Genomic DNA, 288,358 nt, shown 5'->3' on the forward strand with positions numbered 1-288,358 from the left:
AAACCTCGTGGAAATACTTACATAATTAGAATGTGAAAACCATTTCTTAATGAGGATCAGTCAAAGAGGACCCTCTTTTGACCTTCTGTGTCAAAACAGCTTTAGGGGTTTCTGAGTCGTTGACAATTCAGAAGTGGAGGATCGTGGATACTTACAAGAATCAGTCATCTAACAGCTAAAAACACAAAGCAGGAGCAGGTGTTACTTCTTGCATATCATAGCAGACGACCACCTTCCGCAGCATGCTTCTGTGACAAAGATAGTACGAAGTTGTGCTCAAAGATACAGAGCAGTTGGAGTGGTTTGTGAAACAGGCACAAGAAAGGAATATGCATTTGTATTTATAAATCTGGAAAAAAAAAATACGCGGCATGTCTTTACTGAATGGGGATCTGCTCCAGAAAAATAGTAATTTAGGGTACAAGCTTGGAGTCCTAGTAGACAATGAAAATGTACATTCCTTCCTAGTATAGTACCATTGGCAAAAGGCTAATGTGACCTGTGTGTATACCAAGAAAGGGCTGTGACATAGCTGTAGAGAAGTTATATTCTGCTTTTCTTACTGAAATTCTACCTACAGTTCTTTTACAATTCAAGACTTGCATTGATGCATTCATAATGGTCAAACAAGTGCCCTGCAGTCAAATTTGCCAGAGAGCACCATCTACATATTCAAAGAGCAAAACAGATAAAAACCTAATGTGTTACTTAACAGAACTTGTAAATACCTGTAGAAGAACAGCTGGAATGGATCAAAACAAGCAGCAGTTCTGTTAAATATCATCTCTCCAACAGCACCAGACATGGATGCCTGGAAAAGAGGGTATGAGGACAGAGTAAATTTATGATACTTCTCACTTAAGTCTCCTACCCCCAAACCACTTTTGGTTCAGTGACTTTTCTGGGCCTCATGTTGTTTCTATGCGTTTAACAATCATCCATGGATTTCTCTCTCACCAATGTGTCCAATGCCCTGTAGAACAGTGGTAACAAACTAGCAAGCAAAGACAATAATAAGATCTAAAAGCTGGAAGTGGAACCTCAACGCATTCAGAGTATGGATTTTGCAGTTGGGATAACTATTGATTGGAGTGATCTAATGAGGATTATGGACCACTAACAAATCTTACATCAATTTGACTAATTAATTTCTGCAAAACCTTACTGTAATCCAAAGTACTGTTTAGATAACCAACACACCATGTACTATTCCAGATGTCAGATAGAATCAACACAAAACCCAGCCAATGACCTTTTAATCCATTAATTTTACAGTTGTGAGATACCTTGTTACTATTCTTCTACAGAAATTTTCAACACTGTGCCTTCAGTGACATAAATTATTGCATGCATAAGAGTAGGAAAGGATGACTTTGTTTATATCATACTGCAGCTTACTGCATTATTATAACCTCAGTAGTCTCCACATGAGCTAAAGACATACTGATTTGGTCCTGTTTATTAATATCACTCTAGTACTACAATTTTCACATGGTACCTCGGTTTGCAAGAACGCCTTTCAGGAATCAAACATTTCTGCAACAGGTTTTTTTCCCAGGGTTGCAGTTCCTTGTTTAAGTCATTGCAACATAGAGGAAAAAACATATCTCCTGTTTCTACTGCATTTTTTCCTTATCATGCTGTAATCCAGAAGCCTCTTCCATAGGACATCTCACTCAATCCTTTTTCTTCAGAGAAAATAAAGGTGTGAATATCCGAATTGCAACAAATACGGGGTTTCATAGGGGGCCATATGCTATTCAATATGATTTAGCGCTTATCTGAATACATGTTTATCTAGACATCTATTGATAACTAGTACAGATTTACAGATCATGTGAGGGAGTTGCAGGACACATTCATGATGTACCTCTTCCATATCTTGCAGCCCTGAAAAATCTTTTAAATCATTTATAAAGCAGAGCTAAAGAAAAGAGAATGGTAAAATGGGAAAACATAAGGTAAAAATAGTTAAAAAAAAAAAACTTCCTAGCTATTGCAAACACAAAATCAAAGCTCAGATATTTCCTAGTGACTTTTATTTCTTTCTCTCTTTTCTTTTAAATGCTGCCATTAAAAAAAGAATTACAAAGGAAGATGCCCCCCATGGCTTTCTGTCAGATACTATCTTATTTGTATATATTTTTTGTGGTGTAATTACTCCCTTTGTTGTTGTTTTTTCCCCCTTGGTTAAAGAACAAGTCTCCAGATTGTTCTGTGATCTTTGTATCTATGCAGATTAGACTTGGAAATAAGGGAAACTTGCATCAGCTACATAATTAAGTGCATAAAGAGGTTTGCCACGCTTCCTTAGTTTTTTGTTTTGTTTTTTTTTTTATTACTAACAAACATACACAATGTGAAACATTTGGGGTATTTAGGGTTTAAAGAAATATTTTCTGAGAAAGCCCTACAAAACAAATTGTAGTTTTAGTAGAAAAGTTTTCAACCTTTCCAGCCTCATCACTCCTGTCTATTTGGCATTACATCTTCAGCCCTTCGCCCACTTTAATAAATATATAACTATCTTCACTTATGACTGGTTTTACGCGAGAATCTCTGCAGTGTGCTGTATATATAAACTGAGTTTATAAGGAAGAAAGTTGAAAAAGGAACAAAACAGACTGTATAGCAGGGACTGGGAATGTCATGTCGCTTGTTCATAACTGTTATGAAGCCTTTCAGTCTCCATAGAGGTTTTTGGGAGGATTTGAATGCGTAGCTGCTGTGGTACGGTTTGTCATAGAGTTACTAATGCACTAATCCTGCAAATAGCTAAGAGGAGAAGTCACAGGTTGATTCACCTCTCTTAATGTATGCTATCTATGCAAGCAGGTTCAAGGATGAAAGTTAGCCTGGTCAACACAGCAGACATCATCTTTTATGGTGAGTCAAGTGGGGAATTTGGCATGTGCTTCCTCCAGCCAGCCAGAAATGTGATTGAATTAAATGATGTCCTGCCCAAAATCATTATAAACAGGACTTGTTAGCAATGCTAGGAAGGATGTTACAAAAAAATATCCCCGGATTCTCAATGGAAATGGAGATGAAAACCTCAGTTATTCCCTACCCATTGCCCACTTTGATCACAGGCTGCATGGGAGACAACTGGTCCTGACAATGGAAACAGGTTTCGAGGCCAGTGGCACCTGAACGTAAGCCTGTAACTAGACAACGCCGCCCAACGTAGCTGATCTTTCCCACCACGAAGGCACCATGCATTCTGCTCTGTTAACTCTCTGATTTGGGGCTATTTCACCAAAAAGATAGAGAAAAGCCACTTTTTTATACCAGAGCTCAGACGGGCCAGCTGTTTGTGTGAATGGAGCTCAGCCAGCTGTCATAGCCCAAATTCCTGCCCAAGGAGCCCCCTGAGCCCAGGGACCTCACAGGGGAGGCAACGAAAGGGAAAAGCAGAAATATTTTAGCACAGACTCAAATCCAGGAAGACCCTGTCACTGTCTGATGTACAGCTCGCATTTCTTCCACTCCCTTGCCGTGCTTGATGTTGCATCATTGTATTTCTAAACCACTAATAAAAAGCCCGGTGCTATACCCAAGAGATACACCTTCACTAAAGCTGCCCTTTGAGAAGGAAAAAGAAAAAGGAATGGCTCCACAAATGCACTTGCATGAAGGTTATGTGGAGCTTCATCGTTTCACACTTTCCTTGTGAAGCATTATATGAATTGTGAAAGGCTCAAAACATGCCTTTAGAAATTAATAAAAATTAATTTGTAAGTACGTTTATGTTTATTTTCCCTCCTAGAAACTGCCTCCTGGCTTTGGCCTCTACTGGGAAAGTACTGAGCCTTAAAGCATGGGAGGGGTCATTTCAGTCTTAAAGACAGCTTCAAATGCCTGTACAAAAAACGTAAGCTTCCTGCCGGTTATCTAGACGAAGAATGAGTTCCTCTCCCATCCCTTATGCCACAACTTTTCACTCTTATCAGGCTTTTTCCAGTGCTCCCATTTCCCTTAAGCTTTCCTTAAATTACCAAGGTCTCACATTGTCAATCCCCCAATTTACTCATCTGTTTTCTTCAGTCAGTGTGTCACCGGCAGTTCTCCAAATGCTCTTCGCACGTTCATGTATCCTCAGGCCTTGGGCTTCCCAAGCCATTTTAGTCTGGTTGTCTAAAGAAGGAAGACTAATGTGATCATACAATCGATTTACTGCTGAATCCTCCGATTTAACTCCTGAATTCTTCAGTACTGTAACTTGACATATAAATTTCTCATTCATTTTCTGAACAGTTGCAGCTGGAGAGAAGGGAGAGACCCAAGTTCTCATCTTCCCCTGAAAAACTGTTGAGTGAGGTCCGCCCTGTCGTCCATCAGGTTTGTCCTAGCCAGAGTCCAGCCAGACAGCCCAGCCAGCGCGTGCCCACCTAGGAATGAGTCATGATGGACATAGCCTGATGGCCATCAGCAAAGAGCTGACGGTGCTGAGCCCTGGGGGAGAGAATCAGGGCCAAAGACAGAAGGGAGAGAGGTTGAGAATAGAATGGGGTATGGGGTGAAGAAGCGAGCTCTGTTGTAGTGGACACGGAGAGATCTAAAGTATAGAAATTAGCATAGAAATTGCCAATTGAATTAACTGAAAAGTAGGTTTCATTAATTTCACTGTTCACAGAACAATGTGTTTAACAAAGAAATTAGTATTCAGAATCTCAGTGGTTTTATAATGGTGGGTTGGGGGAAAATGTAAAGAAGCAGATTTTACCCAAAATAATTTCATTTTGCTAATGCAAACCTGACTTCAGACTTGTTGGCAGCATTGAAATTTGCAGCCACAGTTATTAAGGAAACTATGTCCTCATGCAGAAACTGCAGGTAAAGGGTAGCACTGCCGCCTAGCTTTAACCCAAATAGTCAGTACTGTAGGTATTTTGTTAAAAATTAAAATCTCCAGGAACAAGAAAATAATCTGAAAAATTTTGAAAAAAACTGCAGAAAGTGGTTGTGATCCCACTGCACTCCCACCGAATGTCTTGAAATCCCTTTTTTGGAAATCTGCTGTTTCAGGGAGGTGAGAGAGGCACCACCACACAGACAGGGAAGGAAAAGAAAAACCAGTAAGAGGAAAACAAACAACTCTGCCCCCGTTGCCTTCCTTCCCCAAAGACATGGGAAGGGCATCCGGAGGGGGGCCCTTATAGCTGAGGCGGATGAGATATACACAGCCTCACTGACTGATTCAGTGCATTCATCACTGCCCAAAGGGGTAGTTAATTCCAGGAATTTTGACTTTCTGGTTTACTAGTAAATAATCTAAATTGTAAAATGGATACAGCTCTTTAGCAAACTTCCTGTGCTGCACTGCGTAACAAACCAGTTCCTGGCACTTTAAAAAATGCAAGTGCTTGTTTAATTTGATTCTTTTTTTCCTTGAAGATGGATACATGTGTATATATTTCACATATATATGTGCATGTATATGAAATTCAGGTTTTTGTATCACAGCATCAAATTAACAAAAATCAATCATCTCTACTGAAAATAGCCATAATTCAACCTAAACACTGCCGCGTCTTCCTACTGTCAGTATGTGACGTTTGTAGAGAGGAGCAGGTCAGGTCTGAAAGCATATAACAGGGTTTGTGCCGCATAAAGGATAGGAAATAAACTAGAAGAAACAGTTTGATTTTCAGTGTTGTCTACGAGCATTGCCCTGTCAAATTGCGTGGAAACAGGCGGAAGGTTTGACATGCAGCTTTAAAAGGAAAATTCCCTCCAAAAATTAGGGACAGCAGCAAAATATCTTTTTAGTTCCTCCTCCTTCAAAAAATGTAGTCTCCTTGCTTCCCACCTCCCCTAAAAAAATACCCTCTCTTTGTTTCCTCTCCTGACACCCTTTAATTAATGCTCCTTTTTAAGTGGCACTGCATAGGATAGGTTGAGTGGATGCCCACCCGTGCTGAGCGCGGGGACACCCTGCAGAGCACCAACAAAGAGCCCCAGCGTCTGACCCGGCTGGGCCCCTGGGAATAGCTCACTCTTTCTTTATTAAGATAGGAGATGCACAAGTGCCTGTGCGTGCCAGATTAGGATAAGGAGGAGATACACATCTAGATGTAAATACAGTGTGTCTCAATGCAGTTTCGGAACATGACAGGCACTGCCCAGCCCCAAATGGGATGGTTATTCTTGTCTGCAAGGCAGCGTGCAACGTTGCCAGTGTTTCTCAACAATGGACCACCACTGCCCCAGAAAAAAAACAGAAGGCACCTGGAAAGCCTTCAGGCTGCTGCCTGAGGCCAAGGAGGTATGAGACCTGCTGCCCAGGACCTTGCCTGCCCTCAGGGCTGGCCTGGCATCCACCGCCGGCTGTGGGAAACCAGAAGCCTCAAGACAAAGGACCGGCAGTGTGTGGGCTATGTAGCCAAGGGGTGGGAAGAAACTGAGTTTAAAAACTAAATTTTTGCAGCCAAAGGGTAAAATCCCAAAGGCACTGAAGTACAAATCTGTCACTGCTGTCAACAGACACAAATCTATGTGGACTGGTACTTAAAGCTAACACCATATTAAATTCCAGGTAGCAGCCACCGCAGTAGCTCTCCCATGACATTGCATCTGATATGTCAAACATGACATACCATTCAAATAATGTTTTCTTCTCAGTTTTCTTTCAACTTAATCCTCATTGTACCTGGTACACTCAAGGGAGGGCAGGTCATGGAGACAGAGGTAAAATCCGACTATTGCTAACTGATGTGTGAAGTGTTTTCGCTTACCTGAGACACGATGGAGCAGAGTCTTTAAGAATTCTGGTACATATGAATAAAATCATGAAATAATCTACATTTTAATTGTGCAAGTCTGTCAGTTGCAGGAGGATTATCTGAAAAGTAAATAGAAAAAATATCTGAATAACACTGCTGTAGTCAGTCAAGTTACGCTGAAAAAAAGTCCTGAGCTATATGATGTGGTGCAGAGCTTCCGTTCTTAGTTTAGCTCTCTTAAAAATAAGGAAGCACTGACAGCCTTGCAAGAAGTTTTGGAGACTGTCTCTAAAACTACTGGCAAGTTCCAGATGGAAGAAATGGTGCTAAAAGAGCAGAGCTGCCCCTGCCGCCTGCCCAGCCTGTGTGCTGGAAAACTGCACGGTGGGAGTCGAGTACATTGAGTTACACATCCTGCATTCCCGTTTTACAACCACCTTGAACTGTACGCTGGGATGTAGTCACCCCGTAGCATCCTGTAGGTAGCAGTGGGTAGCACAAAAAGTGCTAAGTATTAAACCCTTGATTTAACCTCATGATATCTGGTAACTACTGCACCAAAGAGGAAGGAATCTGGTTGATTTTGCACTCTCAAACGGTGCTCTTCACATTCTTTTCAGTAACCCAGCAAAGTGGCTAAGTGGCAGAGAAGGACTTGCACGATGCCTTTCCAGAATGCAGAGGCTGCAGAGGATTATTTCAGAGGATTATTTCAGGATGGAGCTCTGCAGCTGAAGGGCTGACCTGTGATAAAGATGCTGGTCTGAAGCTCAGGGTGCAGAAGTTCAACTCTGTCATACCCTGCAAGAGTGATTTGAGATACATCAGTTAAAACTAGTGCCAGCAAAAATCTCAGATACTTAAAAATTAAGGCTTGCCTCCCAAATCAGTGCTGACTGTCACCCTGGCCACTTGGGCAAGGTGTGAGCAGCACCAGCCCTGGCAAGGGCAGCCCCAGGGCGGTGGGGATGCTGACCATGCACAGACCAGGAGGCAGCGGGCTCAGACCAGCAGCTCTCGGGCACACTGCTGAAGAGGGAGAACCACTTGCACCACAAATCCCCCACAGCACCTGTACTCCTTTTTTTCCAATTAATAAACCTGATCCAACAGTGCCAGCGCTCTCCATCTCGCACCTGCACTGTGAGAATATAGTGACAGAAGGGACAAAACGGGAGATTTGGGTCGTGTTTCCTCCTCAGCAGGAAGGAGATCAAAGCCATATCTGCCACCTGCTTGAAGCTTGCCTGGCCCGAGTGGGACACTCCTCTGCAACTTCCCTTACTGCCAGAGGGAAAGACATGAGATTTGACTTCATGGTCCAAGTCCCTGGGCACCACCATGGGCTGGGGAAGTCCTAGAGGCTTGATCTTGTTTCCACAGGACTTTGTGCACCTCGGGCTGGAGTCATAGAATCATAGAATCATAGAATGGTTAGGGCTGGAAGGGACCTTCAAAGGTCATCTAGTCCAACCCCCCTGCAAGGAACAGGGATATCTCCAACTAGATCAGGTTGCTCAGGGCCTTGTCCAACCTGGCCTTGAACGTCTCCAGGGATGGAGCATCCACCACCTCTCTGGGCAACCTGTTCCAGTGTTCTACAACTCTCATAGTAAAAAATTTTTTCCTAATATCCAATCTGAACCTACCTCCCTCTATTTTAAAACCATTACCCCTTGTCCTATCATAACTGGCCCTCCTGAACAGCCTCTCCCCATCTTTCCTGTAGGCCCCCTTGAGGTACTGGAAGACCGCTATAAGGTCACCCCGGAGCCTCCTCTTCTCCAGGCTGAACAGCCCCAACTCTTTCAGCCTGTCCTCATAGGAAAGGTGCTCCAGCCCTCTTATCATCTTCGTGGCCCTCCTCTGGACCCTCTCCAACTGGTCCATGTCCTTCTTATGTTGGGGGCTCCAGAACTGGACGCAGTACTCCAAGTGAGGTCTCACAAGGGCAGAGTAGAGGGGGAGAATCACCTCCCTCGACCTGCTGGCCACACTCCTCTTGATGCAGCCCAGGACGCGGTTGGCCTTCTGGGCCACAAGAGCACATTGCCGGCTCATATTGAGCTTCTCGTCCACCAGTCATTGAACAAATACGCAAAGATCTTGTAGCACAGGGATGGAGACACAGGCTCCCCTTGCCCCCTTCCACACACAGCCAAGAGCCCTATCAGGATGTAGTCTGGCTCCCTCTTGTGCTCTCTCCTTTTAACAAATGAATATAGGAAATATGATGCAGTGGAATACTTTTAAAAGATGATCTAAAAGCGCCTCTAACGTAGGGCTGGGGCCCTCACGCATGCTGCTGTGAACTTGAAGTCATTCAGGTAAGGAATTCAGCTTCCTGCTCATTTGGGTAAACATGCTTTTGGACAGAAAAAAAAAAAGTGGAATAACATTGCCAAAAGGCATTTCACATTTCTAATCTTTTTGCAGAAGATTTCCCATAACTGTCAAGCTGCAGCTTGTGACCTGTCAGCCTGCGATGCATTTGCCCAGCCTGGTAGGGAAGCCACTTCTCTGCAGAGATGCCTGCTTCTGCTCTCTGCCAGCATATAGGTTGGAAACTTCCAAGGGCAGAAGCTGAAATGGTAAAACATGACATTTCTAGTGTTTTACAGAAGGTGTCATTGTTGCGCTGTTCTGTTCAACGAATTCCCCACCAGTGTCCAGCACACAGCGCGCCACTTCAGAAAACAAATCTTTTTTCTTTCTCATTCAGCTACAGTCTATCTCATATCGAGCACCAGATTAAATATTTCCTCTCATAGAATTTAACTATACATACAGACAAATATCACAGGCTACTTCTCTGCTTCATTTCCTTGTAAAAAGAAGATTAATCAAGTGTGTGTAATCTCACAGAATCTAACTGTAAATTTCTGGTAATAAAAGGAAATCTCTGCTTTAACCAAGTGCCAGTAAAAAGTGTGTTGGAAAGAGTGTGACGCTCACTATAGCATGTTATCTGCACTCTTTTGCCACGTCCAGCACGTTTGTGCTCAGGAATGCTTTGATCACGACACAGGCGCTGGGAGAACACAGGCTCCTGAGAACAAATGTGATCCAGTGAACGTGCCTGGCAGCCACCAGGAACCTGCTGGCTTACTCTATTCGGAGATATCATACTGATTACCATAAACACCCCAAATATCATCCCTCTCTGAAGAATGCCCTACTTCTTGCTCACAGAAGTAGAGCAGGGAAAATCGTTAACGTATAAAAATAATGAGAGCCTAAAATAGTTTCTGCTATGATTCCTGAGGAATGGTCCAGGATGCCAAATGCCTGTGTCTTACTGTGCGGTTATGCACTTCTAGTTTAATCATTGTGACCCAGAGCCACCCCTGCCTCTAGTGTTGCAATAGTTATATTTGATGTAGCTTTGCTTCCTCACTTTTGCTGCTAAAGAACTAAGATTATGATGATGCCACTTCCCCAAATCAAACTTTTGCCATAGACACCCCACCCACAAATTATTTTTGACTCTCCACATGCTTTCAGCAAAGCAAATGTGAAACCAGGCCATAGAAACAAGAGCAGAACAAGGCAGGGACCACCTTTCCTGGAGAGAAATGGGCCGTGGAGTAGAGAAAGAGAAAAGTCTGATCCATTTCCCTGCCAGAACTAAGATTACTTTTCCCTCATTTGCAGACAGATTAAGGAAATAGTAAATACTGATCCACATGATTTTCAGATGTGGAACTTGCCTGAGATCTCACAGGGATCAGCTGTATGTGCCTATATGTTTTGACAGCGTGTCTCTATAATGTAGTATGGTCCTCTCATATGATAGGGAGCTGAGTAATGAACAACTATCACCCATTTTTGGGACTGCTTTTGCCAAGCTGAGAGCAGCTAAAATGCCTTGCCAGCTCCCAGCTAGTGGGACCTTCAGCATATGTAGTCCTCTCTCAAGCAGAGGACCCCCTAGATGGCACTGCAAGGTTCCTCTTCCACTCGCCAACACTGGGCTCACATGGGATTTTCTCTGCCTTTGTTTCCTTTTTGTACGAGAAAATTCCTCCACTACCCAAACCTTAGTTCACATTACTTGAGCTCACTTCCAAGTTACATATTTGAAATCAAGACAAGAAACTCGATCTGATTCCTTGCTAACCTGCTCCAGCTAGAATCTTCTCTTTATCAATCAAAAGCCAAGCCAATATATGTTTGTTGTAAAGTACACTTGTGCAGCAGTTCTGCCCCAGATTGGTGTCATCCTGATATATTCAAATCATCGTAGTTGGCCAAACAAGAGTTACAACCTCCGTGGCTCCTTCCTTTTGGAAGTCCTAAAGCACTTTGTTTATACTACTTAAGTGAGCTTCAGAAAAGATGCTGTAAGGTAGTCATTGGTGTTTATATTGTAAAATATCCAGGATAGAAATAGGTCTGATGTTCAACTTCTGTTTCCCTGAGCTAATCTCTTCTCCATACTAGAGCTGAAGTTCTAATAAGCAAGGAAGCAAACAAAAATTACTCCACCACCTCCCATAAATATCTAAAACGACACTGCTGTTTTACTGGTAGTAATCAGTTAGGAATGGGTCAGCAGTGACACTAGGATATCAATGTCATGTACAGAGCTCACAAATGGTCAGAGCCTCCTGCCTGAGACACTAAGAGGCAATTCACCCTCTTTGCAGGGTGTACAAAAAGGCAGGGCTGGACAAAGGCAGGAGGCAAGGACTTCGATGTGGAACAAAGGAACATCAGCAGAAATTACTTGCCTGGGGTGGTAAAAGCAGGAACTAGATCATGGCTCTGGATGAAGGCTGTGCTAGCACCACCAGACGTTCAACCTCCAGGATGAAAAGCAAGGTATACCAATATCTTGCTGAAACATGCCCACATGCTGATTCCTATTGACCTGCAAAATTTCTGCCTGCCCCTCCTGTTTGACTCCCCCTCATCTCTCCCAGCTGCCCTCTGAGTTCCCTCACAAGCATATAATTATTTCTGAGCCTTCATTACTCTTCCAGATGGTGTCGAAAACATCTCAAGTACCTAGAAAGCTAATGAGGGATAAGACAGGGCAAGCAAACAAGACATTTTTTTCTTTAGGAACTAGGTTAAAAACACTTCTTCTTTCCCCTGAATTGTATCAGCAGCAAATTCTTACTGCCACAAGTACTGCCTGTTACTCCAGAAGTGACTGCTGGCATAAAAGGAAACAAAGCTTAAAAGCAGAATATAGTTTCATAGTTCCCTCATCTGCCAGTCAACTGACGGTGCAATCCTGTGCACGAGACAGGACATGATTTTCTAGGTTAAGTTGCCAGTTTTTTGGTCACGGCATGCTCCTGCTGGCATTCAGACTGAGATACTGCAAGCTAGGAATAAAAAGTAACTCTCTTTCAATGAAGGGATTAATAGAAAAAATAAAACAAATAAATTAAATACGGATAAAGCCCAAACCATTAAGAACTGGTTGCTACTTTGGCAGTGTAAGAGACCCAGGGAATAAACTTCTGCCGTTGAGAAAGCTGTCAGGAGGCAGACTGGAGACATGCCTGTCTGCAGTGAGCGAGGAGCCCCTGCAGCAGACACAGCCCCCAGAAGGAGGGGGCTCCGTGTCTACCAAAGCAGGTTGCTCCAAGGAGAAAGGGGCTATGCCTTTCTCCAGCTTCCAAAACACCCTGTCCTTCCCTGTGTTTGCGGATTGCGTGATCTACCTCTGTGCACACTGCCTTTCCTATTCATAAACCAACTTCAGTTTCCCAGAGTATGCTTCTGGAGTGGCCACCAGCCAGCCGTGGTGGGTGGAAGGGGCTGCAGAGGAGGAGCAGCTGTGGGAAGTTCATTGGCCGGGCCAGGAGCTCTGCTTCAGAAAGGGGTCTCTAATCCAGAGAGGATGGTTTTCCAAGTCATGTCTATTTCCTCAGGAGAAGCATGAAAAGCCTCGACATGCATAAAGTAACCAGCCCACGCAAGCAGCACCACGGCTGCTGTGCCAAGCAGAAAACTAGGTGATTGTCTGGACCAGGAGGCCATGTGCTGCCAGCCAGGAGCAGCAGTGATGGGCACGCCACCCCCTGTCGCACTCTGGCTCCCGGTTGTCTCCACTTCTTTTGTGTTCATTGACTTTTGTTCAGTGTATAATTAGTTTAGTAAGCAAGCGTGGGAGAAGCGCCAATGGTCTGGAAGTGCTCGAGGACCAGTGGAAAGCAATCTGCGAGGACTGGTGGAAAGCAATCTGGATGGCGTCCTGGCTCCGCGTGACCTTGGCCAAGTTCCTCTGCTTCTCTCTTTCTGAAGTTTTTGACACAGGGAGAGGAACCCCTCTCTGCCTCCCAATGACTTTACCTGGTTAGCATTTTCTGTGTGCCTTCAGATCCCTCTGAGTGGCACTAAATGAACAAATTCTACCGATGCTTCTTTTAACTGCTGTTCGTAAGTGCTCTTCTTCCTGAGTCCAGGGAAGAGCAAATGTCAACAGTGCCTGTTACCACCTCAGACTGGTCAGTGACTATCACTGTGACCATAGTCACACTGTCACGGCCACTAGTCTCTAGGGAGACCTGTAATGAACTGCATGCATTAGGCCTGGTAGTAGAATAAAGTACAATTAGCAAGCTGTGTGTGTATCTATCTCAAATATGAGGTTTGTTACATACAAGAGATTTGCCTTGAATGCGAACATTCCCCAGGTTCATGATCTGGCTTAGCGTGCAGGCTCAGGGGCAGCTGCATCAGTGCAGCGTTGGAACAATTGAGAGGGGCTCTTCCTAGTCCCAACTCACAACTGGTGGAGTCAGCTCATCATGAAGGTATTTCCTAAAGTAGTTCTATATTAGTCATTTGGATCGTTTTGCTGAGTGTTCACAGCTTAAACTCTTCTAGATGCTTCTTCACAGCTATATGATAGGCATATGACAAACGCACAGTCCTCCTACTTGCTAAGTTACACCAAAATCTGGTTAGTTTTGACTTTCCTCAGAGTCCCGACAGCCTACAGCTGTCCCTGACCCACAGCAGGCATCTTGAGCCTTTCTGAGTTTTGCTCCTTTCAGCATTCAGTGGCTTATCAACCAGCAACTTATAACACCACTGACTCTTAAATTCTCCCATCTTAACTATTTGCAGCTCCCCTGTGACAGCATGTGGCAGCCCCAGCTGGCTGGCCTCAGCTGTGCTCATGGGGCTACTGTAGATATGGGAAGCTCGGGGTGGTTAGCCAAGAGTAAAGAAGACATGACCCATGATGGTGCAGGGAGAGCAGACCTTCCCCAAAACCCCTTTCCCCAATGCCCTGCGCCTGCCCCAGGGTATACAAGATCATGCATTGGCACAGCCTTGCCTCACACCCTGGTGACAGCGGCATTTAAGAACTCTAAACTCAGAAGCAACTTGTTTTCCTTTCATAGTGCAATTGACCTGCAGCACATGGTATTTGGGACCAAAGCCCAGCACTGCTACACAAAGCAGTTTAAGTTGCTTGGCTCTCCTCGTCAAAGGTTGGATGAGCACAGCCCCAAACTATCACCAAGACTGCCAGGAGCATGCGTATGACAGCACCTTCCAGAGAAAACCCGCTCCTTGGGCTCACAAAACCACTCCTGTGATTAAACAGTGAGTCCAGCCTCACATCATTAGCCCAACCAGGAGGGGATTTGCTTGCTTTGGTCAAACACACCCAGTCAACTCTGCAACGTGTTTGGAGAAGCTGCCCCAGACCAAATGCTCGCACTGCAGCCAACAGCTTTGGATGAGACACTGGCTCCGGGGACCACTGACAGATGAGAAGGCAGCAGTCTTTATTCCCACCCGCATCTGTCCTAAGTGAATGTGCACTCTCATTATAGAGCCTGAAAACTAAATCCACGGGGAAACGTGCACAAAAAGGCTGAACCGATAATCCCATCGGCCCACTTAAAAGGGAATCTGAGTCAACAAATCTAATAAACTGGGGTCAGTGGACCACGCAGATGACAGAGGAGACTCTCACTGCTGCATTGTGTCCTGCGGTCCCTTGAGGTCGCACGGGCAGTTTTGATGCAATAAGCTGGTTCTCCAGACACAGGATATCACCACTAGATGTCAACCATGTCTGGGCTTTTGAAAGGGAAGATCTTGCTGATTGCCACTGGAAAAGTTAATTCTAGCTGGCAGAAGATTTTGCTGCAACCAACAACAACCCACCAAGCCCTTTGATCGGTCAAAATAATGATGTGCCCTTTGCAGAGAAGCTCGCTGTAAGAACCCTGCCTGTCTCTTGATAACACATGGCTCCAGCAATTTCTTGTCTAGTTATTTTTGGGAAATGATACTTATTGTTGCCATGTAAATATTTCACAATGTCCTCTGGAAACCTTAACATTCAGCCTAAGTCTTTCTGCATCTGCACTTGTACAAAGCCAGACCAAGTTCCCTGGAGTTGCTCAAATTGCTCTGAGGAATAAATCGAGTTCGCAAAAAGCACAAAATTAAATTTGATTGGCTAAACTACATTATACTCTTCAGTAGAAACTCTTATTTAAAAGTAAAGTGAATTACCTTACTTAAAATTAAGTAAACCTCATCAAATAAGCACAAAACAAGGGTGTCTAAATGCATTTTAGACACACGTGAATTTTCTTCAGATTTGCATGTTATTTTCCCCTAACAGTCCTCTCCTCTTCTGCCTCTGCTGTGTTGTACTTGTTCAGATCATCTCCAGACATGTCCTGTGCCTCTTTGCTTGCTCTTACCTTCACACCATGATCTACTCCGACTTACAAAGTGGCCTCCAACCAACAATGTGCCCTGAAGCTGGAGCGTGTAGCTGTAGCCTCAAGCCAAGCTGTAGCCTTGAGCCAAGGTCAATGCTGGCAGATGGCATCAGCCACACCAGTTTTCATCCCTGCGAGGGTAACGAGGAACCCAACATCCAGCAGCTGCCCACGCCTCTTCTGGCACTGTGCCATGACCAGACGCTCTGCCCTGATATGAAGCTCAGCATCAGTAGCAGATACTGACCTGGAAAGGGTCAGCAGCACGCTTTAGAGGAACGGAAGCTTTCCAAGGCTGTCAAGATGATGCCCTTTTCCCTCCTTCCATAGACTGCCTGGGATAGGAGAGGGATGGAAAAAACATGCTGAATCCCAGCCAGTTCCCACAATGCATGGATTTGCAAAGAGTATGAGATGATCTGTGCAAAGATCCTTGTGCATTTACAACTAAATGGCAGTACAGACCTCCTGGGGGGACAAACAGCTGCAACTGCTTACTGGAAACATTACTCATTGCAATGGACAATGAAAATTAAAAGAAGGTGTGCAGACTGTATCATTGCCATTCCCTGACCTCTGAAAGGCTCTGAGGCTCAATCTCAATTTTCCTAGGTCTTATAAAACCCTTACAAGGGTCTTCTAAATCCACTGACCTTCTTCCAGACAAGAGGAAACGCAGAGGAGAACACTTCTCTCCTTGCTTCAAAAAGCAAATTCATTTGGCCCACCTCTGCAGGCCTCCTCAGTTCTCCAGATTTTATATTAACCGCACCACACAATTCTTTTAAATCTGATAGAACTACAGGTTGTAGCCATGCATGTAGGGTGCCATCACACCACTCTCCAGTGGGAAATGATGGTCATTGTAGGTGTAGAGGTAGACAGTAGTTAGAACCAGAGGAAGACTTACCTTTTTAGGGTTTTGCTGTGTGTGTAACTCAGCTGCCACCCTCATGGCAGAAGAGAGCAGGACTCCAGAGCAGATATTCTCTGCGGCATGAAAGCCTGCTGGGATGTGAAACATAACAAATAATTGGGAGGTTTGTTTTTCAGGCTGAGCATTGTTTTTTTTTTTCCACCAAGAAGAGGGAATCTCCTCTATATAGGGTAGAGATGTTGTCCCCACACAGGCCAGTCCTACTCTACAGAGGACTGTGCTGGCCCCAGTGCAAACCGCCCTCACCTGCTGCCTCTCACCTTCATACAGCTCCTGCGGAAATGTCTCATCACAGGCCTCTCTAATCTCACTAATTAGTTAAAATTCGGAGTCCATTGAGGAGCTTAAATTGCAGGTCTTTGCCGTTAAAGCACTTTTTGGTTGACAGGAATAGAGGAGCCCTTGTCTGAGTAGTTCAGCAAGATGGTCTGAAGGGACAACATCTGGAGTGCAGCAGCCTCTTGTGGCACTTCTAGCACAGCTGGAGCTGTAAGGCAGCTATCCTCAGCTCCACACCTTCCCATTCGCGAATCATCACTAGCTTCTTGTAACAATCTTTCAGCAAGGCTGACAGATAGGAGAGCCCTTCGGTGCAAAGTTAGCTGCCTGTGTGCAGCCACATGTGGTCTGAAGTAGTCCAGCTGACTAACTGCAACAGCTTAGGAGATACTCCCCAGGTCTCCTCCTGGGCTACACTGTGGGGAGCAATGATCTCCAGCGAAGGGACAGTGACGAAGAGCTGGGAATGTAAACTCTTCAGCTTGCACAGCTGGATCTGGAAAAGGATAACTGGCTGTAAAGTATCTTTAAACATAATTATAGAGCTGTGTCAACAATTTGGGCTTGTACTGTTTTAATTATTCCACTTGAAATTCTCCCTATCTGTATATTTATACTGCCACAAACACTTTGTAGGCCAGGCTTATTGACTATTTCAGTTGCGGGCACTTAGAGGATTAAGTGCAGACTATTTGTAAAGCACTCCGAGTGTGTTACTTATGTGTGAAATAGCCAAGTTTGGCTTAGTAGTTGCCAGGGTTTGCAAGTGGAAAGGGTGGAAGGAGAGGACAAGCCTCAACTGCATTACAGCGTGCTCGCAGCCCATCACGGGCTCTGCCTTGCCCGCTGCAGACCAGCTGAAAGGAGGGAGAGAAAAGTGCCCTGGCAGAGATGCCTGATGAAAGGGGAAAGCATCAGCTGTCCTCAATGAGAGGATCAAGTGCCAATAAGCAGATTCCAGAGGATATGAAGATAGATTTACTCTTCATCTCTCCCACAGGGACTTCTCATGGTGGCTCCAGGACCCTCTCAAACTGTTCTGTGATGATAAGGCACAGCTGAGACCCCATTAATATCACCTCTGCTTCTGCAACTGCCTGGCATGCTTCGTACCAGCGAGTCCCACTGAGCGGAGATTACGGAGCAGCGCTGAGCGGGGCCAGGCTCCTGAGCCTCTGACCAGGCACACGCTGCTCTGCACCCACCTTGCAAACACAGCGAGGGTTTGTGGCATGGAACGACTGGAAGTACAAGCGTAAAATATTCCAGTTAAGAACAATAAGTATATGTGATAAGCATGAAGGCACAGAGCCCAGACTTCATTAAGGTAGTTTTTATATTTTTAAAAGCAATATTAAAAAACACTGAAAAATGCAAGATAAATGTAACAGTTGCTTCTACAAGTTTTAACCTTGTATTGCTTGGCCATTTTGACATATAAATTATTGCTTACTAGCTCTCATAAATACACAACACAATAATATGTACAGAGGCAGACAAGCATGAAATACGAAAAGGAAAACATTGGCAACATAGATTCTGGTAAATCAGATTATTTCATACATACCAGGTCTCGTAACGGTGGATAACTACTAGCTGTAGTCCCTGAGAAGTTAGGTAAATACCTTGATTTGGGGTTTTCTATTTTATTACTTTTAATGCAAGCTGACAGCATTATGGCACTCAGAACGGAAGAGGCAGGTGTTCTTACCTCAGCTCATTGATTTCATCCCAGTATTTCTTAATAGTGTAATAAGATGACAATAAATAGGCTATGCAAATAAATATTACTCTGCTAAAATGTTTAGTATTTACACCTTTCTTTGTAATTTTACAGCAGCACGTCTTATTATTTCTGATAACTTCTTTTTTCTGCCACTGCCATGCAAACGCAATTTATTTCTATCCGAGACAGGGCTGGAATCAAAATGTGTCATAGAAGCATCTGAATTTGATGCAAAGAAATCCCACATCAAAGAGGTATAAAGTGACCCAGCTTTTTCTTTTGTTCTGTCTAATTACTCAGGCTCCTAACTACTAAGGAAAATATGAAAAGAATTCAATCCCAGGTGTGATTGTGATAAACCAAACTTCTAAGATTCACAGATTTTATCCTATATAACATAATTGAGCTACTGAAAGATTTAAAAATCACAGAGTATCACCAGTGCTGAGCCCTGACAGAGGCCGTGTAGCGTCCCCCACTTCCACAGGGTTTATTTCTAGTTCTCCCAACTACCACACCTTCAAACTGTTTGCCAGTCTGCAATGCTTCATCTGTTGAATGAAGACTCTGACGAGCCTTTTTTTATTAGGCATATTAGTTACAGATTTGGACTATTTGCCTTTCCTTTATGGTAACAGTTACAATATCCATATTTTCCATGTGAAATTGATGCATCCAAGTTGGCCTCTCAGACCAGAAAGTTCTATCCCAATTATACAGGCCACTATGAAAACTAGTCTGTAAAGTTTTAAATAGTAGTCTAATTAGCCACAACACAGATAACAAGGTTAATGCTGGCTATGTGCCTTCAAACTGAGTTTATGCCGGCTGCAAGGGGTAGATAACACTTGATTTAGTATTCAGTTACAGCAGTGCAGACAGCCAACACCTCAGCTGGCTTGAAGCCTCATGGTACGAGTTAACCCATCCATCGACTTCAACCAATTTGAATTGGCAGAATGAGGAGCCTTCCAGGTGGCTCTAGCATGCTTTCAAATCAAAGCCTGAGCATAGAGTTATCTTTCTACTTCTATTTTCTTTTTTCTTTCTTTTTTCCCCCCACCTCTTTAATTTCCTTGTCTTCTATTCTTCTCCAGCACTGCTGCTTCTTCATCAGCAGTAACTACCAAAACAGAGGCAAACGCAGTGAACTGAGAAGCAGGCCCACTTTCTCACCCTGAATACCTTCTCATGCTCCCTCTCCCACAAATTTCAAGAGAACTTGTAGACATGAGCTAAAGCATGCAGGCTGGTGTACACACCAGCTCCTAAAAACAACGCCACAGTAAAAAGATTTCACAAGGGGGAGCTCAAAAACCAGCAAAGCACCTAAGTAACTTATCTAGGGTGGGGATTCGGTGAGTGTGGCAGCCAGAGGAAGAACTGCAGTAACACAAGCAGCAAATTGGATCTGATTTGTGTCCTTACACTGCAAAAAGGAGCCCACCGCAGCTAGTATCCTCATCTGAACAGTTTTGGTCTGTTTGCACAAAAGAGTTATTTACAATATGTGCAGTCACATCTACAGAAGAACATAGGAAATTTTTACTCCATGGCCAGCAAGAGTTTATTTTTTTTTCTTTTTACTGAGTAAAAAGATTTTTTTTTCCTAAAAAAAAAAGAAAAAAATCATATATATTTGATAATAACAAAGTACAAGCAAATACATTTCTGAAACATCTGTTTTCTTTACAATAGATCTATACAATATTTCACAGATGGGAAAACTGAATGCATTCTACAGATTCCCCCACAGACTACTTGTTAAAGCTGCTTTTTTTTTTTTAAAATCCCTTTAAACCGGAGATCACACAACGATGGAGAGCATGCTACTTCAGTATTTCCACATTTCAGTAAAGGAGCATTTCCTTGGAAGCCTTCCTCATGTAGAAAACATACGATAGAGGTGGGCAAGCAATGCATTGTATCCTCCCTGCTCTACAAAGGGACCGTTACCCGTGTGTCAGCACACAAGCGTGTGCCAGACTGCGTAGCACACTGCACATTGCCTGTGCCATTCACTAGATTATTGCAGGGCAACTTCTTAACACTGAAAACCAGAGCTACAGTGACAATGGTGCTTAGATGTAGGTCAACTGTAGACAAGATTTTAGAAATGCTGCCTCAGTACATACCCAGCAGTAGAACCTTTAGCTAGATGAGAACTGGCTAGGGGAGGGGTGTGAGAGGGGCAGAAGCAGTAACAGGACGCTGATGCTGAGAGCCTAGTGTGTATGCAGGTAATTACACTGGTACCCTGCAAGGTGTACTCTTTTGTTCTTTAAAAAACTAGAAGCATGTGCAAGTTAGGTGAAGTTTTACCTGCTGAAATAGTATTTTCAGGAGGTGAGTTAGGAATGTAGGTGAATCTAGGCATTGCCTCTGAATAGACGCCAAGGAGGCTGTAATCCAAGCAGAAAACAAAGCTTCTGCTATAATAGTTTATACCACGTTAACTACAGGAGCTGGTGCTAAATCTGAGTTAACTGAAAAGGAAGAAAACAACACGTTTTCAGTGTACAAACAATTACGTCCATAAATTGTAACAAAAGCAGATTGGCTCTTACAGTGTATTTTATAAAGCAGATTCTTAAGGGGCCATAACACTGCTGACCTCCACATCATGACACACTCCTGAGTTTCATCTGGCGCACTGTCTTTTTATATTTCCATTCCTGGATGTCCACACTTATCTCAAAGAAGATGCTCCAGTGGACTCGGGGGAGCTGCATGGATCACACAGTATTTTTGGCAACAATACTTTGGCAGCCTTGAATTAGTGAGGTACATACTGTGGTGAACTGAGAATCAATGCCCTTGTGGAATGTTGCTTGCTGAAATGTTTTGCTGCTGTGACACGACGTTTCCTTTCATTCTAATACTGGCAGAATCTGCGTTGAAAGCTACACTGGACCAAACAATATTTTCACAGAAACCAAGCTCCTGAGCTCAAAGGTTGCTGCTCCGCTCCCTCCCGTCCCGGTGACCAGCGGGGATGGCACCAAGCTTGCCCTGCAACTCTGTGAGCAGCTCCTTTGCTGGCTCTTGCCTGATTTTCCTGCGCATGTTGTGTGAGCTACTGATAAAACTCAGTAAACTGTTCTTATATAGGGAAGCAACATGCTTGGCATAAACATTCACTTAATTCAAAGTGCTGCAGTTACAAGGTTATACGAAGCTGTGCACATTCACGCTCGCGGCTCTATCCTGTGAGAAAGCTCAAACAGAGCTTGCTGGTTGTCGATGACATGCAGGTGATGGATGTATGGCTTCAGCTCATGATGCTCTTTTGAAGGAACTTCATTGCCTGCAAGACAAGAGAAAGGGGATGAATGAGAAAGCCATACCTTGCCTGCTTCTCTGACCTGTGCGTTAGAAAGTCCCTGGCATGCTAACCTGTCAGGTGCTAGACAGCCACCAAAAAGATGGCCAGCGATCCCAACGTCTCACTGTTTAAGTACAAGGCATGAGGGAACAGCTAGATACAGAAAAGGGGGGAAGAAAGAAAGAAGCAGACAATGCTGGGCAGCCAGCGTGCATGAAGGAGGGACAAGTGGATGGCAAGATGCTGACTCTTCCCAAGAGGAAGATTTACTCCTGCTGGCAGCACAGACAGTCCATCCCCCAAAAGGGTGGTGCAAGGTTTCCTTTGTGCCGCTCTGGCAGCAAAACGGGACCTTGAACAGGGGTGGGCGACCCAGCTGGTGACTTTTAAACATCCGTTAACACAAGTACCCAAGACAGCAGGGCCTCCCATCATCTCCTTCGGAGCAGGTGAGAGGCGACAGCACTGCAGACAGGTACGAAAGCTCTTCAAAGCTGCTCTGACAGGCCTCCCACATTTTGATCTGTTACGATTTTGATTTCTGATCTAGTAATAGAGACGAGAGTCATGCTGGTATTTCATGGGAGTTTACATGGCAAGAGGAATTAGCTGTGTATGAGACAAGTTGAAGGGTGGCTCGAATGGCAGATGTTTTCTGTTATAATCTTTATGGCTGACTGGCTTGTGGGAACTCGTCACCTGTGAAACCCTTTTTGCTGGTGAAACCCGCATTGCTGGTGGCCAGCAGAAGTGGAAAAGGCAAAGCTAAGCCCACGACCACTGAGACCCATCAAGACAGGCAGAGAAAGCTACCAGACACATTTCCCACACGTTGCTAGCTGCTGACAAATGAGCGAAGGTTGGATCGCTCTGTTCCAGTCCATGTCCTCAAGGAATTTTTAATAACATTACCACAAATTAAAAAATGAAAACGCTCAAAATTCCCCAACCCAATCAGCTTAACTCACACGCTCCCTCCTTCTCCTTTGTTTCATTATCATCCTTTTCTCCACGCCCTCCAGCTACATGAGAAGCTTTCCAAGAACCAACCATCCCACTTGATTCTGAAGAGCACTGCGTGATGCTAGGTAGGTAACACGGGATGTCGATGCAGCCAGTCCTGCGTGTGGCTGCTAACAGGGCTCCTGGGCAGCTATTTTTGGGAGCTATTTCTGAGCAGCTATCTGACTTGAGAGATGTGGGAGAGGACAGCACAACGTGACAAATTTGTGTCGGGATACAGAGACGACCTTTCCATTCTGAGGAAATAGGATCCCTGCAGCTGCGCTGAACGTACTGAAAAACATTTGTATTTCTCATTAACACCCAAAATGACAAAAGCTTGAATTATGTTATTTGTTCACGGCTGCTTTGCCTGAATTTGTAAACGCTATTATTTGTTTTCGGGATTTAGGATATGGAAGTATTATTTCCATTGAAAAGGCATTTCAGTCTTGCTTGGAACTTAACCAGTTTCTAATCCAGAAAGATTTTGGCCTGCAAGCTTAATATACATGATACAATTCATAAACAGTAATCATATTCCTTGCTTAGTTTTGTTTGAATTCTTTCCTACACTAAGATGCCTGCTGCTCTTGGGCCAATCTGGCAGTTGATGCAGTAGAAAGATTCACGTTCCTGAGAGCAAAATAAGCCCACTAGAAAAGGAAACTGTTCATAAAGTCTCAATAAATATTCAGTGAATTCATTTCATGCCTAAACGAATTTAAGGGAAAAAAAAAAAAAAGTGCCTGTAGGGATGTCTGTCTAAGCTGCTTTTTAAATGCCAGCTTCACAATAAATCGAGTCTGTGGTAAAATAAAATAACAATCATGTACTTCAAACTACCAGATTATATGATAAATCTCAGGTATTAACCTTAGATTTATGTTGCAACATTTACAAAACCACTCGGAGGAAAAAAATAAAAAAGCAAAAAAGAGAGGAATGATTTGCAAAGAAGCTGCAAGAAAATAAAAGGAACCAATGCTACCATTTTATAATGCCAAATAAGATACAGACTAACCTACAGAGACACGGTCTGGATTAATCAATATTTCCTTCAGTATCTGGTTTAACAGAATAAAACCAAACGTCCTGCCTCCTCTCTCTCTCTATCTCAAAACAACACAAGAACCATAATGCTGAGCCACCTTTGTTTAAAAAAGACTGTAAATACACAAGGTAATTCTATGGAAAAAACGTTCAGCAAAGTTCTTAACAGTACCTATAATTCTCCAAGGTACATGCATTTTTACACAAAATCATTATTATTATTCTTTTTGTCGGAATCCATGCTGACAGCTGCTGAAAATTAAGCTGGCAAAAGGAAACGATTCAAACTCTTTTTCCCCGAGGCTGCAGCACAACTCTGAACTTCTCTTTGGAAAAGAGGTTTTAGTGGCCTCAGTAAATGACATGTTTAGTGTGTTTGGCTTAAAACTCTAACCATTTCCTAAAGTAGTGCTGTGTTTGTCCCCTGTCTGCATTTAACCTCTCTGCAGAGAATAAGAAACACTGAGGAGGAGAAAAACAAGGTTTCTCCTCCATGAGCCCGAGACCTGGGATCTTCTGGCATGGTCCCATAGGGTTGGATTCTCTGGTGGCTAATAAGATGGAAACAGAAAATAGTCTTTTGTGCAGCTGAGGCACTCGTGACCGTTCCCATCAGCGTAGATCCTCCAGTGTCAAAACCAGGCAGAGCTCTATTTGCAAGCTTTTCCTAACAGAGGTACTAATGCAACCCCTTCTTTTCTACCTGGTCAATTACTTTCACGAAACCCACAGGATCTTAATATCTTCGAGACTTTTTGTGAAATGTCCTTAAGAACCCCAACTAAGCTAACAATTGCTCTTGGTGAAAAGCCAAGTGAAAAGCCATAATGATGAATATCATCTTTTAGCTACTGGAAGCCAAGACAGCTGTGAATCCTTTACCAAAACACATAGACTAGCAGGAGACTGAGGTAACTCAGTCATAGCTGGGAAAGTGAGAAACGGCAGTGTACACCAGAGGCCTTCATTATTAAATGCAGCTGGCACAGATCTTACACAGTATTTTGAAGTGGTGGTAATTTTTACAGCAAAATAATTTATAAAAATATTGGAAGTTGTTTCTACAAACATTTTGTAAAGTAAAACTTCATCCAGCTATGGTTACTGCTATGTTGACCTTCCAAAAATGACGTCCCCTCTTGCCTATTGGATAATAATTGGCAACCACATTTTGCTTCTTCAGTAAACCTAAGCAAGTGGAAAGAAAGCAAAAAAACCCCAGACCTTCAAGGCTGTACAAAGCCAAACCAAGTAGCAAATTTTGGCTACTCACCAAACTGGTTATTTCTGCAATGTCTCAATGACCGAACAGTATCTGCAATCATGTGCTGCAAAGACAAGATATAAAACATCAGTGCAAAAATCTGACATGCATTCTGTCATTAGAAAAGCCTGAAAAAAATCCTTTTGCCCTACACTGTACAGCAAAAAGCAACGGTAGTAAGGTGGAAAATAAAGACAGCAGGAGAAAGACTTTGCTCTTTGTCTTAGTGATACTGTATGATGAAACAGGGTTAGTTTAGAAGGTTCATATTGATATCACACAGGTTAAATGAGAACAACTCCCTAAGAGCCCATGGAAAGTGGTAATGAAAAACAGGCAAAAATTGCTTATTTTTGTTCCTGTGACTTTTTTTTAAACTGAGAGCCTACAGCAGGGAAGTCTTGTGGACTGGGTGGGTGCTTCTGGGTCCAACCGCTGGCTCTAGTGCGTTATCCAGGGCATTTGGTAGTCTGAGACCTCTCCTTCTGTCTCCACATGCTGTCTAATTAGACTGGAAACCCTTTTGTGGCACAGACTACAACTTGCTTGTATCATACCTAACACAATTGGGCATCAGTGTCAGCTAGGCAGTTTTCTGCAGCGTGACAACCAACAAAAAAATAACAGCCCACAGCCTAAACGCTGCTCAGCAAACACCCCGACATCTCCACAGACACACACCAAATAAGGCTATATTGTAGCTACACTGTTTCAGGAAAAGCTGGTGCTAACAGGGATACCAGATGTTCACTTAAATTCAGCAGAGGAAATAAAAGGTTTAAGTTTTGTTTCTCGTTCAGGCTCAGGTCTTCAACTTAGGAAAACGAATTGTTCACTATAAATCAGCGGAGTGTGCTCGTTTTCACTAGATGTCGCCCATGAAGTTGTTGAGGTATTACTTTTTTCCTTTATTTGACTGCTTCTGAGGTATAAAGGTGAAAACATACTGAAGTTGGCAATTCGTCACCAAATCTAGTACTGAATTTAAGCAAATTGCAGTTAACGGCAATGACAGTTCATGCAAACAGCTGTGTTCTTGTCACATCTCCCTCTCTTAAATAATCAGGGGCAGAAAGGATTAACCCTCTTGAGCAAAGTATGCTTAAGACTAGAATGACGCAGAATAGCTCATCTCTCAATATCCAGAGAGTGGCTTACAAGGCTCCTCCACAGAAAAGCTTATCACAAGAAAAACAGCACGTTTAATGGAATCTTCATATTCTTTGCATCAGTGAATCAAAATAATCTTTCTTGTTACCCGACGTGCTTCATTTGCCATGAAATCATGCAATCTCTTGTGCTGATGTCCTTGCACTGATTATAATGAAGTTCTAATGAGATATCCTAGATTTCATGGTCCATAGCATGAGTACTGGGAGAGGCACAACTTCCACCAGCGCTGCTGCTGAGATGTTTTCCGGCTGATACCCTTTGCATCTGGCTTTTAGAAGAGAGATCCCATTATCACACACACTGTCATTCTTTGCTCTTTCTCCTTTGTAGTCAGTCAGTGGGGGGGTCCATCCCAAGACTGGCTTCTAAAGGTGATGCCCTGGTGACAGAAGAATCTCTTCATGCAACACTCTTAAAGTAGAATTCCAAATCTCCCTTCTTTAGTAGCATAATTAGGCATTTCTCTCTGTCCATTCGAAATTCCCTGACATCTGATTGTAACACAGAAAAGCAGCCAATTCATCTGCAAAGTAAATGCTATATCCTGACTATTTAAACAGGTGCTTGCATATGTTAGTGTGATGAGTAACACACATTTCTTGTGGCCTTTCAGCCTAAGGCTACCTAGGATCACCAGCACTCCTTTAACTGAGGATGGCAAAAACTCAGGATTGGGAGTTACACAGATATTTGATGGGGGGTGGGGTCTGAGAACCTTCAGCTGCATGTACACAGTCCTTACAGCTCAAGGTACTAGGTAAGAAGGTGTTATCTAAAAAGGTAATGGCCATTGACCTGTATTAGAGTTTGCTGGAGTGTGGCTAAGACATGTCATTGCTAAGATACCGGTGATGGCTGACTGGAGGAAAAAAAAAAATCAAGAAGCCCCATTTCAGTGAAGTAGCTTGGTAAATACCATGGAAATACCTTGAGATGCAACAGCATAAGACCATATTTTCATTTATTCCTTCAGATTAAGTTGAGGAAGTGGGTACGGTACTAAATATTGATCAAACACTATTCTAGACTACAGTTTACCAAACACGGAGTTAAATAAATCATTGCAATCCCTTGAACTTTTACTAAAACTGGGCAACATTCCTGATACAAAAGATCATTTCATTTTCTTCTCTTTGCAAATTCTCTTCTTTCTATTTTGATTTGACTTTGTCTTCACTGCAATTCTGTCATGTCAAATCAAGTTCAGTCACAGTAAGATTGTTGTGGTCATGATGGTCTAAGAATATAAAGGAAGCAGGGATTGTAAGGAAGGGAAGGATTTTATTAAACCAATGATATAGCTGGAAAAAACAGTAGTTCAGACTGATGAGCCTTTCAGGTGTTTAATGTAGAAATGAAATATTTTGAAGTACTGATCCACATGGAGATACAAGAAGCTGTCTTTGCTGTGAAACGCATAAGCAGAAATTCTATGTGTTTATGACAGTGAGCAAGTTACTTCCCCAAAGCAGTAATCTGCTACGGTAGAATAATTCTTTTCTTATTTTTCTGCAACAGCAAATTTGCAGGTGAGGTTCAGTGGCTTGATCCAAACCAAGTAGGAGTCAATGTCAATCTTAATTTTTCTCAGCAGAGGCCAGAAAGTGCTCAGCACTGTATAAAACACCTAGGAAGACATTCTTCTTGGGACAAAGCCCTTATGATTACAAAAGAAACAAAAACTGATATATATGCCATGATGTGTGATGCATCTTGTTGGTAAGTCGTGACCATAGCTTAAATATCTTCGCATCCAAATGATACTGCCTGGGTTTCCACTACACTCATATTTAAATCTCTCCTAAGCTCCCACTTCCTAAGCTTGCACTGTCGTCTGCATTCATATGTACACAGGGCTCCAGGAGACAGCACGTTCCTGAGGGCGTGATCTGACTAATAATTTGGAGGAAGTGTCAGTTTGAACAGCCCTCACCCCATCACCATCACCTCAAACTCTCCCCCCCTCCCATTTAAAATGCCCATATCCATTTGCATGAAAAAGGTGAAATCCTGGCTCACTGAAGTCAATTAGCAAAGCTCCCACTGCCTCTGGAGACACACTGGTGACATCGAGGAAAGGAAATCGTACCAAGCATGCCCAGCATATATTAAATATATACATGATTAAACAACAAACAAACAAACCAACAGGGTCTTGCTAAGACTGGAACAAGAATCAGATTCTACATATTCACTAAATAAATATGTGAGTCAGTGGAGGGATTTTAGTAACAATTATTGTGCATCAAAGGCTAGTTTAATTTACATGTTAATTGGATGTACTTCCAAGAGGCAATGAAGAAGAACATGCTAATGAGTTTTATGCAAACACCTAAAGGTCAAACAGTTAATGGACTTGGGACAAGAAAACCTTTCATTAAATGCAAATCAGTGTTCTTGTAAACTCTGCAACAAGAAAAGGTACAGAAATCAAATAGAAAACACAAAAAGAGGAGCTCAGGTTCAAAAGTCAAAGTCTACATCTGCTTGTAAGTTGAAAGACAACGTACATTATGATAGGATGTGAAAATAAGTTTAACATCTGGTTCACTCTCAAACAAGTGCAAACACATGGACAAAACAGTTGAGGACAATTCACCAGGCACAGCCATCTGTACCAAACGTCCCATGGCACATTTAGAGCTATTGGGAAGAACATTTTTGTTTCTTGATCAAATACTTCAGGCCAAAAAAAAAAAAAAAATCCGTTTCTCCACTTCAGCACCGTTCAGATATATAAACTGTGGCTTTCAGTACCATCAGTGTTATTGACAAAGAAACGACATACGCAAATTAGAGAAATCAAACTTCTATCAGTAATATCATGCCAGAGTAGATGTCATATGATGCTGAGTAGATGTGGCCAAAGATACAATGTTAGTAAATGCCTTTCTACATAAAAGTTAGTACAGTGATATTTACAATCAGTTTAATCCATCTTTCAGGCATTATTTCCTTCATTATCTATACCAGATCAAAAAAATTTACTTTCATTTAAGATCCTTGGAATTAGCACACCAGTGGCAAGCGTTAAACTAGAGAAAACTTTTCTTTAGTGCTTTCAGAAAAAAAGGAAACATAATTCAGAGAAAGCTGAAACAGGAGAACTTAACTGAGGAGAAACAGTCCACGAGGTGGTTCAAACGACAGAAAAGCAAGTGGACTGTGTGGCACCAATGCTGGCCACCACTAGCTTAGCCATTTTACATACAGCTGGGGGAGGAAGGAGTGAGAAGAGAGAGGAGCAGAGGAAAGGGGCAGCAGAGATAAACTATTGGCTGTTTTATCCTGTTTGCTCTTTTTTACCTGTTTACTTCTTCCCGATTCAGCCAGAAGAAAATCTTTTAGTCTTACAAGATAAGGAGGGGAAAGGGAAGAAGAGAATGTGAATCTCTTTGAAAAATAGGAAAGACAAAATTAGCTTACCAGCTTTTCAAAATTAACAAGGTTATCCAGAAAAGTTTTATTTCCTTCGTGGATGAATGTTACATCTGGGAAAAAAAAAAAAAAAGGAAAAAGAATTATTTGTCATAGCATTGTTTATTTAATATAAAGAAGCAAAATGACTAAACAGCAACAAACAAAACAAAAAAAAAAGGAAAGATCCCATTAAGGACTGACACTAAAACAAGGGAACAAAAGCCTGGTATAACAACACACAGATTATCAGATAGCAACACTATGTACACATAGTAACAAGAGGATTTTCTAGTGGGAGCATGGATTTCTTAGTAAACCTGGTCTGTGTTACTTCTGGTTTGTGTATCACACAGAGGATGGCTGGGACTGGGTGGGGGCATCCAGAGGTTTGGCCCAAGCATGGCATGGCTGCTCTCCACACCCTGCGGCACTGATCCAGCCACGCTGCCCATGCCTGAGCCCGGATCTGCACAGGGGCAGAGCTACCAGACACTGGATTTGGCTCTGACATCCCTTCGTCTCTCTCTGTGGGACATGATGACTCGGAAGTGCCCGCCAAAGACACAGGCTACAGCAGCAGCCAGCCAGGGAGATTAAACACGAGGCACCAAACTGAAGTTCAAAGCCTTGAAATAAGCATTATGGCTGGGGAAAAAACACTTTTACGCAGCGTTCTTGGAGAGAATTTGCAAAGGCAACAAAAATGCCAGTGAGAGGAAAAGGAAAAGGTCTATATTTGGCTCCAGGAAGGGAACTGAATACAGTGAAATTAAATGGAGGTGGGGGGAATATCAAGTAAAACAAATGTTGCTAAATTAAGACTACAATTAAAACAGTAACTTGAGGTCATTTTCTCCATTTTTCTAATGCATATTAGGACACGAGTGAGACATATCTTGGCCATAAAGCACAGATTCCTTGTGGGGACTGAAGCTCTGACTCAGTCAGAGCATCCTCTCGCAGGAGCACCACCACAGCCATGCCCCCATCACCTCCCTCCTGGATGTACCAGGAGGAGACAGCACTAACGTAATGAGTAGGCTTCCCGATACCAGTACTTCTTAAAAGTCACAGCTGTGTCTGGCAGCAGGTGAGTGGCACACAGTAAATGGACGTCTCCCTCTCTGCTGAGATGCCAACCTCCAACCCACCAGCCTAACTGTGCATCTCGGCATTTCTCCTGTGCTCATCCTCTAGGACTCCTTCTGATGCCGTTGGTCTCCTTAGTTCCAGTGGATTTTAGGACTGGGAATCTGCAGCCGACAATGAGGGGTGCTTTGTAACCCCACCCCCTGCCCCACTTCATCTTCCTCCCAAAACAGCCAACCTGATTTATTTCCTTTTGCTTAAAAGACTCGCTCTGTGCCTGAGAGGCATTTTGTAATTGCTTAGGATGGAAATGTTAAAGGCTTCATATGCTGGTGGAAACCTGGAGCTGGGACTCATTAGGCAGAGCTCTGCGGGAGGGGTGATGGAGAGCTCCCGCATCCCCAGGGTGGCTGGGCTGGGCTCTGCCTTGGGCAGGCAAGATGATGGCCTGGGCAGGCAGGATGCCAGCCCGGTCATGCCGAGCCCAGTCAGCACCCCTGAGCAAGCAGGACAAGCACGCTGGGGATGCCTCCAGCACCTCTCTGCCCCTGGGCATTGTCCTAAAAATCAGAGGGAAAGGAGAGAGTGGGCTCTCTACACCTCCTCTGCTGGGCTGCTTTGGGGCACCCAGGAAAAGGGATAGGGAAAGGACATGGCTTCAGGACACGGGTATCACTTGTCTCTGTATCAATGCAGTTAAAAACTGTTTGTCATTTCTAATGAAAAACTTATCCTGGAAGCAGAAATTTTCACACAGCTTTTTAAGTCAATGATGGCAATGTATATATCTCTGAGGGTGGAAGGAACAGAAATTTGCTTTGCAGCCAACAACTAAGAGTCTAGATAAACTCAGTGGAGCAGAAAATTGCATCTGAGCTATGTTGTAAGGATACATCACAGTATTTTATTACATATTTGAAAAATCTGCCCGATTTTCAAAAGCTGTGTCTGTGTGCTGTAAGAGAGCTCCACATTTAAATTTAATTAACTTTAAAAGGACACTCTAAAGTTATTTCTCGTAATTAAAGAAAGGTTATTAACGATTTTCTGTTTTTTCTTGAAACAACTTTTGTTCCTCTTGTGTTGAAACACAGTAATTTGTTGAGTTACTAATGATTTCTATGCTATCAATGCTTATTTGACGTGGAACAAAGTCCTATGTACTGTGCAGTACTTTGGGAATTACCAACCTTGGCAACATCTCCCTGTGGATCACTGCATTGAAGAAAATTACTGTATTATTTTGCAAATTCTCTTTGCTATCTCCTATACGTTTTCAAGACAGGAATGCTGCTTACGTGCATGTTCTTATACCCCGCGTTGTAGTGCTGCGTAAACATCATTGCTACAAGTTACCTGTTTATGTTTGCTGCCTTTGTTTGCAGGCAAGACATGCTCGAGAACACTTGAAAAATATTGGTTCTGAAGCCTTGATAATTTTATCCGTCTGAATTAATGCAAACTTCCTTTGATGTGTGCAAAGAGGGGAAGTGCCTGATGGCTCCTGAACTGTCACCAACCGATCTGGAGATCTGTCTTCAAACATTTTAAACTCGCAGCAGCAGCAGGTTGGAATAAACAGCCCAAAGAGAGCACTTTCAGAACACGGGAATAAGCAAATGAATTTGCCATGTTCAAAGACAAGGCAATTAATAATTAATGACTCCAAGACAATGGAATATTTGAAATATTTGCCATTTAATTAGCTGCCCAGCTCACTGCATGAAGCAAGTAGTTGTATTTAATTTTAATAGATTTTTAAAATAGTTTTTTTTAATAGTAAGATTTTACTATTATATCTCTTTCAGACCTATGAGAGACTTGAAAATCTCCTTTCAGGACAGACAGATCAGGTTCTGCCTTTAGGATGACACCAGATAGTTTCACCCCAGCGAGGCAGGGCAAGCAGCTCAGAACAGGCATATCAGGGGCTTGCAAGGTCTCGCTTCTCCACTGAAGAGGATGTGGTCAAAGCAATGTCACATTGCTCTACCCACGTCTGACAGGAAGACCCTGAAATTTGTAAACCTGTGTGAAAATTGCCATCTTCCCCCTGTTTTAAAAGGTAGCTGTTTATTATCCACACCAAGTGCTATCTCGTAGATACCACTATATCTGCCACATACTTATCATAAGGCCACCTGAAGGAAAAATCACCTTACACTTATTATAATTAACAATGAAGAAGAGCAGCCAAGCTTTAACATTACCTTTCAGAAGTAAGGGCATGAAGGGGATTTTCGGAGATTTCATCTTCTTGAATGCATCTCTGTAAGCTTTGTGATTCAGAGAAGGGTCCTACAAAACCATTTGGGTAATAGAGAGAAAAATCAATAGGCTATAAAAAGAGCAATTCTAAATCCATTATGGGCTTATGATCTGAACATGATTTAGACATAGAAGGTTTCTTTGGGAAACGAGGCAGATAAAGGTTTTCCAAGCTAGGTGACTTACTAAACTGAACAGGAAACATAAACAGTGAGAGGAACAAAGGCAATTATGTTCCTCTAGATGAAGCAGTGCTAAAATGGGAGTAAGCTGCAGAATAGATTCACGTAAACTGCTCTGTAATTTCCTGACAAATTTCTATTAGCAAAATCTCTTCAGCTTACTATCTAGCACAAAACGTACCCCAGAACGTATTGTTGATTAATTTCTTCCTAAAAAAAAAAAACCCACAGCAAAAAAACCCCCACCAAACAACAACCAAAAAAATCCCAATAAAAACTGCTCTCATATCAATGGAGCATATTAGAGATTTTCAGAGAAAATCAGAGAGTATGTTTCAGTGGTGTTATGTAAGTAATTCAAAGTCATCACAATTTCCCACATAAATGAATGTTTTGTACACCAGTTCAGGCACAAAAAAACCACATCAATTTATAAAAGATTCTAGGTACAGCAGCATGACAGCCATTAAAGGCAGGATCTTGTGTTCCCTGCACCAGGCAGTGATCTCACCACACACCCACTTCCATGACAGTCAAAGGAAACACTTCTTTATTCAGCTTTGATAATGCTGACAAAGACCCTTAGCCTCAGATTTTGATTTTTTTTTTTTTTTTTTTTTAACTTCAGCTGTCCTGCTTTTCTCCTGATCTGTAGCACATTGCTTTGGATAAAGACTGATTAAACCACCAGAGCAAAAGAATAGCTCCCAAATTGATGCTGGGGAACCGACACTGCATTCGCCTCTCTCTGCCCTTCCTCCAACCATCAGGAATACAGCCTTTTTCCTTTCTGTGTTTGAAGACCACCTCTGAGCTCTGGAGAGCTGCGTGGCCTTTGGTAAATCGCAGATCTGTGACATGACAAGCTCCAGCTCCAGACAATAACAGGCAGCCTCCAAATAAATTAGGAAGAAGGAAGGCAGGTAAAGACAAGCAATGCCATTCTGCTGTCAGCACCATACTTACCGTCAAACTTTCAAGTTCAGTGAAAAGTTTCTTGAACTTCCCAGGAATTTTCTGAAGTGGAGAAAACAGAAGGGAAAAAAAGGAAAGTTCATTTAGGCAGAAAAATGCTGAGGTGTTTTTTTTCCATGAGACTGCCGTGTGTGAAGTGCCTGTAGAAAGTACCAACAGGCACAGTTAACCTCTGCTCCTCAGCTCCAAGAGCCTTAATTACAGACCATGTTCAGTGTGATGCCAGTTGACGTACCAGACCCTGCAGCCTCGCCTCAGGGACCTGTATCTTTCTTTTATGGAAACAGCTGTCAGCAGCTGTTTTTATGTTCTTCCCTAGCTTCCGAGTCCGCTATATTTACCTTAATATCCGTATCAAGTTAGAAGCAGTAACAGGCTGATAATTCAGACACTGCGATCACATCCAGGTCAAATAATTTGTTGTAATTAAACCCTAAAACATGAGTTCTAGAAATTAACAGGCATCACGGTCAGTGCTGTTTGATACATCATCCCCAGTGCTGACTAGTGTTACTACTGGCATATGCTGGTGCCAGAGAAAGGGATCTTTTCTTAACAATTATTCCACCTCTGGAATCTCATCCTTATCCCGTAGGGAGGTGTGCAAAGCACCTTTCAAGGGAGCCCAAGCACAAACTAACTTCTTGCCCCACATGCTAACGTCTGCTCTGCTCCACAAGTATCCGCTTCCTCTATCTATAAGATGCTTTAATTAGTTCACCTTATTATACTCAAAATTATTCTACAGTTTGAATTTTGCTTATGACATTTCAGATTTGAAGAATGGTGTGTGAATCTTAAAGCCTGTCTCTTTTTTCCAACCATGCTAGTCTTCTACTAGTCTAGTAGAAGATATCCCTTCTTAGTACAAATCCTGTCTTGTCTTTGTCCTTAGACCCTGACAGCCACAGTGACACTACCAAGAGAAGAGATTTAGAACAGTTAAGATTAAGTGGATGTGCAGTATGATTAAAATGCTAAAATAACTAAACATGGAATTGCAATTGCACATTTTTAGTATCTTCAATCAGGTAAAGTTAGGCTCATTAAAACACTGCATACTGTAGAAAAAAGTAGGAGAATATGCTTGGGAACATATTACTTGTTTAAGAATTCAAGTGCAGAGCCAAAATAATTTAGTGTCTAAATAGTTGCTTAAATTTAGGTGGCTTCATTTACATTTGTAAGTAATTATAATTAATTTATAAACATTGCTCTACTTTCGAGAAGTCACATTACTAATGCAAATAACTTTCCGCTTTTGAAATTTCCAGTGCAGTAAAGTTTTGCAAATAAAAAAAAGAATGCATCTGACTTCATAAATACTTTACACACAGAAATGTGACACATTTACAATGATACATATGCAGATGCACTCCTTGTTCCAAAAAGCAATCTATTCTGCTCTTCCTGAGAGAAGGCCACCAGCAGCACATGATCTCCAGTGGTCTCGCCACATAGCAGAGTTCTGCATATTTCTGCATGGGAGGGATCTAAGCCATTGCCACCAGGTGCCTTTGATACAATATTTAGTCCCTTCCACTATCCTACCAAAACCCAATGAAATGGGATGAAGGCAACCCCTAAGAGCAGGCAAGGGCAAATGTTCCCTAGAGGGGTGTTTTAGAAATAAGAGAGACATGGGGTTTCTGTCGTCCACAGGTACGTATATTTTCTCTAAAATTTTTGCTTTACCTGTTATTCAAAGTTAGCTCCTCCTTGCCTGAGTCCCTGTAAGCTCCTCCCCACAGAAGCACTCACTGTCCTCATTTCTCTGTGTGCCGAAGCCACTGACATACGCAGTGATTTTTCCATAGGCATGATTTCAGCTAAGGGGGAAGACTTTGCTCTGAATAGGATTGTAAGTCTCTGATGGCTTTGGTTTCAGATGTTGCTGCTCAAAAGTACCTCCATGACAGGAGACCACAGCCGTTCTCTGTCACTTTGCAATACAGACTGATATTTTTTTGAGTACTGCCCACTTGTGGTGTTGGGGGCATGGGGGAGCAATAAGGCTTCACTCCACCACACTAAATTGCTCCTTTCCCCAGTTTTTGGTTCATCAGCAGATATACTAAGGTTCCAGATACTACCACTGAATAAGCTACTTGGATGGAAAAAAAAGATCCACGATATAAACACAGATCCCAGTGGGACCCTCCTCTAAACATTCCATGCTCTGTCTAGCAACCAGTAGCTTCTTGAGCAGATAATCTCTGTTCTCCAGTATGCTCCTTATTCATGACTCATTTCCTAACTTTGTTGTTCAAGATGAACAGCTGCAAAAGAGCTGATAAAGGAGAATTAAAGAGGGTTTATTTCTACTTTGTTGTGGGTTTTTTTTGTTTGTGTTTTGTTTTGTTTTGTTTTTAATTAAATTATTCCGTAATAAGGTATTGCTTGTTTGGAGCCACTTTCATAAGACTTTCTGTTCTGACATCTATTTAAAATTCTAGGATAATTTACCTGATAAGAGGGTAAGATCTCTTTGCTTTGTTCTTATTTAAGAGCTCTGGAAGGACACATTTAGTTTTATTCGAATAGCTGTGTATCTAAGATTTCAGGTCACAGAGAAGTTTCTCTACTGACACTCATTCCATGTTTGATTTCGGCATGAAAACCAATAATTAGAAAGAAAAGGTAATTCATCAGTATAAAAACTTTGTGAAAAATAGTTTGACAGGGTCTAAAAGATACAAAGATGCGTCTTACCTCCCAGGTCTGAGACAGCCGGCTGACAGATGCAGTGTTGAGACCCATAACAATCGCAAAGAATGAATTCAGATTTCTTTGGGCTTTACAGCTGTGGAATAAAATATGAATACTGTATTCCGATTTTTTGTACTCAGAATCACAGATAAATTGAATGCACAGGTATCCTAGGTTACTGAGTCCCATTTCAACCTTCAGCGCTAAAATACAATCATCTTCCACATAATGAACTCATTAAACGTCCTCTCATGACCACCTGCAGTCTAGGTGATGGGGTCTCTAAGAAGTTTTTTAGCAAACGTTCCACTGTCTCATCAACCCTGTTGTTGGCAGGTTATTTTTTACCCTTTGCTGCCAAAAGTAATTTTCCCTTTTCAATGTTCAAGTTACTCTCAGCTGTCCTTTACCATACAGAATAATTCCTAGACCTCTATTCTGTTGTATTATAAATATTTTCATCCCCCTTTTCATCTTTTCTGTAAATCATACATCACTGGTTACTTGAAATTCTCTTTGTGGTCATGGCCTGCAATCTACTCCTCCATATTGTTATTATTCTTCATTGAATTCTTTGTAATTTATTTTAACTTTTCTCTCATGTGTTTCTTTCTTACCAAAGAGATGTAGTGAGACAGTAAGGAGGGAAGGAGAAACATAATTACTTTTTGGCTCTAAGTTCTTACACCTTTCTCCTACACAAGTATAAAACAATATTAAATTATTTATTTGGAGCAGAATCACACTTTGTCCTTGCCTTTAATTTGTCATCTATTATCACTCAAGGACCTCTGTCACAGGACTGCTCTTTACCATCACACATTTATTTCTTCAGCTCGGCATTAGCATTCCCTAGCTGAATTACTTTGCATCTATCTAAATTAAATCTTATCCTACTGTTGTTTGCACATGCCACTAGACTCCTTAGATCAATCTTTTCTTTTTTTCTGTCCTCCAATGCACTTGCAATCCCTCAACATTTTTATCATCTGAAAATCTGATTAATGTTCAATTTACATATCCCTATAAATTAGTTAGATTCTGAAACATTGAGTCCTTTTCAAAGAAAAAGATTCCTCTTTCTCTTGCAGATTCTTGAAGTCCACTATAAACATATGTGTGTGAGAGTGAGAATCCTCTTTTAAGATAATTTTAAGTACGAATGAATGCACTGCCTTCACTGGGATTTATCATCAGGGAAGAGTACATGCCAAGGCCTTAGGTTGGAAACATGTCAGCACTTGTTACAAGTTCTATAAAGCTTGCACTCATTGCTGTGTACTGTCTTGAGACGGTGTATTTCTCACTTCACTTCAGCTGTCTTAAAGTTAATCCTAACTTTGTTGCTTAGACTCCTTTTATCATTCAAGTCAGGCAGCTCCCAAAGGTAATTCATTCCAAAACAAGAAAGGTGTCCAACACAGCCTGAATAAACTGTCTATTGGGTGGGCCCATTTCTCACAAAGAACTGGAGACAGCAGGTATGTTTTTTACAGTCAGCCACTGCTTGGGGAGCAAGAAGGCTGCTGTTATAATCCATTTATTCTAACCTTACATTGACCTGTTTCTGTAACTCCTAAGGATGTTAATTTCTAATAACATGATAATTCATTTTCTTTATTGAATTACTTGTTTTCTATTTTAGACTAGCCCATCAACAGAAGCATATGTATTTGTGTTTCAAAAACTCTGTCTCACTTTTACGTATTGACACACTTGTGTAAAAGCCTCCTGTCTTCTTCAGATGTTCCTCAACAGTGAAGCACACAAATTTTGAACACGACATCTTAGTCCTGGTGCTTTCCTGAGAAGCTGAGTCATAGAGAAAGATTCCTGGCCGAATCTGGGAGTAGAGAACAGGAAGCAGCCACAGTGGCTCACAGCTCCCTACCTCTCTGCCTTAGTCGTAAACAAAATAGCAGGGCTGCTTGGCTTGCGCCTCATGATGAGAGTTCTGTGCTTAGCACACCATCTTGTCACCCTAATTGTTCCCCTTTCATCAGCTCTTCCAGAATTGATGAGATACGATAACATCTTCTTTTAGAAAGCTGCTTTTCCAATTAAAAAAAAAGAGATCCTGAGCAAACTACACACTTACTGATTGGTGTATCCATTATTTCACTGTCTACGTGCTACGATGATGGTTGTTCTGCAATGCACTGGGAGATCCTGTCTACTATTTACTGACAACTGTATTTAGTCTCCACAACTTTGGCTTTTCACTTAACAGAGATGGAATTTGAATAGAGCAACATTTTAGTTTGGTGACAAATATATCCTTATTCATGTGGGACAGACATGAAACTTCTCCTGGAATGCAAATTAATGCTGCTGTGGTACAAGCAAGACGCACAGAACCAACCATTTTTCATGTAATTGGTCCAAACTTGGCCATTGGTAAGGCAGAAAATGAACGTATTACTGGATACCACACAACTTGCAAACTATATCAAATCGCATTTATGAGTTACACTAGATTAGATTCAGCAGAGAACAGCCTTTTGTATGTAAGTGCCTTGCAAATTAAATCAATCTAGTCGATGAAGGGAACAAATTATACATTTTCCATGAACATGCATATTCAAATATTGCAGAAGACCAACAAGTGGAGAGAAAGGCAGGGAGAACAGTTGCATACATTTAAATTGCTCTATTTCCCTGGTTACTGATATAAGAGTGATTACAGAGAAAAGAACTTTCTGTGTATAGTATATGTTCCAAAGCATAGAATAAATGCCAGCACTATTTAGTAATAGTGCAAGAACAGACTGTCAAATCTAATTAATGAAGAACTCCCCCTGCAATAAATAAAAGAGTATTCCAGAGAGGATTACATGGGGCAACAGCTTGCTGCAGCTACTGTCCTGTCTAGAGGTAGGACTTCCAAGATTATAACAGTTTTTTGGTTTCCGTGTGGTCTTTGGTGAACAACTGTGTTCATGCTCGAACAGTTTTGTAATACGGTCCTCCGGTTATCTCTGCTAAGAAAGGAGATATCTCTGCACCATCAGGGATCTTGCAGTTGATGCTGCAGATACAACGGCCAAGCTGCTGGAGAAAACTTGAGCAGCATATACTCTACCACATCTAGTTTTGGCCAATGTTTGCTACTGTTATTTACGGTTTGTTTTATCTAGGTATGCTTACTATGCTATTAAAACACAGGATGACAAATTAGTTTTCTTTCTTTGCTTTTGCACCCACTTCTCACCAAATAGAGCATGTGAATTCACGGATTTTTTTTTGCAACTTTAGTAACTTACTGGGCAGCAATCTTGATGAACTTTTTGACGAGCTGTACACGTTTGCAGAGCTGGCTGCAGAGGAGTATCTCGGTGGCAACCCAAAGCTGGACCTCATTGCATCTTTGAAGCAGAAGACTGAGATTCTCAGTGTTTTCAGCATTGCCCTGTCTGCTGAACGTGAAGTATATCAGTTCTTGCTGAAAGACATTGACAACATTATTAGAGATATAAAAACAATTTAAATGTAAGTGAATTATAAATTACTCAGAAGTATGTTTTTGAAACAAGAGCTGGTTACAAATACTTATTTTTTCACTGTTCCTGAGCCAATCAGAAATGATTCAGGGTCCAGGTTTTGATTAGCAAAGTCTAGAGGCTTATTACAGAAAGCAGGAGGACTGGAAGTCCTGCAAAACACACTTTTCTTGTGAGATTTCCTGCAGTTCCACTTCTGACTTCAGCCGGGTATAGCTGAACAGCCAGGTATAAACAATCTGCTTCTTTCTGTATTTCATCATTTCTGTTCCAGTATGAAAATGCAACTATAACAGACCATTGAAGAATCTGAAAAATCTCCATTCGAACTTCTTCCTAAAAATAGTCCAGTTTTCATCAACAGAGGTGTGAGTCTTGATTTCTGTGCAAAAAAAAAACCCCAAACTTGACCAGATCTAGATTTAAAACGTCTAACCTAAGTAAAAGAACCTGAAATGAAAGATCAAGAAAAGCATCTGATGAGAAGCAAGGGAATTTCCCATTCGTTTTCTCAGAAAGCCAACATGCTTTTCAGTGAATGATATTTTCAAGTGACATTTTGTACTGTTGACTGTGCATTCTACTCAGCAGCTAATACCAGAACCTATCAAAGTCATTGAAACAACCCAATGGGCACTGAAGTGGGCCATTATCCCATTTTCTAAAGTCTACCCAGTATTTTTTATCTCACTGAAGCCTAACAAGAACAGTAATGTGACCATGCAAATTGCTGAAATTGTGAATTCTTTTGCGGTTAAAGTGATATCAAGGACACCTATTTGTGGAGTCTTTATGTTTACTGAAATATTATTCAGTGCAAAGGACAATTTGCATATATAACATATTCACAAAGACAGTTTTTAGAGAATAATCATTCTCTTCTGCTCTCTTGAGGCAAATCCCAATAAAACCTATCAGGTACACAGGGAATATAAGAGATGCCCGAGCACAGGGAAGTTAAAAACTTTCGACAATTTTTTTCAGTACTAAGGATTGCAACACACCTCTTGGACCTGATTCAATGCCACCACTACTGAGAGCTGCAAACTCGTGCTGTCACGATGGTGAACTGAGCATCAAGGAATATGGATGCTCTAAAACGCATCATGACGGCACAATGCTGCATGAGAGTAACATACCTGGAAATGAACATGGTGCTTCTTACCTCATGAATTGCATTGAAGAGGCTCCAGTCAAAGTTTGTTAGTTCTAAAGCAAGATCCCAGGTGTTGATTCCCAAAATTCTCACAGACCTTTGCTGCAATTCCTCATTTTCAGCAAATGGGTTCTAAATCAATAGCCAAGAGCAAAAAAAATCCTCAGCAAATGCCAAAAGTTCTGCAATGAAACACGTACTGGACCAAGGTACCAAACAGAGCTGAGTAAGTAATCTTCTCTAAGTGCGCTCAGGGTTTTTTTTTCCCCTCACTAATCAAAATCAAGGTGTTATAGCCTATTTAATAAATAGCTTGAAACAGGAAATCAGTCAATAGGATCAATTATTTGCTATTGGATTAGGCCTTCTCCTCTGCCTCTCTAAACCTTGAATACAAAGCATCAACCAAGCAGACAGCATAATGGAAATAAAATCCCTGAAACTATCAGAAAACAAAATCTGAATTAGGACATTAGGAAAATTTTGTATTACAAGATGAAGGAATCATTCTGCAAACACGTTGGATTTAGAGTAAATACACAAAACTTGCCTACCAATTCACCTTTACGAATAATATAAATCCATATATTTTGTGATTAATCTACTCCAAACAGTAAAACACTATGGGTCCTGATTCATAAAAGTTACTTAGCATATTACTATGGAGTGCACCAGTACTGCTGATGTTAAAGGTCACTTGACATTTCCATTATTAACTCAGACTTTCAAAGGTTTGCATTTCTCTTGGGTTTTTTTACCTTATCAGGTTGAAACTTGGCACATGAAATATCTGCCAAGATGAAAGATTATTCTTTTCAGTTAAGCCATTACTTTGGTGCTATATTTCTGACAGTTACAGCAAGTTTTGCAATTTTTATTATGTAACTAATGAAACTAGATTGGCTGTCACCTGTCTCCACTGGAAACCTTCCCTTAATATTAGCATTTTTAGAGGTGGCTAGAACACCGGAGATAATGGGGATGACAGATTACAACGATAGCGGCGTGTCAGCTCTCCAGGGCACATTGATCCAACAAAATGTAAATAGACATTTCTCATCCCTAGGATGAATGCACAGATCCTAGCGGTACTGACAATACTTAAAAGTCAGTTGCGATACCATCGCTGTGCCTTCCTCGAAACATCTGCATAATTAGCAGAAAACTATTGAAAGAGTGATTTTTTGAGTGCCTGACTGTTCCTGCCTCACTGAGGTTTTGGGAAATCACATGGGGAGGGAAAGTTTCCTGACTGTTCCTGCCCCATCCCTGGAAGTGTTCAAGCCAGGTTAGATGAGGCTTTGAGCAACCTGGTGTAGTGGAGGATTTCTCTGCCCATGGCAGGGGGGTTGGAACTAGACGATCTTTGAGGTCCCTTCCAACCCTAACCGTTCTATGATTCTATGAAAGTTTGCAATCCCGTTTTCTGAGGACAGAGGGAATGTGAGAGACCTGCTGCCCTTCAACCCGTCCCCAGCACCAGCAAGCGGATGGAGAGACAGACAGACAGAAGGGAAGAGGACATACCACCAGCAGTATATGCCAGTCACAGACTGACCATGCAGCTGCCGCAACACCGGAGTCACATTGATGCCCAGTAATTTTGGTAGAACTCACACAACATCTATTTCTACACGTAGTAATTTCACAGAGTTTGTTCATCAACTTGTGTGATTATGCACCAGCCAATTTAAGTGTTACATAGGCACAAGAGGGGTGCGGGGAAAAGTCACACGGGCCGTGAATAATCCTTATCCCATCCAGTCCTGTACAAGCGCAAGTCAGCTTTTCCAGGCTGACGCAGATTGAAAGATTTAAGCTGTACAGAAGCTTTGGTCTATTTGAAATCGACGAACAAATTCCACTACTCTTCAGTCAAACAACTGCTGTTAATGCAAGATACTTTTTTTTTCGGGTATAGAGCAGCTCAGTAAGCTTTACTAAGGAAGTAAAAAATAAAATTCTGTTTTGAAAAAGCCCTCTGAGAGGAATATTAAGTTATTGATCTGGAATCAGACAAATCAAAAATGCAAAGTATACAATACACATCCTTACCAAAGAATCAGTTACATTTTTTCGGTACACAAACATACGACTGGAGGACTCGAAAGATTTTGAGATAGCCAAGTCATTTGGTTGTAGTTCATGTTTTTCTGTAAAAACAGAAAACAAAACACAGAAGCTTCAGAAAAGGAGTAAAAGCTGTATATAAATATGAGAAAAACATTGCAAACATATTTGTAAAGCCATATCAAATCAGAATTTAACCAAGCATCGAACCCACTCCCTATGTATCTGCCAAGCATAGGATCATCATCTCCACACTATTCAGGCAATATAAAGGTGAGATGTGTCTGATGCTCGACTTCAGCACAAAAACTTCTAGCATCTGCTTTCAGCTTGGACTTCACATAGGATAGAACAGAAAGAAACCCTTAAATTATCCAGTCTAACCTCCTGTGCATTACAGAGCATTTAATTTCAATCCAGTGTATCTACTGTAAATGTAGAGACTTTTGTTAAAGCAGAGTGTCTTAGCCTCCAGAGACTACGCTGTTGAGTGTCACAGGCAGACAAGAGAAGGGCTGTAAATAACATCAGTAGCCATGGTCATTTAAAAGGAAAAGAAATTCAAAGGATCCTAGCTCCATGAAATTCACCCCAAGGAGCAGAGCTGAAAAGTCCTTGATAATATGGTATTTACAGAAATTCCTCTAGACCTAGAGCAATTCATTTAGCAAACATGAGTAAAAGAGCAGGACACACCAAACTGGTAGCATAGAGAAAGGACTTTTTGTTTCCTTCACTCCAGAGTACTGGTTCAGCTCTGGGCAGTCTTGCATGTGCCAGAGAAAGGTGTGGGGAAAAAGAAACCAAAACATAGAACACAGCTGAAGAACTGCCCTGGGAAAACTATCTCTTCCTGTGGGCTCCAAGTAATCTTCTGGACACCTGTATTAATGTATTAGGAGTTACTGTAACAGGAGTCACTGTATTAATGTAGACCCAAAAACACTACAAGCAAACTGACAGCTACCTTGCACTCTTCATGGCCCATGAGGAAAGAGTAGGACCAGGAGTCTGAGAGACAAACATCCGTACAAACTGATTGTTTTCCCTCTTAGCCATGCTCGCTCTGACACCAGGCACATTTATGTTGAACTACCAGTATGTTTTTCAACGTAATTTTGACTAAAAAGAGCTTGCTTGTTCATTTAAGGAGTACAATAGAAACACATTCACTAATACTTATACTGCTGCTCTCCAAGTGGATGGCAGATGACAGTTCTGAGTGGTGCAAATACCAAAAAAACCCCACCAAACCTAAAACCCAAACAAAAGAAAAAGAAAGTATGGCAGGCTGGTGTTTATTGCTTGCAGCACATGAGTGACAATGCTTAAGAACAAGGATGCTGAAATTGTGGTATCTCCATTTAATTCAGGGAATGTGACCAAATAACATTTTGGGGGTTACAACAGCCATGTACAAATGACAGTCCTATTGCACCTGCATTTTTATTATTGTTTATTATTGAACAGCCAAGTGGCAACCACTTATATTCTGTTGCTTTCTCGGGAGCCAACATGGTCTAGAGATAATAGTGTGTTTCATTATTTATGAATTGTTGGTTTTCTTTATCTAAGTAGGCAGTTAACACCAGATTTATTGCTCTCAGAGCAAAACTTGCCCTGCTCTCAAACAGGAGTGCAAGACCTTGAAAACAACAGTAGCACTGTGATTTTGCGGTGCTGCAAAACGCGCTGGAGGTGAGTTTGGGCACACAGAAGGGTGAAAAGAGTGTGCCCGTAAATGATGTAACCTGGCCAGCCAGGATGCCTAAGTGCAATGCTCCCATGTGGCTGCTCCATGCCCAGGCTCTCGAGAGCTGGGGCAGGGCACCATCTCCTTGCCACTCACACTGGTGCCCTGTAAAAAAATGGTTTAACTGAGCTTGGCGTGGGGGAGAAAAATGTGACCTTCCACTTCTGAATCAAATAAATAAACAGAACAAGCCAGCATTTGTCTATATTTCATTTCATTAGGCTGACAAAGAAGTACTTCTTACTTCTATAAAGATAGCACCGTATCTTTAAATGTACATCGTTTGTCTCAGGGGATTGACACCAACTAACATTATCTGAGAATATGGCCAAGATATTCTAAACTTTTAGACCTTTTTTGTAGATCCAGCTTGGCATTTCTATGCATCTAGTTAAATTGCTTCCTTTATATTCCCTATGAACCAAAAGGCATCACAATGCGCAAAACAGAAAAAACAGTGATCAAAGACCTTGAGACCTGGCAGACACCAAAGCAAATCTTGGGTGTTTGGCTGGTCACTAGTATCAGTCCGTGATTAGTCTGGTCTTCCTTAAAAAAGAAAACAAACCTTTCTGTTCAATGAGAAACACTAAAATAATAAGCAAAAAATGTCGGTTGTAAGCAAGACTGCTTACAAAATATTGCTTAGATTGCTCTCAGTATCTCAACTGTGCAAATCTATGTCTCCATCCTTTCTGCTGGAGAATATTTATTACCCATGCTGTAAATAAGGGAAAAGCCACGCATACAGTATTTGTTATCCCCTTTTATATTTTTTAAGAAGCTAATGCCTCATCACCTTCCAAATTAATTTATATGTGAAAATAAGAGATTTATCTGTACGGGAAAAAAGAACATCTTGCAGTACTGCTGGAGACTGAGAGTCCTTCGCTCTCTCCCTTCCCAGCAAGGAGATATCGTATCCGATGGTACCCAAGAATGAGCTGTTGCCATGGAAACAACTCTCTAGGAAGCAGCTCCTCATTGTTCCCATGGTCATCCAGCTGTGGGCCCGCACAGGAACAGCTGTATCTTTGCACCAGAAAATGTCAGCCCTCCCTTACGTGATGCACTAAAAGGAAAGTAATCAGATGAAGTTATTTACCGCCAGAGAATGTGACTGTCACCAGCGCCAACTCCTCCTCCGGGTACTGGATCTTTTCTGCTACAATCTTCAGTATCTCCTGAGCTGAAGTGGATACTTGAGCTTTCACACTGACATAGGAGTGCTCTGTTATATACACACGGCAGAAAACTGCACAAAGGAAGAAAGACACACTCAGCAGTAGGCAGAGACACCTGAACAGAGCAGGGGAGAATGTCACAGACCCAATCGTGGCAATGCCTTGGCTGCCTCGCTGCTGCAAGGGTGGCTGCTACACACTGACCTACAGGGACATGAAACTAAGCATAAACAGCACCATTTTCCCCCTTCCCATCTCCTTTCCCTGCGAAATGAGAGGCCCAAGCAAATGGAAACAGACACTGTCACAGCTGTTTTTCAGCAACACTTGTTTAAGACCCTACCATGAGGATTTGTCACAACCTCCTCTACCGCCCGTCTTCTTTGCAAACTCAGCTGTGGCCATCTTTTCTAAATCATTGTCCTTTCGGTATATTTCATATCCGCTGAAGGAACTATTTTGGACCTCTACTTCCATCTAGGCCAGGAGGCTTCATAAGAAGAGTGGATCCATGCTCTTCAACCACTCCTGCTAGCTTATCTGTCTAGACATCTCAACCACTTGCGTGGCCAGGGTATTTTAGCACCAGCAGAAGCGGTCCGGAACAGCAATGCAATTAGTTCTGACAACTCTTTCCCTGAATCACTTGCAGCACACATAAAAGGGACTGGTTTGGAGAAATTCCCTGGGCTCATCACTTCCAATGAAATCCATGAGTTGGTTAGACTCTGAGAGGGAGATTCCCAGCAGTAATGCTGCGGTCAGCTCAGCCAGCTCATTTTGTTTCTGCTACAAAAAGGGATGTATGCTCCCTCTGCTTGCCAGAATTTTAGGTTTATATCTTTTGCTGAGTTTGCTGTAGCCAGTTCTTTGAAATACAGCTGTCATACTTAAAAGGGAAGAAACAGACTTGCATAAATATTTTTAAAATTACATCTGCTAATAAGACAACCACAACTCTTGGTTTCATACACACCTAAGTGCTTAATTAAACTTTCCATTTCCTTCTACTCTTGGACTTCTTATTGCAGACAGACTGCTACCATGTCAGTATAGGACAAAACTTTTCCTCTCCAGAAACACTGTATTTTTAAAATTATTTTTATTGACAGATGTATGTAGCAAAAGCCCTTTGCTTGTCCTACAAATCTTCATGGCTTCAGGGCACTTTCATTAACGAAGACCATGCCAAAAGAGGTTAAGAACTCTATCCTCATGAATATCTGGTTTTTGTGCTGTAGTAAAGGAAAAATGAAGATGAGAAGGAAGGAGGACCTTAACATTTAACCTTGGGGAAGAAAAGTTATTTGATTTTACAATTTTTTCTTAACCTGCCTCTGCTGACAGACAGTAAATCAGATACTCATCCTATGGCAGAATCTCTCTTCAGAACGGATATATCTCATGAAAAGATAGAGACATCAAATTGCACTCTAAATCACTGGATAGAAAAATAAATTTTAAAAAATCTGACAGGTATATTTGGACCCCATACGCAGAGCGCAACACAACTCGCCTACAGTGAATTTGTTTTGAAATCTCCTCCTCTCTGTCATTCGGGAGGGGAAAATGACAGCAATATGTTAATTTATAACTGGGCTATTGACATATCCTTTGTTTAACATTGAATTAAATTAACCTATAGGTCATGTCTTCAAGCACAACCACCATACTGATTCTCTCAAAGCCTGTTCCCCCATGCACCTTTCAAACATCTTATCTGGGAGATCTGTTTGGCACGAACCACACCATCTCTGCCAGGAGCCTGTGCTGCTCCTCTGTGAGATGCAGGAGGAAATGCCAGCAGGAGGAAGCAGTCATAGACTGCAAGTCTCTCTGATAACGCTTACATTAGGAGAGAAAATGCCTCCAGCCAAGTAGCATGGTGTGGCTTGAACAAACCCATCCTCCACAAGCACCATCAGTCAGCACTCCACTGCACCAGCTTAGATGTCCACCCTAGTGTCCATCTTTCCTCCCTCCAGCTCCACTTTTGCTGTTTTATTCCCTTGATCTCATGACCTTCCACAGCTCATGCTCTCAAGAAGACAGATGAAAACAGCTTAACCCAGTCGGGGCTGGCCTTGCTGGGTCCTGCCCTCCTGTCCCCACGGTCACGCAGTCTGTCCTCTCTCTGGTGTGAGTACACTTCCCTCCCTGTTCACTCACAAACTACATCAGACTTTTTAAGAAGAAGAATGAGTGTGCGGGTTCCTACCCAGAAATAACATTTTTAGAAGCAATCTTAATAACATGAACCTCAAATAAACCTATATTTGAAGCACGGAAAGAGGATATCTATCCGCAGCACGTATTGTGTGGAAAGACCTGGCATTGAAGCAGCTCAGTTTTTATTCTGTCACAAATGATCACTAAAAATATCCTGACTCCAAGTGGACTTCCGGACATTTGTTCCCAGGGAGAAACAAAGACATATCGTCCAAGGGCGAGATTTCCAAATAGAAGGTCCTTCTGCCTGTTCTCTGCTTGCGTACACGGTGTTATCCTCCTCTCTGCCTCCTTCCTTGTACAGGCATTACAGGAGGGCAACAGCCTCATTGTGTTACTGCATCAGTAGTGAGGAAGGGAAATTGCATTTGGAAATGGTTGACATTAAAGAGAAGCGGCACCTTGTACTCCACACAGAGACGTTTTCGAGGAGCGGAGGAACTAAGGTGCGTTCCCAGAGCTGGCAGATCCTGGCTCATTTCATGTGACAGGCTTATTCATTCACCTTTCACAACCAAGATCTAGGTCAAGAGACCAACAGGGTGAAATATAGCAGGAATAATGCGTGGTGAGCAGGCTGCCAGCACTCCTGGGAGGCACACAGCTCTGCTACAGGGCTGCTGGAGGAGCTGGACGGTAGGGGGAAAAGCCCCTGAGATGTCATGTCACTGTTGAACCTCTGCAAAGAGGGTAACCTTACACAGTCAACTCTTTCTTCTTTTGTGGTCCAGCTCAGAAGCTGTAGGTCAGTTAAAAAAAGTTTACATCATGGGCAGTCCTTGAGAAACAATTCTGCAGTTTTGGAATTTTCCCCTTGCGCTTTCAATCATACTTACTTTCTTCTGTTTCATTCATGGTTCCTCTGTGCTGCAGCCAGTTCTCCTTTACACTGAACTGGTGGAAAAAGGTTTTATTCTGTGAGAGAGTGTGGGAGAAAAAAAAAAAAAAAAGACAACAGTGACTCTCTGCAACCTTGCCCTTTACAAAGCAGTAATTCACACAACACAGCATTCAGCCCATACGTCTGGCCAAAAAGGTTTCTGTATAAGAAATCCACCCACCCTTTCTTGGATCAGTGAACTGGGAGTTGCCTTACTAAATGGCCAAGGTGGGGATTTCGGAGGAAGTAGGACATGGCTAGGCTAAGCAGCCTGCACGATTGAAGTTCTCTGTAGCCATGTTCAGAGCCTGTATCTTACACGCTTATTCTTATATACATTTCGTATGTACCAATCAGCCTATTTAGCAATTTCAGTACAATCTCATGTTCTGCCTTCCACATTTCTGCAGTAACATTTTAAGCTTATTACACACTTCAGCTTCAGCCCAGTAAATTTGACGAGCACAGCAATTCACCTCTGTGCAGTCTGCACACCAACTTTCTCCGTCTGCATCTTCTCCCTCCAGTTAAATAGACAGATTCATGTTCCTCTCTTTCTTTCTCTGTCCCTGTCACAACAAATCCCTCCTTTGCTCTGTCTACTTGACATCCATAGTCAATGCCTGTACTCAGTCTGGTTTGCCCAGGTTGCTACATCTCTCCAGCCCAGTGGGGACGCACTCCCAGGCCTCTCCTGAATTCTGACATCTCAGAGCATCTTGTTAAGATGCTAATACTGTCACAGCCACTGCAGGTTAGCTCACGCAGCTGACATCCAGGCTGTACCGGCAGGAAAAAAAAAATTCCTTAAGCAACATTGCAGGTCTAACCTCACTGATGTATCCTGTCATGTTTTTGGTCACCAGTCACTTTCAATTGAGAAGTCAAGAAAAGAGAGTAAAGTGGGCAGAGGAGAAGAAACTGAGATGATAAGTTAGCTAGCAACCAGCAACAACCAGGTTTGTGTTACCTTTCGGTGAGGTGAATACTCATCTACAGTGCTGAAACAAAAAGGAAAATCCAAATTATTCTTTCCAGCCAAAGAATAGGAAAAGGAAGTTTTAGCTATTACAAAGTCAGAAAAATTTTAACATTAAATGGTCACTGCAGAACAGCTGCAGAGCTCCTTCAGGAAAAGCTCAGGGCGTCTGGCTCAGCCAGAAAACTTTTCTGTGACTTGCACAATTGACACAGTGAAAAGCAATGCAGCCAGCCCGCACAGAGACGCAGCTCAGGCCCCCAGGGTAAGCAGTCAGGGTCGCCCTCAGGGTCACAGCTCTTTCCACTTCCTCAATGGCCAAACCATGAAAGCAAAACTCCATTTGTTGAAAAAACATGCCAAGGAAATATCTTTTACAAACACCATAATTATTAGTAAAATAATAACCCTGAGACAACTGTTGCAAAAGATACTTGCTTCTCAGTACTGCAGATAGCAGAGAGAGAATGAATGTACCGTCTGAAGTCACAGACTGCAGCTTCTGAGGGAAACTTTGCCAGCTTTTCCACAAAGTATCACTCTACTTGCAAGTCATCCCAATCAAAATTGATCGGAGTGAGTGACTGCTGAACCACACACACCACCCAACAAACATCAGAGAAGGCTGAATAATCTAACTTTAGTTTAAAGAGGTGATTTGTAAAAATGAATATAGTACTTGTATCACTCATCACTTCATCTTTACTGAATCACAGCAAGATGACAGCAAAAATAAATTACACTCTAAATAAAAGGAGACTGGATCATAAATAGAATCAATACTTACTGACGACGATGCATTCCAAGTATCTTCTGAAATTCTTTCAGTTCCTTCTCAAGAATGGGATATTCATACACATCATCTAACACATTCCTGTATATCGTCTACAAAATAAAACAGTATCTGCAAACAGCTGATAACTCAAACATAAATCTAAGGCATCACATTAGTGGTCGAAATCAATTCAGACACTGGCCTACTGAAACAAATTTCATTATTATAGTTATGCAAGACCTATAAAGTGAGAATGTTCCCGTTTAAATTTCCAGACTGGTCAATATTCAACTTGCCTTTGGAGAAACACTCTTTATATCATCACCAAGCGAGAGAGCAAAATGTTGACACTCTTTAGTCTACAACAGGAAGACTTAAAACAGCCCTTGGGGCTGTTATATGAAATCTGCGGTGGGTCAGAAGAACGCATTCTGAAGCATGAGAACATAGCATCACTTATCCAAAATGGTAACAAATAGGTTTATTTGATTAAGACTTTTTAAATGGAAAATGTTGTCCTTCACTTTTCCTCACGTCCACATGCATTTTAAATTGAATTGATGTCTCTCACAAACAAATAATCATACTCCTAGGTGTAAACCAACAAATAAATAAACTCTACTTCTTACTTTTGGGAAGGCATTTCTGAATATCATCAATCAGGAACCTCAGTTAAATGTAAAAGACACTACCTCAGATAAAAGGTAAATAAACTGAATTGGCTTTCATGAATTAAATTGTAGGAATACTTTCTCTACACTTTTTCAGAATCTGCACATACATACTTCTCTTTCCCTTCTAAGCAAATGAGGAGGATATGTATGAACCAAGTCATCAGGTTTGCTTTTGGCCAACTAACACTCCTACATTCAGAAATTTCAGCACAAAGTACTGTGGATTGGCGACTAAACTGGTCAAGGGGCTGGAAAATAAAACTTATGGGGAACGGCTGAGGGAGTTGGGGCTGTTTAGCCTGGAGAAGAGGAGGCTGAGGGGAGACCTGATTACGGCCTATAAATACTTGAGAAGGGATGGTGGGGAGGTAGGGGAAGGGCTCTTTACATTAGTGATGGGTGATAGAGCAAGAGGAAATGGGTATAAGCTTAGTCAGGGGAGATTCAGGTTGGATGTTAGAAAGTATTTCTTCTCTGAAAGGGTTGTCAGCCACTGGAATAGGCTGCCCAGGGAGGTGGTTGAGTCCCCATCCCTGGATGTGTTTAAGAATAGGGTGGATGAGCTACTTAAGGATATGGTTTAATGGGAGATTAGGGACGGTTGGACTGGATGATCTCTAAGGTCTTTTCCAACCTAGAAATCTATGAAAAATTATGCTTTATGGATTTTGCTGTTGGGGCTTTTTAGATACAGTATATTAATTAAACAGTGGTAAGATGCATCAGAAAGTGTTTCAATACCTTTAAAAATTGTTTTAAATGCTCATCTTCGTGTAACCAGTCTTTGTAGAGAGAAGTCCACTGAGACACCAAATGCAAGACTTTTCGTTTCCTACAGGAAACATCAGAGTCATCTTCTTTCCCTTGGTGGTTCTTAGCGCAATAGGTATAGTAGGTTAAGGAATGAACAGTAAGGTCTCACTGAAACTTAAAAATTAAGTGATGGAAAAGACTTCACATTCATTTGCTAATATAAGATTTTTTTTTTTCACTACATTGCTCAGTTTTAAATATTTTATCCCATCTGGAGCTTTAGGAGTTTCATCAAGTTTTTGGAATGAAATTCTCATGAATAGAAATGTCAGTTCATCCTCTGTGCAAACAGGATTTTTTTTCCTTTATAGATTGGAGAGGCAAGTCTACAAAAGTAAAATCAATTCAAAAGGAATTATACGATGTTGAGTCCTGTCTTTTCTGCAGAACTGGGAAAGAACCTTTGTCCTGCACACCGATGCCAACACGAATGTCTGTGGGAAGGATGACAATGCATCATTAACAACAACAAAAAGGCCAGGCAGAGGAAGTCAGTTTCTTTTTCCCTGCACAAATTACACTATCTGCAGAAATAACACTATTAAAATAAAAGAAAAGGTGAAAGAATCTATTTCCACCTTTTTTCTCTATTCACAAAGCAGAAACACCAAATGACACAAGATAACCACTTTGTACATTGTTCCTATCCCTTCGCTATTCTTTCTTTTATTAGATGAAGAGATGTTTTCACCACAAAAGGTAAAGAGGAAAAAAGAAAAGAAAAATAAAAGCAAGTTCATTTTATAGCTAAAAGTTAATTCAAACAATACTCCACAGCTTGTGGCAGTAATTGGAAATACAAGAAAAAAATTATTTATCTCAGAATGAGTTAGACTTACATACTGTATCACATGATAAAAGGAGCAGAGATTGTAAAATACTTACTATTCATTTTTTTCTCTTCACATATTCTGAAACGTGAAGAGAATCTGAATATATATATCTGAATATTCTATACAGATATAGGTATCCTAAGAACTAACACATAGGTCTGGATAGGCTTTAATCCCATATTAAGTGTTCATTCTTTAACACTTATAAAGATTCATATGTATCTTTAAACAAAAACAGCAGACATAAGACTGCATTGCTGCTGTGAGAGAAGCATCTGTCTCATACATCTTTCAAGCATTCATGTGAAGTAAGTATGCACATACACAAATGTGTGTATTTTGGATACAGGTTTATTCAGAGGCAGCTTTAGCTTTGTACATTCAACTTCAGAGCAGGAATTTTCTGTTTATTGGTTCCTCAGCTATGCAAATTCTAAATGTTTTAATGAATGTCTGTCTCTCTATTTACAAGCACATGCCAATTAAGGGAACTCATATCCAAATTTGGATCTATTGTTTCCAGTTTTAATCTTTTCCTGCACTATCCATTTGAGTTAAGAAATCAATATAACCTGAGCTTTGGGAAGCTACAGATTTTAATCAAATTCCAAGTATCATAAAATCTTATGAAAATTGGACTGGAGATGAAAAGACCTTGAAAGATCAGCTAAACTAGTCGATCCTAGTCCACTGTAAGAGAGTCTCAAGTATACTCTATGTTATTCTTGGAATATATTTTCTAGTTTCTTCTTCCTGTTAGTCTCCAATATCAAAGATTCTACGGTCTGACACATTTTCCACTCCAGTGTTTCTTTTCTTAATGTAAAGAAAAATATTTCCTAGTATCTAACATGAAAATTTTACAGCAATTTAATCTCACTACCTCTTGTCCGTCCTATCTGGCATCGATATGGGAACAGATTCTTTCTTTCATCTTTAGGCACCTGAAAGATTGTCCCATTTATAGTTTCCCTTTTTTCAGTAAAACAATCCCAATTCTTTTGATCCTTCTTTGTAAGTCTTTTTTTCTAGAATACTGATAATTCCCATTGCTCTCTTCTGAAGTTTCTCTTATTTGTTCATGCATTTCTTGGGGTGTGATGCCCAAACTTCAGGTGTAGTCCACCTTCTAAGCATGCCATGGTAAATATGTTCTCTTTTCTCACCATTCTTACATGCAACCTCAAAACAATCATGCGGGGTTGTTTTTCAATAATATCAATACTCAAAGAGCAAAACTAATTATCCCAGGCATGCAATTTACTAAGTTTGATATAAGGCTTGACAATATACAAACCTGGGTGTAACTGTGTGACCCTTGTTAATACAACACTTAATAAAAGGATATTGCCTCAGAAGTGCCTGGCACAAGTCATCAGTCGTCATGAAGACAGTGTACGTGAGAAGGAAGTCATCCAGGAGAGTTTCTGCAGAGGAAGACAAAAAAGCCCAACAATACATTACTGAGAGAAGGAAAAGAGTACCTACTCCTATTAGTGTGCATGGCAGGAACAGGACTCCCCCCTAAAAAAAAAGCCCAAAGTATACAGAATACATCAAACTTTAAGTTTCAAACAAGTGTTTCCACTGCAGAGATCAGATCCTTTATTTAACAAGCACATCCTCAGTTCTCAGAGAACCAACAAGCACGAATACGCACACAGTAAACCACAGTTCAGGAATCAGTAAGAAAGAGTTCTTATCATGAACACCACCATCCCGGTTGGCTCGGCTGCATGCAAAGCAACCTTTCTATCAGCTAAGTTGTTCTGGAAATTCAGAAGAAAAGCTTTTAGTAATAGGAAAGAGAAAATTGTGATTGCCGTGTACTGTGATTAAAATCTACATACAGTAGTTGAGAACCATGAAGTAAATATATTCAAATCTTTAGCAGGTTAGTCATGTGGGCATCGCTTAAGTGCTGAGAAGCTTTGTCTAAGGTTTACTTAATTACATTATGGAAGTATTTCTTCATCACCTGATTTCTATCAGTGTTACAAAAATCGGCTGAAGGTACTTGCTGACAGACCATCTCTACCCAATGCAGTTGTAGTGCCTCAGGTTGTCAGGATGAATGGCACTGCCAATTTGGATCTCAGAGTAACTTTCTCATTCCTCATTCCCATGACATACTAGTTTCAGGATTTCTCCAAACCTTTACCACACACAGCAGGGAGGCTGAAAGGGCTGGGTTTGCTCTAAGATGAGAGGGCTCAGGGGAAATCTTGTGGCGGTCTTCAAAACCCCAATGGCATAGTAAGAGAAGATCAAACCAGGCTTTCCCTGAAGGCATGCAGCAAAATGACAAGGGGCATCCATCAGGAATTGCAACAAAGGAATATTTGTCTAGATACAAGGGGGTTTTTTTCCTCTCTTGTGAGGAGAGTCAACCACTGGGACAGGTTGCCTAGACAGACTGCACAATTTCCAACACCAGGTATATTCAGAGCTTGCCTGGGCAAAGCTCTGAGCATCCTGGTCTTACTGGACCTGCTTTGAGTGGCGGTTGGACCAGACACCTTCACAGAGCCCTTCCAACTGAAATTAGTGTACAATTCTTAAACAAATTTGCATCCAATTTTAGTAAATTACTCCTATATGATGTGTGATCTAGGAATGAATTTGTATTTGGTTCACAAACAATGAATTCTTTAGTTTTCTTCAGACAAGAGAATTATCTTGGTCTTTTTAACCCTCAAATAAAAATGTTTGTGTTTGGGGTTTTTTTTGTTTGTTTTTTATTCCCCAAATGGCAAGATTTTCCTCAAGTTTTGAGGAGTTCCTGTTCACCATATTTCTTTGAATTCCAGTAGATATACTGTGCTCCCTTTAACAAGAAAACATGTTTCCACCATCTGCTTTGTCAGATAAAAACAGGAACATAGACAGAGGCTGAACAACAACAGAAGTCATACCGGTTATATTGCAGAGTGAAAAATACTTTACCAGTATAACTAATTGTTTCTAGTTAGTACCAATTATCCAGTTGTGATTTAAGTGGTGGGTTTACAACTGTAAAGACTATGGGCCGAGCCATAGAGAAAGGTAAGGCTGAGCCCTGATTTCCTTATCCTGATTTTCTCACTATTTTTTCGTGATGAGTTATAGTCCAAGCTAGTGTTTGTGTACGTGTGTGCAACTAAGAGCATCCCAGCAGTTTTTCACGCCAAGACTGCAATTTCACAATAATTTAGACCAATTTCAGTTACAGCTGTCTTGGATCTCCTTGTCAGTAAATTATTGACCCCATAGCTGCTTTGCAGGATGGCAATAAGAATTCATTTGTGTATCATTCAAAGCCAGATATCATGCGGATATCACATGGATGGACAGCTAATGACATCCCACCCTGGGAGCATGGGATTCAAAATAACTCCATTGTCTTATTTTTTTTTAAAAAAAAATCTAGCTAGATCAATGCATTTAATACGGCTGGTCTAGAAAGAGTCCTGATCTGAAAACACATAGCTAAACCCTCTTACATTCAGAAACAAAACAATTAAATTCTTTATATTTCACCAACACTGTTAAAAATGGTGGAAAGTATTATCACTGTAAAAAAGAATATTTTGTCTCAGTAAATGAAAAGACATTGTGAACAGCTTGTTCTCTATCCGAAAGGTCATCCATTCATTCCGTTGCACATCTTTTGGATGATACAATGTAGCTATTAACGTTGGATGTTTCAAAAACATTTATTTGGCAACTGCTGTTCTTGGAGTCAACAACCACATTTTAGTTCTTGACTAAACTATGGGGCTGTGCAGTGATCCTCAAGAAATCGGATATACTTACAAGGGACTATTTCCCCAACTTTCTACTCTGTATAGGTGATATATGAGTTTCAACAACACATAGCCACGTGTTCAGAAAAGAAATTAAGTACTAGCTGAAGCAAAACAGGAAAGCTTATCAATGATCTTCTGCCATTGTTCAAAATAGCATGATTTTATCTTGCTAACTGGTGTTAAAATAGTAATTTAAAAGTTTATTTTTAATACCTGATCATCTGTTTTTCATATGTCTATGTTCAATTCTTCCAGCATCCCAAAGTGTTGGGGTGGGAAGAAAGGCTGGTTTTGCTATGATTTGAGGGTTTTGCTTTTTTGTTTAAACTTTTTGCAAGACCTATGCTACAGATACTACTAATGCAATTCTCTAAAAAAAAAAAAAAAAAAAAAAACCCAAAAAAACCAAACAAGAATTGAAGATTAAAAATGTATGTTGGTTCAGATTACTTACAACTGGTTTTAGGCTCTCTGTTTATCTCCCTCTCTATGCAACCTCAATTATACATCTACCTTTTCAGTTTCTGGCTTCTAACAGCCTTCTCAAAACAAGGTTTATCACTCGGACAACTTAACATCGCACATATATACACAGAGTGATTTCCTTTTTCTTCTAAATGTAGAGAAAATGCTAAGAAGAAGAAAAACTCACAAACAACAATTGCCATAGCTTCTATATAGGGTAGATCTCTTCAAATTGCCTCTAAATTTGTTTAGAAATTTAAACCTTCAAGTAATGTTTTGAACAAAAAAAGTCTGGATTCTACATGTGGTCCATTAATAGCATCACTCATCCGTTAAATTACTTTAACAAGTAAGCAATGAAAGTGCTTTTGCTAGATTAAATATCTATTACCAGACGTCATCTAAAGACTTTACAATAATATTCATATTTCAAAATGCCTGCAACTAGCTTGTATGTACTTCCCTGAGGTCCTACTGTTCACTGTAACCATCTTCTGTAGTTTCTTCCTAAATGCACTGTAATTTAAAATCATTCAAGAATGGTTTTTCATGCCATAGCAAGGACACAAAACCCAAGGGTGTGCTGATTCTTCAAAATAATTTGTTCAAAACAAACAATTGCACATTTCTCAGATACTTTTTTTGGACAATAATACACAAATAATGACTTGCTGGTCTAAACAGAAAAAGGCTAAGCATGAGAGAATTTATTCACAGCAAATTTTTCATTCTGTGTTACTAATAACCACTAAGAGCAGTAAATTTGAATGAGGAAGGGCTCTAAGTGTACAAGTTGGGCCGATAATTATGAACAGAAGTCTTTCTGAGGTTTTTCTGTTGAGTCACAGTTGATTTAAGAGTTAAAAAAAGGCAATTCCAGTCAAATCATTAATTATTTACAGTGAACCATACCCTCACCCAGAATGGCAGTGAAATGCATACCTCTGCTTTTAAATTTTACACTATGTCCCAGCTTCTGCAAAAATTTGTGACCCCCTTCCCCGTTATTCACATACTATAAGTTTTTCTAGTATTTCTAGCAAACAGGGAGAATAAAATGCACAGTAACAGTTGGAAGAGAAAAACTCCGATTGGAAGGGAAGTCTTTGTGCAAAAGCCTGTCATGCTATGCTATTTTATTTTAATTTCTCTTCTTCATAAATTTTTTATTTAATCATTTTCTTCTAGCCATCAATCTAATTTTTCTTTGTTCCTCACAAATTTCCTTTATTTGGCCAAGCAATTATTACAAAGTATGCAGTTAGCTTGCAGCTATGGAATATTTCATTTCAAAGACAATTTCAAGCATTTTAAAGCTTCATTAAGACATGCAACAGAACCAGCACGAGTTCAATGGGCTCCTGCTCTTGCAGCATTTTGGGGACAGCCTTAGGCAGTAATCTCACCACACTGAACATGCATGAGTACTGTAGGCATAAAAATAATAAAAAAGCAGGCACTGTGCTTGTTTGTTATTAAATAATCAATTCACACCAGCTTCTACTGAGACAGTATCTCACAGGATGTGTGTCCCTTTCTTTCCCCAGGTGAAATAAAGTAGTTTTACTGGGAGCAGCTAGTACTGCTCTTCCCATCTTTCTGCAACATGCAAGTCCTTCTGCAAGATACATTCAGGGCAGCCAAGGAAGGGCAAGAGCAGTACATAGACATGGGATATTCTGGCACACGTGAACTACCCAGGGAACATTTGCTTTCAGCTGGTAACTAAAGGACCCAGCAATAACATCTCCATGAGAAGTTGTAACTGTATTACACATATAAGGTGATTACAGTCAAGAGCAATGATGATGTATTTGGTAGGGAAGGGGGATCTAGAGTCCCAGCCACAGTGAATGGTCATATATTTGAATAAACAATACATCATATATTCCCACATACGTAAAAAAATCCAGAGGATTCCCTGCTGTTTTCCATGTGCCTACCTACCTCTCTAATTAGATCATACCCTTTCCCTCTGATAGGCTATGCAGATGATGAGAGGCCTTCTTCCTATGAAGATAGGCTAAGAGAGTTGAGGTTGTTCAGCCTGGAGAAGAGAAGGCTCCAGGAAGACCTTACAGCAGCCTTCCAGTACTTAAAGGGGGCCTACAGGAAAGCTGGAGAAAGGCTTTTTACAAGGGTATGTAGTGATAGGACAAGGGGCAATGGATGTAAACTGAAAGAGGGTAGATTTAGATTAGATATAAGGAACTCTCTTCACTCTGAGGGTGGTGAGGCACTGGAACAGGTTGCCCAGAGAAGTTGTGGCTGCCTCATCTCTAAAAGTGTCCAAGACCAGGCTGGATAAGGTTTTGAGCAATCTGGTCTTGTGGAAGGTTTCCCTGCCCATGGCAGAGGAGTTGGAACTAGACGATCTTTAAGGTTCCTTTCAACCCAAACCATTCTATGATTCTATGAAATATTAACTCAATGTGATGGCACAATTGTAAGTGCTAGGAGGGTAGAATGGGTTTCTTACATGTGTTTACACACCAAATTTGATTTTTCAATTTTTTTTTTCTCCCTTCTCCACCCTCTTGTCTAGGCAGGGTATCAATTACTAAGCCTTAGGACAGAAATGAATACAGATGTGAGAAATTGTCCATGACGCACATTTAACAAATCAGGGCAGGCAGTACACTTCATGGTGTTGTCATGTCTAACACCTGTAAACTCTTCTCAAACTTGAGCGTTTTCTTAAACTACCACAGTGGTACAAGACATCAGTGGAACAGTCTCACATTAACGACTTGTTAAAACATGGAGAGACTTAACTAAAGGAAATATCTTAGTAAAAGTTAAATTCTTTTTATTAAATTAAATATATTTGAGGACAGCTTTTAAAAGGTAAATATTTCAGTTTAGCTATCCCATTGAATGAGTAAAGAAGGAAAGCAGAGAAATATTTCAGTGTTACAGACGCACCTCTCTCACCACTCACCTAGCAATTTGCATGTCCACATATTATTTACTAGTATGCATGTGCACCAACCAGTGTCTTTATGCCTTCACAGCTAAAATAGTACTGTATACACGTTTACTCTACAAACATGTTCAATAGCTCAAACTGTATTCACAATATAGCTATTGCTCTATTGCTAATATTAGATACCCTGTCCAGCTAAACCAGACATAATTCCTAATGCCAGCACAAGTCATTAATCCCTTTATACCCACAAGAAGAGATAACTTGAAGACAAATTCCAGTTTGTCCTGGTTTTCTCATCACCCTGTTGGATCCTGACATCCTGAATAGTTTTTGTTTTGCTGCTTCTCAATGGCTACCAAAAAAAAAAAAAAAAAGGTGAAAAATAAGCCAAACAAATCCTCCCACTTTCAGTGACAAACTGTGATTGTAGAGATGACAAGAACCATTCTTTTTCCTATCAGACTTTATAAAGCAACTTTTCACATCCTATTCAATACACTCTATAGAATTTCTCTTTTAAACTCGAATACTCTATAGTTTTTCTGCTTCCATGTTCTTTCCATTACATGCTTATAAATATTAATAAATAATAAATCTATGCAAAGCAAGAAGGCCAACGGGATTTTAAATATGCAATGCAGAAATATTTTTTCTTATATTTACAAGGTTTATAAAATGTAAATTCATCTACACAGAGGAATATAAACATTTAGACTGTGCATATAGACTCCATATTCCTCTATCTACAGATAGTCTGTGTCGCATAACGTTAGCTGGGGAAGGGTACTAACAGTGAAATCTGTTAAACTGCAAAGGAAAATAACTCATCTGGGAGTTTTTTTTGAAAACTTATTACCATACTGAATCCAAATCTCTTCCACTTTGCACTGTACAAATCCATTGTGAATGGCTGTGCAAGAATTACAGAAAGACTTAAGGGTTTTTCAGACTTGTATTCCACACTAAATCGGATTATAAGAAAATATAGATAAAGTACTGGAATGCAAGTCTTTTTCCACTTTATGCAAAGTAGCTATTCAGCTTTCTCCCATGATTTGCTGGAGAAGGCCAAAGCTGTAGGGAAATTGAAAAAAAAAAAAAAAAAAAGAAATAAAAAAATTTGCCACTATAATTCATGGTTAACTCTTAAAAACTTATGAGTTAAAACTACTCTTAAGGCAATTTTGTAGTGTCATTTCGGTAACCCTTACTCATGCTATACAATAGTTGTGTTTTTTGCTATGAGTATGAGAGAATTAAACCGAGTAAAAGGATGAAAACTCACATACTGAATTAAAAACATTACTCTCAACTCACTGCTTTCCAAGCCGAGGAAATCACTAAATGCCCTTACTGCTCAATTTATCTCTCAGAAACATTCTAAATAGAAGAAGATCATAGGATCTTCTCCATCCAGAAGCACGTTAGAAACTGAGTATAATGTACTGGTGGGCAGCATGTAGGGACTCCAGCAACATGAAACATGAATGAGAATTACACGCACATTTTTCAAACATCAGTGCAAACTCTCAGTTTTGTGCAGTAAAGAGACCTCTGGTGTTTTGGAGGATTTTTTCTGAGAAAAACAAAGACAGAGAGAGAAATACATGTATTTTAGACAACATACGAAAAATTCTAAAACTCTTTAGCTATGTCATTTCCCATTTGTGATTATGGCAAAGACGATGGGATGACCATACGATCAGCTCCTGACATACCCTTATGTTAATACACTTATCAGTATTAGCCAGAATTATGAATTTAAAAATCACCTACGACTTGAAATTTGCTCTCATTTACATTCACTGTATCACCCCTACCTTACAGGACCAGCCACTTCTTTTTAACATTTTGTGAGGCTCATCCTCTAGAGTATATTTTTGGGAAAAAAACAAACAAACAAAATCCTACTAAATCCTTCAGAGTTTTTATCTTCCTGTGTATGATTGAAAAGCTGAACATTTCAATAATGTTAATGCACCTTATGACTTCAAAGCACATATTGGAAGCATTTTTTTTTAAGATAATATTCACTAATGGGGTTAGGAACACCATAACTGCTCAGAAATAGTTAAAACTTGCATGTCTTACAATCATCAGGAAAAGCAGCCCTATGAGATAGGGTTACAGCTGGGCAAACAGATGAGCTCCCTGTGCTGAGTAAAATGGATGCTGATTACTTAATGTTCTATAGGGAAAAGACTTTTTTTGCTATTTTAAATATTCACTCGCTGAGTTCAAATTAAACTAAATGAGGGCTACTGTAAAGCATTTTCAAGTTTTTCAGCCTCTCAGTGCTGAAAGCTCTTAAGCTTGATAAATTCTTGTCACCTCTCTTACTCCTTTCCATAAAATGAGAAAAATTATAATCACACCTCAAGGCAGACACTGCTACACGTAGATTTTTTGCAATTTTTGGTTCACATAATACTATGCAACGCTCTGAAACCTTTCAGCAATGCAAACGCCTGTCCAGCGAGTTGTAGTTGTAATCAGAAAATTGCTTGTTCTGCAGAAACGGAAAAATGATTTGAGGGCAACTCTTTTAAAAAGATAGGAGTTTCTCAATAATCTGTAATTCCACAGCAATTTACTAAAAATGTCAGGATGTCTCCGAGTACAAACAGTAAATGCAAACTGCTATCATTGCTATCCGATCTAGCAAGATAATGCTCATGCCTGAGAGGTGCTGAGTGGTCCTGGATTTCCCTTGCTTTCAGCAAATGGCAATGGTGCTCAGGACCTTGCAGGATTAGCCCTTAATTCAAAATCAAATCTTCTAAAAATGCTATGGCACCATGGCCACAGCATGAAGCAAAAAATGAAAATTATGTTGAGAAAAAAGGTCAATGGAAAAAAGAACATCAATATATAATTTGCTGCTAACGTATTAAAACAATTATAGTAGTTATGTCATCTAACCACCGAAGCACCGAGAAATCAATGCACAAAGGAATAAAGAGCAAGCCAATTATTTCTGGCATTAGGTTAGAAAAAGAAAATACATAAGGGCAAGATGTTTAACCTGTACAACCAGAATTTTTATTAGAGCACAAAAATCAGAACTAGGAATAATTTCTAAGGTCATCTCCCAGAGATTTCTAGCAGTATTTTAACATCTGCAGAATGAATCAAACACATTCTGTCTAGTAAGGTCAAAGATCCTCCTAAAGTTGCATTCCAGTTGCTGCTATGTATTGGAGCAGTTTCGTATTTAGTTTGAGGGACAAAAAGCCCTGAAATCACAGACAGAGAGCAAATGTCAAACTCGTCTAGCTTTAATGAGGCACTAATTTTTCCACATAGAAATCCAAGGCTTCCCCCCCCCCCCCCCCCCCCCCCCCCCCCCCAGATAGGAGGGAGCCATGGTGATTAACACACAGTTATACTGATCAGGGTTATTTGAAATTATTGGACAAATCCACTACGTCTTATAAATCCTGAAGTATTAGAAATATTGCCTATAGCAGTCATCCTAAGATATTGATACTTTTTGTTAAAAAAGCTCTTGACACTTGCAACTAAAATACTCAAGCCTTCCACGCAGTGAAATTTCCATTCACAGTAAACTGAGGTATTTTATTGCACGCATGAAGTCCTCCCACAAGCCTTGCTGCAGAAGGCAGCCACTCCTTGTTCACATCAGGCATCTCCCAAAGCACTTTAGGAGAAAAACCCATCCTCTCTCTCCATCGATTGTTTAAAGTAGGCCAGCCAGGCCAGGATTGCCCTGGAGCAGCAGGATGGAGGATAAAAGACTGAATGGTCCCCTTTCATGCTTTGGCCTGGGATCCAGCTGTCCTAAGGAGCAGAAGAGACGGGCATGCAGCAGAGCATGTTGGTTTGCCCTCACGGGTTTTCACCTCCAGCAGGCACACCACCTGGCACCCCAGTCACTAGCATGTCTCAGGGAAAGTCATACGAGCAACTTCAAGGCACATTTCTATTTTTCTGCATCTGTCTTGCACCTCGACTTCTTTGCACCTCTGCCATCACTCCCATCTCCAGGCACCCAAAGAAATGCAATGCTCTCCAGTCCAGACTCCTCAATGATATGACTTCCAGGTGCCACTGAGCTGTCACTGCCTCAGTGGGGCCACTCTGACTTTTTGTTGCCTGGTGGCAACACAGTCCTTGCACACAGCCATCCTCCAGCGACAGACAGCAGTGCGCAAAAAGGGGCTGCATCACCTGCCCCCTCTGCCACTGCAAGGCTGGTCCTCCCAAGTGGGTGCTCTAAGGCGTTCATGGCTGCTCGAGCCTTATCTCAGGTCAAGCAGCCCAGCACACATTTGATTCTAAAGGGAACTTTAAAATTAGACTAGACATTAGGCTTTCAGAAAGTTAATATAAAGGAAGATGTACTTCATCTTCATTCTCTTAATCTTTGCTGTCCAACACTCATATAACACTGAAGAAGAACCAAGTTTGAAGTTCAGCATGCCTTTCCCATCACTGAATTGGAAAATCTACTCCTAGGAAACAGTAATCTTCAAATGTAATATTATGTATAATTATAAAAATATCATCACATCTTCAAAAAAAGATTATGAGTTCTTCATTTCTGGGTCTTCAACTTGAGATACTTTAAAAGACCCTACTTTTCAGTGACATTTCTGAGAACATGAACCCAAATTTTCTGTTTACAATCCAAAAATAACGTATGTATATATATTTAAAACATACATTAATTTGCATTTTTTTCAAATAAGACTATTAGCCCAAAAAGTACTGAATGTACTTAAGTACAGTAACTTCAGTACTGAATGACAGGCTCCAAAATCCACTGTAACTGGACAATACTCAGTCCAGTAGATTATGACGACTACAGTATAGTGACTAGAACACATTCCATACTGTTACATAATACAGACAAAGAACAGGTCAAACTACACATGGCAATACCACATCTAAAGCTCTGCAGGTCAAGTGTGATGCCTAGACTTCAGCGTGCAGTGTTATCCCCATTACCTGCTGCTAACTGCTTTCCATACCAACCAGAGGGATAGATCCCTTAAGGGAACAGAAATGTACGGATCCGCACTGTGTATTTTTAAAAGTGTTCAGCAAGAAGCTTTGATCTATTATTTTCCCCCTACAAAGCAGCAAAGGGAGATTTCTTTGTGCTTCCGCCCAGGGAAGGAGATAGAAGAAGAATCTTGTTTACCCCTGGGATCCAAATTATCATAAATATGCTAAGCAGTGCAAGCTCCCCAACATGTGGCACTGGAGCATGTGCAGTAAACATCACAGTGTCTCTTCAGGGAAGCCTAGCACGACAAAGCCTCCAACGGCAAAACACTCCTGGCTTCTGTAGATTTGGCAGAACTGCCTACAAAGGGAACGATGGCATTTTCATCTGAGCAAGAACTGTTGGATTTGGTCCAAAGCTTTGCATAGGATGGCAATAACACGCACTAGACTAATGTACAGACCACATGCTTCTTCCAGCACACGAAAGAGCAATGTCTTGGGTCAAGCGGTGGGATGTTTTTGGTGTATTGGATCACACAGACTACGTTAGGGTCTTGCGTATGCAGCTGTGGCCCACTATTGTGTAACTTCAAAAGCAGTGACTCACTTGCCAACATCTTCTGACATATGGGGGCAAAAGGCCCAGCAGTTGCTACATGGCTGTGATGTGTTAACAGGCTCTGCTGGACAGGTGGGCGAGAAGGAGGTAGGAATACATCTTGCAAACCCCACAGGAGATCCAGACGGGCATTAGCATAGTGCAATGTCACTGCTGTGCTGAAGGATGCCACTGCCAGCATTTTGCCCCAGGGTGTACAACACTTCAGGCTGATGGGCACACCCTTCTCAGATACCTTAAAACAACTTATGCAATATCTAAACACTTCCAGTGCACAGCAGAGACCTCCGTGTACTGGGAGGTGGATGGCAGGCGGGACACGACACTCAAAAGAACCTGAAAACTAAACAGGGCTGTACTTGCATCTGACATTTCAGCACCTGCCTTCCTCCCTGCTCCCCGGGGCACTGAAGTGCAGCTTCACAGCATAAAACCAGAACAACGAGCTTCAGAGCACTCATAAGGCAGCTGCGTTTTGCTTCCCCTCGTGGTGAATGGGTTCCGAAAAAACCTGATGAGTTTCGCTATGGTGGTGCTAAAACACAATATTACATTAATTGTAGACTTATTTACACCATGTGTGTCCTTAAAATTATGAACTTGAAATTGTACTTGCTGTACTGAGACACTCCAATCATTCCAATGACAGGTTAAAATGCTATTAAAGACAGTTTTTCTCCGTATTATTGCAACTTAATGGAAGACAGCAATGAAAAAAAATGCCTTGTACATAGTCTGTGTATGCATTAAGGACATCTAACAACTTCAAACTACTGGGTTTGTCAGTACAATCTTGCACTGACAGCAGGATGAAAGAAACAACAAAGGCTCTTGCTTGCACAGTTTAAAGATCATATAGGGGTAAGACAGGAGGAACAGACATTATCCGAAGTTCAGCTGCTCGTGGGCATTAAAATACCTGCACAGGCATATTTCCCTGTGGCAGCAGCACTGTGCTCTTGTGCAAGGACCTTCAGCTGCTTGCAATACACAGTAGTTCAACAACACTTTTGAGAAAGAACACCTTTATTTTGATAATTTTCAAACTATTTTCACTCACCAGGGAGCTCAGCATTAGATCCTTGATTCAGCTGTACCATAATTACTCAGGGATATTATTTGATGGCTTTGCTTATTTCAGTTAAATAAAGTAGAGATATTAAGCCATTACTGGATGAAAGCCCGGTGGGGTAATTTCCTAAAGGTGCATATTCACTTTTGCCATTTTGTCAGATTTTTAGTGCTATCTATTGACTTAGTCACAAAAAATACATGCAGAGTACAACTATCAAACAAAACATTGGATTGGTATAGTCAATCTTTCTTTTTTTGTATCTTTCTTTTCCTAGTCTTACGAGATACTGTATCTTTCATGTACACACTTGGAAGCCTTTAATGCAAGAGATTCATTCTATATCTTGTAGAAATTGTTCAGTTTTTAGCCCTTCATCAACCCTGCTAGCTGTTCCTTGCAATTCTGGGGCACAGAGGAATCTCTTTGGCTGAGATGTAAACCCTGCCTTTCTGCACAAGCATAAATGAATCTGACACAGTATTTAGAATAAAGGAAAAAATCATGACCTACAGTAACAGATAGGATACTGTATTAAACTGGGCCTCTTGGCTCATCTGCTCCATGACCGTGTTTCACCACTACACATAACATTTGGCTGTGACTAGCACTTGCTGCCATCTTTCATTTCTATAGCTCTTTTTGGCCATAAGTGCCAGCGTGATTTTTATAAAACGTGCTTTATTTTTCCAGTGTACACAGAAAAGGAGGGCTCAGCAAAGGCAGGAGGTACCTGCCAAGGCGGAGAGTACAAACCCAGCATCCTCACTCTCATTCTGCTCATCTCCCTGCAGTCCCATGCAGACAATACCAGCGCATTTGGCTCCTGCCAGTGAGGCCAAAACCACCACACGTGAGATTCAGATGGCGATCTCACAGCAAATCACCTTTCTCTATGAAATTTCCAAAACCTCTTCAAATTAAATAGGCTAACGCAACTGCACACTTTCGACCTTCCTTCAGCATTTCTTCTTCTTTCTTGTTCCCCAAAGGAAAACAGATTTTGCAACTGAACTGGCTGGCCAACTGTCAGTCTTTCTCTTCTTTACTTCTGTACCCTTTGAACCTGCTAACAAATCTCAACGAAATTGGAGACAGCGTAGCAAATTCTCAAAGACACTATGTTCCTATAAGTAATGGGAGCAAGTGCATCTGTAGAAGACAGACAGAGACAAATTGTCTTACTGAAGTAAAGGCTGCCATTAAGCATGGCTATGTAGATGTAAAATAACTCAGCCAAAGGAGATGTAGAGATAGTGCCTCAAGCTGCTGCTGGTAGCACTGGGTTTTTTTTTATTAAAAGATACCATCTCAAGCACTGGGACCACTAGCATCCCTGAGATAGCGTTCTTATTTAAAATTCTGCAAACTGCATCCATACCCAGTTTCTCCAACAAGGCTTCGTATCACTGCTCTTCCCACCTCTCTGCTGCACCAGATTGCTGGGTCTTCTCTTAGTGAACTCTATTCCAGGGCTGAGCACTGCCTCTTACTTTCTGATTGCATAGCACCAGTCACAGACACTGTGGCTCCTGAGTGCCTGTATATATGTAAAATTATAACTCATTATCTCCCTGCATTTGCTTCTGCATATAAGGTTTCTCCCATTAAACTGCTTTGCTTATTCAGTTAGTCATTAAGACCAATTAAAAAAAAACACTTTTAATTTTTTTTTTTTACTAAGAAGCAGTATCCTTTCTATATCATCCCTGGCTACTCAATGGAAAATCATCAATTACGTGATGACAGTCTCAGACTGCAATCACTTGTCCATGGCTGCAGCCCGGTAAGACGCTTCTGCTACTTGTAACGCTACCTATAGCTTCTTTCAGGTTACAAAATAGTGAGCATGTATTTATTTGTACTAAAGAGTGTCTGTCAGAGAAGGTAGCAAAGTGTCTTAAAGGAAGGCTCTGAGGATTATGTACCACTCTTCAGCTAGCTAAATACTTCCTATATAAGAACATATATTTAAAAGCAATTTTCCCAATCCGTTTTTAGAAACACATCACCGATTACAGTAAGTATATAGGAGCTGGAATCAACTCCATTAGGAGCTGCTGTTTTAAAGACACAGCAGCCCATATCCCAGAAGGACAATGAAGGATAATATGCAAGCTCATTTAATCACTGTATCCAATTACAAGGAGGAATAAATCATCACACAAATGCCTATGTCTGAATTTTAAAAAGTAAATAAATCATGGATAGTCATGCCAAACACTGTGAATCTCTGGATTCACAGATTAGCAGGGGAAGGGTTCATTCACATCCCATTTGAAATGAGAGTATCCAAAAACTATTAACAACATCTAATTATCTTAAGATAAATATAAAAGTTGCCTCTTTTTTTTTTTTTTTGTTCAATTTGGAGCTTGATCATACAGAGCTGCCATTCTCTGCAGCAGGAAACATGATATCCTGACAAACGCTGAGCTCAGCAGAGCTTATATATGGTCTAATGACAGACTTTCCTAGTCTCTCTGCCCTGATTCAACCCAGGGCTCCCCTAAGTCACAGAGGTTCAGAAGAGGAGCTCGCCTTCTTGCTAACACTACGAATAGCAGCACTTTGGGCAACTGCTCCTGTCCTTTGCTGCAAACTCCCTCATCCCAGATCTACATGACTGTACCCTATAGGAGGATCTGTATTCTCTCCATTTGTCAAGAAAACCCAATACAGCAGTTTCTTGCAAAGCTGATGGCATTTTCAGGTTTTCCAGACACTTTTAGAAAATAGTTATTAAAGATTTGTTGTTCTGTGTAATGAAGAACATAGTTGTAACTCCCCAAATTGCATCTTATTAAGCCTGATTCCCTGAACAAATTTCCAGTCCTTTAAACTGAGATGTTAAATCATCTTAAAATCGCCCCAGTCCTTTAAACTGGGATGTTAAATCATCCTTATGGCCCATCTGCATGTCAAAACCCTCACCCCAGTAGGAAGATCAGATTCTCGTTAACACTAACACAATCTATATGTACACATAAAAAAAAATCTGTTCAAATATTTACATAAGCTGCACATGCAACACAAGAGGTGCTGAAACTTTTGCCTAGAGAAATGGGCCATCACATTGGAGACTGTAACAAAGTTTGCCTAGCCCAGGAGTGAGGAGAGGACAGGCAAGAGCCGCAGCATGGCCAGGGCAGCTCCCTCGCAGCCAGGCTGGGCTCCAGCAGGCCAGGGGTCTGCACCTGCCCTACCAATTACTCGGCCGCCCCATGCAGCCTCTTTGCTGGTCCCCGAGCAGCCACAGGTGGAGGTGAGGAGGCGTTTCACCTGCTGGGGTGCGTGTGTTGAATTTCTAAACCATCCAGTTGTTGCCTCCCTGCCGCTGCTTGACAGCACATGCCGGGATGGCAATTTTCCAGCTGTCCGTTACAGAGTTACCTCTACAGACAGCAAAGCAAGAGTACAAAGAGAAGCTGCAGTCACCTTAACAGGTTAAATGTTTTCATTTGGCCATTATTGGCAGTTTCCATGCTTTGGGGCATGCAAAACACGGCTCGCTAGCTGCTGCTTTAAGACTTTGAATGAAAACCCCTTGACAACAGGGATCTGACAAACGCTATTTGTTTGTGGTTGGTTTTCACTGTTGTTTGTTTGCTTGCCGCTTCCAGCTTGTGGCTGTGCATCCGTTGTGATGTACTGACAATAACAACAAACAAAATCCCGTGGACAAAGCTCCTATGGAGCCAGGGAATGAAACCCAACAAGGGTTTCATTATTGTACTGATGCCGAGGCTCTGAAATCACGACTGGGAAAGAACAAAACCAGTATCTGGCTTTCTGTTTTGAGCTGCGGTGGTTCCTAGAGAGAGGTCAACCAGCCCTAAATCCCAAGAAATGGGAGTGGGAGAGGGTTAAAGAAAGACTGCTTGGGGAAATTGGTAGAGCCTGGAGGGCAGGAGGAGGAGGAGGGATAACAGCAGGAGGAGGAGGGATAACAGCAGGAGGGGGATGCAGGGTGCAGAAAAAAAAAGAAAAAAAACTGAAAAGCAGTAGAAGGTGAGGTATAAAGGCCTCTAGCAGTCCCAGGTCAGTCAGCATGATTTCTTCATGACTACATCCCTGATTCTGGTAATTTAAATCTCCATCAAAACTCAAGTTCAAGCAAAGGAATAAAATCACAATTCATCCCAAATGTTCTCACAAGAAAGCCTAAGTTTTTTATTATTAGCTTCCATCAAAATTAGATTCATCAACGCTGTCACTTTATTTACATTGATCTATTTTCTCTGTCCTCCCATCCCCCAAATTTTTGCCCTCAGTGTCCTTGAAAACAAGCCATCACATTTTCACTTCAGAGAGAGAGTACTCATTTGCTTTCAGAAGGATCTCATAAGCATTTCTGAACTGAGACAGGGTCATCTCATGATCTCAGCCTAGCTCAGGAGACAGCAATGTGAGCTGCTGCCACACAGCTACAACTCATATCGGTATTTTTCACCTTGTCTAAAAAGATGGGACAAGCAATTTACTTTATTGCAGTAACTGATGCTATTCTGAAAAGCTCTTTCTGCCAGAACCAGCTGTACTCCGTGAGGGTAACTGACATCTCACAAGAAACCTTTGGCTGTCAAAGTGGTGTGATTCTATTCCTACTTCAATTTCTGAAAGGATCAAAATCGACTTTAAAAAAAAAAAAAAGATTGTCTCCAATGCCAACCACATAGACTCTCCTAAAATCCTAAAAGGTGTTATATGCCCCAACTGATACCAAACTGGATCAAGCCTTTCCTCCTAAAAAAGCAACAGCAATTTAAAGCCTGCATTATGAGCTTACCAACTGCAGTTAATGCATAAAGCTTCTGAATTTATGCCAAGCACATTCTGCTCCATTGTCTCCTTTTTAGACAGGCACCTCCGCTCTCACAAAAGCATTCCTATTACAACCACCTATTCCTACATTCGTCAGCTGATCTTCTGACTTGCCCATTAAAATCAGAACCCAGCAAGATAACATAAACCACAGCAGAATCCCCCATCAATCTCATCCAGCACACAGCAAATCTGGCCTTCAGTAGCTGCTGCCACGGCTGCTCTTTCCCCTCTTTTCCTTTGGACATGATAGAGAAGACGGCTGCCAGCATTAGGGTATGGTGGAGCTGAGCTCTGCTGCACTTGATAATCTGGAGTGTGTTGGCACCAGTTAGCCAATGCCACAGACAGGCTTTCTCAAGCAATAGCGTTTATTCCATTACACACCAAGCAGACGGATTCGGTGCTGTAATGCAGCCCAGGGTTGGCAGCTATTAAGGGAGATCTTAAGAGCCCACAGAAAGTCTCATCAGACAATACATATGGGGAAACAGTCAGAAATCTATTCCCATTTATGCTTCACAAATAGGTCTTGGGTTGTGGCTTTTTGTTCCCAACTTCCCTGGGTGTCCTCTGAGCATAGGGATTTACAGAAAATGGTAAGGCAGGAAAGAAAACAACTGCATCAGCACACTAGACAAAAAAGTGTCACCTAACAGTAGTAACGGGCAGCACGACAGGGAGCTTAGTAAAGTAATAATAATTGTAGTTTGGCTATAGCCAAAATCAGCGCCGCTCCTGCTCACAGAAAGACCAAGGCTGCTACTTCCATAATACCGTGAAACCGTTTGAACTCAGGGCATGTTAAGAAGGATTGCGGGGGAAGGAGGAATTAACAGCATGAGAGTAAATTTAGTTCACAAGGGGAAAAAAAGCAGCTTTGAAGAACAGATTTCTTTCAGATTCTTAATACACAACCTGAAAGCACAGGTCTTCAGTGAATCCATCCATCCACCCTGCGGGCACGGAATGAACACACTCTTTATATTCCTCAGAAAATGTTAATCTCACAAAAAAATCATTGTATTATAGCAACTTCGAGCACTGGAAACACTGGAATTCAAACCCTGAAGACAGTGCATGAACTGTATTCTTGGACTCAAAGATGCAGCAAGTATGTCAAGATACAGTTTTATGTTTTCAGCATTCTTACATAAAAACTCCCCCACCCCGGGAAAGCTTCCTTCCAAAAAAATCTGAATTTCAGAGCACCATATCCAAGTTTTTTACAGAGAGACAGCTCTTGGGAAGGAGTGCTTTGCTGTATTCTGAGAACCAACTTCCACTTAACAGCCATCTCACTAAGTGCTAACAGCAACACAGGAGTCTTAATGGACAAATATCCCTACTTATGTCGGCAGGTGGTGAATCTCTGTGTTGTGGAAGTGAAACACGAAAAGAGACTACTGAAGAGAGCGTCCAGTTTTTCAACAGTCTGCAGGTCAGGGTTTACTGCAGGACAGTAAAAAGCTTTAAGAAGGAAGGAAAGGAGAACAACACTAAATGGTGAGGATGGGTAAATAACCGGGAAGGATGGGAGACCCAGGAATAAAGGGCACCATGGTTGGAATTCCTGAAGGACTGAGTTGTCTGTGGCTCCCACTGAAGGAACAGGGCATGCAGACACTTTGTAAGAAGCAGCGACACTGATATTCAGTTTTGCATTTCCAGTTCCTTCTCTCAGCTAACTGACCTGCCAACCCACACACCATCTGTTGCTATTCCTCTTGTGCTACTCTCTTAGAAACCATGCCTCACTTTTTCTCTAGTAGAAACAGCAGCTTTGACATAACTGTACATGTTTTACAATTAGCCAGCTTCAAGGCTTCATGAGCCACACTCTAGGAAAACATGAAGATAGGGCTGTATCTGGGGCTGAGAGGATCTAGAAAGTTGCATCACCTTCACAGTAGGGGTTATCCTCTCCTTTTGTACATTTCTCATTTCGTGGTTTGATCCCACGGCAGCAAGGGAATCCATCTCCAGCGGACACAAGTCAGTAAGAGTTACCACAGTTCAGACTCATTTCAGAATTTGGCTACAACTTTTTGCTAAGCCCCAGTCGATGTCGACTTTGACTTTGCCTTTGACGTCCTTACAGCTCACTAGAACCAGTATGACATCAGCTGCAACAGAAGGAATTTGGCCTGCTTCATCTGCAAACCTGCAGCTGTGGAACTGACCCAACCTCCAGTGTACCATTTAAGCCAGACAGGGAATCAACTCAAGGGGCTGGCGTATTTCTAAGACGACATCTGCCTTGTTGAGAGAGATCTCTTTGGCATCAACATTGTGCAGTGACTCAGTTTTCCTTTTTGCCTTTCTGGCCCTAAGTCCTAGCCATCTGACCTGGTTATTTGTGCTAGATTTAATGCTGACCAGCCAAACTCTGATGATTAGAAAAGGACCCAGACTAAGGCAGAAACGAAGAGGCAACCTCTACTACCCTTTTATTGCTAAAATACAAGCATTTTTAAAAAAATAGAACCTTTTTGGATTTTTTTTATGCCTTCCATACTCACTTCTTGGATTAACAACACAAGACAATCAGCAATTATGAAAAGCCCTATTCTGAAAAAAGTTCTAAATAAATATTTCTCAAATAAACAAACATGTCTCTTCATAATCTCAGCTACTTAATGCGTTTGTTAATTTAGAGTTCTATATGATCATATATCCTTTGATATAGTCAAAATACTTACCCCATTGGTTTGACAATTCATTTGTATGACCTAGACTTCCAATGACATTAGGGTGAAAGTGATTTTACAACTAACTGATTAAAACTCTATTTAAAGTCACATTGGCTTTCCAGAAACCTTACCAAATTCCCAGTGTCACGACAACTTGTCTCACAGGTACCTCATCAAAATGTTTCCATCACCCAAGTTTGTTTTGCAGTACAACAAATTAACACATTCTACCTTTTATGACTTTAAAAATAATAATAATAATAATAATAAAGTTCTCCTGCTAGATCTGCACTTCCAATTCCTTTCTGCTTAAACCACTAAGATCATCAAACCCCCTCATATTGTCTACAATGCACATCTTCATAATAAATGGTTTCACACTAGTATTTCACAACAGCTCCTTATCACCTTCTCACATAGCAGAGGTGACAACTAGCTATAATGAACCACAGAATTGCAGAGAAAAGACTGAGGAACTGAGAATACTGTGATCTAATTGACTATCATGTATAGCAGGTAGCTTTTTCTTCTGCAAATTTGACTCAAACACAAAACACATTAAAGCACCTGGAGTCCTACCATCGGCCCAAGCTATTCTTGCGCAGGGTACAAAGAAATTTTTTTCAGTGCCAAAAGGTGCCTCGGTGCTCCTGGGCACACTGAAACCATGTGTTTGTCTGATGGCTACCTCAGTTCCTTTCCCTCCTTGAAGGGGTCTACTATGCTAAGAATGAAAACGATTTGTGGTGATGAACTGAAAAAATACCATCGGTATCTACAGAGTCCTGAATGCTAAGGACGTTCATCATTGCGCATGCTGCCTCTAGTTTTCCAGTCATAGGATACAATGCTGAGACAATCCAGGAGCAGCATCCCTGGACTCTGACTTTCTGAAAGTTTGCCCTCAACAAGCTTTAGTGCCCAAGTGCAAAAAAACCCATCCCTTTTTCAGGTTCCGAGTTCTCATTTCCCAGAAACTACTGAGCTCCTGCCAGGAGACAGCATCTTAGACATATTCCCCTCGCTGGCATTTCTATTAGCTTAGGCACCGCAGCGTGTGACATGATGTCTGTAGTGAATCCCAGACTCAATACTCCTTCTGCAAGCTGATTCAGCTCATTAATGTGACAGAAAATAAGCCTACCAATGGAAAAAAGATATAGTTTCCTACTACGATACTTAGATCTACTTGGCACAAGGTCAAACCAAGTATAGCAGAGGAGAAGGCGCTACAACACAATGAACAGGACAACAACAGAAGGATGTCGGATCTTCCCATTTGAAGATAGAGTCACTGTTGGCAGCCTTGGTCCCAAACTCATGCTGTCCCCCAGAGCCCTTGCCTCTCTTGTCCCAGCTCCAGATCCCACCACGCTGTTTGCAAAGCCATTCAGCAGAAAACTGTTCACTCTTTGCTGCCAGTTGAACTGACAACTCGCTCAGTTGTCCTACCTGAAGGAACTAGAACCTTAGCATAACCTTAGATTCTGATTAGTTGCTTCCAAACAACAATGTGCTGCATGGAATATAATGGGTCAGATCAAAGACTTCCGTAAGATAGAACCAGGTCTTTGACAGGGACAAACAGAGGATGCCCAGAGGAAGAAAAAAAAACTAAGAAAAAGACAAATACAGAGTTACTTTTCTCTGATACATCCTCCTAGCTTCCAGCAACTGGCAGTGTAGACTTTCCAAATGGGAAGTTATATCAACATCACTGCAGTGATGGAGTTTTTGTCCAGGACTTTGCCTAAATTGTTTTTAAACCCTTCCAATCTTTGGCTTCCACAAAATCCTCACAACAATGAGATTCACAGTTTAGCTGTTCATCATATCAGAAAATCTATACTTCTAATCACCCTTGCTGCCCTTTTCAAGTGTTTTTTAGTTCATTTACAATCTTTCTGAGCTGGGGGTGAAGAAGGAACCTTATTATACATACCATATTACACAGTTACACAACGGGTCATTCTTGCTTGTCTTCTTTCCTAATTGTCCCAAATACTGTTTGCCTTTTTGATCAATGCTGATCAAAAATTTCCAAGAACTACCTACACTATCTCCAAAGACCTATTTTCTGCATGATATTAGCCAATTCAGCACCTCTGCTGAATATGTATAATAAGGATTTCCTTTTCTCCATGTTAGAAAATGCATTACTTTGCGGTTTTCATCTCATCTGCAATTTTATCACGCAGTCACACAGATTTTTCTTCCTTTCATCTTTCTTCAGCCACAGGGCTGGTTTGAGGGGGGCCCACTCCCAACTCATTTTCCCAGTCCTACACTGTCTTGCTCTTCCTACTTTCCTGAGGTTATTTTTGAGTTGGATAACCTTCCTGATCTAACTCACCTTGCAGAGACACCTAAGCAAAGTTTGTCAGTATGACAATAAGACAACATGACAGCTCAAACAGGCAGTCAGAGGTGGGCATAATAGGGTGTACAAAAACATAATCTTGCATCAAAGTTGAAACCATGGCTTTGTTTATCATGAGACCCTCAACCATTTAATATTATCAGCACATGCCATCACCTCAGTTTTCATCCCACACTCAGCAGCACCCCAGTCTTCACTGGTGATTTCTCTTCATTTTAAACACTAATGATTTACTCTTTACCTTTTATTTTCTCTATTTTAAGTCATTATCAGTCCTGAAAAGCATCTTCTTCCTTATCAAAAGGATCTTTAAATTCCTTCAAGGATTTTTGGCAAGGGACTTTATCAAAAGCGTTCTAGAAATACAAATATAAGATACAGGCAGACCAGATCATATATACCCTTATACTTCTTCAAATCTTTAACAAGATCTGACTTATCTCTGAAAAAAAAAAAAGCCCAAATATTTCCCTTCCCTCAGTACAATATTTCTGCATACATTTCACTGTACTGCCACCAATTTCCCAGCACAAAGTCATAACTTTATGCTGCAGTTTTGCATCTAATCAAACTCCTGCAAGCAAGTTCAGCTGCTATAAAGGCACCAGTCCCTCTCTCCTGCTCTCCTCACCTGCACGTCTCCCACTCCCTGCGTGTGTCACTCTCCTTGTGTCAGCGGCAAACTTCGTGCCACTGACAGATTAAGTGGATCAGGAAACTGATCAGTCTTAAAACCAATAATTCAATATTTCCTCAATATTTCCTTGGTTAGTATCAACTAGGACCAGTGACCTGCTTGGGTCCACTATAGAATCACACGACAGGCTGTAGAGGCACAGGGGGACCAGTGCAGTGCCAGGAATGAGTGGCTGGGGAAGGCTGAGCTGCTTCTTTTGACTATAGCACCAGTTTATGCTGGAATAATGTATTGGTAAAATGACAACCTTATTGCTTAGGTGTTCCCCAAATAGAACCATTGCTTTTAATTGGCATCACATTTTCCACCTTCCTCTGCCACTGAAGCTGATTTATATGATAGATTACACACGACTGTTAGGAGTTCAGCAATTTCATATCTGAGTTCCTTTAGAAGTCTTTGGGGAGTAACATCTGATCCCAGTGATTTGTTACTATTCATTTTATTGATTTATTCTAAACCTACTCTACTGACACTCCAATTTGAGACAGCTTAGACTTATTCTGCATGAATACAATGGTCCTGTGTGAGAATCTCCTCAGATTCTCTCAAACTGAACGCTGTGATAAATGATTATTTTAGCTTTTCTGCTATTCTTACACTGATGTTGCTCCATGCACTCTGTTAAACTCTTATTCCTCTCTTACAGGCATGGCAGTCGTATCCGTTTAGCCCACTCAGTTCACCAAGTTTTCCTAAGACTTTGGGGAAAAGTTTAGAAAATCCCTCAAAATTATGACTGGTAAGAGGAAGGGCTAGCAGCCGCTTATCCTCTCCATCCTAAAAGGGGGAAGATAAGATCACGAAACGTTGGGCAAATATTTATTCTCCTTGACATCAGTCCACATGGATCAAGTACACTCATGTTGATTGTGTGGCAGTCACAGGAGCACGTTTTTTAACATCTTACTCATCAGTAGTAAAGCACAGTGAGCAAGAGTCCTAACAGCATCCTTTATAGCTAAGAAACAAACAGAAAAACATCAAAAAGCGATTTAGGATTTTCTTGGATTATTAAACAAAAGACAACACCTAGAAAAGGCAGAGCTATATCTCTTTTTTTGCAGCATCATGTAGCAGTTGACTACAATCAGCTCATGCAAGACAGTACCATTCTCCTAAAACATCACACACAGTTCCTCAGAGGGTGCCATTACCCAAAATCAAAGCAGTGTCATTGGTGCAAGTGTAGAAACAGAACAAAACTTCTAGGACATATAGACATGGTCTGAAGGCCCCTCCTAGATGCTATGTTAGAATCCTAAAGCTAAAACTGCTTCTTTGTGACAGGGGCGAGTTCCCACTAATCCAAGGATCATGCGCAGTCCCAGATAAGGCAACACAGCATGGTACAAATGTCATCACTCCTTTCTTCTTTTCCTAAGAAATCCAGAATATACCTACATCTTTCTGCATCTGTTTTAGCTTCATCATGAGGATTCATCCTCTTTGTCTCTCCTGTTAGCCCTTCTCCAGACCTTTCATCATTTGCCATCCTAACTTCTGCAATAGCCTAACAAAAGTATCATGCCTTCCCCCTTGCCACAATCCCTTTCACCCAGGCCACTAAACAGATATATGTTAAGAGCAACACCATCACATTGCTCTAGTCTCACCATTCCTCATTTACTTTCTCCAGATCTCCACTTCCCACTGCTCTGAAAGACCTTCACAAACCAATCTCTTCTTCTCCCTACTCATTCCCTAAAATGAAACCCATAGTAGGGAGGCAAAAGATGGGTAGCATCATGAGATGTGATGAGGAAGATTATGTTCTGCTTCAGCAATGTTCTGCTTAAGCTGCCTGGGAGAGGTGGCCCAGTGGCCTGAGGAATCCAGACAGGCCTGGAGAAGTAGCAGTGGATGTGATGATCACTGTGTCATTCCAGAGGCTGCCAAACGTTGAATGCAATCACTGTGAGGCAAGATGGTATGTTTCGATAGAGACCAGTCAGAGGATACTCCAAAGACTAGATCTGGATAATATCCAGAGAAAAGAATGCTGCTAATGCCCAAGAAATTAAAAGCTTTTGCAGAAGAGGACAATGATTTTGAAAGAAATGTTGTAGTCAATGGGAAGGGATTAGAGATCCCGAGATGCTAAGATTTGGCCTCTTGGGGATTATTTGTTCAAATCTCCATCCTTGATGAGGATTAGCCCAGGAGGTGTGCTTTGCATTTTCTGCCTGGATATTGACATACTTGAAGCGTCTCACTCTGTTCAATTCTTAAAACTTCAAACTGCCCTCTAAAGTCTGCACTCAGCAGACATCCCCCAGTTATTCCAATGACCTTAACAGAAATTTAGAATTTCCAGACATGTCATGGTAGGAAACAAGTCTTCTTGGAGGCTGGTACGTTACAGGCTATAGTAACTCAGCAAGATGAAAACTTTCTCCCTTTGAGGTGGAAGACTGTTACTGGCAAGCCCTGATTTAAGATGATGCCACAAGAACTCACATATACTCTCTGACTTGGTCATCACAAAAAAAACCCTCAATCATTAAACTGTTACTAAGTACCTAAACTTAAAGAGTCTTGCAGACTTCAGGCTTTCAAGACATCCTAGCCTACAGAAGTCATCCGAGCAGTAGACTGCATGCTGCAATGTCCCCTTTAGTGTTCTCAGTTGCTATAACATGTTCGGTCACATTACAGACACTGGGACTCTTCTACACGTTGAGTGAGAGAAGGTGTCCCCCACCTATTTTTTTATAGAAGAGGATGCTACAGCAGAATGTTTAAGGTATCTTACTACAGGTTTAGCAGCAGCTGAAGGGAGCCTTGAGGCCTGTGCTGGACTCCAGTTAAATTTATTCCAGCCCAGCCCCAAAGCTTCCCTTTACTATCGCAGCTGTGAGCAGTACCTGCTGACTTGGGCTAGAACATGGAGGATGGCTGGGAGCAATACATAGTGCATCATTCAGCCATTATAGTGTTTATAAAAAGTGATGCCCCATGACGAAGCAGGCCCCACGAGATAGTGGATTTATTTTTTTTTTTTAACGACCACAGAGGATTGCAGTTTTGATCTGTTATACAAAGGGTGGGAATGAAAACATGCAGAACATCCCTCCTTGGGAAGCAGTGCAAAGGGTCAAACGGAGCAACAGCCCCCTGTGCACCAGCATATGTAAGAACAGCTCTTTCTCATGTTCTTTACAGATACAAATAAGCGAACCAGGTTGGGGGCTGCAGGGAAAACAGGAGGCCAAGGAAGTCATCCTGGAACTGGCAAACTGACAGCAGGAGCAGCAGCTGGGTATAACAACATCGTCCTTTTATGTTCTGCAAAGCTATGCCTGCTAAAACACAAGCCTGCGGGACTCTGCAACTCGACCGTCCTCTGAGATGGGCCAGACTGGAACTACAAAAAATACAAAGAACAGCAAATCCAAGCAGACAAACAGCAGAAGGATGCCTTCAGGTGCAGAAACAAAGATGTACGTATGTGCAGTCGACATCCAATACTTCCTTATGCCAAATGCCACTGAGTCTGCAAAGCAGACGGATCAAAACCATCACAGGGCATCCACCACATAAAACATTGGGAAACATAACTCCCAAAGTCTTTTATTTTGACGGAGTTCTACATCACCAGATTAATAAAGTCGGAAGAAAATAGTCTATGATGAATTACCCTTGAGGAAGCGAAGAGCCGCTGGACAAGGTTTAGCACACTTCTTTGTAATGGGAAAAAAACTGAAGTCACAGCTACTTCGTTCTGTCCCTAGGATCCAGTTAACCCTGGCTACAGGGCAGAGCTAATTGTTTCTTTTTGAAAGGAGGTAGGATAAGGCAGAAGAGACGAGGGGAAGCCAATCAACCTTTAAATACCTTACCATCTGCTAACAACCGGGCAAGTAGTGGTTTAACATTTGTTCTGAGGGCAGTTTACCAGCCCCTCTCAATAACAATAAGAACAGGCTTATGAACAGCCTCGAGGTGATGGGAGAGAGCAAAGAGAAAAGAAAGAAAAGGTAGTATACGTGAGGATGTATACAGCATCTAACGCTTTATGTAAGGAGTGCTTTGTATTTACAAATACTGTAATACAATGTATGTCACTAGTGAAAAATCTCATTGTTTTCCAGCGAGACTGTGAGCTCCTAAAAAAAGATGAAGCAGACTATAAACATGAACAGCTAATGTCTCTCAATCTGCATATGATAAACGTTAATGGGGAAACTTTTTCTGGATCTAACATTTGACCTTAAAGGGCCAACGAAGGACCCTCCCTACACTGCCTAAGAGCTGGCTCAAGTAAATTACACCCAGAACTAGTCTGAGGACATTTGTGGAAGGAAAACAACCACAGCCTCTCTCTGCAATAAATATCAATGCCTAGGCAGACAAAAGCAGCATTAGGAAAACTGTAATAACATCACCAGCAGACACTCTGTGTGTTTCTTCGGGGCATTCACACATCAGTACTAGGAATATGCCTATTGTCCCACATTACACTAATGACTTGTTCTGAGAACCCAATCCTGGCGTTCCTCTGGGAATCGCAGACGTTACTTATATTTTCAGTCACTTAAAAGGATTAAAGTGTGTTTATTCTCAGTAATCTCATTTGTAGGGAGAAATATATACAGGGAGCAGGAGCGTGCGTTTTAACCCTGTCGGGAACGATCAAACGCACAGCTCCATTTACAGCGAGCTGCCCTCCTCAGCTCTTCAGCATTCGGGACCTCCGAAAGTCTCACCAGCCTGGTCGTTCCTTGAAACTATCTGGGAATCGCAGGTTGCAGGCACTTCTGATAAACTACCCCGGGAGCTCTTGGTGACAGCAAACTGTGCGTATAGCCAAGAGATCCAGCTGAAAATTAAACCGCATGTCAAGTAGCCCGATCAATATAATAATTGCTCTAGGCCGGAACAAATTGCAATTTCTGGCTGAAGACACACAAGTAGAGCGTCAGGCTGTACGCTGTGCCTTGGGTTACGAAGAAATTTATAAGCCGTGCTTACGAAACAGCAGATGTGCCGAAGTACTTGGGTGGTGGCAAAACGGGTACTTAGCCGGGAGGCGGAGGTGCACGGCAGGTATTGCGATGGACAGAACAGCAGCTGCAGGCTACGGGGAACGGCAGCCTCTGCCCGGAGAGGCGCGGGTGCCGCACGCCGCAGCCCGCGCTCGCCAGGCGGCAGCGAGAGCCGAAGGCGAAAAGGGCTCAAGTGGCCGCTAAGTACGTGCGGCTCCTGAGCGGCTTCGTTAATTGCCCCGAGGCCCGGCGCCCGCTTCGCCACCTCCCGACTGCCGCACGGTCACGGTTTCCTCTCCACATTGCCCCAGGTTGAACACCAGGTCGGCTACCGGATTTCGGCCGGAGGTGCCCGGGAGCGACTCCCGTCCCGTCCCGCTCTGCCGGCACCGGGAGCGGGACCGGCACCTCTGCTCCCGTTCCCGCTCAGGGCCGGGGACAGGCACTTCCCCGACCGCCGCCGCTGCCGCCTCCCGCCCGGCCGGGCTCGCTCCTTACCGGTCTCTTTGTCCTGGGCAGCTTCCAGGTGCAGGTCGCTGAGGAGATGCTCCAAAATCTTCTCCGGCGTCCCCGACACCACCACGTATCTGTCGGAAAGCAGAGAGTCCCCGGAGTCATCCTCGGTGGAGGACTGCGAGCGGCTGCTCCACTCGTCCTCCTCGTCCTCCTCGTCGATGTACTTGAAGTAAGGCACGTCGAAGGTGGGCAGCGGCCGCTCCCCGCCGCGGCCCGCCAGCGCCTCGGGCACCCGCACCCTGCCGCTCCCCATGCCGCCCCGCTCCCGCCGCGCCGCCCCCCTCAGGCGCGCCCGCCGGGGGCCATCGCCCTGCCGGGGCCGCCGCCCCGCCCGCTGCCGCCGAGCCCGGCCCGGCCGGCCCAGCCCCGCGCTCCCGGAGCCGCGGAAGCCTTACCTCCCGCGCCGCTCGGGGGCCGGGCTGCGTGACCACACCTTCCGCAGCACCAGCGCTGCGCCGGCCTCCTCCCGCGACCGCTCGCCGCCGCCTCCATCGTCCGCCTTCCGTGCGCACGGTTGCGGGGGGGGAAAGACAGAGAGAGCGCGGTCAGTGCCCGCTGCCGGCCGGGGGCTGCTGCCCCGCCGCCGGCTCTGCCCGGGCGGGTCTCGCTGCAGGGGGGTCTAAATTGGGAACGGGGCTCTTCGCACTGCGGGGCAGAGGGGAGGAACGGGCTCCCCGTTGAGAGCGGCGTCGGCATCGTGTGTTGGGTTTCAGTGAGCAGGGGCGGGGGGGCATGCGGGGCTCCGCGCCCCCGAGGTGCCGGCTTGTTTAATTTCCGGGCGGTCAGATAAAGCAGGGGACAGGTAACAATAGTCGGCGAGCGGCAAGCGCTCCCCAGCGCTCCAGTAGCACACCAGCAGAACGTACCTTCCGTAAAGCTGCTCTCCTGTACTTCAACAAAGGCAATAAAACCAGTGGGACAGGCGTGCAGTGTATGGCTCTGCGCACCTCTGAAAACACCGTATGTACACATCTCCCTCCTTTTCAGCAACTTTTAAACTTGGGAAACAAACACCACCGGAGAAAGTTAAGCCCAGTGACCAGCCCTCGTGCGTGAATCTCGGCTAAGCGGCGATTTGGGCGCTGACTTTCTCCCTCTTGGCTCCCTTAAACGAAAGGGAGCTGAACAATCATCCATTTCTGCACACGCAGCCCGCATTCCCAGAGCAGCTAAAGCCAGCTGACTGAGCAGCGCAGGAGATGAGGGTTTGCTGCTGACTGAGCAGGGCGCATTGAAACACGGCGACTGCGAGAAAAGCTGCTCGCAGCCCCCTGCGAGATCCTCCTGGCAGATTCAGGCACCGCAGGGTGAGCGACACAAAAGATGCAGCTATTTCAATGCAAGTACGTCCAAGTAGTTGCTGTTCCTCTAATTCTGACCCGGTTTAGTTACATCGTTCAGTATGTCAAACAACGTATGAAGGCAATAAATGAACTACCAGCATTTGTGCATCAAGTGCACAGTGTCCAGCAATGATAAAGACTAAAAATTGTTGGGAACTGAAAAAGTGGGCTAAAAATTGCTGGGGAACAGATCTTGGCAAAACAGGGGAGAGGAACCACTTTATGACCCCTCTTTCTATTATTTTATTTCTTATTCCAAGAGCCAATGAGTCCGATTGCTGCTTCTGCTTGTCACTGTGGTGCAGGCATGTCCAAAGATGCAGCCCCTGCCCTGAAGAAGTTTTCTTTATCAGTAAACAACATGTAGGATTGATCTATGGAATTTCTGCAAGGTCAGACATACAGGTACTGAGCCAATTAATGTCAGATATTCATTGTAACACTCCCAGGGGACATTACTGAGCAGCCGCGTTACAGGAATACTGATGCATAACTGTAATCTTCCATTTCACTGGCCGTGGTTTTTTGTTGCCTACATATTTGAAAAACTGCAATGAAAGAAGCAGCAAAAGAGAAAGACAGGAAGAACAAGAAGCAGGTGCAGCATTAAAGCAATTAGTAACAGGGAGGTTTATCCAAACAAATAAATCTCTCCATTTCTCTGGCATCCTCTAAGAGAGCCCCGATCCTCATTTCCCTGTGCTCACCGACATTCCAAACTGCAGTACATATGGGGCATATATGTGATGTCTAGTGCTGTATTTGTACAAACCATCTATTTCCACATACATGGAAATGGATTTTAAGCATAGCCATATACATTACATACATGAGCAGCTGGCAGCAAGTCAAGAGAGAGGACTGGGAGGGCAAAAGCTCTCATACTGAAAGGACATTAATGATGGTTGTTCTGGAAGACAGTGTTCTCGCTTCAGCATCTCACCAAGCAGACACATTTTCAGAAAACCTTTTGCTTGTTTTATCAATTTCAAGGAAGAGAAAAATCTATTTTACCAGAAAAGACAAAAATTTTGCAAAACCAAGACCAATCAGGTTCAATTTGGATTTTCATTACCTATTATAATTATTTCCAAAAGAAGGAGAGGGATGGAGAATTTCTTTATTTTGCTATCTTATATTAAAAATAATTTTACTTTAAGGGAAGAATTATTATTTCACTAAATTCCCACTTACTTATGACGTATTTTTTGTGTTCAGTCAGACCCTTTAATCATACCACCAGCATCAACAATTAACCTGAACAAAGCAAAATGTATTTTCCCAATTTTTACAAGTTCTGATTTCACTACAGATACTACTCTAAAATGACATCAAGGCACACTTCATTTATCAGAGTCTTGAATGGTCTGTGAAAAAAATTAATTCTTGCTGCAAGAAAATCAGGCTGCTCCATCTAAATCCAGTGGCAGATGAGGAGGAGGATGCAAGGGGCCCCCACGTGACAGCAGCGTGTACTGAAGAGCAAGGCAGCACCCTAGCTGAGTCCCTAAAAGTCAGTAGACTGGCTCAAGAGACAGTCTCATCGCATCACCAATTAACAACGAAGCCTCCCAGCACCTTTTTCAGACCCTTACACAGCCCTTGGTTAAGCGACCCGCACCAATCACACAGAGGCAGAGCAGCTCAGCGTTACCATCTCTCTCATTTTATGGCCGGGCGGATGAATTGGGGCAGAGAGGCTACCGCAGAGTCGTGCTCCAGATCAACGGCACAATCGCAGTTCAAACTCTGGTGATGCTACATTGGCACCTCGGCTTTGAGCCCCTCGTGCTGCCTATTTGATGTTTACTTCCCTCCAGTGCAGAGGGTGGAAAATGATCCCCAGCAGCCTGGGTCAGAATACGTTTGAACTTGAGCTTTCACAGAGGCGGGACAGGAGAGCACCAAAGATGCTGTAGAGGTTAATCACTGTCTCACTTCACATGTGGCCTTGGGCACGTCACCTGTGCAGTCTCTCTCTTGTGCCTTCAAAAGCACCATTCGCATCCTACTTGGATCTTATACTCAACCCCAGTGCAGCTTACCCATCGCTAAGAAATTTAGCTAGTGTTTATGAAAGAGCTATGTGTGTCAACCATTATATTTCATGTTTATTACAGCTTTTAATTAATTATCTCTTGATAGCTAAACATAGCACTATCAACCTCTACGTCACTTGCCAGCAGGAGTTTCAAGTAAGCAGTAAGGCCCTCTGGACTCGGCAGATCTTCTGACCAATATTATGGTCAATTTTCCACTCCTCTCATCCATCTTCCTAATACTGAGATAAGCCATTTATCTCCCGGGTAATATATTTAAACAGCAGACAAGTGCTACCTTTATTTTCAGCATGAAAGGAACCCTGGGGTGGTATAAATATTTATATGCTTATAGGAATGAAACAGCTGGAAGTTGCGCTTAGCAGGCCTTAACTTGTGCAGATTATGCTTTGCAAGAGTAGGAATACGACCCTCTGAATTAGCACTGGGGCAGAAGAAAGCAGAGATATCTGTGGTAGTGTTGAAAAAAAGCCACGGTGTGCCGGCTTCCTTATGGAAGATGTTAGGTTTCTGGGTTATTTGCAATTGACAGGGAAGAATCTGATTTCTGGCCAAAGCAACCAATAACTTTGGTATCAGTCAGGGATATTTCTGTGTCTCTTGAATTTCTGAGTTTGGCTTTTTAATTAATTAAAACAGGAACCAAAACCCAGAATGTGCTGCCTCCCGTCTTTCTACGAGAGACATCCACTGCTAGAAATAGCCTTGAAAAGCTGCTCTACTTCCCAACAGCTTTCTAACAGAAAAAAAAATAGTACACTCTACAACGGACACAGTATATTCAGAAACCTGCTTTGCTGAAAAGAAATTGTACTTTCACATTATCACTTCATGGGACAGGACACCTGGGCAAAGATTTATTTCTTTATCTTACCCATCACTGAAGTGCCTGTAAGGTTAAAACACTCCTAACAAGCAATGCAAACTAGACACTTCCCAATCACAGAATTTTTCTTTGACATTTCCCCACCTGCTCTTTTAAAAAATGGAACAGACCCAGAGCTACCCCGGCAAACCCCAGATCCAGAGAGACTCCCACATTGTTGATTCCAATGGGTAAAGAAGTAATACAGCAATTAAGAGATAACTTGACTAAACTTAATGGAGCATGGAAAATCCAGTCTGCAGACAGATTTTCCTGCTGCCAAACAACCAAGCAAAGGCAAAGTGAATCATCTTTGGGAAACACGCAAGAAAGTAAACTTTACACAGGCTATCTGCTTCAAAATCACATTCAATAACAAAGAAACTGCCTCCTCTAGGAGTTACAGAGAGCAAGAACGTGTTGTTTTCATAGCATAATTTGGTAAAACTGACTCAATGTAATCAGATAATGCTGATCACTTCTGCCTCTGTCTTTTGATGCTGGTGCCAGGGCAAGCCCTTGAGAGGTACAGGAAAAGGCATATGCAAAGAATTCCTGGGGCTGTTCGTGTTTTGAAGATGAAACTGTCCTCCCTAATGAATCCATGGAGCTTCCCTGCACACACACAAGTATTTCCATGTAAGAGGTATGAAATACAAGAGCGGAGGCTGGAAAGGGGCTCAGAAGCACAAGTGTGAACCGTTTTCCACTGCAGTGCAAAGAAACTGCTCAAATAGATGGCAGAGCAGGACAAAAGCTACAAAATAACAAGATCCTCATTTCAGAAGACTGATTCTTCTCCTGGGCAGGTATCTTTTTGCTTGGATGTTATAATCAAACCGTGGTGCGTATTACCTATGCAAAAGAAGAATTACAAGAACATAATAAAGACAAAAAGGTGAAGCCTGAAAACCGGGAAACACTGAGTAGTATTCTTTAATTTAGCATCTTTGAATAGGACTTTTTTTTTTTTTTAAATACTATATCCTGTTTCTTCATTACGGCTCTGCCTTGTCAAGCATATATTGAGGACTTGCTGTGGCACCGGGTCAAAGCTGAGACAAAACATCCTTGTCTGTTGGGACCCTGCTTTACCCACTGCAAATTGTGGAAGCGCCTGCCTGCACAGTATGACACAGAGGTCCCCAAACCTGCCCACTAAGAACTAGCTTGGACACAGCAAAAGTTACACAGTTACAGCTGTTGTAGTTCAGAGCTCTGTCCAGGCTCTTTACACCCTACAAGCAGATTACACCCTACAAGCAGATCCTGGCTCTAACAACCCAGAGCTGCAGCTATAAAGAAAACCCTTCACAGCTCAGGCTGAAGCATGCTCACAGCTTACCGAGCCTTCAAATTTTAACCTCCAAAGCTCTAGAAACTCTTTACAGAGCATGTACAAACCGTGTTTTTTGGCCTCTAACTTGGGCCAGATTTGGGCAGATCCTTATGAAGATGGCAAAAAAACAAAGACTCTTCCCCAAAGGGATTTCGAATCCCACTTCAGAAGCATAAGGGTATAAGAGCTTTTCAGAGAACTACTGCCAGAATTTTTTTTTTTAACATGCAAAACAGTATTTACCCCTAACCTTACCCCTAGCAGCTTCTGAACCACGTTGGCTGCATTTTTCATGAAAAAAAAAATGGGCTAAGGCAGACGCTTTTCAGAATAAGCAGATAAGGTGCAACAACTCTTGGAAGCAATAGAAAATGAAGTCTTACAATGTGAGGCATTTGCCAATGCTAGTAGTAGACAATGAGATGAGTCACAGCTATAAAATACAAACATATCTATATTATGAACCTGAAAGAACATTAAGAAAAAAAATCAAACCCAACAGCATTCTATTAACAATTTCTCCTGCAAGAGACACTCCTTGAGACAGCATCTATCAAAGCCTAAAGATGATTGCTTGCTTACACTTCACTATGTTTTTCCCTGGAATCAGTTATTGTGGAAACTGCAGAATTAGATTTAGAGTCACCGAAGTACAAATAGATGAACAAAAATGACTTTACTCTTTACAGGCTATTCCTCTTTATTTGACAAGAAAATGGAAATGAACACATCACAATTAAAGCAGAGATGGATAACAATATCTCTGATCTCTGTGGTTAATCCATCTTAGAATATGTTGCTGTATTTCAGAGTTTCAAGAGAGACCAAAATCTGCAATAAGAGGTTAGATTCACTTTCAGCTACAGCAGGAGAAAAGCATTTAAAGTCACCAGCACAGTTTAACTAAGCTACATAAGGAAGGGACTGGTATTTTTTTCTGCAGTGGTTACCCTCTCTTTATTCTAGAAAGATGAAAATAAAGAATAGTGACTATTCTACCTCTACTTATAATATCACAGCACAAAATGTTTTCAATGGGACTACCTATTTTGTAGTTAGTTGCATGAAGGGAAAAAATACCATACAGGTCTGCAGGCACATCAACAGCAACTTTTCATATGGCAATTCTTAAGAATAAAAAAAAAATTCTCACATAAGGTTGTCTTATTTTATTTCACTATAAAATACAGCCTGTAGCATATTCATATTACATTTTATTATTTTTCTCATCTCATGAACTTTTCTCCAGCTCTTTGTTGTACTCTGATATTTTTGTTTCCCTCTGCAGTTGTTAAATCTACTTCCACAAACATGCGCTAATCCACAGCATGCTGAGAGAAACAGAAATCCACTAACGAAAAATTAGAATGGCTTACACAATGACTTGACTTTGGCTCTCAGTGACTTCTGACCAGACTATAAAACTAAAAAATGCTTTAAACGACTCGATCACCACCTCCCCCAGCAAAGGGCACCCAGGAATCGTACCAAAACTTCTCAGTAGTCTCACACTGAGCTGTCGCAGAGATGCACAACAAAGACATTCAGTTCACAACCTCCTCTGAATTTATCAACTTCACAAATGGTGGTAAAATGAGCATAAACCACATCACGGGATAAAAAAAAAAGAGATCAAAATCCTTTGTTGCTGAAGCCAATTTTGAATATCGCATCTGATAATGCACAGAATAAGTCCTTTTAGAAAAACTGTTGATGCTGTCATCTTCATACCGAGTATCTGCGGCAAAGGCAACGTTAATAACAAGTTACCCTTGTAGAGGGGTCAAAAGGACAATGCTGGTAAAACAGAGATGACAGACAACAGGCATCAGGGAAAAGATTAATATCCCTACACAGTCATACATCAAGGAACTCAATTTTTGCCTGTAATCCCAAAACTGCTGAGAGTAGGATTATTTCTGCTTTGCCTATTACTAAGAAGAAAGAAACCGCTCATGGGAACAGAGCACTGCTAAATGCGAGTCCTTATGTGAGCAGAAAGGCTGTGGTTAGATCTTAGGGCACAAAACCCGTCAGTCACGTGATGTTCCCAAGCGGTGGTCCCATCACAAGCCAGACTGGGGTTTCATTGTGCAGGTCACTTAAAAAAAACATGAAAAAAATCTGTGTAGTTCAAGAAAGACAAAAAGAGCTAGAGAAGAGGAGCCTCACATAGCATTTCATAGAATGGTAGTAGCAAGAAATGCCCTAAATCAAGACCGAATTGTCCATACCCCTGACTGGCCCTCAGTTACCTCCAAATATCATCATTTAAGGTGAGAGCACTTTTACAGATTGGGCTTTAATGAAAGGAAGTAATACATCTAATACAGGGAAAAGGGCACACTTTCTAAAATAACATAGAAAAACCCATTACTGGTGTCACAACCACCAAAGTAATGATATCATAACCTTAACGTGGCACAACTCTTTGTCAGATAATGAAAAATGTCTTTTTAAGACAACTGAAGGCTACGCATTTTGGTTTTCCTTTCTTGGAGCACATGCTCTTCACAGCTATTAGTAGACAAGCCTGACAGCGAGCTACCACCTTGGCAAGGACAACCTAAGAGACCTTCTCTCTGTAACCATACAAAAGCAAAAGGGAAAAAGAAAGGAGGAGGGAGTGGGGAGAGAGAGACGAAAGACGTGAGGATGGTATTAATATTGTTATCATTCTCTTACAGCTGACAGGACAGCACTTACTTCAAAAATACCAGGATATGGAAGAATTGCAGACCCAGAGCATGTGTATTTGTAGAAGAACCTGCACCACACCAGGGCAAATTAACGTGGCTATAGAACAAAAGGGGCAGGTGCCAACCATCCCTTCCAGTGGCCTTGCAATTAATGTGGTGGTGCGTGGAGCAGGCTGGAAGTTTTCCAATGCAACCTTTTTTTTCTACTGAAAAAAATGTGGATTCACTACAACTGAAACAGTGCCAGAACATGTCAGTTTGAACAGAAAGCAGCCTGCCAGGATTCCCCCACCGCCTGCAGACACTGTCTGTCCCAGGCATCCCCTGTCCACAGGAGCTCATCAGGCCTGGAGGTCCAGGTCCCAAGGTAAGTGGCAGGGAATTAAACCTTTATATCAGCCCTAAGAGAGTTTTGCAGTTGTATTATTTTCACCAGAATCAAAATGAAAACTTTTATCCCTCCAAGAATGTAAAGTTTTCTGTAGTACAAACATTCAAACACTAGATGCAAGTCTCTCCTTTGCTATAGAATAGAACAGAACAGAACAGAACATGTAGATGAAGCAATCTCCCAGCTGCAGAAGAGCGTCTTCCAGTGATGTCAGTGGCAGTGATCAAGCCTTAGCTGCAGTGAAAAGCATGAAGGAAATGATATAAAACCTGTGGTAATTATGTCTTGGCCATGAAGAGAGGACGACTGCCGAGGATTTGAGGAGGACTGCAGGCTTAACACAGATGCCCTAGGACTGATAACACATACTATTATTGCCATATGCCTAGGAAAAGAAAAACAGAAGATGATTGACTAGACATACAGAAGTTATACCTGAGAACAATCTTAACATCAGAAGGGTGAAATTCAAGAAATTGCTGGGATATGAGGGGAACTAGATAACAACTTGATTAACATCCAACAGGGCTGGAACTCGACTTCTAAGGCAAATCCCATCCAGCCTTCATACAAAAATGAAAACTGCAGAAGATAGCTCACTAACGTTAGTTGATTTAATTTATTAATGTAGACTAATATTCACCTTGCTAAGGACAACTGTGCAAAGGTTTTACAATCCTTACAATGGACGTAGCAATAAATGAGGTCTCCTGAAGGAATGGAAGAGAGATGGCAGTAAATATATGACACCGTTAGCCTTATATTGTTCTAATGACCAGTGTTGGACACATACAACTTCTAAGCTAAACTGACAAGATTGCTGATCCCTTTCTTTGCCTTTCACCCCAATTCATACTTGGTGTGAAGTAAAATACTATTTTTAAAAACTGACTTATCCGCTTACTCTCTGCCAGAGAAACCTTGGTCTCTTGTCTTATGTCCATAGCACCTCTCAATGTGGACAATGCCATTACTTTAATAAAAAAAAAAAAAAAAATTAAATATATACACTATCCACATTCTAAGCCACAATTTCAAACTTGGAAGATTAACACTTGTCTATTAAACTGAGGTGCTGCTCATTACATTTATCACTGTAAGACATATTATTTTTTTGTTGAAGCATTATGCTCTCAGAAGGATGCAGCTGATTTTTCATGAGAGAATATTCAGCAAAGGCCAGGAGTTGGTTCTTCCCTCACAAAATGCTTAAGATAAACTCTAAAACCGAGAACGCTATATAAAGCTCGAGCTCATTCTCAGGAACTCCAGAACCCGACTGTCTCAAATGCACTGACATTTAACAGAGAATTCTAACAGTAAGTGTGAAAAAGCACTAAGGGAGTGGGAAAAAAAAATAATCAAAGCTAATGTTTAAAACAAAACCAAATTAATTTAACCTCTAGCCCAACAGTAGACATCACAAAGTAGATTTTATATTCTGTGTTTTGGTGGTTGTTTTCAACTAAGTTAGATATAATGCCGTGATATCTTTTGAGAAAAGCATGAATCACTATGAACATAATTTTCTTGGGTTTGGATAATGTTTTTAACTTTCTCCAAAATAGCCTGAAATGACCAGCCTTTTTATTAATGTCTTCTAATAGTTCTTTTCTTGCCGATTAATTAAATCGTTCAAAAATAGATAAGCTGCTAATCACTCGCAGACTTGATAACATATCCTAAGTAGACAACAATGAATAAAGGATGGAATAAGGCTACCAAAAACAAAGGAAAAAGGAGTTGAAAGAAATATAAAGTTCACTCCTTTCATCTAATAGCAGGATATTTGATTCTGCATTTATTATGTAGGATAAAATCCTCACTGATGTCAACGAATAGTCTGCTATAGAAATGGAAACAAAAAATCGGACTGCTTCTATACAGGATGCTTTTTTCTAATGTTACATGCACAGAAGCAAATTAAAGGCTCCATTTTATTTTTACCTTGGTATGAGGTTTGTTGTCTACATTTAGCAAAAGTAAAAAAAAAAAGAATAAGGAAGGTGGGAAAGAGTGGGTTAACAATTAACCAGCTGTTGTCAGCAATAATTCATTCAAAAGTGGAGGTTGTAGCATGCAAGAAATAAAAAAATTTTATTGCAAGATTATAACAAGGAAAGGAAGAAAAGAGCTTTCTTGCATGTCAATGTAAAAAATATTACTATAAAATGATAAATTTAATGAAATTTTAGTGTATTGAAGAAAAGCAAAGTGTCACAAGCAATAGAAATCACAGAAAAATATACAATGCCAGTCACCACATTACAAAGTAACCTTTCATATTTCTTCAATTTTATGATTTTAAATAATCACATATTAAGTTACTTATTTTATTTTGCTCCAGAGGGAATCATGCATCTGCTTCTTAACTAGCTACATGCTCTAAAAATCTCAGTATGCATATTGGGAGTTTCCTCTCTGCTTTCTTTAAATAATACAATTGCACCTGACTTTAGGAGAGAGGTAAGTTAGGTATACCAAGGGCAATCTCAATCTTTATTCAAGTTATGGAATGAAAAAAAAGCATTGTTACCATGGCAACTGGTAAATTGCATGGTATCTACAATGAGATGCAAGGCATCTTGAGTAAACACTCATCCGTGCGCTTGTGTGTCCTCCTCCACACAGAATGGTTCCTTTGTGGAGGAACATGCACAATTTCACTCTCTTCTACAAAAAGTTGATGGAAGTTAGCCAGAATGTTATTTTGCATGGGGTAATTTAACCAAATCTATCATTAGAAGAGGAACAAATATTGAAAAAAAGATTAAATATTGAATGTTTTGCTAGTATTTGCCTCAATCAAGACCATGAAACTTTACAACTGACACAGTATATCTCTCAAACTCACTTTGTACCTTGGCATCAGAAGACCTTTCACAACAGTACTAGAAAAAAAGTCTTCTTGACAGCGGGAAGAGCGGCCAGGCGTGCAGCAGCAGCACATCGCACTGGGGCAGCTGGAGCTGTTACTGCCTCCAGCCATCTGCCCCACCCTTCTGATGGATGTTGCCACCCTCAAAACAAGGACATCTGATCTACCCTTGAATCAGCCCTGAACCATGCTCATGCATGTCTTGCTGGGCTCAGATGTTATCAGAAGGTAACATACAACCTTTCCCTGAAAGGGCTCCCCTCCTCCCTGCTCTTAACCAAGCCAACTCTCTCCAGAACGACCCCCTCAAACCATATTGCTCTACTGCCAGTCCTATCCATAAAGCGTCAAACATCCATCCGTCACTGGGCTTTGACTGCACTTCCCTGCTGCCCTTTTCTAGCTCTTCTTCTCCAACTATGGTCGATGGTGCCCACACAAGGCTCCCTCCCCCATCCCTTTCATTCACCACATGGAGCAGCATCAACACCAGATTCCTGAGTGAGTAATCGCTCCCTTCCTCCTCTGTCTAGGTATCTCCTCCTTCTTCACCCCCTGAGCAAACTGAAGCGATGTCACCTATAGGAAAAGAGAGCAACACTGCGATGCCGTTTGCCATCTTCCAATATCACACCATATGCACAGTGGTTTCTTCTCCTGATCCCATTCTCTTCCTCTCACCACATTCCATCACTGTCAGGCAGCATAGCACAGACCACCCAGACCCTGACAACATTTACGATATCACTCAAGAAAAACTTAAACTCTTGTGTATCGCTGATCCTGACCTGCCTTCCTCCATTTCTGGCTTCAATTCCTTCCTGACTTTCATAGCTTTATTCAAGTTACATAGTTTTATACAGGTTTACACTCTACTTGTGTAGAAGCTTGAGATCTCATCTAACCAACTTCTTCCTCCTTACTCAGGAAATTATTTTTATGTCATATGTCTCAAAGTCACCCTATCTCATAAGTGCTTTCAGTAATGACTTCTTAAACCTGTTTACTTTGTCATTGCTGGGCTCTTCCTTCCCACGCGGTTTGTCATTTGATATTTGACCTGAACTTTGACAGGTAAGGAGATGCTGTGGGTGAAGAAGAGGCATGCTCTGGTATTCATCAGCTGTCACACCGCATTTGAGTAAAGGAAAGATAAAATGAGATGCGTGAACAAATGGCCAGGTCTTAACTCCCTAATAGAACCCTGTGGAGAGAGTTACCATATCCAAGTACTCCAGGGAAATAACTAATGATCCTTTCTTCAGTTCAGTCATGTTTCAAGAAGCAATCGCCTGAGTTACTAAGTGCTTGAGACTGCCTCAGTAATTGCAATGATTTATTTTATGCATCATCATAACTACAGCACTAGGTCAGGAGGTCTTGCACCTTATGGATGCCTTGAATTTTAACATGGATATTGGAGGATTAGGAGACTGCAATCAGAAACATAGAGACCACAATGATTTGACTGAGAGGTGGGGTGGAAGACAAAGTTTTTAAAATCCTGGGTATCTAAAATATTAGGTTTCTGTTAGATTTTTGATAAAGTAAATGATATTTTCAGGTGATCCTAAGCAGAAGCTCCTTACCTTTTCCTCTGCTCCCTTAAAATGCAAATCATCGCAATGTAATGTTAGGATTTTTTTTCCAGCGTAAGTGATGAATGTGCAGTTAACAGTGTAACCATCCACTCAGTAAAGACAAAAAACCCCTGTTGTCTCTGTCTTGTACCTCTACCTACTCCAGAGGAAACCCGCCCTGTGCAAAGCGTGTTTCTTCATCTACTCTTAGTTCGTACTGGTGCAGTGGCTGCCTGTTAATAACCAGCAAAGAGGGAGATGAGACCTTAGGCTTATGAATATTTATTTGCCATAAGAGGTATAACCTTTACACATAGCTACTCATCTGACCTACCAAATGTGCCAAAATATATTTTGTGAGGACACACATCCACGATGTAGGACGATATGTTTGCACAGCAACAAAAGGCTTTGATTAGCAGCTTCTCGGGCATCCCCATCCTCCTGACGTTACTTAAACCTCATTCCCCAGTCACCTTTCCTTTTAGCTATGTGAGGCTTCAGTGGCACAGAAGGACGTTTTTAGGGTAATGAGAAATTAAAGCGCTGTCATCACCAGAACTTTCAGACTATTTGAAGATCTTGAAGACAATCTTGGGGGTTGGACTAGATGACTTTTGAAGGTCCCTTCCAGCCCTAACCATTCTATGATTCTATGATTCTATGACAATTCTCCTCCACCTCCATAAACTTCAAACTGTTTCCCCATGATAACTGAAGTAAAAGCATTGCTAACCTTCAGCACTGTTTTTGCAATTATTGTATTTCAAGGTTAGCGGTGTAGAAAATACTAAACTAGCCCAGTTTTCAAGGTCAAAATAAAAAAGGCAGCAATGATAGTCCACAGTAACTTTCATTCATTTGGTATTCAGGATGCATTCTTTCTGAATATCAAATCACAAAATCATTGCCAATTCATCAGATTTTAAGTTTTAGCTTATTAAAAATTAGACTATGCTAAAAATAAAATGCAGGGTTTTTTTATTTGATCTGATTAAGATGTTTCTGTACAGCATGATATAAGCCTCTAATTATCTACATCTCTATATTATCTCACTTGCTATTTCAATATAAGCAAATTCTTAACAACGCATTTTAATGGAAAATATTCATATACTAAAAAGTGGTAAAACAAAAGAAGTCAAAAAGCTGAATGTCAAGATGCTAAAAATTAAAATGTTTCTCTACATTGTGTGTGCCAGGAAAGCAAGAGCTCATACAACATTTGGCAATGATTTCCCATGATGAAGCAACTCTTCGGGCTTTCATTTTTGTAAAAGCCCTAGTCTATTTAGAGCTAGCTCCTAGCTCCTTGCCCTTAACAATGCAGTACAGATCAAGTTCATTAAATATATTGTCTAAGGTAGGAAAGTGAAGAAGTTTTGCTGTAGCAAGCACTTAACGTGTGCATGGCAAATCAGGAAAAAAAAAAATTAAAAAGGATTGGAACAAATTATTTGTTACAAAAAAAAAAAGTGTTGTGCTGCATCAGCAAAGTTGCCCAAATGAAAAATTCCCAGAATGGGAAGTATTATTAGATCTTAATCAGTAGGATTTTTTTCAAGCAGGCTGGGCACCCAACCATTTGACGCAGATCTTTTCCATGTACGAGAGCACTGGAATACCAGAAAACGCAGCATTAATGAATTACAAGGAAAATTGCAGATGCCTATGATTTTATAGTTAATTTTCACATTATAATGGTCAAGCTGCTTTCACAGCTTGTTGATATTTCTGCTGGAATGCTAAACCTTTATTTCTTCTTACAACAGGTAAGACATGAATTTCCTCCGTAATTAAATGAGTAAATGGCTTTTTTTTTCCCTGTTTCTATTCTTAGGGAATCCTTAATAGTATTGAACATCACACAAATTAAAAATGAATAGTGTTTTTAAACAACAGTTATATGCATGATTTACTGTCTAGCTTTTGTCTAATATAAATATTTATTATTTACATGTCACTGCAATGAAAACAGTATGTGTCAATTGATTAACCAGTAAATATTAGGCAGAATTTAAGTGCATTGCTACAGCAGCTGAAAAGGAAAATGGTGTAGTGGAGTCATAGCCTTTTTCCCTACATAGTACAAAACTAAGTTTTGCACCAGGAGATAGTCATATCTATACATATACATATGTGTGTTTGTGTAACAGCTGAGGGTGGGAGAGCGAGAACAGATGAATTACAGGGAGCATACAGCCACCCAGTGCAAGAACAGAGCAAGTCTCTTCTACGGATGGCTGTGGATCCCACACAAATTAGCACAGATCAGATGTAAAATCAGAGCATGTTCCTTTGGTTCCTGCATAGGTTCCTACAAGGAAATGTCTAAAATGAAACAAAAGAGGCAGATTTTTAGGAGTCTCCTGAAATGAAGGCTATATAGCTGCTCCTCTAAAAAAAAAAAAAAAATAAAGACCAGCTTTAAGAAAGTACCTGATTTGGGGTGGATGTCACATTAAAAATCTGTCACCTGAAGCAATCTGCTCAGACTTTATAAGGGAAGTTGCTTCAACCCTATCTATAGCATCCTGAAGCCAGCCAGTGCACCCTAACTCCTCAAACGCCACATCAGTAGGAGAGAGCACCCCAAGAGCCTACATTCACAATGTTCCTGGAAGCAGGGAAGTGGCATTTCCATGCACAAAAGAGAATCTGAGACACGGAGACATTCGGTCATTAGTCCGATGTCCCGGAGGAAGCCTGTGCAGGACAGGGAGCTCCTGATCCCCATCTGACACCCCGACTCCACCACCCACCCTTCCTCTTCAGGAGGGAGGCAGCTATAGTAACGTGTACCTACAAAGAGTTATCTGCAAGATAACTCGGTGAACAGCCAGCCTGCATCCATTACTTTTTGCACCAGCAGGCACTGGATGGAGAGCAGGGGAAAAGTGACATTCACAGCCCTAATGTCCCTGAGGTAGGGGCACAGAAGTTTGTACAGGTCTCAAATGTGATGCCTGAGATTCAGGTTTTGATCTGCAGAACTGAAAAGGAGACTGAAACTTTTCAGAAACTGCTAAATGAAAATCTGATGCAATCTGAAGTGAGGAGGAGGAGTGTGAGAACAGATGGGTCACTGGGAGAAAGCAGCTTCTTTATGTTACCAGCTCAGACTGTGTAAATGACTGGTTATTTCTACAACATGAAAAAAAGTTCCATAAGTACTCCTTGTAAGCGATCAGCTTTGCTTTTAGCAAGGTTTGCAGTCTGTTTAATGAATAAATATGTACAGCAGATGTACACATAGGTACATATCTCTATAGAAGGAGAACTGGGGGACCACAAACATCCCAAGTTCCTTGTCGGAAGAGGATTCTGCCATATCCTTGGTGAAATCCTGAGAAAGGCCTTAGTTGCAGGATGCCATCACCTGCAATGTGCAGGATTTGATAGGTTCCCAGTGGGGCACTACTTAAACTTCTCTGGAAAATCTTGCGATGCCAATGATAAAGCAAGCAGGACAATCCTCCACCCAGGCTTAATTTACTTCTTATGCCTCTGTGGGGAACAGGAGTAAAGAACTCTCTGCAAAGGGAGTTTTGTTTAGAAGCTACATGCTTCTTTTACGCAAGTTCATAAAATCCAGGAAACCAAAAATAAATCAATATAGCCCGATGATTAGCTTGCTACAGATACTGTGCACAGACTGACAGATTATTTAGACAGACTGAATCAATGTGTTGATTCCACTGAAAAGATTCAGGTTTCACACACAAGGAGGCAAAGCCAGAGTGTTGGCACACTTTCCAGCCACGTACCATCCACACAAGGAAATCCAGGCCTGAATGTGCCTTGTTTTTAGCTTGACATCTGAACAACCAGGCTTTGCATGTCAGAACTGAAATTCTGGCCTCTTCACTCCAGCCAGCTCTGATTAGTGTCTTCTCCCCTGACCCTGACCACATCGATTCTTTCTATTAACCTGGCCAAATACGGCCAAACAGCACATTTTGCAAATACTAAATTGATGTTACTGCTATACTTGTATCCATGTATGTTTTAAATGTTCGTGGTGAATTATCCTCTATTTGTGATATTGAAAGTATTTGGCAAAAATGCCTAAACTGATACTGTATTAATTTCATAAGTACCAGTGCGTCTAAAAAGGGAAGAGACACTGTGACATCTCAAGCAAACCAAAAAGGCAATGCATATTTGCATTCTGTGCTTTTGTCCTACTCCACCAAAAGCGCAGGTTCTCCTTTTTTCCTCCCAGAACTGGGCTAAGTAGAAATGCTGCTCCTGATAGACCACGCACAAGTCTGCTCTCCTCACCTCCCCGAGAAAGTGGAGATGAATTAAGGATGATGCTCTCAGTCCAGCCTCTCCAGGTGAGACAGCAGCGTCAGCCAGGCTGGCAGGGGACAGAGCTGACGCACAGCTCAGCCAACAAGGGATGTGAGCTGTATGTCTTTCCCTTGATCAAACAAGGCTGTGTAGTTGAGCATCACTCCTTGTTCAGGGCTTACCCTAGTTCAGAGCTAAACCATCTAAGGTTTGATCTCCAGCAAGCTGTTAAGGGAAATACCAGCTGCTATTCATGATCTTCCTGAGTTAGGTCATTCTATTATTTTCGAAGTCATCAAATGAGGCTACAATACTTTTTCCTGCAACCAGCAACTGCTGCCGCTCCCACACATCAGAGCCTTCTCTGCTCAGATGCGCGTGTTCTAGCCACTGACAGAAAAGGCTGGGAACTGCCTGCCACATGGAATCAGAAAATATATTCAAGGATGGCCACAAGGTCATTGCTAATTTCAAACCCTGTTTCATGTTTCCACATGAAACATCTAATTAAAACTTTTCACCGGGTAGTTAAAATGAAATTCATGCATATGCACTCGAGACCTCATTTTCACGTGCTGTGAATTAGAATATAGGAGGTGCTGCACACAGCGGTAGGAACACTAATCGAGGAAGGAGAGGGAAATACCTGCTTTGATTTAGAGGAAGACAGTCAGCAAAAATACCGCTAATCGCCTGAGTTTTCATTCCTTTGCTCTTTGAGCTGCCACATATAACCAGGAAAAATGAATGCAAGCAGTGTATTAACTGCTACCAAATCAGCATTCTCCACAGGTGACCATGTGTCAAGCACATCTTGCAAAATGCCACCACCTTCCAAGGCTGCGGCACGAGAGAAGCATTAGGCCTTAAGAGCTATATGCTGCTCTCACCAAAAAATACCTATTAGCATCAGCAGGAGCTGAATTAAGCTTTAAAATGCAGGCACAGTGAGTGACAGGATGGCCAAAGGAAAAGGACAAGGTTTGGAGATTTTAGGGATGTTGGTGATTAAAATAAATAAACTCTGGCAAAAAAGAAGCCTGCAAAAAAATACAACGTCCAGTTGTCCTTCCTTTCTTGAGGAGGAGGAGGCTTCAGCAATGGAGGCAGAGGTAGACACTTTACAGCTGCTCCTTTTCCAAAAAGCCCTCTGTGCGGATAGACTGACTCTGGTATAGGGGAGGCAGCTTAATGTAAAGAAAGGGTTGAGTCTTCACACTGGCATGCTCCAGGTGGTCTCCAGAGCCTGCCTGCAGGAACAAATGTCAACAAATGCTGCTGGCATTTATTCCAGTGAGGTCCTGACACAGGCTGTCAGATCTCTGAAGAAAGCTAGGTTGCTCTGGCAGTTGGGGAGGGCTGTGGTGTCACCCAGAAGCACCTGATATCAAAGGAGACCTCATCAACTCCAAAGCATCCTGCCACTGGAATCACAGTGACTTTAGAATAGAGTGCAGATCTTACTACAGAATATACTCTGGTGCAGTGTCTACTCCAAACAGGAGCAAAGCTTGACATGTAGAAACATATTCACCTGTTTAGTGATACCAGCCATATATCTCCCAAATCTCCACTTCAATGAAACTGAAGATTCTTCCAGAACTTATTTGGGAGAATAGGAGAAAAAAAGAAAAAGAAAAAACAAAACAACAACAAACCAACCAAAAGAAACCAGGAGACCTGAAGCACTGTATCCTTTTTACATTACTCTGATCTCTGGGCAGGCTACTAAGTCTCAGACAACTTCCAAAGAGGATGATGTGGTAGACAGCCATCAGCTTCTGGCTTATCAATAAAGATTTCCGGTTATCTTGACTGTTTCTTCTCAGGTTGACACTGTGAGCCGAAGCCAGATGCCCTTGATTGGTTTCAATTCCAAGAGAAAAGTCAGTAAAACAGTGAATAACTTGAAAGATCTGCACCACTGAAAGGTGAAGGACAAAATTACTTCTATATTTCAAAAACTGCTTGGAGTTTCTGACTTAACTTTCCATGGTACATATTCAAAGGATTATCAACTTTTCTTTTCAATCTTCCCAACTTTAGATAATAAAAATCTCTAACTTGGCAGAGACATCCAGGCACTTTTGTTTTTCAGAGTTTCCAGGACAAACACAGAAGTAACTGTACAGAAGTAGGTGGCAGGATCCATCCACTGTATTACCAGCATAACTGGGAGTATAGTAATGTCATAAATCATGAAAATGGAAAAAAGAACATTCAGAGCATCATCAAACGTATTGATCATACAAAAAGAGAGACAGAACAGTAAATTCAAAACTGGAAAACATTAGAACAGGTGCTTTGAATTCATAAACTGGTAATTTCTACTTCTCTAAAGGGAGAAAATGATAGACTAATTCTATATAAGCCTTTGGACAGTCTAGAAACATAAGCAGCTAAGTGGTTCAGAATCTGGAGAGAAACACAGAAGGCGAGGACAGTGACAAGCTGCAGATGAAAGTTTTATGAGACTTTCTCTGCTTTTTCACTTTGATATACAGAGCAGAAGGCAGACCCATGGAACCATGTTTTCAGTGTTGGTGCTATCAGAAACTGTGTAGTCCCATAGCCTGTGAAAATCAGCAGTCCTGTCCTCACCCTGCTCCTGGATGTTGACCCCGACTCATCTTTCACTCCCTTCTTTGTGCATGTAAGTCTTCATGAAGCTACACGGTGAGACATAGGATCTAGATTAAAATTATGCCTGTTAAAAAAACACAAGGACATCTAATTTGATCCAGCTCAGTTTCTGGATTCAGTAAGTCACAAGGCTTTGGGGAATAAAGGAGGAAAGCTGTGTTTCACTGTCAGCAGCAGAATAGCTCTCACCAGAGAGGATCATCCCTGACACCACTCTCATTCCCACCCCATACTCATAGTCCCCCGTACCACGAGGGAAACTGATCCAGTTGGAAAATAACCCCAGAAGAAAGGTGTATTTATTTCATGTTTCAGCTGGATTATTCCCTGTGTGTCTTCACAAAGCAGCACAACACAGGGCAGCCCAGGGATGGGGACAAGCAGTCACAGCAGGGATGCTGCCAACAGCACAGCCATGGAAGCAATGCCCGAGGACCCAGAGACTGCAAAGTGACTGCAACTGCTTGGCCTTGCCTCAGCTATGCTTAGGTTTTTGAAAAATATGCCCCTGGCCCTCAGCAGTTCAAAGTCCAACCCACTTCCAGCTTGCTGGGATCCCCAAACCACCTCTCAAGGATCTCAAAGCAATTCATCAACATTAATCCACCACTGCAGGTTTTACAGCACCCCTTCAAGGTCCTACATGTTTAAGACCCCATTTTATATCTGGGTAAACAAAGGTGCAGAGAAGTGACATGATGTGAAGAAGGTTACATACTAAATAACTGATGGAGTAAAAAAAATAAAAATTCAGTGTTCTGGCTCGCAGGCTTTAGCCTGCAAAATACCATGTGCCCTTTTTGCCCCTTTCGGCCCAGTAGGTAAGGCATTGTCCTGATAGCGTCACTGTTCCACACCAAAGAAAGCCCAGTATGCAAAATGCGTATGTGGAATTTCCTTCTATACAAAGAAGTCTAATGTTACAAAATAAATCAAAGAGGAATAAATCTAGTGTTCCTTTCTTTTAGACACTAGGGCGAGCATCTGGAGGAAAGGAAGCATTATGGGAATACATAACTTGACTCAACGGAAAACAGTGAGTTTCCCACTTGACACGTTCCTATACTAGGCTCACAGCACATCATGTGAGCACAAGCATGACTCCTCTCAAGTGCTTTATTTTTACAGGAAGGACAACTATATAATCTCACCACTACTTTTCACTTCTGGCAAGCAGGCATTAGCCTCCAAAACTTTAGCCACATTAAATAGACTCAACAAAAGGAATAGTAAGCCCTTTAAAAGCACATAGTAATTACAAATACTTTTCTTGTTATTTTAACAAAAGCATTGCAAAGGACTGAAACAAAGTTTTTCCTAGCTGCCAAACGATCTCAGTCCTACATCTGAGAAGAAGAATCCATATCTCTGGCAAACTTTTTCCGTTTCAAAAAGAAGTCTGTGCCTGTTCTGCACTGAAAAAATCCCAGGACCTGCAGAAGTCTTTTCTTCTCAAAAGATAAAGAGGTTAGCTTATGAAGAACAGGTGATCACCTGGGGCTATGCATTCATTCCAGCAGATGAAAGATCAACCGTCTGGAATAGGACACTGCAGAACATGACAGAACTAGATTCAAGTCCCTGTTCCTCTTGATTCAGACCAGAGACTTGAACTTCAGGTTACCTCCACAGCAAGCATGTACCTACCTTTTAATTACTTACTCTTAAATAACACGGAGCCGTAAACTGACAACCTCACTGATAGACTCATTTTTTTTCTTGGCTTGTAGTTGAAGACTAAGTCGAAACTGCAAAATATCATCTTACCCTGGTACAGCTCGCTCTGCTAACGCTGGTGGATCTAAGAGGTAGGAAGGGAAATAGCAAACTCCTGTGCTGGCATGCTAAATCTGATCTGTTTCAATGACTTCAGACATCTATACCTTCTCATGGCTATTCAAGCCACCAGAGTTTCTGTAAAAACTTTCACTGTGCTATAGTTGTTATGTTCACTTGATCCACAGCTCTGCAAGAGATGTGGAATAGCCTCCAAGAGCCAAAAGCAATAAATCGGCACTGAAGCTACCCAATAGACCTATTCCAGCTAGAGCAGATACAACAAAAGCAGCAACAACTTTTTTTTTTCAAAAAAGTAAAGCACAGATCTCAGTCACTGACTGAATTCAGACATCATTCAACATCAAAATTTTAAAGAACATTTTTCCATCAGAGCCCCGATTACTGACCATTAATTCAACAGTACGTCAGTGCAAGGCCACGGCTTTGTCAAGCTAACAAAAACTGCAGCTCTGGACACGTCCTGACATTCATTCTTGCCTCCTTGCAGGCGTCCAGCTGGACAGGTAGGTGCACCCTAAAATAACCTTGATGTGTCATGGCTGGAATTTCCTCAAGAAATTCCTCAGTCTTGAGTAATCTATACAACCTGAGGCTCTAAATCATTAATCTTCTTTTGTAAGACTTTTAACAGCTTCAGCCCAACCACTAACCTGCTCCAATGATCAAATCATCTGTCTTCTTAACGAGACCACTGATTACAAAAGTTAGTACCCACTAAATTAACAAAACTGTTCTTCAGTACCTGTTGTCCTTCTGGAAATATACCTACAAACATGCCTCCCTACAATATAACTCTTTCATCTTGCACTGGCTAAGTCATAGAATCAACACGTTCAAGCTATATGTACTCATACACTTTTAAACAGTATGTAACTCTAATATATACATTAATCTGTAAAGGAATTACAAGTTGGATTTAGGAAACATTCCTCTCCCCTTTGATGCACGGAAGTACTGGAAAAGCCTCAGCCTAGAGTATAATTTATATAGTTGAAGAAATTAATTCCTATCTGAAGAAATTAATTCCTATCCTTTAGTTCTCTAATGAACACATTAGAGAATCTTAAATTTTTTTGAACATTAATGTCAATTTGTAGAAAGCTTATTCAGTTGACCTGATGATGAAAACAGCACTATAATCTAAAGAATATTTTCCTCATATTGCTGAGGTGAAGAGCACTTTTACAGTTTTGCTAAGACAATGACACTTTAAACAGACATGATTTTCTTCATCAGTGCAATGCTTCATTGAAATAATAACTAGAATTAGTGTACAAACAGTATCACATCTACTATGAAGGCACTATTTAATGGAGCCTGTAGTTGCTTAAAAGGAGTTCCAAAAAGATAGAGTTAGTGCAAACATGCCTCAAATATGTTTCAAATGCATGCTTGAGAAAAAAAAACTATGACAAAATACTTCAAATGGCTTTATGTACAGAGCTTGCTGTCTATATTATAACTAATACTAACAGTAAGTAAAATTCTCAAAAAAGAAGGCTCATTTTATAGCTAAATATTTCAATACAGATTTTTCATCTATTTTCTGTCAAAGCAATAGTTTCAAGGGAATGAAATATTTAAATAACATAAAAATACAATATCCAGTTTCACATTTCCCTAGGCTTATGAGTGTGATTTGCATGTAATGATAAAGTTAGAACTGCAGGCTTACATACTTACTTTTACTCTAGCCTATGTTTGATATTAGAATAATTTCTGTGAATTTTAGACAACAATTTAATTTTACTTATTTATCAATACCTTGAATCTCATTGTAGGAATGCAACAGCACAGAGAAGAAGCTTACCTGCCTGTTTAGATGCTGCTTTACTACTATTTACTTTCTACTCATTAGCAAAACTGCAGTTTTAGTAAACCTAACACATATGGTAGGTTTAGTGCCTTAATTAAGGACTTTATCCTAACACATTAGCAAGTGGGAATGGGGAAAAAGAATCACTACAGTTTAGTTTTTGTTTTCCTCTACAAGTCTATGAGCACCATTACAGTTAGAGCACTTCGCAAACATTATATTCACCAGAGAGGAAGCTGGCACTGGGTGCTACAGAAGAACACAATTTCCTATATACCAGCCTAACTTAGTCACAGTCTAACTTGGTCACAGTAAGCTTGCAGTGCCAAACACAAACAAGCATCTCGCATATAATAGAGTTTGACCACAAAACTTTTTAAATTATAGGACTTTTTCAGAACAGTCTTTTATCCAGACCACAAATCTGAAAAGAAATCATAGCATACCAGAAACCTGAAACAAAAGCAATATGGATTTCTGACTTGGGTACTTAAAGTATGAAGTAAAAATGTATGCACATATAAAACCATTATATATATATACACCACATCTTTACACCCTCCAGAACACATCCAAAAGGCAGAAATCCCTTCTCTCTCCCACCATAGTTCCAACACGAGTTTTCCTCCAGTGAACCACCCAGCTGTCACGTATTTTCCCCTCTTCCAGGCCATATGCTTTTTCTGAGAAAAAATTATTATTTTTCATCTCCTTCTGAACCAGCGACCCAAACCAATTTGTGCTTCACCTGCCCATTGTGGGCCACAGACCTCCAACACCACACCTTGAAGAACACCTTTAGGTACTTTATCTGTCAAAAAACCTCTGGGAGACCAGACTCTTGTGCATCCACATGTCATCTGCCTTTCCGACGTAAGTCACTAAGGTCTGTCTTCAAACTCAGGCAAAGATGGTGATGATTTATTTGAATGATAGGAGGGCTTACCAATCCTCCTCACAGCCTAGCTTCTCATTGTGCTACACACCTCATTCACTCTACAGGAAAAAATTTATTGGGGTCATTGGGTACCAAATTATTCAATTAGGCTGAGAGCTTTTCCTTCTTCAAAGGAAAGTATAAGAATCCACAAAATCCAATCATACTACACTTGTGTTTGCTGTTAATGTTAGAAAACCGTGTGAGTTTGTACTTGTCTAAAGAGATGCACTTTAGAAACACAGTGAATAGCAGCAGAGGAGCCCAACTCCATTTCCCATAATGTGTGTGGGACATAGTACACACAGAGAGGAATTATGCATATGCACAATCCTAACCCTGTGTTCAAGTTGGGATTTTTTTTGCATACTCCTAGAGGAGAACAGACCAAAACTTGGCTTCAGGTAAAAATTTCCCCCTTGGCCATCTGGGAAAGACCAGTTTTACTTCCAGGCAGGTTACAAAGCCCCCAGCCTCGAACAGTGACACTGCCCCTGAAACACACAGCCCTGCAAACCAGCATCATTTCTGTTCCGAGATGGGCTGCTGGGAGGCCAGCCCGGCTAGCTGGCTCCTCCAAGTGCAGGGAGAGGAACCTGGCAGCGTGTTCAGGCATCTCGTTTACAGTACAAATGCCATCCCTTTGAGGAAGGCAGATCATCTGTGGAAGCACAGTTTGAACTCCCCAGGAGGGAAAGCTGGTGAAAGCTTTAGCGCAGGGATACTTGCTGAGAAATGAGGGTCTTGTGGAGAATGTGCAGAGCTGCTCCATTTTACTGCCTACATCGAGTGTCCATTACCCTGTATTTCTCAGAAAGCAATGTAAGAGTGAGCTATACTTTTAAAAATGAAAAAAAAAAAAAGATGGGCACACTACAAATAATTTTATAAGGACACCACGCTCCGAACATGTTATTCTTCTAATGTTTACAGTCAGCACAAGGGACTGGGCAGTAAGCCGATGCCAAGGAATCTGCCATCACTTCTGTAGCAGCAGGATGAGACGGGAAGGTCTGAAAGCCAGCATCCGAGCGGCACTAGCCACAATTCAGCCTGCTTCTTTTCTCCTTGGAGAAGAGAGAGAACATCTGCCTGGAGCAGCAAACTCTGCCCAGCCAGCCAAACCCTGCCACCTGCACATGCACTAGAGCAGCTCTTGGAGCACAGGGAAGGAAGGGAGGGAGAGGAAGGGGTGGAAGCTCACAGCTTCCTGAACGTATGCGACCCACCACCCCCACCCGAGCAAAGCGTGGGATTTTTCCAGTGAAAGTAAATTACCTGAGTCAGCTAAACTAACAACCCTAGGACAGACCTTGCCCATGTTCAGTAACGCCTTCTTGGTGACTATTCCTAATGAAATCAATAGGCTGGCTGGGGTCTTAGCAAATACACCCGCTCCAAGGACTGGAAGTCGCTCTTACATCTGGGCATGGGCTGCCGGGACTGTAGGGAAGAGCCGTGTCACCCCCACCCTACAGTAACCAGCAACATGCAGAACAGGGAGGGGGAAGCACATCATGATTTGTTATCGTCAGCACTAGCTGTAAGATATTCCCCACCCAGAAATAAAAGGTACGTGAGGAGTGACCTGGACTTCTGCAGTCTCTCCAGCAACATTTCTCTTTCCTATCACCTCCTAGGTCTAAAGGCACATCCTTGCCCACAAGCAGTAACTGCTGCGTTACACCGCTCAGTACGGATATGAGCAGCTGCTTCTAGCTCCTGCTAGGCTGAAGTCACTCATCTCCTAAATAGCAGCAATTGCTAAGTACCATACTTTTCAAAGGAGAAGAAAAGCTGAGCACTTATTTCCTTTCCATTTTTGGAACTGTACTGTAATCTGTGCAGCTACAGATCTGCAGCTGACACCACAGCACCCTTTGCAATGACTGGAGTAAGCAGCAAAATATTCACTGAATTTTTGGAGTATCAGTCCCAGCATTCTCATCTCCCCTATGCCCACAGCATCTGTATTCTTGCTTCCAAATCCTGAAACGCAATTATAAACCTTCTCTGGCTTAAAATCTGTTTTGCTTAAGCACCCAAACTTTTAATCGTGCTTTGCTGATACCATTTAAAGACACATTGAAATTCTGCCAGATGTCCACGGCTAGTGGATCTGCTGAGGAACAATTCAATCTCAGGGATTTGAGCCTGGCTAATTACCCTCCTCCCTCGTGCACACCCACTGATACAATTAAGTATTTAACTCCACTAGACTAGACCTTATACGCTGCCGAAAAGAACAGCATGAAGCTCTGAAATAATATTTCATCTTTCTCTTTTCCTTTGTGCAGCCTTACTTCAGTAGGAATGAGCTAGCAGATGAGCTGAAAAGTCAGTCTTTTCTAAAGCACAGGCCTTTTTTCTACTGTCCAGCGAGTAGAAAATTGAATAAATTACATATACACTATAGCAAGACACATGAGGACTAGGTAGGATTTTTGTTGTTTCTTGCAGTTATTATCCTGGGTACCTTTAGATGAATATGCAATCAGAATAGAAATCTTTACCAGGAGAACAAAATTAGGATATATTGTGCTATAAGCAGAGCAGTCAAGTTTCAATGCATTTTCAATCCAGTTATTAACATCCGAATAAGTGCTTTCAGAAGCATTAAACAGAATGCTGCTTTCTTCAGTGTAACTTTTGGTTGAAAACACATTTTTTAAAGAAACTGCTGATTCTCTATCTATATCATTCTTTTGAATTGGCACTGAAAAGGTCCAGCCAATGCTAGCATCCAAATATAACAGCAGCAAAGAAACTTTAAGATAATTTAAACTAAGTACTTGAAGCACTAATATACATTATTTAAAAGCATCCTAAAAATCCAAATATTTCATAATCACTAACAACAATTTGGCAGAAAACATCCTGAAATCATCTGCTATTTCTTATGTGTATAAGATACTAGTAACAGTATCTGACAGTTAATGGCAACATAATAATTTAAGTGTGTTGACAATTATTGAACTGAATGCACTTCAGAGAAACATAAATGCCAGAGGAGAGCAGCTACAGCTCCATGACTAATGTGTGCCCTGGATTCTGACCATCAGCTTTGCTATTTCTATTTTGTGACCTAAATCTTTCTCCCCTACCAGAAAGAAACAAAAAACCCCGAACAAGATATATCTTACTTGTTCTGCCTTCTCCAGTGGTTTTCTATCCGTCTGCAAAAACTGGCAGTTTTCTCTCGCCAGCTTCTGGACCAGCTCAATCCGTCCGATGTCATCTCTTCCCTGAAGCTTGCACAAAACCCCTGCCTTAAGGGTGGGAGAAAGAGCAAACAGATACTTAAATCCACAATCCCAGGACATGACACCGCCGCAAATTTCAACCTTAAAAGCAACGCATCTGTTTTCTCATATTTGCGGTACTTCGGTGCCGCTTGCTGAACACAAACAAGCCGCTGCTTCCTGGGAAACAACTGGACAGGAGCCGAGGCACATCCAAATCTCCAAATGTATCTGCTTTGGAGGAGCAAAGGCAGGGCTAGCTAAATCAACCGCTCCTCTGAGTGTGACTATCAGATACGCTGTGTTTTATTTGTTCCTGTCAGCCTGTTTCCTGTTACATAAGAGAACAAGAGCAAGAGGTTAAAAACTCATGGGAAAGTTAGCCAGGAACAGCCCTGGAAAAAGAATGAAGCACAACACAAGGCACTCCTAAAAATAACAGGCTACAAACTCTCTCTGCTCCAGCTCCAACCGTTTTTCACGTACACAAGCCATAAGAGTTAAGAGAGAGTTGTGCCACGTTTCTTTATTAGTTAAATAACAAATCGGCATCCCCCGATTTTGTTCAGGGAAGAAAAAGAGGTTTGCTTTAAAAACTATGTTAGAACTATTTTTTTGGCTAGTATTCTGCCAGTTATTCAAGCTATGCCCATAGTGTTTCATCAAAACATTCAGCACTGGTTGTTTTATAAAAATGCCATATGTATAAAGACGGATTAATGTTTGCACACAGGCATATCAGACCCATCACAAAGTTAGCTGATGAGGGCTAAATTGCTCCCTGCAGTTGGTGGTTAATATCACTGTCCATTATTTTGTCGTGGATATAGCATCTGCATAACTGACATCTGGCACAACGATACTGCAACGGCTTATATTAGCCCAGATGTTTCCTGATGGGAAGAGTATATGCCTTGGGAGGGCCAGGCATGTGGCATGGCTACAGTATTGCCATACGACTTAAAGCCAATCTGCAAACCAACCTTTTTCCCCACTTCCTCCACCCTTTTCTTTCTGCTGTTCATCCTGAGTTTTACTGAATCAGCATGTACTCCAAAACTCATAAAACATCTTATGAGTCAGAACCAAAAGCCGGAGATGTCCTGACCACTAATCCATAGTGCCATGCAGGCTCCACTCCTTTGGCCTTGAGAAACTCCTGCCCATGGCAGATGAAGGCGTGAGGGTGCCCACTCAAATCCTCCTACAGTTTACTGTTTTTTCCAAGGAAGAAGGAAGCGTAAGTTAAGGTTTCTTCAGCTGAGGAAGGTAACAAATCCACTTGCCGAATAAGTGCTTTAACGGTGATGGAAAAAGATAGGTTCCACAACCAAATCCAAAGAGTCATCCTTATTGCACTATTTGAAATAAATTTTTACATGCCTACGTTCCTCTAGTTTGGATGAAGGCATCTCCTCACAAGCCTGTATCAGGCACTTGTGCACTGGAGAAGGAAAAAATTTCAGATGCAGCCTGTGCTTTACATGCCCTGTGCTTAGCCATCAGCCTCCTCAGGCACCCAGCTTTCCCACATAAGGGTCCTACGCACTGGTTTGAGGGTCAGAAATCCACCAAGAAAATAAGGAACTGTGGTACCTAACCTGAAGGTCCTTACATTTTGTATGAGATTAGCTCCTTATCTTCTACATTGAGGACATGGATTTATAAACCATTTCTGACACATTGTTATCCCCTGTAATGTACTCAGCCAGTTGTCCCAACTCATTTAATCAAGAGAGAAAGAGAAGTACTTAAGAAGATAATATATTTTTACTCTAGACATTTAAAAATGATCAGATGAGTCATTTCCTAAAATTCTCCGTTTTCTCCAATAATTCACACAGGGAATATAGGTAATTGTCGCAGACTTGGCTGAGGTCTGATATCTGCATTTCACAATGCTTTGATGGCTTGGGGACATCACCTACAGACAAACCTGCGTATTTCATGGCTTAGGGATGCTTCTAGCAGAGAGTGTAACATCTGTGCGCTGTAATCCCCCCAGGCTTGTAGGCTAAGGACAACTCAAAGTGTTATGGCCTGTTAGGGCTACGGGACCGTAAAGATTTATAGTCTCTGTGGATCTGGGATCTTACTACTGTAGAGGCACTTTGCACACCTTCAAGTTGCACTCAGACAAGTCAGACCACGACCTACGAGTAGCATAGACGGTTACAAGTCCCTGTACTTCCAAATGTCACACGGATATCGACAGAAATGCAGTGTTCACTCTGCTGAACAAACATTCATTGATCTTCAGTGTATGAAGCAAAGCCTAATGGTTAAAACCACTTAAGATGAGGAAGGGAGACTTCAGTTTTGGGGTAACAGTCGGCTTCAGTATGTTCAAGTGGAAGAAACATCCTGGAGAAAGTCAAATTTTTGAACACATGGGCCTCACTCTCTTTCACTCCTTGCCCTTTGCCTGTGTTCAAACAGAGTGTATTACTGCTTTCTGCATGGACAGCACCCCAGGGAAGAAATAACTCTAGGTACAAGCCCGTTAGCCCTGCCACAAATATGGTGCGGATTCAAATTGGCAACTTCATTAAAGAATCATACTGTCTTGTTTCAAATGACCACAAAGAAGAAATCTTACATTTTAACATGTCCCCTCCTCCCCCAACTATTCTTTAATTTAAAGAATTGCAGGGAACATGGAAAATATATTTATTTCATCGGGTTTTCAGAGGATAAAAGGTCAACTAAAAAATTTCTGGGAGGGCTAAGGTATTATCAAGTTAATTGTACATGCTTGGCTCTGGGAGTAAAGAATGCACTGGAAATACAAAAAGCTAAACATGCTTTTTCATAATTAAGAAAAATATGAATCCCTCACTTTTAATTCTGATTTCCTCAATTATACTGACTTTCCACTATAAATCTTTCTGCTGAATACTTATAAGAACACATGCAGGTCAACTAATTAATTAATTGATGACAGCTTCTAAACGCTGGTTGGGAAGATGTTGATAGGGTCTCCTATTACCAGCCATTTTCACTTGTCAATATAATTTTCAAGCAATACCTTTGAAGCTGTTTGTTAGACGAAAGGGTAAAGGCAAGTCACCCTACCTGCAAAGTGCAATTTCGATTGCGGGTGCACACCCTCCAAAGTCCCGCATAGCCAGATGTTGGTGCTTAGTCCTCAAATTCACATACACCAACAGAGATACAAGTACTAACTCATGTGAAGGTGAAAATCACAAAGTTGCATATTTTAACTGGCTTTAATTTAATGAATGATAAAAGAACGTAGGAGCTTTATAGTAAGGCTTTACTACCATTCACGGCACAAAATTACTATAATTAAAGGTGTTTATGCAATATTTGAAATGAAATTAAAACGTTTAATGGAAAGGAAAGTAAATTAGTCGCTACTGAGGTTGGAAAAGCAAAAGATGCTGACAACACATTTTCTGTTTCAGCACATCCATTGGAAAATATTCCCTCTACAAAGGCCATAAATGAATATGCTAGCAGTGATACAAAGGTGAATTAAGACAGCCCCAGACAGGATGGGATATTTATTTACATTATTTACATTGTTTACAGCATGCTTGCTTTTAAAAATCCCGTTACTGAATTTTTTCTACAGTTCTACCAATTTTGTCAACTAACCCCAACGTAAGTCAAGCCTACGTCCCGCAGAGCGGTGTTTAGAGCAGGCACCACATCCTTCAGCTTCGCTAACAGAAGAAATTTGTGGTGGTTTGGGTTTTTTCCACTGCACCTCTGTCTCCTTCTGTGTCTGGTGAAAACAACATAATTATTTCAGGCTTCAGCTTTGATCAACCTGAAAACTTAAAACCATATGCCATGGCCTCGAAAGATCATTTGCTTTCCTTCAGTCTCACGCACGGTCTCACTAAAGTAATAAAAAATAAAAAAATAATTCACACCCTTAAACCAAACTGTATTTGGTGTTTGCAGGGTGGCATTTTTATGGCACCGACAAATTGGAGCAACGGCTGCTTTGATAATGCTCCTGCTCTCCTCCCACTTGAGCACTTGAACACTTATGTTAACTGCTCACCTAATAATGGTTTAATTTTAAATGTGCTTCAAATTCTTTCAAATTTTAGAAGCCGGCCTCCAGTTGAATAAAAGGTGAGTGAATCAATATCCCAATAATAAATTCTTATGGGTTTTTATACCCAACCCACGTAATCTTATTAGCTGGCTACTGAGGAGGTTTGAGCACATGTTGTAGTCTTTCTTCTTACATCTCTAACATAAACCTGGACAAACATTTTCAAAAAATAACAAAAACTACAACAATCAAGTAGAACCGAACATATATGAAACCTGAAAAAGAAAACAGAAAGCCAGATATTTTGTGCAGTGAGGTCACTATTTCCCCCTGGGTCTTTTCTATAGCTCTGCAATGCACAGCTGAGCTCTGGAAGACTGATCCTCAACCCCATGCTGATGTGAATTAGGAATAAAAGTCAGCTAACAAAATTTTCACATATTAAGGCTCATACTACATTTAAAAAAGTAATAAATTGTGCATAATTAAGAAAAGAGCAGGTCATTTCCAAACATCTTGCTTGAGCATGACTCTGAAGAATATGCTAGAAAAGCCCAGTTACACACTGATGCAGCAGGCACATCCGCATGGTCCTCAACTCCTCCACCTGCACTCTCCAGGTGTCTGCTATGGCCCAGGTCTGCTGCCGAAGCTGCCTACAGCCCTGCCTGGGCTCACGGTGGTCGAGACAGCCCCTACCTTTAATAAGACATAGGTACTGCTAACCTGGCTACATGGCTTGTGCCCCTTCAGCTAGGCTTGCTCACAGATATCAGTGCAAATCCTGTCTTTCTTGCACAGAGTTTTTTAGCGGGCAAGGTTTTAGGAGATAAATCAGAGACAGGAACTGCAGTTACATATGTAGGAAGGAGAAAAGGTGGCAACTAGTGGGGAACATAAGATTTTCAAGAGGAATAGAAGGAAAAAAAAAACAGTCAAGACTGGGAGAAATCAATTTTAAATTAAAAGCAATAATCAGTACCAAAGCAATGAGCAATATAGTTACACTTGCACAGTTTGAATGCATGAACTGAATGATTGAATGAACTGGAGATTAATCAAAAAAGATTCACAGAATTAAAAAGCGTAAGCAATTCTACAAGAAAATAAGAGGCAGTTAAGTTTCTTCTGAGCAATATCTAGAAGTATGCTTTGGTTGTAAATGAGGGCAGTTAAGGAAAGAAAAAGGTTGTTGCTTACACTCGAGTGACTAATAAGTATCCTCATTTCATTGCTTGTCTACTTACAGTGATTAAAATTCAATCAAAATGTCACACGGCCTTGCTTCCTAAAACACATCTCATTTTATTTTCACATCTGGTATATGCTATGGGTATTATCTAAAAAGAGCAGAGAGATAGTTGAAGAATGCTGTCCAATTGCAACATCATGGGATTAATTCCCAGAGTAATCATCAATCTTATTCTAAATAGTCACATAAGACAAGATCCAGCAGACTTGATCCCTCCTATGGGCTCCCTGTGCAGAACATCGAGGAAAATCCATTTCCCAGAGCTATTGAAAGCAGATCCTTCAACTTATAGATCTGAAAAAGTTCCCAAGACACCATTAATCTTACACATTTACCTGAGCATCAGAGGTATCCTTGAGCTCTTCTAGTCCTTTTATTTCTTGACTGCTGTTTTCTTCATTTTGATGAATTGCTAAAACAAGAAAGAGGGAATGCATTTGAAACAGGTAGGTTTAAATCATAAGAAATAGCAAAGCAGCATGGACCAGTTCAGATCACATAGGATGACCATTCAAGAAACCTAATTTCAAGTTCAGCATTCCGGTTAACTCCTTGAGTGGTTTTGGACAAATCCTAAATAAGGTACACTTTATTTTTCCTAGGCATTAGAACATAGTACTAAATAGTTATACTACTGCTACTTTTAGTCCTGATAAAACAGTGACATTTAAGGAAACTTGACTTTTCCATACATTATAACAAGACTTGGTAATTCATAAAGAATAAAAAAACCAGACCTCCCTTTACTTTCATTATATTGCAGAAGGTCAAATCAGACTAAAGAAAATAAGTAGATTTATCCCTCAATTCAGACTTGAAAAATTCTTTGTGAGCAAACTGATCTCAACTTAACAAACACCACCACTATCCATGAAAGTCATCTCCAGAAATAAATGGTAGCAGAAGATGTTCTGTTGAAGGTTATTTGCTGCTGGCACAATAAAAGAAACCAGTGACTTAGCTCAATTAATATTGCTTAACACCAGCAAGTTTTGCCGGACTTTAAAGAAAAAAGTTTTGGATCAAACTTGTAATCTCCAGAAGAGTCGAAATCAGAGTTATCAGTTTACCTAGCTAAAGAAACAAAGATCGCTTTTGAAGGGACATATCAGACTTCTGTATTACAAACAGCTGTATCTATAGGTAGTTTTACTATCTATAGCCTAAGATACCCCTCCAGTCAACGAAACAACCTGCTGTATTTCGGTGGGACAGTAAGCCCTCAGACATTCAGAAATGTGACACGTGGCAGGTTAGGCGGGTCAGACCCGATGAAACACATGCGAAGTGACTTTACTTTAGATCCGTACTCATTTACTTACAAGCATCATACCCAAACATCATTGATCTTGTGTACACATCGAATTATTTGACAGTGCAGCTATAGCAGTTGTGACAACAAAGACATCCTTAAAGCAGTAGAGCTGGCAAATCCATTTCCTGAACAACGCCAGGCTCATGGCTCTGATGGATAGGCACACAAGGAAGATTCACCTTGTGTGCTTGCTCCTCTCTGTTTCACCCCTGGGTACCTGAGCTGGTCATCAGGCTGCATCACAACAGCCACAGCCCACAGCACAGTGTTTTCAGACAAGGATCACCAGTCCTGTTTTGCCTTAAAACTATGTCTGCGAGCCAAGGCAGCCCAGGATTTGATTGATGAACAAATCAGATGTTGAGGGAGCAGGAGGAGGGCTGGCAGGCCCTTCACCAGCCACCCTCACCTAAGCACTCCTCAACCCTCACCCTGAATCTTGAGACATACAACCAGGTTGCCACGGCTGAGCTAGTACATGTAACACGAGCCATGAGGTCCAACTTGGTGTATCTGCATGGGCGCTCTGAGTCTGCCGCAGACAAAAAGCAGCCTAACCTTTAGGCAGCATCCAGCAACTTAAAAGAAAAGTAACTTCACACTGTTATTGACCTCCAAAATAAAGCATATGGATTTATTTTCTTTTTACTGCAGGATTTCTGCTGATATTGCTGTGCCATATAGGGTATAATTCTTCTTTCTTCCCCCCCAGTTATGCTATTTTAAAAAAAGTAATAAAAATGTAATCATAAAAGGGGAAAAAAAGTCATTTTGTCAATACAGTTTATTCCATTCAGGGATCTTTTTTAATCCATTATCAAAGGAAAATAGAGGTCTGGTATAAATCTTCACTAGTGGGTTTACTGACATCACTTTACCAGCCAACCTCTGAAATTCAAGGTGAACGCTAAAAAAACAGGGTCAACCTATAGCTATAACAGAAAGCACGTCAAGAGGGGGTTATATCCCAGCGGCATTTAAAGGCAGGCAAAATCAAAATGCGCTTGGGACATTGTGGCATATCTCTGCCCCTGGTTGGAAAAGTAACAACCCAATGAAGCAGTAACCAGAGCGGTTGCCTCGACAGCCCCACGTGGCTTCTGCTTTCCTAGTGCAGGCCAGGGTTCCCCAAGGCAACCAGCTCCATCCAACCAGGCTGGGGGCTCTGTGCAATCCCTTCCCTCCTAATCCACCTCCCAGCCTTCCTCCCCAAGAGCTGCCTCATCTTCTTGCACACTCCCACATGTGCGTGACCCTGTTCTACTCAAAGCATTTAGGACATCTGTTTGCCAAACGCTAGTCAGAATGACCGGCATGAGATGGGAACGTTGCAATGCCAGGAGGCATTAACGAACGCTAAAAAATGGTTGTTTGAGCAATTGCAAACAGAAACACGACATTTCCCCAGCTCTCCTTTCAATTTTCTGATTTCTCCTAAAATCAATTTGCTGTAGTGACTGATGGGCAAAATATCCCCTCAGACGCTGGCTATTAATTGCGGCATTTAAAGGAGTGGCACCTTGCTAGTAACAAGACCACGGGTCCAGGTTTAAGTGATTTACATTGATCCAGCCAGCTTTTCTGACAAGCCTGAGCAGATGGATGCTGGGCAAACAGCTGTGCTGAGGGAAAAGGTTAGTGGCTGCCAACTGCCTTCTTGTCACCAGCCCCTGTTACAAGTGTCCCCTTCCCTGCCTAGTGTCAGGGCAAGCACCCCAAGACCATCTTCAACCAAAGTGAACCAGCAGACCTTCAAGGAGCAGCATGCTGTTGCTAACCTGGCTGGGCTGGCAGATTAGAGAGGGGACAATATCTGGCCGGGGAGCTAGTGATAAGCAGCAAACACCCAGGGCTGAGGGGTGTAACATCTTATACTTAGCACAAAGAGAAAGAGCGTGTGTGTTCACAACCCCAATGGATCCAGGTATCCTTGGGTGTTGAACAATTCTTGTATGAGCAATTCTAAAGACAATGAGAAAACAACCTCCGTTTAGATGTACCGTAAGTGAACAGCTTAAAAAAAAAGAAATAAAAGAGCTAGTGTTATCAGCAATTTCACAGTTAAACTCTAAAAAAGCTGAAAGTTCATAATCCAAACCCAATTCTCCTTGGCTTCAATGTTGTTTAGACCATGTAAGGAATGCAGAAAAGAACCAGTAAATATTTTCTTAAAGAAAAAAAAAATCCCAGACCTCACACTGACGTTCTCACAGATCTCTCTGGAGAGAGGGAGCAGTTGGCCTCTTTATCATGAAATTTCCATCACAAACTTGATTTTTGTGTCCTCTCTACCTCTTTATCCAAACTCATAAGAACCAGCCACAACTGAATCATTTAACTACATCCCAGGAGCAATACTCAAGGAATCACACCATCTCACACATTTTTTTCCATTGCAAGACCATAGTTCCTTGAAGGCTGAAGTGGCCACACACACAAATAACAACCCTTAATTATATTATCCTGGTTTCTGTATCAAAAGGTTACTACATATTTTGTTTATAAGATACAGAAAAAAACTTGAATCTCTTAAAATATTCCAATGTATTCAGAATTTTATGTTCATAGGGGTCATCACACACACATAAGACACCTATTGGTGTATTTCTATACACAGGTGTGCCTCCTAACCCCGTGACAACTCACAGACATCCCTTGAATTGGCCCAGGCACTGCCCTCATTGGCTTTTGTGCATGCAATGCAAGTTCTGTCATAAAATATAAGAACTCAAAGATAATCTGCCACTTACTGTCAGTTGGCCTTTTATTTTTTGATAAAAGATTTTGACGTTGCAAATTCAACCATAGGAAAAATAGTGAGCGGAAGGTTAGGGTGGGATGGGAAAGTGTTTCCCAGGCGTGTGTTGATTCTGGGACGGTTCCCTAAAATTGTAACATGTACACACAAAAAAGTTGTGAACTTTGGAACTGGGCCAAACCTCTCCTTCTCTGCCAGCATAAACCCAGCTTTGCTCCTTGATACAAATTCTCCAGCACATCTTATAAAGCAGCAACACCAGGGAACGGCAAAGATGGTTTACTCTGATCTGTATGTATCTATTTAATGCTATGTTTGGGCTCAAGCTTGAGAGAAGATAGAGACAAAAAATGTAAAGCAACATAAAAGTGTCCAATTCCCTTTTCTACCTGCAGCATTTCTCCTCTGGAGTAGAAGTCACCGTGAATGAAAAAAAAAGATGTCAAATGAGCATTAGCTTGCTAATGTGCAGTTCCAATGTGTCCATTTGCAAACTGGCCTAGGGAATTCAGGATGTTGGGGGGTTCTTTTTGGTCACTTAAGGATCACAAAGGCCATCCTCTGATCTGAGTTCCTCCTGCCCCCACAGACCAGGGCTGAGATTTTGCTAGCAGATTCTTCTATAAACCAATGTTGGATCAGGGAATTCTTGCAGGGGAGAGACTTGTCCTTCAGCAATCTAATTTCAGCTCATTAAACCAGCAGAAAAAATAACAAAGAAAGAAGAAACAAAAGTAAATCCTTTGTTACTAGCTACAGAATCAGCCATCATATGGGGGTGTGAAGGGGAAGGCAATGTAACCATCACTGACGTCGGAACCAAGCACATCCTTTGTGTCACCATTACTGACCAACAGTGCTCCCCACCTTTACTGCCACGCTACAAAGTTTAATGTAGATTTAAGACATTGGAAGGGATTTGTCTTCCTCGGCAGTGCGGAGCATCACAGGCATGCTAAAAGGCTCGTCTTAACTAGACAGACTGGCATGCAGTGAAGGTCACAACAGCCACCTGCAGCATTACCGACCTTCTCCTGCCTATGGAAGAATCCTGCCAAGGGTGCCGGGGTTACCCACAGAGCAGTGCCTGCACGAGAACGTTGTTCTGTACACCCCCACAATTGAAGGTAAATTAATTATGTTTGATGAGTAAGATTTTAAATGGTCACGTAATACAATGCACGTTATTTCATTTTTAATACTTTGTCTTATTCAAAACAGCAGAATCTTTTACCCAACTGAAAGTGGAAAGGACAGTTAAAAAAAATAAAAATCCACACATAAACCAACCCCTGGAAACCACAGCATTGCAATCTTCCCAGAGGCTTTGCTGCATTGTGCTTTTTTTCTTTTCTATAAATGAAGTTTCTTCTCTCTACCCCTTCTGGCTGCAAAGATAACCTTCACAACACAAACCAAGGCACTACCTTCATTCTGCTGCTGCAGCCAGCCAGACTGGAACAATAATACCAGAAGAGGTGTGAACTTCCTCCCTTTGGCTTAATAGGGTGTTAACTTTGAAAGTTAATTATTTAAATGCTTAAGAAAGGTCTGCCATCACAGTTAACCAATTTGCTGCTGAACAGCATGACCTAAGGGACATCTGTCCATCCATAAGCAACTCCACAGGCAGCCTGTGTTGATGGTACCCACATGGCCATCCCAGGACAGAAAGCCAGCTTAGCTTCCCCATCTCTGCTGCCTGTCCCACACCCCTTCTACTTACTATTCCCTCTCTGCACTACCGTAAAGTGTGTGGGATTTGTGCATTGAACAGGATTACTTTTAGCCTGGCTGGGTTTGATGACCTGGTTGGTCCCCGGCAGGGCAGGGGACATGGCACGCTGCAAGCCAGCCTCGCTGCCAGAGTCCTGCCACACAGCTCTGGCTCCAGCCCTTGAGTTTGCTGGGAAGTCCAGCTGCGGGACTAGGATTGCCTGCCTTTTGGGGTGAGGAGCCCATAACATCACCCTTGGTGGATGCTTGGGCTGCTCCCAAGAGCAAATTCGCTTAGCACATTGCAAACCCTCAGGCAAGGCCTCAGGAGCAGCCTGAGCGTTGGGGATCCCAACTGCACAGCCACTGCCAGGCTCACCTGCACAGCCCCTGCACGGGCTGGGCAAGGGGTTCACTGTCCCCACAGCTGCTCCAGAGGCAGCTCTGCTGGATGTATGAAGCTCGGTTACCCTTCAGGCTACATCCTTCATGTTTCAGCGACGCTCCTTCATTTCAAATGAGGATGTTCATTTATTATTTAGTGTTGTTCTTTAACCTACTAACATCCTAGAACATCAAACCACTCTGCCCTTGGTAAGATTTCAATCCTTTCAATACTATGTGATCAAAATTTATATATGCATCTCTTCTTCTAGCCAGTAAACAAAAGGCCCCTACGTGCCCTCTACAGAGGGGAGGCACACACCACCCTGGAAGTGGTAAAGAGCCTACTTCTGAACAGAACAACTTTGTTAATTTGACAAGCCAACAGATTTTCACTGTCTCATCACTGCTGGATGGTTATAGCCTGTTTTTCTGTCTCTGTCAAACCAGCACTGCTAAAAAGGCCTCAGGAATCTGCAAGAATATTCCCCCGGGGAAGGCTCCAGTGCTCTGAATTGCCAGCAGCCTGCACCAGTTGATTTATCATCAGCTGCTGGGAAGCTCACAACTTCTAGCATTCTTCTTACATTCAAAATTGTTTGAAAGGCATGTTTCTTTTCTGTTTAGTTTTTTTTTTTTTTCCCAAAGGAAGTTGATAGCATAAAGCTTCTCAGAAACAAACAGCAAAAAAGCATTTTTTTAAATCATAACATTCTAAGCTAATTTCATGATTTTTGAAAATTTCAGTGTTATTTTGAACAACGGAGTTTGTGGTATCCCTTGTTATTCTTTGTGGAGGGTATACAGTGAGCTCTAGAGAGGCTGGTTACTATGGCAGCTCTGAGCTGTTTGACAGTGTTATAATGTTTGCTGATGCTTATTAATTTATCAGAGTGGAAAAAAAATGAATAGCTTATACTGATACCACTGGGGAAACTAAAAGCCAGATCCTCTAGCTTATGTAAGGCACTAGCGCTGAGTGGTGGAAAGGAATATGAGCAGCAAGTAAATGCTTTACAAATCTCAAATTTGGGGACCATTTTAAGCCAGACCAGGTCCTCACACATACTCCTGTATTTTCCAAGTCCTATTTCCAAATTAAAGGGAGGAAACCAACAAGCACTGAATACCTCTGAAATCCCCAACAGCCACATATAAGAGACAGTGATAATACCAGGAATAAAACCTTCCAACTGAGAATTGGTTCCTTATTTACCATGAAACTGTAATCATTTCCCAGAAATTACTGAAAAGAGAAAGCTTTTTAAACTCATCTTTAACATGCTTCCTTTTATGAGCAATACAAAAATTGCCTTTGAGCTTTCTCATTCCTTCCCACTATTTCTGCATATATATATATGCAAATTATTGTACAGATTTTCCTTCACTGAGTACACTACATATCTCTGAAACAGTTGGCAGGCCCCTGGGGGGGTGTTGCCCAGACAGCTGTGCAATCAGCTGAGTAAATCAGCTAATTAAAGAAACAAAGAAAATGCAAAAATTATTAAAGAGAGACTCCTGCTTACAGCATTGTTCAGCACCTCTGTATCTAAAAAAGCACAGCAAGCATGGGATGGAATAAAGGTGCTTGTAAATGGGGGAATGAACTATTGCACGAGTGACAATGATGTCATTTTCTCTCAAACACTATTCTGGGATTCAGGATATTTATGCTTTGTAGTTTAAATCAATTTAATATAAATTACTCCAGCATTTTATTTCATTTTAAAATGACAAAAGCATGAAATGTAATGTTCGTTTCATAACTGATTTCTGTATGTAAAAAATGGTCATTAACTTCTGCTTGACCTTAGGTGTAGAACTAATACTGAATTTGCACAGAGGGTACTCATTATGCTGGTCTGGATTCCACATAGTAAAATAAGTTCCCAAGGGTCCTAGTGCTACAAGCCATTTCTCAAATCTCAAATAGGAAACAGGACTCCCGAAAATGATGCAAAAACATTTCCTCTCATTGCAGAGTTTATCAAAAGGAACAGATAACAGCAAGGGTAGGAATCCACAATCTAAACAGAGCAAAGCCAGCATGGTAAGAAAGGAGGCTGACAGATTGGGTCTTGCTGATCCACACACCATTAAGGCGCCTGTTTCCTTCCACTGCATCTGAATGACCACAGGAAGGACAAACCTCAGTTTAAAGGAGACTCAGGCCCGCCTACCTTATACAGCCATTGTAAATTAAAGAATGAGGGTACTAAGTAGAGCCACCAATACTTCCCAACTCAGTCAGATTATGGCCAGGAGCCTTTGCTGCTATTCTTTTCACATTACCGTACAACTGGTTTTGTTTGGAAGTTCTGTTTATTTTATTTATCAGAACTGAAGCCTTTCATCTGGGCTTGAAGGCCTGTATCTCATTCAAGGCAGTGATGCATTAGAAGAACATAATTTGTAAAACATCTCTGGCTAAACAAAGGAGGCATTTCTTAATCAACTACTGTTGATTTGTGTGGCCAAGGGAGGTTTGGCTTCTGATGCCTGGCACTTTGTGATATATACAAAGGAAAAGCCACATTCTTACACACACTTTGTGAATGTACGAACTCACAATATTTTTTACCATGGAGAAAAAAGTGTAAAATTAGTTGTAAACACTGTAGGATTGCTACAGGAGCAGACAAAAGCAATGTTCGTTGTAGCAGGAGCAGTTCAAGGAAAACCATTCGATGGCTGAATGCAGAAAGCTTTAACTTTTACCCAGTGCTTTTAGACATTCATTCTCAGGTTTGCGATATTTAAAATTTAAAAATTTTAAAAATCAAGTGGCAGTGAATGTATCTATAGCGGTGTTACCTGAAACAAGATGTTGGAAGGGTAGAGAAGAGCCCGTTACATGATCAGCAGGCATGGGGAGAATGATTGCTGGGAACTGATCAAACAAGGAGGTAAGGGCAGTTGCTGAGCAGGCTGGTGCAAAGCGAAACACTGCTCTCTACTCTGTTGAAACATCCTCCGGTTATGGCCAGGAAAGGAGCAGGAAACAGAGGACTCTGAATAAATAATTCTGTGAACTCTCTGTAAATACTTCTCCTAAAGCACTGGAAACAAAATATTCACCTGGAAATTGTTTTTTTTTTGCACAACTGCTGTCTTTCCGATCTTACCGTGCAATCTGTTTATGCGTATGTGCAAAACATGTCACCTACACAGCTATTCTGCTTTGCTCTCTTCTTATATGCAAGTGCCTTACAGATCACACAGAAAGAACTACACCCGAAGTTCTGAAAGAACTGCAAAAACCAAATCATAAGCTGCCAAAATCTCTCTGAGAGTAATTTCCATTAATTCTAATTTCCTTTAGAGCTCTAAAGTAATTCCCATCAGAGAGCTCTTTAGAGCTCTCTTCCTTCTTTTTCCAAGGCTCAGAGTTCATTTTGCTTTACATCAGCTGTTGAATACACAAAGGCTGGAGAGCATAACTGTGTAGTCCTTACACTGATTTTCTCCAGGGCACTTCCCACCCCCAGCATTGCCCAGGTGGGCACAAAGCAGGTGTTCACCAATTCAGCCGTGGCACAGAGGCACCTACTGTTCCTGACCAGCCAACACAATAAGCACGGTTCCCCAGGGCTAGAAGGGGTCTGATCCTATCTTTTTGAAATTCTGCTGTCTTTTTGGTATGCCTGATCTCAAGAGTGATGGAAGAATCCCAAGGGATGCAATAAGACATTGGTCCCGAGGGGTGGACATTCCTTTCAATAAGGCATAAAATGTTTAAAAATGATCGTGTAAAGAAGCTAACATGATTACCTCCCTTACTTCAAAGCACAATGTAACTTTTAAACTATTCCTAGCTATGTTTTCAGATGTAACTTTTATTTTGAGCCACATTTCAATGAGCAGAGGAAAAGTAAAGATAAAGTTACCAAGACCTACTAGAAGCATGATGCTCCAGCGCCTTTATTTTGAGTGGCCATTTCTTCAGAATGAATGCCGTTATTAACACTTGCAGAAGAAGTCTTATTGCATACATTTTGCTAAGTTTGACCCTTGCTTTAAAGAAGTGGATGCTTGGAAGAATTGAAAGTTGTAAAGAAATAAGGTCTCACTTAAGTCAAGTAAATAAACCGACTGAAAAGAGACATAAGGGAACATAGAAAAGCAGTAAGATCCTACTGATGTTAACCTTTTCCCACTATTCAAGCTTCCTCAATTTTTCCACAAGGGAAAACATACACCTCTCTGGAACGTGACTGCCACTTTATTCTGTAAACAGGAGCAAGCTCTTTCTGCTCTTTTTATGCCCTTTTTCAGGTGTATAAAATAAGTGATACAGTATGCATACTTTACTCCAGAGATATTGTGTATCTGCTTGTTTACAAAACCTGTAAATTCAAAAGGTACTTAATATGTTTGAGATTTAAACACAATATCCAATACCGAACTGCTCCATTCTTTGGTCATGTATTTGTAACCCCATTTTTCAAGTATCTAATTCAAATTCATAATGACTTCCACGTCTATATAACAACTCTGTTCTACAAGCAAATAATACTAATAACATAAGATAGGACATTCATATGACACCAAATGACAAAGTTTTTGCTAATTATTGTGGAGTAAAGTTACCAAGAAGTCTCACAAGGATCTGTGCTACTTGGGAAAAAGGGCGGAACGGTAAAGATGCAGCTTCCTGAGTTAACGAAGCTGATAAAACAGCTCAATGCTGCCAAAAGGGTCTTACTGGGCCCCTTCCCACATCCCTCCACCTCTCCACCCTGATGATAAGAAGCTGCCACCCTCACTTTGTGCCAACTCCAGCACATACTACTGCAATACTGCGTGCTGCTCTGGCTGCCCCAGCTGAAAAATAATATAACAGATTATGTGGCCAAGATGATCAGATTTAATGGAATGGTATGAAGAATGACTGGTGATTTAGCCTGGAAACAAGAGAACTAAAAGGGCTATGACAAAGAGGCACACAAAATCCTGAATAGTACGATGTTGAACTGGGAAAGCGGTGAATAATCCTTTCTGTCATCCAAGGGCTGTAACACAACAGAGTGAGGGTTGCAGAGAATGTGTTTTAAACAAACAAGAAAAAACACGCTTTCACACACCGCACACAAGAGTTGTGGGATTCACTGCCACAAACGATGATGAAGGTCAGGGCTATAAGCAGGATCAAAAAGCTATCCAATAAATTAAGGGAAAAAAGGTCCTCCAAGGGCTACCCAGCACAACAGTGTGGGTACGGCAAAATCCCTCTAGCACAGACCAGTAGATGCTGTGTACGCACATCAGAGGGATTGTTTGTATTTGCTCTGTTTTGCTACTCTAAGCATCCCCTACTCATCACTCACAGGAGGATCGGAGCTGGATGGACTTTTAACCTGACCCAGCCTGGCTGTTCTCATGTTTTTAACCGGGCTGACATTGCCTGGAGTGTTTTAGAGCGGAGTCACACAATCAGCTCTGACAGCAGTGCTGTAGAGGTGTCGCAGAGGCTGGGAAAAGGAATAGCTGTTCACAGCTTGCTTTTCATTCATGTCGGCAAAGCTCAAGCCCCAGTGGCTGCTTCATACCGAATAGTCAGCCCTAAAATAAAAATGCTAAGCAAATCATACAGGCAGTTAAGTCCTGACAGGAGCAATACAAAAGAAAAGGGAGACCGTGCATATGTGAAGATATATGTCAGAATAGGGAGGAGGTAATCAAGAAGACCTCAAATATAAAGTTAATAGATTGCAAAAGTCATATTATTATAAATAAAATGTAAATGACTCATTAAAAAAAATATCAATAGAGCTTGTCAATTTAAGAATAGCGTGACTAAAAAGTATCTGACTATATTGTTGAAACTTGAATACTGTTCTTAAGAAGGAGCAAAAATACACCCAAGCGCTAGGGCTTTTGTGGCTGCCCTGCCCTTCACAGCGGGAGGGAGGAGCACCCAGAGCCGTGCTGCTGCTCCCAAAACACCTGGGGAGAACATGCTGTCACCCTCTTCCTACCTCACTGATACTCTGTCAGCTATCATCTTAATTAGCCCCTGTATTTAGAAACACAAGGAGCAGAGCCATGTTCTTGCTAATGGCCCTTTACATGAATAAAGTCACAAAAATTCCTTTAAAGTTAAAGGAATTTGCTGGGTGACGCCGTGGGGTGCAGCCAGGTTCATGTGCAGAAGCGCAAGACGTCTTGCTTGTGGATGAGTTGGATTAACAACAGTTCAGAGCATCTACCTGACAGATTTTGATCCGTTCAGATGTAGCTGTGTAGCTACGCCACCGGCTAAAGCCTCCAGCCTTAGGCTATTTGCTGCTTTTTATCCTTGTTTTAGCTACCATTCTCTAACACAAAAGAAACATGTCACGAGCCATGACAAGCAATTGAGACAAATGCCAACCCTTGTAAACCTTCAGAGGAGAGGCTGCATTTCTGTTATGTTTCAGCACATTTGTGGAAGCTGTCAGAAACCAGCAAGGTATAAATAAACACAACAATTCTAATGCCAAGTGCCTACAATTAAAAACAAAGTTATCTTCTGCTCCAGTTACTTGCTTCCCCAAACACCTTCTACCAAACCAAGGAAGACAGCATTTAATCTATTTCTAAGGTTAAGCAAGAACAATTTTAATGCATTTTTATAAGCCACAGAGAAGTGCACAAGCTCGTTTTCCCCTCTTAGGTCACCTTTATCATGAGGGCTTTATTCTAATGAAATATAAATGTGCTTTCTAGTCAACAGTATTACTGAGGTCCATCAAAGGTTCAGGATTACAGACATTAACTTTACAGGTTTTTTTAGTTTTATTTGCAAAGAAGCTAAAAACGCTGAGCTCCCTCTGCATGAGGACTCTCGAGTACCTCTCGAACAGCTTATACCTTGCTATTGGAGTGGGATATGTGCTGTACACATCTGAAGCATGAAAATGAAGCCCTTTTCCACAGCTTAGATATTTTTCATTTTTCAGGTTCTGTATTTTTCCTTCAGCCATCTGTCCGTTTTATGTGTTTCCTCCTATTCTTCCACCTCACAATAAAACAGAGCACCACCTCTTGGGGAAAGGCATTCTCCCCCACACCCTACTGACATTTTATTTTCTGGTAGCTGACATTCAGATCAAGTCAGATCCTGTACTAGCAAGAATTTGACACTCTGCCCTACCCCACAGCAGGCTCAGGTCTCTACCCTGGTTTTCAAAGCATTTTGTCAGTACACACAGTGTCTACATCTCTGAAACAGCCATTCTGGCCCAAGAACTGAAATAGTTGTAACTCTTACTTCTCATATACACATACTAGGTAGCAAACCCAAGCTTCATTTAAACAGAAATAAACTGTTTCACCTGGGTAACCAAAGGCAATGCTTCCCCCCTCCAAGCACAGCAAACCTTCCTAGTTGGACCCTCTTCACCTCTTGCAGAGGGAGCTGCGGTGTTCGTGTGCTCCTATAGCACTTTTCATGGAAGGTAACCCAGTGATTACAGCAGTCCTAGACAAGTAATAGGAATGCTTTAATCAGCCAGTTTTTCTAGTACAATTAAATCACTGTGAAGTGCCCCTCTAAGGGCAGAGGTATATCCAGAAATTAAAGTAATTCAGGAACAAATTACACAGTCCTTGCATTAAGCAACAATACTCTTTTTTTGCTCTTACTGGTAGCGCTAACCAGCCATCTAGAGGAAGTATTTTGAAACACCATAATTTAAAAACCACCAAACCATCAAAAACAACACCGGAACTTCTGCACCACAGCTTTGAGTTTTGGGCTGCTGACCTCTAGGAAAGCTTTCGGTTAATGAACTGACTACCTGCCGCAGGCAGGTTCCAGCCAGCAGGTTGGGAACGTGCTCATCGCCTGCGCTCCTCACTCATAAATCGTAGGGTGGATGAGCCAGGCACCCACGCCATTCACACCAGGCTGGAAGCCACCCAATTGGCCCAGCTGGCTCAATAGCTGTGTTCCACTCTTTTCATGCCAAAATAAACTTTGTCCGACCTTTGTTGGTTTGTTTCCTGGAATTATATAGAGTCTTGGAGAGGATTAAAAGAACAGTATCTCTGCAAGATACTATGGCTTTTAGCTGCAGAAGTACTTTCTCTGAAATATGCTTCACTTCACCAGGCACAGCATACCATAGCTTGATTGCTAACACTAACTGCTACACTGTGAGTTTAACCATCGGCAATAAAATAAAAAAAGCATAATCAACTACTCTAATTTACTCTGCTCCTACTGTAGTAAAGGCATTAACTTAAATTAGACCTTACAGTTATGCCTGATCATGTAGTCATTTTTTACAGTCATCCAAGATGAGGCATAAAGAAATGCAAATTTCAACAACAAGCATGCACTAGTTAAACTGACTAAAGAAGTATCTTTTGTTCAGATCTAAACTGATACTTTAAGTGTTTACATTAATGTACTAGGAAAGGCTGGTCAGCACTTCAAAGCTCTACAGGGAGCTTTGTTTATTTAAGGCTGTGATTTTTAACTAAAATATTTCTACCTGCTCAATGTGAGTTGCAATTACACTAGTATAAAAGAGACTTCAAGAGCTATCCTTTCCCATTTTCTTCTCCTGCATCTCATTGCTAATCCAACTCCCATCCCATTTTCTACTGACACATCCGTTCACGTAGCCATTCACTGAAAGGAAATGAGAGGCTAATTCAGGTTAAAATCAACTCTTTTGGGGAATGGAGTTTGTATTTATTGCCAGTAGCAGTAGTAATATTTGCTGACACAACTGCTGAGAAGCAGGGAAAGAGATTTCTTAGAACTGTATAAGCACTAAATTAAAAGGTACACACCACCACACTCTCAGACCGTTTTACAGCAAAACAAAAGGTTGCCTTGAGCCCTTTCTTCAAATAGCTTGTTCTTCTCTGCACCGAACCAGAGCAGAAGCATTTCCATGTTCAGCCATTATAACTGAGATGGGACTGGGGTAATACCAGGTAAGGGCAAGCAGCTGAGGGGTGTTAACACTATAAACTACTACAGCAGTTTCAGAAGCAAAGCTACTACACAGAAGCAATTTAGGTCTGAATTCACACTTAGATTTGTGTTTACTTTCTGCAGATTTACACTTACAAATGACTGTGAATATAACCTATGGATACTTACATTTTCACAAGGAAATATTTGCAGATATGCCAGCCACATCTTCTTGGCACCTCCAGTTTAAGAAATCATGTTGTGTGTAGTGCCTGTGCTGTGTGCAACAACTTTTGTGCCTCACTCATAAACCACAGATAGACAGATACAGATATTATGATGCAATATTACTAAAAGGTCAGAAAACAGCGCAAAAAGTGCAAGGTCTGTGATCTCAATTTCTAGCAAAATCACTAAAGATCACAAGAGACGCTCAGTGAAAATATTCCCAAATACCTCAATGGCTATAGCAACACACCAGTAATTTTAAGGCAAATCCACCTCTGCTTTACTCTAGAAATACATTCAACTCTCACTTCCCCCTGTGCAGTTTGCCCTTGCTGCAGATTAACTGCACTATACATGAAGCCACCAGAGAGTTCATCCTGTGTAGAGTCAGGGCTGGCCAGGAAGGTTTTGTTAGCTCCTGTGCAGTGCCCAGAAAACATAGCTCCCTTGCTCTCACTCCAACTCAGCAATGCAGATACTTTCTCAAAGTGTCTGTGCTACCAAACCTCAACAGAGCTGAGATGACCACATATTTCAGTGCCTTTGTACTGTATCACCAGCATTCGCTGTAAATGCTTATACTGTCAGAGACTTTCAGTTATCCATCTGCCTTTCCCCTTCTACTGCTCTGATATCAGAGACTTGCCTCTACAGCTGTATGGATGTATAAACAAGTCTTCAGGAAAGAATGCCTTCATGCATGAAGTTGTCCTTTTGCTTTAGCATAAAGAAATACACCTGACTGGGCAGGTAAAACACAGTGAAGATGGCATAAGAATCTAGCCCATAAAAGAAAACATAGGAAAACTATCAACTTAGTTGTCTTAAATGTAAGTCAAATAAAGACATAAGCTTCTTTTATAAAGGGCAAGCCCAGAGAAAATAGTGATTTTGGCCAGAAAGTGACCCAAGTTCACATTCAACTGTAACACTGATTTTATCAGCTAGGTCATCAGACATGATGAGCTAGGGGAAGCGAAGCTTGACAGTAATTGCATTGTGCTATATACACAGACTCTCCAGCGAGAGAGGAACGAGGTCTACTACCTTTGCTTCCCCATGTTAATCAGACAGCAATGACAATCCAAATACTTTCATAAATGACAAAAGAGAACAGCATTACAAAACACCTTCTAAAGTCCAGCCTGACTCACCTGATTTCCTTGCTTTCAAGGCAATGACAGCAGCCAGTTCTCTCTGTACCTAAAATATTAGGAAAGGAGAGGATGGTTATAGTTACTAGCACAGTCAAAACAAAATGCAACACTAGCAAGATACTGGCTATTGATCCTGTGGAGCAGTCAACCACACATGGAATTATGCAGGTACTTGGTTTTTAAACTACAGTCACTTTCCTAACAAATCTATTTCCTTTTCAGCTGGGAATTCTGTGACAACTTTTTTTTTTTTCCAAACTTTAATTTCATGTAAATACTGCGCATTCCTTAGGGAGTGGGCAATTCAATAGCCCAACCTGTAATTTATTTGCACAGCATATCTCTTTCACAAGCACACACTTGAAAGTTCTTCCTTTCCTTGTTAAATGTTTGTTTTGCCTTTGCTGAGCACACTGCAATGCTGGATTTACTGTGTGACTCCAGGATAAGTGAGTTCTCCATGCTGAGGTTTGGCTGAGGTTTTACGTACATAATTGACATTCACTTTTTGGAGCTTTCAGAAACAACCTCTCCTAATAGCATGGCTGAGCATTTCAGGACCAAAATTTAGCTTGAGATGCACATGCAGAAGTAAGAGTTATCTGATTTCCAGATTCACAGGCTATCTCACTAGCCTGTGATTAAACAGTCCTGCCGTGATAGCCTTATGCTAGCCCTTCTTCAGCCTCTTGTCCCTCTATTCTTCATATTTTCCCTATATCTCTACACAACCAGTCTTTAGCCAGCACAACTCTACATCCACTTCTCTCCATAGGTCTGTCACTTTTTCTTTCAATAATATTCTCTATTATGCTTTACTTTTATGCTTCATACTTGCTCACTGCCATCGTGTGTCCCATTGCAGCTGCTTCAGGTGCCTTGCACTTCACCTACAGCACCCCAGACACTCTCCTGCGTACACCTCAGTTCTTCCCTTCCCGCACCCCCAACCATGTTCTCAAACTCTTCTGTGTGCCTCCCAGCTTCTTCCAATTTTCCTCATTTTCCCAAGTCAGCCTGTCTTTAGTATTAAAAAAAAAAAAAAAAAAATTATGGGACATGCCAACTATTTTTCTAAGGATTGTAGCTATCTTGTCTAACAGGCCTATGCAAAGCTCAAGGCTATTCTGCAGTCGTAGTTTTGACATCCAGTCAAGAGATTTTCTATTTCTGAGAGCATGTGAAATTTCAAACATCATTCACAAGATGTGGTTTGATCAGAATAAGGCACAAAGCCCAGGAAAGACCTCCAAAGTAATACTATTACTAACAATTGTCAACATTCCACTCTCACAACTGTGAAGAAAAGGTTGAAAATGTGAAACGAGAATAGTTAACATTATATTGGTATGAGCAGAAAGACAGACAAAATCATCCAGGACATCTCAGTACAATGGTAACTCCAGCGTCCACTGATCAGGTGACTCAGCAGCCACCCAGCAGCACGCTTTACATGTGGCAGAAGGCAGTCATATCCAGAGGCCACATCCTTCTTCTGTTTGCATCCTTCCTTCCCTTGTGGCAAAGAACCAGGGAGTTGGTTTTTTTTTTTGTCCTTGGAAGGTACAAGGATCTTTTCTATGGCTTGATGCTGCCCAACTGAGAGGAACAGTTTTCTGCCACTCCAAGAAGGAAAACATGAAGGCAGTGCCACAGTTTTTTTAAATATCATCCTGTTTCCAGCACAATTGTGCAAGCTGGCAATATTCCCTTCCTTCCTTCCTGTACACTTATTCTCATGTCTGGAGAACTGTTAATCATGGTTAACATAAGCATAAACTGCAAGAAATATGGGAAAGAACAGCTCTTCTGTGGAAAAACAACTTCTGCTGTTGCTTGTTTGCAGCAACTAATATACGCTAGTAGTAATACATACAAGCTATCCAGAGCTAGAGTGGGATTTTCAACAAAAGTCCAAGCTGTTTCTAAACACCACCACCACAACTTTTTATGGCTAAACTGCTGAGACCCTCTCCCTTCATTAAACTCAGCAGGAGGTACCAATGTCGATGCCTCGATCCTGGTCTATTCTCACAGGTTACTGACAGTAAGAAACAGTGTGCTGATGTATCGGCTTCATCGTTTAGCATGTAATAAATAATTATATCAAGATTAGCCTTAGGAGATGCTACAGTCTGCAACAGTTTTAAACATACCAATTAACCCAATCAAACAACTGAAAAATGCAAATCTCTCCACAAGTGTAAAGAAAAACCCATCTTTTCAGAAGAAAAAGCAGGATTATGGCATCCAGCAATTATATTTGCAGTATTACTTTTGCTTATAAGGTGGCACTTCTCAAGCTTGAAAGACAGTGCTAACATCACAGGCAATAAAAAGGCTGGTTTTCTGTATTTTGTCTATGTTATGCAAAATATCTCATTGTTTGCTCTGTGCCAGGAATGCAGCTGGCATATTACCTAATCTGAGCAAAACCCTTCAGTTAAAGCAGGAGAAAAAAACCATTTTCCTCTAGTCTTAATATTAAGCAAACGTTCCTTCATCAAAGGTTTCATCTTGACGGTCTGTGCTCTCTCTCTTAGGACTCGCTCAAATCACGAAGAATTGGTACTGCTAAGCAGCCTTCTAGATTTGCCTGGTGTCCCTAGATTTCATAATCTATATGCTTTTGTCTGTTTTAGCATAAACGCACTTGACATCTCTGCTGGACATGCAATTCCTATGCATCATTACACCGATGGAAAGCCATGTACAACATTCATTCCTCACTGCACACACACTACACATTATCATACTTCTCCCTAATAGGATTTCTGTTGCTGCCTGTTTGACAAAATCGATAGTTGCACATCACACTGAAGATAATAATGTGGACTCAAAGTAAAATATACATTCAAAAAAGAGTAATGCCTACCATAATAAATTGAGATATTAAACACAAAAAATTGGTCTATACATATAGCTTGTCGCTACAAATCTACCACTATCTAAATAGTATCCCATTTTGAGTAGCATTGCAGTTGTCAAAACTGATTCAGTTTAAAGGCTAGCTTACCACACAGTATTTACAGAAATATCATGAAAGTCTGGAAGAGAACATTTTGAATGTGTTGTTGGCATTTTATCACATCTTAAATAGTTTTCTTTTTTGCAATATGAAAGAGCAAGAGTGTGCATACAGAGTGGTACCCACATATACTTCTGCATGATTAAATATGAATGGCATATTTATATGGCAAATCTTTTTAACTTCAAAGGACAGAGGCAGAGATTTTTCAAAAGTACACAACAACTACTCTTCTTCTCTTATCTATGAATCTGGTCATTTTATCATAGAAGGCATAGTTGTACATCTAGTAGACAGTACATATCACCCCTACTTTTTTCCCCTCTCTTTTTTCTGTCTATAGTAGTCTTTTGTGAAACAGTATTCTAGATGTCAATGTGCCAAATAGCACTTCAGATCTAGAGACAAAGTGGCAATCCTTACAGAATCTCAAAATGAAATCCTGTAACAGAAAGCTCTCAACAGCAAGGTTTTGAAAAAGAAGAGTCTAGTTAGCATCTTAAGTAATGACAGTTTGATCGACTCTAAATAAAAAGTAATATTGGCTGATGTCACAATGTACCAGAAAAATGTATTTCCCATATATACTGCATTAACATCCTGATATTATTTTCTGACCCATCACAAGGTAAGGTAAGACCTTTGCAGTGGAAATACTCATAGTCATCCCACTGTGCTCTGGTTTTAGCAGACAAGACGTTGAATATGAAGCTGCTCTTTGGGATGTGACATGGGATTCATGACAGCTCTGGAATGCTTCTTTAAACCCAAGAGTAATCATTGCATTTTTTTAAAAATTCATGACCAAAAAAGATTATCCAATGCAAATCTATTTCAAATGGCACTTTGCACTGCTTGCATGTCAGCTGCCTTTACAATTTAAGTTTGATGGTGTTGTCAGTGCCACATTGTAATGGAGCATATGATACAAGTATATAATTCGATAGGCTCCATTCTGTTATCTTGACTGACTCTGCTTCTTCCATCGTAGAAAAAAGCATAAAGAAAAAGTGAGACTCCCGAAGCTAGTTGCTTATCCTTTGTATCTGACTCTGCTCTTAAAAGAGGCTTATTCCATACATTTTGCATAAATTGAGATGATAAGGAAACCTCTGAAGTTTTTTCCCCACTGCCCTTCTGACTTAACATAATTCACCACAGCTATCACTATTATCTTCAACAATCTCCATAACCATTGTTTAAAACCAAGAGTGCATTTCCCTAACTAATCAGTTCCAGACTGGCTGAATCATCATCAAAAAAAAAAACAAAACCCAAACCCCAAATCAAAAATCACAAATTGTGCAGTGAATGTGAGAAGTGGAATTCTACAAGAGATAATACCACCTGGTAACAAAATGCAGTAGGGAATAAGTAATAAGAGAAAGGCCAACAAAGAAAGTCAGGCTACAGTAAAGAAAAAGAGGTGGAGAGAGGAATTCACCAAATTTATACAGATGCCTATGTCTGTGCTAGTCACTCTATAACCCGTTCTTAGAGAGTGCGTGCCTTACCAGCAGAGCCTAAGGTATGACTGTTTTTCCCTAAAGTAGACTTTCAAAATGAATCACACATTCAGCATCCTAAAAGTGCCTGTTTCTGCTCCCTGGCTGTAAGAAGTGTCTGGGGAAGCTAGCTCAGATTTAGATGTCTGCATATGGCCACTTATATTTAGGTGAGGTGAGTTCCACCCTCTGCAAAAGCAATAGCTTTTATAAAGTTACAGAAATATATAATTAGACCTTACATGCATGCATTCTTACAGATTTTCCTGTGCTTTCAGATGCTAAAACAGTGATTTACATTTTAGGCACACAAACTTCTCCAATATTGCTTGGGCTGGACCTTCACAATCAGTTTAGGTTTGAAAATTTGGGTATTTAATCCCCAAAAAAGAAAAGCTGACACAGAAGCATCCTTTTGACCTGACACAGAATGTTTTATTCCACTACAAGAAAAGCAAAAAGAAAAGCACCAAAACCCAAACAACAAAGCAACAAACTGTCCATGTGCCCTGCTGCTGGAATCATTCAGGATGTAGTTTAAGGGTTTGACCTTGTGAGCTAGATATGAAGCACTCTGAACTCACTATCAATTACTCACGTGTTTAAGAATATGCATTTTACTCAAGTGTATCCAGCAACAGTGAGATCCAGTTCTTAAACTCAGAAAGTCACTTTGTTGTGTTTAGTGTTTCCCTTTCTTTAACGGATGAAAAAAACATTATTCTTTTATTTTTGAGAGGTGAAGCTTTTGAGGGATACCAGCAATGTTTTATAGAGTTGGTAGTTTTGTGGGGGTTTGAAAAGATATAGACTTTTTAAACAGTGTTTTATGTTTTTCTATTTTTTCTCTCTATGGAAGTAAAATGGAGGAAATTAAATGGAGGAAATTGAGGTTCTGAGTTCTCCTTTCATTTTCAGTTAGGAAGAAAAGGTAGAGAAAAAAGGGAATTTGAATATGGAGGAAATAAAAAATAAAAAACAATTTTAAAACAAAACTTTCTAACGTCATACATTTTAAATTATTTTTGCATGAGCTTGAGCATACAGAACCACTGGCTTTTCAAACACACTACAAAAAGCATTTTGTAAAGACATTAGTCTTCACAAAATACAGCACAAATTCTTCCCTTCCATTTTTCAGTGATTTCAAGACAGTACTTTATTCATTTTACTTATAATAGCTCTTATTCTCATGCCTTTTTCATGACAACTTCACTCTGCTTGATTCAATTTCATCTCTATACTTTCTCACATACTCAAAACAGAACTAGCACTAATTCCCTGTTTTGCTGGTACCATGATTTAGGTGTGATGTTTGCAGAACCATACAATCACAAAATGGTTGAGGTAGGAATGCACCTCTGGAGATCATCTGATTCAAACCCCTGCTCAAAAGCAGGGTCAGCTACAGCAGGTTGCTCAGAACCTTGTCCAGTTGAGTTCTGAACATTTCCAAGGATGGAGACTCCATTACCTCTCTGGGTAACACATTCTATTGTTCAATCATCCTCACAGTAAATAAGTTTTTTCTTATGTTTAAGTAGAATCTCTTGAATTTCAGTTTGTGTCACTGCTTCTTGTCTTGTCACAAGACACCACCGAGAAAAGCATGGCTGTGTTGTCTTTATTCTCTTACATCAGGTATTTATACACATTGGTAAGATCCTCCCATGGACTTCTGCTCCAAGCTCAACTCCCAGTTCTCTCAGCCTCTTCGTGTAAGTCAGATACTCTACTTCCTGATCACCTTCACGGTCATTGACATATGCTGCAGTACGTCCACATGTCTCTTGTACTGGGAGTTCAGAACTGGACGCAGCACTCCAGACGTGTCACACTAGTGCTGAGTAGAGGGGACTGATCAGCTCTCTTAGGCTGAGGGTAATGGTCCTACTAATGCAGTGGCAGTTGGCTTTCTTTGCCACAAGGGCACATTTCTGGCTCATGTCCAACTTCACCAGGAGTTCACCAGGACCCTCAGGTCCTTTTCTGCAAAGCTGCTTTTCAGACAGTCAGCTCTCAGCCTGTACAGGAGCGTGAAGTTGTTTCTCCCAGATGCAGGACATTGCATTGGCCTTTGCTAATCAGCATGAGATTCCCATTGGTCCATCTCTCCAGCCTGTCAAGGTCTCTCTGAATGGCAGCACACCCATCTGACATATCGACCATTCCTCCCAGTTTTGCATCACCTGCAAACTTGCTGATGTTCACTCTGTACCATTGTACAGATTACATGAGATTGAGTGAATCTAGCTTAACCTTCTGAAGTCCTGTCTGTTTGCTTCTTAGAACAACGAACTTACAACAAGATAAACAAGATGCACCAAATTCTAGCACAGATAGGATAAGCTGTTGTTTATTATGATGGAGTTTATTGAGGCTAAACATAGTCGGGAAGCCAGATACCCAGGCTTCCCAGGTGGGTCTCCTCAGAAGCTTATGATAATCCACACCAGGGCTGCTGAGACCCTTTCTCTCCCCTTATCCTCCACCCCATCATTGTCTTCTCACTGACGTCCACTTGACCAAGAGGATCTGACTGTAAGCTACCCGGCAGAAAAGTCGCAATGATCCTCCAAACCGGTATCTCCTGGGCCACGAATAGCATGGATTAAAGAGAGCAGACTGCAGCAGTCCTTGCTTGGACTGATTTTAACAGCTTTGGAACTGCACGCTAAGACCTCTGTAAAGCTTCCTCCTTTCAGCGACAAAAAAGTAGTTTGCATTACAAACACCTGCTCACTAAGTCTTTAATTTGAAAAGATCCAAACATGACAATATTTCAAACATGATCAGTACTAACTTTGATGTAGTGACCTTACCGCAGAAGTGAGACGAGCAAGAATTTCAGCACTGGTTTCTGTCGTATCTTCTATTTTTTGATCAGGCCTTTAAAAAATAAAAATAAGATTTTATTATTTCCATCATTCTGTTTCAACATCTTTTGATTCCTGGAAAGCAAGGAACTGTGTAGCCACAGGCACTAATGTAAAAGGGCTTTTGAGATTCCACATCAAAATGATGACTGCAACATGACAATAATTAATTGTGTCAGTAACGACAGAGTACACTCTTTGTCCCTTGCTGTCAGGAACTCTTTTGACTGGACTAATGTAAAACAGTAAGAGAATTCTTCAGCTATAAAAATATGATGAACTACTGAAGAATGCAGGACCCTCTTAGCTCAGAGTTGCTTATTCGAATGCATATTTTGCTCTGCTAAAACCATACTCCATCAACAGAGCAAAGAGTTTTCCATCTGCCAACCACCCAGCTTTGCTAAGGTGTGGAGCAACATCTGTGGAATGCAAGCTCACACAGATAAAAACAGACAACATCAAAATCATTACGTGACACATGAAGTTTGATATTTGAAAAAAAAGTGTGAAAATGAAAAGAATACTTGTAAGAAGCCATAAATTAGCAAACTAAAGCAATAGCTGAGAAAACTATCAGGTTGTCTTGACAGTTACAAGACAGACTTAATGTGTCTTTGCAAAAGTAGGACAGTGCTGGAAGAACCCCTCTAGAAACTGTCACAGAAGTCTGGTCCGTGTGGAAAGAACTGCCCAAAAGCTGCTGTGGACAGCATGGGATACAACTGTGTTTTTCTTTAAAACAGTCTAATTCCTATCACCAAAACATCCACAAGTCTTTTGGAAGATTTATTGACAATCAAAAGAAGGATACCAATATGACAGGGTTATTACTATAGGAAGAAGAAAAAGAAAATGCCCTTGATATCTTTACTTTTCATGGTATTCAAGAAGTGTGACATGCCAGCAAACAGAGCAGATATGCCAAACTGCAGCTGCTGTAACAAACATAAATCCCAGGTCTTAGCAGAAGGTTCTATCTTTGACTAAATTATTTTATTGCTCATATACCCTAATGTGTCTAGGTAAAGAGCTGACAACATGTCTGGCATACGCAGCTGGTATATTGTGATTCTTACATCCAATGTCAAAAAATTTCTTTCCCTGATTAAAAAATTAAGGTCAGAAAGCACAGAATGACACATGCATTCATTTTGGGGCAAGTATATTCAGACCAAAATGGTAATTCTGATTAGAAATCACAAATGTTTTCATAACTGCCTTGCCTATTCAAAGAAGGTGATTTAACATTTCAAGTGTTGGGAACAGCCCCAATAAAATAAATGAATGCAGTTTCATTTACAAAGACTGATTTATTCAGTCTTTCTCTTTGTAATTTGGAATGACATTAAAATAACTGACCTCTTCAGATACCTGTGCCTGCTTCATGTCTGATCTCTTTTAATCTCTCAGAACCAGGCTAGGACCTGATTCTTCTAAATTGGAGGCAAAAGATAGCAGCTCAATAGACACAGCCACAGATGCCATCTATAAACCCAGAATAGCATATAGCATAGCTATTTTCATCTTGGGCCTTTATCACTTCATCTTCTATTTAAAAATACTCTCAGTATTCATCTGCATATGAGCATCAAATACTTCTGAATCCATTAATATACTAAAAATTATAATCAGCTCTCCAGAATCAGAGAGAAAGAGTGTGTTACGGTACTCAAGCTAATGGAAAAAAAGTAAGACAAAATGGATACTGAGGAACAGAATCAGAACAGATATCACCCTATTTTTTTTTCCAAAGGGCCCAGCTAAGACCTAGTAGGGCTGGTACCAGAGAGGAGCTACAAAGCTCAGGCAAACAAGCCTAATGCTTATACAGCTCAGGGATCCTTGGGCTCGGCAGTGTGTAAACCAGAGTGAGATGGAGGGATGCTTGCCCTAGATCTGCATGCAGGCAAGTCAGGTCCAGTACAATTATTACTGTACAGCACGGGAAAGCAACTACAGTGCTTCCTGACCTGTTGACGGAGGAAGCAATACAGGTACACCCATGGGCCTGGGCTGCCACTACCTATGTCTCGACACTGACTTTACAATCCGCCTACAATGCCAATAAAAACCCCATGGATATCTGAGAGCTGTTCGTGTTCAGCAAAAGCTTTCCAGAAGCTCCATAAGGCAGTAACTAAATGAATATTGCACCCTGGCTATTCGCACTAAAACCAAATTACTTCTAAGAATGATTACTTTTCTGAAATTAATAAAATGTAAATTATTTCAGGACAGAAGATGAAGAAGAATAAAGTGTAACACTTCTGAAAAGAAAATAACAAGCAATATGAGATGAAGAAAAGAAATCCCTTGTTAATATCTCTTCAAATAATTTGAAAAAAATATTATGGGATACATTTCAATAGTCTAAGGTACTCAATGCATTCTTGAAATGTTCGTTTAGTCTAACCAGTGGTTCTGGGAATTAGGTTTTGATATAAACACCTCCATTTACAAAGAAGGAAATAGAGGCACGCAAAGACTAAACACCTGATACAAAGCCATTGCAATCACTGGAAAAGAATTCAGGAGACATTGGATGAGAGCCTAAGTGACTGCTCAAGGTTGTAAGGAAGTCCATGGCACAGTTTTCAATACAGTTCTTTTGTTCCCAGGTTATTGCAGTATTCACTTCTGTTCTATTCAAGTAGAAATGGCTGTGATTAACATAAGGTGTTTAAGGACCCCAAGAGGCCTCTGCATCAGTCCCATCTCATTCGACAACATTTACAGGGGCTCAGTCCTGTGGAATACACACAACGTTAGCCTTCAGTTTAGTGAGTTGCTAAAAATCTGCTACATCCTGTTTTGTTTTCATGGTAGATTCCCACCAACGTTACATTTAATGTAGGGAATTTGCCAAGGTCAAAAGGTGACAGGGAGCATTTATTCAGGAACAGCAAGCACATCTCAGGCTTCAGAACTCTATTTTCATTGTAGAACTTAATATAGTATTATTTGGTAGCACTGCTAATACTGACCGGAAACAAAGACAAATCCATCAAAAATCTGTACAGTAAGTCGAGATCGGGCCATATTTGTTTAGTAGGGTTTCCAGAAGAGTTGCTGAAGGAAGTCCTCAGAGCTGCTACTGTCTACTCAGGTCTACAGACTCCTTCTGGGACAGTAGATCCGTGGTGCTCCACAGAGACCCACTGGAATACTTAGCAGTCCAGGTAAGTACAAGGCTGCTGCCCACCAGCTGCAGAGGAGACAGAGCTCATCTAGCTCCCGGGACCACCAGGAGACGTTGAATGTTGCCTTCTGGTGCACGAGCAGGCAGTCGCTTCATATTTCATCAAAAGCAGGGAATCTAATTAATAAAGTAAGAATTTCTCTGTCCCTATGTACATATAGAATTGATGCCATCGATACAGACTATGAGAAAAACTAAGACAGAAAAATGAATACAAAAATATTAAATTACAAGAAAGACTACGCTTCTAACGTTATGCAAAACAGCTTATATATTTGAGGCAAAGCAAACATTCACTGCAAGGAAGAGTTTTTAAAATTGCTCTCTTTCTTCATGAGAAACAGCATATGGGTTTATTTAACCTGGTCAGATAGCTTTAACAAACACCTCATCACATCTATTCCTTTTTGGATTGTGTTTTGGCAGTGTATTATTTGCATCAAGTATGGAGACCTTTGAACCTGGAAAAGCCTCCTTTCCCTTTAATATCACGCTCCCTCAAGAGTATATCATTATTTAAAATTCGATTCCTTCAATATATATATTTTTTTAAAAGCACCCTCACAATTTGACAGGTAAAACCTCCAGAAAATAATTCTTCAGTGACAATGTTCCCCAAAGAAATCCAACTTCAACTAAAATTTGAATAATGTGAGCAGGAAGGAGCTGAAAATGTACATTAATGAGTAATTGTTCAATTCATGTGACAAGAATCGTCCTCCACTAGAAATGACAGTTGCACTGAAACGATAAAACTGCACAGCAAACTGTAACATAGTGGTAGTGTCCTGCATGCTGACTGTGGCTGGAGACATTTTTAACTTGAATCTAAAAAGTCTTCAATCCATTTTCCTACCCAGCATCCTTCACATAACACATAAATATGACCTATCCGTTCTGTCTTTTTCATTCAAAGCCTTTGTACAAGTAGTCAGTAACCATGAAAAGTGGCCTGATTTGCAGTGACAATGAGGAAAAACCCAGTTCCCACTGAAATCAAGACGAAATCGTCCTGATATTTAAGGGACAGACAAATTGCTTAGCACCAGAGCAGGCTGGAAGACAAGAACTTGTATTTGCAAAAGTATTCAAAGGTTTTCTCCCATGAGACTCATCTGCTTAGAACATGACGTTCAGTCCCCAGCTCTAGCCAATTTGTCGTCCTTGTCACTTGGTTACGCTCACCCAAGCTGACCAAATAAATGCATTTTCAAGGGAATCCCACTCCAGAATTGCCAATTTCTGGTTGGTGAGGGCAGTCAGCAACAGGGAAGCCAATCAAGTTTCTGCCCTGAGCCATGCAGAGAAATTACTGAGATTTTCTTCTACCAGGTCAACATGTCCAAATTCAAGAAGCTGGGCTTGAGACATCTTACAGGGACTTTGGGCTTTGTGCTCCTTTAAAATATTTCCAGTGAACATTTATTTGAGAGAATGTGTTTTTAAATCTAATATGTAGAGAATTAAAGTACTTATAGAAGAAAGTTTCGTCTTTGACATCAAAGAGAATAAATCTTGGTACTGGCAGTGTAATAGTTTTCCACAGTATAAACATCAGGTTTGAGGACTCATCATGCTAAGGACAATATAAGAACTTAACTCAACTTGTCTATCAAGGCCGGCTCCTGCAGGGTTGCTAAGACATGAGGGGTCAACAAGCCTCTAGACCTCTCACTGACACGTTTTTCCTATATTTTGGCCTCTCACTGTGGCACACTTAACTATGGTTTCCTTCTAGTTGCTCTAAATAGGCAACATTTAGAGCACAGCTGTATCAGCACAGATGGTAACATCCAATAGTCAGGTGAAGAGGAGACATACAGGAAGCAAAACTCTTAAAAGGCATATTATGAAAAAAAAAAATAATGTGAGACTACAGAGCTCTGGCAAACGTGCAGTGGCAAACTAAAATCAGATGACTGCAGCTACATAATTTCTACCCATTCTCTCTATCCATCTGATAGCTGATCCTGACACAGCACAAGGGCGTTTGGTCTGCTAGTCAATCAGCTCCACAGCATGCCTGCTGCCAAATTCATACCAAATCTCCAAATGTAGAAGGAGATAAAAAAAGTAAGCCATTTGCCCAGGTAATATTGCAAGCTAGAGTCAGCAAGCTAGTGTTACAAGAATCACAATATGCCAAAAACCCCTAGTCGAGTGCCTGCGTTTACCTACCCACACTGACTTTCTCAAATGAAAAGTCCATCTCTGCAAAGCTTGTCAATCCTGAAAAGAAAGCTGGCTTATTTGCACGGTGGTTTGGAAGTAAACAGTGTCATTACGAGTATGTCAAAAATGGTCAGCAAAAGTTGCAAACAGCTGTATATGCACACTTACAGATTACACATGTCAATCCTGGGAGGAGACAATGGCAGTAGTTGAAGTAGGAGCTTTACTCCATTCTTCCATCCTTCCTCTTTCTCAAATTCACAGAAGAGGTAGGTACATTCATCCGCAGAGAACTGGTAGAAAGCATGAGTGTCTTGAAAATAGAGATGTCTGTCCACTGTTAGAAAAAATAACATGAGATAGCCTTTAAACCTTTACCATGTAAATGTTCCGTGTCCCCACACGTTCTGTATTGTACTTGGCTTTAATACAGATTCGCACCTCCACACAAAGCAAAAGGATCACAAACTCAGCACAGAAACGATCCTGTCCTCTCATATTAACTCGGCACATCAAACAGGACAACCCCAAAACCTCAATTTGAAGATCTCCATGCTCTTGAAATGCAAGCATTAAGACTGCAGACTATTTAATTGATTTTGGAATCCGTTCAGAATTAGGGGATAAAAAGTCTTCCACTTGTCAGATTTCTGAGCCTTGATTTCCATTGGCATCTAATCTGTTCTCACTAATGGCCAGGCACTAGTAAACAAAGTTCAATAATGGGGATGCAGCCCATCATCATCCTTGCTTCTCCTCAAATTCAGGGCTACTGGATTTGTCAACTACACCTGGGTAAGATGATGCGTCAGTAAAAACAGCTGTTATCTTCCCTGGCATAACCAGCATTTAACTGGGATTGAAGGACGAGGTCCAAAGCCAAAAACTCAAGCTCCTGCTGGAAGAGTCACTCAGCCCTTGGTGAGGATCAGACATACTGTCAGTGTATTTGGAGCACAGGCAAACCTTTAAGTATACCGTCAGTGTACGTAAGAACAAATCTTCTATAACACCTCACCTTTTCAGAAGGAAGAAAGTTAAGTGTCTAGCAAAGACCCCAGGGTGGGGTATGCTTTGAGTTGAGCTACCTAAGTAGTCCCAGATACAAAGTCAAGTCCATCAGATTTCCAGAGGCTGGTTAACAGTGTAATTATCGCCAACCACATTAGCTGGACCAAGCTCCTAAATTTGGTGGGGAAGGTGGGGACAGCCTGGTAGAACCTGGCATCACCACTGTCTCAATTTGCTGAATCCTCTCTCAATCCATTGTAATCCAAAACTAAAACAGAGGGAGGAAGGGAAAATCACTAATAGCTGGAGAAGTCATCTGACAAAGCCATGACCTGCAGTGACTAAACAGCTGCTGTCTTGTGAAAAACCTAAAAGAGCTTGAGGAGAAACAAAAAATAGGCTGGAAAAGACACACATGCTGTCTGCAACTTGGTAATAGGCAATTACATTTGCAAAAGCAAAAGGAAGGAAATTGCTTAAAATATGATTCATCTTTGGTATTTATGAAATGAAAGGTCACAGAGGTGAGCCTACCAAAGACATAATAAAATAAACAACTGTCAAGAAAAATGGATCAATCTGCATTTCTTTTCTTTGCCTCCTTCCTCTCCCATCAAAAACATGAGTCTCATCCTAAGCAGGAGAAACCGATAGCCTTCCTCACCCTAGAAGTACTGTCAAGACTGACCTGATAATATAATGCCCATATCCAGGAGGAGCTGCCACACTCCAACTGCTGTAGATCTGCACTTAACAAAAGGGCACTGCTCCAAAAGCCAGTCTACCAGTTCTGATCCAACACAGCTTCTCCTGAAAATAAGCAAAACATCACGTCTTACACTAATGTTAAAATGCTCTTTTATATTAATGTTAAAATGCTCTTTTATATTAAAGAGCTACTTTTAAAAGCTATTAAAAGTAAATGCTTTTGTTCAGAAAGGCAAACTTTTCATCTCAATTACTAATTTTTGAAATCCTGTTCATTTCAAGGGAAGGAATTACTCTGACAATTCTCAGGGGATGCTTCTAGTTACAACAAGGGAACTTGTGTTAGGTAAGTAAGTTCCTTTACATACCTAATTCATGCATATGAGATATTTTTATCAACTTGTGCTGCATACAGACAGTCATCCAAAGACGTATAAGAGCAAAATAAAATCCGTTTTTTAGCCTCAGGATTTTATTTCCTTTCCGAGTATAGGCATAAGCACTACAGCTACACAATATATGTGCAAGACCTTGAGTGTTGCTCTAGGATATACTTGACCTTTCACGTTATTTGTAATCTTATCTTTTTAAATCACAAAAAAAAAAAAAGTTGTGGCTTTTTCTTATATACGGATATGAATGAATGGTGCTATAATAGAGACCTGCACATTTTGGCATAATTGAAAATAGGAGGAAGCATTTATGCTGTAATGCAACACAAATGGAAAATCACTTCATTACAGAAATATTCCATAAATTACATGCAAAAATCACTGTGTAACTAAATCTTAGAAATCCAATTAAACTCTTTTATAACTCCAGACCAGGGCTGAATTTAATACTCTTTCTTTTCAACAAAATAACAGACAAACACAATTGTATTTGAAATCATAAACAATTAAATTAATGGACATATAATCAGGTCACTGCTGCTTTCTGAAAACTGACAAAGCAACATAAGAAAAGATATTAAAATACATGAGATTTTAAAGAACTTTTTTAGAAAATATTTTCAATTCTTAGTAACACAAAATCTCACTCTCAGAATTTAGTGTCTTGCCAAATCAGGGCATAGACTAATGCAAATAAAACCCATCCAGTTGATTAAAATGAATGATCTCAGGTTACCTGCAAATGCCAGTAAGGTACACCCTGTCTTTAATCAGGTCAGACGCTTGTAGAGTAAAAATATTCCTAAGAGCTCTCCCAGCACAGGAAGAACTTTCTCCATAAATCTGAATGAAAAGAGAAATCGAAAACTGTGACAAACAGGGATTTATTCCTGCTGTAGTATATTGGCCTTGCTACTGTCCGCTCCCTCCCTCTGAGCAATGCCTTCTCCCCAGCTAAACGACAGCAAGCAGTCAAAGCCTCATAGAAAATGCACTCCAACTTCTGCAACACCCAGTTGTATCACGGGTTGCAGATGGCCTCACGAGCTGGACTGCTTTCATAATTGCCGCCTTAGAAAAGTATAGGGTTTACTATCTGTCGGCTTTACCTTTGAACAACAGGCAAGCTCAAATGAAAACAGGAGTTATTCTAGTATATTAACCATTGCAAAACCACACTAATACATTTACAATTAAATATTATTGCACACGTATTTGAGTTAAAAATTTAATACAAGCTTAATACACATTGAAACACCATTTCATAGTTTCTTCTTTTTGATCAGAAACTTCGGAGGTATCCTATGATAGCTAGAGGTCAGTTGATCTGTACCTTACCAGGAGGAGGTGGTCTTTCAGAACGGACACACCTCTGACTTCCCCCACAACTAATTTCTACCTTACCCTTCAAGGCTGCAGATGTGTCTATCAAAACAGGACCCAATTCCATCTCCCAGAAAACTATGTTCCACCTGGACTCTGTATACCACTCCCTACTGATGAATTTAACTCAAGCTCCCGTTTGATGTTTTGTCAGCATCCCAGCAAAACACATAAGTAACACAAATAACTAACTTGAAAGAAAAACGATGCCATGGTTTCACCTTCCCCCTCACCGCCATGTTTAGGAATCTTTCAAGGAATATAAAATAGTCCTGAGACATTAAAGTCTTGTGAGATGCAAAAACAGAGCTCTCAAATATTGCAAAAGTAAACTAAATGGTGGCAATTGTTTAAACGTTTGGGAAGCAAGTGCATGTCGGAATTCACTGAATTTGCAAATTGAATTGTTGTAATAGACATAGACAGTTTCTAACACACACAGATTATAACTTGTTAACTGGATTTAACTGCAAGCCACATTCACAAGTGTATTCAAAGCTATGATTAAGAGGATGAACCAGAACCAAAGCAAAAAGATTCCTAATATGTTATTTGATGAAATGGAATTAAAAAGAAGCTTGACAAGTACCTTGTTTGAAGGAGTTTCCAAATAGGGATTTGAAATTCTTCTGGACAGGGTCTGTAAAACAATTCGGTAGCACTTTAGTTTTGTTCTGATTTTTGTATGGAAAAGAAGTAGCAGCAATCTAGGTCTTTTAGCTATTGAAATCTAAATAAAAAGAATTTATCAAATCATCTGACTAGTCTAACTGAAGCCTCCAAATAATAATTTTTTTTCACATCAGGAAAAAGGTTTGGTAAAGTCAGTGCTGTGTTATTTACTACACTTATTCTTGATCTGGAAAAGATGATGAGCAATGAGGTGGCAAAGCCTGTAGACAACACAAAATTATTTGGGTCAGGAAAGACCAGAAATGACAGCGAAGAATTTCAAGATGAACCTAAAAAAAGGCTAGGTGAAAAGACAGTGTCACAATGAGCTCAATATTAAAAGCAGCACGTACTAGAGGGAGAAAATGTAATTACACATGCTGTAATACCTCTTAAAGCAAACTTTATCAATTCAGTAAAAACATCTCAGGGTCACAGAACAATTCTCAAGGAAAACTATGCTTCTAAATGAAATTCTTAACTGTAGTTAAAAAAATATTAGGATAAATGAGGAATAAAATGGTGACCAGTGGGGAGGTAACATTACTCTAATGTAGATCCACATTATCTCCGGCAGGTCACATGTTGCACTGGTAATATCATCTCAAAAAACAGACGCTGTGATGTTAGAGGGGATTCAGACAATAATAGTAGTAGGAATAATAAAAGATTTGGGTAAATTTTAATATGAGAAGAAACAGAAAAGACTGTGACTATTTACCTTACAAAGGAGAGATTACAGGAGACGTAATTATACAAAATAACGAAACAGCACAGAGAAAAGACAGACTTTCTGCACTCTGTTTTATGTAACATGAGAATAACTGATCACTCAATGAAATTAGAGGAGATACATATTTGAGGAGATAGAAAGGAAAATGACACATAACTCTTCACAGCAGGGAAATGCAAACTCCAAAACCTTACCACTGATCCATAAAGATTGGGGATTTAAAGTTGTAAAATTAACAGTGAACCAGAACTCCGAAAGGCAAACAGAGACAGGACAAACATCTGTGTGAGAGTCAGGTTACCCCACCTTTAGTCACCATGATATTTCCATATCTTGTCAGTGTTAAAAGACAAGATATTGCCTACTCTCATGCTTAATGGCAACTTCTATTTTACTTCGATCCACACAAGACACAAATAAACATTGCCTAAAGAAGTCTGGAAGCGGAACAGAAGACGTTGTGCAGGTGCACTGGCAGCACAATGAGAGGATTGTGTGGTGCGGGAGCACGTTATTCCAACTTGTAGGCAGTATAATTAATTCCTCGCTTTGAGAAGGATCCAATTCACACTTGGTATATTGTAATCATAAAAAAAAAAAATAATTACCCTTCACACCCTGTAAGTATTACAGAAACCATATTTCGGTAATGCCACCTGCTTTTTTCCCCCTATTTTCTTGTTACTGTATTTTTAGAAAGAGAAGGGAAGTGGAATCACAGAAGCATCTAATGCTGTTTACCCTTCCGCAGTCATCACAAATGTTGATGTAGTTCCATGTGTAACAGTAGCTCCATATGGAAATACTATAACATAAAAGCTTAATTCTCCTCTCCCACACCCAACGAAGATGCCGTAAGACTGCAACGTTGCCTCAGACCCCACTTAACGCCTTGGTTCTGCAGCAGCCCTAAATACCACCACTTGGCTTCTGTCCAAGCCTGTCATTCAACAAACCTCACTCACTGCAGCAGCACCATCAAAGCTTATACATTGATTTCCCCCTCCCCTCTCCAATCCCAAGCTGGCACTAATCCATTATCATCAGCAAGCTAATTCCAGTGATGCCAGTGGGAACTACAGCCCCTAGCATTGCACTGGCCTGGTCCCCGGCACTCAGAGTACAGATGAGCCTCAGCCAGGGAAAATACTGCTAATGCAGGGTGCAGTCGCACGACAGCATAAGGCCAAACTCAGTAAAAAGGACAAATTTGGTGGCCTTCTACAACGAGCATTTGTGGATAAGGGGAAAAGCGACTGACATCATCTACCTGGACTTGTCCAAAGCATTTGACACTGTCCCACATACATCCTTGTTTCTAAAATGATGAGACATGAATTTGACAGGTGGACCACTTGGTGGATAAGGAATTGGCTGGATTGTCACACTCAGAGAGTTGTGGTCAACAGCTCAATGTCCAAGTGGAGAGCAGTGATGAGTGGTGCTCCTCAGGGGTCCAAGACCAGTATTATTCAGTACCTTTTTCAGGAACATGGACAGTGGGATTGAGTGCACCCGCAGCAAGTTTGCTGATGACACCAAGCTGTGTTGTGTGGTGGACATGCTGGAGGGAAGGGATGCCATCCAGAGGGACCTTGACAGGCTGGAGAGGTGGGCCTGTGAGAACCTCATGAACTTCAACAAGGCCAAGTGCAAGGTCCTGCATGCAGGTCGGGGCAATCCCAAGCACAAATACAGGCTGGGCGGAGAACGGATTGAAAGCAGCCCTGAGGAGAAAGACTTGGGAGTGCTGGTTGATGAGAAGCTCAACATGAGCCAGCAATGTGCACTTGCAGCCCAGAAAGCCAACCATATCCTGGGCTGCATCCAAAGAAGCATGGCCGGCAGGTCGAGGTAGGTGATTCTGCCCCTCTACTCTGCTTTTGTGAGACCCCACCTGGAATATTGTGTTCAGCTCTGGAGTCCCCAACACAAGAAGGACATGGAGCTGCTGGAGCGGGTCCAGAGGAGGGTCATGAAGATGATTTGAGGGCTGGAGCATCTCTCCTATAGAGAAAGGCTTACAGAGTTGGGGCTGTTCAGACCGGAGAATAGAAGGCTCTGGGAAGACCTTATAGCAGCCTTCCAGTACCTAAAGGGGGCCTACAAGAAAGCTGGAGAGGGACTCTTTATCAGGGAGTGTAGTGATAGGACCAGGGGTAACAGTTTTAAACTGAAAGAGGGTAGATTTGGATTAGATATATAGGAAGAAATTTCAAGAAGTCTGCAAAAGGTGATGGATGCTGAAAACTAGTAGAGAAAAAAATAGTAGTCTTTTAGTTTATCTTTCAAACCACACAGTGCTAGCTCTGGTGCAGGGGAAAGAGAAGGAATTCACAGCTCTGAAATGGGGGAAGAGAAGACAGGACAATAGCTTCTGTTGGCAGCAGCCTGGACCCATATCAGCTTGGAGCGAGCATGAAACTTTGGAGAGCCCAGGTCAGTACATTTAGCCTGCCATGCAGGAACCTACACACAATGAAATTTCTACAAATAGAAGAAAACAGAAACTGCTTAGGAGAAAATAAAAAAAGTGGAAGTGGATTCTGGAACAGAAAAAAATATCTTTCCTATTGATACTAGTGCAGCCTGTGTAACATTGAAACACTGCAGTTAGAGCAAAATTCATATCAAATTTTAAGAGTTTATGTCCTAGCTACCAAGCTAGATCCCCTTTTCTTTTCCTTTTTTATTTTTAACTTGCCTCAATAAATATTTAGCTAGCACAAAATCCCAACATTTTGTGCTACTGAGCACACCGTTGTTCAGCAGATCCTACTTCGGCTATCGGGGACAAGCTGGGCAGTCCTCTTCCAGAGAAAGGAAGAAGAGGAGTGGATTGGTGGTCCAGGCTTTGTTTGAAAACCCCCATCTTCAGACTGCTGTGTGGGGGAAGCACCACTCCTCCCTGAAGGTGAAGGTATTTGGCAAACATAGGCTGCTCCTCCCAAATGATTTTGAAACACACATATTCAAAATACATTTGTAAATAACTCTTAGAAAAAGCCAAAATTGGCTTTTAAAGCAAATTCATTAGCCATCAAGTAAACAGCTCATCTTTTATGAAAATTACCTTGGAACAGCTATTGCTGCCCATGCCAAATGCTGCTTTCCAGGCACTGCCATCCCGGCATCCCCCTGTGCCTCTTCACCAGCTTGAGGAAGAGCTTTGCCAAATCACTTGTCGGGGAGGAGATGGGGATGTGGGAGTGTGTATGGTCCTGGGACAGCAGACCCTATGCAGAGCAGATCCAGAGCACTGGGCATCCTCCAAGAGGGCTCTCCCATTGTACATGAGTAGGTGCGCGTAGGTGGCTTCAGCTTCTCTGCTGAGGATGCAGGAAAGAAACTGTAGGGAGCTGGTGCCTTGGGCTGGGCAATCAGGAGCATGAAGTATGAATGTGGCACAGAGACGGCATCCTAGCTTGGGGGCAGGACTTGCATGTGACAGGAGAGGATAGTTGGGACAGGTGACTCAGGAGAAGGTTTTGGAATAGGACTGCTAGGATCCAAACTATATACATATATACACACACATATATATATACATATATATATACATATATGTATACACACACCCCCCACAGATAATTTAGTCTGAAATTTGGAAAAATTATAAAGGAGTTTAATGTGCTTTTTAAAACCACTAGAAACGCAAAGGGTAGAGCAATGGTGTTAAAAGAATGGGAGGATTAGAATAAAGTGACCAGCAAGTAATTTAAAACAACCAGAAGGTAACATTTCTTTACAATCCACACGACCAGCTCATGCAATTATTAGACAAAGAATCAAATAGTACAGCTAGATTTTTAAAAGCAGTAGCTAATTCAATGACTGATATTACTATGCAAGGTCTGTATCTGGGTTTAAATTAGTATTGCTTCAACTAGACAATTATTTTTAAACAAGTTGAGAATCTCTATCATTACAGATAAGCATGCAAAGATATTGATGATAACATTTTGGAATCATAGAATGGCATAGGCTGGAAGGGACCTCAGAGATCATCTAATCCAACCTCCCTGTCATGGGCAGGGATGCCTCTCAACTAGACCAGGCTACTCAAGGCTCCATTCAACCTGGCCTTGAACACCTCCAGGGAGGGAACATCCACAACTTCTCTGGGCAGTTTATTCCAAAGTCTTACCACCCTCGTACTGAAGAATTTCTTCCTAAGATCTAATCTAAATCTGTTCTCCTTCAACTTAAACCCATTTCCCCTTGTCCTATCAGTGGACACTCTTGTAAAAAGTCCCTCCCCAGCCTTCCTGTAAGTTCCCTTCAGGTATTGGAAGGCAGCTATTAGGTCCCCCCGAAGTCTTCTCTTTTCAAGGCTGAACAATCCCAGCTCCCGCAACCTGTCCTTGTAGCAGAGGTGCTCCAGCCCCTGGATCATCTTTGTGGCCCTCCTCTGAACACGCTCCAACAAATCTGTCTCTCTTATGGTGGGGACACCAGAACTGGACGCAGTATTCGAGGTGGGGTCTCACAAGAGCAGAGCAGAGGGGGAGAATCACCTCTCTTGACCTGCTGACCACGCTTCTCTTGATACATCCCAGGATGCGGTTGGCCTTCTGGGCCGCATGAGCGCACTGCCGGCTCTCATGAGCTTCTCATCTATAAACACCCCCAAATCCTTCTCTTCAGGGCTACTCTCAACCCGCTCTGTGCCCAGTTTGTATTTGTGCCTAGGATTGGCCCGACGCAGGTGAAGGACCTTGCATTTTGACTTGTTGAAGCTCATGCAGTTTGCACTGGCCCAACTCTCAAGCCTATCAAGGTCCCTCTGGATGGCATCTCTTCCCTCAAGTGAGTCCATGGCACCACACAACTTGGTGTCATCGGCAAACTTACTGAGGGTACCCTCAATGCCGTCATCCATGTCACTGACAAAGATGTTGAACAGCACTGGACCCAGAACACACCCCTGAGGGACACCGCTTGACACTGGTCTCCATGTAGACATCGCACCATTGACCACAACTCTTTGAGTGCGACCATTCAGACAGTTCTTTATCCACCGAGTGGTCCATCTGTCAAATCTGTGTCTCTCCATTTTAGAGACAAGGATGTCATGTGGGACAGTGTCAAACGCCTTGCACAAGTCCAGGAAAACGACATCCGTTGCTTTACCCACGTCAACCCGTGCTGAAGTTTTGTCGTAGAAGGTCACTAAATTAGTCAGGCACGACTTGCCCCTAGTGAAGCCATGTTGGCTGTCACCAACCACTTGGTTATTTTTTATGTACCTATAAGCACAAACTGATTTTTTATATATTTTTAGAATATAAGCACAAACTGATTTTTGAAACGTTTAGAAAGAAATTCCCCCATGACATATTACACAACAAGCAAAGTGTACTAACGAAGGCACATTTCAGTCTCCATTGGAAAGATCAAGCTGTATCTTACTGTGAGATGTTGAGTTAGTTCTTTACTCAGAGTATTGAACTGGCTCCATTACGGCAACTCCCTATGCATTTACTACAACCTGGTTAATGTTCTAGTCAAGGGCTAAAAATATTATAGAGCATGTTTTCAGTCATACCTTTTTGAGATACATTTGAATTTTCTCCTCATTTTTAGATCTGGGATTTTTCTTTGGCCTCATCTCAGCTTCAGAGGATGACTTGCCTACAAGTTACTTGTGCTTTGCCTCCTGCCCAAGCTGTTCCAACAACTGCTGGTATTTCTGCCATTGCCAGCACTGCAGTAGCGGTAGCATCAGCAATGCTCTGTACATCTGCTAGCAATTTAATCACCATCATGTTCAGAAAGAAACAAAGCAAGAGTGCTTGGAGCTCCAGTTCAAGTGCTTTCCTCAGCTGGGATTTAGTACAGTGGTAGCAGCCAACAACCTGTCTACACGAGAAGTCATGCTGCAACACTACAGAAGAGGCCATAGAAATTATAAGAAAACAATAATTTCAAATATGGGATGCAAATGTTTTTTGCTTTTCTTCTAAGAGCTTCTGATATTCCTGTGCGTTTAGCATGAAAAAAAGGTTTGGCAAAAATATGGAAGTAGGAAAATTTTTTTATTAGTCAAGGTTATTCCTTTTTCTAAATCTTTTACAGTGGGATTTATATTAAAACTAAAAGAAACAAGAAAATGCAGAACCAAGGTTCTTCCCCCCCAGCAAATTGTTTAAGCTTCCCCTCCAAGTTTTTCAAATAACTAGGTTTTTAACTGAAATAGAGCATAATGCCACATTAAGAGTTTGCAATGCACAATCAAACTTTACCTGTTTTCAGTTTACAACACGCTCATCGACATTTGTCTGTTTGATCCAGGCTTAATTCACAAACATGCCCATGATCAACTCCACACTGCTGAGCAGTTCTAGGAATGTTTTTGTGTACAAATATGAGAAAACTATTGTTCATAGTTTCGGGGCACTATCACTATGTCCCTAAAGAATTCAGCATAGCACTTGTGCATTCCAAATTGGATTACTTGGTATGCTTAAAATTAAGCAAATGCTTCAGTGTTGTGCTCTATCAGGGCTTATTCCCTAAATATAAACAGCCTGGAAAAAAAATCATCTTATTTTGAAATGCACACAGTGTAGCACAGACTTCCTGGCAATGAGATCGTATCTATTCCCTGACAGGGGGATTTCTGCAACTACTCAACACCTGAATCCTAAATTGGCTAATGTGACCACGAAGGAAATTATATATTCAACAGATTTTCAACAAGCATTCAAGCATCCAAGCCTAAAATACACTTTCACAAATAATATTCATGCTGGAAACTTCTCACGTTCCAGCCATGAGAGACAGTGTACGGAAAAGGATCACAAATAAAGCTGAATTCAAATTCACTCTCAAAAACAATCATCTGCTTGTGCTTTTCTCTCTTTACTAATCATTCAACTCTAAAAATACAGTGGCTCAGGAAAAATTAAAAGTCTACCAGGGGTATTGACTTAATTTCCCTCAGGCTCCTCTCCCACTCCACATACAAATCAAAAAGTAATATCTTTTTTTTCCTAGACAGATTTCTGTCTCTCATTACAAACCATGATAATGCCAAAATAGTGATAGAAACTGCTGCAACTGTTATAACTGATGGAACTCAGTGAGGTTTTTTTCTTCAAAAGGATTTGCTGGGGTTGCTGAAAGGAGGCAGCTATAATAATCAGGTAGTTTCCACTCCAGCCCTGATCTAAACATGAATCCTGGAACAAAGCTGGGTTGTACCTGCCTGACACACCCTCCTCAACCTGCAACACAAGAAAGCAGCAATTCCTGCTGGAGTAAATATTCATTTATTCCCAGTGCTTACTCATGCCAGGCAAGGAGTGGGGGAAGGGAGAGAAAATTACCAAACAATTTGGCTTATCACTTTGCCACCTTCAAATTTTTGCATTCGACATTGCTAGCTACTGTCTAAATTATAGGAGTTTTAAGTAGAAATAAGACACAGGTGCTGTGTTTAGTAGATGAAATGCTACCGTTGTTTGAGGGTGGCTGGGTATAGGGAGTGTTGTCATGAATCCCAATCCGTTTCCATGTGGCAGCAGATTTTTCCTCGTGGTTGCTAAGGCACAGCAAGCAGGTTGGTTGGGAAGCTAGCTAAAGCAGATATCAGTCATATGAAACTGTAGAATATGCCTGACTTTCTGCCAAATAATATCCATAACAAACAACCTTCCCCCACTGCTCCTCTTGAAACCCACTGTCAGAATTCACGGCTAATGAAGAACAACCAACGGAACAGTTCTCTCCATTAATATTTATTTAAGATTAAGTACAAAACTCTTTTTATAAAGAATCCTACATAATTGTAAAAGAAAGTTCTTCCCTGGATTCTTAAACTTCATATACTTAGGTGTAGCATAAAAAGGTGAAAAAGCTGTAAAAAGAGAAATCTGTATTCAGCACAGCTTGCAACATAGGGTTCCCAGGTGAGCCTGCAAAGATCTCTGGAGAAACCCAAATGGGTCATTAGTGAAAGGAAACCGAAGAGTATATTCCCATCTGTTTTCCATATAAAAAGAACCTGCAATGAAGCTGAATAAGTTATTTCACAAAAGGGAAACCTACAACTCATGGCTCACTCTCACCTCCCCCAAAACAGAAAGGGATCTGCGAAGAAAATGGCCACTTCTTATAAAGACAAGTAGTGCTCTTTAGGTTTAAAGGCTTGTTTCTGAGACAGTGACAGTCAGGAAAGCGATGTGTTTAGAAGCATTTGTGTATTTTCCAGTACCTACCAAACTAAATACGGCTGAACAGGTTTATGCTTCAAACAAAACTCTTTTTTAGTTAATCTGGCATAAGCCAGCCACTTCTGAAGTCTCCATAGCCTAGCAAGGAGTGTAATTCAGTGGACAAGAGCAAATTTTGTTTGCAATGCCCTTTTCTTTACCCAAAAGAAAAGAATAGAAAAGAAATCACGGAAGACAATATGGCAGGACTGGCTGGTTGATCTCCTCCCTCTTCCCCAGTCCTACCATGGGAGGAAAGTCATGGATAAATCCAGTTTCAGGAAGGCACCAACACAGGCTTGAACCTCTTCTGTCCATATCCTGTGCCTCAAACAAAGCTACAGCATCCTGGCACGGAAGTCCACTCAGTTCAAGAGAAAGGGAGGGTGGTGAACTGGCAGAGAGGGATGCCTGAGTTAGAGAAACTTTGTGTTCCTTAAAAAAAGAAGACAGTCGCTCTCCTGATAACATGTTCCCACGACCAGATTAAAGTACCATAAAACAAGGCTGCTGACAAGCAGGTCATGTCCTCCCTCCACATCCAGCTGAGCCTTCCCATCCTCACCACTCTTCTGCTTTGTGCTTCCATGCGTGGTTGTGGTCCTCTACTGAGCTGAAGGACCGATAGCTTCAGACTGGCTCATTAAATAACGATTCATTTTAATTCAGATTATTTCCCTCCACCAGATCACTGGGGAGCCACACAAACACGATCGCTAGCGAGGCGGGAGGCAGGAACACAGGCAAGAGCAGTGGGAGGCGGAGGGAGGCAGGAAGGGACAGCTGTGCTCAGAGGAAGCACTTGTTTATGCTGAATTAAAACTATCCAAGGAATGATGGCATAGAATAAGCCTAATAAATCCTTTATGTCTGTCAACATGAAAAGGAAGTTAACTATGCCCTCAAAAAATGACAAAACAAAATTGAAAGGTGTCAGTAATGGGGAACTTCCCTCTCACCTTCATATTCACATAAGTGTACCAGGTTAAGTAAAACAGAAATCCCATCTCACCGAACTCCATAGATCTATTGTAGACTGCATGGGCTACAGCCATAGTTTACAATATAGAAACAGAGCTTAAACAAGTTTTCTCTTCTCTTTCTTATAAATACATTATGCACATTTTTCAACTCATATGGTAATACGCAGTGAGACTTCATTAAGTACAAAAATAAGAAAGAATCAGAATTTGACTGCTTTTTATCATGCTTTATATAACATTAAAATTGATTCATGATTAAAATATGTAGAATATACTTGATTGATTGCGTTCCTTCCTTAACCTAACTTTATTGGAGCATTTGGGCTCTAGTTTGCCATTTCAGCCATACCTTTCCTAATGCCACCTTAAAAGCTTCCTAGTGCAGTTCACTCTTCCTGGCTTTCAGCAACATTTCACAGGAAAGCAGCATCCTCCCTTTTTTTCAGTACAAAGTAGCGACTGTACAGACTGTCACTGTAAAAATTTAGCAATATTGCTGGATTTATTTCTCTTTAAAACCAGCATCTAAAAAATACAATAGATGGTCTTTGTAATCTACCATTGTGTTCCTGGCCATCGGCATCTGGTTTGGTTTTGATCTGGAGGGTAGCACACAAGAGCAGGTGGGTGGAATTTTTTAGTGATTATTAAAATTTCATGCAACAATTAATATTTCTAATGATGCAAGTTACAATTCAATAATACATGATCTGGAGCTTTCAAAAGAATGCGCACTGGATATTTCACACTATAATTAAAAAGATGTTCCCAGTGACAGGTTACCATTTCTTTTTAGACAGATCTAAATGAAGACATCAACAAAACAGTGAAGAGAGATCAGGAGTAGGACAATGCAGATTGTCTGCATACTTAAAAGCTTTCCAAAGCTTTTGTTGGCACATTTCTTGTGTTGCCAGCAAAATACCTTCTCAGGACACATTTCCAAATGAAAAAAAGAAAGCACACCAATGTGGCAAAGATATTCTGCAAGTCCCGCAGCCTGACTCACAGGTATGCATTAGTGAAAAAAAAATTTCATGGGGAAATTGTGTGTCAAACGCAAGAACTAATTCCCAGGCTGTGCCATCTCCTTCCTGGAGTTCTCATAAATTGACCAGACAAGGCCCTGCACAATTGCTCAGGCTTTGAGGATAGCCCTGCTCAGACCAAGGGCTGGATCAGACAACCTCTGGGAGGTCCCTTAGAACGTGAATTATTCTGTAATTCTCTCCTGCTTCATCACTCCCAGACACAACTCCAACCAGCTGCATCAGGCAAGGGAAACAAAGCCTGTGGAGTTGCAGAGCAACCAGAAACACTTTTCTGGATGCACTCTGTGTTTAAAAAAGGCTCTTAAAATCACGTATTTTCATGTTAGGCTTTCACCAAAACTTCTCCATATCACATTACCGAAGGTGCCAGGTCTCAAACTGCTGAGGGGCTGATACACCTCTGCTGTCAACATCACTGCAGATAATACTGGTGCCAGAACTTGGCCTTCAGCAACCCACATATGTCAGAGATTGAATATAATAAACTTTTTTAAGCAGATAATTAATTAAACAAGTGATTCATCTCACCTGTCACTAACAACCACCCATCATGTAGATCTAAATTTAAACACTCCCTCTCTGGTATCAGCTTAGGTAGCTGATTTTCCCCAATACAGGCTCAGTAGTCCTCTTGTGAACTGCCCCCATGACCCTGTTGCAAGGATGGTCACAGCTGACACAAGACTTGTAACGAGTGGTACAAGGGCAAAAATATCTAATATTGCTGCAGCTGCTTCAGTAAATACAGATGCAGGAACAAAACTAGTAAATATTTGGCAAATCAGCTGTGAATGATGCTGACAAATAGCTAAAAATGTCAATACAAAGTATAGATATATTATTGAATAAGAAAATCCATTCAAATCTTAATTTATTCAGGAGCAATTTACCAATAAAGAACCAGATTTATAGATTTCAATAACCACAGTACATTTAAATGGTTCAAATACAAAATGACAAAGTTAAAATTCAGTGCTTTGATTATGATTTCTGAAAAATACCTCACAGTAAATTGCATCAGTCTCATTTACTATTTAAAAAATACCTGTATTTGTGGCAACATTTTTTTTTTTTTGCAGGTGCTGCACACAAACAGTTCACAAATAGTTTTCCAAGTGTGCAAAGGTATGTGTTTAATGTCCCTGTTCAGAGAGCTCCACTTTTACAACTGCCTGAAGAAAAGGTAGGTTGTTCAGTAATTTCCCAAACCCCATTCCTAGAAATAGCGGACAGTTATTCCTTTCAGGTACAAGACACACATTCTGCTTTTGCCAGTTGAAACACCTGAACAAAATGTTGAAATTCTTTATTCTCTAAGAAATTGATTGTCTGGTTTTGCAGAGACCTAACTGACACAGCACCAGACCCTTCAATGTACCTCGGTTTTAATCTCAAACCTGATGTGGTCGCAACCTTTAGCGAGTCATTTCTCTTCCCGTGCAATGGGAACGATCACAACCACTCTGCTCTGCAGAGCACTTTGAGACTTACTGGTAAAGATCAGCTCTCAGCTAAGGGCTAGAAGCACCCAAGCTCTCTGCCAGGGTAGCCCCACGCTAAGTTCAAATACCTATAGGACATTTAAAACACAACAGATCATGAATAAAACTGCCGCCTTGCTTTTCTTGCTTCTGAGGTTTCCAGGGAGCAGGAACGGCCTCCGAGCTGGGTGAACGAGCTCTGGTTAAAGAAGCTTGCGTTACAACCTTAACTGCTTGAGAATCTGCAGCGCCGCTGTTTGTATTGGCAGCGCTCCGTTATGTGACCTCTTGGGAACAATATTAATTTCACTGACAGTAGCTCTTGGCACAAGCCAATGCCAGCCTACTATGGACTGGATAGTGGGAGTTCTTAACCACTTCCAGAAGAACAGCTGTAATTTATATTTTGTAGAAAAATTATTAAAATTTTTAACTATTTTAATTTCATGAAGCAGCCAAGGCCTCACTGTACAAAGACTTTAAAAAGCACTCAATATTCAAGGAAAGTAAAGAATTGTTCCCTTGGCTCACATAAGCAATGCCTTGGCAAAGCAGATCCAGGAATTCCTCACCTGCTCTCGGCAGAGCCTCAGTGCTACTCGGAGCTCTGCTGCCAGCACCTTCAAACAGTACAGCAGAATAGGATCACACTCACCCTGATAACATCTTTTTTGTGCTTGAAAACCTTTGGTCTGGCTGTTGAGGCAGGAACAAATGAAAACTCAAGTGCACTCCATCTCCAAAGGAAGGTTTGTTACCTCTGAGATGGGGAGGGAAAACAAGGCAGTTCAAAAATCTCTGCCAGTGTGCCAGAAACCACTGCACAAGCATCATTCAATCCTGATTACTTAGCACATAGAGTAACATGGGGAGTAGTGTGCAATAACCATTAGATATGGAATAGGGTTAGAATATGAACAGGAGTTTAGCATATATGAACCACCACTAAAAGCAGCTTAGGTAAATTTAGCTTTCACTAGACTGAGAAGTTATAGAATCAGAAAATATCAGCGATGTAAGACACAGATGGGTCTTGTAAATTTCTGGACATGGAAAAAGAGCTCAAGTGCCAAGTACCTAACAGATACAAGTTTTAGTCAGTATGATAAGATCATGACCAAATAATATAAACGACATATCTTATGCAGATTAAGCTATTAAGAAAGTAAAATATGTACTCAGCATACCCGTAAGGACACAGAAACTGTTCAGGCCTCTTTAGAGGGGAATCTCCTTCATGAACATAGGTTCAAGAAAAGACCAGAGTCTTTGAAGTTAGGCAAGACTTCCTCCCTAAATAGGCAGATTTCCTTACTGGTATTCTTTACCCTAATTTTAATTACCTGCCTTCCTTCTGATATATATCCTTATTTTCATTCTTTATTCATATAACAATTGTTGGCACATTTGATATTACTGAAGCACATGGATATGTCACATTGTGTCTATACTGCACTATTCCACACTTACTCGCTGTAAATTTACTCACTCTAAACTCAGTTAAGCCTACAAGTCCTTCTTCCTACTGCTGTGGAAGTTGATCCCTCTGTGTGAGGGCTGGAGGTTTCTTTATCTCTTGAGATTTTCCAGCTGGTACCAGAGACTTTTATCATTTTGATCTACAGTTTTGAATGGTAGGACCTTGCTCCAACAAGAGACATTTGAAAATGCCATGAATAGAACTGGGCTTTATCAGGGTTCTCTGCACTCATCATTTATTTTCAAGATAGCATGGGTGAGATCAGAGAAGACCTGCACAGGTGATTCCTGCACCTCTCCTCAGGCTTAGAATACCAAAGTTCTAACATAATAATAAACAGAGTTCAACCAAACTCAGTTTAAGCAAAAAGCCACAAAATTTGAGAAGTTACTCTTGTGAGATTAATGCCCTCTATGATGATACCCCACTCAAATTCATAGAAAAAGGAAGCATTAAACTCTTGTACTAAACCTTTTGTGGAGAAAGTATTTATGAAAGAAACTAGTTTAGGCAGCCTAACTACCTAACAAAAAACCAAATCTTCCTTCAATTTATCCCACATTGGTCTCTTGTCCCACATGAGGTCATTAATCCTGATAATTTCCCAGCCCTCAGAAAAAAAAAAACTCCAGCAAACTAGACCTGGTATTTAAATCATAAAGTTCCTATCCCTTAGTTTCATTCCTTAAATGCATTAGGAGGCCTTTAAACAATTAAAAATGCGTATTTTTTTTTCCTTTACAAGAAAGGTACTATTCATTAAACAGAAAAACAACCTCAAAATTTGAGAGTCAAAGGATTAGAAGATTTTTCTATTTTTACATCTGACTAAATTAGCCGAATTAATTAACCTTTAATTGCATTTGCAACTATTATCTAGTTTTGCATCCCAACATAAGTCCCACCATATGATGTCTATATCCCAGTCAAACTTATTCCCACATTCAAAAGCGTATGTAAAAAAAAAGAGAGTGCTAGAGTCTACATTAGCATGAAAAACATATGTGCAGTGGAAAAAAAAAAGTCCATAGTATTACAACAGTGCAAGGATCTGAGGTGAATTGTATGTTACGAAGTTGAATATACATGCCTGTGTAAGATGTGTCTCTTGACAAAGAGATTGAATTCTCTATGATTTCAACAAGATCTCTGTACATCAGGTGCTGCAAGGAAGATTAGTCCTCCAGACAAACTGTTTGAGGGTTACTTAACTCACCATGGAACAGGCCAGGTGTCCACCAGATACAGGGATGATCCAGAAAATATGTATCAGAACATCACGCTAAGGGTTTAACTGTAGTTGGCACAGTCCAGTGAAACTCTATGAAGCACTCTTCCTACTCAACTAATTATAAGCTTTTGTTCTAAAACACAAGTCTTTTGGTTTGAAAGTAGCAGATGACCTTTGTAAGGCCATTTCAAAACGTACATGAGGCAGTAACCACAGCCTGCACCTGCAGATTCTGAAATAACAACTCAGAAGAGTACCTCATCCCTCACTGAAGACAGCAGTGGTAGCACGATAACTATTTTTAAAGAAACACTCATTAGAACATGTAAGAGAGGCAGAAGGACACAATGTGAACATAAGCACGCTTATCAGTTGTGTGAACCGGGGCACAGAAAAGAAAAACAGAATAGCCTCTGCATTACTCACAGGCAAAGTATAGCCGAGCGTATCCTGAACAAAACACCCTCCAAGAGCCAGCAGAACGGTCTGCTGATGCCGTAGGACAATCAGAGGAAAGGACTCACACATCACGGCCTTTCTACGGGGTCATATTTCCACCACCTGAGGACAGTCAGGCCTGGCAGCCAGCACTAAGAAAAAGTACATTTGAGGAGTTTTTGACCACCAGACTAAGAAGCAGCTCACACATCCCCGGTGATACTTGGAGCTGCATCCTCTTTGCCCTACCACACACACTACTGTCCAGGGCTCTTCCAGGATCCTCTTTTACACATCCATGTAAAGGAGCAACACAGAACTGAGCTACTTTCTTCTGCTTCACCAGATTGAGTCTCTGCCACAAGATCCTTAAAAAGGTGCTTTGTCCCATGGAAATAAAAAGACCAGAGGTAAAGACTGACAGGTCTAGGGGCAAAGAGAGTTAACTTCCTTTCTCTTTAATATTCTGCATCATAGCCAATGATTGCAACGTTGATCACTTCAATAAGCTGTTATCCTCCTTCCACTTGCCCACTGTATCCAGGTTACCAGCCCACTCAGATTTAAAAGTCAGTAATAAACATCATTTTAAGTCAGCAAATGTCTTCTGACCTACGCAAAGCAGGAGGTGGGAGAGAGAGAGAGGAGAGGGGGAACTGCTGTCTTTAAAAGTTGGTTTAAGCAATAAGCCCTTGGAAGATGCTAATTCATCAGAGAATTTAGACTGAAATCAAGGAAGCAAAGTGATCCAAAAAATTAATATACTGCAGCATTCCCCACCACAGTGACTGATCTGTCAGAGACTAGCAGAGATGCTCTACCTGTGTGTCTATAAACACTAACAAGAAGCAAGATGTCAGTGACATCCTAACAGCCTGCTGTGATGCTTGGTCTCCCCTCATCAATCCACCAAGGAAGCCTGGGCCAGCCTGGACACCCTAACAAAGTAGGTAGTACCTGCTCAGACTCTTCCAGCCCCTTTGCCATGACAATCTCAAAAGTCCATCCAGCTCAATGGCTCATTCTGCTGCAAGGACACCCAAGCCATTGGTCAAGCTTCAGCACTAGAGCAGATTGATGGCAAATCACCTGTAGAGAACCACTGTAGGAGACCTTCATTTTCAGATACTCTGTCTTCAAGAACCAGTTGATTCTCACCCCGATCAACTTGCTCACTGCTCCATCTTTTCCCATGCCAGCTTTTTAGAGATTACTTCAAACCAGTCCTTGTCTCAGTGAGACCACCACCACAAAACATATGGGCTTCACCAGTTTCACCTAAGTCAGCCTAAGTCTATGGGATAACATATCTATTTGGTCACCTCCCAAGTGCCAAAAATAACTGTAGCAAAATTAAACAGAGTTTCAGCACCTTCTTGGTATGTAGATACACACAGAGACTTCTTCAAGAAGCAAAGCTTGCAAAAAGATTAACATAAGTTTTTTCACCTCTAATTTATTAGCTGCCTTTTTTCTATGCAATGCTGTAAGGGCTGTTGTGGGCACTGGACACACTAGCAGAAGTTAACCAGAGAAGACCTCTGGACACCATCCTGGTCAGTAAACCCTTGCCTTAGAATTCACCTCCCTGTTCCCTCCACCAGGATACAATCAAAAGATCAGATGGGTTCATGAACAATAAACGAATGGGAACGGGGATGCTCTGGGGTTTGGAAGATTACATGGGAGGTTTGTTTGCATGTTTTTAGCCTGCTTCATGCTTGTTGACATTTTCAACTTCTCCACTTGTGCTAAGAGATAACAATGAGTAATTTAGGAGGGAAAAAGTCATGGTATAAAGAAACAAGTATATACATACTGAAACCCGAGTTGGCTCAGGCTGAAAAGAAGATGACTCATAGACCCTTAGTAGTTAGCTTTGTTTCTGAAAGTCAGATAACACCAAGAACTGCTAAAACAGGGATGAAGATCCAGTCTGTTTTCTTACTTAATTAAAAAAAATTTAAAATCAGTTTTTCCATTTTCGAAGTCTCACAAAATTTACCATTAGCTCTTCAGTGACAGAGGACAGTTTTTAACTCAGGTTTATAAAAAGAAATTATTATTGTCTCTGGATAGTTTCTTTGAAATTATTTTTATTTACAGAATGGAAGAGCGTAACATTTCCTTATCCACTCCTACCATCCTCCCATAAATATTCCTGTAACATGTTTTGCTACTAATAAGCAACTGGAGTAGGTCCTTTTCTACAGCCACAATAAACGAGCTCTCAAAGAGCATCAGTTTGCACTGCTTTTAATAAAATCACAACTTTGATTTAACAGCAGTGTTGCTCTGTTAGCTACACTTTGTGCTTAAACGCAAAAGTCTTTTTAATAAAGAGCTTTACCAGATTACAGAATTGCTGTCTGTAATGTGACATTCTTCAAAAATCTTTGGTGATTTACCTGTTAGATAGTTTCGTTCCTAGTAGCATTTTTGCCATAAAGTTGCCTAAGCAGAAAAATGGGACTCTCTTCCCCTCCCCACTCTTTCTTCTTTGGTGTATTGGACAGGTACCTAATTCTTAACAAGCATATTCTCTACTCCATCACTGCAGTTTTTAAAGAAAATACTGATAGTAGCAAAGCCAAGAGATACTCTTGCAGAGCCCTGCTCAGCAATCATTTTACAAAGTTGTTGGTTACTAGTCTGTGTAGAACCTTCCAAACCGTTGTCCACTCACTGAACAGGAGCTTCACCAGTCACGAGTATTCTCATATTTCTTACAAGAACAGCAAAGCCTTTGACACAGTACGTGGTAACAAAGCAAGACTGACATGATATTAGCTGGTTTTATTGTATGTTCATAGATCATCCACACAGTAATACTCTACAGTTGTACTTCCAACTTCAACAGAGTTAGGATAGACTCACCCTAACAAACAAAACTCCTCAAAAGAAGATAAAGCTGTCTTTCCTGGAGAGACAAAATATTGTAGTTGATCAAGCAATAGCGAAGTAACGAAGGACAAGAACAGGATTAAGCAGGCTCTTTTCATTAAGAAAAGGAAAATACGAAGATGCCCCAACATTACATCTTAGGCCAAGTGCTGTTTAATAAAACAGATTTATGATGTCAGCATCAAGATAAGCAAATTTTGCTTATACGATTTTGGTTAGTCACAATCAGAAGTCTATAAACAGCTTCAGATGGACCTAGTCAAGGTAAGTAAGTGGACAACTCCATGTTAAATTACGTTTATCCACACCAAATGCAAAGCAATGGCCATGGAAGGAAAAAAATTTATGACACCTTGTTTTTAATTAACTTGGTTTTAAATTAAATTTGTCAACTTAAAGAAAGCAACCTGAATGGTTGTGAAGACATTTCAGTGAAGAACTAACCTGTGCCACCAGGAACTCTAAAAAGATAGCAAATTGTTAGGACGTAAAGTTTACATGACACAGAGTGGAAGGAAATTGCGTGATTTATATAAACCAGCAATGCAGTCTCATGTAAAATATTACATTCAGCACAAGCCATCACAAGTTCAAAGGGACACCACAGAACCAGATAGAGTTCAAAACAAGGTAGCAAAAATGACTACAGCATGGAAAAAGTCATTTAGAGAGACTGGGATTGCTTGCTTTAAAAAACAGCTGTAAAAAAAGAATGTATAAAAACTAACTGTACCAAAGTTGGAAGTTCCTTGCCTCATAAGGACAACAGAAAGGTCTCTGAAATTAAAGGTGGGATATTCAGAACTGATCAAAATAAAATGCTTTCATTAACAACAGAATAAAACAAAACATATTTTTCCTTCCCCTCTAAAGCCATTTTCACCAAACCCCACAGACAAGCTCTGTAAATGCGAGTTCCAGGATGAGTCTGAAACCAAAATACTAGCCAGATTCATTAAAAAGCTGGATTTGTATATGTGTAACATGAAAAGCTGCAACTGGAATGGTTAATGGTAACAACCACAAAGCATCAGAGTATAAGGTATCTCTGGCTATTTGAAATGAAAAAAAGACCAATGTGGAAGGCAGACTATACAACATTTTCCCACACACTCTCTTGAAGCACAAGAAACTTTTTATTTATGGCTAAAACTCTTATCCGTTAGATTAACCCTAAAACTTATGCATATAGGACTATATGAACCATCATCTTGACCCACTACATGTTCTTTATCTGCACTAGCTTCCTCTGAAATAATTGTTTTGTTTTGATAAAATCTCTACCAGTATAATGTAAATATTTATTGCCACATTGAATGGCAAATCATCAACTCAAAAACAGGACTTTTTAAGAAGGGCTTCAGATAAATTCTCAGTCTATGCATGCACTGTATGAACTGAGAAGACACATCTCAATGGAAAAAAACAACAGACACCACTCCTGCTATTCCTCTTGGAGACTCACCAGTGTTAATGCATGTCCTGGCAACCTAAGAGACCTATTGATTTGTAGCCATTCGTACAAGTGCAGTGAAAGACATAATTAGATAAATAGCTTTGGTAAAACTAATCTGAAACTCATTTGTTTTGGTACTGTCTGTTTAATGAGATAAAGCAAGAAATTAAGTATCTGCTGAACATTCTTCTCTGTATCCTTCAACACAATAATAAAAATATAAATAAAAAGGTATTCATTTAACTACTACATTTTACTTAACTATTTTTTGCATTTATGTATTTTGTTCCAGCAATTGCTGTCAAAGACAATTATTTATTATACATTATTTATTAACAACTATGCTCTAACAAGCTGATCAGTTTTAGCAATATCTTTCATACATGCGGATACTAAGGAATAAAGAGAATAGGTCTTCTAATCATTTGTAAACACTCTTTGAGCTGACAGAGTATACCTTTAACATGGTATGCATGGTATAAGTTTTTGAAGTATCAAAGTTCCATTTCTGGACATGACTATGCCATTCTCTGTGGACAGAAGTTAAATTCTAGTTAAGTTTTCAAAAGCATTTATAACAATTAAATCTAGCAGGATTATTATATTTTGTTTCTTAACTATTTTTTTTTCCAAGAAAATGGTGAGGAAGACTAAAGAACTCCTATGCACAAATAGGCGCTAGTATGGACACATGTTACAGATTATCCTTCTTAAGTCAAAACACACTTAAGCTTGGTATATGCTGCATCCTCACCTTTCTTCTTTGGCAGCCAACTACTAGATTCTGCTTTTGTTCCTTTAGGGCTTGCATCTCCCATGAGTTTGGCCTTCCTTAACAAACACTGTAAATCTCAGTTCATCCTACAACACAGATGCAGCATCAGACTCGCAGCCCACACCCCCAGATTTGCTTTTGCTGCCAAGAGGCTTCAGGCACTGTAGAAATGACAAACCGCAACAAAGCACTGGATTGTACATGAGCTGGGACCCAGATCAGATCTAAGGGATTCTTTTAGCTCATTCCTTCAGCCATCCAGTAAACAACAGCTTTGCGACTTTCAGAGATAGCCATGTGCATGTATTGTTTTTCTCACCTTCTTTCCATATTTTAAAAATCAATTTATGCATCACTGAAGTGCATTCACCTATGGGATGAAATGGAGCATCTGCTTAACAGTGTGCAGTAGCAGTCTATGACAGCAAATGATTACCACATCCATCTGAAATTACAAAGTGTTTTAGGATCACTGGGTCTAACTCTCTCCGTCAGAACTTGGCCAGAAAACCACAATCAAATGCTTACCATCTTAAAAAAAAAAACAACAAAACAAAACAAAAAAAAACCAAACACCTGCTTTCCCTCCCTTCACCTCTCCCTCCTCCAAGACATAGCGTAAATTCTTGATGCTCATGAGTGTTGGGTTTTTTCAAGGTTTTTTATCCCAAAATGCAGTAGTTCATCTGGTTCACCTCTCCTCAGTACTGACCTGCAGACTGCATACCATCTACTGCATCACAAAGGGCATGGTTTGACATACATTTCTTTCGCCAGTGGTATCATTGCAAGCAGCCACTGCTCCTTGGTTGGTGCTGCTTTTCCACAGTCCCAGTGATGATGCTGACACATGACCTGCAGAGACACTCAGAAGGGGCAGCCACAGGACCAGCTTCCAGCAGATCACAATAAAGCACACACAAATAAAACCCATTCTGTAATTGGCAACAAGACTACTGGAGAGGCTCTTAACTGTTTCTTTCCTTACCACTCTAACTCAGGTAGTCCATGCGTGTCTTAGTCGTATAAAGACTTAGGTATGGGGTTCACAAAGCAATGAAAGAAAGGCAGCTCCCCCCAACACCAAATCAAGGAAAAAAAGAAAGTTGCATTCCTCACAACAGATCTTTTTTTAAAAAGAAAAAAGGGAAACTAGAAATCATCTGGCATTTTAAGCTTTAATGGGTTAATTCAGTTCTAAAACTGAAGGCAAAGAGTCCTTACGGATGCTATGAATACTGCTTTACTTGTATTTATATAGATTGAAGGCATTTATATAGATTGAAGGCTCTCCCTCCCCCCAATCAGCAGAATATTTTCTTTTTGCACTATAAAAAGTATGTTGACTTTTAATCAGTTAGCCTGCTGTGTCCTCTCCAGGAAAATATCTTGTGAAAAAGGAATTCATCAGAGAAAACTGTATACTGTAGGATTTAAATATTAATAATTGACCCTAGATTAATACAACAGCCGTAAACAGATCATTTTACAAGGTCAGACTAGCCCAAGTCAAACCATAAGTTAACTGAGATAAAAGACATAGTGACAATTATGAATAGCTACTGCCTTTCATACCCGGAACTTGAAAATATTCACATCCTGCTTCCATAGTTTTTAACTTCAGAGCCCAAATGACTTCATTTTTATCATTAAATTTTTGCCAAAAAGCACAGATATAATGAAAAGGTTTAAATCAAAAGGTGTCATGGATAAAGTTCATATAGCAGATACTAAAAACTAACCTAAAATGCTCCAATGAAATGGATCCATGCATATAAACCCTACGAGAGCTGCAAGACAGTCTAATTTAGGGAAAAAAAAAAAGAGGTTGAGGAGCTTGCACACAAAGAGCAGAGCCAAGTACGGATAGCCCAGCTAAGCCAGCCCAGAGGGACCACAGAAGAACAGGGCACTCTCGCTCTGTCCAGAGTTAAAAGGTGACTCATTTTATTTCAACCCTACAGCACCATACTGAGCCCTAACCAACACTGGGGCTCTTTTCCTAAGCATTGATATGAACCCCTAACGGAAGACGGCTCACATCCCAAGGAAACGACTGTGTGACCAGACCTGCAGCATCTGGGTGCCCGGTCATCAGGCACGGAAATGTGGCAAGACCCATCTGGGGTCTTCAGTAGTTCAGCAGAGCCAGACCAAAAGTCTGTGTACTGAAGCCCATTGCTTCAGGCGCTGGCTGTTACACCCAGCACCCACCTGGGGCCGGGTCAGGAACACTTCAGCTATAACTGAATGAGCAAGTTACATAGTATAAATATAAAGTTACACTATGCAACTTTATATGTATGTTGTGTAAGTGTCAAGAACAAGCACCTTCCTTTCCCATATCTAACAATTAAAGTAATATTTCACATATTGAGGATAAATCTCTTTTATCAAAATGCCTTTCTGTGAATTAGGTTGAAGAGATGGCATATTCTGCTTTTCTTTTTTCCTTTTCCCCTTTTAAAAAGCTATCGCCGTCTATTTTCAGCATTTTCATCAGCATAAAAACGCACAGCTTGTTTCGCAATTTCCTCGTGGTGCAAATGGAATTCAAACCACCGGGGCTATACGAGTAACAGCTGAATACAGACCTTAACAGAGTTTGTCATAATTGTACAGTGCGGCGTTGTTCATTCATCCTGGCGGCTGGGAAATCTAGCAGGAATTAGCCAATAATGCAGGTTTGCAACCAAGCAAATTAAAGCACACAATTTCACAAAGTGAATTTTGTTTATTTCCCTTTAAACATATAACTAAGGGGACAATCTGCTCACATTTAAATCCTGCCATTCAGCAAGTTGTAACACTAGCAGAAATTTTGCATACTCAGATACATTCCTTTTAATTCCAATGGAGTTGATCTTATTTCCTACACAGATTTCCTTGGTAGGTTTCCAAGCCACGCACAGCAGCCCCATATCTAAGGATCTGCAGGCTATGTCCTTTAGAAACAGGAGCAAAACCAAAAGTGAAAGCAGTGAGATCCTTGTCCAACCAGAATTACAAAAACATGCAGGCCTGATCAATATTTTCCTTCCAAGTCCCTAACTGACGCTGTTATTACTACAAAAAGAAAAGCAGCACTGACCATGGGCAAAATTAACTCAGGGTGTTTTCAGCTTGAGCTCCATTTGCAGTGTGGGCAGGGGGTTAAAGACAAGACCATGTTTTATAGCAGTCGACTGCAGGTCAAAGAGCAACTTACCAGGATATGCACTGGCCAAAACAGAGAAAGGAAACAGAACCTGTTCCATAGCTTAGAGCAGCTCCTGTATTTTTTTCTGCGTCGAGGGGTCGACGTCAATTTTATGCACCTCCTGTGAGCATGAGCCACATGGTGGCACCTCTTCCCCATGCGTTGGCAGTGACACGTGCTAGTGCTGCACCTGGACCTTCCTAGGAATGCTAGAAAGCAGCTGAGATGTCAGTCCAGGCATCGCCAGCCTCACACCCAGTGCCAGTGTCAGACCACAGGCAGCAGGCATCATCCTGGTAACCAGACTCATCCCCAGCCTGAGGGAGAAAAATAACTTTGCATTCTGCAAAACTTTCTAGCTTACTTCCTAGGGCAGAAGAGTGGGTTTGCCTTTCATTTCATTCAACTGTAGTTAACCAAACCCTGGCATAATTTCTCAGATGTCATAACACATGGGCTAATTAAGAAGTATCCTCAATTTAGTAATTCACTGAACACTGACTAAGAAACAAATTATTATGCAAATAAACACAGAAGACACTGAAATTGCCCATCAGCTACCATGGTCACTGTCGCTAAGCTATTTTACTCATTACTCAACATTTCATGTGTCACCAGTTACAGACCTGACAAGTTAAAGGATACTGTGAAAGACAATTATCTTAATAAAATACATTTAGCAGGAATACATAATAAGCCTGATTACAATAGGAAAAATTCAAGACTACTTACTGAGATATTTTTAGTCACATAGTAACTGATAAAGTGATGGGGGTATTAAGTTATGAGTAGAACCTCTCTGGCATGCTTTAAAGCAAAACGTCACCAATATCAATCAGCCTACTTCGATAATACTTCTGACAGCAAAACTTTTGTTTCACTGAGCCAATCTAGTATTTTTGTGCTCTGATTTCAGCCAGTACAGTATCTACACACCACAACACCACATCTTTTCAATGCAGGAGAAATGCTGAAGTTAAAGCCTCTATAGTGTATATAAACATAGGCACAAGAGCAATTGTTCTCCTGATTTTTTTCTCCTCATTAATAACACTGGTCAAACATGCATAAAGGTGCTACTGAAATGTGTTGATGGCACAAAATTGGAGGCATTGTCACAACAAATGTAAACAGAATGGCGTACAGGAAGATTATGCGACTTCAAGAACTGGAACATTAGGAAGAGAGTGTCATTCAGCAGCATGAAATATAAGGTCACTCGGGCACTGCTCAGATGGGGAGGTGCCAACAACGATAAGGACTTTGACAAATGTCAGTCGTTAGCGGGGAGATTACCTGTGTACAAGACAGATCTATAGGCTTGGCCCAATCAAAACGTAACTATCAAACACCACCATAATGTAGCCCTGGAAAGAAGGACTGGAAATTCTGAGTATTTCCAGCAGGGAATTTCTAATGTCCTGGCAAAATCTCATCTACAACACTATGGTTTCCCCAATGCAGGACGAATTGATTAGAGGAAAGTAACATGAATGACACGGGCAACTGAAAGCTTCTAACAAGAGAGACATAAAAGTTTAGCAAAATGTAGGTTGAGAGGTTCGGATACTTCATTTAATTAAAACAGATTGCATATAATTTGATTTTTTTCCCCTGCCAAAGAAGAGTTGTCTCCAACAGCATGACAACTGCCAGTGCCAGAATATATGATAGATATCACTAATATGCTACAACCCTCCAGCTATTTTCAGCTCAGGAACCTTCTGTGCCTGATGAGGTTTATGTTATGTTCAATACACTTCTCCTTCATGAACTTCTCCAGTCTCACCCTGAACTCATGTAAACTTTTAGCATCTGCACTCGAACTCTCATGGTTTATTTTCAACCTGTAACCTTACAGTCAGTTTACATCCTGTCATAGACATACAGCAAAGTTGCCGCTCAAAACAGAGCTAAGGTAAAGACAGTCTGAGAACGTTTGCCTGGCCAAAGACTTCTAGGAACCTCACAAAAGTCATTACAGGGTCTCAGAAGATAAAATAGTCGTGATACCTCTTCAACTTCCAGTAAGCTAAAAGGCATGTCCCATGGCAAAGGTTTGTACAGGCCAGCAAACTCTTTCATAATATCAGAGTAACAGGGTTTGACATCATGACGTCCAAAAGTTTTTTCAGCTCCACTATTGTGACAGACAGCAACATCCATGCTCATGTATAACAACAGTATTTCGCTTGTGTGTAACTGTGAACCTAGAAAGCAGAAGGGGTCATTAAAAATGCATGTGTCTGCGTGCATGTGCAAGGTAATTCCTCCTCTGACTTCTGAGCGATTCCTTGCTCTCTCAGGAAGCATTCAGGAGCACCTTAGGTCCATTAAGAGTCCAACTGAGTGTGGTGAAAACAGTTTTTGGCATGATGGAGTGACTGCTGCACTGATGCGCCTGCAGGACCTCACCGCTGGACTTCCTGGTGCTTCCAGGGAAAGGAACCCCTATTTCATTCCAATTACAAGAAAACGGGTAGGAAAGGAAGACATCTTTGGCAAGCACCAGGAAGAATAGCAAAGACAGTTCATAACCAAAATACTCACACTTACTACATGTAGGCTTAACACATACCTCAAGGAGGCAAACTGGGAAACAGGAGGGTCCCACCTTCCAAAGATTTTGAGAAAGCACATAGAGGGGAACAGTTCCACAGGGCACAGTGACCCACTGTGACAGATCTCTCCTCTGCCTCTGCATAATCTCTGACACACACACACCCTCCACACCCCCGCCCCCCCCCAGCAAAAGGTTGGATCATTTTCTGCTGTTTTATCCAGCAGAAACAAAGGAGCACAATGCAGAAGATGAGGAGTAAAACCCACATTACGCAGCTCACTGTGCAACTGAGCCTAATGCCCCATGCCGCCTCAGACACCTGTGCTGCACCTGCCCTAAGACCAAATTTCAGAAAAACCACCATCAGGGACAAAGTTCAAGAGCTTTAAAAAAAGCATTGATCTTCCCTCACGAAGGAATCAGAGGTTAGTTTTACATGTTATCAAACAGTCTAGTGTCAAGCACCAAGGACTGAGAAACCCAAACAGATTTTAAAAAAAAGTATTCCACCCCATACTGGTTTGCAAAATTTAATCTTTTTTTTTTTTTATACTACCCTCTACTATGCAATGCTTTCCTTCCCCCCCTTTCCCCACCCTCCCCCCCCCCAGAAGTATTTGAACAGCATGGAGTGAAGCATATCCTTAAAATAATTATAGCACCCTTAACACTTCCATTTATTTTACTATCCATAGTCTCCAAGCATGCACACATGTAGATTATCCCTGCTTTATAGATGAGGAAGCAAACTGCACTGCAGGAGGTCCCTCAGCAAGTCAGCATCAGAGGCAGACCCCCTGCTCATGGGTCATAATATTTTTCTAGGAAATTAAACAAGCCAGGATTTCAGCTGGTCAGCATTTACTTGAAAACAGCTCACCTAAGTGAGCAACATTCCTGATGAAACCAGCTGGACAAATAAGACTCTCAGCTGGGCATTTGAACAAACAAAAGAACACAAAGAAAAAGTCACTGGAGAGGAAGATCAGACTAAGGGCTTTTTTTTTTCCAAGGGGTTGGAGGGACTGGAGATTTCATAAACAAAAAAACCACTCCAAAAATTAACTTTGGATTCACTTGAAATATTTTGTTGAGATAAAAAATAAAAAAGAAATCTTTGTTTCATATTTATATTACTCAACCTTCCTCCAATCTTATTTTAAGACATTTTTAGGAGTCATCTTTAAAAGGGAAAGTATAAAAAAAATGCTGCATTTTATAACACATTCCTTCCCTCCCCCAAACACTGTCATTTTCAGAGTTGAAGTTATCCTTCACATTAAACAGAAAAATGTGAAAAGCATCGTGTCTCTAAAATTGCATTTCTAAGGGGAAAAGGGACATACATAGAACAGACAGGAATCAACACAGGGCACTACTAACAGAGCCAGACTGCTCCCTGGAGAATTGCACATGTGGGAGAGAGTCTCCATGCACCCCAGGTGTCCGCTCTGTTTCCAAAGGGAACAAGTGACACTAACGTTACTACAGGACTCCTAGCATGACCTGCGCCTAGAAACACCCCACTAGGCATTAACGTTGCTGAATAATTCCATCTCCAGGAGATTCCCTGCAAAACCAGAGACTGCAGAGCACAGCAGTCATCTTCTCCACACAGGACCAAGCCACTGGCCAGAAGGTCCTTTCGGAGCCATACAGCATCTCCACGCAGTATTGCCCACTAATCCAAGATCTGCTAGGTTGACTCCAGACTGCCTTACAAACTCACCATCCTCCCTCCATCCTTCTTCCTACCAGTACAGATAGTTTAAGAAAAACTTTGCAAGATGACCCCCACAGGGTACTGAGAGGCAAAGCCACAGATGACATCACCGCTAAATCTGTCACACTGCGTTTGCTGATCCATAACGTGGCACATCAGCAAAGACAGGCAGAGCCTCAGCTGGGACTATATGAAGCAAGATGGAACCAAGGCTTCAGCAAGCACATCTGAGGAGCTGCACGACCCAGGAGCTCCCCCAGCTTCTCACCATGGTGTTAACTCACCCATTCCAAATATTTACAGAGGAACCGTTGTACCACTCACTTGTTAAATTCTTATGGTAGCGGTGAGGAATAACCACGAGGATAAACCTGAGCCTGCTCTGCATGCCATGTCCCTGAAGCGTCATGAATTTGTTGTGCTAAAACAGTATTTCAGACCTGCCTGCAAACGAACACCATTACCAGCAGCAGTTCTGCACTGCTTCTTGCCTCCTCACTGCACCCTTACTCCTCTTCCTCGGTTATGTGCTTTTAAAGTGGAACAAATCAAACTCAATTCAGAAAAGGACTCATGTTCACGGGAAGAAAGATCTCTGTCGTAAACATCCTGTTAGGGCAGAGCAAGACTTGGCTATTTAAAATTAACTGAATCTCCTTAGCTCTGTGTTCATATGGACAGCTTGTCAAGTGGACTATTATTTCACCTGAACAGTAAGAATTATCAGGCATCTCCATACAGACTAGTCTTTATTCTGTGAGTTAAACTTGCTTGAGGAAAGAAATTAATCTAGAATAGGAATCTGAATCAAAATATTACTCAGAAATAGCTATTCTGCTGTAAATTTATATACTACCTTAATCCTATTTAATTCTCCTTGCATGTATATCATCTTATAACAAAGCATTCAGCCAGGAAGTGTGGCTTTAAATTCACACCCTACTATATTTCACAACAACTTCCCCATGCAGAGAAAGCATTTACTTACATGGGTGAAGTACTACAAAGTTGATGAAGGTACAAACACGCACCATGCTGACTTCTCCCCACTAACTCCGCACAGAGGCATTTATTAGTGCACCAACACTACAGGACAGCTTGCTTGATTCCCCACGTAGACAAACCCAACTCCATGCAGGTAAACCCAAGTCCTTCATTTCCACTACTTGGATGGTGGGTTTCAGTGCCTTTTTGGCCTGCAAGTAAGTTTTGCTGCGACCAGATGGCAATCCCACCCCCATGACATAGCTCCGGTCACAACTGGTAGATTTCACAGGCAAGAGTGTCCGTTCACCATCACAGTTCTCAGTTGTGGCGGTGTTACACCGTGCTTCACCAGGGTGCTGTTTCCCGCCAGGCCAGCTCCATAAAGCCACATCACCAAGCCTTTCCGAAAACGAGTGAACCGGAGTGAAATTTGGCTAGGGATTTCCACAATGCTCACCTAACCCCACAGCCTCATTCTCTGGGGGCAGAACGCACCCAGAACAGCCTTCCAGCTTCAAAAACGTGGGTGCACGTTGAAGTTCACTGCTTTGACATGCGTTTGCACAAGTGCCCGAGCACAGCGGCGCAGCATCTCCTGACAGACGGGTGCATGCACTAGCCCACACAAGTTCTGCCACATGGGAGGGAAGAGTCACAGGGGGAACAAGGAGACCTGGACAGGGGCGCGCACTCACCCAGACTGGCATTTCATTTTTTACCAGAGCTGGCAGAGGCGGGCCGAGCCCAGGGCCGGCCCGCGGGCACCCCTGCCCGGGGACCGCCGAGGTGCCGCCCGACCGCCCTCCCGCCCGGCAGCCCCCCGCGGAGGGCCAGCGCCGGCAGCCCGCGGCCCGCCCCCCACCGCGGCCCGGTCGGGGGCGCCGCCCCGCCGGCCCCGGGCACCGCCGCCGGGCGGGCAGGGCGGGGGGCGGCCCCGGCGGGCAGGCGGCGGAGGCGCTGCCCCGGGCCGCCCGCTGACTCACTCACCCGGCCGGCGGCGGCAGCGCTCTTCCTCCGCAGCGTCAGCCCGCTCCGCAGCAGCGCCGGCAGCTCCCGCAGCTTCTGCCGCAGCTGCACCGGCGGCGGCGGCTCGTGGGCTGCTCCGCCGCCGGGGCTCCAGCTGCGGGCCAGCTCCGCGCCCTCACACGGCGACAGCATCTTCACGGAGCCCACGGCCATGCCGCATCCCTGCCGGGCTGCGACGCGCAGACCCGCTCGCTCGTCCGCCCGCCCCTCGCGTCGCCCCGGCCGCGCTCCCACCCACCGGCAGGCACACGGGCGCTCGCACGCACCGCGCGCGGCTCGCACACCTTCCCCCGCCCGCGCCGGGCGCGGCCCCCGCACGCCGCGGCCCCGCCGGGCGGGCAGGAAGGGCCCCGCCGCCGCGGGCAGCCCCGGGCGGCGCAGGAAGCCCTGCCAGCCCTCCGCCTCTCCCGCCCCGCGCCGCCGCTCCGGCAGTGATAAAGTGCAGGTAATGAGGAGGGTGGAGGAGGCGCGGCCGGGAAGAGGCAGAAAGTCCGGTTAACTCCTTTGCGCTCGGGGACCGCCGCCCCGGCCGCGTCCCCACCTCTCCCGGTGGCCTGCGACCAGCACAGACCCCGTTCCCACGGGGAGGACACGGGCGAGGGGGGCCAGCCCGCTCAGAGGCGGCGGGTCCGAGCTGAGGCCAGAGGGGTGAGGCTCCTCCAGGGGCTGCGAGGTCTCGGCTCCCTCCTGGAGGCTGTCGAGGCCAGGCTGGAGGAAGCCCCGAGCAGCCCGGTGTGATCCCGGAGCTGAGCCTGCCTGGGCTGGAGGCGTCCCCGGGTCCCCACCTGTCGGAGCCACCCTGTGATCCTCAGGGCTTATTTATGGCTGCAGGGGATAAAGGTCTTCCCTGCTTCCTTCCCAGTGGATTCTTGGCTCAATGAGGTGTCTTGTCCTCCATGTCAACATTGATACTGGAGAAACCGAGCAGTTTGTCTCAGGTGAATTAGTTGCTTCCAGTCATTTAGGTAGTCCCTAGAAGGGAACCCTCGATGCTGGAAACCAATTCCTCTTCTCTTTGTATGAGGAAGAAAGATACATTCAAGGCAGTTGTCTAGAATTCAGTACCTTGAATTATGGGGACTTTTTTTAGTCTCTGGAGTCTCCCTTTTCCACCTCAGTGGTACAGGTGTTGCTTCCTTTCTGCCAGACTCTATTTTTGCCTATTTAGATCAGAGAACTGACGATAAGCTGAGGCTCCCCTTACATATGTCTTCTGCCTCAGAGCTGCTACCAAAAAGGCTGACCTGCTCTTGCAGGTTGAATTCACCAGTGCCTAAATGTCTCAGTAAATGACGTTATAGTCAAGCCAATCTCACAGACACGTTACAGAAAGTTGTTTCTTTGTCCCAACCAAGAAGTCCCATTGGATTCAGGGACTGACCCTAGTACTCCTCCAGCCCCCCAGAGAACTGGCTTAAGCATGAAACTAACCTTGCAAAAAAAGGCATAATTTTTTTCCTCACTGATGTGCTCCCTGAACTAACTCTGCTGGGATCACAGAAGTACCCATAGTGGTTCCAGCATCAGTGTGATGTTATCTGTCACCTGAATGCAGGAGCAGTAGCCTGGCCTTTTGGCTACCCTGACCTGACAGCAGGCACCTGCAAGAAGGTGATCCTGCCTGCAACCCCTGGATGTGTACTCCCTTTACATCCCTTATGCGGGTTCTGGTAACCGTCTGACTCTAGTCAGCTGATCAATCTGATGGAAAAATAACACCTCAGAAAATAATGAATTTTCCATTGGCCAGACAGCTGGATTGATCCACCTTGTGACCGTACAGCTGCAGGATCGAGGAAGGCAGAAACCTGGAAGTGAGGGAAAGCGGAACTGCTCCTTTCAGCAGCTGTCGGTCACTACATCAGCTTAGCTGCATCCTTCATGAGCAGCACAAACCAGGGCAATCTGGGTACTCACAAAAATGATGGGGTTTGCTCTAGCCATATTCTGCCACCACCTCCTTCCTGCTGGTAACAACAGTCATTGCCCATTACATGAGTCCAATCTGAAAGGTTAAGTGTAAAAAAAAATCAGCTATTTTAGCAGAGGGATACAGCTTGTCACATGTTGCAAGACAGAAAAGGAACAGGAATGTGAAAGCCCTGACTTAGATGAAAAGTGCTCTGCAGACCCCAAAACACCAGAGAGATTTGGGAGCCCCAACTGGCAACATCAACACCAGCCCTTTTGCAAGGGGAAGTGGGATTATGCCATAAAGATGCTTTATTCACGGCCATGCTGCATAATTGGGCAGGAGGAACAGGAAGAGCACTGGCTGTTCTGTGCAATGCCTCGCGTCCCAAACATTTCTACTATTTCACTTGATTTGTGCTCTCCAACTGCCCTGCAATGTGGTTTTGACAGCTGTGTTGCCTGGCAGCCACTTTGTCACAGCTCAGGATGTAATTATGAGGAGAGGTGTATCTGCACCCAAAAATAATGGATCCTTCGCGTGCAGGCTTCACGAAAGGACCGTGTTCTTTGCCTGAGTCTTTAGGTGCTGCTACAGTACAAACAACAGTAACACAACTCCATAAACTGTGACTTAATGTGACGGTCTGGGGTATAACCAGAAGTAATTTGATTACGTTGAGAAAGGGTAAAATCATGCCAGTGCTCACAATTTCTTATGTTTTTTAACTGAGCAAGATAAGTATAGCTTGTGAACAGTGTTGAAAGAGAAATAAATACGCTCTGCAGTGCATTTGAAAATAATCAGCTGCCGGATAACATAATTTAAACTAACGATTGTCAGGAAAATGGATTAGATAGTAGTTAAGTCTTTCTATTTCTAGTTTAGATCATACCAGTTTTTAAGAAGACCATGATAGGAATTGTTTAAAATTAAATCTTATATTGCTTTTTTTGTTAAGTTGCAGAAAGTTTAGTCTGGACAAGGTTTTGTTCTCTCACTTGCAAGAGACTGTATATAAATATGGGAATGTGTATGTTTAAATGGATACAGGATGGAGTCTGGAGACCTAAGCAAGTTTACTGTAGCTTTACAGATGTGGGGCCTGGGAGTGTCTGCTTTTTTTTGAATGTGTTTGTTTTTCTTTCATGGTGTAGCACAATCAAAAGAAATGCAGCAAAAACAATACAAGTTGTTTCATGCCTGTATGTGTTGCATATCAGTTTTTAAGTAGATGATCTCCAAAAAAGAATTATCTGGAATCACACATTGTCCTGACAAAGCACAATAAACACTCATTTTGGACTTAAAGTATTAGGAGTTCTTGACTCTGTTGGAATAATCAATGGATGCCACTTTGGTTTTCACCTGTGCGAAGTGAAGACAGGTAGGGCAGGGATAGAACTGGGGAGTATTGGGGTGCAGGAGCCAGTTATGAGGAAGCCATCAACAGGCAGCAATCCCAAGCCAGCTACTTGCAGCAGCCCCTTTTGAATATTCATAGAATCATAGAATGGTTAGGGTTGGAAGGGACCTTAAAGATCATCTAGTTCCAACCCCCCTGCCATGGGCAGGGAAACCCTCCACTACACCAGGTTGCCCAAAGCCTCATCCAACCTGGCCTTGAACACTTCCAGGGATGGGGCATCCACAACTTATCTGGGCAACCTGTTCCACTGCCTCACCACTCTCAGAGCTCTCCCTGAGCTGGCAGGAGGCATTCAAAAGAAAGCAAGTTTTTCCAAAGCAGCAAGACCTGCCGTAAAACCAGCCAAACATCACTTCCCCTTCTCCAGGTGGTCCTGCCAGAGTGGGGAAGGGGGAGTGATGCTTTTCTGCCCTTTCAGAAACCGAGTCGATTTTCTTCTTCCCATTTCTTCAGAAAGCAAGCAAGCAAGCAGGTTGTACTTTGTAACACCTCTTCTGCCCATGCAGGAGGAGGCAAGCTGTGCACTGCCCACCTAGGAGGTGGGCACTCCAGGTACTACATCCAGGTGAGTCTCCTCCTACGGAACTCATCCTGTGCTCTCACAAGAATTGTATCCTACAAACTTTAATTTGCCAAGTGTTACTCCAGGCCTGATGCATGTGAATCGCAGGCTGCCTCTGCCATGCTCTGAGACCCTGCCAGCTCTCAGGCTCCTGACACGGCATTGCCTAGCTTGGCAGGTTATTATTTCTGGTTTTAAACATACTATGTGCAATGACCCTGTAAAAGAGAAGGGCTGGGGAAGGCTTTGCACCATCCTGCCACATCAGTGCCTGACAGGACTTTTGGGATGCATTCCCCAGTCCCAAGAAGGGACATGCATGCCCTTCATCACTGCACCCACAGCACAAGTGTGGCAGGTGACAATTCAGGCATCGCAGTGTGGGCTGGAGATACACTGCGGAAATCCAGGCACCTCACGCCTTCTGCTGCTTTGGCAATTTTTCATCGATTCATCCAACTTCAAAATAAAACCAACCTATTCACCCTCAGAGCTGCTAAGGATCCATGTTTTGGCTGAATAACTGGCTTCAGGCTTTTGAGATGTTAGCTCCCTTCCACCTGATCAAAGAGTGGGATCTCAGTTGCATTTTAAATGTTGGACATCACTAACTTACTGTGGATATAAATAGCATAAATTGATTATCAGAGCCATATACATCAGGGGCATGTATGTGGGTCATGCATACATTTGGGTTTTTTTAAGTCATTGATTTAGTTTATCAAGTCTCTTTTTTTTTTTTTTGAAAGAGGTATTTCCAGCTGTTTTAGTACCATGTCATCACATAGACCAACTATTCAGTGACTCCAGCTCAGAAGCACTGCTTGCAGCATTTCCGAGACGTGAAGGGCCTGCAAAATGTAACATACGCTCGGCAATGGAAAGATATCAAAATGGGAACAGGGGATGAGGAAGCAGGAGATCAGCACAGGGCGTGACTTGAAAGACAGCAGAACAGGAGAATTACAAAAAAGAGGGAAGAGGTGAAAGATAAAGGAGATGTATGAGTAGGTGAAATATTTCAAGTAGTTTCATGATTTGTGTGACTCATAGCTGGAAAGGCTGAAGCTGCCTCTGTTAATTCAGCCCCCACTTTTCTCTTGACAGCCTGTGAACCTCTTCAGCATCTGACCCTTTCCCTCCTGCACTGCACTAACAGCCACCTGCCCCTCTGCTCCCAGCACCTCTTCCAGGCTTCAAAACTCAAGGCATCTTCAAATGGCTGCTTAGCCCTTGTCCTGCCCGTGATTCATCCAGGGAATCAGGACACGGTCCCTGCTATTGACTCTTCAGCACTCAAAGGTGAGAGAGCTCAGGAGCATCCTGAGCCACTGGGTTTGTTGCTGCTGTTGTTTGAACCAGGATTATGGCACCGGTCAGATGATGGGTGGAAGGGTGTGTGCAGGGGGCTGTTTATAATCCTAAATGGATTTATTTTTGCATTTCCTTTAGTCATTTGCTCCTTTTTAAGAATCACTGGGCCATGGTGACAAGGACAAAACTAATGTAAATACAGCCAAAAGCATTGTTTGGTGCATAGCAGAACTTTTGCTTTAATACAAACCCAAGGAAGAATGCATTTGCTGTGGTAATTGTGATTTGCCAGAGCTAATGAACCTGACTCAACTCTTCAGTTTGATTTGTCTTTTTAACATACTTGGAAGCAGGGGACCTTATGACCCCTCAGGGAAATTAAAACTCTTAAAGCTCTCACGTCTGGCCTTTTCTGTCAAAACAATGTTGTCATTGAGCTATTGCTCTTTCTCTTACAGGCCAAAATTAAACTCCAAAGCCAATAAGATCCTCAGTGGAGCTTGTTCAGTATTTCATTGTTTTTAACTAAACATAGAAATCTCAAAATGACAAATCAATATATTTTAATTAAAAATTTTAAAAGAAATTCATATGTGGACCCATGGATTAGGAAGTTTTTCTGACAGCCTCAACCAAAATTCAAGTTCATTTACCCCCAGGCACATGGGCATGTGCGTGGTTTCTTTTAAAAAAAATGTCCAATGTGAGAAGCTTTACATATATTTACAGAAGAAATTGTGTAGGAGATTTTCAAAGAGACAAATTGCAATTAGGTGCTAAATTCTCACAGGAAGTCAATGGAAAATCTCACATGTGTGATTGATGGTTAATCTGCATATTTATCTTTTCTTCCTTAGTTGTTAAATTCCATATTTATGTTTAAATTAATCATTTCTGTTTTAATTCATATTTTACGTTTCTTCTCCATATGTATGAGTATGAGGATGCTTTAGCCTGATTTTGTAGAAACTGGGTTTAAGACACTGTGCTGCCTCTTTGTACAGCTGAGACCTCTCTGTGAATCTTCAAACGCTTAAGCTCATCGAGCACGTTTGACAGAGGTATTGAAATCCAAAAACTATCAAGTCTTTAAAAGTATTCTGAAAATAGGCAGCCAGTTAAGAGCTGCAGTTAATGCTTCACTGAGATAAGAAGTGCAGCATTTCATATGAGACCTTGGAAAATTCAGATAGGTTCTCAACCTCAAGACACCAATCCATAGAAAATCAGGCTTCATTGATCCCCCTACTCACAGAACCACTACAGAACTGTGATACATATAAATATATATACACACAGGCACACATTTTTGTAGCATATACATCCCTATACTGTCCACTCAGCTTTCACAAGCTAACCACTGTAATGTAAGAGCAATGACTTTCTCGTATGATTATATTACCATTTGCAAAAAGAGATATTTGCATATATGTGCACACATATATGCAAGGTTGCCTTTCAAGTACAATGTCAGTATCTCTCGCTGCTTCCATGTGAACAGACCTTAACCCCACATCATCTCTTTGGTGAAGGGAAAATACAAAACCACATGCCAAATGTTTTGAGTTTCCAGCATTAACCTGGATCCATGTTCACAAGCTTTTCCCAGGGATAGTAATATCAGTAAAACATTTTCATTCCAATTTCTCGAGAGGTTGGAAAAATCAACAGAAGAATAGCATGAGACTGCTTGCCAGAAATAATAGTACCATTTTAAACATGAAACCATCTCGTAACATCTTGTGAGTAATGAAATGCTTTAAAACATTTTCTTCAATTTGGTTTATTTGTGTTGTGTTCTGGGTTTTGTTTTGTTTTAAATGTGCCTGATTTTTCCTGCTAAATAAGAGCACTGCAGCTGTTGAACAGAGCCACGAGGCAGATGACTGGAAAAGAAAGTCACGTCCAGTTGAGGGTTCAGAAGACAATCTCCACTGTACAAGGGATGGTGTAGGTTTGCTCAGTGACTAGATAGGTTTCTCCAGTTTTGTTAATAATAGCATTCCTCCTGGTAGAGGTACAGCCAGACCAACATCAGCAGAGGTAATATGGCTGTGGACAAATGCAGGTGGCTTTGTCCTTTCCGTATAGACAGTGTAGAGCAGGGAGGGCTCACTCCAGCAAGCCTGCTGGCATAATAAGCCAAAGGCCAGGGAGAGATGTTGTCTTCCACATCTGCCAGTGCGGGAAGGCCAAGTGCTCTTGAAGCGAGTATGTGCCTATGGTCTAGTAAATGGCTTTTGAATGGACCCACACAAGGGCATTTTCAATTCTATGTCCAGAGTTACGACTTGATGAGCCCTCACGTCTCGCTCCAACAGCCCTCCTGTAATTCCTGACTGTTCAGTTGTCCTGTGGGACAACTGTCCAAAGGGTCTGTGGAAAAAAGATGATAAAAGCAATCTTGTCATTATTTTTGTAATGACCTATTCAAGGAAGTAGTAGACAGCAGGGGCAGGGGCGGGGAAGGAAGAGCGGCTGACCAAAACAGCTCTCCCTGTGCTGAGATATCCTGGAGAAGAGAAGAAATTGGCTGTGTCCTGCCTACCCCAATCTCTTCCCCCTTCAGCCTCCTGTAACGGCTTACAGACAACCTTGGAGACTTACAAAAGGCAGCAAGAGTCAGAGAGTTTAAGAATTTGGGAGAGAAGACCAGTCTGCCCTAGGACATGAACTGATGAGTCCAGTTGAGACCATGCATAGAAGGTTATGAATGCTGGCTTGTAAAGAGAGGTTGGTTTCCGTGAGAGCCTCGGCCACCTCTAGAGACTGAAAATGTTTATGATTTTTGATCTTGCCAGGTGTACTTCTATGTGAGAACAGTACTAGCTCTGGGGTGTGCATGCATTTAGCTGTCTGAAATGTGTTTAGGTCACCTGGGAGCACTCAGAACTGTAAAACAGGACACCTACATGTCCTCTGACAGGCCACATCAGCAGCGGTGCAAAACCAGCCAGAGGAGAGTCACAGCAAACACACAGCATGGACCTATGCATGAGAAAGACATCAGATGAACTTTCCTTGCCTATGAGAAAAAACTGTTCCCTCTCACTGAAGCCCTGGAAAAAGACCTCTTTTTTACTCCGCCTACAAGACCTTTACAGTGTTTTCTGAGACTTGGATACACTACCATTGTAAACAATGTCATATCTGTAACTTATGAAATAAAATTATAAAGTCATATAAAGGTTAAGCTATTTCTAACAGAATATCAAGCCAAATTAATCTAATTAACAAGATGATATTGAACATATTAACTTAATGGACAAGCAATTCTTAAACTATCTAATGACGTATTGAGCTAACAGCCCAAACAACAGCATGTATCAAAGGAAATTTAAGACAGACATTCTGCCAACTACAGGACTTGGCTAAACTAATACATTTGTAGCTGAGACTAATTTTTGAATTAGAGCTTCAATAACATTCTTATGGCAGCCTGCCTAGACTGTTGTGGTTAGACAATAGCAATTCTTCCCTTTTCTTTCAGTACTTTTATTAATTTGCAACACAGTTTGTGAAAAATACAACTTGAATGCCAGCCCAGCATCCCACATCGCAATTAACAGTCAAACCTTTAAGATAATTAGAGACATACATTATTGCCCCAACCTTATATGTGACCACTTCAACACAGTCAGATGTTTACAGCTAGACACTTATTTCTAAACATCGTCCTCAGCAGCAATTCTAAAAATACCCTAACAGACATTAAAGAAGGATGTAGGAAAATACTTATTTATGTATTTGAGTATCTGCTTCCCAATTAGAATCATAGAATGGTTAGGGCTGGAAGGGACCTTAAAGATCATCTAGTTCCAACCTCCCTGCCATGGGCAGAGAAATCCTCCACTACACCATGTTGCCCAAAGCCTCATCTAACCTGGCCTTGAACACTTCCAGGGATGGGGCATCTACAACTTCTCTAGGCAAACTGTTCCACTGCCTCACCACCCTCAATGTAAAAAATTTCTTCCTTATACCTAATGTAAATCTCCCCTCTTTCAGTTTAAATCCATTGCTCCTAGCTGCATTTGTCTCTGGGAGACTGACTTGCTGCTTAGTTAAGACCTAGGTAGCTTTGTGGTAATAATAAACTAATGGACTAGTAAACTACTCATACTGGCTTGCAGTGACTCAATTCTAGTATTGTTTGTTTCTTCTAACTTGTTAGAACAGGAGATAGTAAATACCTGTTGTGAATCTTTCAAACGTTCAAGGGTCTCACTTCCCACAGTTTTTCAGCAAGCTAATAAAAGGCACCTGGGAAAAATGGAATGTGAGTGGCTAGGAATGGCTGATAAAATAGGACGAAATACAGTGAGTCCCTCCAACCTTATGTTAGGCCTGTAGTACGAACAAAGAACATCTTCCTATCAGCCTTCTCTGAGGCTGCCAGTCAGTAAGTACTGATTACTGATTAAGTAATTAATGAAAAATTATATTTTGGCAAGCGAGAATGCTATCTGAATAGAAAGTTATTAAAACTAAATGGGTCATGTAAAATCAGACAATTTGTCCTGTGAGCTCCACTGACAAAGCTGAGCCAACTTGGAGAATGTCTGAGAACTTCTTATTCTGTTTCAGAACTTCTAAGCACATCAGATCTCATTAAAGACCAAATAAATGCATTTCAAAATGGAGAAAAATGGAGCGGAACCAGTTCCTCATGTTGATTCTTCACCTTTGGGTTTTGTTTATCTACAGTGTATCTACACATGAACCAATCAGCCAGGCCCCCTTTACTGTCAACAGAGAGAAATAGCAGTTTGTAGGTTTGGATTCACTCACTGTGTTTTGGATGAAGCATGTCTTAAAAATGACGTTTTTTCTGCACTGACTGTAAAGTGAATTAAGGCAAGCAGCTCAAATCTAGGCAGCTGCAATGCAGACATCTACATTTTGCACAGAATTTTCACTCACACTTCTACAAAATGGGTGTAAAATGTAACTAAGCCAGGAGGAAACATTTACATTATCCATAGCAATGCAGATCGATCATGTATTGTACAAGGAAGTTTGAAAGTGGACTTTACAGACCTGCTCCAGAGTCATTCAATTCTTACCAAAAGCTGCAGGGATTTGTGTTGAGAGCAGAACCCATCCATATTGCTGGTTTTTTTTATATCTTTTTCTTTGCAAAGTCCAAAATCCCATACCACTAACTCCCTGTCATTGAGTGTTCCGTAATACAAATCCATATGCAAAGAAGTTTATTATATCTAACAAGAGATGGACTGATTTCATACACATTGCACAGTACCTGTGACTGGCAGTTTATCAGTATATCAACTGTTGGCTTGTTTATGCCAAAAAAAAGGAGTTTTTTAATTACTTCAGCCAAAGTTAACAAACCTCTCAGTTAAACGTATGCCATACATGCCCTACACGCTCATAGTCTTGACTATTCAACTACATGTCTTAATTAAATAAACAGGGTTTATCTTTTGTTACATCTCAAGAAAATGATATATACCTGCCTGTAAAACTATTTGCTAGGATCTGCAAGACAGACTCCATGTCTGAAACCTTTGTCCTACGTAAGTATAAGGAAAACACTAAATTTAAGGTAAGCCATATACGAATAGGCCATTTGTAGTTTAACCTGTTCTCTAGAGGCTGTGTTGCTATGGATGAATAAATAGCGCTTAGTCTGAGGACACGTTTGGACTCAGTGCATTTTCCAGTTGGCAGGCACAACAGAGGAGAGTAGCAATGAAGGAAAGAGGAGTAGAGTCACACGTTTGCACGCTGCCACAGACTCCAGCGTGCATAAAAGAAGTCACCGATATTTTGAAGATAGGGAAATAATTCAGACAGTTTACCCAGTTTCCACAATGCTGTGGTGAGACTGCTAGAGTAAAACTGCCAAATTCTTCCCTCTTTCTTCTTTAAGACTGTCACAGATAAACAATCTCTGGCTGAGTAGCTAGTTAGATGCTGCTCACCAGCTCAGCTATCGAGATTATGGACATCACAATTATCATTTAATTAGGACACCAGCTGTAAGTCCAGAGACTCTGACTTGGTCACAAAGACTTCAACAACCACCGAGGTTTGCTAAAATGCAAATGTCTTCTTCCCGGGAGGAAAATGTGAGGGGCTTGTGGGGCATTACCACTGGCACCACTGACAATCAGCACACTGACTACCATATGGCTTTGTCTTCCTATCATCTACATACGCCTCTCTAGCTTTCTGGCACCGCATGTGTTCCCCTGTCAGAGGCATGAAACGTTAAGTGCCAAGTGGCAGAAAATAAAATCTGAGGCTGTCCCACACTCCCACAAAGCCTTCCTGCCCACCTCCCTCCACTGATGCTGCCAAATCTCACCCCAAGCCTTCATGTGATTCACAGATGATTTAGTCAGTTCTGAACAGACAGATCTTGTGATCAAACAAGCACCAGAAATGCAAGGGACCATAAAAGGACACCACCATACCCAGCAGTCCATCAAGGGTCCCAGTGCTCATTAACTTCAACCAGCACAAAGTTTTACATGCTGAGGAGAGGGCATGAACCAAGAACTTCTAATATAACAGTTGTTTTTCCTCCATCACGGTAAGCAGATGCCACCTGACAAAAATAGCTGATGTGGAACCCACAGGAGAAAACTTTCTGCTTCAAAGACACAATTTGGTATGCAAAGTGTCTTGGGTGCATGGGTAACAGCCTGCTGTTGACTATGGTCAACCTTCTCCACTCTATTCCTAAGCAAGCTCACAGATAAAATAACCAAAGATGAAGTGTAACCTTGTATAACCAAAGCTTAATATCTATATTCAGATCCAAGACTTGAACGTGAAACCATTTTAGGAGATGCAAAATCTCCTCTAGTCAGTGAATAGACAGTAAACATTCTTTCTCACTCTCCTGGAACTGTCTGAAGCATTTGATGCTGTCTCAGAGACTCCGTTCCTTTTCCTGAGAAAAAAGGGAAGGCCCAGGGTAATAATCTGATATGTTCTGGGCTCTTTCTGCAGCAGGACACACAAAAAGTAACATCTACAAGCAATCACTAGATACAACAGTTGGAAAACCAGGACTTACGTTGCTGCAAAACTTGTTACTTGGAAAGTCACTTGTATTATCTTTCTGAAATGAAGATCTCCCATAACATCATGTAACAGTCATTCCAGCTAGCTAGGAAACCTGTCCCTGATAGAAGATAATCTATTTTCAGTAAATCATGCCTTGATCATCCATTATCTGACTAGAGCATGCAGTATACATTGGCAGGAAACTGCTGTTACTGTAAAATACTGCCAGGTATGTTCCCAGAAAGGCAGGCTATCACAAGCACCGAAGTTTGCTACCGCAAGGAGCCACCTTGTTGTACGCAGTTCTCCCTTCAGGAGGAACGCACAGTAAAGCACACCACAGACTTGACTCAATTTGCTCAGCACACTGCGAGAACGTATAGTGGAGTTGCAGTATAAGAACCCCACACGAGTGGGTGGGAACATATATGTTTACAAACATCCATGCTCAGCTGAAAAACTGCAAGTGATGACAAATTGAAATGACTTGAAATTGATTCCAACACTTAATTATGCTCACAGTTGAAACTTCGCTTTTTAGAAAGATATTTATAACAATCATTTTAGTCATCTAATTAAAATGTGATTCAGAACATGTAAGCCTGAGAGCCCAACTTCCCTGCATGTCCAAAGGGAAAGACAGGGATGCCAGCACATGGCTCAGAGCACCTAAATAGATGCGTAGAATCAGACAGTGTGAATATCTATCTTTGCCTTTGTTAGTTTAAGATAACATAAAGCCATGTTCCAGTTCAGGTTTGTCACCTTCACGTAATTACTTTTGATATAGTGGAGAAACATTGAAGCAGAGCAAATCTGTTTGTGGATGTAGTGAGAATCATAATACTGCAACACGCAATCAGCAGCACAGCTGGAACTTCAGCCCACACTTCTGCATCTTGCTGGCTTGGGATAGGCTTAAGTACGTACTTACGCCCTGCTCAACGGGGCCTGTAGAAACAGATTTCAGCTGTTATAACAATGCTTTTGTCTCTGGCACGTATCCGTGTGAGGGATTCCAGCTTCTCCGATTTCCCTAGTATTGCTCGTTTCCTGGAACATTTGGAAGCGTCACAACTGTCTTCCCTGTTTCTCTGCCATTTCTCCAGGGCAAAGGGTTCAAGTGGCTTTGTTTCATTCTCTTTTACCAGAGTTTCTCTTTTATTTCTGATAAGGTGTAAAGAAATAGCCATGAGTGCTGGATTAAAAACAAACAACAAACAAACCTCCCCGTGCTTCATCTCCTGTCTACTGTCCCATGGCAAAAGTCAGCGTTACAAAAGATTTGCCTCATGTTCATGAGATACTGACTTCACTGACTACTCCTTCAGTCATAAAACTCAGGCTGCATTCTTCTTCGCAACTGTTTTCCAGCATATCCAATGCTGTACAACTTCGGGGCAACTCTGCAGGCTGCTCTCCAGCAACTTGATGCTGCTTTCTTCTCATAGCAGCGCAACACTGGCTTATGCTGATGTAGGTAGCAGGGCTAGGAGGCCTTCAAAAGCTGCTGAGACTCCCATATTGCTGGCAATGGCTGTGTCCCCTTGTCCTCCACCCTTGTCATTCTCCTGTTTTATTCCAGCATGAGGCTCAGCAGAAGAAACAACTGGACAGAGCTGTCTCAGGAGCAGAGCAGGCTCTCAAGGTGATCACGGGTACACTGCTTGCTTTTCCTCTATATCAACGACAACACTACTGTTTCAGTTTCACATCTCACTGGCAAAATCAGGAGCAGAACAATGTGGGGCTGCCTTGACTTTCTAAATGGTTGAGCATATGTCCTCTCTCTGATCCCAGGTGGCGTAAAGCACAATCACTGTCTTTTGTTGATGGTGTTTTGATTTCTGAAAGATTGAATTCTACATCCTGGCTTTGAAAAACCCAGTTCACAGTGTTCTGTATTTGTCTGCTCTACTGAATATAGGGGCAGTGGTAAAATGCCTGTGTGGAAGTCAGTGCAGGGTGACTGCTGCAGTTTTTGCACTCAGCCATGCAGAAGGCTTTGGTCAATATAGGAAATAGTTTCCTAACCCCTTCACAGATACTTTCCTGCTGGAAACTCTTTACACATTGTTGTTTCCCTCACATGAAGTTTTACAAATGAATCACCAACACAAATCTGACTCTTCTTATGCATCTTTTAAACAGCCCAGCCAGAAACTGTTTGGTATTCAAGAGAGTCTCAATAGGGAAAAGAGTTGAAGTCTAACCCCCCCATTGACAGGCATTTAGAAAAGCATGTGGTACTACAGTGTCACCTTACCTTTGCTCTTGAGGCTGAAGTTTCTGAGAAAAACGTGCAATGTACACAGTGATAATGCACAGATGCACCCGCATAGCATATGCACCTTGAAAGTGTGTTAAATTCTATTTACTCTTGCTTGGCTTCTTTTTTTGGCATGTCCCGTTATGTAAACTCTGCAATAGTATTAAGAAAGTATCTCTTGCAGTGGTATCTCTAAATCATTGAGCAGTCTACCCGTTACTGCCCCTATAAACTGTCTACAGAATATATAAACACCCTGCCTTTTATATATGCATCAACCTGGATTATGTCATCGGCAACAATTAATCTCCATTATAACCAATTTTTTTAAAAAGGCTGTCCAGTGCAAAGTTTCATATAAAAAATGGTATGGGTAGAGGCACTGGGTTAAAAACAACTGAGTTCCCATGGCACAAGCAGTCCATCAGCTGAATCACAATAATTGACCATGTGCATGTTCTTAGCATGCCCCAGTTGCGAAGTAAAGTGTGTTAGTTTAAACCACCATGAAGGTGCCCGGACCCTCAAACAGTCAATAGGGTGCAATGTGGCTATTACAACTTACAGTCCTCACTACGTCTTAGGATACGCTTAACTGTGGCCTTGGTATAGTTTGGAAGCTTCCACTGTTACATGCCAGGCAATAAAGAGCTAGAAGAGCTGTTCACTATTATCAGATTACGGTACAGAAAAAAAAACATGGATCAAGAACTACTCATCAATGCTGCTTTAAGCAATGAGGCATAAGAGATCTCCACCACCTTAGGCTGGTCAAAACAGTGAAATCTCCATGTCATGAACTGTGAATCTTGGAAGCATGTGGTCCACCTCAGCTCTCAGCGATTTCAGAAAGCTACAAAGCTACCTGAAACAGAAAACTGACATTTAAAAAGCTCCCATGAAACAGTGCTTTTTAAATTTTGGGTTCACAGTATAACATTGTTTCGTTTTGACTATACACCTGTTTATCAAACAGATGTGCTGTGATTTTATGTTACAATAATGCTGGTACTGTTCCTACCATTCTTTAATGCAATCCAAAACAAGGCTTGCTTACTTATTTAGTGAAGCAGGTTATTTGATACTATTGAAAAATCTGCCTAATATTGATAAAACAGGCAAAGTCAGATGATTCTTTTCAACCTAATCAAAAGTTAGGAAAATCCAAAGCCTTCTGTGAAAATTCTGGATTTGAAAAAAAAGAATGTACTGCTGCAGGGGAAACGTCTCCTTCCTTAGTCAAACAGTGAAACTATGCAGAGTAGTAAGAGTGCTTGTAGTGTCTGCTAGCTACAAATAGATTTGTGACAATACAGGTTTTATCCCTGTACAAATCCATACTTTGCTGGTGTTGGCTTCAGTCCCTTCACTTTAGGCCTTAGTCTTTCCCACACTCTGCTTCCTCAAAAATTTGTGGAAACCCAATGGAGATTTAAACAAGAAAAATAATCTTCTATTAGTCTTTGAGAAACACAGCTACTTTCTAATGAGAGTCTCAAAATGGAAAGCAGGCTGAATAATCACAATTTTATTTTATTCAGATAGCTAGTTAAATTCTGCAAATCCTGAATATTCTAATCCAAGTTATCTCCATCACAGGAGAAAGAAGCAGTAGCAGAAGTTCTGCGTAGTTCAGAAAAAATTGATACAGGATAGATGAGAATCTGGACCATTGGGTTCAAAAGACAACATTCAACATTCAGTATAATTAGCAACCAGTTATGAATGGTGATACTAATGTTGGCACTGTTAAACATCTTCATAAGCAACCCAGATGGTGGGATGGAGTGCACCCTCAGCAAATTCACAGATCAAGTCAATATAGTCAGCACATGTAAGGATACAGTTTTTCTCCTTGGTGTTTGTGAAGCCACTGTGTCCAGTTATACACCCTCCAGTACAGAAGTGAGATCAAAAAACTGGAGTGAGCTGAGCAGAGGGCCACCAAGATGGTTGGGGCTGGACCACTTGCCCGCTGAGGCAAAGTCTGAGGGAACTGGGCTTGTTCAGCCTGGAAAGGAGACGGCTTCAGGGGGACCTAACAGCAGCCTGCCAGGTCCGTTGTGGGGATGGCAGGGAAGATGGGGCCAGGTTCTTTTTAGAGGTGCACAGCAAAGGGATGAGAGGTAACAGACACAAGTTTCATCAAAGGAAATTTTGGCTAGATGGAAAGAAAACAATTGCACTGTGAAGGCGGTTAAGCAATGGAAGGGGGCTGTCTGGAAAAAATGTGTGGTCTCCATAGAGATACTCAAAATCAGCTAGACAAGGCTCTGAGCGACCTGATGGAACTTTGAACCTAGCCCTGCTCTGAGCTGGGGCCAGGATCAGAAGACCTCCAGAAGTCTCTTTCAACCTAAATTGTTTTTGTGATTCTGTGACTCTTTTCATCTATAAAATAAAACTGACTTCTACTTTAAAATGCTTTATATGAATTTGTAAAGAAAGGAAAGTGAATGCCTTAAAACATAACATTTTAATTCATACAATCAGGTAAAATGAAATTATTTATAATTTAATGTAGAAGTACTACATGAGCCTTTAATCATGCAAATGACAACTACTTCTTTCCTTCTCTGCAGGTTCATAAGCTGCCCTCATCAACATAATATCTGATCAACTTCTAGTAGTGCTCTAAGCAACATGACTAACATCTGGCATGTAGTTTGTTTCATGGTTACTGGCATCCTCTTCTATCTGTTTAGATCTTGACTCCTTTTGTTAGGGACATTCACATAAACAGGATGTTTCTCTTTCTGCCTCTACTGATATCACACTGATGAGAGCTCTCCTGCAATAGCCATTTTTAGCAAGGTAACATTAAAGGCTGTGATTACCGGCAAACAAAATCAAACCTACATTCAAAATGACAAAATAAAATGGAATCTTGTCCAGCTCCTGCTAGAAAAACTGCTCTCTGTCTCCACTTTATCTGATAGCAGCAAATGTAATTTGCACAGCTGTTCTTCAGGGACTTACACAAAGGCTTCAGGCTCTGAGAAGACCTAACCTTTGTTTCTTTCTGCGCTGATTCTATCTCATTTTTATAAGGCCATAAATCAAGGCTACAGAGAGAAAAAAATATATTTGGGCTTTTGAATGCAAAATGAAGGAGAAAAAAAGCTGCCATTTAAAGCAAAGTCCTCCCCCCAACCCTTTTTCTTCCCAAGTGCAAGCTCCCTGCTGTACAAATCAAAAGTGTGCACCAAGACAGTGCCTAAATCTTTTATGAAATGGGCCCTTCACTTGCACTTCAATGGAGCTTGCTGTGCATTAAAATATCTTTTAATGGCAGAAGGAAATAATTCTGCAGCTAGGGCAGAGTGCTCCCTGCTGCACCTGGTATTTGGGCTGGATGAACTACAGAAGGGAAAGAGAATTGGTCTTAGTGCCTTTATGCTGCCTCCTCATGGACAATAAGACCTGAAGGTCCCTATAGGCCTGTAAGGGCAGAAAACGTGTAGCTCTTGAGATCTGTAAGGCCTCTATACGTAGTCCCTGCATAGTTCTTATGCCCACGCTATGTCGCCTGACCTGCAACATCACCCATCCTGCAGCAGGCATGTGGTAGCATGAGGATAGTTAAGCAATCCAAATGTCAAGCCAAGGTGGGAAGTAAGCCAGCAAGGGTGGCCAAGGTCAACATCACTCTGTTGCCCAGGGACTCAGCTGCATGCCAGCACTCTCCCACAGGGAGCATGCAGAAATGCCCCAGGAAGGTACGACTGTCTTCCTCAGATGAATGCCTCCTGGCATTCCCTCAGCCCTCCAGTGTACTCATCTCATAGCTCAAGGACACATGGGGATTTTGACATAAGATAGATCATGGACATGCACCAATTTGCCCAGCTGTGGAGAAATGAATTCTTTGATGTCAGACATGCTCCTTCTTTACTCAGCTCTCTTGCTTCTCTCCAGCCACTTTGTTGCCTGCACAAGTCCCCACCACTAACCACAGGGCAGAGGACATACGAGTACTACCTTGTTTCCCCAAATCCTCCCTCTTGCACAATATCCTCTATACCATAGGAGGCATCTCTGCAGTTCCTCAACTCTTGTGCAGATATCTAAGGGTTGAAAGAATTGCTTCATTCTTTTCTTAAGTTGTTGACATTCATATAGCCCAGGCAAGACTAACTCAGATCAATGCAGCTCACAAGGGTGCGTGCTCACAGATGTATTAGCACCAGCCTTCAAAGAAACCCCCTCAAGCCCAAAAACAACAAAAAAGGAGGCTTCAAAGGATACGTCTGCCCCCTCTACAACATAATGTCCCATGCTCACTGCAAACAATAGTAACAGAAAAATCTGCCCTAACAAGATTCAAGGAAGACATTGAAGTACACTCAGCTGGATTCCCTAGGAAGAACAGACTCCTCCAACATGGAAGAGAGTTTTTTCTTCTAAATGGTAGGTATGTTTAATAATACAAAAGCTGCAGTACCATCTTCCAAATATTTGTTTTTATCTCTGTGTGGGCAAGCCTGGCTCTGTTCAGTCAGATCTTGCCTTACTGTACACTTCCAGTGTGGAAACCTTCCCTACATGTTTTTCAGTTTTATAAATACCCATGCTACCTCTAATGCACTCTTCATTGTATTGTTTAGGTATAAACTCCGATTAGAGACTCACGGATAGGGCAGAGAAAAGCCCTCATTTCCTTATACTTTAACCTAGTGTCTCAGTTGTTGCTTTGTCTTTACCTGGCATCAGATATGAGATAAATTGCACTTAGAATAATTTTTCATCATTGTTTCTTACAGCTGCCAGTGAGTTTATTAAAACTGAAAAGGTAATACCCCGTATTCTTTTATGTATGCTGTTTTTTCTCTTCAAGATCCTTTTGTCTGAACCAGAAGTCATTGAATTTAATCAGTTTTTTAAGTACAAATTTAAGGAAAAAAAAAGCATAAGAGGTTTAGGGGGTTCTGAAGAACTGGATGTACAGCTATGATAAAAATATTTTCAGCATCACGTGGCAGTATGCTACATTTCTGCCTGTGCTGTCTTTGTACGTTCTGTATCCTATTTTATTTCAGCCTGTTTCTCTGTGTTTAGAAGTAAATGGTAAAATGTGTCGGTACTGGATGTTCTTGTGAAGGCTTGTATTGAAGTACAGAGCTAAGATCAAAGTTCATTCATGCTTTCTAGGTGCTACTGAAATGAAGTATTTGTTTTGCCACTGATAATTGTAGGAAAAAATTGTAATGAGAGAAAAGATGTTTTCTCTCTCTTTCTCAGACTGTGTTTATCTGGAATATTACAGCAAGACACAAGAAAAGCCATTAGAAACGTCACTGAATATCTTGATTTACAACTGGTTTTAATCTTGTCTACATAGTTACTAGCTACTCCCCAGTCACTGAAATCTCATTTCCTTCTCTGAAAATTAACAACAAATAACCACCACATAATTTTGGGAAGCTACATGCCATAGCTGCTTCCCGCAGTCATCCTCTGTTCTCATCTTCTCATGCTAATTTACCCCAAACTCCAACTGCACAGCTGAATAATGACTACCATACATATAGGCAGATAGATGGATAGCCCCCCCCCCCCCCCCATATCTTTTGATTTCCATATCTACCAGATTAAAGGTTCACTATCTGGAATGTCCTTTCCTATAATCTTGTTCAGTAAAACATCTTTCTTTCTGTTCCAACTTCAAAAGACAACCAAAAGGTATCTTTTAATCTACAGTGACTGGCAGATGGCCATTACCTAGCATTTTATTTTCCTTGAGTGTAGTTTATCAATGCTGCCTAAATGCCATTCTCTCTTTGACCTTAGAAGACTTGAGTTTGCACAGTGGAGGGAGTGGGGGGGGGGGGGGGGGGTGTGCCAGAAATCACATTCCATTGTCTCCTCAATCATTGTCTATTCTCATTTTCACATAATTGCTGCTTTATTAAGCAAAGTATTTAGAAAGTTCCTCCCAAAAACCTTTACACTGAGTGCTTTTCAAAAATTAAATGCTAAAAGAACAATTTCTCTCCCTTTCATCACTAGAGAAATGTTAATTAGCAGGGCTGTTTTTCTCATTTTTTTCAGTCTTCTCCCCTCAAATCTGTGATAGTTAGACACCATACTGATGTGGGTGGCGTAAGAATCAGAATAAAGAAATATTAGAACAGCACAATATGGGAGAGTACATTGCCTGTCTTACTAAAGGTACACACGAGAAGTTGTGGTGGGAACACCAAGTAAAGAGGAAGTGAAGAAATGGAAGAGGATTTTGTATGGTTTAGTTTGGACCTGGTCTTTCAAATATCTCCTGCTAAGGTTATACTCTGCAGAGTATATATAGGATCGGCCTAACCTACGACACCTGACTGCATAATTTCACATGGCACAGAATCACAGTAGGAAGCAACAATGGCAAAACTGCGCAAATACTGATGCTGCGTCAAGTAAACCGTGGGAGAAGGTTCCCATACGCAAAACCATTGGTTTATTTCATGCAAGCAACTGCATATTGCAGCACTGGCATTCACAGACTTTTGCAGATGCTCTACTGGCTGCTCAGCTTTAATTAGAGGCAGAGGTGGCAGGAACATGCATGAACATTAACTCTTGGTTGCAGGGGTCCTTGGAGAGCAACTGTTCCAGCAGCAATCACTAGCAAGCAGCAGCCACCACTAGAAAGATGACTGACACTTTTCCAAAGAAGCTGGAGCCAAGAAGTCAGTAGGATACTTTGCAATGGAAACATGGGCACAGAGAAAGAGAAGCTTTCCCTCCACACTACTCCTTTCTGGTGAACAGTTAAACAACACTCTGGGAGGAAGGTGTTTGAGAAGGAGATGAGATAGCTCAAATCTGAAGTTCTCCTGAGCCAAATCACTAACCTATCATCAACACTTGGTACATATGATGCTGTGTACTAGCTTGCACAACAGCTCTCACTTTATGCACATGGCTTTTACTATCTCCCTCTGCGTACTACCTAGCAAACAGCTACCATGACATTTAGTGCTTACTACAGCTTTGGCAAACTGAGTCCTGGCAAACTTGAGCACAATTCTTCTGAAAAAGTTAAACTTTATGCATTGAGAAAATTTCCTGGCTGTTTCTGTGGCACCCCACAGGCTCTGCTGGAGCAATGGGAAGAGGAAGACCCACAGTGTCACAGAGCAGCTTGTCACATCAGTATGAGTTCAGATAATGCCTGAAGGAGCATGACTCTATTAAGACGATACTTTATGAATATATATTGTAGAGGCGTACTACAATATACACATGCACTACATACTCACAGTAAATGACATGGTGGGATTTCTTTGACAGACAGATGTACATCAAAAACCAGCTCCTTCCAACATAGTGTGGAGGTTGCAAATAAATATGCCGTCTCAGCTCAAGCATTTGACATACTGCCAATCTTCAACAGGCATTGTTATCCCCAGTGCTGTATTTCTAAAAACTTTGAGAGCACACAGCCATCACATTCCCAAGGTTCACGGTTCGTACAATCACAGAACCACTGAGGGTGGAAGGGACCCTGGGAGGCACCCAGACAGCCTCCTGCTGAGGCTTCTCACAGCTTTGTCCAGTTGGGTCCACAGCTTCTCTGGGCAATCTCTTAAATTATAACCATTTTTGATTTTTCTCTTTAAAAAAAAAAGTAGTAAAAAGAGAGTTTTCCATTCTAGACAACAGAAAATATTTTTTCTCCTAATTTGCTGAAATTATTTCAATAGATCTGACAAGTGTCAACCAGTCAGGAGGAAGTTCCAGTAGCAGTTACATAAATGCCCGAAAACAGGCATGTTTAGAGAGGGAATGCTGAGCCACAGCTGTGTCACTACAGGTATTGCTAGAATTAAAGACAGCACTACCTTAGTAACTCCCATCTGAACGACCCCAGGTCAATTCTAGTTGGAGGAGATGTACATTTAAATATCTTCACATCAAAGGAAAGGGAGAATAATTACATCTACATCTGCCACTTTAATTTTTAAACCAATTCATCCGTTGTGGTTGTCTCTAATCAAAATCCAAAACATTTTGCGCTAAATATATTATAGCAGGCTGAGCAATCCCTTCCTCGTGTTGTGAAGGAACAGATCGTTCAAGACAGGAGCCTGGGCTGTGCTGAAGGCAGTTAAAATTACAGCCAGTTCCCAAAATAGATGTCAAAAGCCCAGCAGGCTCCTCTTCCCACCATGGCTGCCCACGTAATGGGAACCGTTCCACCATCATTATGCTCATTAGATAGCTCTTCTCCCACCTTCCCAGGCCCAGGAAGGCGATCTTGTCTTCTGAATCCACTCTTAGTCCTGCCTACATATTCCCTGGTCCCCCAAAACGCCTGGGTTTAGCTTGAGAATTTAGTCCTGGAGAGTGTCATCAAAATCATGTAATTAATTTGCATAGAAATATAGAATAAAATTTTTTATTTGCAGGCATGCATGCTGAGGAGAAACTCAGCTCTATGTGTGGAAGCAGATTTTAAGCCACCAGTGTGTGAGCACAGAGCTGATGGAATAGAGACCCCCACGTTCAGCAGATGGCAGGTAAAATACCCCATGCACTCATCCAGGCTGACAATAAACAGGGAAGCTCTCCTCATCCTTCAGCGGGCACAATTTGTGTTGGCATAGTTCTCAGCAGGCCCCACAAAAACCATTCCCTCTCCCTACCTGTGCTATTGCAGGAAGGCTCCAGCCATGCCTTTTATGCAGGTAACCTTTTCCTGGATAACAGGGAGACTTTGGCCTCCAGAGATATTTTGCAGCACCGAGAGGCTCAGTAGTACTAAACACCTCCAGGGTGAAGCATCATGGAGGCAACTGCAACCTGAACCTTCCACTGTGGTCTCCTAAGTTATAATGCCATGCCCACAGCCACCTAGCTGGCAAAAAAAAAAAAAAAAAAAAAAAAAAAATCGATCTGGATGCAGTCAGCCGGAGACAGCAGAACGTGCAAGGAAGTTTTCTGCCTCACATCTCCAAGTCTTTCACTAGCATCACACATCTTGGTCTGAGGACAGAGCTGGGAGCAAGTTCTAGCCTCCTCGTCTCCAGGACACAGACTCTTCAAATGCTGCAAACTCACCTTCAACAGCAGTTTGTTGCCAGGGGAACTGCCCAATTCCTATCATGCTGCAAGAAAATCCCTCTCTCTCTCCTATCCTTTTCAGCATGTTTAGAGAGTATCAGTCCTGAAGCTACCAGTACCCAGGCTTCCTCTCCAAAACATCAGTAACTAAGCAGTCAAGACAGTTCAGCAATCGGCATCTTGATATAATCCTTCCTCTTTGAGAATCGGTAGGAAATAAATCACTTGCTGGAGCTTGCTACAAATACACAGTCCAAGCACAGATAACATCCTAAAAAAGGACATGAAAGACAAAGAGTAATCAAGGATTCTGCAGCTGTCAGTGGAAGGTATTTTCTATGGCATAGAAAATATCTCATTTTCCTGTGTTTTTCCCATGCGATTTTACCTTCATGCAAACTGTAAAAGCAGAGCCTGGAACTCAAGAGATCTCTAAAGGTTCTGTGAATTTTCAACATCATTAAGCATAGGATTAAATGAAATTGGAATCAAAATACAAGCCTTCAGGTGTCCAGTATATCTACTCTTACATGAATGTTAGGGGAGTTGAAGGAGAGATAGAAACAGCCAGGAGAAAGGTCATATAAAATTTCATCTTTTGACATAATCTAAATGGAAAAGCTGGAATAGAAATCAAAATAGTGAAACAGCAATAGGTTTAGCTTAGAAAAGGATTCTTATGCTGCAAATACTTCTGTAGTTAACTTTGCTGATGAATGAATGTGTTACAATACCTGTTTTATCTTCCTCTACTGCGTCTCAGAGGGATGAAGTCTCCCCTGCCACTGGACCAAACTACACAGAGATCCAAATCACTGTTTGGGAAAATACAGATGAAGCTTTTTTGTAATGTTTGAGAATGAGGATTACCTATTCCTTTCTAGCTATTAGAGACATCTTTTGGAGCTTGACACCTATTTGCATTTAGATTCCAGTTCAGTAGGTTTAGCAATCTATCAGCAGAGTGTTCTGTCCAAAGCATGTCGCCTGTTGCTGAACATTTCGTAGAATCATAAAATGGTTTGAGTTGGAAGCGACCTTAAAGATCACGTAGTTCCAACCCCCCTGCCATGGGCAGGGACACCTTCCATTAGATCAGGTTGCTCAAAGCCTCAGCCAACCTGGCCTAGAACACTGCCAGGAACGGGGCATTAACAGCTTCTCTGGGCAACCTGTTCCAGTGCCTCACCACCCTCATGGTGAAGAACTTCTTCCTTATCTCTAATCTAAATCTACTCTCTTTCAATTTAAAGCCATTACCCCTTGTCCTATCACAACATAGTCTTGCAAAAAGTCCCTCTCCATCTCTCTTGTAGGCGCCCTTTAGTTACTGGAAGGCTGCAATAAGGTCTCTGAAACATGCATTGATTTAAAAAAGGTAATATAGGTAGTTTTACTCCAACTTTTATCTGCTTTACTCTGCAAATTTATCTCATCACTCATCTAAAAAAAGTTGATGAGACTAACAGCTCATTATTATTTTTTATTATATTTTTAGCGATGATAGCATTAGAATTCATCACCTTGAGAAGACAGAGGGATATTCAAGTTACAGGAACTTTATGTTTAAGATTATAATTTTGCTTTGAAGCACCATGTCCTAAGACTTCAAAAAGAATTTTCCTCTGTAGCAAGGAAGGGATAGAGGAAGAGAAAAAAACAGGTGTAACATTGCAAGTTATGGTAGCTGATCTCACAGAATAAAAATACCTTGGAAGCTGTACCTGAATTTATCTCGGTATTTACTAAAGCCAAACCCTCTGCCACCATAGATTTAAAGACTGCAATTTGAAAATGACTGCTGAGTCCTACATCACTGACCATACTTCTTCATACTTTTACTTTTGTGCCTTTTTGCACATCATGTGTTAAAGACAAGCCAATTGAGATGTTACAAAAGAATTTGATAAGCCTTTCTGCTCCCTGGGCTCTCCATTCTTATTCCCATCAGATGACTAACACACAAGCAGGACAAACCGAAACCAGTCTCTAATTAGCTAAGCTAATTGGTTCCAGTAAAATAAGACCCAAACTTTTTCACTACTGTAAAAAAAAGAAAACCCACAAACAAAAAACCACAAACCCAAAACTGAATGTAATTTCACTTCCCACTCCTGGTTTCCCCAGTTAAAACTGATCTCATCTCCTGGTATTTACACACCTTATAGCCTGCCAACATTCACACACCTTGCGATGTTAACAGAATCAAGGAAACAGGGAAATCTATGGGCACAAAGTAGGCAGCAAATATCCAAAGGGATGCTCTCCTTCATGACTTTTTGTCTGCAAAGGAGATTGGAAGTTCTTTAAAATTGAATGTTATAAGCCTAGTTTTCATTCATTACTGTCATGGTCTGATGTGGAGGGGTGGGGGTTCTGGTGACAGGAGAGGGGTTTTGCTCCCTGCGACCTCCCCGGTTTTGGAACCGGGTTAGGCTTAGTTCTGGCCACCAGATCAGACTGCCATCCCCCTCGGGGTTGAGCCAATAGGGCGCCTCTGCGAATTGCCCTATTTAAGTCAGGACAAGGGAACCAGAAAAGGTGCTTTGCCCAGGATCGAGCAGAGAAGGGAGGAGAGCACTGCCCCCGCTCCCTGGCTCCCGGCCGGGCGGCTGCCTGTGTCGGGCCGGTGCCGCCCACAGAGAATGGCGGCAGCAGAGCCAGCTGGGGAACTCGGGGGCACCCCACTCCCGGGGTGCCCACTGGGCTGAGTTCACCTGGAGAGGACTGAGATCTGAGAGAAACAGCCGCATCAACAGCAGGTCAGTGAGGATGGAGCAGGAGGAGGTGTGCCGGAGCCGAGTTTCCCCTGCGGCTGATGGTGAGATAGCAGGCGGCCCCCCTGCAACCAGGATGGCCTTGGTGGAGCAGAGACCCACTCGCAGACCGTGGGGAGAAGATGCCTGAGCCTGAGAATGGTCATGCTGGGGTGCACGACAAGGCAGAGAGGCATCTGGAGTCTGCGTGACGACCCACACCAGAGCGAGTGGCTACAGCTCCCTAAGTACCCGAGACTGTGGTAAAGCCCACACTGGAGCAATCTGTGGGGAAGGATTGTTTCCAGTGGGCTGGACTCACGCTGGAGAAGTTTGTGGATTTTTCCTCGTGGGTAGGGGATCCATTGGAGCAGGGGAAAAGGGTGTAAGGACTCCTTCTCCTTTAAGAAAGAAGCAGCAGTAACAGCACGGAATGAACTGACCTGCACTCCCCCAGTCCCTGCCCCCTGTGCTGCTGGGGGGAGGAGGTAGAGCCGGGAGGAAAAGAAAAGGGGGGGGGAAGGTGTCAGTTTTAAGATCTGGTTTTGTTTCTTTCTGTCCTCTCAAGTAATCGGTTTTTGTTTCCCTTTGTCCTTCTAAGTAATCATTAATAAACTGTTTTGCTTTGAGAAAGCCCTGTCTGTTTTGCCCAGGACCATGGTTGGTGGGTGCTCCCTCTGTTCTTGTCTCAACCCTCAGTCCCTTTGTTTTTTTTTTTTCTCTCCTCTCTACTTTACTGGAGAAGGAGAGACTGTGTGAGTTTTAGTTGCTGGATCAGCCTAAAACCACAACAATTACTTAGTAGAAAATTAAAAAAAAAAGGCACAGAACACCTGGATTCTTTGGGAGTTGTCTTATCTCCAGTAATTTATGTATGATACAGACTATGTTATAACAGCCCTTCTCCAAGACAGCTTCCACCTTCCAATGAAAAACAGGTGGACAGACTCAAGACAAGCCAAAGTCTTAGTCATATCTGAGACAGCTACCCAAAGAGAGACTCTGACCTGTCCTCAGGTAGAACACCAGCAGGTGCAGCAAAGGCTGGCATGCTCTAAGGAAAGTAGCAAGGGCAACTAGTGCTAGGACAAGGAAGAGGAACAGAGGGGAGGGAGCCTGGGAGCTACACTGCACCGGTCCAGGTGTCCTGCTGCTAAGGGAAGGCCATGCCGGGGGAATGGGGACTGGCCAGACTGGGCAGGTGAGTGGACATAGACAGGAGGCATCAGACAGAAGATTGCTTGGTTGGTTGGAGATACCGATGATGCATTCAGAAAGGCCAAGAAAGAGAAGTTCCCAGAGCAGCTGAACTTGTCCCTGACATTTTTGTCCCCTTTGTGCTCTCTGCTGCAGCTGAGTGAGGTCATTCCCCCTTCCTCTTCCTCTCTGCTTTTGTGGTGAAGTGACATCTTTGGCTCCAAACCGGACAACGGCAGAGCAGACTGTATGATTATTTCCTTCCCAGGGCAGGTCAGGTCTCCATCACGGAGTGTAAGACTGGGGCTGTCTCAAAACTTTTCAAGGCCACCAACAGAGAGATGAGGGACTCACAGCCCTCAGTGGCAGAGGAGCCAAATTAGCTTAGGCAATTTTTGCACCCAGCTCACCATCCTGCAAAGGGGAAAGGTGTGTTCACAAGGGAAAAGCAGACCTGCAGTCAGAGGCTGTGCTGCTTTGAAGAAGCAGGAGGCACAGCTCTCCAATACAAGCAAGAAGCCAGCTCAGTGTTTCCTCTAGTTCTCCTGGTTTCTCTTCAAATATTCATTTGGAAATCCCCTATTTTTAACACATGTGCTTCATATTCAAAGAAGCCTGTACTAGAAGGGAAATGGTAGCCTGGCTGGGCAGGAGATGTAGGGGTTAGTCCAGCAGAAATGGGCCAGCTTTATCCTCGGCCTGACAAAAATCTGCTGCTTGCATTTAGCATAAACTCAATATTGTTTAGTCTCCCTTGGATGGATCAGCACATCTGCGTTTCAGGTTGCAGCAGCACAGAGCAGCCGTGCAGCCCCACGTTTATCCTTGCAGTAGCACATTTCAGTGGTGTTTGGGAGGGCTTTGATGGGCACGGACAAGGTTGCTTTGAGGAAACAACCTGCGATCCAGGTATGCAGAGAGGAAAATGTACTTTAAACCTTGCTGAGAACATGAAAGCCCAAATGAATTGACTGGGGGCATTAATTTGAAGAACCAGACTAACCCTGCTTTGGAGAAAAGGAGCAAATTGCAAACAGCGAAGGTGCAGGAGTCCCAGCATTGACATCTTCCATCCATGGGTCCACTCCTGTCATACACACACCCCCTCAAACCTGGACAATGCAGAGAAGAGGGAAACGGACAGAAATTCCTTTCTTGACATGTCTCTGCTTTGAGTTATGGCCTTGGGAACATATAAGGGGCAGTTTGGGGAACCTGACAGTAGTGCAGTTCAGGGACAGTAAGTATGATACAAGTAAGCAGAAATTTCTGATGTACGTGACTGTTAACCAGCCACTGTTTGTCAGTACAAATTCAGCATAAAGTAAGCAAAATGGAGCAGGGATTAGGGAGAGAAGGCAGGACCTATTTAATCCTGTAAACAGTGGTGCTAAGGCACTTGGGACAAACACTAAAGCCATCATATTAAAATATAACTGCTCAAGCCAAAACGTGACCTGACAATACATTTGATATATTCAAAAGAAGCCTAGTAGAGAATTTATGATATAAAAGTCTAGGAGAAATAAGGATAAATTATAATTAGCTAATATGCAATCAGAGTATGTGATGCTGCTTGCATCCAGCAACATTTTTCATCAATCTTCCCCATATTACGCATTTATAAAGCTTTTAAAAAGCTTAGCAGTTCAGTGGTCTTCTGTAACCATAAATCACGAGGTGTGTCAGTGGCACTGCAACCCCATAAACCAAACCTTGGCTGTTAAATGAGCAGAATCCCGACCAATCTGACACACGATTTAACTTGTCTGGAGAAAGTCTCCAATCCGTCTTGTTCCCAGGTTATTTGGAGACGACAGCCAATAACTACCGCTCTGTGTGTGCGGATAAAAATGCAACTCTGAGCGATCCATAAAAACGGATGCCTACCAAGCTGCCTTTCCTGCTGCATGCAATGTGTCCGCCCCTCATCTGGCTGTGAAACCGATGCTGGAGCAGGATGTGAACCAGCCCTGAGGTCAGACAGGCACCGGCAGGCACCCTGCCACAGGCCAAGGCTGTTTCCCTGCACTAGACAGCACAGCTGATCTCAACAGGTCCAAGTTTGCTCAGGTGCCGGCAAACAGCGGGGCGATACGGTCGCTGAGCTCCCAAGCGCTGCAGGCAGCCTCGAGGGTTGTTCTCCTTGTCAAGCGAGGGCTGTGCGCTGGGGAGAGGAGCAAGCCTCACAGGCCTTGGCAGCACCCAGGAAGGACAAAAGATCCAGCCTGGAGCCAAAGCTCAGCTAAATCTAGCCATATTTCAAGCATCCAAGCCACTGCGCTAAAATACCCAATACACTGCAGCAAACTGAGCCATTCTTGGACAGGAGGCAGGATACTTTTTCCTAGGACTGATGTTTTTCTTAGTTACTTCTTTCTTTTTATCATTTCTGTGAGACTTTGTTTTAAACACCATTTAAGTGGAAACATCAAATACAAGCAAGCCACATTATGGCGCCTAACACAAGGCAACGTAAAGCTGGTTCCCCAGCATGTTAGTACATGAAAACCCCACGGCACTGTAGGAGAAAAACAATAATCAATAAAATACTATATTGCATGTGGCACTTAAAAGGCAGTATTCAGAGAGCAGTGCTTAAAGAATAGGCTTCTTCCATGAGCGTGCTGGTACTCAGACCTCATTAAATAAAAGCACTATCAGATTAATTGGTTAATGTCTGGTAAGCCCTTTGAAGAAATATGGTACTGTGTATATCAGTGCCAGCCGTTATTTATTTCAGGGGTAGTGGGGCATATTCTGTATTTGACTGTGCCAGTACAATGCCCTTCGGCTTCAACTGTGACATCTGAATAAAGACATGGCATAAGACCAGGACACGATTTGGCCTTTAAACTTTAGAAACACTGGTTTTACCATCTGCTATCTCCTCCTGACTTTAAATTCTCTATGCCCAAAGCAGATAAAATGACATTTCTTATACACGAGAGGTATGCTACACTGATAAAACGCAGTTCTGCCTTACCTACGATTTCCACACAAGCTACAGAACAGTACAAGATACTGAGAGGGAAGCAAGCTCAGACAGCTACGAGACACATGAAACATGAAAACGGCAGAAGTACCACAGAATAGAGATATGAACAACAGGGGAGATATTACACTACAAAAGACATATCCAGACTATGTTGGCTCCTAATGGTTCTGCACAAAAAAATCGGAGTTAGACACACCTGTGCCAATGTCAAATAGTAAGATGGATAAACACCCTAAGACGCAGTCCATGCAGTCCCATAAGTGTACTTCAGAGGATTGTGTTGAGGCAGGAAAACACTGGCTAGAAAGCTAACAATAAATATAAATCCTCCTAGAAATATAATACATCACCTCTAGTCCTCCTTAGTAGTTATATCTTCCTTTAAGTCAGCTTTCACACATTTCTTAGACAAAAAGCTGAGTGTAAAGCTCCCCACTGTATCTATACAGTAGGATACCTAAAGTCTGAAACAAGCAAGGCATGGATGATGGGCTTTGGGTTTGGTTTTGTCCTCCAGAGAGGTACTGTAAGGGTGGGAACAGACGGACACCACCTGCCAGCAAGCATCACGTCACCAGTAGCAGTCCCTGGCCACACAATTATGCCTCTATACTGTAGTGAGACTGACTGTGCGATTCATTTGAGGAGGACACCATCTAAGCCATCTGCACACAGACAGTGTTTGGAAAGCTCAGCCCCCCCGACCTTTCTGTTCAGGCAATGCATGGCAGACATCTTTCTGTGCATGAAGTCAGTACAGACCTCAGTTCTTTGGAAACGACACAATTATATATATAATTATACATATTATCTCATCATAATTATATATGATACCTTCATATACCGCAGGTTATGTCAATGTTTATTGCGTAGAGCTTGCCTGTATTTGCAAGACAAGTGTACAAATTAAGAAAATTAAATTAGTATATGTTGATAATTTTAAATTCTATTCTTTAATAACCCCAAGAACGGACAATCTTATATCAGAGAAATCAGTATTGCTGATTCCAGACTAAAAGATTGACCCTGTATGGAGTTAAATCTAAATATCCCGTGATTAATAATCCTGAAGGCTGTTCATCCAACTGCATAATGACTCTGCAAAACCTCAAAGAAAGCAATATCCAATATCTTTTTTTTTTTCCTGAACAAATGCAAAGAGTGAAACCAATCAGATATCTCAAAAAGGCCAAACTATGAAAAATAGATTTCATTACTGAACCAAAAGGCGGGACCATTCAGGAAATTGGAAGCATGGATTATTACTTCAGGAGACTCAAAAAGTCTGTCTTTTACTACGTTAACTCTCTCCATTCATTATTCATCACAGATGCCAAATTAGACAGTTACCATGTCAGATCGCTCCCAGGCAAGCTGCAGCAGTCTGCTGTACCAGCAAAGGGCCAGGGGACAGCAGGGCTGGTGTGGCACAGTGGTGTACTAGGGACAAGGGGCCATACCATCCCACCTCCACCTTTCTTGCACAGGAGTAGTTATCCCAGGTTAGTGGGCTCTGGGATACAGAGCTCCCTGCAGGAGCAAGGACAAGTTTCCCTTCTCTCTGAAATACAAGCTGCACCATTTCAGGCCCTATATTTGCCTACCATTACAAAAAGCAACTCCTTATAGTATTTTATTTTGGGCTTCTTCATATTCTTGCACTGCTAAGGTGTTTGGAGGAAACTCAGAGAGGAATAGGAGCAAATAAAGAAAGAAGTCAGATTAAGATGCTTCAGGGATACTTTACTATTCTGTCAGATAAAGGTGCATCCTAATACCATGCCTTCTACACGCCCCGTCATCTTTACTCTGTCCCTATGGCACTGAGTGCTACTTACCCCATATTTCTGCAGGTGCCCACACTCCCTGCTCCCTTCCTCTCCCAGCAGCTATCGTTCTCTTTCTCCCCTGCAAGGGTCTGGCAATTCCCCCCCTTCATTATCATTCTTTTCTTCCTCTTCCAGAGCAGCATTTTTCAAAGGCTGTCCTGGGAGGCTGGGAAGAACTAAGGCTGGGAAGAACTAAGGCTGTACCTGTGTGTGTGTTTTTATATATATATATGTGTATACACATGTAACATTTTCCCACTCTCAGGAGCAGCAGAAATGCATCATCCTTCACTGCAGCCCAAGAGGGTAAGAAGTGGAAAAGCGCACGCTCTGGGGGACATGCACGGTCCCATGACTGAGGCAGGGGTGCAGCAATGGTTGGGGACAGAACCTCCCAGTGAATCCACCTCAGCATCCCAACAAGTCCCATATCTCTCAGTGGCAGTTCACAACCCAGCATCCCAGATGGTGCCAGACTGGGAAATAAGTTGAATAGGACACACGTAAGCCAGCCCATATCTTTGCCACTGGTATTTCAGAACTGGTGTTTCCCAGATAATTTGTTTGTTTTACCAGTTGATCCTGAAAGCAGGGGGAAATAGTTTTTTCTCTCAACACTGTTATACAATATTGCATTGAACTGCATACATGGAACCAGAGGGAAAACTAGGCTTAGCAAGTACTTCTTGGCAATAGGTTTTTAAACAGATGTTCAGCTGTCGTAAGATGCATTGTAGTAGTGGGCTGGGCTCTAGTACAATGCACAGCCAAGGATGTAGTGACAATTGTACAGGATTAATTAAACTTCCTGAATGACCTCACTTAGAGGCCCTGCAGAGACCAGATAAGAATCACACAGCTTGGCCAAGAGCCTTAAAAGGGAAAGGAAAGGGAGGGAAAAGGACTTTCCGTAAATGTGCACTTCTTTCTCCAGTTCAGGTTGTGGAGCAGCACCTGCAGGGCCTGGCAGAGAGGAAGGCACTGCTGCTGCTCTCGTTCAGTTTGAACAAAGAGAGCCAAATGGGTCAGATGTGCAAGCAGATGGCGACGGGCAGCCCCAGGACCTTACAGCAGCACACACTGCAAGCTCCCTCTCTCTGCTTCCCCAGCAGTCCTGCTGCCCTCGTCCCTTGTTTGCGTTGCACTTGCACTGCACTTTCTCTCTGTTCCAGGATCCCAAAGCATGGAAAAACCCACCAGCACAAAGCTGGGGGCAACTACACTGCAAATAATGTACTTTTCTAGCTCACTATCTTGATCCCGTGGTCACCCACACCACATAAATGCATCAAAAGCTGGTTCAGTCCAGCTGACAATCATCCCGCAGTCTGAAGACATGAAAGAAACCATCACAAATTTGGCTCCTTCTTCCTATATTGATCTTCCAACACTACCCTAGCTGGCTTTGCATAATATTGAGAGCATGATTTCATGTCATAGCTAACATCATGCCCCACCCAGATGGTCCTGGCTCTCTACTGCCCCTCATCAATTTTGACAGCTCCATTTTTTTCATTATGCCAATCGACTTACCAAACAAGGGTACAATCACAAGGTGCCTGGCTGGGGAAGCAGTGTGCCATGCAGCAAGAGATGGAAGGAAGGAGAAAGGGGATGGTCCTTTCCACAGCAAGCAGATTGTCTTAGAAGAAGTGCAATTGGAGAAATAAGCAAGACTTGCAATTCCTGGGGCATAACACAGCTGCTGCACTTCTCTGCACCAGTGTTGCCTGCTGTGTCCTACACTGCTGGAAAAAACATGCTGCTATAGATCTTGATCTGCACACATTTCCCATCAGCATCCTGCTGTGTGCACCAAGCACCAATTGAAGTACTTCAGCACTCACACAGCCTTGCTGATGACCTTGGAAGTGGGTTTGCCCAGAGAACCTATGGAAAGAAGAGTTCAGAAAATCAGCCTCAAAATGGAAAATATTCTCCAACGCAAATCAAGTTTCTCAACGTAGGAAATACCTTTGGCCTTTCCTACACACAATCCTGAACATGAAATCAGTGCATCAGAAGAGTAATCGCAGAGGAATGTTCGGTCATCTTAATGTTTTTAATATTACATATATACTTCATGTATTTACATGTCATTCTTACTGTGCTATATATAGCACAATGAGTTGTGAAATACTACTGGGGAAAGTAAAAGACTAGAAGAGTTAAATAACTTGCTGAAGTCCCACAGCAAGTCACTGATAAGAATCAAGAGCAGAACCCAAAGTTATTGGCAAGATGCCTAGTGATTTCAAAGGGACTACATTTTGATCCCTGGAGTCTTGACCTTCTGATCTGCCCTTCTTGTGGCACAGCAGATTATCAGCTAAGAAACTGCTCCATTTCAGGCTGATCAGCATGATGAAGTGTGTGACATGCATCTTGATAAGCAAGTTATCGTAAGTATATTTTTAAATACACTTTAACAAAACAGGTCTAGTACAATTAGTGCCATCAAAAACATGGTGAAAATGTTTTTCTAGATTTACTTGCTCTATGTGATCCAGAAATCTAGTCCCTGCTATTCTTATACAGCCCAAAAGTCCGGAAAATTTATCATTTGCTTCAGCAAAATTCAGTAAATTTCTTTCCCAAATAAGGAGTTAGCTCCATAAAAATTAGAATAGCACATTCAAATAGTGTTAAACATCTTCATTTAATCTTTAGCATGGGTCTAATTACTGCATGGCTTCAACTCCTAGAGTTTTCTCTTCACAATTAGATGCCACAAGGAGATAGTCAAGGTCAAGAAGAAAAGAAGAACTGTGGATGCCACCATACTCATCATGGAGCACCTCTCCTCAGTAAAATAGTAAAGAAAATAGTCGAAAAGTTGTGCTGCTTCTGTGCAAAGAGGAGAGCCATCCGTATTTGGCAATGCACATCCTGTAGGAAAGCAGTGGCTAGCCTGGCTACTGAAACACCCCAGCCCTTGAGAACCTCTGAAGCACAGGTAGAAAAGCCAGCCTTTCTTTCCCAGACTGACTCTTCCTGCAGCAAGGGGCAAGTACAGAACTATCCCTGGCAGTCCCAGAGAGCTGCTTGCTTTCTCCATGCCCTGGGCCCACACAGAGAATGTGGGAGCCGAGCTTCTAGCAGGAGACAAGAACAGCTGGGGGCTGCCCAGGGCTATCAGCAAACACTGAGCCAGCACCGGAGGGGGCCTGATGGATAGCACTCATTGTGTTCTTTGCATGTTGAGAAAATAGCAGTATCACATCCTTTGCACAGTCATGAAGTAACTACGTCTGCGCCTTTTGTTGTTTGTTGTTAAAAACATACTGTTCTTGCAAAAGAGCACTGCAGAATACACATTTTCAACTTTGTTTTCCACAAACGGAGCTGAATTAGGTTTTAATTCTTTTAAAAGCACACGCAAATGAGCTTAGTGATTTTGTACAGTTTCCCAGCTGAATGCTTTCTGCACAATGCCCTGGCTTTACTCGTAATAACATCTCTTAATTGGAAAGGTATCAATAGGAAATAAAAATTATTAATAATTAAACTACAAATCAGTTAAAATAAGTACATTAACCTGCTTACAGTGGAGGAACAGAGCACACTCACTCTCATGGACAGAGGATCTGAAAGCAGAGTCCAGCTCCTGATTGGACATACCTTCAGCAGTGCCAAGGCCACTATAAATCAACTCCCTGTAAAACCAAGGCTGAAAGGTTGATCTATGTCCTGCAGTAGAGAAACAGTTACAGAGGCCCTTCTCAGCCTGTACGGTGAAAACAGCTCCAAGGTTCAGAAAGCCTTAATTCCAGCTCAGGCCTGTGATTAAAAAAATCAGAAGCAGAAAACTTTATCTTACAATAAAAAGCATCTGCAGTTTAAACAATTGTTTGATCCAAAGTACATACAGTATATGAACATGATCCTTCAGGACTTATTCAGACAAAGTTCTTACAACCTCAACAGAGGTTTTCACCAAGTGATTATTTTCTTTCAGTACGGTTTTAAAAATTGTATTGACAACAAAGCAAGTCTAGCATGCACCATGCAGCCACATGCTTACTCCTCCCCAGTAGGATGGGGAGGAGAAAGTATAACAAAAGGTTCATGGGTCAAGACAAAGACAGGGAGGGATCACTCTCCAATTATGGTCACGGGCAAAACAGACTTGACTTGGAGAAAAATCAACATAATTCATTACCAATCATATCAGAGAGAAAAATGAGAAACAAAGCCAGATCTTAAAAACACCTTCCCTCCAAATCTCCTTTCCAGCTTTACCTCTTCTTCCACAGCTGCGCATGAGGAAGGGGAATGGGAGTTGTGGTCAGTTTGATACATTTTTCTGCTGCTCCTTCCTCTTCAGGTGGAGGACTCCGCACACTCTTCCCATGCTCCAGCATGGGGTCTCTCCCTACAGGAGACAGTTCTCCACAAACTTGTGAGTCCTTCCCACGGGCTGCAGTTCTTCACTAACTGCTCCAGCATGGGTCCCTCCCACAGGGTGCAATCCTTCACCAACAGACTGCTCCATCACAGACTTTCCCAGAGTCACAGCCTTCTTCAGGCACAGTCATCTGCTCCAGTGTGGGGTCCTCCACAGGCTGCAGGTGGATCTCTTCTCCACTGTTAATCACCATGGGCTGCAGGGGAGCAGCCTGCTGTCTCACACAGGCTGCAGGGGAATCTCAGCTCCAGCACACCTCCTCCCGCTCCATCCTCGCTGACCTCAGTGTCTGCATGGTTGTTTCCACTCACATCTCTCTCCTCTCTCTGCTGCAGTTGGGCTGGCCAAATGAACTCCAATGGCCCTGGCAGGACAAGTTCCAGCCAGTGGGCACCCTGGGAGCCAGGATCTTCAGAGCCCTCCAAGCTGTGGCCACTGACACCCACCTCGACCAGCAAGAAGGGTGGCACAGTCACCAGCCACGCCTTCCCCCTTTCTTCACCGCAGGTCCCACATGGCACAAGTTTCTTTGTGCCTTCTTAAATATGTTATTCACAGAGGTGCTGACTGGCTCAGCCTTGGCCAGAGGCAGGTCTGACTTGGGGGGCCAGGGAAGCTTCTAGCAGCTTCTCACAGGAGCCATCCCTGCAGCCCCTCCCCTGCTACCAAAACCCCACCGCACAAACCCAACACAGCAAGCAGTAAGAAAATACAGTGGAAACTCAAGAGTATTTAGATAAAAATCAGCTTCATCATCTGTTCTCAAATTGTCTTGGACGAGATGAGACTTAGAAACCCTAGGAATGGCCAAGAACTTGGCATTCTCAAATTTAGGAGAAAAAGAGAAAGAAGGAAAAATCTAGTGAGTTTCTTCCACTATTGGTGGTTTTATTTTTTCTTTCCTGAGGTTTGTTACTTCAAAAAAAAAAAGATTCATTTGCTCAGGGAAAAAAAACAAGTTTACATCCTAGATTTGACAAAGCAATTTAGATCATATTTTTGCCAAGTCCCCATGCAAAATGGGTGCTTTTCAGACCCTTAGCTTTAGGCTTTTCCATCAGCCTTCTCTTGCACACCGATGTTTCTGCCACTACACAAACACACGCTTTCATTTGGCTCAAGCCTTCCCTGTGTTGCAGAGCCTCAGCGCTGTCCCCATGCACACTGATTTCTAGGCACCATTGGCAATCCTCGCTGATTACCTTTCCAAGTGTCATGATGCTCCTCCAGCAAGCCCAGAGATTTTTTTAGTGTTGTGTTCACACAGGAAGGTAGCTGAGCTCCCCCATGATTGATGCTGGCACCTGCTGAGCAGCAGTCTCTCTGGGGCATCACACGGATTTACTCTATCATTAGATAAGACCAAGCCCATTCCAGTCAAGAAGAAAGTATTAAATTCACAGCATCAGTGTGACACAAATTAAGTATTTCCAGATTTTCTTGTGGCTAAAGTAGTTAGCTATCTATTATGACAACACTTCATTTTTTGTAACCTAGAAAGCAATTATTTTAGTATCCAATCCCAACGTCATATGCATCATCTTTAATGCAGAAACTAAATTACTACAAACAGGTAAGATACTCTGCATGCAGAAGAGTATGTTGCTTACAGTAGCTATATCCTTACCTCCCCCCAATAAGCTATATTAACTGCTCTGACACTTCTCCATGACAGATAATAACCTCACTAGCAAACACCTGACTCTAAGTGCCTGTTAAAAGCATCACTGTCAGTCCAGTGGTAGCTCTGCTTAATGCTCCTCTCCAGGTGAGGGGGAGCAGCTCCACACAAGCAGCTTGTTCACTCCTCTACTGCAACTTTCTTGCAATGAGCCACATCCTCATGCTTCTCCATGTGCTATAGCACACTATACTTTTCTGCTGTGCTCCCTAGAGATACTGGCAGGATACGGTCCCAATCCTGAGGAACAAGGAAGCCCTCTTACATTTGCCAGTAGAAATTGTGCAATAGGGTATCAAAGCTTTTAAGTTCACAGTGCATAAAAATTCCCAAATGTTTTCAATATTCCAGTTAAAGACAAGAGAGGGATAGCAACATACTTCAGATCCATTTCTTGAGAAGAGGCAGAAAGAGCATTCAGCTGCAGCTTTTCCAAGGTCTTCCTTCCCTTTAACAGCACCTTCTGCCCTGCAAGACTTCGATTAAGAGCAGGGTCCAACAACTCAGGAAACATGGGTGCACTGCAATGGACCCAGGAAAAGCTGTGATAAACACTGTGGGGTGTGGAGGAAGAAAAAGAAGGTAGGAACCAACTGGCATTTATTCTATAGACATTAGTTCTGCCAGCTAGAATAAATTTGAAGAAGAAACAAGCCAGCAGTCAGAAGGAAACATCTGCAGCTCTTTGAGAGTCCCTCAGCTTTGAACTTCTTTGTTTCACTGGTTTAAATTAAGGAATTCATAATGTGCTGCCAATTTTTTTAACCTGCCTCCCAAACAAACCTTACCCATGAGCCTTTGATAAGACCATGGCACAGAAAGGACACATAGGAAATGGCTCTGAAATTTGTAGTTGTCACATTTAAGGGATAAAAAGCCTTTTCTCTGCCACAGGGGTGGGGGAAAGCAGAGTGCTTGAATCAAACCAGCCTGCTTGGTACCTAAGAAAGAGAAGTGCATGCAGAGTGTATTGACCACATACTGTTCATGCAGGAGGTTGATAGGGAACATATGTGAAGACTTGATGGTACTGGAAGGATCTGAAGACTCCTTCCTCCCCACCAGCAAGCTTCCTTTGGGCTGCACAGTTTGAATCTGGTTGAGTCCCTCTACTCCTGTGATCTCCACCACCACACCTGTGCAACCAGTGCCAGATTCCTCTCACAAAAGCAAAAGGGTTTACATAATCTATCTCCTGGAAACTTTCATCTCAGCAGTCATCCTCCTCCTGTGGGTGCCTTCTCTAAATCCTGCTGCTCTGTCTGCATTCATTAATCCCCTAGATAATTCTGCACGTGCTTAAATGATGCCTGGGAACAGGAAACTTTCTCCAGTGGGGAAAGGGAGAGAAAAGCAGAAGTTAAAGATCATTTTTAAATGTCTGTGGTGGTGTTTTTTTTTAATGTCTGAGTCCACTGAGACAGCATCAAACTGTGTATTTCTTAGGCAGTAGCTAGCACCAAAGCCTTAACTCTATTCCCCTTAGACCTGGGAGCTTTGCAGAGCAGAAAACTGTTCCTAAGAGACTCTACTTCACAGGAAGGTTTATTTCCCCACAGGCTGAGATCTGAGACCACATGCCTGGAAGTGGAGAAGGAAGCCTTCCCCTTCATACCGCACAAACCACTAACCTACAAACTTCCTTGGCCTTCCATGTTTGCCTCAGCTGCACATCACACTTTCCAGGACACTAGAAAGGCCGTGGGAATGTTTGGTGAACCAGGAGGGCATGTGTTGTGCTGTTGTGCTTATGGATTTGAGCATCCTCAGTATCTCACACCAAGGAGAAGCTAAAACGGGCCTCAGCCACAGCATGTGCTGTATCTTACCGTACCACAAACCCTGCAGGGCCCAAGCAAGCAAAATCAAACCCATTCACTGACACCTACATCCCTTTGATAGCTATGCATCAACAAAAGTCGCTCAGGTTTCTGCCTGCATTTAATCCACAGGGTTCATTCTAAAGCTGTCTTTGAATTAACGTGACACGTCTGCAAACGCAAAACATTAAGCTTCTCTCCTGAGGCTTTAATGAAGGCAAATACAGCATAAATAACGGCAGTGCCAATTCTTAGCAGAAAGGACTTGTTAAAACCACTGGTCAGTGTACTTTTTGTAGCCTAAATTTTTTAAAAGCACGTAAGGAACAAAGATCAAGCTGGCATCACATATGATCACAAACTAAAACTGGCCCAAAACCACAAAAAAACTGAGGGCAGAGAAATGCAAAGTAACATCTCTCCATGTCTGTTTTACCTCCCAAAGACAGAGGAGCCGCCACCACCTCCGCCTGCCATCGGCTGACGGCGAGTGAACGTGGCTTTGCCAAGCTGGGTCCGGAGCAGCTCCCGGCAGCCTGGAGTGGAAGCGGCAGACGCTTCCCTCTGCCCCTCTCAGTCCCTGCTCCCCAAAGCCCGTCCTGGTGGCACAACCCAGGAGCAGGGCACTTCCTTTCGCGGTCTGCACCAAATCCCACCTGCTTTTGACAGCTGTCTGTGTGATGAACGTTGCCTAGTGTAGCTGGAGGACAAGACTTCAGCACAAAAAGGACAATCATTTGTAACTGAGTTGATTGATTTGTACTTGTCAACACAAGTGTTCAGAATAGCTACACAGGTCTTCCTCAACGCTGTGCATGGCAAAGGGCTTAACCTTAAATCGCTCGAAAGCCTGCCTTTTTTTTGCCCCCAGCTAAACTCTAAATATTGCCTACTATTGGAAAAATGGCTTCTCCTACAGCTGTGAACCATATGGCTGTGTTAGCATTATTACCCAGATTAAGGACTTCCAGCCATCTGCTGAGCCATCAGCACCCATTCCCTGCCTGTCCCCTGCCCCAGTTCCACCACTGCAGGCTGTGCTGGGAGAGGAGCATGTGCCCAGGAGAGAAGGAATTTCTCTACCCAGCCTCAGAGCTCCAAGCAAGGTGGGCTGGCTATGCCACCAATTATTGATTTCCCAGCTTCTCAGGAAGCTGGAAAACCTCCTGTCTCTGCATATGAGATGAGGCTGACACCAAAGGCAGGTAAAAAATTTGGCCATGATAGCAAAAATGGCATTCCTCTCCTGCTCCATCAGTGCCGCTATTCCTGAATTTTAGGTTAACCACAAAAATAAAAATTTTTTGCAAAAAAATAAGATTTTTTTTTTCAAAAATTTTTACAATTTTTTTTGTATTGGAATGAACAATATCACCAACACACCTCGAAATCTCCTGGAAATGTAAGCTTCTGGCAAGGAGAAAAATCAAGCCATCAATGAAGATTTTATTGTTATTTTTATAAAATTCTAGATTGCTGTAGTTTGCAGGTAAAGATTATTTCAGTTTGCACATGCAAATCAGGCTATTGATAGGAGCCACTATTAGATTGTATACAACACAGCCTGAATACAGTCCAGTCAGCATTAAAGGAAAAAATTGCTAATGAAGTGAAACAGAAGTATCTCAGCCTGGCAACATGAAAAGCCACAATTAATGAAGCACCAACATTGCATCTTGGGTGATCAATCTCTAACTTTTCAAACTTTTCTCCATATTTAAATATTTTAATATTAATTTATTCTAATGTAATCACAAATGAATAATGAATGATGCCAGAATTGTGGTTCAAAAACCCTCCAACAACAAAAAAAATACCAGACTCATAGATCAGCCAGCCCTGATTCTTAAAACACAAATTATAAGCAGAAAACTTCTCAATAAAGAACTCCCCAAATACTATTGAGTCAAATGCAAGAATTTTATGTTTACCTTGAAAGCAGTCATTAGTATAGGTTAACAATGTCTAAAACCATCCCTAAAACCTGCAGTTATGGGCTAAATAACTTAAATAATCTAGAATGAATTCAGTAGGAAATGCTGTAATAAGAACAAGAGCGTAATAAGTAACAACTGACGTACAGGCAAAACACACCAAAAGTACAGATAGGGTAGGATATTCATGAAGGTCTCTGCATAATTTTTTCTGATTGCAGGGATTCTTCTGCCCTTCTAAAACAGAATAATAAGTGTTTCTCAGGATTTGTATGTAAGTCGCTTTCAAAACAAAAAACTCCAACAAACTCTGAACTGCTATTTTGCATTTTCTAGTGCCATCAGAAAGTGTCAGCCTTTGTTTGACCTCCAAATGGTGTTTCCACTTAAATTATTTTATCAAAGCATAGGGAGAAAATAAGTATTTTCTTTTTTCAGCCCTTCTCAGACACCTTTACTCATGTAAAAAAAAATCAGATAAAAATTATTTCCCCTTCTTATGTAGAGGTCAAAAAATTTAGAAAGTAAAGCTAAATAATTATTTTCATGGCCTATTCAATTACTACCTTGCTGAAGTTATAATTATACTGTTATAATTGTGTAAAGTGCTGGCCATCATACACTTTTAGATACTGAAATGACTTAGCACAGCATAAGCAACACTTTTAATACAAGGTCAGCTTGCCTGTGACCATGAGAAGCATGCCATCACAGGCTCACAAGCTGCTTGGGCTGACATAAGCTGGTGCAGCCATGAAAGGAGAGTCAGGCTCTCCTGCTCCCAGATGTTGTCACCTCTCTCCTGCCAGCACTACCATTCGCAGTGGACTAGGCTGAAAAACTGATTGAGCTGAAAATTAACTAAAAAAAAAAATCAATCCCATAACCACTATATTTCCCTGTCCAGCACAATGGCATTTGAATCTGGCTTTTTGGTTTTGGAGCACCTTATTCCTTTTAACACAAAGAGAAGAGGGTCTCTGTTTCCACTTCAGGCTCTGATTCCATGTCCTCCCTGCCACTCTTGTCTCTCCTTCCTCTGAAGGATGCTGTCGAGACTAAGAACCATTTGTGTATCTGCCTGAAATTTTCTCTCTTAATTCTCTCTTAACTCCATCCACTAGTCTAAGAAAAATATTAACTCCCCCTCCAAAGTCTGCAGCTTTTTTTTTTCCTTTGCAGTCAATATTAGAATAAAGCAGGTTTAGATTATGTACACTGTAGAAGAGATTTTAGCCCAAAGAGCAATACCATCACAGACAACACTTAAGGTACTGTCATCCCATCAAAGCCTGATGAAATCCCATTGCTATTGCTGAACAACTTCAGACAGGGAGGACTGCTTGCTTTTGGCATCATGCATTGACTGGCATATGATGATCTATGGGCATTTCAGCTATAGAGAATCTAAGCATGGTAAAAACTCCATAACCCAGCACATGTATTTCCAGTTCAGACAATGGTCCTGTTGTATATGTTAATGCTCCGTTCAGCCATCTTATTTCTTCCTGATATTGGGGATCTTATTTTAAAAGTAAAATTAAAATAAACAATGTCAGTGATATCTCCAATCTTCACAGCAGTACTTCCTTGATCTTAATTCAGCACTTTGTGGATTACAATTCTTTGTTTTCAATCTGTCTTCCCAGCAGCGAGTGACAAGAAAATTTTAGGGAGGTGGATGGAGTGAGAGAAGGTAAGATGCTGTCTTTAGGAGTAAAGAGTTATTCAGAGAATAGGAAATTAGTCTGAATTTGGTTAACCAGCCAGGTAGCAAGCTGTATGGGCTGGGTCCTCATGTAAGAAGTCAGGGAACCTGCACTTAAGTGTTTCCTTAAGTGTCAGTTCAGTGCATGAAGTTTCCATGAATATAATTTTTTTTTTAAGCATGCGTTCCCATTGTCCTGGCACCAGTAGTTCCAGTCCTGTGGCAAGACTGTTGTTGCTGAGTCTACTAATCTCATCAACGAATCTGTGACAGTTCCTTCTAATGAGCATTGCATTTGGTGGAGAGGAGACAATGTGGTCCAGGGAAACATCTTCATTTATGAACTGCTGCCTTGCTAAGGGAAGCAGTTGTTTCTGTTCTTCCCTCTGTGGTGGAAGACTGTACATAGTCCTTCTATACTGATTTGCTTGCATGACTACAGTGTTCATCAAATCACACATTTTGGATGAGGCCATGGGAACTACTGTGTTGTGCTGTGGCTATTGCTGCTGACTGTAATGTAAGTGCCAGGTTTCAATACAGCAGCTGCTGCTGTTCTTTAACAAACTAATAAAGGCAGGTTTCAAATACAAGTCTTTCAGTCAAAGCATCATCAGTGCAAGAAGCAGCAATCAAGGAAATTGAACCAAGAGTCAAAGAGCTGCAGTCCTGCTCTTTTCCCAGATGCAGCTGAAGCAGAAACACCTCTAAGAAATCAGTATTCAGTAGTGCAACCAGAACTACGCAACACAACAGAATATCATAAATATCCAAGCATAGATGGCTGAGGCCTTACTTCACTTCTGCAAGGATCAAAGCACTCTGAAATGGATCAAATGAATAATTAATAACCATTGTCTATACCCCAGCATGAAATTGCTCATTTAATTCTAATCAAAGCTTGGTTTTCCAAGACCAGACTTTTAATAAACTTTCCTGCAAAATCACAGTGTTCTAAAGATGTTTTTCCAATGCTATTTACTGTTCAGTTTTCATGACATCCTGAAAAAGTTTGCTCTCTTCACTGCTTCCCTCACACAGTTGCATTATGCAGCAGCAGCAATCTGCAGGATACACAACCATAAACAGCAGCCAGCAATGCAATAGCTGCTGAGCGACTTGACCTAGCAGTATCTACATCTTAATACTGGAAGTATAGTACGCCAGCAGAAGCTATAGGAGGATGTATACAAGACCAGAAAGCAAGACAGTGATGTATCGTTCAGATCTGGATTCTCTTGACTAATTATTTTAGTGTTCATCTCTTCAAACACAATCTTTCCTCTTCTTTTATGCGTCCTCCCTCTGTAGAGTCAGAGTTAACAAGGATCATTCAATTTGACCCCTTCACCCCCCTGGCACTCCCCCAGGGTCACTGGCTTTAGCACTCTCTACCACCAGCCAAACAAGGCTAGATGAAACTCTCCAGAACCTGTCAAAGAAGCATCAAAACTCAGCCAGAAGAAATCAAATAAGCCATGAACCAGAAGGCTATTCCAGAGGAATTCTCTATGGGGGTGTCTGGGTTATCTTAATAGCTTTGTTGGCTTAAGTACAGTTCGCAGAGTTTGGCAGTTCTGAGTTCTGCCTCCCCAGAGGAAGCCCATAGGGACCTTGTTCTCATATTTTCATCGCTATTTTGCTTTGATCCAAGGACAGAGGCATCTAGCCAATAGGAAGATACTAAGTTCACAGAGCTAGTAGAGTTTAAGTTTTCTGAATGGGGTCCTTGGAGTTTCTGTCCTGGGAATGTGGCAACTTCCTATCGTATCACAGTGACCATCGGTAATATAGCCAACCTAAATCTTATCTGCTTAGTATTACCATCTCAACATCAGAATGAGTTCTTGCACTAATCACACATCCCTAGAGCTTCTGACCTTTAAGAATTGAATTATTTGAAAGAACATTGAAAACAGAGAAAGCAGAAGTATCCACTTTCTCAATTGAAACAATCTCCAAGTAATTTATTATGTGGGGGTCAGCTCAAAGTTACATCAGAAAAATTTTTTAAAAATTGAACACTTTCCTGAAATAGCCTAACATATAACCTTAAGAATACTTATGGTAAACAAGTTACATCAATGGCAAACACTGGCACAGATTAGCAAGATGTGACCAAGGACCTCACACCTACCACAAAGCACTAAAAAAGCATTTCTGAGGGCTGCAACCTTCCACCCACATTTACTCCGGAAATTCAAGCACTCAGCAGAGGACTGCAGGTGGGAAACAGCACTGACTGGAAGCAGAGAACTTAGGACAACAATAATGGTGATGTTTTAATGACTTGGCCAACACTACTGAAAACGAGAACAACCGCCTGTATTTGTTTGTATTCCACTGAATGCGCACAGTACATCATGTGGCACATTAGACTTAAAAGCTCCCAGTGTACGCAATGAATTATGCAGCAGTGTTTATTGAACAATTTTACTAATAAGCCATCTAAGATTTAAATAATAATAATTTTGCATGTAAGTTGTACAGTAAAAATGATTCATGCATTCTAAGTGCCTGGAGCAAACCATACCTTCCTTATCAGGAGGCTTACTGGGAGCCAACAGCTAAGGGTTTACCAGCTATGCAGAAGAACAAGGACAGAGGAACAACGTGCCTCTAGCTCCTCCTGCCATTTCAGCCATTCTAGAGCCAGCCTTGTGGTGGGAGCTCAGGACTGTAATTAGAGGTATAAGTCTTTACCATTGAAGGTAACTAGTGGCCTTAACCAGCAGCTGCAGCAGCAGATCATTCCCTTATGAACATCTGGCTAAATGTAGCCAGAGAAAAGCAGCAGCTAGTGAAAAACAAGTGAGAACTGCAAGATGGTGAAGTAACAATATATCGGCTTCTGGATTTTGGTCCCATGATGTGAGGATATTCCAAGAAGCCCATCAGGAAGGAAAATCGGAACTTCGCAGAACTGCTCGGTGTGCTTTAGGGTCTTAATGACTTACATGTAAGTATAATATGTAACATTATAATTTGCTGCAATTATATAATTACAGCAATATTACAAAATATTGTAATGTATAAAATTGATATCATAATGTTGCATAATTTTAATATGCAATACAATACCTGAACTGATTTGTATACTATTTAATATTACATTATAGTGTTAGATTCTGGGGTTTCTTATGCTCCAAATGCAAATTGACACTCGAAGTGTTCTTTTAAAACCCCATCCACAGCTCACTTGTGCTTTCCAGCCCACCTTAATTTCTTTTCTATCTTCATTGCATAGTTTCTGCTTGTGTTCCACCACAATGTTTTTGCCTTGGCACATGTGGTATTCAAATCTAGTCCTGCTGGATTATAAACCATTCTGAATTAGTGTAGAATTGCTCAAAAACATCATCACAAAACTACATAAAAGTAAAGCTTCTCCACCACTTAGGGTCCGGCCTGGTCTTATCTACTAACTAGAAAATAATAATATTTTGGAACTATTAGTGGAGCGTAGAAACATCCTTTAGTTTAAGTAATATGCTGTAAATTAGCATATCTGCATACTGATTGTTAAGGATATCTGGAACCAATGGATCAGCTACAGTCTGTAACAGTCCCCTTATAGCTCTATTAGTCATGATAGTGACGGAGCCCTGCCCTCGATCACCCAAGGACCTGCAGCCCTTTCCAGCTTTGCTGTCCACTTTGCACATTCCCAGCTGATCTTTCAGAGGTCACAATCACTTCTTTTTTCCTATATTAATTTAGCAATAATGTCAAATAATTGGGTAGTTTTGTGCTCTGCAAATTTAAATCCAAACACATCATCCGTATTACTAATGCCTATGGACTGTCCCAGTTTTAGCTAACTTTAAAAATATGGTAATTTCATGTTTTCCCTTGAGTTTGCATAGAATTATCTATGTAAATAAGGGATCAAATCCCTAAGTTACCCAGATTTAAAAAAACCCACACTTTTCATTGATAGTTGAAAGGTTTTACCTTTTTGTGCAAAATTTCTACTATTTCTAGGAAATTATTATTTATTCCTTGAAAAATATCAGGCAACATTCCAAAGCACAATTTAAAAACTCCAGTTTTTTAATAAAATACAAAGTTTTTAACTATAGAAAATGAGAATTTGGGATTTTCTGTAATACCAATTAGATATGTATCTTGGGTGACTGAACCTCCCCTCTGGATTAGAAGTTGCCACCAGACTACACTTGTCATTGAGAACTGCCAACACAGGACTCCCATGGTGGCTGAGCCAGACAGCAGTGATACCATCCAGCCACAAAAAGAACAAGTCAGATGCATTTCCAATAGCATCTTCAACATTTCTGAAGTTTTCTGTTTTAATTTTAACATAGAAGTAGCATTTTATATAGAATTTTTTAATAATCTACTATATGAATGTTGTTTCTTCCCCCTCCCGAAGCTCCAGTAACTTCTCCTAGCTGAAGGTAAAGCAGGGAGCTCAGCAGAATAAAGCACCAACTCTGATCATAAACAATTCAGTGTTTGACCAAAGGGCATAACTGAAAACATTGAACTTATCTCTGCTTAATTTAATTTGTATTCAATGCTCTTCTATTGGTCTCTGTTAATAAAGGCTACTTGGCATTTTTGTCAAGTAACTCTTCCTAGGTTTTTTTTTCCCCTTGTCCATCACTTATATCCCATTCATTGGAAAAGAAATGGACAAAAAATCCTTTTGAATTAACCCAGAAGATTTCTTCCAACCCCTTCTAACTCCTCTTCCCTCTATTTATGAGTGTAATGTTCTATAAAGTTTGGCCTAGATTTTGTGATCAGATCACATCTTTCAAGCGAAACATTCCCAAAACCCGTTCGTGTGGCAGTATGGGACTGTTTTGCTCACTGTTCCCTCTGGGAAGCTGCATGCTCATGCCGTACTAATCACTGTGGATAACCTGCTGAGGTTATCAGAGATGAGTACCACATCTCTGCTGAAATGTGCGATTCTGGTTTCTGACCTCAAATACGTTGAACAGGCCAAATTATTATATACCGCTGAAGAGTCACCCTGTGAAAAATCAAACCCTGAGGATGTTTGGCTGAATAATTCAATTCATCAGACACTCATGAAAATGTTGGTCATTGTGGGCTGGTGTTTTAGCTAATTAGTACTTAGATAATACTATTGAAAGTAGTATTTATAGCTATTTAATATTTAGATTCCCATCTCCTTACCATAACCTATCTGCTTTGTTGTAACCTACATGCTTATTATTCTTGTTTACCTTCAGCAATAGGTGGCATGCTCTGGTTTCAATTAAACTGAACTTCATCTTCTCTTTGAATCCCTTCGGCTGCTGGAGAAACAAACCACTGGTTCACAAGGCGCTGCTGTCTCTGGGGTCGCTCCCAGGGTGTTTTCCCTGTCGCTTGCCGTAGGGAGAGCGGGCCGCAGAGGCACCACCTCGGTCCGGCAGCGCTCCCGGGACAGCCGCGGCGGCGGCGCGGGAGCGGCGCGGAGCGCAGGGCGGCCGGCTGGCTCCACCTAGTGCCCGCTGCGGCCCTGCGCCCGGCCCGGGGCAGCGCCGGGAGGGAGCGGGACCCGGGCCGGCGCTTGGCGCGGGCGGGGGAATACCGCTGGAAGCGGCGGGTGGGTGAAAAACCTTTGGCCCGGCCGCAGCTTGCCCTCGCCCTCGTTCCGGAGTGATAGGTACAGGGGAGCACGAAGATGGAGCTTCACAAACACAGATAAATTGTTTATAATTAAAAAAACCCACCACCCTTGAAAATTCAAATGAGAACTATACTGACTTCAAGATTTTTCAAATTAAAAGAAAAAAATGCTATTTCTAGGTTAAGATGTAAGAGACATACTTCAAAACACATGTTCCAAAAAATAATTGAAAGACTGCTCCTCTGGCAAATGCTATTGGAGGCAGGGGGGGCTTTGACTATGGTGTTGCTGAGCTTCAGGGCTGGGAAAAAACAAAAAAAATGGAGCTCCAGGTATATTGGGGCTGGAAAGCAGCTGCCACGGAGAGTTGATGCTGACAGTAAGTGGAAATAGTGGCTGCATTAGCCATCTGCTCGGGGACTGAGAGATGGATCCTCTTACCTGGATGGCTGGGGTTAAAAGAGAGCCTGTTGGCCCCATGAGGAGTGCGGCTGGAAGGGTCTTGTCAGAAGGCAAATGAAAGATGTCATGTAATGCAAAACCTGCTCTCCTCCATCTCCCTAAGGACACCTTACTGACTACCATTTTGGGAAGCTCTGCAATTCAGCTTTGGGAATTTTTTCCTGCCATAATTACATGCAGCTATAATTTCAGCCCCTCCATTAAGTACATATTAGGTCTTTTGAAAAAAAAAAGCTCTCAGGGGATTTAATAGATTATTAGAAGTTTTTTTTCATCCTTTATTTTTCTTTAATTAGCTGTTATTCACACAAATTATGCTAATACCAAATGAAAAATATTCTCACAGAATTCACCACAGGCAAACTAAAACATCTTTTTGACACTATTTCTGTGAAATTAATGCTAGTTTGCCCCTATTCCCAGTTGCTTTATCATCTGTACTCAAATTTGGCCTGATACAACTTCTTAGTATTGCCAGTTCTACCTGACACCTGAGATATTGCCCCGCAAACCCTGATAACATCATCACACAGAAGCAAGAGCTGCTGGCCTGCACCATGCCTGTAAGCCGGCATAAGGCAAACGTGTTAAAATCAGTCATTTCCCCAGTCTCCTCCTCTGAACACAGCTGAGCATATCATGTGCTGCTGTCACTCCCATACCACAGAAGGGTTTGTATTTTCTGTAACCAGTATTTTTCTCTCACGTTAAAATACTTCTTGTTGAAAAGATGCAGTGGTATATATATTGCTGTACAATATAGGGTTTTTTCCCTCCCCTAAAATAAAGGCTGGATCAGGCTCAGCATGTTCAGATCTGGAAGGCCTCCACTGCAACAGAAGATGGGCAGGAAATCAATGTCACCTCATATCTTTCTACTTAGTAAGGCTCCTCCCATAAAGGTTCATATAGAGTCTTGATTATGGGTTGGGATTTATATAAAGCTACTTAAGATCAGCAAGCCAGCTGCTCCACCAATTAGCAGAATTTAACAAGCTTTTGACAAAGCTGCTGTTAACACTGCATTGCTGCTATCTGGAGGCAGGGCCAGTAAAGGGCGAGCAGCTGCTGCTATAACACCCAAGAGCAAGCTATAGGAGCTGTACCAAGCAGCAGGTCCATACCTAGGAGAAGAGGGTTTGAAGCCCGTGCTCTGCAGCGAGCACTGTACAGCCCCAGCAGAGACTTAGCACACAAAGGAGCCACTACTCAGCTGCATCCCAAACATCCCAGCTGGCCACCACCACCACACACAGAGGCAGGCAGCAGGGACCCACGCAATTCTGCCCAAGCTCCTGCCACCCTCAGCTGTCCTCTGGAGAGCTCTCCTAGCCTGAGATGGCATGGAAGGAACTGGCATTATGACTAGCAGCCATTTGGTTTTGTGTTAGAGGATGAGTGGACTGAAACTACTGAAAACCTACAATGTTCCCTGCATATAAGAACATATGTTGCAGCTCTACTTCCAGATCAGAGGAGACAGCACTGGGCAAGACTAGCATTTTAACCATAGGATTCATACTGAAAGTACTTACCATGGCTTTGCATTTATATTTCTGTACACCACTAGTTTCTTTACCACCTCATGATATCTTTTACAGCAAGCTGATATCTCAAATGTTCCAGTTTCTGCCTAGCGAGAGACATTTACTTTATAGGAAAGCCTGGAAACAAATATGGCTTGCACTGAAATGACTCAAAAGCTCCCAGTTAACCTTGATGAGAGTTGAGGAGAGTTCTGAACTAAGTAAAGCCCATTCTGATATGCAGGAGCCAAAAGTGGGAGAAGGGGTTCATGGAAATTAGATCTTGTGTCGATCTGCTCGAGGGTAGGGAGGCCCTTCAGAGGGATTTGAACAGACTGGATCGTTGGGCTGAGGCCAATGGAATGAGCTTTAATAAGGCCAAGTGCAGAGTCCTTCACTTGGGGTATAAAAACCCCAAGCATCACTATAGGCTCGGGGAGGAGTGGCTGGAGAGCTGCCTGGCGGAGAAGGACCTGGGGGTGTTGGTTGACTACCGGCTTGATATGAGCCAGCAGTGTGCCCAGGTGGCCAAAAAGGCCAATGGGATACTGGCGTGTATCAAGAATAGCAGGAGCAGGGAAGTGATCCTGCCCCTGTACTCGGCACTGGTGAGGCCGCACCTGGAATATTGTGTCCAGTTTTGGGCCCCTCGCTTTAAGAGAGATATTGAGCTCCTGGAGCGAGTCCAAAGAAGGGCGACCAAACTGGTCAAGGGGCTGGAAAATAAAACTTATGAGGAGCGGCTGAGGGAGTTGGGGCTGTTTAGCCTGGAAAAGAGGAGGCTGAGGGGAGACCTGATTACGGCCTATAAATACTTGAGAAAAGATGGTGGGGAGGTAGGGGAAGGGCTCTTTACATTAGTGACGGGTGATAGAACAAGAGGAAATGGGCATAAGCTTAGTCAGGGGAGATTCAGGTTGGATGTTAGGAAGTATTTCTTCTCTGAAAGGGTTGTCAGCCACTGGAATAGGCTGCCCAGGGAGGTGGTTGAGTCCCCATCCCCGGATGTGTTTAAGAATAGGGTGGATGAGCTACTTGAGGATATGGTTTAATGGGGATTAGGGATGGTTGGACTCGATGATCTCTAAGGTCTTTTCCAACCTAGAAATCTATGAATCTATGAAAAGTCGGGCAGCTCCTGGTGGAGTGCAAATGCAAAAGGAGAGCAGGTAGAAGCAGAGATAGACTAACCAGGAGAAATATAGAAGCTTTGCCTGAACTTGCATGAGGAAAGTTCAGCTAGGCTGGAACATGTAGAGACCATGTTGGTCAGCAAGGACTTCTATAAGCACACTGGCAGCAAAATGAAATCTAAGGAAGACACAGTCCTGCTGTGTAGTGGGACAGGGAACCTAGTAACAAAAGACATGGAGTAGGCTGAAATACTTAATGCTTTTCTTTCTGGTCTTGGGCTTCAACAGTAAGGTCTGCCATCTGGTCTCCCCTTTCTCTGAATTTACTAGCCTAGTCCATGCAAGCATGTCAGAAGACAGCAAGGGGAGGGATACTCCACCAGGGAGGATCAGCCAACAGTAAGGACAGCACAAGCAGGGATCTTACCATTGGGGCACAGTCCCACAGCCTCTGCACAGGAGCAGTAACAACAACAGGTCCCATCAAACATCCAGTGATCATCAGGCAAAGGCAAGGTAGCAAGTCAGATCCAAGGTCAACCCAGGAAATCCAAATAAGAATTCATGGCCACCAGGAAACAGGACTGGAAACAGATCATACAGCAACAACATATCTCAGGAAGGAATTCATAGTCTGAGCCTGAGCTTAAAAGAGCTCCTGGCCCCACGGTCAGTGGGTGTGTCATGGAGGCCCCAGGTGAGAGCAGTCAGAGCAATTACAGCCTATTAGTTCACTCAGGGCCCCAGCAGAGTGAAGAGTTGCTCACAGCTGAGGAAGATATCATTACGAGTACCGGAGCTAATTGAATAGATACAGGTCCACAGGACCAGATAAGATGTACCTGAAAGTCCTGAGGTAGTTATTGTGTGGTCCCTTTCTATCATCTTTGAAAGGTCATCGTGACTGGGAGATGTCTGATGTTTAGAAAAAATACATTACAGCTATCTTCAAGAAGGATAACCCAGGGAAATACAGGCCAATCAGCTTTGTCGTGAGTCCAGAGAAGGTTATGGGACAAATACTCCTGGAAATCATTTCTAGCCGCATGAAGGTCACAAAGATGACTGGGAGAAGTCAGCATAGATTGTTCAAAGGCAAATCATGGCTGATTAACATGACCTCTTCCGATGAGATGCCTGGTTCTGGGGATAAGGGAAATGCAAGATCTCAGGCTCTGGGTCTCAAGCACCTTTTCAAGACTTTCCTTTGCACAACCTAAACATGTTGAAAGACTTCTTCATCTATGCTTTGTCTAGGCCAGCTTCCATAGACCATCCCAGACAATTTTACTAGATATGTACACTCACAAACTGGATTAGGTGAGGCATCCTGTTCCTGCAGCATAGATGTTTCTGTGTTGCCTGTAGAAGGTTTTGTGAGGTTTATTCTTTTTTAAAGTAGAGAACTTTTTGTTGCCTTTATCTAAGCAGTAGAGCAGAGAGAGAGGCATTGTTGGCTTGGGCCAGGAGGAAAGCTTGTGGGAAGTGGGAAGCGCAGTGCTGAGCCCCTGGGTTTTTACATAGTGTCCGTGGCATCAGGATGGTCTTCTTTCAGTCCAGTACAGCTAGGCTCAAGGAAAGTGTAATCCCTCTTTCAATGAAATGTATGAATCAACCTTAAATATTTTGTCACCTGAAGACAAAAGGTTGCTACAGGAGTGCAGTTCAGTGGCAAATATCTTTGGAGTAACAGAAGGGATAGTTCCTTGGGGGTACACTGCTGAGCAAACGACTCACTCGTGGGAATGTGCCCAACTAGGACCCCCCCAGTGCAGAATTCCTCTTCGCTGTCCACAGCTTTGCACTAAGTCCTGATGCTTTTCCCAGGTCTGTTTCTAAATCTCACCAGTGTACCCCAGACCCAGAACACATGGAGATAAATAATATATTATATCAGTTAACTTGTTCTTCTAGTGCTAGTGTAGATCCACATTAGACTTGCAGCAGCTTTAGTAGAGCTACTTGTTAAAAGAGAAGACAAGAAATGCCTTTGTAAAGTACATTCAGTATCTGGGCACTGAAATTGAATGGCCTCTTTGCTAAAGGAATGGGATCTTCATTCATTAAATAAAATACACTATATTATGTTAATGGTTAACTGTCCTGCGAAAAAAAAAAAAGTAATGTCTAAACACTATTTCTCTTATTCATACATTAACATTTCTCAACTCCTTAACTGTGATGAATTACTTTCCTTCACAGGCCACAATGCTTTTCAAAATGTAAAGGGTATAGCTTCTTATGTAATGTCAATGTCCTCTAAAACACAGAAAACATAGGTTCCTCTGCATAATACTTCTTTTACATTCAGATGACATTTCTTTTACATTCAGGTCATAAACATGAAAGGTAAAATGTATCTAAGTGGCAAATTATTTAAGTAACAAAAGGGGGAAATTATAATGGATTGAAAATAAAGCCCTACTTAGTTTTGTAAATGAGGAATTTATCAAAGAAAAGTGTTTCCTGCATATAGTACTTTGCAGAACAAAAATAAGCAGGCTATATCTAAAATTGAACACACGCACACTATTTCCTGCAGAGCTCAAACACAACTCAAGTGAGGCTCAGTGCTACGAATGAACCTCTGGTTCCTAGACAGGCCCTTGTAACTATTCGTACGAGCAATTTTAGCATCAAAATGTTCTTCCTCACGAAGTCTGTGGCCTTGGATCCTCTGAGAACTACGCATGTCTTTAATATTATGGGACAATGGCAAATGGGCACTCCCTTTGGTTTCGGCTGAGTTCTGGGGACAGGCTCTCTGCTGGCATCAGCTCCCACAAAAAACAGAGGTCTCTTTAGCCGGAATGACTCTGGCCAGATACCACTACTCCTGGGGACATCTGCTAGGCAGGAAAGGTTGATGTGCTGCATGGTTCATCTTTGCCCCTCACCAATGCACTCCTTACCTGCAGGCCTTGCTCTTGCCACTGTCTGGACCGATCAGCTGCTTCAACTCCATGAATATTTAAAAGCAGCATGGTTAAAAAGAGGCCCTTTGGGTTTTTTTTTAATGAATCATGGAAAAAATGAAATTGTTATGATGGAAATGCCATTGGAGTCATACTTGTTGCACTGTACTATTCTTTACTCTACAACTCTATTCAAATTCTTCAGTGGCTTTTACTGAGATCTGATGTAGGCTTGTTCTCTGATGTTTAGGGAAATCCCCAAATTATTCCAGCAATAATTTCATAATTCCATGAAAAGCTTCATAAGAATGCCATTCATGTCACTTCCTGAAATCATCCTTGGAATTGCAGGCTATGTGGTTACAGTAGGAAGGGGAAATGGTTTGCTAAAATACATACATTTTTATATATACATAAATTATTGTAATACATAATTTATAATAATATAATAGTCTACAATACATTTGGTTTATGTTACATGCTTTATATATAAAATATATAAAAATACATGTTTGTGTGTTTATATATCTATAAAAAATAGTACATATGTGTATATACTACAGTTCATAACTGCTCCCTCAATGTCACAGTATTTGGAGCTGTGTTAGGCTAAGGCTTAGCACACACATTTTAGGGAAAGTGGTAGAAGAAACCTGTTTGAATAAATGAGTGAAAACAAATGCATATGATGTATCAAAAAAGACTCAACAAAGCTTTTCCAAATTCAAAGTTATATTTCAAAAATCTGTTAGAGTTCTTTGAAGTCCACAGGCATGTAGACAAACTAGGTGCATCTAGTTGATAAACTCCACTCAGATCTCCAAAGAGCATTTGACATTGGCTTTTGGGGGAACAAAGTTCCCATGGAATAAAAATGAAGGACTTTGCATGGCTAAAAAATTATTAAATAATAAAAAAACCACAGATAAGAATAAACAGTCTTTTTCACAGTGGAGGAAAATCACTAACTGAATTCCACAGGCTTGTGTTAGAGCCTGTATTGTCTAATATATTTCCATATTGTGCGAAAAAGGCTGACTGCTGAAGTAGCAATGTTCACTGACGGCAGTAGTGACACCCTGGAAGCTGTTGCCATGAGAAGTTGCTGAGACAGCGAACATCAGCAGAGTCAGAAAAGGTTTAGGCAAATTCAGAGCCAATATGTCCATAAATCGGGAATCGAAAGGGCTAAGAAATGGCATCACCTACTTTCCCTGTTGGAAACAGAACCTTGAACTAAGCAGACCAGTGCTCTGACTTAGTAGAGTATGTTTTATGTACACTAACTTTTTCAGGGTAGTAAAGAAGCAGGCTTAACATGAAGAACTGCTGAAGCAGTACTGAGTCACTGGGAGATAAAATGGCCTGAGGATAAAATGTGATTGTGGTGCACATGAGAATAAAAATCCTAACTTCGCAAACAGGGTGATGACCTCTGAACTAAATATTATTGCTCAGGAATGAGATATTTAGGTTATAACGTAAAGTTCTATGGAAACATCCATTGAATATTCAATAGCACTGCATAAACATTCAAATTAATCGTTGGCAAGAGTATGACAGAAACCATCATTATGCCATCAATTACATCTAGAGTGTGCCTGCGTTTTGAATATTTTCATAGACCTCCATCTTGAAAAGGGGATGAAATAACGGAAAAGGAATACAGCAAGGACTAACAGGGACAATGAAACCTATGGAATAGCTTCTAAATAAGAGATTAATGAAAAGGATAGGACTCTTCTGATGGGAAAGAGATGGTTGAGAAAGGATTTTTCAAAGATCTATAAAGCCACACATGGTGCAAAAAGGGTGAAACATTGTCTCTTCTACTAGAAACTCAGAAGGGAGGCGGGTCTAAAAGGTCAAAAACAAGAAGAAAGTTCAAAATAAGCAGCACATAGTAAATCTGTGATGCTCCTTTCCATGGGGTGTTGTGGCTGCTAAAAGCTTAGATGGACTCAGAAAGTGATTGGAAATTTTTTTCATGAGTCTGCTCATCAAAGGCTATCAGTTACAATGATTAAACAGCTGGTTCCTGAAGTCACTGAGCCAAAAATCATAGGAGCCTGAGAGAATGTATCAGGGAAGTGTGGTTGTATGGTTGGGCTCTTCTTACATGACCCCTAATCATTCTTACTTCTGGTTCCTGCCAGAAGGGTTTAGTGCAAACCCAAGGACACTCCAGCCTTGGCAAAGAGGTTCAGGCCACACCTGTGGTCATCACAGTCTTTCCTTGACACACTCTGTGCAGGGATGGCCCTGTGCATGATGTTCTCCATAAAACCTTCAGCAACTAATGATCCTCATGATGTGTGAGGTGCACAGTACACTGACACAGGTGGGCCAAGCAGAAGAAAATGGGCTTGGTCATGCCCTAGACATTGTAAAAAAGGATCTCAGTACCTCGGTTCCCCAGCCTTTCCCCTCCTACTCCACAGCCAGACACAATAAAGGCACAGCCAGGAATCTCCAGATACTGAGCTAGACAAACTTCTGTTCTTGTTCCCTCTATCTCAGCATCTTCTTCCCACTTCAATGTCACCCATGGTTTACGTTGCACAAGCTCTGTTGTCTACCAAGTTTTCCATTCCTATCTACTGCAGACAAGACTAGGGGACACCTCATTAAATATCTGTACATAACTAATTCCCATTGTGATGTTTTTGGCTGGGATAGAGTTAATTTTCTTCATAATAGCTAGTATGGAGTTATATTTTGGATTTGTGCTGAAAACAGTATTGACAATATAGGGATGCACAAGAAGTTGGGAAGGGACACAGCTGGGACAGCTGACCCCAACTGATCAAAGGGATATACCATACCATATGACATCATGCTCAGCATATAAATCTGGGAGAAGAAGAAGGAAGTGGAGGACATTTGGAGTGATGGCATTTGTCTTCCCAAGTAACTGTTACATATGATGGAGTCCTGCTTTCCTGGAGGTGGCTTAACACCTGCCTGCCAATGGGAAGTAGTGAATGAATACATTGTTTTGCTTTGCTTGTGCATGTCAGTTTTGATTTACCTATTAAACCATCTTTATCTCAAACCATGAGTTTTCTTGCTTTTACCCTTCTGATTCTCTCCCCCAGCCCACTGAGGGTGAGCAAGTGAGCAGCTGTTTGGTGTTTAGTTGTCGGCTGGGGTTAAACCACAACACCCATTCATCACCCATTCAAAGCATGGCCATGTCCACTAACCATCTACAGACTGGAAAAACTTATGATATTAAAAATTACATTGCATTACATTTAAGATTACATTTAACACTGCAAGACATTCCAGAGCTCCAATAGATATTTAGTGCAAAAGAATTAAATTTAAGATTATATTCCATGGTCCTGGATGCAAATGTCACTGGCTAACATAGTTTAGCTTTATGTCTGTACCAATAGAGCACAGTTTTCCTTCTTGTAGATACCTATTTACCATAAATAGATACTCTGAAGAGCCATTATTAGCTCTGTGTTTTTAAACTATGTTCAGTTTCCTTCTAATTGATAAGAAAACATTTTTTCTATTGTAGACTTGGTCACTGTATGAGCTTTGATGTAACTTTAAGAGCATGAGCAGCAAGCTATACCAGCACAGACCATAGTTACCATGAAACTCTAAATCTGATCAGAGAAGACCTGGAAAATAAAGTGTTTGCAGTGGTGGTGGCCATTCTACATCTCTGCTGGTGTTCTGGTTCCATAGCAGCAGAGCTCAACCAGGGCAACAGCACCAGAAAGAGATCCTGCAAAAGCTCTGTGCAGGTGGTGTAGACACAGCACACACACGATGCAGGTCAGGCATCAGAAACAGCAGAGGAACAGGGTCTCAGCATTGTAGGATTTGCCACACAAAGAAATGGCTTCAGTACCAGCACACACTGTCTCCAGTATCTGCACATGCTTCACATCCACACACTGGGTGTCATTTTTGCACTGATGCTGGCAGAGACTGTTCCTCTAACAAAGGCTGATCCATCAAAATCATGTCTCAGAAGGGCAATTGAAAAAGTCATTTTCTCACCAAAGTAGAAAACTTTTTTCAATGGATCATGACATTGTTCAAAATAGAGGAAAAAGCACTTTAAAACAAAGTTTTGTGATCAAATGTTTCTGATAACTAAAAAGGCACAAAGTTTAGGACAGCAAAAGTTCTTGGAAACAAATCCCATTCTGAGTAGGAGAGCCTTAGAGACAGCTAGAGGAGTCTGGCAAATCAGTATAAATGATCAGCAATTAGGTACGTGACAAGATACTGTACAGTTTTTAAAATCTTTTAGAATAAGAGATCTTAACAAAAACAAAACACCGGGCAGAGACCTTTTTTTCAGGATAACTTGTGGTTTTAATTCACTATTGCTTTCTTGAACTAGTTGCAGAGTGCATTACCACATAATTTGGTTTCATTTTCTTACATGAGCATGTTTTTCCTTGCCCCAAGTAAAACAGGATATCCATCTTTCAGAATTTCTGTCCTACCTTTTGCAATACCATTCATTTGTATGTGGTAACAGCACAAGCATGCAGCAAATGACATTGTGGTTAAAGGAAGTTTGCAGCTTTGCTATTGCAATAGGATAAATCTTTCATTGAGCTACAAGATTGACTAATGTGGGACACTTCTTACTTCCCCTTACTTTGATGTCATGTGTTTAAGAGAAAAAAAGCAGAAATAATAACTGTATTTTACTGTTTATTTTTCTCATTTTGCCATGACGTGGACTTTTAGTAAAAGTAGATTTAAAGAGCACGTAAACCAGCTGGAGGTGCCCCTTCAAATCCTGTGCCATTAGGCAGACTGCTCCAGTGTCGTCCATGCAAAGAGTATAGGATCTGCCTTCACCCTATTAATGATGTATAGTGATTTTCTTTCTTAAAGAAAATGCTAACAGTTAAATGTCTATGCTGCATTGTCATTGCACACAAAACCCAACTATTTTGGAAGGAAAGGAGTCACATAGGAAAATCCATGATGATGATGAGGTAACTAGGGAACTAAACCCTGACACTGCAAAGTGAAAGTTGAGCAACTATGACTTTTTTAGGTAGACTGTTTCTCCTTTTACAATTTTCAGTTTACCAGCTTTTCAGTTTCACTAGCTGCTTAACTTTCGAGCTCGAAGAACAGCAGAAAGATCTTGGCCAATGAATCAACATCTCTGCCCCTTCAGCATGAGACCTTGCAAAGCCTGGTCTCAGAAACAGATCCTCTACCAAATGGGGAAAACCATGGCCAACCCAGTCCACAGAGTTAAGGCAGGAAATGAGAAAAAGGAGACTGTATTTGAACAGAAATATCAGGTTTTCCATATTCATTAAAAAGAACAAGAAAACCAATATCACTGCTTCCCTGTCCCCCCCTCCCCCCCCCCCCCAAAAAAAAAAGAGCTTCCAGCTGTTTGTAAAGCACTTTCTTTACTTGTAAACAGATTTAGATTCTTCAGGTGAAATTAAATGCATGCATATGTGCCCTTTAAAAAGTTATTTGTAGAGATGTTATAAACGTTCATCCATTTCAGGTCCATGGCTACTCTCCATAATGAACATTATATACCCCTGAAAGATAAGTGGGTTAGAAGAACATTACTTAGAAGCACATTAGCAGGCCTGGGTCACATTGACTCCTCCTGGTTTTATACATTGTGAGATTGGCTTTACTTCTAAGAACATGAACTATTTTCTCCAGGGGATTCTCACCTCTTGCAGAGCCCAGGATGAGTGCTGCTCAGGGTAGGAGACAGCCGCTTAGCACTTTCATTCTTTGTTCAACAGATGATCCTTTTCTCACCTATCACCATCTGTGTCTTTCCTGAAGTTTTCTACTCCAGGAATGGTAGAGAGGTGTTAACCCCCACAGCCTTCTAAAATCTCAAAAATATGAATTTATCTGAGGAAAAAGATGGCATTAATATTATTCCCCTTGGAAACTGAAGACAGAGAGCTTTTCCTGAGGCTAACCATAGATTGGACAAAAAAAATAACAACACTTTTCTTAAAAGGTTTCATTCACAGAAATTGCCTCATTTGTGAAATAAAATTATTTCAAGATAGCTTCAGCTACACAAATGAATTAATGGAAGAGAAATCTTCCTGCCTTCTGATAGTGTCTCCATTCCTCCAGATATCACAGTTTCTTTGCTGAGATGCTGAACACTGCAATGACTTCAGCTTTAGATATCTGAAAAATGAAAAACATGGCTGTTGTTTTAGCTTTTAAAGCCTGGTGATTATCAGTGGCCTACAGGGACTTCTTACAGCAACCAAGAAATTGCCAGTAGTTCACCTTCTGCAGTACAGAAGGTAACAAAAGGACCATGTCTGAACCTTTCCCTACTGGTGGTAACTTCCAGTGCCAAGAAAAAAAAAAGTCTTTGAGCAATTATAGGAGTTAATGTGTCTCTACAAGTTCTTCAAACCAAGGTCTTTCATTTATTTTCTGGGTTTATGAAAGGCAGATCCTGCTTGACTAACCTGATCTCCTTCTATGACAAGGTGACCCACTTAGTGAATAAGGGAAAGGCTGCGGAAGTTGTTTACCTGGACTTTAGTAAAGTCTTTGACACCATTTCCCACATCATTCTCCCAGAGAAACTGGCTGCTCATGGTTTGGATGGGCTTACACTTCACATACACTTGGATGAGGGAGTCAAGTTTGCAGATCACACCAGGTTGAGGGGAGTCTTGATCTGCTTGAGAGTAGGAAGGCTCTACAGAGGGATCTGGATAGGCTGGATCAATGGTCTGAGGCCAATTGTATGAGGTTCAACAAGACTAATTGCTGACTCCTGCATTTGGGTCACAACAACCCCATGCAATGCTACAGGCTTGGGGAAGAATGGCTGGAAAGCTGCCTGGTGGAAAAGGACAGGGAGGTGTTATTGATAGCGGGCTGAATATGAGCCAGCAGTGTGCCCAGGTGGCCAAGAAGGCCAATAGCATCCTGGCTTGTATCAGAAATAACGTGGCCAGCAGGACTAGGGAAGTGATCATGTCCCTGTGCTTGGAACCTCAAATATTGTGTTCAGTTTTGGGGCCCCCACTGAAATGAAGACATTTAAGTGTTGGAGGATGTCCAAAGAAGGGCAACAAAGCTGGTGAAGGGTCTAGAGACCAAAGCTTATGAGGAGCAACTGAGGGAAATGGGGTTGTTTAGCCTGGAGAAAAGGAGGCTGAGGGGAGACCTTATCACTCTCTACAGCTACCTGAAAGGAGGTTGTAGCGAGGTGGGTGTTGGTCTCTTCTCTCAATTAACAAAGTGATAGGATAAGAGGAAATGACCTCAAGTTGCACCAGCAGAGGTTTAGATCGGATATTAGGAAAAATTTCTTCACTGAAAGGATTGTCAAGCATTGGAACAGGCTGCCTGAGGAAGTGTTTGAGTCACCATCTCTGGAGATGTTTTAAAGATGTGTAGATGTGGTGCTTAGAGACATGGTTTAGTGGTGGACTTGTCAATGTTAGGTTTATGGTTGGACTTCATGGTCTTAAAGGTATTTTCTAACCTAAATGATTCTATGATTCTATGATTTTTCATTTTGAACCTAGCATGTCTCTCAATATTAAGTTTAGGCTTCGATTGAGAGAGGGTCATTTTGAACACCTTCATTTTGCATCTTAAACCGTGGAGGGCAGCTGCTGTATCCTTAATATGCAGTGTGTAATTAGTATCTAAGTAATTGTAAAATACTCCAGAAAAGGTCACATTTTAAAATGCTCTGAGGACTAACCCAAACCAAGAAGATACAAAAGAAGTTTTCAATGTTGTTTCATTGTTTTTAAAAGGGTCAAGACGGTTCTGCAGAAGCAAATCAACCCTTGGGAGCCTCTCTTCCAGTGAAGGTTGTTACAGCACTAGCAGACTTTCAAACAATGTCCTGTCAGACCTCATTCCTAATCTGCTTCTTCCGTTTTACATATAATTTCCAGCAGTGAATAAAGCCCTGAGGAGAAATAAACCAAATTATTTGTACATGGCCCCCCACAGTCTCCTACTTGACTGTGTCAAGTTATAGTCATTCTGCTGACGCACCTCCCGCCAGCCGGCTGTACAGTATAGTGGCAGCTCTCCTTCCCAAATTTTACTTTCCCACTTCACTTGGCAGAGGTACATGTGTGGGATTTCACAGGGTCGTCTGCCAACTTTGAAACAAGAGACGTGTCCAACTACTATTGGTTGCTCTCAATTTGTAAGGGCTAAATCAACAATATTTGAAGCTTCAGACAAATACCAGGAAGGAAAAAAAAAAATCTCTGCTGTTGATTTACTGGAACATATTATCAATGAAACTTGAAGGGAGGGAATTTAAAAGGAACAAATTGCATGGATTACACAAGCTATTAATTCTACAATTTGACGAACAAGCCCAGTAACACATGCCCTGATGTGAGAACGTAGGCAACAAACACCACAATTCACAGCCGTCATGTCTATCTTAAACCAATCTCTACATAACTTCCCAGACTAACCAGCTACTACACTTTCTCAAATAACAGTTGAATTCACCCTCTCTCCTCTGTCTGTTGCTTCCCAAAACATTTCCTTAATACAGTCAGCACAGAGCTAGTAAGACTTTAAGGGGTTAGACCCAAGATCATTACAGTATACCTAAACTTACTCTTAAGAGAATATTACACAAGCCCCAACAAGCACACAAAACCTTTTTTGAAACATAAACTCAAGGTTGCATTTCCTATATAAAGTATCCCACCTCTTTAATATGGTGTATTGGCCAGGGCATTTTATTCAAAATTTGTCATAGAATCTTTGTGGATGTTGGAGCAGAAAGAAGAATAAGAGGTCTATTAAACACTGAACCTAATGCTGAACTACAAAGCAGGACTTTGCACAAAGATGAAGTGCTAGATGTATGAATCTTGCTCATCAGAATTCACTGCCAGATAATTGACATATTTAAAGCATATTTATAGAATGAAGACTCTTTCTAAAAAGTTGCTAGGCAGTTTTGTAGCAATATTGTGCAAGGTAAAGAGTAAAAATAACTCATAAATATAATAAGGTAAGAAAAATGTTTCCATCATTTGGGCTAACAATGAATTCTGCTATTTAAATAAGACTCAGGATATTTTCTTTATTCTTAGGCTTTCCTAGGCAGTTATCACTGAGCAGCCAGAAAGGATCTCATAAAAGTTTGCTAAAAAGAATTTGTCCTGGCATAAAACTACTTATTAGCTGTTAGAAAGGTAGTAGGAGTCCACGTTGCTATTTTAAAAATCCTACTCTGTTGATCCAAAAAACCCACGCCATTCCTAAGAAATGAAAAATATTCTGAAAGACTGATAAACTTTTTTTTAAAAAAAAAAAAGTTTTCCGCCAAGTAGTTTTCCACTGCCAAAAAAAAAGTAATTTTGAAACCAAGTAACTTATTTGGGGATAGTTGTTTTCGCATCATATCAGAGACCATTTTACGTTCCTTGTACTCCAGGAGGTCCCAAAAAGCTGCTTAGTACAACTCTGGTACAGCTAAGAAACTCACCACCTTGCAGGTGCTTTACCATTTCCCCAAACTGGGACTGTAACCTCATGCCATTCATCTACTGCTGCCTTACCCGTTCACTCCAACCCCATTGACACCACCTCCCCTGGCTTCCCGTGCCCTTCTTTTGGGGCAGAGGCACTGCAGAGCTCGCAGAGAGCAGGTGTGGGAGCATCTTGTGGCTGTCCTCCAGAGAGCTCCCCTGCCTTCCCAGGACGTGTAGCCATGTAGTCTGGAGAAAATACACTTATTTGGTGGGGAAGCTGAAACTGAACTGCTTGTGAGGACCATTTGCCCAACTCTGTAGCAGAGGAATAAATTAAACCTGTGGAGGCTATGCACAAAGATGGCTGCTGGTCTCAGTAGCCTTTCTGCATGGCAGTCTTCCACAGCCAGTTTAGTCTTCAGTGCATTTCATAGCCCTTTCTTTTGTCTATGAATGTCAACACAAAACACTGTTAGTACCAAAGATGGACTGTAAATTCCCACAACGGGGATGTTGCCATGTGCTTCTCCATTCCCCACCTGATGGAAAAACTACATGTGATATTGCCGTTCTGTTCTAGCAGATTTTTTTTAACATTAGATTTAAGGCAAGAATCAAACTTTAAATCCAACAAAGTAAGGTTGATATTTTAGATATAAAAAATATAGATTATAGATATTTTAGCTATATCCTCCTATACCTAAGTTTTTAAACTAATCATGGCAATACTGAGTTTAGGTTAAGTACACAATTAATTCCCCAGCTTTCTAGGAAAGTTTTGCACTTTTCTACTGAGTCTCTTTGCTACCATGCGTATGCTGCCACGAGATGCACAAGAGAGCTGCTTCGAAATACAATGACCTCAGTCACTACATGTACTGCAAAAATCACAAGTATGGGGTGGAACCCTTTTGTTGCTGCCTTCAGTTTCCAGTAACCTCCATCCCCAGAGCGTCAAAGACAAAGAACTGGAAACTTTTATCCATGCTAAGTAAAGGTTGAAGATAGTCAGTCTGGTGCTTTTCTGGCTTGCCCACAGATCAGAGTGTGAACATGTAACATTCTCAGCCCTCTCATTTCCCTGCAAAAAGTACTGAACTCCCAGAATGGGCACACGTGCAGCATGCTTGTAGGTGACTAATACTGTATTCCATGTTGCAAACGTGTTTTACTCTATTGTCATTATTTTTTCCACAGTCAGCCCAAGAGTGACCCTTGTACTATTTTATCTCTTAGTAATGGAATAGTTTGACAACAATATCACTCTACCAACTGTTGATGGGTTTTGCTTTTTCTCCTTCCAAAGAGAGGAGATGTTTTTGAAGTGTCCGTTTTCCAAAAGCCATGGAGTTGGATATTTTTGCCAAAGAAATGGATGAGTCAGGCTGCTAGCAGATAGTACATGCAGATCTTTCAAAAGTGCATTGAGCTGTTCCTGGGAAACAGCTCACGCCTGACTTCACAGCCTGACACAGCCAGCGCAGTCCGAGCAGAACACCCGTTAGCACTTGAATCATGGCAGAACAACAGGTAGCTCAACACACAACGTTATGTCACAGTTACATCAATGTTCAGAGTAATAAAGGAGAGAATAAAAATAAAGAGTCAGAATACAACTGTATTATTCAGCCTGATGAGAAGCCAAAATATTGCAAAGAGACAGCCAAAAAGGACAAATGTGTTCACACACACGTATTTCCCCCGCTGTCAGTACTGCCTAGTGGGGTAAAGCCCAGGGAAAGATAGTAAGTCAGAGGGAAAGAGCACATCATCCACTGCCCCTGTAAACCTTTGGCAATCAAAGAGAGATTATTTGCTGCAGTTTGATTCTGATCTACAAGAAAAAGAAGATTGGAAAAAAAAACATTGCACATGGGAAGGGACCAAGGTAACCACAAAACACTGTTAGGGCACATTTTCTTGTCTCTCTAACTGTGACTTACATGGTATGAGGACACTAGGAATACTTGGGAGCCTTTCCAGGCCTCATGCCACCTTGGTGCATGATTTGCTTCACTGTGACTCTGATGGACCAACTTACTTCCTATCTGCTCAAAGAAATACCCACCTGCTTTCTGTGTGCCAAAACTAGCCAGCTATCTTAATGTCTGCTACATTGAGTAGAAATATCTGAGTATAATTTATTCTACAGAAACTCCATAACACATCCAGAAGTGGAAATACTTGCTTGTTGGTGGCAGTCCAGTGACCCAGTAATGTAACGCTAGAAATGTAATCATCATTTCCAGAAGAGTATTCAAAGGCGCCATTTCCAGAAGAGTGGAGTGAGAAAGTCTTTTCTAAGAGGGTGACCCCAAAATAATTTAGGAGCTATTGAAAACATGATTCCTAAGTGGTAGGATTCACTGGAAGAGACACCATGAGATTTTTAAAACTGAAGTCCAAATTGCCAGAGTTGTGTTCTTTGACATAATTAATCTGGTACAAAACCTAAATCCCTACAGGACAGTTACCATTTCCTGAGCATTGAATTCTGCATAATTTTATTTCAGAGTCAGAACAAGTGAAAAGCAAGAGCTGTACCCAAGCTGTGTGTACAGGGTACTCTTAAGGACACTGAGACACAGTCCCCATCACTACTGAAAAACAAACACAGTGGTCAAATTGGGAGATGTGACAGCAGTAAACAGCTTTCAGATCATTGCAGGAAAAGGTCATCCTATTTCAGAGGGGATATTGGTGTATGTAGTTTGTTTTTCATTTCAACTAATTCTAAGCCAAACATTATAAAAGACTCGGTGACCAGGTCCTTTCATCCAGCATACTGCTGGGAAGCTGCAGTATTTAGAGGCTATGATCTCACTGATTCCAAGGAAATCCAGCAACAGCATCAACAGCCAAAGAGACAGCAGTGAGACAGGCTAGTTTCACTCAGAAATTTCTGCTGCTGGTGTATGCAGAGCTGTCAAAACCCTGGCGAGTATCACGGAGCCAACATGAGAACAGAGGGAGTTTCACACCACTGCCCAGTGCTGGGGAACCAGCACCTTCCCAGCCCTCTCATCTCAAAATATGCTTTACTGAACTTATTTTTCAGTTAACCCTTGTTGTTGGCCAAGAAGAAGTAGCCAGATTTTCTCAATGAGAATTACCCATAAGGACAGAAATGTTAACTTTCCAGCAGCAAGGACCAGCACTGCGGCACGAGGCCAGCCAGTGCTGATGCAAGGCACTCCTGGATGTACAAGAAAATTAGGAAAGATGACAGCTTCAGGGAAATTATGAAGAAATAGAACAACTTTCCTTGCCGAAAGGCCCAAAGTCTCAAAACCAGTCTGAAAAGCTGTGGTTACGTAGCATGGTAGGTGGTAAGGAGATAAGAGGGAGGCTGGAAGTGATACTGGGGTGAAACAATCAGCCGCACTCATAGAAAAGGGCCATGTTCCTCATTCTTCCAAACAAACCCAAAACACATGTAGATTCTTGTCCAGTTTTGGCTGGTGTCTATGACCCTGTTATATTGCTGCAAAATAATCATTACAAAAATATAAAAAAAGTTTAGGCTTGTGCTGACAGACTTCTGAATACACAACTGTAGAGAGGAATGTGACAGTGCTTGTGAACTGCAATATAGGCTAAATATCTTCCAAATGTAACTGCTATAACTTCTTTCAGAGAGTGCCATCTCCACTTCTGTTTTAGCCTGCAAGACCTGGAAACTGATTAAATCCCCAGTTGTCTGAGATACAAACTATGTTAGGAGAGAAAATTTGCAGAGCTCAGTATCTTTGAAAAGCCGTAGGGAGCAAGCGTGGCTCATAGCAAACCCTGAAGTTGGAAGAATGGAACATAACATTTAGTGCTATGACAAAATCCCTATCACAATCCTAATGAATAATTCCAAAGCCTGTTGGTCAATTATAACAGAGTGCTGTGGATGTTATGAAGAGTGTTTTTGTAAAGAGTCCTGCTCTGGGTGATGCTGAGAAAAAAAATGCTATGTAATTGCAATGTTCTTTTCTGATAAGAGCTGGCTGAGATCTCTCTTAGCCTATGCTGCCAGGGCAAAATCTGCGTATGAGCATCCAGCAGGTGAAGCATCAAGAACACGGTTATTTCTTTAAGAAACTCTGGTCATTGAAACACCATCTCTAGAAAGCAGGCAGTGAATTACCCTTGGGTTCAGGCTCATTGCATTTATGATTAACCTCCAGGCCTGAGGTTTTCTTACGTTTAAATCTAACCTTAGACATGTAAATTTAAATTGTCACATGGCTTGAATTATCAGTAAAGACACGTGCATGAAAAACATCAGTTAAACACTTTTTAAGATGTATATAACTGGTAACGTGGGCATTTGAAACCAGCATTTGGCCTCAAGGATTTTCATGTGGGCTTTGACACTAATTCATTAGCTGCCTTCAGACAAGACAGCTTGCACTTTGAATTCCCTGCATGTGCAATGAAGGGAATGACTGTAGTTAATCTGCTAGGGACTGCCAGTTTGATTAGTTACTGTAATTTCGCTACAGCTAGCAGCCACAGAGTCAGCTGGGCATCCCTGTTTCCTCACGCACAGGAGGCACTCTGGTTCATCACCATCATGTTCTCTTGCATTTTCCCTTCAGCAGGCTTGCTGCTAACACTGACTAGCCACGGTTCTCAAGAGGCACTGAACACCTTCAGGTCAGTTATTTGGTGAGTCACCTTCAGCCTGTGAAAAATCTGATCACAGAGCTTAGGAAATTGGGAAGGGAGATAAGGAGATAACATTCCCATTTTCTCTTCACTGGCTTCCCTGGAAACATGGTAAGTGCCTTCAGCATTTCAGCCAGCTGCAAGGCTTGTGGCTTCTCTGTTTTGTTCTTGGCAGGTACATCTGCTTTCTGGTCAGGGGATGGCCCTTCACCTTCCCTTTTTCCTCTGAAATGAAACAAAATATAGACATCTGCAAAGTAATGAGAATGAAACCACTTCATTCACTTTCAGGGAGACTGAGCAAGATTTCCTGAAACATAACAGGATGTGAAAGCAGCAGCAGTACTTTGAGCAGAGCCCTGCGAGTCTCTGCAGCAACAACACATCTTGCTGCAACATCAGACTGCCCGGGGAACTTCTGTTCGTTCAACACACCTCTTTCGATGACATCTTACACTAGTTCACTGCTTTGAAGTTATTGCCTCTGACGTCCAATGTTTGGCAAGGGCAGTCTAATCCAAAAAAAAACCCACCATCAAATAAGTTTAAAAAATCAAATCCGTTTCTTCTCCTGTCCATGTTTAGGATATTTGGAAATTTCACAACAACAATTGCCAAATTTCATTTGCATTCCCCCCACCTTCCGGACCAGCTAACTTTACTCCAGACTTCAGATACAGTAGATCCGGCTCACATCCAGACATCTGTCCATCCTAACCTTCTGTTTGCAGCAGTGTTGTGACAGCTGTTCCTTGTGTCAGGACTGGCCAGCTGGAGAGAGCAGGGAGATGAGGTAAAAATGACAAAAGGGTTGTTGTGACACTGGCTTTGTACAAAGGAAATTAGGGATTATGCTTCAAGTATGGTTAAATTATGAGGGCTCTCCAACATTCTCTATATGAACATTTAGTTTTCAATAACTATGATTTTCTACTTGTACTGGTCTGCATTTAACTTTTAATCAAGCCCTGGCCACAAGTCTCTAACTGAAAGCAACTTTCCCTTCCCTCTGCAGTGTCAGAAGTGACACCAACTTCCACAAACGCAGGCCTCTGGACCGCAGCATTTGGCCAAGCCGTGGTGCCGGCGGGTGCCTGACGCATGCTGATGTCCTGCTCCATTAGCTACGTTATCTTTTTACGGGCGAGCTCACAGACTTCGCTGGAGAGGCTTTCCACAGAATCTTAGCCAAAAAAAATAAAACCCCAACACTTCTCTCTCTGAAACACGTGATAAATAGAAAAATAAATCACTGCCCCGTGTTGGCACCTGGTTTACTAAAAGCGGGATTTGAGCCTCGTGGTTTGCTTTTGGATCTGATCTGCCTCAGCACGTACTGTTTGCTATTGCTGAAAATAGGTGCCTCTAGCTCCGTGCCTCTGGAGGTCGATGCGCTCCTCGGTGGCTTTGCTCTGCAGATGAAGCGAGGTCAGGCCAGAGATATTACAAGTCCAAAGTGTTTCATAACACTCAAGTGAGAAAATGTGGTTCAGCACCCAGATTCCTGTCCCGGCTCAGTCAGGGCTGGGCTGCAGGATACAGAAAGCTTATCTGCTGATGTCAAGAGTGATTTAACATGTGACAGTGCATGGAAACTGGCTGTGCAGGCTGTTGCAACATACAGTTAGAGCAGCAAAGGCAGCAGCAGTACTATAAGCACTTTACTACCACAGCAGTGCACACCAAAGAGTATCCCCATAAAAAGCACTTGCAGCCATCCTCTGGCAGAGGTGGGTTAATTAAATGGATAGTAAGTGGGATAACTGGAGGTCCCCTAAGGCAGCCGTGGTGGTTCCCATACCCCAGAGACAGGGCTGAGTGCGAGCAGGAGCCAGGAAAAAGGGAGAGGTGATGTGATATAAAACGGAGAGAATCCACATTTTCCATGGGTACTTTCCCTAGGGCAGGAGAGAGCCGAAATCAGAAGCAGATTTGCTGTTTCTTCTCTGGGTTGAAGAAGGGATTAATCACAAGAGGAAAATGCCCTGTAATACCATGACTCAGCAGAAAACGTTACTTGCTTGGAAGCGACTGGACGATAAGGTCACCACACAGCAGTGAGTCAGGGGAAACCTGGGATCCGGGCTGCTGCCTTCACTCTTCCCTCCAGCCTTCATTTAACAATCTGAGCATCTGGGAACAAGGTGATCTCTTGGAAAGAGACATCTCCTGTAGTCTTGTGTAGCCAGTATGGATTTAGACTGCACAGCAGAAATACAAGTACAGATGACACTGTTCCCCTTTTTGTGAAGTGCTTTTTGTCACTTATCTTTCCACTGCAGTTCCTGTGCCATGATCCTAGCAAAACAGGATAGTGAACCACAGATGAGCCCTTCAACATGTACAGTAGCCTAAATTCATAGTAACACAGACCTAGATCACCAGCTTTCATGGGAAAAAAAAAAAAAAAATGAGGAAGAAAACTCCAAATCACCACAGCCCTATACTCTGTGGCGTTTTTAGGGGAAGATGTCTCAGAAAAGAGGATATACCTTCTAATAAATCATCTGTTAGCTTTTCTGAGAACCACTGCAAGGGTGCTGGAGCAACAAAGTGTGTCGCCTAACTTGACCTTTCATCTTATGGCATCAAAAGAAGATAGGAATAAGTCCCATCCCAAGAAAGACATGGCGAGGGTAGGATGCTATCTAATTGCTCCACCCTTTCTGATGTACTTAAGTGGTGCTAAAGAGCAATGAATGGTACCTGAGTACCTCAGAACTAACTTAGAACATTAGTTAAGGGAGGTTTTTCAGACTTTTAGGCTGTCCTGCTCACCTTTTAGGAAATGTTAATTTTCCCTAAACCCTTCAGGTGAACCTACATAGTGTTTTTCTTTTCACCGCTTGAGGTTACATGACAGTCTGGAGACCCCAGCCAGAAGTAAATCTCACAGTCAGTAACAGTCTGTAACTCACTGGGAAGCTGACTTCTCCCCTGAGAGTTTATAACCCAAGACACAGACAATAGGCAGCAGGTAAATAGGAAAGGGAACCTAAGTAAAATAAATAGCCTAAGTAAAACCTAAATAAAATTAAATATCAGATAAGAGAAAGGTGATACACGGTGACAGTGAAGGCAGGTGTGATTACATGATCACCACAGAGACCTGGGGCATTACTAGCTGTTTCTGGATCGTTTGTGTGGCAAACAGCATGAAAAGATAGGATTTGGTGAAGATAAAATGATGTTCTCATGAATTTGAAATAGTGCACTATGAAAAACTGTGAGGTTTTTTATTTACTGGATGGATTCATGGATTTATTACAAGACCATGAAACTCAAGCTGGGATCTGCAATGTTACTTTCATCAGACATGGTGAACAATCACTCTTTCCTTGTTGCTGCTGTTCTCTATTAAGCCTTGTTGCTCAGCATTCTGACGTCTTCTGAAAGATTAAAATGAGCAACACTGGTGGGTTTTTCTCCCTAAATTTCTGCTGACAAATCCTGACCATGTGTTAGAATACACTGTTGGTGTTGGGCCGCTGCCAGAGGATGAGCCAAGAAACCGGCTGCGGGAAGCGTCACTAGTCCTTGCAGTTGAAATTACAGGAGTGAGTTAAATTCAACTTTGCAATCATTAGGCATGACTGCGTACTTACAGATGTAGCTAGGTCAGGCTCCTGGCTCAGGCCCTGGTTTCTGTCCTGCCTGAGCAGCACAGTCTCCAACCCAGGCTGCCAGAGGTCATCCAAGGACCACCATGACTTCACTGGCGTCTCTGCTGGGGACAGCTCTGCACAAGAGTTCAAAGCTGCCTGTATCTTCTTCTCTTAGAAGTCCTCTCTGAAAAGTGGCCCTCTCTTCAGTGCTAACTAAAACAGAGGCTATAGATTACCTCATGTTAAGGAAGGGTTTATACCAAAACAAAAAAGATAGCAATAATCCCGCCAGTCCCACATTGCTTATTCCCATCTCTGTTCATCTTCTTCCCTCTTTTTCCTGCTCTCCATGAGCAGCACAGGCATGAGCCGAATCTGGAAATTGTTTCAGCTGAAATCCACATCTCACCATGTGTTTCTGTTGGTTGAGGGCTTTCCGTTAGGTTGAATGCACATCAAAATTCAGTCTGAGAAAAAACTTACAAGACTACTCACCAGTCTGCTGACTCACTTGCATTACCATTCCTTTGCTTTGGTCCAAAGGTACAACACTGCTCCCCAAAACCTCAAAACAAACCACAAGAAAATACCAAAGAGACATAAAAAAACCCTTGAACACCTCTACACAGACTTGTGTTTGATAGCTAGTTTGAAACTCACATCGCTGTGTAGCTCCTCTCTGTCACCCAAGACTGGTGTATGTAGTATATCATCGCAGGCTCACTGATGTAACAGGCTACATACAAACTCTGAAAAACGTGCCAGGCTGGAAGAAAAGACTGACAAACCATCTCAGAGTCTTCTGGGCTGCAACAGGGTGACAAGGAGCTGAAGTTATAACAGATGTCCCAAACAGCTCTAGTTTTCTATTTCACAATTTAATGTGAGGGTCAAACCTTTGAGGTCTTTCCTAAGCATGGTAGCAGCATGCAGAGAATGAGCTTATGGTCCAGAGGGGGAAGGACACAGGCAGAAGAGCACAATAGCAAAGCAGTAAACCATAACGCTCAGGTGTAAAAAGGACAAATCCTGGTGACTTTCAGCTCCCAGTCAGCTCCTGCCTCCTGAGAGCAGATCACCCACACTCTTGGGCAAGTTGCTCACCTCCTCATCTGTGAGGTTTCTGAGGTTGTGCCAAGGAGAACATCCTAAGGAGACCAGGGCTCTTACTGCCAGGACCACCACATCAGCCTGGGAAGCCGCCTGAAGAAGAGCAAAGAAAGCACCCTGGCTTCAGAAATTCAATCAAGAGCAGTCGTAAAGCCCATGGGAGATTGCCCCATCACTGTTGTTTATGTTTTTTAAAATCTCTCCCTACCCATTAACTAATTCTCAAACACACTAGGAACATTACACTCTGAAGAATCCCAAGCTCCCTCATGCTACAGAAGACTCTGAACGCAGCCAAGAAGCAGAATTATACCTTTCCTGAGGAATTTTCAATTCTTGAAAGTTATATGACTTTCATTAATTCTTACCATGCATTAGTACTGTGAATGGCAGAAAGAGAAAAGAAACATTTGAGATTTTATGGAGCAAAACCCAACTATAGTAGACTGATGTCAGCAAAGATGTTTCCTCAGCTGAAGCGTAGCCTGACGTTCTTATGGTTGCTTGACAGGGTGTTTAGTTTTGTTGTGCCAGTAACGTTCCCTGCATATTTTATATTGAAAAAAAGTAGCAAATCCAGCTACCTTGTGTTTTCCTCCTTAAGCAATTTATCTTCTGTGAAAAGCTGAGGTTAAGCATTTCTCCACAGTCTCATTCACTTCTTGAACTCCCAGTACTTTATTAAGAGTTCCAGTACGGCTGGCACCATTATTAGAGCCATAATATCCCACTGGACTTTCAATAATAATAATAAAGCAATTGTCAAGCCTTGTGTTGATAGGAGTTTGAAAAACAGCTAAATATGCCCCAGATGGTCAAATGCAGTAAAGTAAATGTAGGAAGAAACAAAAATATATTTAGCCTCTTGCTCTCTGGGATGCTTGTTTAATGCATGGCGTGAGGGTGGCAATGCTGCTATTGTATCCTCTTGATAGGATTCTGCTGTGAAACCACCTGCAGCACAGAGCAGAAGTGGACAAATGGGATTAGCTAATTGAGTTCCCTCTTCAGGAGGCTGGGAAACAGAGTAGAAAGGTGGCGAGTTTGTCTGAGGAGGCTCGAGTGGAGGGGGAGAAAAGAGGTGAGGATCCTCTTGCTCTTCCCATCTCTAGGCAGAACCCTCCCTGGACAGCCCCTTCGGCAGCACCGCGCACCCTGGCATCCGGGCTGGTGCAGCAGCCTGTGCTTCCACTGCCATTTTGTCCTAAGGGATGGGGAGGGTATTTTTCTTTCCGTTTTGGACCAGTAGTAAAAAGAATATTTCCTTAGCTGACTTGCACTGCGGCTCCTGTGTGTTATTTGCATCTTCAAGTCCAAAGGAGAAGGCAATGAAAATATTTGTCAAAGTAAGATCCATTCAATGTAGGACATGAAACAGGTCTTTTTTTTTGGTGGATTGAGGGGCAGAGGGATGTGTTTTAGCAACTATAAGAAAGTCCAGGAAATAGTTCTTGAAAATTTGCTTGAAATTATAGCAAAATGGGAAGAAAAATAAAGTGGTTTAAAATGGGAAAATTTTAGCTTCTTCACTTGCCAAGATCTTCTTTTCTAAAACCATATAAGCAGCCAGGCCAAAATGAGAATAGAGTTTGACTGATTTGTTTGGAGAGGTTTCATCCTTTTTTTTTTTTCATTTTGTTTTTAAAGTATGCATTAACTTATACTTCTAGATAAAGTGGGAAAAATAACGAGCAAAACTTGTTCTCTAAAAACATGCATGTAAAATGTAAGTGAGTTTGTTTCAGTTTCTGCTTTTCTAGGACTGGGGCCTGGAAATTGCATTTTCTTTTCTCAGAAGACTTAGAAAGCAGTTACCAGTTACAGTTTATTACGTTTGTTTTTCAAGAGATTATGAAAACTACGTTTTTAAATGGCAGAAATAATTTACCAGCACTAACTATTTAATTGCCAGACCAGAGCCATAGGCTAGTAACACTATTGCGAAGTCTGTAACAAGGACAACATGAAAAATTAAGTATTAGGTAGCTCATTTAGCTTACAGCTGTTCTGCATTCTTATCAAGTGGCATTCTATGTCAAAGAATGACAGTTGTAATTTCCTTTGCTGATTGCTCTCTTTAGACCACTTTGACGCAAATTATTGCTTTTACAAAAACATAGTCCAGCTGGAGGGCAAACATCTCTCCTAATAATTTTTCTTTCATTCTTTTTTTTCTGTTGTTCCTTCACTGCATGTAGCGGAGACGCAAAGTCGAGTTGTATAACTTGGGTTTATAATAGCTATTTTAGTATTTTTAGGCATTCAGGTGTAAAGTCTGGTCCCTAAATCACTGGGCTGTAATTCTAGCTTAGTCTAGAGAGAACAATTCCGTGAGATAATAAATGAAATGGTGGCTGGACTAAGCAGGATCAAGAAAACATTTAAAGCATGGATTCCATTTCAATGGATCTTAGGCATATACTTGAACTTCTGTGTGCATTTAATTGTTGTCTTGAATAGATGCCAACTGAAGCACAAGCTTCCCTGACCTGGAGCCTTTGGAGTCTGTGCTTACTGGAGCCTATGCTTAAAACCCAGGTAATTACACTGAAGCGACTGATGCCTCTGTTGTAACACTTGTCATCCAGAAATCAGCGCAGCAAAATCTGACCCAGAAGCTGCAATGTCTATTCAAACTTCCACACCTGGCAGTGCATCCTCAACTGTCCCCCCTTTTACAAGGAGGTTTTGGTAAAGACCTTGTCTATGATGTGTCATCTCAGACCAGACTCTCCTGAAAAGGCTCTATGCAGCCAGATGTTCCCAGATATTTCAAGCTCCTCACTGTCCCCTGCCTTCTTGTGCAGACTGTCCTGCATCCACCATCACCAACAGTCCTTCCTCTGAGAGCTGGTCAAGGGAGAAGAAAGGACCAACCTACCACGGACCGCTGGTGTTTCTCCAACAATGCTAACAAAGACTTTGACCTCCCCAGCGTAAGGATGGGATGACACAATGGAGGATGCATCTGGCACTTTAGGTGATGTGACCAGGTCTCTGCTGGGTCACATGAGAAAGGCAGGTCCCAGCACTGGGTTGCAAACACAGGTTGTGCCTTCCAGTTTTGTGCCTGGGCTATGGGTCCTTGCTACGCTACACCCTTTGGCTGCTGTGAAGTGTCACAGCTGTATTTGGCACAACTGGTCAGAAAAACAAAGCAAGGCCGTGGCAGTGCATGGCAAAGGTGGTAAATGCAGGTCTGGCTTGAGGTGATTACAAGGTAGGAGCCAAACAAGTTGAGTTATCACTCAATGCAGTAGGTTGGCTCAATAATTTCATGCCTAGGCTTCCCCATTTCTCAGGCAGTTTGGCCAGGATTTGGCTGCTCTACTTTAGGTGCCGGAAACGTTACCAACATCTAATGCTACAACTGTGCTAGTGAATTGTGACTAAAACCATTCTCAGGTACTGAAGCCCATATTCACATCATTAAACCATCTCGCTTTCCAAAACAGGATGGGTGCTCACAAACAGCTTATTAGGAGTAGTCATTGATTGGTCCTAACCCCCAAACCATGCCCAAAAACTGTTTTGGAGAGTGATATTTGCCTTAGTCTGAAGTGGGGCCAGGTATATTCTGATAACTGAATGACATAGAGGTCTGATTCTCCTTGCCCAGAAACACCCTCTGGCAGCCTCTGGCATCCTCACCAGAAGAGATACAGCCTGCCATTCATTCACTCCATTCGTTCTTCTCTTTCCCTCAGTATTCAAATATTTCCTTCTCCTGAAGCAGTGTTGACCTCTCTTAACATTGAATGCACGTCAGGAGCACGACTGCCATCTGTAGTAATTATCCTTTCTTGATAGATGTGTCTGAGGTCCCTGAGATCCATCCACCATGCAGCCCACATGAGGCCGGTGATGCTGCCAATGGCTGACTTTTCGTGTAGCGCTTGGACAAAATCTCCCCCTGGCCCTGTGGGCTCACTTCCAACCCGATCCCCAGGCACTCCCTCCCTTTTGCTGCCTCCACACACACCGAGTTCAGACCAAATACCTTCCTCTCTCTCCCTCTCCATAGAGGACCGTGCACCAGCCGTGACCCTTACCTCCTGAGGTAGCACTGGTTTTTGCAAGGCAGTGGTAGTCAGATCCAGCACTGGATTCAAGCCCCTGCAGAGGAGTCCTTGGCATCTCAGAGCTAATACAGCTTTCGTTTCACTGGTTTTTGGGTGCGCTGCAGCAGCACTGACTTCAAGCTACGTTGCATCCTCCACTAAGACAGACAAGCCACAGCCAGAGGGCTTAAGAGTGGAGAAGGACAACCAGTCCAACAGGTAAAGGTGGATCGGATAGGGGAAGATCTCTGGGATCCAAAGCAGGAGATAGAAGCAGAAACCACACTGCAGGAGATAGATCCAGGTCTCCTAAAGCTGAGATATTGGAAGGGGTAGTAGCAAGGATGTATTCAAGAGGTGATTTTCAGAGACCAAAGAGTTCAGAAGAGGAAGCAAAGAAAATTTTTAGCCACTCAGAACATCAATCCTACTAACTATAACTGTGGTGAGAAAGACATGTCCTGACAGGAAACGTGTGCAATGTAAAGACATTATCAGAGGTTCATAGATTCATAGATTTCTAGGTTGGAAAAGACCTTAGAGATCATCGAGTCCAACCATCCCTAATCCCCATTAAACCATATCCCCAAGTAGATCATCCACCCTATTCTTAAACACATCCAGGGATGGGGACTCAACCACCTCCCTGGGCAGGTGAACATCTGCAGCTGATTAAGGTTACTGCTTATGAGAAAGCTTCTCTGTGTTGACCATAATGGAAAAAGGAAACAAGTGTGTGAGAGAAGCAGAAGAAAGCATTTGAGAATTCCTCTTCTGCATGAGCACGGACACATTTCGGTTTTCGTTTGGTCTCTCTTGCAGTGTCCAACTGCCAAGCTAGCATATTTCTCTATTGCCGCATCCTCGGGTGCCAGGCAATCCAACCAAAAGCGCCTGATGCCTTCCCCAGAATGACGTGTCTTCCTTCAGCACGTGCGTAACTGCCCTGGGTCTTTAAGCCACTGGAAAATGCCAGCCCACGTGCCCTTGTCTGCCTCTGGACTATGAACACAGGGCATTTCCAAATGATTCAAAGATTTTTTTCCTGGAGAGGTTTTTGTTTCAGTGCTCAGAGCTGTGTCCTTGCCCATGGCCATGCTGGGAGAGCAGGGCATCTGCCACCTCAGCAAGCAGCCCCCACATACATGGCCATGCATACACGTCACGCATGCAGAACTCACCACACAGGCTGAGAGCACCATGCTGATGTGTGTGCTGCAAGCCATCAGGGTCATGCCAAGCCACCCGTGTGATGGAGATGGACACCTGAGAGGCAGCAGGCAAGGGGGTACCAGGAGACAAAAATCCATGCCCTGGCTCTTGGTGCAAGGCTGAGGCAGCGTGTCCATGTGCAAAATCAGAGAAAAGCTGCAGGGAGAGGATGCTGAATTGTACACATCTTGCACATATAGCTGTCTTGCACCTCACAGGTATATAAATGCCAGGACTTGCAGTTTTTTAGGGTGCATCCCATTGGCCATACTAGGAGAACTGCATCATGACTTAATGAAGTTTTATACTTACATTTTGGATACCCAGCTTAGGGCAAGCTGAGCCTTAGTCACCGGAAATCACACAACTCATTGTGTGCCTCTTTAGCATCAGGAACAATAGTTACAGTTCAATCTATAGATTACCAAAAGCACATGAAATTGCCTCTTTCCCCTAGAAATGGTCCTAGCAACTCATCCAGGCTCTCTGGGGAAGACAAGGAGTTAGGGAGAGAGGGATGAGCAAAATTGTTGCTGACTCTGCCCAGGCTAGTGCCCTGTCTTTTGCAAGCTCTAGAATTCCAGGATTCAAAAATAAAAGCCAGGCCAATTCTGCTTCCCTATTTCATTTCATTTTCTAAATGATTTAGGATTGGCTGTGCCATTGGACCTGCCCATTTTGCAAATCTCATTAGCAAATCTTAGACTTCTCCTGGCCTCCTCTTTCTCCTTCTTCCCTTTAATTCTCTTTTGATTCTTTCATTTTCCCCTACTTCTTTTCTGTATCCTCATTCTGCCTCAGCTGTACCCTTTTTCACTGAAAAATTAGATTTTTTTCCAACTCTCAGCACTGATTTTTGTTCATTACTCGGCCATTCTCAGCTCTCCTGAAAAATACCCTGGATCTTGCGAAAACCATGTTGAGGAAATGAATGATAAAGACAACCAATAAATAATTTGCCAAGTTCCTGTGTATCAAAAAAAGCCGACAAAGCATCATCACTGCTGGTAAGCTGTGAGACCCAAATACTAAAAGAGATGGCAAGACGTATTTGTCCCTGCATGTCTGCCCTGTAAAACTCACAGCCTGGAAAGAACATCCTGGTCCTCAGGTCTCCTTCCTGCCTACCACCTACGTAGAAAATAATCCTGCTGTAAAGGTCTGCCTTAACAGCATTTTGAGTTTTGAGGACTCTTCCTTTCTTTCCTTTTGCTTCTCACTAATGTGCTGTGAAAGGTGTTTGGGAGCTTCTTCGTTCTAATGGAGCATGGGATCCTTGAAGTGGAAGGCACCTCTGGAGGTCATCTAGGCCACTCCCCTCACTTAAACATCCAGTTGATAGTGGGATCAAGTTGTTCGGTGTCTCGTCTAGTCAAGCTTTGCGCACCCCCAAGGATGGAGATTCAACAGCCTCTGGGCTCCTGTGCCAGTGCTGGACCGATCCCACTGCAAAATTATTTTCTGGATAGGAAATTTGTTCCACGGTTAGGAAGCACTTTCTAATGTGAAACACACATATCTATTCACAGTTAGGTTAGTCCCATGTGTTCATTGGAGTCCCCTCTGGTATTTATCATAGAATCACAGAATGGTTTGGGTTGGAAGGGACCTTAAAGATCATTTAGTTCCAACCCCCCTGCCACAGGCAGGGGCACCTTCCCCTAAACCAAGCTGCACAAAGCCTCATCCAACCTGGCCTTGAACACCTCCAGGGACAGGAAGCAGTCTTGGTCCCCGCTGAGGTTTTGTTTTGCTAGATGAAACACAGTGTCCACTTCCCAGCTCCTTTCCAGCACAAAGCTCTCCATCCTTCTAACCACTCTAAGCACCCTTCAGTCTCAGTCCATCTTTGTATAAAATAGGCAATCAGAAGCATAAGCAAAATTCGAATGAAATCTCACAAACCTCTTTGAATCAGGGCAGTAAGCTTCCCTCTTTCCTGCTGGATATACCTCACCAGACCACTCTAAGACCACATTAGCAACACATCCACCATATACACCAGGGTCCGTCCTTTTCACAGTTATTTCCATCCAACATATTTGCTGCCTTTGCAGCACCCAGCTCATTAATTCCTTCCTTGCCAGGTACTCATTAACACTTAGCAGTGCTCTCTCCCTTTTAGCCAGCTTTGTGCACACTTAATCCCTGTTTTCTCACAGCTCCCTCATCACTGCATCCCACAACACTCCATGAAAAGACTTAAGTGAAATTCCCAGGAAGGAAAAGTATGTTTCCTTTGTGTGGGAAATAGCTTCTCAAAGAGTCTGTTGGGCTGGCACAATCCAACGTTGTAAAGCCGTGTTTCATTTTATCCTCTTCACCTCCCAACTTCTATTTGTCCTTTCATTCAAAATATTCTTGACATCTTTGCGCACTCTTGCAGTCAACCACATAAGACTGCCTGGGTCACCTCCTCTCCTCACCTTCTCAATTAAAGGACCCAGGCTTGCTTTTCTTTATATGTGTGTTACTGTCCTCATCTGAGAGATCTGAAACTAAGAATACTTGCTACCAGAGCTGTGCTTCCATGTACCAGTCCCTCCAAAATTCACAGGCACATTTTGCCCCACAACAATCCAGGCATTTTCTCGAAAAAATGCCAGACTCACTGTGTCTTGAACAGCAGGAGGAGCAGAAAAACAATGAGAGATCCGAAAGGACTTACGATCATCTCAAAAGTGTGCAAAAAGAGGCAAACCAAGCAATAGCTGGCAGTATGTTCATAGCTATGGAGGTAGTAATTTCTTCAACTGTATCTCTATTGTCAGACCTTAACTGTTAGGGTAGGTCACAGAGATCCAAAACACTGCCATAGCTCTGCAGTTTCATTTCTGGAGTTAGCTGGAAAAAGAGCGAGGAGAAGAGGTGAAATCATGCATGAGGAGTTAGCTACAAACAGGCAAGATTTCAATTCCCTTCTAATCTCTTTCTTTGTTGAGACATGTCTGTTTATCCCAGTTGTGTTACCCTTTTCAATCAGCATTCTCAGTAAAACAGTTACCAGCACTGCTATTACAGTACCCATAGCTAAAATAGTTTTGCAATATGGGAAATATCATCAAGATGGAGTTTGTTGGCCTCCTCCCAATCTTCTTGAGCTCTTCTTGAACACTTCTTGAAGTGGCAAAAATCTCTTGGTACAAGAGGTGCCTATACAAGAAGATCTTTTCTCCTGTAATCTTTAAGAAATCTACACATAGATATAGAGTTTTAAACAATTTTAATATGACACTACACATTTAAACAGTTCTGCTTTCTAAGTTCAAATACAGTTGTGAATAAAATCCCTGATCCTCTGCTCGAAACATACTATAAACGTCCTACCGCATGTTGAGTGGAAATTCTGAAATTTCATCCTAGCAATTTAAACCAGACCCAACTCTTTCATCTGCTCAGTCCCTTACAAAACCATCATTAAATAACTCCAAAACATCATGCAAGAAAAAGAATTGCCAACAACAATAACCCCAACCTTCTGTTGCAGCTCAATGGTAAGAACACTAAGCTTAAAAGCTAAATTTTGTGGGCTCTGCTATTTAGTTAGGAAAAATGGTACCTACATGGTATGAATTGTTGAAAATTAGATTTATGAGTACTGTAAACTAACTGTAATGGATAAAATGCAAAAGACTGGAAAGTTAGAAGTCAGTAGAGAGAAATGACGCAAACGATGTAAATGTGAATGGTTATTTGTAAAAGGATAAGACTACATCATTTACAGAAAACTATTTTATAGGGACCTCGACAGGCTGGAGAGGTGGGCCCGTGCCAACCTCATGAAGTTCAACCAGGCCAAGTGCAAGGTCCTACATCTGGGTCGTGGCAATCCCAGGCACAAATACAGACTGGGCGGAGAATGGATCGAGAGCAGCCCTGAGGAGAAGGACTTGGGAGTACTGGTGGACGAGAAGCTCAATATGAGCCGGCAATGTGCTCTTGCGGCCCAGAAGGCCAACCGCATCCTGGGCTGCATCAAGAGGAGGGTGGCCAGCAGGTCGAGGGAGGTGATTCTCCCCCTCTACTCTGCCCTCGTGAGACCTCACCTGGAGTATTGCGTCCAGTTCTGGAGCCCCCAACTTAAGAAGGACATGGACCAGTTGGAGAGGGTCCAGAGGAGGGCCACGAAGATGATAAGAGGGCTGGAGCACCTTTCCTATGAAGACAGGCTGAAAGGGTTGGGGCTGCTCATCCTGGAGAAGAGGAGGCTCCGGGGTGACCTTATAGCGGTCTTCCAGTACCTCAAGGGGGCCTACAAGAAAGATGGGGAGAGGCTGTTCAGGAGGGCCTGTTGTGATAGGACAAGGGGTAATGGTTTTAAAATAGAGAGAGGTAGATTCAGGTTGGATATTAGGAAAAAATTTTTTACCATGAGAGTTGTAGAACACTGGAACAGGTTGCCCAGAGAGGTGGTGGATGCTCCATCCCTGGAGGCGTTCAAGGCCAGGTTGGACGAGGCCCTGAGCAACCTGATCTAGTTGGAGATATCCCTGTTCCTTGCAGGGGGGTTGGACTAGATGACCTTTGAAGGTCCCTTCCAGCCCTAACCATTCTATGATTCTATTTACTATGTCTAAGCATGATGTTTTATGCCAGAATACCACATATCTTTTTCTCCTGGTGCTCTCTTGCTCAGCCTGTGAATCTTTCTTTTATTTTCGGGAAACAACATATCCCTACCATTTCGCATAGAATTCTGCCTGAGAGAAAAGTAACTACATCTACCGGCTCCGTGCATGCTGAGAAACGTGTGCTGAAGCTGAAGGCTTCAGCTGGCATACCTTAAAAAAAGCTTTGTCCTAGCAGAACCCTGGTCTGGAGGACATCCTCATCAGTTTCTCTGCTGTGTGGGCCCAGCGTCACCACCGGTGTCAGCAGGGTTACTCAGAGACGCGGGGCTAAGCACCTATTTGCAGATCTTCCACATCTAAGACAACACTGTGAAAGAGGCTGGAGAAACGGAAATGCCAATGGGAACACAGATAACTCAGGCTAGCATTCACAACAGGACACTTCGGTGAACCTTCAAGAACAATCCCAGGCACGCGAAGTTCCTGAGGCCATCACGTAGCTCCTCTTGGAGCCAAGGATAAAATTTACGTTAGAGACCATCCCTCTAACAGAGTTTCTCTGCTACAAAGTGGAGCATGACCATAGTTGCTGTCTGTCCCACAGCAGCGAGAGGAGCTGATTCTTCCTTGTTCTGGGTCTGTAAAACACCGTGTTGAGATTTCAGCAGCTTTGCTATGAATCAGCTGGAGGGAGCTTGAACACGAGGTGTGGGAATGCTCCCGGCCAGCTAACCAGCTCCAGCTCCCCCTTGCTCCTCTCACTGTCAGTATAGCCGACTTATATAGTACAGCTGAGTATAGCATAGCATAGCATAGTATAAATAGTGTCTACAGTGTAGGTATGGGGTATAGTTGGAGAAATTATGCTCTTTTTCTGCATCAGTAAGACGACAGCTGTGTTGCTGAGGATGATATTTACAATGATGGGAGCTGTGGTTCAGAAAGTCTGTCACTGTGGCTTCATGATGACAGGAGCTGTCACGGTGGCTTCATAATTATCTGGTCCGTGACAGCACTCGGTGTCAACCAGGCCCTGTGGCATCACGCAGGCAGCCCACGGTGCCGACAGTCCCTGGCCCCGGGGTATTTATGGTTGAGGTTTAACATCATCCGCGCAGCATTGCTACCGAGCGCCTGAGCAAGGGACATCATGTGATGTGTGAAGTGAACACTAGTGAACTAGTGAAGGGTTTAGAGAACTTGTCCCATGAGGAGCGGCTGAGGGAGCTGGGACTGTTTACTCTGGAGAAGAGGAGGCTCAGGGGGGACCTTATCGCTCTCTACAATTACCTGAAAGGAAGTTGTAGGGAGATGGGGGTCGGTCTCTTCTCCCACATACTGAATGACAGGATGAGAGGGAATGGCATCAAGTTGTGCCAGGGGAAATTTAGGTTAGATATCAGGAAAAATTTCTTTACAGAGAGGGTTGTGAAGTATTGGAACAGGCTGCCCAGGGAGGTGGTGGAGTCCCCATCCCTGAAGGTGTTTAAAAACCGTGTAGATTTGGTGTTGAGCAATATGGTTTAGGGACCCTGACAGTGCAGGGCGAATGGTTGGACTTGATGATCTTGAAGGTCTCTTCCAAACAGATGATTCTATGATTCTGTGATCATGAGCCCAATGGTCCCCTGTAATGATCAGTTACATGTCACCTATTACACAGTGAGTTTCTAAACAGTTACCTCTTCAATTGTGCCTAATTTTAGCAGAAGAACATTCTAGAGTCTTATTTCTAATTCATTTTCTGATCAAGACAAGAAAGCTGATCAGCTATTACAGCTGTCCTGCAATTTGGAGACATCAGGAGCCACTCCTGATTTTTTAGTATATTCTCAGCTAAAAATGAATATTTTCTATTTCATGTAAATTACTTCTCATTTACTAAAACTACTCAGATCTCTGAAGGGAAGAAAATGAAGGTGATGCAAAACTGTCACTGGTATTTCTTTTGCAAGGCTGCACAGTAGCTTTCGTTTGCCGTGGTGTGACATAAGGATGCTTTTCATGCAACCTTTTTCTTCCTGATAAGCTCTTGCTCGAGAATGGCAGGTTAGAAGTGCTCATGCAAGAGCAAGAGGCAAAAGGAAAAAATAAAATAGGAAAGAGCAGAAGTAGAATAAATATCTGCGCAAGCTCTCCAAAGGACTTTGCCAGTACTTTACCATGAGAAAGAAAAACTGTCTGATGCTAACTGAGGAAATGGCATCCCATGGCTTTTTCAGTCCAGGTCCAAGTCCGGGCTACCTGAAATTGTCTCTACTTTATCGTGTGATATTGTATTATCACTGAAAGGAAGCCTACTGGATGTGCATAAAGGAACATCCTAGGCAAAAGCTGATCTTGGAGAAAAGAAATTTTGGCAAAAGAGAACCTAAGAGCAGGGAGGTGTTGAGGATGCAAAAAGTATATGTATCAGTAGGGAATTAATAGCAAAATTCAGGAGTATCAAGAGACGTTGCACTGTGGCATTACAGATTCCTACAGGTGTCAGGAGGAACTACTCAGGAAAAGGCCCTTATTGAACCAATTAAAAGCGTCTCAACATTTTTTTCAAACTAAAAGAAAAAATCATCTATTTCAAAACCTTGGAAAAAAGGTGTCACTTCCAGCAAGTGGCCTCAGAAAATTTATTTCAAAACAAAAACCTTGCCACTCCAGAAAACCTGGGACTTCATTTGGAATTATGAAACGTCACAGTCCCATCGTGTACTTTGTGATATTTAGTTATTACACTCTTCTTGTTACTCTAGACTATGTCGAGATTACTAGTGCTTAACGGGTTAACTCTGACAAAGAAGTGGCTGAGCAGGCAGAGCGACTTCATCCCCGGCAATGGAGTGTCTCACATCAATGGCAAGCAAATGATTTCAAGTAGATGCAATCTAATGTTTGGGACCAGTAGTTCATCTTTTTCTTATATGATCTGACTCTTTTTCTCCCTTGTGGTAGCTCAAAAAATTAAGATTTATTTCTTACTGTGCTAGCCTTTGTTCTAATGGTACTGCTTTTAGAAAAGGTTTCTCAAAGTGCGATGAGAAGTTGCTGAGGCTCAGCAGAGAGTGAGCAAATTGTACAGAAAGTAGGAGGGGGGATGGTAGAAGCCGTTTCCCACTTTACCCATTTGTCTGTCTTGTCTTTTACATATAAGACAGCGCCAGGTTCATAATGAATTCAAATCGAAATGTTGCCCTTGAGTTCACCCTGTTACAGTAATTTTACTGTACCATTGAGAAAGTTTTAAAACAGCTTTCCCTCTGTGTGACACTGATCCTTCTCTTTTGAGAAGCAGTTATTTTCATTACCCCTGTGACCGGTTCTCTGAAACAGTATACAGAAATTTGCTCAATATGGACACAATTAGGAAGATATGAAACACGAAACAAAAAGTAATGGAATTCTAGAGATGTTAAAGGAGCCTCCCACGCATTTCATATCATTGTCAGAAGCCAGAAAACGTCAGCTTTGTTTTGCTGACTGTTCGCAGGCTTTTGGTTCTGCAGAGGTTCTCGGTAGACCCAAGAGCACTGGAAGCTCTAGCTACACCATCTGATCACACATCAGTGGTACTTTCAAATCTTCTGTTTTCCAGAGTTTAGGAGCTCGTTAAATTTGCAGTCTAAAGGGTCTTTTAACCCCATCACATTGCTTAGTAGAAAAAAATGCCAGCTATGGACTTACCTATTTGGATGGCAAAGCATGCACTGACAGTGGTCTACGGCTGCAAAACTCTTCGGCTTGACTCTCTTTGCTCTTTCATCAGGCAAGAGGAGGCCTGTCAAGATCAGTGGAGTTACAACAGCATGAAACATGTGCAATGGCTTTCTATGGGCAAGGGGGTAAGGCTGGCCAAAAAGACCGGTCAGGGAGTAGCAAATACAGTTGAAACATAATCTGGAGCTGAAAGCAGGTGGGCAGACAAAAGTCCTCATGAATTCAAACTGAACTAGCTACTAGCTTTGTCTGTTAATAAAAAGTGATGAACATGTTGATGTCTTAAAACTCTCTTTTTTTAAAAATCTCATTTCAAGAGTATGTGCTGCTTTGGAGATGTGAGAGGTGAACATTATGTTGAGATGAAGTAAAACATTTTTCATGTTCAACACAAAGCCACTGTGACTTTTATTATTTGTTATTGTTATAGTCCTAGGAGTCAGGCATTGCAGCTGGCTCCATCATATTGACACAAGAGTTCAGGCAGACACACAGTGACTCAGATCACAGAACAGATCCCACTGAAAACTGGCGCTTATTAAATTCTTTTGGTGGGTTAGTTTCCAGCTAGATTCTCTCCCCAGTCTGACACAATTCTCAAACATCAGCACTGACATACATGGGAGGTGGTGAGAAAAAGTGACTCGTGGCATAAGCCAGACTACAGACTGGCAATGACACTTTTTGGTAGCATCTTTCCCATATTGACATCAGCTCATAACAGTTGTTGAACCACATGCTAAACATCAGGCAGAAAGCAACAGATTTCACCAAATAGGCGTGTGGCACCCAGGCAGAATAGGAGATACAGCATGTAGCTGATAACTGCATAGCGGTCTCCAAGAAATGTCTTCTATATAACTTTAAAAAATTCCTTTAAAAAACAAATAGTAGAAAATAAAATTTTATAAAGTGGTAATTTTACAAAATGTATATAATATGCAACTTCACACCAGAAATTTCGCACAGACTATTACAAACACATAATGAAAATACTGTGAAATAAAACAAGAAAGTTTAAGTTATCCTTTATTAAAACTGCCTGTAAGTCTGGCCAAAGTCTTTGCTCTCTGTTCATGTTTGCCAATGGTTACTGTACTCACAGGGAATAAAGAAAATACACTTTGCTGCATTCACATAGGCATGTCTTGAAAGTTTGAGCCCTTCATCCTGACAAGTCCAGACAAGTAGTATTAGAAAAAAGTAGACCAGAGAAATTCCAAGATTTGAGTATTTATAAATAACAATGAAGAAGATCAAAGTAAGAGCAGCAGGGAGTGACACTTGATGCTGCGCAGCTGAAGTACAATGGGAGATACCCAACATGTTCCCTCTCCACACCAGAATTGCCACTGTCGCATGTAGCTTTGGGCGCAGGGAAGACCCAGGGTTTTTTGGAGAAGAGCAGCCCAACTAGACCACTTCTGGTTTTTATTAACTTTCGGTTTCGTATTTAACATCAGCGGGGGAAACGGAGTATGTTCTGCATTTGGGACAAGCGATACCAGGGGACTTTACAGTGAGCAGCGCCTGACTGGGGCAGGCAGAGCCGCGGTGTTCCCCTGCCAGGCACCGGCAGAGCCCCCGCTGAGCAAGGGGTAAGCGAGAGCTGGATCTCTGCACGAGGAACTCTTGCACCTGCCTGTAAGAAACTCTGGGGAGAGAGATTTTCCCCCTCAGAAAGCGGGTTTCTCCCAGCCAGCCAGGACCTTTTTCTGGGGAGGATCTGACACCCAGCCCTCCTGGGTTTCACCATCCAGACCAGTTCTTCCACCCAAAAGGCAGCCCACGAAGAAAGTGAGGTGCTCACTCCCGCCCAGGCTTACTCAACAGCTCTAAGGTCAGAGCGCTCCCTGGAATCACTTTCTATTTCTGCCCAAGGGCCTAATTTCTTGCACTACATATTTAAGCAAACATTGCCTGGAATTCAGGTCAGCTCACCGTGGTGGCACAAGGACTCCTGACCTCCTCTTTCTGACAAAAATGGTTCACTTTAAGAGAATGGATTGGAAAATATCTTGGCCAAGATTATTCTGAGGAGTTGGGAGACTTTCCTGTAAAGTAGCAAATCTGGGTTCATAATTGCTTTAGATAGAGAAGGGATATGATTCAACATCTCCCACATCCTGGTTGAGCAATCTAAATAAAAAGCACCAGACCATCTAATTGGCCATCTGAAGGAAAAATCTAGTTGGACTTAGACTACTTGAATCTTCTGATGATGAGATCAAAGTCCTTATAGCAGCCTGGCCCCCAGGATACTTTTGCTTCAATAACAGCAATGTGGGAAGAGTGAAGAATACAGATCCAGCACAATCTATTAATCCTATTATAATGTGCTGGCATGTAATTAGAAAGGGCTTCCGCTAGAGTAAGTAGGTTCCCTTTCACAAATTTAGTTTAGAACAATCAAGGAGTTTGCTAGAACTCATCCAGAAAGGAAGAACGACACGCAAACCCCAGTGTGTAAGGCACTTTCTGAGTAGTGATATCCAGGTTTCCCAACAAGATTGTAAGGTCAAATGTACAACCAAAGTGGCAAACTCCACAGCAGCTCCACCATGTCGCTACAGGATCCTTGAGCTAGAAAACCTTCATGAAACCTCACAACAGTTATTGAAGGTGCATACTGCATTTTGGTTTTCTAGTTACCCATCTCCTAAGAAAAATTTCCAACACATATAAGCTGCTAATGAAATGCCTCCTGAAAGGAACATACAGAAGCCTTCCATTCGATTCTGGTGATGGAGTTACAATACTTTTATCAGCAGCCCTGTTAAGCAGTACTACCACATTATGACATATGTAAAAGACAGCCCTCCAGCTGGATAGTCCACGTGTCTCATTATACCCAGATGAGATATAAATTACATCTACCCATATTTAGCTGTATTTCCCTATTCTAAGATCTGATGTAGAACTAGAGTTCTCCGAAGCATGAGAAGTACTATCTCTTGCGTTATCTTGCATACAGTGGCAAAAATAACTGCTGATACCACCCAACTTCTGTTTTCAGTGCAGAAAGAGACTGCTGCTATCCAGGAAAAAATACAAAAATATTGCTAAGTGACTTGAGTTACATGTACGTCATTTACAATGTCACAGAAAGGCTATCACCAGGAAAAGCAGAACAAGGATGCACAGCTAAACATCAACCTGAGTAAGACAATAGCCTGATAAAGAGATTACAGGCATAAAAAAAATTAGGCAAGAACAAGGGTAATCACATTTAAATTTACAGATGTCTCATTGAGCAACACATCGAACTTTTATGTAAGAGTGAAATAGATCTTATGCTTACTGAACTGAAGTAGATGGTATGCATTCATGAGTGTGATTACTTTATAGATAAACATTGACACTCTTTTGGTTTCCTTTGGCATTGAGCAAGCTCCTCGGAGAAAGAATTTGCCTTTTGAATGCTTTGTAAAATACAATCTACATCTAAGGTACTATGTTAAGAATAGCAAACAATAAAGATAATAAATACTTATACCATTCAGTACCTCCCATACACTCAGGCTCCTCATTTTGTTCTCTTTTCAGCTGCTTCATCTTCCCCGATGAATGAAAAACCTCACTCTTCTTTGTCACACGACTTCTTCTAATTTTCGTCTTTCATGCTTAGAAGAAAGCTCAAAGGGAACCAAGAAGTTCCTTAAACACAAGTAGAATTTACAGTCAATTTCTTTTTAAAAGAGGACAGAGATTTGCTATAGAAGCACAGTCTAACAATAAGTTAAAACACAATACTTGTAAAATGGGATCCTTGTCAAAACAGCGTGCTGCCGTAGTGGGTGATGATCACAAACAAGCCAAATAACAGTGTGCAGGTATCGTGCTTGTGAAAGACAAAAGGCCACTACAGTATTTCTAACTCAGCCAGTTCTCTGCTCTGGTGCCTCGTGCAGCCCTGTGAAGAGTTATCAACTGCCACACCTGGCACGCTGCGCCGTAATGGAGACAAAGCAAGAGCTACCTTCTTTCCACGAGAAAAGCTTGTGGAATCACTTCCCAGTGCTGTTTATCAGTACAGCCACAGCAGCAAAGTGCTCATAGTGCAAATCCAGGTTAACTGGCGAGTGTTAGAGTATTCCCATTCCAGAATTAAAATCTCTGCAGTCTTTTTGATTTGAAGGAGATGTGTCTATTTGAAGTGACCTGTGGCATTCAGATATTGCCCAAGAATAGTTATGTCCAGGACCTTTTTCACCTAGGACTGCATACCTGCCAGTCTGGAAGCTGACTAGACAAGACCATGGCATGATTTCTCTTCTCAAGATTAAGCAGATGAAGCTGAAAATCAGGACACAATTAAAGCTAAATAAGAATTTTTCCCCTAAACCTCTGATTTAGCTTAAGGCATGGAAATTCATGGTATTTGCATATGATACACTCAAGGAAAAAAAATTAAGTCTATTACTACACATCCTAGTCTAGTCTAAAAATGATGCAAGTCTGCCTTTAGGGAAGAAAAATGCACAATGCCCATAGCTTTTCACAAAAAAAATCCCCAAACAACTTTGCAGTTCCCTAGCAAACAACCAAAAGAGAACCAATGAACTTCCAAAGCTGCAGAAGCAAGGGGCCATTAGTCAAGTGCACCAGTGCCCTTTGGTGACATGCAGTTTCTCAAAGCAATGTTTGCTTATGAGAAACATGAACACAGAATATTAATGGCCTGTTCAACCTGTTCACTTCAAATACAGCACAGGGCAGCTTGGTTTAACACACATTCAAGCTCTTAGTGGAGCCAGTGGTGACCATTTATTTGAAAATGCATGGGCAAAAAAAAATTCCAGTTTTAGAAGCTTGGGATTTTTGATGGAGAGCATTGAAGATGATACTACGAATGCTTTGTATCATGAAAACTCTAGAAAATGTGGAGGAGAGGCACATAAGCATTTACAGACCCTGTAATGTCAGTGAATGCTCAATATAAAGATCCTTAAAAGAAATGAGCTCTAGGATGGGTGAAGTGTTCACATCTCGATGGACTACAAAGAGCTCATCTCCGCTTTTTACAAGATCTGTAGGAACTCAAGATCCCTCATTCCAAGTTTTGAGGGATTGAACCAAAAATACGTCAGGGGAACTGGACATCAGTTTTCCACCTCATTCAAGACATCTGGAAGTTATTTGTTTAGTCATTGTCTTGATCCCTCTTGACCAGTCTGCCAACCATTGGTATTTTCTTCCACGCACAAATTAACGCTTTTACAGAAGAACACATTTTTAGCTGTATTCCTTTTATTATCAACAGTGTTCCTCTTATTATCAACAGTACAATCTGAAGTCATAATCTCCGAATAAACATTAATGTTTTGTATTACTACTGTAGAATACTGGAGATTATTAGAAAGAAAAACCAGTCAAACCAAACACACAAATATATCAGTGGAACATACTGCAACCCTAGTAATTCTTCTACGTTATTAAAAAGCCTTATTCTTCCATCTAGGAATGCTATTTATATAGCCACTTAGTTGGCTAACAGCATTCAGCAAGCCAGGTCTCCAGCTGCTACCAGTAGCATTGGGTTTTACCTCGGCTCATGGTGGGGTTCCTTGCAGACATGTGCCCAATAGCTGACAGAAGAGGGGTGACAAGCTTTGGCCATGATGGCTCTGCAGTCTGTTGAATTTTTCAGTGGCAGTAGCAATTCCACGCTGGTGTCACACACCTATCCCAAAAACAGCCTCCTGTCTGCAAATCTCCCAAGTTATCAGGAGCAAAAGTGGCATGGGCTTGATCCCAGGCAGAGCAACTCTAGAAGACGCAGAATTTGTTCTGGAATGGGTCTGTGAGTTGCCATACTGATCCTAGAAAACATAGTTTGACACATGGGATGATCCTGGATTGGTTCCCTGGCTATAAACTCACCCTCGACTGTAACTGGGAGTAATTTTCATGTGTGGACAGTAATTTTATACAAACATTCAGAACTAGCTCCTCTGCTCCCACAGAAATGTACAGTAGTAACGTCCATTGCTCAGACAGAAGAAAAAGTTGGATAAACACTGAGAATTTCTGAAATCTCACCTTAGGAAGGTTTTGTATGCCAGGATGCAGCCATCTGGTTTATAGTACAAATAACAAGAAAAAAAAAAAAAAGAATTAACCTGTACAGTGAAATGAAGAACAATAGAGAAAAAAGGATACAGGAACAGTCCTCTGCAGTATCACAAAGATGCTATGCAGGACAGAAATCCCTCTGTATCTAGAAATTATACCTTTGAGTCTCAGTAATACTACTCACACATTTTAAAGTACCAGCAGGCCAATCTCCTGACCTGTAGCTAACTCATGAGCAAGTGCTGTTTGCTCAGAGCTTACTACATTTTGAACAATGTGGATACTGATGAATCAGTGTAGTACAGTGTGGATTCATTAAGCCCCTTTAAGCCCTCCCCAAACTTTAAACATTATTACGGGTAGATCAGCACAAAGTATTTCTTTTATGTGCAGTCCCAATTAAAAAAGTGGTTTTCCATAAGGAAATGTCTAGAGTAATAGCAGGAGTATTTTAATGCTATTGTGTAAATTCGAGTTCCTCCTTCCCTTGAATGCTGTGCTTTGTCCTAGATTATCAAACTGAGTTTCTAAGGCATTATTTAATGACTTTCACTGGAGCATGTAAGTATACTTTGTACTTCTGAAAAGTCACACGTACAATCACATAAAAGAGCAAACAAAACCCTAAAATGCAAAAGGACACAATAGTAACCAAAGGCTTAGGGACTTTTAGATGAGGAACAACAGTTGAAATTTGCTTTTGTTTCACTCTGAAGATGTAACTACACACATTAGCAAGACTGATTCCTGTATAACAGTGATCAGCACAAAAAGGTTCTCTGGAAACTGCTAAGGAACAGACATTTTCATGACACAAGGAGAAAAGGACAACAAAGTTAAAAATTACAGAGCTACAAACAAAACTAACTTATGGAGTGTCTGCTGAAAAGACTTTATTAAGCACATGTAGTCTTCTACCAAGCTTTGGCGATTTTAGGAACAGTCAGTATTTTCACTTGGGTTACGTAAAAGAAAAGTTGGGCTCTCTGCAGGTAACAGCCTATGAACCACCGAGCAGCGGAAGGAAATCCCTCTCCAAGACATGTACATCCAGGTGCTATCAGGAGTTCCTGTCCCTGCTGTATCTGCCCCTGATGGTTTTCAGAAGGCAAATACCAGGCTTGTCAGGAACACTGAGCTCTTCTGGTCTGGCTGGTTTAATCCTTTGGCACCTGCAATCAGATCTTCTAATTTAATACTAGTCAAACATACCATTAGCAGTATGCTTTATTCTTATGCCTAATGCCACAGACCTGGTAAGGGAGAGCTAACGTCAGAGGAGATTATTGCTACGGCTCCCCTCTGCCACACGCAGGGAACCAGGCAGAGACGGATTGCTGCTGTTGAAAATTGCCCCTTCACACTTGCGTTTCAGCACTAATATGTCTCCACTGGGCCTAATTACTGCAGTTGCCTTTCTGCTACTGGCAGGATGGGATACTAAATCAAAAACCAGTAGTACCCAGCTACTTTCCTAAGGCTCTGTATCCAGCCTGTTCTTAGGACATGAATTAGCGGTACCTGTGTTTTTTAAAGGGGAGAGTCCAAATGAGGACACTCAAGTTCAGTCACTGTATGTCTCTATCATCTCTCTTATGCCCCACGTTCTGTTCTCCCCACACTGTGCCCTTCCATTAGCATCTCCCAGAGCAGAATCAGGTCTTTCTCTGGTCTCCCTTACATAAGAAAACAGCACAGATTTAACTTAAAAAAAAAAAAAAAAAGTCAGTTTGGCCAAAATCAGTTCAAGACATTCCAAAAGTTCAATGTCAGCGTGCCTTGCACAGTCTGACTCAGAATAGGCACACTTGCCCTGGGTGAAGAGTCCCTCTGGGAAAGGTTAAAATTCCCATCACACCTCCCAGGTAGGCAGAAAGAGATAAGGCAGCAGATAACAGGGAATTTCGTGGCATTTCCTGCAGCCATCCTCCTGTTGGGAGCTGTAGGAGCTGGCAGGGGTCCCTTCCCTGCACATTTGAAGTGAATGAACGTGGATGTACTTCATCCTACCCAGTTGTAGTTCACAGGGAGAGGGGCAACTCACATATACATACCCAGCACCTAAACACGTGCATTTAGTTTCACATATATCAATAATAAAAATAGCTAAACTATAGAGATAAATATACACAACACAAACTTTATAAAACATTAAAACACACTGGAATATTAAAATATATGAAAATACATAAACTATAGAAAGAATGCGTGTACCTAGGTAGGTAGGTATGTATAATTTCCAAGACTTTCCGTTCGGCTGGAGCTGGCAGGCTCGGAGGCTGCCTGCAGCGGGACCGGGCGGCTCCAGCTCTGGCCCCGACCCCGACCCCGCGGGGCCAGGTGAGCCGGCGGCGGTGGCGGCAGCGGCAGCCCGGCCCTCAAGGAGTTACGATGCAAGGAGCGCGATGACTTCATGCCCCCCCGCCCCGTTTCACAATCCAGTTCGGATGGGGCGAGCGCCTCGTCAAGCCCGGCGATCTCCGCCGCGCACAACCCCCGTGTTCTCATGCCGGATTTTCCCAGGCCATGAATAATCTCGAAGCCCCCCCGATAAATACACGTTCAGGGATGCCCGGAGCTCATTCAACCCGCCAGCCTCGCCGACGAGAAGGGGCCGGGGCCGCAGCCGAGGAGCCGCACCATGAAGTTTCTCCAGGGCTCCGACCGCCACCGCGCCGCCGCCGCCGCCGCCCTGCCGCCGCCGCTGCTCCTCCTGCTGCTGCTGCCGCGGGCCGCCGCCGGCCCGCTGCCCGCCGCCGCCGACTCCTCGGGGGAGGCCGAGCTGGAGGAGGCGGCGGCGCGGCGGGCGGCGCTGCCCGACTGCGTGCGGCTGGCCCGGCTGCTGCACGCCCGGGCGGCCCAGCTGCAGCAGGAGGTGGGTACGGGGCGGCCCGGCGGCTCGCACACACCCGGCCCGGGGGCGGCTGCCTCCGGCCGAGGTGCGACGAAACCTCTCGGTGTCTCTCCCCAGATGTGCGAGAAGTTTACCGTCTGCGAGAACAGCATGGAAATGCTCCTCCAGAACAACCTCAACCTCCCCAAGGTGACGGAGGAAGACGGGTGTCTGCTCACCGGCTTCGATGAGGCAAGGAACCACTTTCCTTTCAGACCTAATCCTATTTACCTGGGGCGATTTTCGCCCGCTCCAAATAAATGTGGAAGTCGACCTAATGATCTGTGCCGGCTCCAGCTGGCTTTGGCACGGCACAGACCTCCACGCTCCGTACAAGCATCATCCGCTTACCTGGGCTGCATGCGCAACGCTGCGACGGAGGCGCTTCTGAGCTCTAAGTGACTTTCTCACCTTTCTCTCGTTTCAGGATAAATGCTTGAGGAAAATCTCCAGCGGGCTTTATACATTTCAGACGTATCTCGAATACGTAAAAAAAACTTTTACTAGTGAAAAGCAAAACGTCGAATCGCTGTGCTATAGCACAGAGCACCTGGCAGGTACCATAAGACAAATGGTGAGTTGGATTTAGATTCACTCCAGTAATTGTTATGGCTTAGCACTGATGTGTAGTCAGAGAAACAGGACGTTATGTGAAATTGAACGTTTCCCACTTTCGTTTCTCTCAGCAGAAACAGGTGATGGGTTCCTTATGCTCAGACACTTACTTACCCTTATGACTAACAGGTTTTACAAGGTTTTGTTTCCTTTTCTTAAAGAAACAACTCTTCTTCCTACTTTCTAGTGTAATTTCTAATTTCCAAACCAACAATTAAACGCATCGTATCGTTTTAAGAACAAATATACTAATGCTGCCTGGCTGACAGAATTTCTCAGGGAGCTTGTTCCTAATTGTGGAACTCCTGTTCAGTCCAAGCCTTCTAATGTAGCAATCCCCTAAGACGCAGAAATAAGTATTTAAAAAAAAAAAACCCTCACATAAATAAAAGTAAATACATTTTTTGCAATATCATTAATCTTTAAAACTCTCCATAACAAACTTTTAAGTCAAGCTGTACAGTATTACTGAGATATCGCTAGCTTAAAAATCAAGGAAGACAGTTAAATTCTGAACATAAGTTAAAAACTTGACTAAATAAAAGGTGCTGCCTATTTAAAAGCACACATTTTAATTCGAATTATAATGAGAAAACCCCAAAATCTTCCTTCTTTACATATACCCGATTGTCTTTTGATTCGGTAAACTAAGTGCTATTAATTTCTGACAGTTGTTTTCTATGTTTTGGAGAGCTTTGAGAGATCACACTTCAAAAATTCACTTCATTCCTGCAGTTCTTACTCATGTTAATAACCCTTAAAATGAATACTTCCTTTGTCATCAGGGAAACTATTTGCCTGAGTAAGAACCACCCAGGTGAGTAAGGACTGCAGAAACCTCAGGGCATTCTTTCCTTCAAAGTGTTTCTTGGCATCCAAAAAGCCCATTGTGTGCTTGCCATACCTTTCCTAACATATTTATTTATCTCCATCATTCTTTAAGTGGGAGCTGAACTGCTTTTTTCACACTGCGCTAGCTAAGAATAATAGTCCCGTTGTAAGACAGCAACTGACTACTGGCTTCCAACTTGATATCTTAGTTTGCAGAAAGTTTGTTTCATAACTGGAGGAGACAAACTTTTTTTAAAAAAAATAGTAAGATCGAGGTAATTAGAAGAGGCAGAATTAAACGCAGAGATCAAAAGCAAAACCTGTACTTGTAGAAACTGCAGAGTTTTTGAGAGAGAGAGGAGTCTTGATCTCCAGGTTGGAAATTTTTCTTTATGAGAGAAGTCTATCTGCTATTTCAGGCAAGGAGAGCAAGGACAGAATCTGTCACTTGTGGTCAGCCAGATCCATCAGCACAATACCTATTTGGATATCCAGATACAAACTGTTTCAGTGTGCAACAAGGAGCTGGATATACCAGTAACTGTGTAACAGCATACAGTTATACAGTAACTGGTTAATTTTCACACTGGCTGTGTGAAAGGAATCTACTTCCAAGTAGTACAGAAAAAATATTTGTTATCTTACAGAATTTCACAAAAAACAGATGTTCCAGAAGGAGGTGCGCATGCTTTTGTCACCTATAAAGGGTAGGAGAGATCCCAAAACCAGGATCAAGCAGATAACATCATTGCTAGACTTCTCGACCCCAAATCATCTAAAACAGCTCCATGATTTGGATGAGTAACTCCCATTTTCAGAAGTTGCCTAACCCACTTTACGGGACAAGTTCTTAAAAGGCATTTGGCTACTGAGTGCCCTGCGCTGTCAGTCAGCATTAGGTACATAACTCCATTTACTCATCTTGCAGTCAGGATCCCACACACCAGTGAAAGCTGGTGACACTTAGACTCCCACGTGCTTAAATGCCTGGAAAGTGAGAATTAAGCAGCTAAACAAGTCTGACATCTTTGGAAACCGTTAACCTACTACAGAATGTGAGAGCACTCCAAAGTCATCTAATTAACTTGTGACTCAGGATGCAGCAGCCAGCACAGGTCAGGACAAATCACAGTCAGCACCTTCCCAACCAACCACGCGGTCGGCAGGTAGCAGGAGAGGTGCATTGACCTGTTCAGCGCAGCGCGTCGGACCGCGGCGCCAGACGCTGCATTCAAACCAGAACAAACAGTGTGGGCTGGACTTTGATTCTTCCGCGGTAATCACAGCAGGCATCAACGCACCTCAAACCCCACCGCAGAAACAGGGCTGCAGGGAGGCGCAGGTCCCGGGGAGGTCTGTCATCTGCAGTGCAGAAAGGGTGGATACGCAGCTGGTCAGGAACGCGCTACACATACAAACCAATACTCTCCAACAAGCTCAGCTACAATGTTTTGACCAGGACACCCCAATATTGTCTTTTTCACAGGTGATCAATCCCGATGAAGTAATCATCCCAGACTCAGCTACCAAGGAATCTCTCCACGAAAAGCTGAAGTCCGATAAGACCTGGATAGAGAAAATCACCACTCACCTCATCCTCCGCGACTTTACTTCGTTTATGGAGAAAACTGTGAGGGCCGTTCGCTATTTGAAAAATACCAGGAGTATCAGTGTCTGAATGTTTTAATTCAGGCACAATCCTTTACTACAAATCTGTCACGTGGCAGATGACAGTGTTGTTCTGTTTTAAGAACCAGAAATAGTAACAATGATTTGCATTTATTCTCATTTCCTTCTAGGAACTTATTTATTGTATTTAAAATATTTATTCATTTCTAATGTTTCTTATTTATATTTTCAATATTTAGAAATAATTTAAACAAAGGACGTATTTTATTTCATTTCTAATGGTACTATTCAGAATATCAACTTATTTAATATGTATTCAACAAAAAATATTTTCAGAAGACAAAAATTTTTTGTATAACTTATGTTTTTAAAGTATTTGTGAGATGGTATTTATGACTTTTTCTATTTTTAGAACAAATAAAAGCTGATTTAAAAAAAAACCTCACAACTGAATAACCTGTTGGAACTTATTAAATAAGACTAAGGAACTCTAATATATCCGATTTTAATACCTGCAATTATCAAAATAACCACTTTCAAGAATTTAAATTTTATCTGTATAATTAGGTCATTTATCTACATAGAGCATACATACACAGACAGCTTGATCAACACATAATTCTTAAAATGGAATATAAAGGAACCAGCTGCACTGAACATGGCACTTACACGATAAAGCATCATTGCACCTGAGAAATGCACAGTGAGTCCCCTCTACTTAACACGGAACACTCCATACAAATTTTAATTGTTTGTAAGCATCCGCTTCCAAGTCAAGCAATCCCTCTTAAACAAATAAAATGGTAAGATATCACATTAACAGCTTTGACATGAATACTATCATCTGAATAGACTTATTACTGTCAGGAACCTTCCAAGTTTGATTAAACATCTCTCCCCCCCTCCCCTAAGAAGTAGGAAAAAAAAAAATCTTAGGTTCTTTCCTTAGGTGATAAAAATCAACATACTGTTGCTGTCAATGACCATCGACAAACTAACGCATTTGTCTTTTGTCATTTATGTTCCGCTAGCATGGACAGGCCACATAACATGAATGCACGTCCTTCAACGCTGTAGAGGAAAACAAAACGGGTCCTTAGCCTGAGTAGCAAACCACTGGAATGTTCCTTAGCTGTACCATCTGTTTCACTGTGGCTGTGCGGGCACCTCATACACCCAAACTCAGAGGAATTCACAGCATGCACAAGGGATGCAAGCTGCAGGAGCCTCTCGAGCTCTGTCCCTACAAGGGATGGAACACTAATTATCCTCACGCTTTCTTGCAGCACAGTGGTGCAGATGAGGAGATAAAAGGCAAGCCCTGGAATGTGGATAAGGATGTCACTAAATTTTCCCCTTCCTCTGAGCGATCTGATCGTCCACACATGCATTCCGCTACTGGGGATGCCAGAACAGTGACCAGTCCACCCAGAGCTCACAACTTGAGGCTCAAACCAAACTGAATCATGACTTTACCCAATATGGTAAAACCAATGTCTTGAGTTGTGCAACATCTCAAGAAGGAATGAGGAGACCTCAAGGTGGTCACTTTTAAGATGTCTACAATAAATAAGTTCTTCCTCAAACCACAGAAGATCCTACTTTAGCTGTCCTGGCACATGCTCTAGGAGACATAGACAAAAAGCCTGGTTTGGCTTTTTCACAGCTTACCTTCACAGAGATTTTCTTAGGGACCATTGGTTAGAGACCACTCTGGCCCTTATTATGTCCCTAACAGCTATGAGACACAAATGTGGATCCCACATTGGACCTTTTAAGGACTTTATTATTACTATGTGAGAACGGGGTGGGGGGGGGGGGGGAAAGAAAGACAGAAAGAAAGACCAAAAAGAAAAACATCTCCTGGTCTCACCTCTCCCAGCAGTGGCTGGCTGCCTGAGATCACTGTTACCATATACACGGCAGCTAAACAAACATCAGTTTCCTCCTTGAATGCCAGGAAACATCTAAGATACAGGGTACTGAAATCTCACGCAACTGAAATACAAGCATCCACACTTCCCACCGGTACCCTTCAGCTGGTGGCCATCCCAGGTTGTCCGCAATTCTAGTAAAGATGTAAATGCTTCTACATTTTAGGATGTAGAAGATCAGCAAAGACTACTACTTGCTGGGTGGCGAGGTGAACTTTCAAGTCCTTCCTGGAGTGAAGGGTATCAACTGATGCTGCTGCTGAGCTGCCATCATTTTACCTATGGCTCCTCCACAGCCACCCACAATTCTCACAGTACTTCAACGCAGCAGTTGCCTTGCTGGCCATCGTTTTGCTGTCACTGTGGCAACTCCAGAGACTACCCCCAGGATAAGAACCACTTGGTGAAATCTATACTCACTAGTGCTTGTGGCACATGAAGACTTGCTGTGGAGAATTCATAGCAAGTCACAGGAGAACTAAACACTATTGAGCATGTTATGAGGCCTCTCAAACTAACCAGCTTAGTATCCTTTTTCCAGTTTGCTGTGTAGAAACTATTTTACATCAATAAGCACACATTGACATTTATTTTAGTTGGCAGACCAGTGCAAACACAAAGAAAACTAGAATAATAATAAAACTGAGTGTTCCTAACTCTTAGACATCAATCCTCAAAAATAACTGTACTACTTTTAGCAACAATGAAGTACCTCAACAGTTCTACTGAAGACAGCTCCTCCTAACTGACAGCTAACTCACTGAGCAGGGCAAAAAAAATCCCAAACCCAAAAGGCCTCCTAATAATCTCCTATAAAAACTAGGAAACCACCCAGCAAAGCAGCGTTCTGGCTGCTGCTGTACAGGACCAGCCTCTCCCCGCAAATCCCAGCTAGCCCTTCCCCATGTTCCCATTGCATCCCTACTCGTTAACCTCACACAGAGGTTTCGGAATGCTCAACAGATTATTAACTCCCTTCATCCTGAATTTGCTTTCCCAACACAGGAAGAGAGTAAAGCTATGTTAAAAAGCATGCATACACTCTAGAGTATGCAAGGAAAAGCCCACAGTATTAAGAGATAGCGTTAAAGATGAGAAACAAAATATTCCTCGGTGCTGTGGACACAACACTAAAATGCTAGGAGAGAAAAAAAATAAAGACAGAATGCACCCAATACTAAAATAATCTGTAATGCAATATTACCTAATTTTGTTTGCAGTGACAGTCTCTGAAGTATCATTTTTCTATCTTTTTAACCATACTTTTTTATGAGACATGTAAGAAACTTTTTTTTTTTAAATAAAGAAATAAAGGAAACACTTCAGCCTGACCCACTGCCCAGGCTGCAGTACCATCCCCTGCCCACTAAGCCTATGCACTGATGTAAACATGAAATTTTGGCAGAAAGAACAACAGCTACTCGAAAGAGACTGCCTGCATCTCTAGCACCTTCACAGGTTTCATTAACAGCTGATGGCAAGTGTGGTTAGCAAGACAGAACTGATGCTGCAAGCAATGGAAGAGTTACATCACCAGTGAAGCAAGAGGATCAGGATCACTTTTCAGCAGTAAAGAGCCATTAACTTGGCTGAGCCCGATGGGAAACTTCCCCCTAAGTTTGCCACCATTATTTGTGACCAATAATCTTTTCTGCATTCATTTTAAAAGATGAAATGGTGGAAAGGTAAGTATACAACAGCATACATCAAAGTCGTATCCTAAGGGTCAAGAAGTGCTGCCAAATATATTTATTACTACAAATCTTGTAATATTGGGTGGGAATTTTCTGTAAACACTTGCTTCAGATGATTAGATAACAACTTCTGGTATCTCTCAGTGAATTTCTTTTTTTCTTGGTAACAGGAAAACCAAAATCCACTCCCCCATCACCAGAAAATGCAACTTCTGCAGGCTCCAACACTGAAGTACCATTTCCTTCCTGAACTGTTATCAAAAATCAACTAATTTCTGTAATCTAAACATATTTAACCAAATCTCAGAATACTTTCAAGACTGACTTTGGTGGTCTCATCAGAGAACACACTACAGAAATTTTGAAATCTGAATTTCTATTCAGTGATTGGAATTGAAGAAGATTCAATCTTCCATGAGAATACCTATTTTTTAAAAAATTAAACATTAATCTTCAGACAATTGAGACTTGATTTGCCCTGCCATATTTATTTCTACCAGACAGTGCTTACCTAACACAGTATTTTCAAGATTTTATTCCATTTCAACTGTACCGAGTGCAAAATTCTGACTGGTTTCCATAACAGCAAATGTATTTATGACTAGTTGATTCTTTATCCCTTTGAACTTACACATTAGCAGATACAGTTCTACGTTCTGTACCATATAAATATATGCAATATGATGTATAAGGAAATTATATTAACGGTTTTATTGCCTGAGAGAATCACTTAGAAGTGTTACACACACGCAAAAGTAAAATCACCTAGGGAAAGCTCAAAGTCTTGTCCTCAGCTCAAAAGAGATACATTAGCTACCATGCCGTCACTACTGCACAGCAACAGTCTTTGTCTCCCCTTCCACTTCTAACAATTTGGGAAGAGGCGTAAAGGGAAAAGAGACCATGTATTGACTGTGCCTGTGGATCTCACATTAGGATGCATTAACAAATACAATGAAGTTCAAAGATGTCCCTGAAATTGCAAGACCTATATCCCTCCTAACCATATAGCTCAGTAGCCTGGGACAGGACTGTAAAAGAAAACGGAATTTGTTAGAAAAGAGATCATTTGGGATGAAGGCAGATGTACAGGCAATCTTCCAGTCTGGCTGAAAAGGGACTGCTTTCAGGTTGCACTGTCATGAATTGCACCGTTTGGGGAGTACCTATGAGAACCAAGCGGACCCTGAGAAACAGAATTGGAACATAACTGGAAATCTGGGCTATCTCATTTCTCAGGCTAATAACTGCTCACTGCTTTGCAGTTGCTCAAACTTATTGCTGACAGAAACTTGGAATGCATTCCTTAACCAGAAGAAAGAATCAGAGAGTGAATACCCTCTTCCACTTAAAAGATAAGCATCTGGCTCTGTCCTACCCATCCCCTAATCCTGAATTAACATAAGCATAACGAGGAAACAATGCATGTAACCCACAAGTTTAACCAAGAAACAGCTATTGCACTGCACATCATCATGGAAAAGTATTTAAAAATTGCAATTAAGCAGTCACTTGTAAAAATTAAATTAGTCATATGACATTTAACAAGGATGTGGTCTCTTCTAGTCCTGCAGTGAGAAAAGATGTAATGAGCTTTTATTTCCAAACATACCATCACTATCATCATAGCTTAAATTCCAAGTCCATAATGAAATTATTTCCAAAAATATCCAGGCTAAACATTATTTTTTTAGCACTTTTGCCTGATGAAAACCAATATGTTAGGTCCCTGTTTCACTTACAACACAGTGCAATAAAAATACATCTGAAGAAGCATTTTGTCATCTCTGGCCACTTTGAAGACGGCCATACAAAGTAGTGAAGGACAGGTTTTACGCATTGCCAACACTGGGGCCTGTTGTGGCAAAATTAGGAACATTGCTTTGGTCTGCAGAGTTTACATGTTTGAAAGCTACAGGTTGCTGATGAATTAGTCCAAGAGAAAAAACCACACACCCTCTGTTTTATAGCTGTGATGAGACACAGTACAGTGACTTTATACTAGCCACGTCTACATCAGGAATTTGCAGCAGAATTAAATACTTGTTCCCAGTTTCCTTTCAGCTTCGTTTTTACCTCACAACTGGCCAGGCCTTGAAGAGTTTTTGGAGCAAACAAGTAGATTTGTAGATTAACTTATTAAAAACAAATTTATACTGAAAGCCAGATATCTTTTTTTTTTGTCACTTGTTTAGTGATGACACTAAAAGGACTAATTTTTCACTCCGTAGTACCAGGAGATCCGCAGTCCACACACCAAGACCAAGAAAACCACCAAACTCCCAAGACTCCCTCAGCGTCACACACCAAGCACTACAGGGCTCTGTGGTTCCTTGTCCGATGTGCATGCCTTTTTCTCACTGTTTTTCCTACGCTTTATTCATAGAATCATAGAATCGTCTGGTTGGAAGAGACCTTCAAGATCATCGAGTCCAACCATTCGCCCTGCACTGTCAGGGTCCCTAAACCGTATTGCTCAACACCAAATCTACACGGCTTTTAAACACCTCCAGGGATGGGGACTCCACCACCTCCCTGGGCAGCCTGTTCCAATACTTCACAACCCTCTCTGTAAAGAAATTTTTCCTGATATCTAACCTAAATTTCCCCTGGCACAACTTGATGCCATTCCCTCTCGTCCTGTCATTCAGTATGTGGGAGAAGAGACCGACCCCCATCTCCCTACAACTTCCTTTCAGGTAATTGTAGAGAGTGATAAGGTCCCACCTGAGACTCCTCTTCTCCAGAGTAAACAGTCCCAGCTCCCTCAGCCGCTCCTCATAGGACAAGTTCTCTAAACCCTTCACTAGTTTTGTTGCCCTTCTCTGAACCCACTCCAGCACCTCAACGTCCTTCTTGAAGTGAGGGGCCCAAAACTGGACACAGTACTCCAGGTGTGGCCTCACCAGTGCTGAGTATAGGTGGACAATCACTTCCCTGCTCCTGCTGGCCACACTGTTTCTGATACATGCCAGGATTCCGTTGGCTTTCTTGGCTGCTTGGGCACACTGCTGGCTCATGTTCAATTGGCTGTCGACCAGCACCCCCAGGTCCTTCTCTGCTGTGCAGCTTTCCAGCCACACTTCCCCAAGCCTGTAATGCTGCAGGGGGTTGTTGGGGCCCAAGTGCAGGACCTGGCACTTGGTCTTGTTGAATTTTATACAGTTAGCCTCGGCCCATTGATCCAGTCTGTCCAGGTCCCTCTGTAGCGCCTCCCGACCCTCAGGCAGATCAACACTACCTCTCAATTTAGTGTCATCTGCAAACTTGCTGAGGGTGCACTCATCCAGATCATTGATAAAGATGTTAAAGAGAACAGGCCCCAACACTGAGCCCTGCGGAACACCACTGGTGACCGGCCGCCAGCTGGATTTAACTTCATTCATCACCACTCTCTGGGCCCGGCCGTCCAGCCAATTTTTGATCCAGCAAAGCGTACACCCGTCCAAGCCATAGGCAGCCAGCTTCTGCAGAAGAATGTTATGGAAAACATTCTTCTTCTGACTGACCTCCTTGTCTTTATTCCCTTTTCAGGACCCTAACTTTCTCCCTTCCCATCTCTTAGCTCAACATCTTTGTTCCTCTTGGCACTGTTTGCTATGCCCACACCCGAGGGCAGCTCCTCAGAGCCAAGCTTGCAGGCGATGCTTTGCTGAAGGGGCTGACGCAACAGAGGGCTGAAGAGTTGCTGCCCACCACGATTATCCAATGGCATCAGGTCATAACTGATCTTCTGACTCCAGCTGAATATAATGATTGGACAGGTAGTTTTAAGAAAATATAGAAGTGATAGAAAATATAGAAATTATTCCTTAATGGTAAAACCAGCACCAGCCGTTGTGGTCAGCGTGTCAGTAAACAAGATACTTGGAAGACTGGATACCGTGTTGCTGCTTGCCCATCAGAACCTCCTGACACTTCCCTTGCATTTCACACACAGTCTGGCTGGAGGAGGAGAAACAGCCCGTTTCTTCAGTCCTGGATTAACGACAACCCCTCGTTCATAGATGCACCCCTTGAAGATCAAACAAAAGTCATTGCTGCCATTGACACACTCCTAGGAGAAGGCAGAGAGGCCAACCAGCACCTTCTAACAAAGAGAAATATTGCCCTCCTGATGTGAAAGACCACAGACATGTCCATTTTTCAAGACAGAGAACAGGGTATTCTTCTTGCATTAAAGTCCTCAAGATGCCTTTGTTTTTGGCAAGCAGCAGTGAGCTAAGAACCCCGGCAACCTTTG

At 42.0% G+C, this 288,358-nt stretch overlaps 2 protein-coding genes across 3 annotated transcripts; one reads left to right on the plus strand and one right to left on the minus strand.

The window, feature by feature from the left end:
• Positions 1–21,569: 21,569 nt before the first annotated feature.
• On the minus strand, positions 21,570–180,627 carry RAPGEF5 (Rap guanine nucleotide exchange factor 5). Of its 2 annotated transcripts, XM_086614742.1 has the most exons (27): positions 180,436–180,627; positions 150,145–150,195; positions 148,909–149,015; positions 147,761–147,882; positions 146,230–146,398; positions 140,634–140,700; positions 133,276–133,324; positions 117,142–117,218; positions 111,423–111,548; positions 110,288–110,290; positions 84,028–84,131; positions 83,615–83,703; positions 55,036–55,114; positions 52,783–52,927; positions 51,380–51,477; positions 50,584–50,614; positions 49,570–49,648; positions 46,426–46,575; positions 43,553–43,650; positions 41,507–41,629; positions 40,105–40,283; positions 36,845–36,935; positions 34,124–34,174; positions 32,918–33,005; positions 29,625–29,689; positions 25,035–25,089; positions 21,570–21,688 (listed from the first exon to the last, which is right to left on the minus strand). In XM_086614742.1, the coding sequence occupies exons 1-27, from the start codon at positions 180,625–180,627 to the stop codon at positions 21,570–21,572; spliced, it is 2,607 nt and encodes an 868-aa protein (XP_086470868.1). The 2 variants fall into 2 exon arrangements, with proteins under 2 accessions (XP_086470868.1, XP_086470867.1); XM_086614741.1 differs by lacking the exon at positions 110,288–110,290.
• A 96,533-nt stretch (positions 180,628–277,160) lies between these two features.
• IL6 (interleukin 6) lies at positions 277,161–280,536 on the plus strand. Its single transcript, XM_009978707.2, has 3 exons — positions 277,161–277,604; positions 277,840–277,986; positions 280,345–280,536. Exons 1-3 carry the CDS (start codon positions 277,161–277,163, stop codon positions 280,534–280,536), a joined length of 783 nt encoding a protein of 260 aa, XP_009977009.2.
• The last annotated feature ends 7,822 nt before the right edge of the window (positions 280,537–288,358 follow it).

This window comes from Tauraco erythrolophus, chromosome 7 (assembly GCF_009769465.1).
Source record: "Tauraco erythrolophus isolate bTauEry1 chromosome 7, bTauEry1.pri, whole genome shotgun sequence".
NCBI lineage: Eukaryota > Metazoa > Chordata > Aves > Musophagiformes > Musophagidae > Tauraco > Tauraco erythrolophus.

Coding starts and splice junctions, on each gene's coding strand:
- RAPGEF5 (XM_086614742.1), bottom strand. CDS start 180,627: ATGGCCGTGGGCTCCGTGAAGATGCTGTCGCCGTGTGAGGGCGCGGAG. Junction 36,936..40,104: donor TTCATCAAGATTGCTGCCCA/GTAAGTTACTAA, acceptor TTTATTCCACAG/CTGTAAAGCCCAAAGAAATC. Junction 29,690..32,917: donor CATGCCCTTACTTCTGAAAG/GTAATGTTAAAG, acceptor TTTTTTTCCCAG/ATGTAACATTCATCCACGAA.
- IL6 (XM_009978707.2), top strand. CDS start 277,161: ATGAAGTTTCTCCAGGGCTCCGACCGCCACCGCGCCGCCGCCGCCGCC. Junction 277,605..277,839: donor TGCTCACCGGCTTCGATGAG/GCAAGGAACCAC, acceptor CTCTCGTTTCAG/GATAAATGCTTGAGGAAAAT. Junction 277,987..280,344: donor CAGGTACCATAAGACAAATG/GTGAGTTGGATT, acceptor TCTTTTTCACAG/GTGATCAATCCCGATGAAGT.